This window comes from Nuphar pumila, chromosome 9 (genome assembly GCF_984573655.1).
Source record: "Nuphar pumila chromosome 9, dmNupPumi1.hap1.1, whole genome shotgun sequence".
NCBI classification, from domain to species: Eukaryota; Viridiplantae; Streptophyta; class Magnoliopsida; order Nymphaeales; family Nymphaeaceae; genus Nuphar; species Nuphar pumila.
In genome coordinates, this window is record NC_143257.1 from 30277987 (window position 1) to 30566344 (window position 288358).

At 38.3% G+C, this 288358-nt stretch overlaps 1 protein-coding gene across 1 annotated transcript; it reads left to right on the forward strand.

Annotated features, from left to right (window-relative positions):
* Positions 1-18622: 18622 nt before the first annotated feature.
* Positions 18623-159287, forward strand: DXPS3 (1-deoxy-D-xylulose 5-phosphate synthase 3). Its single transcript, XM_090017636.1, has 10 exons — positions 18623-19014; positions 42909-43019; positions 43124-43288; positions 62536-62686; positions 63030-63301; positions 98372-98645; positions 119016-119326; positions 120092-120373; positions 124944-125228; positions 158407-159287. Exons 1-10 carry the CDS (start codon positions 18844-18846, stop codon positions 158554-158556), a joined length of 2172 nt encoding a protein of 723 aa, XP_089873762.1. The 5' UTR covers positions 18623-18843; the 3' UTR covers positions 158557-159287.
* The last annotated feature ends 129071 nt before the right edge of the window (positions 159288-288358 follow it).

The following is a 288358-nucleotide window of genomic DNA, read 5'->3' on the forward strand; positions in this document are numbered from 1 at the left end:
TCAACGTGACCAGCTGGTTCATGGCCATGGTGATCCCAAGGCCATCCTGAATGGATGGTCATGGCCTTGGTCGGCCTTGACCAATGAAAGAAAAGATTATTTATTTTATTGATTTTATTTTTAATTGAATTTCAAATATTTTTCCGTTATGTACAATTATTTTATTTTATATTATCAATGTAAATGACATTTCAAAGCGACCCAAATGAAGAAATCTTCGTTACGAATGAATTGGGTCTCGTTTAGGCTCTCACTAAGTTTCTAAGCGATCTCCCGTAATTCACATGCATTGACGGGGTTTATTCGTCGTTCGGACTCCAAATTTGGGGTAAATCACAATAAACCTATTATAAACTTGCCCTAAAAATTTTGGAAGTTAATTCGCTCTAGATTTTCCTCAATTGCCTTTTTATGTAAAGTTACGCGATTTGACCCGTATCTCTATGTAGGCTAAAATACAAAAATTTTCAATTTCAACAAAACTCTCGATCTCAACACGATTTTACGTGACATTACCACAAAATAAATCATGGACCTTACACCAACTCTTAGGGAGTTGATGAACTCGGTGGAGTCCATATTTACGGCCTTAGTCGGAATATGGACGAGACCCAGATTCAGCATCTTTCTACTAGTCACACCGAGCCTACACTCTTAGGCTATCTTCCAAAATTCACTGCATATCTTCAATATTTACAAAATATTTTAGAATTAACTAAGTAAATTACAAGCATACTCACGGCCATAGTCGGAATATGTAGTAATCTTACCTTAGTTTAATTTTAAAATTGCATATTTTCCTGAAAAGATGTATTCATAAAAAGACATTCATTCATTCAGGATAGTTCACATCATGAAATCATGTGCATTTATGTAACAATTCCATTTCAAAGAGGTCGATTTCTCAAGATGCTCTGAAAATGTTTTAAAAGATTGATTTTCCCAAGCTAAGTTTTCCCCTGACTTTCCTAGAAAATATTTCTTAACTTAGAATTCATTTCCAAATTAACAAATGAAACTTTCCATCATTTTCCAGAGTCAAAAATCGATTTTCAATTCCTTAAGGCCAGGATTGCCCAGATTCCCATTTCCTAGGATTCAATTTTCTCTCTCAGGATAGTTTTCCTATGGATCTTCAATCATTTTCCAAAGAAAATTTTCAAAGTTGGAGTTTTTCTGACAAGTATTTTCCCTTCAAATGTTTGCCTTTTCTCAAGAATTCTTTCTATTTTCCCAAGATTCTCATTCCTTCATGATTTTCCCAAATCTTTATAAACTTTTTTGAGATTTTAAATCCTTTTATCAGGGTTTCTTTGAGAAATCAATTTCCATCATCTGCCTTAGAAATATTTTCCAACTCCAAAGCATTTTCTAAGCATGCATCATGTTTTCCAACCTACATTTTACAAAGTTTCATAGTACATGCCTGAATTCTTTGTGCATTTAGGATAGAATACGATTTTGATAATTCAGCTAAGTCAATCACACATTTGGTCTTTGGTTCGATTACCCCTAGTAAAGGCGCCAAGAACGGTCGAACCTCGTACCGATAGGTCGAGTCCCATTCCATGGAATATTTCCCCCAATTTCAAAACGGAGGCAAGTATTTCAAAATAATTTTCAAATTATGGTCAAGTTTGACTCGCGGGATCGTTTCTCCTCTCTCCCGCAGGGAAGGGAAAAATTTTGCGACGATAACAGGTCTCGGGGAGGCTCTGGTCTAACTAGTGACTCGAGATGATAGTGTTGTCAAATTGGCTCATCTCCCTCGGTTTGCTCAAAGTGATCCGGGGGATGCTCACCTATCAACTCCTCATAATAAAAAACATCAAGACTGACTGGTGATCAGTCATCTCCTAAGAAGGCACCTTCGAAAGTTATTGCACTATGCCCGAGAACTTTTGCGTCCTACACCCTATTGTCGCTCCTAATCCCTCAGGGCCCATCCTTTGGCAAAGTGGGCCTAACTGCACATGAGTACCACTGCAAGTTCTCCACGTTGTGCTCAGGACACTCCTAGGGTGCTTTCTATAGCACCCAAGCTCCTTGGTCCTTCCAGGCATTGCCAACCTCCACTATCTTTTCAACTCCCGACTCGTACCAAGGAGCAGTGTAAAGTCGCTTACTTGAGGGTGTTGCAGAGATTCCCTGGCGAAGGTCAAACTGTCTCATCACTCAAAAGACACTGATGACAATTCGTCAGCGATGACGATACTTTTGAGAGTGCCAACGCCAATGCTTGCACCTTTAAGTTATTGTTAACAAACATGATCTGAGATATGACAAAACCAACACTTGTCGTCAATGTCGGTCATTTTTGGGCCAAGGCTGACTTGTCATCAGTGGTCCTTTCAGACCTTTGACGATAGCATAACTTGTCGTTAGAGGTCCTTTGATGACAACTTCAGGTTGTCGCTAGAGGTCTAATCCAATGACTGAGTTGAAATGAGAAGGCAAGTTTGATGGAAGACTTACCTGGCCTTTTCAGAGAGAGGCTGGCCATTACCACATGGGAAGGAGAGAGACGTGCTTCTTCTGTGATATCGGCATCAGGGAGAGTCCAGAGCCTAGGGAGCCTGAGGTTCTTCCCCACAGGACCATCTTGAGAGAGGGCTAAGGGCAGTTTGTCCAGGAGTCTTTGGCAGGCGGAGGGGTTTCTCCAGTTGTGGATATTCCTTACTTGGTGTCAAAAGGGCGTTGATAGTAGGAATGCTTCCATTTTGACATCTCCTTTCTTTCACCAGTCATTCGGCTCTCCCGAAGCAGGTTATATGTTCCCCTCCCCCGAACAGGGCATCTCATGCTCAGAGGTCTCAAAAAGCACCACGTATTTAAGCCTGTGCATCTCGTATCCCCATGTTTGTCAGCATTAATTAGCATTGGAGTTTGATGCGATTGCAAAGACTTAAGTACCCTCTCCTCCATTGGTGCCAAAAAAAATATTGATTCTAAAAAATGAGTGATTGTAAAGACTTAAGTGCCCCGAAGATGATTATTTAAAACCTAGTCTCTACACTGCAGGATTATCCGAGAAAGAAATCTCTCCTGGAGGAGGCCATGAACATGAACCCTCTCACTCTCTCTCTCACTTCTCTTTTTGCTTCTGTGCACATCCAGTAGAAGATCCTACATTGCTTCATCAAGCACCGACTGGCCTGCACATTGACTATTGTGGAGCCTGATTCAGAGTTTTTACCCTTACAGGAGGAGGGTTTGGGGGCTCCCCTCAGCATGGGTAGCATCATTCAACTAAATGAGTTGTAGATCCTGATTCAGAGTTTTTACCCTTACAGGAGAGGGGTCTGGGGGCTCCTCTCAGTGTGGGTAGCATCATTCAACTTGAAGAGTTGTGGAGTCTGATTTAGAGTTTTTACCCTTACAGAAAGGGGGTCTGCGGGTTCCTCCCAGCGTGGGTAGCATCATTTAACTTGATGAGTTGTGGAGCTTGATTTAGAGTTTTTGCCCTTATAGGAGGAGGGTTTGGGGGCTCCTCCTAGCGTGGATAGCATCGTTCAACTTGATTTGTTGTGGAGCCTGATTCAGAGTTTTTGCCCTTACAGAATTAGGGTTTGGGGGCTCCTCCCAGCGTGGGTAGCATCGTTCAACTTAATTCATTGTGGAGCCTGATTTAGAGTTTTTGCCCTTACAGGAGGGGGTCCGGGGGCTCCCCCCGGCACGGGTCCCTAATGTCGTGGTCAAAAAATGCATAGGGTGTCGTGGTGAGAAAGACATATGTTTGTTCCAAGCAAGATTGGAAGAAATCAATAGAGAATCCAACAAGGAGCATGCCAGAATCAAGATGTGGATGTCAAGCGAGAATGGTGTTGTGCAACTCAAATAACACAAAATAATAGGGGTCTATTTTTTAGTTAAAATGGGAAATGAAATAACAATAGAAATCGCTTAAAATTTACAGGAATAAACTAGACTCAATAATGAAGACACCACTTTTTACGGATTTAGAATATGACCTCCGGTTAGGGAGATATGGCCCTGACAAGTTGATTCTAATTCGGGTAGCAATTTACAGCGATTTGCTTACTGAATAACACTACAAATCGCTATAGTGATTTGCGAAAGATACTACAAATCGCTATAGTGAGATCCAACAACACTATAAATCGCTGTGGGACTCGTTGGAGACCCAAAAACACTATAAATCGCTATAGTGATCTGCGAAAGACACTACAAAACGTTGTTGAAAAGCCGGATAACACTATAAATCATTGTGGGGCTCGTTGGAGACCCGAAAATACTACAAATCGCTGTAGGAAAGCCCGATAATACTACAAATCGTTGTTGAAAGGCCCCAAAAAAAATTGGTCCGGAGGGCGCTGCCCCCTGAGCACCCCCCCCCCAGGGGCGGGCCTCCCTGGACCCTCGCCCGTTGACCGCGCAGCGGGATCCACGCCGGGGGGGGGAGCCCCCGGACCCCCCTCCTGTAAGGACAAAAACTCTAAATCAGGCTTCACAACTCATCAAGTTGAATGATGTTACCCACGTTGGGAGGAGCCCCCAAACCCCCTCCTGTAAGGGCAAAAACTATGAATCAGGCTCCACAACTCATCAAGTTGAACGATGCTACAGTCAGTGTGCAGGTCAATCGGTGTTTGATGGAGCAATGTAGGATCGTCTGTTGGATGTGCACAGAAGTAGAGAGAGAAGGGAGAGAGAGTGAGAGGGTTGATGTTCATGGCCTTCTCCAGGGGGGAACTCTTTGTCTCCCTTGATTTCTTCTCTAGAGAGAGAAAGGGTTTTACAGTGTTTTACGGAGAAGGAAGAAGAAGAAAATGACGATGAAAAGTTCAAACGGACATTTTTGATGGCTCAGGTTTGTTTTGTCGGATGACCATCGGATCGTCGGCTCACCATCGTTTCGCCGGATCACCATCGACGAAACGATTAAGGTTTGTTTCGTTGTGTAGACTTTGAAGAGTCAACATCATCCTCGACTTTCTGGATGGATGACATGTTTGTCATTTTTTTTGAACTGTTTGTTTTTCTTTTTTGAATGAAGGGCATTTTTGTCATTTTCTCAAACCATCGCTTTATGAGAAGAATAGCAAAAAAGAGTACTTAAGTCTTTGCAATCACACCAGACTCCAATACTAAGTGATGTCAACATACACGGGAATAAGAGCCCCATGTGCTTGTATACATGGTGCTCATTCAGACCCCCGAACACAGACGTGGGATTCATTGAATCATCGGGGGAGAACATACACCACCCTCTTGTCATTCGGGCATTTCTATTGAACTAGGAGAATTATATCAGCCGCTTGGCCCTTGTGGGCAGGGTATTCTTCTATCCTTTGCTGGGTTCTTCTATTGACTTTTCAGTCCTTTGTTGACTAATATTCTTTCTTTCAGGACATTCTGGAGAAGAGGATGAGATTGCACCATTAACTGCTATGGACCTGGAGACTTCAAAACGATCCTAAGCTGATGGCTTCTATGGATGAGATCGGCTTTGATGCTTTGGCTAACTGCAGGATGACTCTGGACAACCTTAAGCTAATTCTGAACCTGGTTGAGAGGTGGAGGCAAGAGACCAACACCTTTCACTTTTCTTGGTGTGAGATGACCATTACCCCAAATGAGGTTCATATCTTTTACTGGACCTCTCGATGGGTCCAGTTTTTATAGTTCCTTCTGCTATGGATTTGACATGGCTTTTTTGAATGGCTTTTGGGTGCTCTCCCCTTTAGATAATAAGGTTCTGATGAGTTGGTTACCGAAAAAGTTTGCTGTCTTTGCAGCCAGCATTCACCATTCTCTTTCTATCTGTTGCCCTTCTTAACATACTGTATGTGATGGGCACCATGATTTTTCCTTCAGGTGATGGCATGCGGGTGCCTATCAGATTCTTAGAGTATGCATTAGAGCCTGCTCGATATGTGATGGGCACCATGATTTTTCCTTCAGGTGATGGCATGCGGGTGCCTATCAGATTCTTAGAGTATGCATTAGAGCCTGCTCGATATGACTGGTGCAGCGGCACGTTGGCTCATTCTTAATTTACTTCAGCCAATTTGTGCTATGGAAGACCGCAAATGCACTGATGGGCTGCACCCGCTTGCTTGAGGTATGTTGTTTTGCATTCTGCCCCTGGTCTTTCTGCTCTTTCTGACTTTCTCTTCTAAACATTTTCAGCTATAGGGGTACACAAGGTCCCTGTCAGCAAGGTAGCAGTTCCACCCCTCTTGGGTCGTCCCAGGATAGCTTGGTGGACCTCCTCACTCAAAGGCGAAGCATTCACAGTCATCTCTCCGAGCAGCGATCGCTCGCTAGATCACTCAAGGTACAACTTCTCTTTTTTTCTTGACATCTTTTCTCTATTTTTGACTTTTCTCCTAACTTGCATTTTTTTTCCTTTTATGTGATTTGGAGGCCTTATACCTTAGAGGAGGAGCAATCGTTGGAAGTTGCCCTCTTGTTGGACCTTGCATTCTCTTCTTTAACCAGATTGGGGAGCCTTACTATCCTTTCGACAACCGTCCGACACTAATTTGGTCATTTTATTTAAAAACAAAATCCTAAATCTAAACTCCTAAAAATGTTCTTAAGCATGTTTTCAAGCATTTTAGTTCTAAAAACTTGCATTTTTGAATGATTTTTTGCCCAAAAATTAAATTTGGGGATTTTTCCAGAAACCAAAGGGTCACACTTTAATTTTCAGCGTTTTCATCTATAAAAGAGCCTCTATGGTTTTATTTTTGCCCCATAAAGCATTTGCACCAATCCAATTGGGCAAAAGAATGCCAAAAATTAAAAAATGGGAATTTGGGGAAAATGGTATTCAGCCTACCTCATTCCTGGGCGATTTTCAGAAGTTGATAGGATTCGTTTTGTTGAATCCGACTCTTTTCAACTTCTAAAGGCCATGTATTGCTGAGCTGCTTCAAATCTTTCAAAGAAAAGGCCAAAAACATTGAAAATGATGAAAACTGAGTCTTAGTTAGATTTTAAACCCAACCGAGCGCTAACGACAATTCAAGCACCTGCGAATGTCATTAGCCTTCTTTAGTTTGTCATCAGTGAACCAGGTCGTTTGACCTAGGTCTAGATCCAATCCTCCAACGACAACATAGGTTGTCGTTAGACTTTTCTTGTTGCATTTTGGGTCCAAGTATCCAGCTCTGGTTGTCGTTAGCATTTACCTTTATTGACAACCTGAGTTGTCGTTAGCGCCAGTTCACTAGTGTCACTTTTGGACCATTTTTATAACGTACCGAGAGGCACACTACATGCATCTGCACCCTCCTTTTCCTTGTTTTGCATGCATCCCATGCATAGTACTTATATTCATGCACATTCATTCATGAAAAATTCATAAAAACTCATTCATTGCATTAATCCATTTGCAAAAATTGCCAGAATATAGCATACATTTTATTCATTAGATGCATAAAACAATTCAAAAGCATAAAATCATCACTAAGGATCTCAAGGTGAGTAGGTGAAATCAAAATCACGCCGTACATCCTTCCACCAATGATCAAAGCCAGCAGTAGTATTCCAACCTTAAAAATTCTTCAAAGTTGGCACAACAATATGCCAAGAAGAGGTAACCATGTCCAAGTAAGCAATCCACTCGTTGGAATCCAGTTTGGTCACCTCCAACTTATCCTCAAAAATCTTGTTGTGCATGGTTCCCTGGTTCTACAAAAATTGGTGCAAGCACCAATCAGGACGATACGCGATCCTATAATAAGGACCTGCCAACCAGAGGACCTTTGGAGGAGTTGGCACAGTGAACTTGGGCGGACCAAAAGTGGCGAAGGGCAGGATATCCCAAGTAACGGAATCTTCCATCAAGTCGTTGAGCAGCTTGTGATAAACCTTCACAGATCAACGTCTCAAGGATCCTATAAAATATGTATATTTCTCTGGCAAAGTGCTTGTCGAAAGAACCCGAGGAGGGAAAAAATCTAAAGGTGCTCATAAAATCAGATCTCCAGAAGAACCTTGCTACCAATAAAGCCCTTGTCCTAATGATATGCGCAAGAACTCAAGCCCCGGTACAGACAAGCCAAAGTCGCCATGCCTAGTGAGAGGTGCCTTCCATGATGAAATCAGCTCTTTAGCAAGTGAATATAACGAGGATCCATTAGCTCTCGAGTCTCGCCAAAAACAAGTAGGCATAGCATAAAGCTACCCCTCAACCTCTTCAAGCTCTGTTCAGGCAAATTTGTGGCTTCAGTAAAACCGTGGTGTGCTTCCCACAAGGATCGTAGGGACAAGCAGAAGATCCCATCACGGTCCATGCATGACCATTGTGCTCCACCAGTCAAGTTCCATAAAGTTGTCCGCTCATTATAGGGAGGACAATTCAGGAAAGACTTGTTCTGAATAGTCTTGACCCGAGAAGGAGGAGTGAGCCTTAAAATGGTGATGCATTCCACCAAAGTAATTGTAAGCTCCCCCATTAGAAGCCAAAACGTGTTCGTATGCATATTTCACCTTTCGGCAAATGCCGAAATAAGGGCCCCATTAACTTCAAATAAGCAAAGTTGAACGACCATCATCAAGTGGAAGAAGATCAGGTAATCCTCATAAAAAATCTCAAACACAGGTACCTAGTTTGTAAACCAGGCAGGAAAAGTACTCGAGGGCATGATATCCCTCGAATTCTGCAGGCATAAAAAAGGAAAAGGCAAAATCAACAAAGAGGAACAATGAAAAGGACGGAAAGAAAATATAGCCTTACCACATCCCCTTCTTTCATGCGATGATATTTTTGGGTAAGCTGCAGAACGTAAAAACACAAAAAAATGTTACTTTTCTTTATCATCACCATGATGCAAAAGGCAAAAAGCACATGAAAAAGGCCCACAAGTTGACTAATATAGAACTAGGCACTCATACTTTAAAAAAGTGTTGAATCCACGCTAATGACAACCTAGGCTGTCATCAAAGGAAGGTCAATTGTCATCAGAGAAGGTGTTAGGTTCAAAAGTTGTCATCAACCCTCAAGGAAAGTTTTCAAAATGAAGAGCCCAATATCTCAACTTGTCATCAGAGCAGAAAAGAAAGCCTTGAATGACAACTCAGTTGTCGATTAGCGACTTTAGAAACTCCTATAACAAGTCAAGTTGTCGTCAAAGCAAAAAAAAACTAGATTTCAAGTACAACCTCATAATATTAGTGGCATCCCTAATGACAAGTCAACTTGTCGTTAGCAACCATCCAGAATGATTAGCTTCCTCACCCTGACAAGTCCTCTCAACGAGCATTTTATGCATATCGCATATGTTTTCATCATGCATATTGCATTTTTCTAACCCGTTTCTTGCAGGAACCCTAGCCAAACTCTTAGAAAAAGCCTAGGCAATCCCATCTTAGGATCCTCCTGTAGATAGATGGACATTAGGTCCTTAGGTTGTCCTATAGATTGATAGAGCAATCTGATACCTGTCTTGGCGAGTACATAGACCATTCTAAACCTAGCCTTTGTCCCAAGGGTGCATCTCTGAGCATCGATTCCATTTTGTTTCATCCTCTTTCCATTTTGTCTCACCTCGTCAATGATGTCAATAACATCAATAATATCAATAACGTCAATAATGTCTCAGTCTACCCGATGCTTTTGCCCCAAAAAGCTTGTCCTTGTCTTCATTTTTTCAAAAGAGACCTTTATCTTTGTCAAAAATGTCAACCATCTTTTATGCAACTTTTAGCGACAAGACACTTGTTTCATCTTCGTCTGATCATGTTCAGGCACGACTTCTCCCTCACAACACTGAGTTCAAAGGAAAGCCCTCATGTGAAACAGGGTGCTAGCTTAGCATGTAATCCAACCATTTTGGCTAAACCTCTCAGCCTATGAAGTGTGAGGCATCCAAGGGAGAGCCTCACATTGAGCTACGTACACGTCTTTGGCTAACGTCAACCGCCAAACAGTATATGTCTTTTGTCAAAAGATCTCTTTTTGAAAATACCTTATCAAAACTGATCTTTCGCTCTTCTCAAAGACCAGTGTGTCTACTTCTTTGTTATTGATCGAGCTTCTCATGCTCAACAATAAAGAGGGGCATTTGTAGACACTTAATTTTTGCCGAGATATTCTATGTCTAAAATCTTGTCTTTCTCCAAAGCAAAGATATCTTCAATCAGATTTTTGACCCTCAAAACCACTACTTTTAGATTTGACCAAAAACAAAAGTTAAAGAGGTTCCCAGCTTTTTAACAAACCAAATATCACCTCAATCGGATATCAGAATCAAAACTTATGATGAAAACAAATATTCAGCCTCTAACGACACGTTATAGTGTTGTTCGACCTCATTGAATTATTGTCAGCCCCTTTTGAAGTATCATCAGTAATCCTTTGCAATCATCATCATCCATGAAGTATCCTTAGCGTTCTTGAAGTGTCGTCAAAGGACTTTCCACTTTGGTGATATAGTGTCACCATCCCCACTGATTGTGGGCATGGTATACTTGAGTCATCAGTTTCATCGTAGCCTAGGTCAAACGATAACCTAACTTGTCATTAGTGCTAAAGTTGTCGTTAGCACTAGTTGTCGTCAGCGCAACTTGTCATTTACTTGTGGATCCCCTTTAGTTTTGGAAAACAAAAATAAGAGTTTTTCTACTTCAGAAAATTGTTTTAAACGTTGGTCCAAAAAACCATATCTAAATTTGAGAATATGTGGGGTACTATGATCGTTGCAAAAAAAAATCTTTTGTTTAGGAAGAAAACTCTTGCAAGGTCCACTTGACCTTTTGAAAAAGTTTTTTTTGAAAATAACTCGCCTCCATTTTTGAAAATGCGGGAAAATAGGGAGATGAGACTTGCTCATCGGTACGAGGTTCAACCATTCCTGGCGCCTTTACCAGGGGTAATTGAACCAGTGATCAAATTCATACCTTTGCTTTGCCTAAATTTGCCTAAGAAATTATTCAAAGTCTTAAATGCACATAGAATCATGCTTGTGCTATAAATTTTGAAAGGTATGGTTTTTAACACATGATGTATGCTTTGAAAATTGTTTTGTTTTGAAAGTACTTAGAAAATACTTCGTAATTGTATTCCAAGTGAATCTCGAAATTGACTTGAAAATATGCTTTGAAGAATTATTTTGAAAACATCTTGAAATTGACTTGAAATGATTTAAAAATCACTCAGAAGAACTTGGAATTTGTTTTGAAATTGAAAGTGAAATTTGAAGTTTGAACTTGAAGTTGAAATCAAAATTGTAGTTGGAAAATTGAATTTGATTCTGAAAATGGAATTTGAAATTGAATTTTGAAATGAAAATCAGAGTTTGAATTTGAATTTGAAATTGAAATTTGGAAATCGAAGTTGAAATCAGAGTTTGAAATTGAATTTTGAAATGAAAATCAGAATTGAAATCTAAGTTTAAAAATGAACTTTGAAACTGAAATCAAATTGAAATTGAGATTAAAATCGAAAATGAAATTGAATTAAAAAATTAAAATTGAAATTAAAAAATGAATTTGAATTTGAAATAAAAAATATAATTGAATGAATAATTTGAAATTGAGATTTCAAAATGAAATTGAAATTTGGAATGCAAATAAGTTGGAATTGATTTCAAAACTAATATTGAAATCGAGATTTGAAAATGGAAATTGAATTTTAAATTGAATTTGAATTTGAAACTATAATTGAATTAAAAAATGAATTAGAGCTCAAAATTGACTTTTGAAATTTTAAATTAAAGTTTAAAATTGAACTTTGAAATTGATTTTTAAAAATAACTTTTTTTGAAAATAAATCTTGAAAGTGGAAAATGAATTTCAAAAATCACTTGGAAAATACTTTGAAATTGAAAATGTTTTGAATAATTTTGAAAGTGGAAAATAATGAAATGATGCAATTCTATCTTAAATGATGAATGCATTTTTTTTATAAAAGGGTTTTGAAGGAATTTTATTGAAAATTCCTTTTATTTAAAACTTTATTTTTTGGAAAAGAGATTTTTGTGCCTTTATAGAATTAAAACAAAGTTAATCTTCTATATATCCATGACTATGGCCACAAATATACTTTAAATTAACTTTTATTTGAATTCTAATAAAGAAAGAAAAGAGAAATCAATTTTAAAAATTGACCTAAGAGTGTAGGTCGAATTTTTATTTAATAAAAATAATAATTCTAAATATTATTTGTATTCTGACTATGGCCATAAATACAAATTTTACTTAGTTTTATTTATCCTTTATTAAAATTGGTGCACGTGTCATTTGTGTTTCACCATAGTGTGTTTTAAAGAAATAAAAAATACAACAAATAAAAATGAAATTAAGATTAAACTATATGCTCATTCATTCTAAACTAAGCATAAAGTAAAATTCTCATTAATTAAATTATTATAACCCTTGAATTAATTACAATAATTGAAAAACGAAAATGAAAATTCCTGCAAAATGAGAAAACTTGTTAGAAATAAATGTAAGCTTGTATGGATCTTCTTCAATTATTGAAAAATTGAAGACAATATCCAAAATTAGCCTTTTATGCCCAAAAAAATAAAGAAAAAATAAAAATAAAGGCAAATGATGCATGGCCTTTGCAAAACCGTTTTGAAAATATGTTTTGAAGTTTTAAATTTTTGAAATTGTGGTTTGAAATATCTAAATTCATTTTAAAATTTCAATTTAAAATGAATTTAACTTTGAAATTGAGGATTTTATGAAAATATATTAAAAATGATTAAAATAAAAAGCAAATAAACTCTAAAATTTGTTTAAAATGAAGCTAAGGCAATCTAATTTGATAAAAATCATTTTCAATTTATGAAATATAAGAATGATATTTGAAAATTAAATTTAAAAATGTTAAAATGCCCAATTTAACTTCATTTTAACAAAGAAACAAGGTTTTCATAAAATTGGTTTTTAAAAATGAAATGAATGAGAGGTCAAATGACCATAGAAATTTATGAAAATTGATATAGAGACTTATAACAACCTTAAAAATGCTCTAGAATTGAAAAATGCAAGAAAAGATTTTAAAAAATAAATTAATTAAGATTTATTTATCTAATTAAAATAGGAATTTAAGAATTAAAAGAATCTATCAAAGTTTTTTGGGTGAATGAGGGTCTAAACTAACTCAAATTAAGCTCAAAATAAATTCATGAATTCACAACACACTATAAAAAAGTCTCTATTTTACAGATCTTCAAAATCATTTTTAAAACTTGAGATATGAATGAAACATTGGAGAATAAATTTTAGAAGTAGGAAATTAGATTTTAACAGACATGTTTCGATAATTTGGGAGTTTCAGAGCTTAAACCGATTCAATTTCTCTCAAATTTGTGGAATACGTTGCCTAACACAATTATAAAACTACTCCAATTTACATAATTAGAAAATAAAATTTGATTTGAGAATGGTGACTTCAAGAAGTCGTTGTTCAATCTCAGGAAATGAACCTGTTATAATTTAGGTTTTCAGCAAAATTAAGATAAAAAATGAGTATAAAAATTTATGAAAATTCACTAAGATAAGCTAGATACAAAATGGAAGAAAACCCTTATTACAGATTTTGAAAATGACTTTTCATTAGGGAGAACTAATCCAAACAAAATAAGATAATATCTAAGCAATGCCTAATGATGTAAGATAACAGGTTCTGGTTTTCGATCTAAATTGAATATGAAATCTCCATAGAAATGAATAAAATTTTGCAGAGGTAACTTAAACATTCAAAGAAAAAAAATCCTTTTTACAGATTTTAAAAATGATCTCTCATTAGAGAGATCCAATCTAATCAAGTTGACCCAAAACCTGTGTAAAGCCTGATAAAGAAAAATGATAGAGTTCTGGTTTTTTATCTAAATGGTAGGTGAAAAGGAAATGCAAATTTATGAAAATTGACATGCATAAACTGGATATTCTAAGGAGAAAACTCTTATTTATAGATCTGAAAAATGATCTCCCATTAGGGAGATATGATTGCAACAACTTGATCCTAGGTCTGAGCAACGCCTAGGATTGCAAACAGATAGGGTCTCGGTTTTAAATACAAAAGAAATAAGCATCCACTATAGAAATTTATGACAATTTACAAAGATAAATTAGACATAAAGATTAAAAAGATCCTTTTTACATATCTTGAAAATTATCTCCCATTAGGGAGATATGACTCTAACAAAATAGACAAAAATCTGAGCAATTAAAATGATATAGGGTGATAGGGTTGCAACTTTAGACCAAACTTAGGAATGAAAACACCATATAAATTACTGAAATTTTGTATAAACAATACAAATTCAATGCCGGAGACACCATTTTTTATGAATCAAAGAGATCATCTCCGATTAGGGAGAAATCACTCTAGCAAGTTGGTGCTATTTTGGGTCAAATCCGGATGATGCAGAATGACCACGTACTTCAAGCTTCGACTTGAGTATATCAACGTATCTTGATTGGATTTAGATGATCTAAACCTTAGAGTTGGGATTAAGGTCCTACAAGCGTTTTTAAATATTGCATTTAGAGTCGGCTTTTTAGGGAGTGTTGTTTGCGCATCCTTGTTTGTACAACTTTGATTCTGTGATACTCACTTATTTCTTATATTTTCTTGTGTTTTCCATACTAATTTTTCCCAAAAACCCTGGGAATTCCTTTCAAAATTTCCTCTCTATTTTCAAAACCCAGGTGAATACTCTCTTCTTTCTTCATTCTCTTCAGATCAATTTTCCCAAAACCCTGAAAATCCTTTTCTAAAATTCTCTTGATTTTTCAAAATTCCAAGTGTATATCTCTTTTTCCTTCTAGATCTCGATTTCTTAAAATTTCTGTCTTCTATTATTTACAAGTCCTTCATTTTATCTTATCCTTTCATTTTTTCTACCCTAGTATTATTCAATAACATCCAATTCACTTAATATTATCTTCTTCAAGGATCATATCACATATAAGATAAGACAAAGATTCCTAGATCATTGGGTCATTCATACTCTTCCCTTCTTCCCTTGATGGTATTATTCTTGGTTTGCCACCTTTTCGCGTATGTTCCCGAACCACTTGAATGACTGTGGATTGGAGTTGGCATTGACAGTAGGCAAGCAAACTATCAATGGAAATCTGATTCATTCTATGGCAGAACTATGGAATCGACGTACCTGCATATTTTGGTTTTTGTGGGGAGAGATGACTCTACTGATGGATGAGTTCAACGACATCATAGGACTACCAGAGCCAGTTGGTCAGCCAGATGATCCCGTCGAGCAACAGTTCCTGATTAATGTCAAAGGAGTGAATGTTCGAGATGCTATAGCAAAAACAATCGGGAGTAGATCTTGGCCACTAAGGGTTTAGGGTTTAAGGTTTAGGGTTTAGTAATGTATTAAGGGTTTATGGTTTAGCATTACGATTTAGTAAGATATTAAGGGTTTAGGGTTAGAGTTTAGTAAGATATTAAGGGTTTAAGGTTATATTAAGGGTTTATGGTTTAACATTACGGTTTAATAAGATATTAAGGGTTTAGGGTTAGGGTTTAGTAAGATATTAAGGGTTTAAGGTTTAGGTTAAGGGTTTATGGTTAGGGTTTAGGGGTTAGGGTTTAGGGGTTAGGGTTAGGGTTAGGGTTTAGTAAGATATTAAGGGTTTAGGGTTTAGGTTAAGGGCTTAGGGTTTAGTAAGATATTAAGGGTTTAGGGTTTGAATTTAGAGTTTAGGTTAAGGGTTTAGGGTTTGGGTTTAGGGTTTAGGTTAAGGGTTTAGGGTTTAGGGTTTGGGTTTAGGATTTTAGGGTTTAGGGTTAGGGTTAGGGTTTAGGTTTAGGGTTTAGGTTTTAGGTTTTAGGTTTTAGGGTTAGGGTTTAGGCATTAAGGGTTTTAGGGTTCCTGCTTTAAATGTACAAATCGGTGCTTCAAACATACAAATCAATGTAGAAATCACACCCTTCATAAGTACATATAGTTGTAATGTTTAGACTTCAACATTAAGTATCGTTGTACGATTTAACAAACTTGATTACAAATCTTGGTAACTTTATAAATCATAAATCTCTACTGCATTAAATGTATAAATCGTTGCTACTTTAAATATGTAAATCATGAATCATAAATCATAAATCATAAATCACCACAATGATTTGCCTTTGTTACAAAAATATGTGTCATTCATTTGTAAAAGAAACGCCATTTCACATACCGCTCGTTGTCAAAAATCGATATGCCTTGTGAGACTTGGATTCTGGTTGTGATGTTTACGATTTAAGCAATGGCGTCTATGTAAGCAAGAACGATTTGCCTTTATATAGAAAATATTGGAATAATATAACGCAAATCGTGGTTGTAGTAACATACTATCGATTTGCGATATATTGTTTTGTTTGTTAATATCGATTTGTAAGCTATTATGCTGAATTTCCGTATCGATTTGTAATATATTATGTAATATATATATCGATTTGTAACATATTATGTGTTTGCTAGTGTCGATTTGTATGATATTTATATTATGGTATTGAAACATGTGCGCGCGACATTTACATTGTTGCACGATTGCGGTGGTGATGTGCGTATTCAAATCGTTGTTTATTTAGCGATTAAAATTGAAATCACTTCGCAGCGTCGTAGATGTCATTAAATTGTTGTCTCTTGAATCGCTAGTGTCAACACACATATACGATAAGTCATTTCTTTTATTGGCACGGTAAATAACAACTTGATGCATAGTATAGTGCAATGCAACTGACGATCATGATAGATAACATAAAGAATGATGTGCATATAAATTTAATTTTGCATGGTCGGTAGGAAGAAATCTTTTTGCCTCATAAGTGCGCGTAGTTTTCATTCTCCTCCCCCTTCTTCCTTTGCTTTTCCTTCTCTTCGTTATCCTTCTTCTTCTTCATCTTTAGTTCTTCCCCATCTTTCTTCGTTTGCTTTTCATCTTCAATATCTGATGGATCAGGCTCCGCATAACAAATATCCAACAATTTATTTCTGTCTTTATCATTCTCAATGCTCTTTATATAACCCTCATAAATATCAGATTGGCGGATGGTTTCTCCAAGAGTTATCCCCTCAAACGATGAAGGCTTTCTTGTCTTACGAATTGTAGCCATTACTAACTTGCACAACACATAAATTTAACTGCATTATTGTATGTTACAACCGCTTTCTCAAGTATATATTATTACAAATTATCACATTCGTTACATAATCATCAATATTACAAGCCGTCGTAATATTTGGCTTCATAAATAAACATCGTAGTACGATTTAGCAAAATTAAGTACAAATCGAGGTAACTTCATAATTACACATCGCTACTGCATCAAACGTATAAATCATTGCTGCTTCAAACGTATAAATCGTTGTATAAATCGCACCCTTCATAAGTACATATCGTTGTAACATTTTTGCTTCCTAAGTAAACATCATAGTATGATTTAGCAAACTTAAGTACAAATCATGGTAACTTCATAAATCATAAATACACATGACCACTGGTTCAAGCGTATAAATCGTTGATGCATCGAACATACAAAGCGCTCCTTCAAACGTACAAATCGTTGTAGAAATCAAACCCTTCATAAGTACATATCGTTGTAAATCACAAATCACTACTGCATTAAATGTATAAATCATTGCTGCTTAAAATATATAAATCATGAATCATAAATCGTAAATTGCTACTGCTTTAAACGTATAAATCATTGTTGCATCGAACAAATCGCTATTGTATTAAATGTATAACTCTTTGTTAATTTCAAACTTACAAATCATTGTAGAAATTTAGCCTTCATAAGTACATATCGTTCCCTTTCACGACTCTTGTTTCAGTATGAAAATATGTGTTATTTAGCAAATATAGTACAACTACTTGTAAGATTTAACATTCAGATTTATAAATCGATTTGTTTAAATAATGAAAACTTACACAAAACTCACCTTCTAGAACACAATTTTGCTAATCCGACAGTGGAGGAGAAACACCTAGAAGGTAGATGAAGACGATGGTGGCAACAATGCTCCGACTACGTTCCGATGACAGCAGACGACGGTAAAGGGTTCTTCGGCAGCAACAGACGACAGTAAAAGACTGTGTCGTCAAAAGAAGCTCCTGTTATAGTAGATGGTGCGTCATCACAGGGTGATCCAGAACGTTTAGGGTGACATCTTGTGAGAAGCTTCTGTTAAAGCAGATGAGTTTACTCTTTAAGGCGAATACAATGACGATTTTAACTCTTTTTGGCAAGAGGATATTTTTATTTTTTACTCGAAATATTGTTTTATGTCGCTGATGAGAAATGATACTTAAGTATTTGCAAACTCTGGCGAGAAAATATTTTTATCCTTTACTCAAAACATCATTTTATAACGCTAATGGCGAGAAAGAGGATACTAAGTGATGCATACGCACGGGAAACGAGCCCCCACGTGCTTACATAAGTGACACTCATTCAGACTTGAGAACATGCAATTCCGGGAAAGTAGATCCGGTCATGTTGAACATGAGTGTTTTTTTGCTCATGCCGACATCATGGCCGTCTATTTGCATTTTGGATGAATGCCACGTGGTTTTGTTGACTTTTGAGCTTTTTTAAATGCAAATCGGATGGCCACGATGTCGGCATGAGCAAAATCGCTCATGCTCAGCATGACCTGATCCACTTCCCAATTCCGGGGAAGGGAGGGGACATATAACCTCCTTGCCTGGGCTACCCTTACTACGTACAATTGCTGCAACAACTCTCTCTCTCTCCGAAAATTCTGATTGCTTTCTTGGGTTCCTGAACTCTCATTTCTTAACCCTTTCTATTTCATCGTGTTGAACGAAGAGGGGCATTTTCCTTTTCCTTTTTCTTGGTTCTTTAATGTTGGAGAAATTTCCTTTGGTTTTTGAGAAATGGGTTGTGCTGTTTTCGATTGCCCAACTCTAAACGGTGCTCCACTGCATGCAAGGCTCGATTATTCGCCTCCTACAGCGTGCTCCTTTCATGTTCATCACCCCTTCAGGAAGAGGCCGTCCCTCGAACTCAGAAAATTCTCGGATGCCGTTCTCTTTTCTTCTTCCCAGGTGCATAGTCGGAACTGTTATTTGCATCGCTTCCCCGTTATCGTTTCTATGGTTTTCGTTGGCAATGACTTCTCGGTGCTTTAGGACTTTTACGTAGATGTCATGAATTTGATTCTTCTGGTGCCTTATTCTTTCCATAGTTTTATTCATTTATGTATTTGTATGCGATGTTTGATACGTGTGATGCATCTTCTTGATCGATGGTGTGCGTTCAATACTGGTCTACCTTTAAATTGTACTTTCATCCTGGTGACCTGAAGCGTACTCTTTAAGATACTAAGTGTAGATTTGACAAAGTACGGAAACAAATTTTGAGACCGAGAACGAAACAGGAAGTTGAGAATCAAGATTCATGACAACTGATTGGAAGAGAGACTAAGAAAACTGAAGATGATAAAGGCCTACTATATCAAGCATCCTTGTTTCTGCATCTCTATATTTTCGTGACATTTAAATCTTGTCATATAAGCGCAAGCATACAAGTGAGATCCACATGCACTTGGCCATCCCATTTCATCTGAACTTGCTATCATGTGTGCCGATAATGTTTGAGTGCCAAAACCAACTGTTAAATGCATTATCTTCTCGTCTGTCATTGCTTACCAATTCGAAGGGAAATTACTAAGTACGAAGGTTTGAATAGCTAAACCGTAAAACATAGAAAGAGTAGATGGACATCGCCTTATCAACAAGCTGATAACAAGAGCGTGAACTAAGAAGCACTGAATTGATCATAGATGTGCAATGAAAATAACAAATTAAAGATTAGTACGTGGGGAAGATAATTTTGTGATCCACCTCTCTGCTGCCGAGGGAGGTTAGATAAATCACTATCCAATAATCATGAAATGCTTTTGAGATAGGGATTAAGTAACAGAAGGTTGAAGTTCAGCATAACTAAATTGGGAAGCTTAGGGTTATGAAAGAGTTGATTTAAGTTCCTTCCACCTACCATTAGCCGCCTGGTGATATAAATTAAAAGCGAAAAATACTAGATATAATTTCCAATTTGTGAAGGCTTCTTTGAAGATGAATGAGTTTAATGCCCTTTTCTTATGAAATTTCATATAAAAAATCTTTTTAAATAAAATTTCTTCAGCAGGAATATGGTGGTCTGGTTATGCAAATTTTTGAAGTTTCTCAATGACAATTTAGTTATTTGGCATATATGATGAAATGCCAATAAGGTTGGCAAATCATGCTTAAAGTTCCTTTGTTTTGTGGACTCAGGTGTCAGCGACTATGTCATAGGGCTACTCCAACAATGGCATTTCCTGTGGCCTTGTGACATAGGTCAGTGACATTGGTGGAAAGTTTGTGGAAACAATGTTTGAAGCTTCTCTCTGTCTTTCTTTACTTTCAAAAAGCAAGGAGGAGGGGATTAGAGGAGAAAACAGTGGATATAGCAGATAAAAAGTTTGCTTCCTCCTCCTACTACCAATTCCTAGTCTAGTCTCGTGCAGGCATGTTATATTTTTCCATCTCCTTATTGCATTATATATCTCAACACTCATCCCTGTTCACATGTCCAGATGTCAACTTTTTATACATAAATTTGAGCTGGCTTCTCTACCTTGCCGTCATCTATGATGAATGAAAACCGTTGCATATTTTGTGTTATAATTGGGCAACATTTTTGATTATCACTTATAGGTGACACCTTAAAAATCTGAAGGTAAACCAAGTTTGCGAAAGAGGAAATCAGAATCGAGAAGTAATATGGAATGTGGAAGTGAGAAATGAGTGGTTTATGAGTGCATCTGAAGCAGGAATTGGAAGAAAGAAGTGTGTAAAAAAAGGAACTAAAACAGAAGTGAAAAAGAAACATAGAAGAAAGAAAGAAACAAAGAAGCAAAGAAGCAAAGAAAGAGGAAAGAGTCAGGTATAGAAGAAAAAAGAGAGATTGGCAAATTGCACACTTGAGTCCTTGAAGATCAAATCTCTAACACTATGAAAATTTGAGGGTAAATCCTTGCTTTAGAAAGAAAATAGCATAATACTTGAGAAAGAGGAAAACCACCATCAAATCTTTTGACCCCTTGAATTTCTCTTATTAGTGCAGAGTGGCATGATGTGATTTTATTATAATCTCAAATACTAAATAGGGTATGTTGCAAACAGGTCTTAGATAATCAAAGTTTCATATTTGCCATCCATAATAGTGGCACAAATATTACAAAATTGCCCATGTAGCTGATATGTGTCAAAGTTACGACATTTCCTTTGGCAGTGATCCTTAACATTCTTTGCACCCTTTCTCCAAGGTTAATGACTTGCATAGAATTTAGCAAAAAATTACACTAAAGAAAGCTGCCAGTTGCAGCCCTCTCCTTTATTCCAAGCTTGATTGGTATAGATAATGCAAAGTGTCCTACCAATGGCTTGTGTGCATGCGTGTCTATATTCAATGTTCTATTATGGGATTTGAAAGCTTGAGCACTGACACTTCTTTGTTTGTTCTCCAGAAAGAGGGGACAATTTTATATGTTCTTGTTTATGTTGATGATATTCTAGTCATCAGGAACTCTTCTGTTGCTATTAGTCATCTCATTAAGTGCCTAAGCAGAGAATTTGCCCTAAAAGATTTAGGGGAACTGCATTACTTCTTAGGTATTGAAGCTATTAAAGCTGAACAAGGGTTACTGTTGTCTCAAAAGAAATATGCTCTTTGTCTTTTAGAGAAGTCAAACTTGTCTGGTGCAAAACCTATAACATCACCCTTATCAACTTCAGGTGCTCTTTCTGCCAATTTAGGAGAACCTTTTCAGGATCTGACTCAGTATTGCAGTATTGTGGGAGCTCTACAGTATCTCACACTCACTTGACCAGTTCTCTCATTTGCAATGAACAAGGTGTTTCAATTTATGCAGTCACCCACAGTTGACCATTGGGCAACAGTAAAACGTATCTTGAGGTAGGTGAAACACACTATTCACTTTGGTCTCCTGGTTGGACTTGTCTCATAGTTCAGTTTAGAAGCTTATTCAGATACAGACCGGGCAGGATGCCCTGATGATCGAAAATCCACCAGTGGCTACGTTGTCAATCTCAGTTCCAACATTCTGTCTTGGATCTCAAAGAAACAAAATACCGTAGCTTGTTCCAGTTTTGAAGTCGAATATAGGCCAGTTGCAAATGCTGATGTAGAGCTCCTCTGGATCCAATTTCTTTTGAAAAAACTTGGAGTCAAGCACAACATTCCCCCAATGATGTGGTGTGACAATGTCAGCGCCACCTACATGGTAGCACACCCTATTCTTCATCAGCACAACAAGCACGTAGAGATTGATGTGCATTTCGTTCGTGATCGTATTCCCAAAAACTTTGGGAGTTTGGATAGTCACCCTGGTCATCTCACTTCCCATTCAAAAAAGTTGGAGAGAAGAGGAAAGTTCCTAGAAATCCAGAACTTCCCAAATGTGAAGTTGTTGAGTTCAACAAGATTACTAAATTCCCCAAGTAGGATTCAAAGGAGTCCAATTGTAACAAGAATTTTACAAGTTGTATTCATTGTATATTTAATGAAACCCCTCCCTCTAAAAGTCGTTGAGAGAGGGAGTGTAACACCCCAAAATTTTAACCCGAAAATTCAAGAGATTTTTTTTCTTTTAAAACAACGAAAACAAACTTTTCTTTGGGTTAAACATTCTGAGCGGGTTACAATACGATCAATCATCGTACTGAATTAAAATGTGAATAACATTCACTATTAAAACTTAATTCAGTTTCAATAATTCAAAATTTACATCAGAGTCTTTTCAATCCAAAATAACAAAATTGTTTTTTCAAAACTATCTCCGGAAAAGGAAAAGACTCGCTCTCGACGTCGCCCAAACATTCTGCATCTGCTCCGCAGTTGCTTATCATACTTCACTTGAAACCTATAAAACGGGTCAGACTCATGAAAACCTGGTAGGAATTATCAATACAGGTAAACCGAAACCAATATACATGAGACATACTATCGTGCATTCAAATAGGTAAGCATCCATCTCAGGTAAATGAAAAACAATGTACATAATTATATTTCAATAAACTTACACAATGATCCAAACATTTATCTATTCAAATATGCATATCATCGCAAGAATATCATTAATAAGCAATTAAAATCTTATGCATGAGCAGTTAAGGATGCATGCACTTACCATTGTAGAACGAGCGACCATATATGCATGAGTGACTTCATTATCTTTAATCAGATTTTTCTTTTTAAATGATGCATGCTATGACTAACTAAATTCACAATTAATTTAAGTTCTCACTTTTTAGTCCCGTGGGTATGACACAGGCATAAACCTGGATCATGGCCATGGCGCAGGTAGTGTATTCATACAATTCTGGCTTTGGACCTGGCAGAACACCTTTCACCAGTCCCGGGTGATGGACGACCGTTATCGAGAAAGAGCTCCCAACACCACCAACCTTGATGCATCAGACTTTCACTCATGAGTTTCGTAACCATCCACCCCGTAGTCTATTGTGGAGGCTTCTTCTATTTTCGTGGCTGGAAATGAGCAACCTTCCATGATAAAAAACAATATCCACGATGCCAATCGTACTACTTACCCTCTCCTTGTAAGCATTAGACTTTAGTGTCACATGGTTAACCTCTTTGATTTATGAGGTCTATACAGTTCACAATACAAATCTAATTAAAGATTCAGGTCTCCTTCCAGGCTCATGGATGCACAGTTGCAATGCCAATCATTAGTCATGCACAATTGCATATTTTTAACATTTCAAATTTTAAATACTCATTCATCAATAGGCATTGACCATATACAATTATATGCATCCATTGACATTCTCATTCAATGCATGTTTCATTTAATTCGATCACAATATACAATAAAACATATTTGTGCAGTGAGCACCTTATTCAGCTCATGCCCCCATTTGGGCATTCAACACCAGCAAAAAATCAGTGTTATAATTGCATTTACAGTTTCAATAATTTTGGATCAAACAGAAGTTCGAAAACCATTAATGCATTGTATTCACTGTTATTCCGGTCCTTAGCCGGTTCAGGACTCGCTGAGTCCCCAAACACCTTTTGTTACGATTATCACAGTACTGTGTACAGTGTGAGAACATAGCTCAGTTTTTGGCAGAATGTAGGAAATTCCGTCAGCTTTCCGATGCCACAAACCGCTAGTAAAAATTCCTCCGAATGAGAGAGATACGACCCTTTAACGGTTGGGTTGCATCAAGGATCTGCTTTAAGCCCTTTCCTATTTGCGATAGTGATGGATGAGCTTACGAGATCAATTCAAGAAAATGTACCGTGGTGTATGTTGTTTGCTGATGATATTGTTTTGATTGATGAGTCTAGAGCTGGGGTTAATGCTAAGTTAGAATTATGGAGACAGACATTGGAAGCTAGAGGTTTTAAGTTGAGTAAGAGTAAGACTGAATATATGGAATGTCGGTTTAGTAAGCAACGAAGTAGTGATGGGAGTGTAGTGAAGCTTGGTGAGCAAGATATACCGGTGAATGATTATTTCAAATATTTGGGATCCATCATTCAAAAGTATGGAGAAATTGATGGAGATGTAAATCATAGGATAAAGGTTGGGTGGATGAAATGGAAAAGTGCTACTGGAGTGCTGTGCGATCGTAGAATGCCATTGCGGTTGAAGGGAAAGTTTTATAGGACGACTATTAGACCCGCTTTACTATATGGTACGGAATGTTGGGCTGCCAAGAGACATCATATTCAAAAAATGAGTGTAGCTGAGATGCGGATGCTTAGATGGATGTGTGGAAATACAATAAAAGATAAGATTCAGAACGAAGAGATACGTAAGAAGGTAGGTGTTGCACCCATTGAAAATAAGATGCGAGAGAATCGTTTACGGTGGTTTGGACATATTCGGCGAAGGCCTAATGATGCTCCAGTTAGAAGGTTGGAGAAATGGGAAAATATATTAGTTAAAAGAGGTCGGGGTAGGCCTAGGAAGACTTGGATGGAGATGATAGGAAAGGATATGAATGCTTTGAACCTCACCGAGGACATGGCGTTGGATAGAAATGATTGGAGGAAAAGGATTCATGTGGAAGACCCAAAATGAATTTCTTTTTTGGTTCATATCGCTGACCCCAATTGTTTTGGGATGAAGGCGTAGTTGTTGTTGTTGTTGTTGTTGTTGTTGTTGAGAGAGATACGACCGGTTTAGTGTTCGCCTATACATTTTTGTTTCGACTGTCACTATTTTGTGCATAGTCTGAGAACAAAGCCCAAAATTTCACAGATTATGTGAAATTTTGTTAGCTTTCCAACACAACAAATTATTCGTAAAAACGGGAGAGATACAAATGATTTACCGGACGGTGCGAGGTCGGTTATGCATAATAGCGGGTTATATGCATTCAGGTGAATAGAAACAGGCAAACCAAATTGAGTTTTCTATTATTTTTTACTAATCCGCATGTCATACATGATTAAAATAATCCAGACATTAATCATACTAATTTTCTCACGAATAGACCACATTTCTACAACCATTAAACCAGAAAAATGATCTGTCATCCCGAAAACTATGTCCTCATAAAAGTTTTCGGGATTTTTCATAACCATATGCATTTATTTTGCACAACAATTATTTTATATTTCAAGTTTTCTTTTACTGATAGCATAATTCACAATTGAGAGAATTGACAACATGAATATCTGTTCTTTTCATGGGAAATAAGTACACAACCCGCAGTGAATCCAAAATCCCCGAATTACCGGTTTTCCCAAAAATCGAGCTGTATAAACCCATGAGTCTTATTTATTTATTTATTTTTTGTTGGGATTTATATGAACAACAATCCACCGTCTGATATGTTGCTCGAGTACACAAGCATATATACCAACATGCATACATGTGAGTTTTCTTCTTGAGACAAATTCATTTTTTGTGCGTTTTCCACAAAAACATATGTGCAAGAGTTCTCTCTTTTTTTTTCTTTTTGAACTCAGCCTGTGTACACCCATGACTACCAAGTAATCATTGACAAAAACACTTTGCATTGGTTCAGCAAACAAGAACAGTAACACTTGCACTTTCGTTCCCGGATGTACACGACAGACGTGTGTAGGGTAGGAACAACAAATCAGCGATTGTTGACGCACAACTATTATGAGCCCCTAAAGAAAAACCCTTTGTGTGCTTGTGTGTAGGCAACAAGAGATTTTGGAAATAGGTGTACGTAAAGAGTCCTCTAACTATGTGTGCACTATGGTTATTTGCAGAAAATTTAATTTATCCAGCATAACTAATTAATCATCATCTAATTAATTACTTATCGCATACGAACCTCGTTTTGAGTGTGTATATACTCAACAGTTTACAGAACATATAAACACCGTTGTGCAGGGGACTCATACGGCCTTGTGCACAGCATAGGAGCCCTGCGAGCAGATGCACCTCTGTTCAATTGCACACACAGCGGGTGCATGTCACGAGGGTTTGTACTGATTTGTGTGTTCCTGCACACAGTAGGTGCGCAGAGGAACAGACGTAGGACCGTGCATCCCTCTGTTACATATAATATTTTGAAACCTCTACATATTGCTATCATACAAATAATTTTTTTTTGAAACAACCGATCAGTCCTGGAGTAATGGACTGATACGGTTCAATTTATGGGGTGTACTTCTGTCCAACCTTAGTCTTTGAGTTTTCCCCAACCCGTTTTGGCAAAAATTCTTCTAAATACCGAAATTGAAGTCTTTTTACAAAATCGGTTTCGGTACTTACGAAATCGAGACCTATATAAGTCTCAACGGAGTTAGGACTGATATAAGATTCTCATATCGACGTATTGCCCGAAGTATGCTTGTGCATACTGATCCTAATCTATGAGTATCGGTTTAGAACCCCTACCTCAAATCGTCAGAATCGTCGGATGCGAACGCCAAAACTAGATGGTCTTGGCTCGAACTGAACACCACCTCTGGACTAAGGCTTTACCTCCGGTCAACACGTCTTCAATGGAGTCTCAAACCTCCAAATTAGTGTGGGGGGAAGAAGGAGATGAAATGAGAGGTTTGGAGAGAAGAGAGAGAAAGTAACAAGAATAAAAAGGCAAAATAGGAGGGGCATGTGCACCCTCTCTTCTTATATAGGTTTTGATTTTTTTTCCCAACCTCATAAAGTTTCCTTTCTCTCAACCAAATTCCAGCCCAAACCTTCTCTTAAAATGTATCTCCTAAATTCGTTGATGTAAATATAAATATATATACTTATATACCTAGAGATACATATACATATAAATATTTATATGTATATGTATCTCTATTTATATAGATATGTATATTTATATATTTTTCTTTTTTGATTACCCGATAAGGGTATAATTGTAATTTCACCTTTTGCGCATATTCCATTTGGAATATGTTGTATCTTTTTTCCTTTTATTTTTTCTATCTTTTTTTATTTTTTATTCTTTTCCTTTTTTCCTAAAAGGTGCATTGGGGGTCCCCCAAGAGAGTCGTTGGGGGCCCCCAACGGTCACAAATGTGACCGTTGGGGGCTCCCCAACGACTCCCTTGGGAGCCCCCTTGCACCTACTCCTTCTTGTATAAATAGGGGTGTTCCCCTCTTGTTTTCCCTAAGCTTGTAAGTCTCAAGCATTTGGTTCTTTCTATAAAATACATGCCATTGTGCATGTTTATTATTTTTACGCTTTTGCGTACTTTGTTCAAGTGTTATGAGAGTGCCTTTGTGCACATCTTTTCTATATTATTTGTGCTCGTATGCGCATTGTCTTTTCATAGACAATTTTACATGGTATCAGAGCAAGGTTGATTATTGAAGATCGTGAGATTCTCTATTTTCGAGTGCCTCGAAAAACATGCCTTCCGATCTTTGAAGTTTGAAGTGGTGGATCTTTCTTCTCAAATATTTTAGAAGAAACTTGTGCAAAGTTGGTGTTGGAAATATTGTGTTGGTACGCTTTTTTCCTCTACCTCTTTACTCTCTAATGGGCGAAAAAGAGTCCCATTTTGCTCTTGGTTTCAAATTAAATGGGTCCAACTATCATGTTTGAGCCGGAAATATGGAGGCTCATATAAAAGGGAAGGGCCTATGGGGATATGTACTTGGCACAATTCCGGAACCGGAACCCAAGATTACCGTGGTAAATGGAAGCGAAATCAAGATTCTTGAGGGAGAAGAAACAACCAAAGCCCTTGAAGAATACTCCAAGAAGCACGATGAATGGGAAATGAAGAATTTCAAAATTCTTTCATGGTTTTTCTCATCTGTGGAAACCAAGATTAATGCCAACATTATCAAATTCAAAAAGACATCGGAAGCTTGACATTATCTTGAAAAAATGTACACATCAAGGGATCTCTCTCATAAGTATTACCTTCAAAAGAAGGCTATCTCCCTTACTCAAGGTGAAATGACGATTAGGGAATACTTTGCCGATCTTTCCTCTATTTGGGATGAGCTTGCAATGCTTGAACCAAAATGGAGTGGAGAGGCAATTGAGCTCCGTCACAAGCAACTTGAAGAAGCTCGGTTCTTCAACTTTTTGAATGGGCTAAGGCCCGAATTTGAGCAAATAAGGTCATCTCTTCTCTCCTCCTTTTCTCCCCCTTCTCTTGAAGATGTTGTCACCAAATTAAGTGGTGAAGAGACTCGTATGAATTTATGTAAACAAGGATCGAATGTTCTTGCGGTTCCTTGTAGTATTGAAGAAAATAGTGAGGTTAATGCCGTATCAAGACCCGGAAACAATGTAAGAACCTATCGTCCCCCTCACTTTAAATTTCAAAATCAAGGAGAAAATGGTGGACAAAGAGGGAAAAAGGGGCTATAGCAAAACTATGTCATTTTTGTAAAGAACGGGGGCATATCAAACCTGTTTGTCCCAAATGGAAGAAGCTCCTAGCCATGGCTACCACTGGTGTACCACAGAAAGAGGAGGCATCTTCAAGTGGGACCCTCTCTATAAATCAAATAGTGGAAGCTCTTCAACCTCTCCTCAAAGGATCTACCTCCGGTGCGGCCGTATCCACTTCTTCTTCTCCAGGTAAAATCTCTTGGCTTTTGGACTCCGGTGCATCCTTTCATATGTCCCCAAACATTTTTTCACTCTCCGATTACTCAAAAAATGGTTCCCCATCTTTTGTCTCCACTGCGGATGGAACCTCTCTTGAAATTAAAGGAATAGGTAATTTTGAAACTCAAGAGTTTTTTATTCAAAAAATCAGATTTATACCTAAACTAAACTTAAATCTTCTCTCTGTTTCTCAACTCACGGACTATGGCTGCGATATTAAATTCTCTTGTGATAAATGTTTAATACATGATCGTCAGTCCGGGAAATTGATTGGGGAAGGCTTTACAAGAGGAGATTTATATTATATGGAATCTCTTCAAATTCCAAAAGTTTTGTGTAATGTTGCCCGACATAAAGATATAAATGTATGACACAAAAGACTTGGTCATCCTAATATCACCAAGTTATCATATTTACATTTCGCAAAAGACCTATGTAAAAGCTCTTTTTCTTGTAATGACTGTATTCTTGGAAAAATGCGAAGTTTACATTTTGAGCAAAGAACTATGTTCTCTTCTAAAACTTTCGAAATTGTCCATTCGGATGTTTGGGGACCTGCACCTGTTGTTTCAAAAGGAGGCTTTTCCTATTACGTAATATTTGTGGATGACTTTTCCAGATATTCGTGGATATATTTTCTTAAGTTTAAACATGAAGTGTTTTCATGTTTTAAAAATTTTCATTCAATGATTAAGAACCAATTCAGTAGTAACATAAAGATTTTTAGAAGTGACTCTGGAGGAGAATATCTCTCCAATCAATTTAAGGTATATCTCGAGGATCACGGTATTGTTCACCAAAGGTCCTGTCCTAAAACGCCTCAACAGAATGGGTTGGCTGAAAGAAAACATAGACATATTATCGAGACTACTAGGACTCTCCTTATATCTCAAAATATTCCTAAATTTTTTTGGGCTGAAGCAGCTCTTGCTTCTGTTTATTTGATAAATCGCTTACCATCTAGGTTATTAGGTAAAATATCTCCCTTTGAGGTATTACATAAGCTTGAACCTGATTATAGTAGGTTAAGAGTCTTTGGATGTAAGTGTTTCATACTTACGGATAAGAATGACAAGCTTTCTCCCAAGGCTATTCCTTGTGCTTTTCTTGATTATTTCGAAACTCAAAAAAGTTTTCGTTGTTACGACCTTCGAGATGATAAACTATATGTCTCTAGAAATGTAACTTTTTTAGAAAATGAGGGTGATTTTGAAAAAAATGTTTCTCAACAAGAAAATTTTGATTACTCCTTCTTATTCGACTTATTGTCTAGTAATGATGACATATCTAGTGATGATGATGTATCATTAAACCATGATGAGGAAAATGATGAAGATATTGGTGAACATAATTCACTCAATGATCCAGAAAGTAGAGTTCCAAGTGAGCCTATAACCTACTCTCGTAGAAACCAAGACACCTTTAGAAGTGCTGTTCATCAATATAGTGAGCTTTCCACCTCTCTTGGCCATAGAAGATCTGAAAGGAATAGAAGACCTCCAACTCGTTTTGTCTCTTTTGATTCTTTTTCACCCCGATATAGGGCTTGTATAAGTGCCATTCACTCTTATTTTGAACCAAAAAATTTTGAAGAAGCTAAAAAATGTATAGAATGGCAAGAAGCCATGCAAAGTGAACTTAATGCTCTTAAAAGGGCAGAAACTTGAGATTTCCAAACTCTACCTATAGGAAAGAAAACTATAGGCTGTCGATGGGTCTTTAAAGTTAAAACTAAGAGCAACGGTTCTCTAGAAAGGTATAAAGCTCGCTTAGTTGCTAAAGGGTATGGGCAAGAGTATGGAATTGATTACGAAGGAACCTTTGCCCCTGTAGCTCGAATGGTTACCGTTAGGTGTCTTATTACTATTGCATCTATTAAAAATTGGAACATATTTCAAATGGATGTTAAAAATGCCTTCTTAAATGGTGATCTCAACGAAGAAGTATATATGGATGCCCCACCAGGCATGATAATTCCTAAAGATAAAGTTCTTCGTCTTCGAAAGGCTCTCTATGGTTTAAAGCAGGCTCCCAAAGCCTGGTATGACAGGTTTACCAGTGTAATGCTGGAAAATGGTTTTTCCTCATGTTATACTGACACTGCTTTGTTTACTAGAAAATCTAATGCAGGGATTGTAATCTTGTTGCTCTACGTTGATGATATGTTAATTACAGGAGATGATGTTCAAGGAGTCAAGGGTATTAAGTCTGTCTTGACTTCAAAATTTGAGATGTCAGACTTAGGGTTTCTGACATATTTTCTTGGAATTGAGGTTGCCTATTCGCAACGTGGTTATTTTCTATCTTAGTCTAAACTTGCTTGCGAGATTATTGACAGGTCAGGTATTTCTGATGACAAAGTATGTGAAACTCCTGAAGTTGTGGGAGCAAAAATGAAGATTGACGACGGTGTTCCTCTAACCGATCTTACTCCTTACAGGCAGTTGGTAGGCTCTTTAATGTATCTTAGCATTACTCGACCCGATTTGTCACATGCTATACACATCGCCAGCCAGTTTCAGCACGTTCCTACAACCGTTCATATGAGTGCTGTGCTTCGCATCATCAGATACTTAAAGGGAACTGTGAATAAGAGAGTATTCCTATCTTCTTCTTCTGAATTGAAATTGCTTGCTTATACTGACTCAGATTGGGGAGGTGACCCTAGTAACCGTCACTCCACCACTAGTTTCTGTGTTTTCTTAGGTGAGTCTTTGATCTCATGGCGATGTAAAAAGCAACAGAAGGTCTCCCTATCATCCACTGAAGCCGAATATAGAGCCATGACATCTACCACCATCGAAATTGTATGGATTCGACGTCTTTTGAAAGATATGAGAGTATTTATCAAAGAACCAACAAAGCTGTGCTGTGACAACAAAAGTGCAATTTATATTGCCAAGAATCACACTTTTCACGAGCGAACAAAGCATATAGAGATGGATTGCCATTATGTCAGAGAAGAATACTTGAAGAAGGTCATTGATCTACCATACGTAACGTCTGAGTATCAACTTGCCGACTTCTTCACCAAAGCTCTAAGTTCGCCCAGATTTCATTTCCTCCTTGGTAAACTTGCGGTTATCACACCGTAAGTTTGAGGGGGGTGTTAAAATGTATCTCCTAAATTCGTTGATGTAAATATAAATATATATACTTATATACCTAGAGATACATATACATATAAATATTTATATGTATATGTATCTCTATTTATAGAAATATGTATATTTATATATTTTTCTTTTTTGATTACTCGATAAGGGTATAATTGTAATTTCACCTTTTGCACATATTCCATTTGGAATATGTTGTATCTTTTTTCCTTTTATTTTTTGTAACTTTTTTTATTTTTTATTCTTTTCCTTTTTTCCTAAAAGGTGCATTGGGGGTCCCCCAAGAGAGTCGTTGGGGGCCCCCAACGGTCACAAATGTGACCGTTGGGGGCTCCCCAACGACTCCCTTGGGAGCCCCCTTGCACCTCCTCCTTCTTGTATAAATAGGGGTGTTCCCCTCTTGTTTTCCCTAAGCTTGTGAGTCTCAAGCATTTGGTTCTTTCAATAAAATACATGCCATTGTGCATGTTTATTATTTTTACGCTTTTGCGTACTTTGTTCAAGTGTTGTGAGAGTGCCTTCGTGCACATCTTTTCTATATTATTTGTGCTCGTATGCGTATTGTCTTTTCATAGACAATTTTACACCTTCCTCCTACAATTTCCTAAAAATCCTAAACTTAATTAACTCCTTAGTAAATTTAGGCAAGATTTAAAATTATTATCTTAAAGAATCTAGGAGAGTCTTATTCTTGTATGGGCTTCCCTCATGAAGAGGTTCCAACCATAGTCAAGGGGGGCCACTAGGACGATCACCCCCTTAGCTTACTTAATAATTCTCAAAGGTAAGCTAACATGGCTTGCTTGTTTGGCAAGCCATTAACTTGTTTATATTTTTTTTTCTATTCTTTCTTTCTTTCTTTCCTTTTCATACTCACTATATACTTAATATATGCTATTTTTTTTTTTCTTATTTGACAGTCCCACCTAGAATATTCTAGGATGGGATGCCCCCCTTGGAGGGATTTCTCATTTTTTGGAAACTTTTGACTTAGTTTCCCTTTTGCTAGGTTTTTAGAAAGTTTAAAAATCTCTTATTATTATTTTTCAAACTTTAAGAATGAAAATTTTAACTTCATGTGCCACCTAGGATTAGGTGCCACATAGGATGAGGTGCCACATAGGTTGGGCCCCATAGCGGACGCCCCACCTATGGACCTCTACTAAATTATAAAGCTTATTTAATTTGCAAATTTTCATTCCATAATAAAATTTAATTTACTAATTAACCTTATTTGATATTTTGGATTTCAAATTCATAAACCTAAATTCAAATTTATTGAAATTACATAACATACTTATTAAATTATCCTAAATTCGTCCGAAATCATATTCGATTTTACTTCGACGAAATTTACCAATTATTTTATTAAATTCCCTAGGAAGACATGGATGGAGGTGATAAGAAAGGATATGAATGCTTTGAACCTCACCGAGGACATGACATTGGATAGAAATGAATGGAGGAGAAGGATTCATGTGGAAGACCCATAATGATTTTCTTTGTTGGTTCATATCGCCGACCCCAATTGTTTTGGGATGAAGGCGTAGTTGTTGTTGTTGTTGTATTTTATTAAATTCCCTCTTTTGCATAAATTCAATTATGAATGCGAATTTCACTAAAATCAACTTGAATCAATTTTAATTTTTCATAAGATACTTCTTATCATTTATCTTAGGCTACTTTTCATTTTTACGCTCTTTTTTTGTAAAATTCATCATTAATATTATTTTATTCACTGAAAATACCTTGAAGAATCACAGTTATTACATCCCAATTCAATTTAAATTCCAAGTTCAATTTGGACAAGGATTCAAATTATTGTATAAATCAAACTTGAATTGACATTAAATTAAATCTTAATTTAGATTCGAATCAAACCTAAACCCAATTAGAATATCCACGATTCATTTATTAAATCCAAATCTGAATTTAAATTCCAGAAATTAAAATCAAAATTTAGTGGGACTCCAAATTCAAGTACACACTCAATTCGAATCCTGACTAACTTAAAACTTGTTGAGATTAGGTGGTTTTAAGTTTAAGTCTTCTTAGATTAGAGGTTATTTGAAATTTTAATTTAATGATGGACTTAGATGTAATTTATTCTTTTTGGCCTCTCTCTATTTAACATAGAGAGTAGCCCTAATAACAAGTTAACGAGTTTTCTATTGTGCAACCGACTCTCTCTCTTTTTCTCTCTCTCTCTCTCTTTACCCAGGTGTCTGCGCATCACATCTTCCTTCTACATGGTATCAGAGCTTTTGATCTCGGGAGCATGATCAATAGGGATTGATCTTCACCAACGAAAAAAAATATATTGAAATCAGGTTTGCTGTTTTTTTTGTGTAAGATCTGATAACAGATCTGGGATTTGACCCAGATCTGTCATCAGATCTAAGGGAGCAGATGTGGAGCCGTAACCCTTGAGCTCCTCAGTTTGGAGTATTTTTTTTCTTCTGCCGTGATTTTTTTTTCCCGTGATTTCCTGCTGTTTGGGAGCAACAACAATCTCATTTCCTGTGCTGTTGCGTGTGATCGAGATTCATTTCATGTGCTGTTGCGTGTGATCGAGATATGACTGATATTCTTATTGGTTGTCGAGCTTTATATGTTTGGGAGCAACAGTTGTCGTGATTCCTTTTCTGCGCCTGCATATTATCGTTGGTCGTGATTCCCTGGATTTTAGTTGGTTGTTTTATTTCAGAATATGGATTTCAGCAGTCGTGATTCCCTGTTGTGTCGTGGTTTTTTTTTAACATGCGTGCTGTGAAAGAAGCATGTTAGTTTCAGTTGTCTTTCTGTCGTGGAAACAACAGACGTAATCTTTCTGTCGTGGAAACAACAGGCGTGATTCCCTGCTGTGTTGGAAAATATCTCTGTTTGTGGGCTGCTGTTCTTTCTGTCGTGGAAACAGCAGGCGTGATTCCCTGCTGTGTTGGAAAATTCTTCCTGCTTGTGGGTTGATGTTCTTTACTGGTTGTCATATTGCCTGACGCGTGATTATAACACTTGCTGTTCAAGTGAGGTAATCTGATTTTTTTTTGCTGAAATAGAATTACATCTTCAGTATGGCTGAAACTTCGAAATGTGATTCCAAAATTGAACATATTGGGAAGTATAAGGCTTTTACCAATCCCTTCTCGTACGACTCTTCTGTAAGGTTGAATGAAACCAACCATGCCAGGTGGTCTAGAACTTTTATGATGTCGGTATCTGGACATCGTAGAAAACATATTTTGTTGGAAGACGAACCCACTGAAAAATTGGGAAAATATGTTACTTGGGATGAAGATAAAGACATAGTTATGTCATGGATCATGAATACTGTCGAACCCCATATTGCAGATGGATTAATTTACTATAATACAACCAAACTGATGTGGGACAATCTTCGAGATACGTACTCACAAGAGACTAATGTGAGTGGTATCCTGCAAGTCGAACAGAAGATATATAATTTACAGCAAGGAGATCAAACCTTGGCCCAGTACTATGCCTCTGTCAAAGCTGCGTTTGAAAGACTTAATGCTCACAGGCCTCTTTGTTGCTCGAAGCAAAAGGATCATCAAGAACAAACTATGGTTGCTCGCTTTCTTACAGGTCTCTCTTCAGAATTTTCTGTTGCAAAAGTCCAAATGTTGACTGGATCAGATGTACCTACTCTTGCTGATGCATACAATCGTCTGAGTAGACTTGCGATCTCTCTTCCACAATCTCAGCCTGTGACTCAGTCATCTGCTCTTGTTGTCTCATCTGGTTATGGGTGTGGAAATATTCAGAATATCAGAGGACGAGGTATGGGAGGCAGAGGAAAGCTTCAATGTACATTCTGTGGAAAATCTGGACATTTAGAAGATCGTTGCTGGGATAAGCATGGTCGGCCAACCTCTTCTTCATCAAAGTCATATGCTCCTAAAGCAAATGTTACTACTCTCGAGGCAACAAATGTACATGATAATATCTCTGCAAGTGACCGTAGTATCACCCTCAGTCGTGCTGAATATGATGAGCTGATAGCTCTTCGTCCTTTGAGTTCCACTCTTCCTGTAGCTGGTGTTGCCTACTCAACAGGAAATCATCTTCATCCGACTGACAGTAAGTGGATTATTGACTCTGGTGCATCCAGACACTTGTGTGAAAATTCACTTGTTTTTTCAGATCTAAAGGATATTACTGTTCATCGAGGCGTCTCATTAGCCGATGAGAGTTCCTCCCCGGTTGTTGGTCAGGGAAATATTTCTATATCCTCCTCCTTACAGTTGAAAAATGTTCTTCATGCTCCAAACTTTCCTCAAAGTTTACTCTCTGTTAGTTGTCTTACAAAAGAACAAAATTGTAGAGTAATATTTGATCCGATGGGTTGTCATTTTCAGGATTTGCTGACGGGGAAGAAGATTACTGGAGGCTATAAAGAAAATGGAGTCTACTACCTACATCATCCAGTGGGTAATGTTCATGCTGCAGTGGAACACTCATTCAGTCCTGTTCAGTGGCATCGTCGTCTTGGTCATCCTTCATTGTCAAAGCTTCGTTCAGTCTTTTCTCAAATTCCTTCCACTACATCATTTCAGTGTGAAGCATGTCAGCTGGGCAAGTATCATTGAAGTTCGTTCCCTTCGAGTCAGAGTCAGTCTAGTAATAAAGTTTTTGAACTTCTTCATGCAGATGTATGGGGTCCTAGTAAGATTCCTACTAGGACTCAGTGTCGATACTATCTTGTTATTGTTTATGATTTCTCTAAGTTGTCATGGGTGTTTTTAATAAAAGAACGATCTAAAGTTCCAAGTATTATCAAATCCTTAATTCTTGAAATAAAAACTCAGTTTGAATCTATTGTCAAGATTGTTCGCACTGATAATTCTCTTGAGTTTAAATCAAAAGTTCTGTTACAATTTTACCAAGATCATGGCATTCAACCCCAAACTTCCTGTGCCTATTCATTTCAACAAAATGGTGGTGGCTGAGCGAAAACATCGGCACCTGCTTGATGTTCCCCGGACCATTATGATTCAATCTAATGTTCCTGCGTTATACTGGGGTGATGCGATTGCCACTGTTTGTTATCTGATCAACCGCATGCCTTCATCTTCTGTGGGTGATCAGATTCCATTACATATCCTAAAACCTAATGCCCCACTCTTCTCTTTCTCGCCAAAAAATATTTGGATGTGTTTGTTTTGTACACAAACTTGGCCTTGACCGTGATAAATTAGCTGCTCAAGCTACAAAATGCATATTTATAAGTTATCCCAAAAATCAAAAGGGATATCGATGTTATGATCCTATTTCTCGCCGAGAGTATGTCAGTGCGGATGTATCTTTCTTGGAATCCACTCCATATTACTCTAGTACCGGTTCCCCGCTGCAGGTTGATCTCAACATACATGAGATTCTCAACATACATGAGATCTAGTTGATTCCGCAGCAGATGCTGACATTGTTGGATGTAAATGGGTATATACAATAAAGTACAAATCTGATGGTTCTATTGAAAGGTACAAGGCCAGATTAGTAGCAAAAGGGTATACTCAGACATATGGTATTGATTTCTTTGAAACCTTTTCTCCTGTTGCACGGATGGGTACCATTCGTCTTGTTCTCTCAGTAGCTGTTCAGCATGGTTGGAGCTTGTGCCAATTAGATGTGAAAAATGCATTTCTATATGGGGATCTATCTAAGACCGTTTACATGCAACAACCTCCAAGATTCGAGGTTGAGGGGGAGTGTCAGAAGGTGTGTAGATTGAGAAAGGCGATTTATGACTTGAAACAAAGTCCTCGTGCATGGTTTCAAAAGTTGTTTGAAGTGATGTCACACTTTGGCTTTAATAGGTCAGCGGCAGATCATACACTATTTATCAAGAAAACTAACTCAGGCATAGTTGTTATGGTGGTATACGTGGATGACATCATTCTTACAGGAGACAATGTGAAAGATATTGAAACCACAAAGGCTCATCTTCAAAAACACTTTGTTACAAAAGACCTTGGTTCACTTAGATATTTCTTGGGTATAGAAGTTGCTAGGAGCCGTGAAGGGATGGTTTTGTCTCAACGGAAGTATGTTCTTGACTTATTAAAGGAAACGGGAATGTTGGGAGCTAAACTAGCAAATATTCCCATGGACCATAAAGCTCAGTTGTTTGAAGAAGAGTCAAAACCGGTTGATAGCAAAAGCTATCACTCCCTAGTAGGGAAACTACTGTATGTAACTGTGACCAAGCTGGATATTGCTTTAGCAGTCAGTGTTTTAAAACTCGCCGAGTCAACTCGTTGACTCGGCTGACTCGGCTCGGCTCGGCCCTCCAGCGAGTCAACCCGGCAAGGCAAACTCGGTTTGCCAAAACTCGAGCTTGACTCGGCCTGACTCGGCTTGACTCGGCCTGACTCGGCTTGACTCGGCCTGACTCGGGCGAGTTCTGGGATGTTTGAAATTTGTTTTTTGAGTTTCAAATGGTAATGATATATATACATATATGCAGTCTACTGTTTACTGTCTGTACAATCTAGTTGAAAAATCACAGGTGCAAGTTGTATCTAAGCAATCTGACCTCATATATGTGTTCAACATGGTTTATTTGCTAGGAATCACACCTTTATCATATTCTTTTATGTAAAAATATGTTTTTTTGAGTCATGAAATTTGGCATATTGTAGGCCATTGATTTGTGAAGCCCTTGAGAAACTTGCTTACATGTTGACAAACTATTTGAAAAAAAAATTGTGTTCTAATAGATTGTATGTACAATTGACTGTGTAAAAACATACATTGAAAAACTTACTCTATTGGCAAAACCAGGAGATTTTTGTATGCATTTGCTTTTGTCAAATAAAAAATGGTCTATTTTGCAGTTTCAGACCTTGTTTACCTCAAAATTGGGATTGATATGAAAAATCAGATAAACTGTTGAAATGGAGAACCAGGTCTTGAGTAAGGCTAAAAGAGTCTAGTACTTTCTGCAAGCTGATGAAATGGTTTGGGAGTCGGAACTTAAACTAGCAAAATTAATGAATTTTTGCTTGTCGTGACCAACTGTTCTACATCTAATAAACTTTTAATCTTTAAACTCCCAGATTTCTGTGGCACATGACAAATTGACTGTCAAAGTGCTTGTATAGATATCAAATTCAATTATTCAAGCAAACCTCTATAGCTCTTTGCAGTTGTTTTTATATTCTTACAGACATTTGGAGACTATGTTTACTCAAAAACATGGTTTCAGACAAATTATATAGTGTTTTTCTTTTAAAATCAAAAGTTAACAAAACCCAGTCCGAGTCACCGAGTTGACCCGCCGAGTCACGAGTCAATAAAGAATGAGTCGAGTTCCGAGTCACGGGTTTTAAAACCTTGTTAGCAGTAAGCAAAGTTAGCCAGTTTATGGACAAACCAATTGAGGTACACTAGAATGCAGTTATAATGATTCTCAGATATCTAAAATCTTCTCCTGGAAAGGGGTTATTGTTCAGGAAAGGTGGAACTTTGGAGATAGTGGCCTATTCTGATGCTGACTATGCAGGATCTGTAGTGGATAGAAAATCTACCACAGGATTCTGTGTGTTTCTGGGAGACAACTTGATTTCTTGGAGAAGTAAGAAACAAAATGTGGTTTCTAGGTTGAGTGCAGAATCAGAATATCGGGCTATGACCCAAACAACTGCTGAATTGATGTGGGTTCGTACTGTTCTTCATGATCTTCAGGTGAAGGTTTCCTCTCCTATGATCATGATCTGTGATAACAAGGTTGCAACATATATAGCGAACAATCATGTCTTTCATGAGAGAACAAAGCACATTGAGGTTGATTGCCACTATGTAAGAGATATGGTTCAAGCTGGTCATATCACTACCAAATATCTAAAGTCGGAAGACCAAGTTGCAGATATGTTTACAAAGCCTCTTGCTAGACCAAATTTCTCAAAATGTTGTGACAAGCTGAGCATGATTGATATCTATGCTCCAGCTTGAGGGGGAGTGTTGAGATTAGGTGGTTTTAAGTTTAAGTCTTTTTAGATTAGAGGTTATTTGAAATTTTAATTTAATGATGGACTTAGATGTAATTTATTCTTTTTGGCCTCTTTCTATTTAACATAGAGAGTAGCCCTAATAACAAGTTAACGAGTTTTCTATTGTGCAACCAACTCTCTCTCTTTCTCTCTCTCTCTACCCAGGTGTTTGCGCATCACATCTTCTACAAAACTCAAATTAAATTCCAGTTAAGTCCAACTTAACTCCCGATTAATTATGATTAAAACTCAAAATAATTCAAAATAAATTCTCAGTTCGAGATTCTTTCCAAATCCAATTAAAGCTCGAATTATAATTAAATCTCACCTTAAGTTCAAATAATATTTTAGCATTAAATTCACCTTTATTCTTCGTAAAAATATCAAAAATTCGCGGGGTTTACAGGGAGTGTATCTTGGATCGTGGACATAGGCAGGCATTGCTGAACCACGTTAAATCTTGAGTGATCTCATTGTGTTTCTGTGTTCGTTATGTTTTTTTAACAATACCCTATCACATATTTAAGTCATGCTTTCTTAGATATAATATTGGTCATGTCCAACATAGTCATGCTTGACCATGCATGTGGAGCGGCATGTAGTGTCAGGTTATTGTATCAACTGCCTCAGGAGGTGCTCTTATGACTGGTGGAGATCAGCAACATTAGGTGTGATAAACAGAAACCACATTTTCAGTAAATTCTTCTCTAGGTTATTATTCCATTAAATTTGATTTGGAAGCACCTCAATTCTTTTGCATATTGCTAAGGATGAAATAAAGGAAAACTTGTGCTTGACAAGTTGTTATATTTTCTGAATTCAGATAATAAATTATCGTGAGCACCTTTTTGCTTGATTTATTGAAGTCCTAACTTGATCTTGTTCGCACTATAGAGTGTTCCCAAGTGCTGTTAAAGTCTGATGATAATTAACAATGAGTCAGTTGTTTGAATCAAATGAGGTTGGTGGGATAACAAGTTCACCTTGACCTTATGATTGATAAAGCTATAACTTGGTTATTCCTGATCTTTTGAATGGATAGATCCTCCACCCATACGATGGTGTGCACGATCGTTTCAACATTTGTGTCTGCAGATACATTGCCAATTTCCATCACTAAGAATATCATAAGCGAGTTCAATCTATTGAAAGAAGCAGAGCTTACAACTATGCTAAGTAATCCAAGACATGGAAAGATGGTATCGAGACGGTCTTGCAACCAGACAGGTGCAAGACTTAAAATACCCTGTCTCATATTTAAGTCATGCTGCCTTAGATATTCAATTGGTCATGTCCAACATCGTCATGCTTGGCCATGCACATGGAGTGGCATGTAGCGTCTAGATATTGTATCAACCCTGGCATTCATGCCTCAGTGAGGTGCTCTATGACTCTGTTGGAGATCGGCTCCATTAGGTATGATCAAAAGAAACTACATTTTCAGTAAATTCTTCTCCAGGTTATTATTCCATTACATCAGATTTGGAAACACCACAATTCTTTTGCATATTGCCAAGGATGAAATAAAGAAGAACTTGTGCTTGGCAAGCTGTTATATTTTCTGAATCCAGATAATAAATTATTGTGAACACCTTTTTCCTTGATTTAATGAAGTCCTAACTTGATCTGATTCGCACTACAGAGTTTTCTCAAGTAATGTTAAAGTCTAATGATAATTAACAATGAGTTAGTTGTTTGAATGAAATGAGGCTGGTGGGATAACAAGTTGACCTTGAGCTTATGATTTAATAAAACTATACCTGGGTTGTCAATTGCCATCACTAAGAATAGCATACACGAGTTCAATCAATTGAAAGAAGCAGAGATTACAACTAAGCTAAGTAATCTAAGACATAGAAAGATGGTATTGAGACAGTCTTGCAACCAGACAGGTGCTTGCTGTTTCAAGAGAATAATCAATGTTTTCTCTAATGGTTATCTAAGAGGAACGGTTTCTACAGGAAGTTTGTTATTTAGTCTCAATGTGATGAAACATGCATGATCTATGAGCTATACAGACAGTTCAGATAATGCAACCGCTGTATGCACTACCAGATACATGCCTAAACTCGAAAGGAGCAAGAAAGTTGAGTTATGATAAATAACTGATTGCAATTGAACATGAGGATTTGGTCAACTGGGAAGAGAGTACAAAGAATCAAAATAGGGTAATGCACAATAAGGGAATAACTGACAGAAAACTACTCCTTATTGTCTTGAAATATTTTTATTTTTGCAGACTTAATCTTTCAGACTGAAATGTTGAAACTGTCACAATGCAGTTTGTATCTTAAACTTTTTTGGGAATATTAATCTTGCTGTTCCAAGTTTACATCTTAAGGACATTAACGTGGATTTACGTGATGGTTTCTTACGATGCCTTGCTCTTTTACAAAACTAAGAGCAGTGAAAGCAACTACAAAACAATTGCTTTAATTAATACCTTGTTATACTCTAATGTCACAAGGATGCTCCATTTTCACTCCAGTTCCATATCCACTTATATACAAGTTATATTGGAAACTTCATAAAAATGGTTGTATCCTCACATCCTCATCTGTATCCATGTGACATAAGTTATATTGATATAATTTTTAGTGAATGAGCTGTTTGCTTAATTTTCCTGGAAGTTAAGGTGCTTCTGTTAAGATTAGATAAATACTTTTGCTTGAAATCTTTGAAGTAAATCTGAACCATTCCTATGCAGGTGCAAGTGAGTGCTTTGCCTGATTTTGATGATTTCTTCTGGGAGAAGGCACCTACTCCATTACTGGATTTGGTTGAGACTCCAATTCAGTTGAAAAACTTATCCCTCAAGGTTTTTAAACAATTGTAGCTGCATGAAGGCTTAATGCACTTGCGTCTTTAACTTCTAGCATTACAACGAATTTAGCCAAGGTTTGACCTAGTTTGTGACTGCAGGATCTGAAACAGTTAGCTGATGAAATCCGTTCTGAGATGTCTTTTGTTTTATCAAATACACAAAGTTCTCTTAATCGTAGTCTTGCTGTGGTGGAATTAACGGTTGCCATTCATTATGTTTTCCATGCACCAATGGACAAGATACTTTGGGATGTTGGTGAGCAGGTAAGACATAATTGTCCTATTTCTGCTTTCAAAACAGCTTAGTAAAATCTTGTTGCGCATGTGCATGCATCCACACACACACACACATACATATATACATATATGTTAGGCTAATTTGCATGGCTTATAGTGCCAAGTAACCTATGTCCAAGGGACTCGCCCAAGAGTCCGCTGCGGGTGTGGGTGCGGCACCCGGTGCGGTCAATCTGACCTTGGGTGCAGTCAACCCGCACCCAGGGTTATCTTTGTCCAAAATGGACTCGGTCAACTTTGAAGGAGTCCATTTCTGGTCCATTAAAAAAGGGACGGGGCTCGAGAATGGGTAGGGGTACCTCGAGCCCCCACCCCCCCTCATTAAAAAAAAATGGGTACCTTGAGAAGGGGTAAAGAGGGACGGGGCTTGAGAATGGGATACCTTGAAAAGGGGTGGTGTTAAAAATTATATATATATATCCTCATGCACCCCCGCACCCAAGTTTTTTTAAAGTGCCGCACCGGCACCCGCACCCATGTGACATAGCAAGTAACAAGTTGACCAAATTTATTTCCCTTAGTGGAATTCAAAGTCCCATATTGGTGCTTTGGAATAGCATTACAAAGGCATTTTGGTAAAACTACAACGCATGCAGTTTGAAAAGATCATGGGCAGCCATTTGACCATCTGTATAACAACCTTAAATGGATCAAGTAGGTACTTACAGCACTATAAGAGTCTGACATCAAGCTCGAATCTGGTCCGTACTTCACATCATGAAAATCAACTAAATTTTGGGTTGCCATGTAAATCGTGGTTGCTACCGGATCCAAAACAAATCAACCAGGTCTGGACTGGTTGGGTCCTCCATATGTTAGTCATGGGTTGGTCACAGATTTCATTGGTATTAGCCTTGTCTTGGACCCAATTATCACAAACTGAATCCTGCTTCCAATTGGGCCAGCAATCTGATCATAGTCTGATCCAAACCTCAGACAAGACTTGGGATGACTAGCCTCAAGCTTTCTTGGGTTAGACAGACTAAGGTAGGGTTGGCTCAGGTAGGCTGTGTAGGTATGGGCAAACTAGATCCACTTTAGGTCCAATGCCCTGTGGTGGTGTCCATTTGTTTCTGAAAATGATCTAAGAAGCGAAAGACAATAAGAAGATGCTGCAGGATGGCTATAGGCAGTAGATCATGGTATTAGGCAGCACGGAGTTTCATAGAAAGCATAAGGAGGTCGTGTCATAGAATTATGCTTAATTACAGGGTGTGAAGTACATCCAGTGGATATTGGTAAGCTTGACTATGCTAAGCTTATGATTAACTGTTCACTGGACCTTTTTAAAAAATTCTTGCCTCGAGGATAAGTCCTTTTCCAACTCAGGGAGTTTTATGCAGTACAAATTGGTTTGAGTAGAATCTTTAGGAGTTGGATCCATGGTCCATTTATTTGCTTCTTAGTTAAGAACTTAAGATAACCGTTTTTGTAATAACTTGTAATTAAGGTAGTTTCCATTTTCACTTGTTAATTAGTAATAAAAGGAGAGAGAATAAGGGGAGATAGGGTAGAATTGTGGTTTTGGATTTGACTTCGATGAGAAAAGGAGAGTTTCCTTTTCTATCTTACTCCTATGGAATCATTCCTTTTCTCGATCTTCAGAATTTAGGTTAGGTTGAAGCATTTCTGGTTATGTGCATGTTATTGAACGTCATGTAATGAAATATGCAGAAAATATAAACAAAGGCCGCTAAGGGCTTACAAGAACACAATCACAAAGTGCACAAGCACAAGTCCACAGTGGGACAATACAAGAACCAATAATGGCAACACAAAGCTAAAAATATTTCTTTATTGATCATATGCTTGAGCTCCAAGAATTGAAGAATGAAGAGGGTGGAACACCCCTATTTAAAAAAAATACAAGAGGGAAAAGGGAGGACACTTGGGAGCTCCCAATGACCATAAAGCCGATGCTCTAATATCTAAAAGACAAAATAAATAAATAAATAAAAAGGACTTAAAACTATTCCAGCTGACAATTCCTTATTATATGTAAAATATTAAAATGCCCCTATAGGGCTTTACATATTACAAAATTGTTTATAACTGAATATATATATATATATATATATATATATATATATATATATTAACACCTTTCTTCAAACTTACGGTAAAATTACCAAAAGTTAAGGAGAAAGATAAACTGAGTTGCAGGAAGAGCTTTAGTGAAGAAATCAACCAACCGGTACTCCAATGTAATGTAACATACGACAACTCAATAGTTCATCTCAGATACTCATCACGTAAATGTTAAAATGTAATTCTCAATCTCGTTGTATGTACATATATATATATATATATATATGGAGATACATATACATATATACTATGTATATATGTTTACATCTCTCTCTCTCTCTCTATATATATATATATAATCTTTTTACGCATTATAGTCTGAAAAGGGTATTTCTGTAATTTCCTATTTTACGCATGTTCCATTTGGAATATGATTGTATTTTTCTTTTTTTCCTTTCTTTTCTTTTCTTTTTATGCTTTTTGTGGTTTGTGCCAACTAGGGAGGCTCCCCAAAAGAGTCGTTGGGGGAGCCCCCAACGGTCACAAATGTGACCGTTCGGGGCTCCCAACGACTCCTTTGGGAGCCCCCTATGTGGCCCCTCTAGTGGTGTGTAAATAGGGGTCTTCCCTCTGTATTTTCCTTAAGCTTGAGAGCTCAAGCTCCTTCTCTTTTTGAATATAAAGATTCTTTACATGCCATTGTGCATATTTGTGTTATTTTATGCCTTTGTGCATATTTGTTCAAGTATTGTTTGAGTGCCTTTGTGCACATCTCTTGTGAGGTATTAGTGCTCTTTTTGTCATATTGTTTCTTTGTAGACATTTTTACATGGTATCAGAGCTTTGTTTGAAGAAAGAAGATCGTGTGGCTATTCACGATATTGGGTGCCTCGAAAAACATGTCTTTAAACTTTTGGGTGATTGGCGTGGAGTCTTCACTTCATTCAATATTTTAGAAGCGTATTCCACCAAGTAAGATAAAAAATCTTATTGTGGTACGTACTTTTATCTCTCTTTCTTCTTCTTCTTTAATGGGTGAAAACGACTCTCATTTTTCTCTTGGCTTCAAACTTAATGGCTTCAACTATTATGCTTGGGCTAGAAACATGGAGGCTCATATCAAAGGAAAAGGACTTTGGGGATTTATCCAAGGTCCGATTTCGGAACCGGAGCCTAAGATCACCTTGATAGAAAAAGGTGAAATCAAAATGCTTGAAGGTGAAGAAAGAAATAAGGCTCTTGAAGAATACTCCAAGAAGCATGAGGAATGGGAAATGAAATTTTTTAAAATCCTATCATGGATTTTCTCATCCGTAGAGACGAGGATAAATGCCAACATCATTAAGTTCAAAAGGCTTCTCAAGCATGAGAATATCTTGAAAAAATGTATACTTCAAAAGATTTGTCTCGCAAATATTATCTTCAAAAAAGAGCCTTGACTCTTCAACAAAATGAGATGTCTATTAGAGAATACTTTGCAGAATTGTCATCCATTTGAGATGAACTTGCCATGCTTGAACCTAAGTGGAGTGGTGAAACTATCAAACTTATACATAAGCAATCAGAGGAGGACCACTTCTTTAACTTTTTAAATGGGCTTAGACCCGAGTTCGAGCAAATACAATCCTCTCTTCTTTCCTCTTTTACTTCCCCCCCTCTTGAGGATGTTACTACAAAACTAAGTGTAGAAGACACCCATATGGGTATAAGCAAAAACAATCCAAGTGTCCTTGCAACTCCCTCAAACCAAGAAGAAAGTGATGGTGTGAATGTCGTCTCAAGACCGGGGAACAACTTAAGAACCTACAAACCTCTTCATTTCAAAAATCAAAATCAAGGATCAAGTAGTCAAAGAGGTAAAAGAGACTATAGCAAGATTGTGTGCCATTTTTGTAAGGAACCGGGTCACATCAAACCGGTTTGCTCAAAATGGAAGAAGTTGCTAGCTATGGCTACCACATCTCAACCCGAAAAGGAAGAAAGTTCATCTTCTTCAAATGGAGCTCTATTATTGCATCAAATTGTGGAAGCACTTCAACCACTTCTTAAGGGGGCAATTTCCGGAGCGGCTACATCCACCTTCTCTCCTCCCGGTAAGACTTCATGGCTTTTGGACTCAGGTGCTTCATTTCATGTCTCCAAACATGTTTTCTCTTTCTGAATATTAAAAAAATATCCTTCCATCTTATGTTTCTACTGCTGATGGCACTTCTCTTGAAATTAAAGGCAATGAGAATTTTGAAACTCAAGATTTTTTCATTCCCAAAATTAGATTTATACCAAAATTAAATTTGAACCTTCTCTCCGTTTCTCAACTCTCGGACCATGGATGTGATATTAAATTTTCCTTTGATAAATGTTTAATACTAGATCGCCGGTCCGAAAAGTTGATTGGGGAAGACTCTAGAAAAAGAGACTTATACTGTATGGACTTTCTTCAAATTTTCCAAAACTCTTTTTGTAATATTGCCTAACATAAGGATATAAATGTTTGGCATAAAAGACTTGGTGATCCCAATATCACAAAGTTATCTTATTTATATTTTGCTAAAAATCTTTGTAAAAATACTTTCTTTTGTAATGATTGTATTTTTGGAAAAATGAGAAGTATGCCTTTTCAGCAAAGATCCATGTTTACTTCTAAACCTTTTGAAATTGTTCATTCGGATGTTTGGGGACTAGCACCTGTTGTTTCAAAGGGAGGATTTGCCTATTATGTGATCTTTGTGGATGACTTTTCTAGGTACTCTTGGATATATTTTCTTAGACATAAGCATGAAGTTTTTTCATATTTTAAATCATATCATGTGATGATTAAGAATCAATTTAATAGCAACATAAAGATATTTAGAACTGATTTTGGAGGAGCGTATCTCTCCAATGAATTCAAGAAGTATCTTGAAGATAATGGTATTGCTCATCAAAGGTCATGTCCTAAAACCCCCCAACAAAATGGGTTGGCCGAAAGAAAACATAGGCATATCATTGAAACCACTCGAACTCTTCTCCTATCTTAAAATATTCCAATTTTTTTTGGGCCGAGGCGGCTCTTGCGTATGTTTATCTTATCAATCGTCTACCATCTATAAATTTGGATAAAATCTCTCCCTTTGAAATATTATATAAAAAGGAACCTGATTATAACAGACTGCGAATTTTTTGTTGCAAATGCTTTGTCCTTACCGATAAGAATGATAAACTTTCACCTAAAGCTATTCATTGTGCCTTTCTTGGCTATTCCGAGACTCAAAAAGGATTTCGTTGTTATGATTCCAAAAATGATAAGCTATATGTTTCAAGAAATGTGATGTTTTTGGAAAATGAAAGTGGATTTGAAAAAAATGACTCTCATCCCGAAAATATGGACTACTCTTTTTTATTTGACCTATTATCTAGTAATGATATGTCTAGTGATGATGAAATAGTATCAAATCACGATAGTGATAATGAAGTAGACATTAATGACTTTAACTCACCTAGTGGTCATGAAGATAGGGCATCAAATGATCCTATAACCTACTCACGTAGAGATAGAAGTACTTTTAGGAGTGCAATTGAGCAATATAGTGATTCTATTGCCACACATGATCCCAGACGATCTAAAAGAAATAGGAAGCCTCCAACAAGATTTGTCTCTTTTAACTCATTTTCACATAAGTATAGAGCTTGTCTTAGTGCCATTCATTTTTACTTTGAACCAAGGAATTTTGAGGAAACTAAAAAATGCGTAGAATGACAAAAAACTATGGAAAATGAACTCAAAGCTCTTAGAAAAGCTAACACATGGGAATTTCAAACTCTACCATTTGGAAATAAAACTATAGGTTGGCGTTGGGTGTTTAAAGTTAAGACTAAGAGTGATGAATCTCTTGAGAGATATAAAGCTCGCTTAGTCGCAAAAGGGTATGGTCAAGAATATGAAATTGCCTATGAAGGGACATTTGCACCTGTAGCACGGATGATTACAGTCAGATGTCTTATCACTATCACATCTATTAAAAAATAGAATATTTTTCAAATGGATGTTAAAAATGTTTTTTTATCTGGTGACCTTAACGAAGAAGTTTATATGGATGCTCCTCCAGGTATGAAAATTCCTAAAGATAAAGTTTTTCGTATTCGGAAAGCTCTTTATGGATTAAAACAGGCTCCCAAAGCCTGATATGACAGATTTAACAATGTAATGTTAGAAAATGATTTTTCTTCATGTTACAGAGATATTGCATTATTTACCAAAAAATCCGATGCAGGTATTGTCATATTATTATTATATGTTGATGATATGTTAATAAAGGTGATGATATCAAAGGAGTCAAGAGCATTAAATCCGTCTTGACTTCGAAATTTGAAATGTCAGACTTAGGTTTTCTGACATATTTCTTTGGAATTGAGGTTGCTTACTCTCAACGTGATTATTTTTTATCTCAAACTAAACTTGTTTGTAAGATTATTGATAGATCAGGAATTTCAGATGACAAAATTTGTGAAACTCATGAAATAGTAGGCTAAAAAATGAAGATTGATGACGGGATTCCTCTGGCAGATCCTACTCCTTACAAGCAACTGGTAGGCTCGCTAATGTATCTTAGCATCACCAGGCCTGATATATCACATGCGATCCACATTGCCAGTCAGTTCCAACATGCTCCTACATCGGTTCACATGAGTGCAGTTCTTCGCATCATCAGATACTTAAAGAGAACTGCAAATAAGGGAGTATTTATGTCCTCATCCTCATAATTAAATTTAATTGCTTATACTGACTTTGATTGAGGAGGTGACCCCAATAACCGTCACTCCACCACTGGTTTCTGTGTTTTCTTAGGAGAATCGTTGGTCTCTTAGAGGTGCAAGAAGCAACAAAATGTCTCTTTGTCCTCCACCGAAGCCGAATATCAAGCCATGGCATCCACAACCATGAAAATTGTATGGATTCGGCGTCTTCTATAAGACATGGGGGTCTATATTAAAGGACCAACAAAGTTATGCTGCGACAACAAAAGTGCAATATACATTGCCAAGAATCATACTTTTCATGAACGCACGAAGCACATAGAGATGGATTGTCACTATGTTAGGGAAGAATATTTAAAGGTCATTGATCTCCTGTATGTGACGTCCGAGTACCAACTGGCTGATTTCTTCACTAAGGCTCTTTGTTCGCCAAGTTTTAATTTTCTTCTTGGCAAACTTGTAGTTATCACACCGTAAGTTTGAGAGGGGGGGAGTGTTAAAATGTAATTCTTAATCCCGTTGTATGTACATATATATATTCGTATATATATATGGAGATACATATAAATATATACTATGTATATATGTATACATCTCTCTCTCTCTATATATAAAAATATATATATCTTTTTATGCATTATAACCTGAAAAGGGTATTTCTGTAAATTTTTATTTTATGCATATTTCATTTGAAATATCATTGTATTTTTCTTTTTTTTCCTTTCTATTCTTTTTCTTTTTATTCTTTTTTGTGGTTTGTGCCATCTAGCGAGGCTGCATAAAAGAGTAATTGGGGAGCCCCCAAAGGTCACAAATGTGACCGTTGGGGGCTCCCAACCACTCCTTTGGGAGCCTCCTATGTATTAAGAGAGCTGCAGAAGGTCACGGCTGAATCTAGCATGCGTGACTGATCTATTCAAAACATACATATATAAGAGATTACAAAGATTAGGGTACAAAAATACCCTTTAATGAATATTTAAAATTACAATATAACACAACTCTTATATGGATACGGGTCTGGATTGGATCCAGATCCATAAACGATTCTTTTCACCCTCCCTCAAGTTGTACATGATCTTGGATCATGAACAACTTGCCTTTTAACATCCAAAACCTGTCCTTTGTTAATCCTTTTATGAATATATCTACAACTTGTTCTTCTGTTCGGACAAAATTGGGCTCAATTTCTTTTTCTTCGACCTTTTGCCTTACAAAATGTTGATCTATGTCAATGTGTTTTGCTCGACTATGATGTAGAGGTTGAGGCTCAGAGGATGCACAGAAACGAGAAAGAGAAAAGAAAGAACTCGTTAAAAATTTAATTAGGTCTAATCTCCTTAAGTTTAAATAGAGATTAGCCAAGATAACAAAATTACATTAGAGTCCCTTATTTTGTATAAAATACCAAAAGCAACATTAAGACTAAATAAACTTTGCTTTAAAGTGGTCGACTTATCTTTAACACTCCCCCTCAAGCTGGAGCATAGATATCAATCAAGCTCAGCTTGCCACAACATTTTGAGAAACTGGGCCTGGCAAGAGGCTTTGTAAAAATATCTGGAGCTTGATCCTCAGATATCACATGCTTGGTGGAGATATGTCCAGCTTGAACCATATCTCTTATATAGTGATAATCAACTTCAATATGTTTTGTCCTTTCATGAAATACAAGATTATTGGCTATATATGTAGCTGCCTTGTTATCACACATCATCACCATAGGCGATGAAACCTTCACTTGACCCAATCGACTATGCCAAAGGATTGACTTATTACATTCAGAAATAATGAACACAGACTCAGATGAAACTAATGATGGATGCTGATAGAGCTTCAGGGATGAACAAGTGGAATGAACTATGGAGGAGGGATCTTCTTGAAAAATGTACTTATTGCCTCGCCTTTTTTCCTCAACGAATGTCTCCCTCGTGCGAAAGCTCTACTAAGTCCAAAGTTCAAAATGAAAGATTTGGGGGTTCTGGGTTATTTCTTAGGGGTTGATGTAGATCGGCAGGATAATTCCCTTTCATTAACTCAACACAAATATACCTTGAATTTATTAGATAAGGCAGGTATGAAGGATTGCAAGCCCCTATCCACTCCCAGTGTGTTGAATAATAAGTTCAGTGCTCAGGACGGGGAAGTATATGGAGAACCTCAACAATATCGCAGCCTTGTGGGTATGCTTCAATATCTAACTTTCACAAGACCGGACATTGTGTATGCAGTGAACCAAGTCTCACAGTTCATGCTTGACCCACCCATAGAGCATATGAACACTGTCAAGAAAATCCTTCAATACTTAAAGGGTACTCTTGGGGATGGCTTAATCTATCATCAAGTTAAGACCAAAGGGGAGCAACATCAACTAGTTTTATATGCAGATGCTGATTGGGCTGGAGATCCAGATGACAGAAGGTCAGTTTTTGGGTATTGTGTTTTTAGTGATGGGAACTTAATAGCATGGAGCAACAAGAAGCAACGTGCAGTTGCACGATCTAGTACTGAGGCAGAGTATCGGTCTATGACAACAGCAACAACAGAGGTTACATGGCTGAGACATCTTTTGATGGAAATAGAACCTATTCTACCCACTACTCTCCTATGTGATAATCAGAGTGCTATACAGATCACTTTCAATCCCATTCATCATAGCCGTACAAAACATATAGAGATTGATCAACATTTCATTCGACAAAAGGTAGAAGAAAAAGAAGTTCAACCAGCCTACGTTCGAACATCAGATCAAGTAGCAGATTTGTTCACTAAAGGCCTTACCAGCATACGGTTTTGGTTCTTGAAAAGCAAGTTGTCCATGGTCCGCGACCATGCACAACTTGAGGGAGGGTATTGAAACTGTTTGTGTTTTCGGGTTACGGTTTTGGATCTGGACCCTAATACCAGAATCTGTATAATGTCTTATATTTGTATTCGGGTCTGGAACTGATGAAAGGTTATGTAATATCCAGACCTGATCCGGTCTGAAACACATATGTATATAAATGAAAAATAGGGTACGATCTCTCTGTGTGAGATCAGACCATTTGTTGCAGCCGTCCCCTTCTTTCTCACCATCTTTCTCTTCTTCTGTATCAGCGTATACTCCAAGAGGCAAATCTTACAGATCCTTGACATAAACAGAAGATGGAGTAAATTCAACTGAAGCATTAATATCATCAACAAGTTTTGAGACATAAACAATATTTTTCTGAATATTTGGGGTATGAAGAACATTTGAAGTTGAAGGGAAGACTTAGACATGGGTATAACAACATTTCCAATGTGTGAGATGAAGTGGTGAGCCCATCTCCTGTGACTATTCTATTTCTACCAACATAAGGAATAAGGTTTAGGAGTTTACCCGCATCACCTAAAACGTTGGTTGCTGCCCCTGAGTCAACATACCAAGTGCCTTTATCATTTTGCTTCATATTTAGCCCTGCCAGTACTGCCAATAGTAACTCCTTTGCTTCTCCCCCAGCATTTGAATTTTCTGTGTCTTTCTTGGCTTCTAATTGCAAATATTTCCCTTTATTATGGGGATTAAACCAACAATTTGCTTTAATATGTCCCCTTTTGTTACATAAAAAACAGGTAGGAATGGGCCTTTGACCTTGCTGATTGGAAGAAACATTGGGCGTTGGAAGTAGCCCATGACCCCCAAAACCAGGTCTTCCCTGTCCACTCCTGCCTCGAAAAGCACCACCTCCTTTTCCTCTGCCATAATTCAGCCCTGTAGCAAAAAGTTCTTGAGTCCCAGATTGCACATGATTTTCTTCAGAAAACCCCTTCAGACTCATCTCATATTGTAACAATTTTGCACGTAGATCTTCGAACTTAGGAAGCTCTGAGAGACACAATAAGGACGTTGTCAGAACATGATAATCTGGCCCCAGTCTGCTTAGAGTTTGTTGTACTTTATCTTTATCATTAACCACACATCCCACGATAGCTATCTGATCCGTGATACTCTTCATTCTATTTAAGTATTTCATGATCGACATGGAATCTTTCCTCAACATCTGAAATTCTCGCTTAAGAAACACAACTCTAACCTCGGATATTTGCGAATATGTCTAAAGTAACTTATCCCACAATTCCTTGGCTGAACAATCATCAGGAATGGCTACAAGAACCTCTTGCAACAATGTAGAGGTGATGTATACCATCAATGCTTGGTCTCTCTTCATCCACGCGATGTAATCTGGATTTTTGAGAAGCACAGTAGAAGATGCCCCTTTATCATCTTCCTTTTCCTGTAAGATAAACTCTGGAGGGGTTGGAATTGACCCATCCAGATGTCCAGAGAGATCTTGACTCCTTATAAAAGGGACAATCTGTCTTTTCAAAGTAAAAAAATTGCTATTGTTTAACTTCTCGGAGAGGAGTTGACTAAGAAAATTAGAAGAAAGAGGCGTTTGTGAGAATGAGGAATCCATTGAGGGAAACACAAGAGATTGGTGATAAAGGAAAAGGAGAATTTCTGGACCAGATTCAGTCGATTGATAAAAAATCAACCAATTTTAATATTCTGCCTTTTTTTTTTGCAGAAGTTTAACTAGGAAAATTATATCATGTCGTGACCAGCAAACATAAGAGGTCTGATGCTGTCAACGCTGAATCGGTTTCAGATTGATAAAAAATCCCTTGTTGAATGAATATAACTAGTCTTCAACAAATCTTGTAATCTCGAATAGTAAGAATGATATAGATAACACGGAAAAATTTCAAGTAAACCAGATTTGCAGCAGATCGATGATCCCTTTAAAAGAGCAAAGATTGCTGGCAACAGAAGAAGAAGATGGGAGTCGATGTTTCAGCGTGGAGAGAGGCGTTCCTAATTTTAGAGAAAGTAGTTTCAGAAATCGGCGATTAAAGAAACAGGAATACGCTGATTAACGAACAAAAAAAAAACTTTATAGGTTGAAACACAGATTTAAAGATGTCGCTGATATAAATTCAGAAGAGACGCAAGTATAAGTTCAGAAAAGAATGCAGATTTAAAAGGATGCTGGTTTAAGAAGACGCTGAGACTCTGATTTAAGAAAAAGGAGGAACCAACGCAGATTGATTGGAGGTCTGGGTTTAGAAAAAAAAGGAACGCAGATTGATTCTGGGTTTAGAAAAAGAATAGAACGCAGATTGAAGAAGACACAATTTTGGATTTAAAGAAGGATTTACAGAAGACGCAGATTAGATATATTGAACTCACAGATTTCTCGGCTTGGAACTTAAGATCTCTTTGGACAATCCTTTTGGATAAGCAATCCCAGGCCCAACTTTCTACTGCTCTGATACCATGTTAAGAGGTGAACTCCAGGTTTACTTGCGCAAGGAGGAAAACGAGCGAAAGAGAAAGAGAGCTGCAGAAGGTCACGGCTGAATCTAGCATGCGTAACTGATCTATTCAAAACATACGTATATAAGAGATTACAAAGATTAGGGTACAAAAATACCCTTTAATGAATATTTAAAATTACAACATAACACAACTCTTATATGGATATGGGTCTGGATTGTATCCAGATCCGTAAATGATTCTTTTCACTATGTGGCCCCTCTAGTGGCGTATAAATGGGGGTCTTCCCCTTGTATTTTTCTTAAGCTTGAGAGCTCAAGCTCCTTCTCTTTTCGAATATAAAGATTCTTTACATGCCATTGTGCATATTTGTGTTATTTTATGCCTTTGTGCATATTTGTTCAAGTATTGTTTGAGTGCCTTTGTGCACATCTCTTGTGAGGTATTAGTGCTCGTATGCGTATTGTCTCTTTGTAGACATTTTACAGTAAATAATGACAATCCATCTCAATGTGTTTGGTTTTCTTATGGAAGGTGTGGTTGCTCATAATATAAATTTCACTCTTATTATTGTAGCACATCTTCGAAGGTTTTGAAATTATTGCTTCCATATCTCTGAGAAGACTTTTTAGCCATATAAGATACATTGTTCTCATAGCCATCACATGATATTCAACTTCTGTTGAGGATAAATATACTTTTTATTGCTTCTTTTATATCCACAAAATTAGAGTCTCCTAAAAACACGAAAAAACCCGTAGTTGAGACTCTATCATTGAGATTTCCTCCCCAATCAGTGTTAGTATAAGCAAGTAAATCTAAGGGAGATGATGAGGATAAGAAAAGTCCATTTATTATAGTATTCTTGATATATCTGATAATTCTGAACACAACACTCACATGCGCGGTGGTCAAAGCATGCTGAAACTTATTGACGGAGTGAACTGCATGAGCTATATCAGGTCTGGTGATAGACAAGTGAGTGAGTGACCCAATTAGTTGGCGATAATGTGTGAGGTCTTTGAGAAGAGTCTCGTTTTGAAGTCTTAATTTTGCATTGATCACTTCAAGGGTTTCTACTTTCTTATCATTTGAAATGCTAGACTTACACAAATATTAACAAGCTTATTTGAGAAAAGAATGTACCTTCTAGGAGAGTAAGCAACTACAATACCTAACAAATATCTTAGAAAACCTAAATTAGACATCAAAATTTTTCTTTAAAATATTTTTAATATCATTGACTCCCTATTTGTCACTTTCAGTTATTATCATGTCATCTACATATAATAGAAGAATAACAACCTTATAACCTCTACTTTTGATAAAAAGAGCAGTGTCAGTATAGCAAGAATGAAAGCCCAGACAGGTCATTACATTACTAAATCTATCATACCAGGCCTTAGGATCTTGTTTAAGACCATACAAGGCCTTCAGTTTAAAAGTTTTATCTTTTTCAATATCAAATCCCAACGGAGGATCCATATAAACCTCAATTAATTTTTCATTAAGAAATACATTTTTAACATCAAGTTGGTACATGAGCCATTTTTTAATAGATGCAACAACTATGAGAGTATTAACACTAGTCATTCTATCTATTGTTGCAAATGTTTCCTCGTAGTCAATTTCGTATTCTTGAGAATATCCTTTGGCCACTAACCTAGCTTTATATCTTTCTAGGATCCCATCACTCTTGATTTTAACCTTAAAAAACCTATCTACATCCTATAACTTTATTTCCTAGGGGTAATGAAGCTACTTTCCGAGTCTTAGCATTTTTAAGAGCATCTAGTTCTACATTCATGGCTTCAACCCATTGTGAAAGGTTTTTGGCTTTATTATGATGTGATGGTTCATAATAGGAGTGTAAAGCTATTAAACTTGCTCTATAATTTGGTGTCAAAGTGTCATAAAATACAAACTTACTTGGTGAGATAGCGACACGATTGAATCTTCTAAGTGGGGTTTCTTTTATAGAGAAATTATGTGAATATTTTTCTAAAGCACTTTGGAGGGTTTTTTTGCTGACACCAGGTATATACTTGTATGGGTCTATCAATAATATCATCATTACTTAATGGTGATTCAACATTTTCATTATTAGAATGCCCATTATTATCACCATCTTCATTATTATTCAAAGAAATATCATAAGTTAACTCTTCTTGTGGTAAGAGATCAAGTAAAAAGGCATAATCTACTTCCTCTTTCTCCCTAGTTTTCTCAAGTCCATTTTTATTTTCTAAAAAGGTCACATTCTTAGAAACATAAAGTTTGTTATTCTTAAATTCAAGCATCTTTAACCTTTTTTGTTTTCACCATAACTCATGAAGGCACGTTCAATTCAATGGCTTTTGAAGACAAATTCTTTTTTATGTAAGAGAATAAAACACTTACAATAAAAAACTCGCAAACGCTTAAAACCAGGTGTTCTTTCAAATAGTTTTTCATATGGAGAAACATTTTGTAAAGATGATGAGGGCATTCTATTTGTAACACCCCAAAATTTCAACTTGTAAATTTTCGAAATCATTTAGAGAAAACCTTTCAAATTTCAGGATTTTGATCTTTCAAATCGTAAGCGGAAGCAATTTTCTTTTAGAGAGGAAAACAAGTTGACAATTATGGGCATGTTAGCTTACAAACCAATCTTACTTACAGAGAATAGCCAGGATGCCAACAGAAAGAGGTTGATCTCGAGTCATGTTGCATCGCACCATCGACTGTCTGTAAAGTCCTATTTGCCACCTGCCTATGAAATGAGTCAGTTTCATAACAAACTGGTAGGTACACAAATAGACAATGTAGAATAAAATAAAGTATGACATTCATGAGATAAGCAACATTTGTAATTGCGAGAAATTAAATCTGAGCAACATATGCAAAGAACATCTAACCTGAAGAAAAGAGACAACACAAGATGTAAACAACATTATGCGCAGTTAACTATAGCATGGTTAGCTAATTAATACAAGTAAAGAACATACCATCATTAGTCATATTCATCTATATGTATGCATGCATGAAATATCAGTTATTCTTATCTCAAGATTCAACTACTTTATTTAATTCATCCAGAGTCCTCGTGCGACTTTCCCCTACCTCGGGAGGTTGCATCGCTGTGTGTGCCAACGAGTGTCGATAATGCGGAGCTCGGGCCGTGGAGCACGAGCGGGACCTGTCGTGCAGTCTTCGTAAACGAGGAACACTTAGTAGGCCATCAAACGAAAAAGAAAAAGCAGGGCACCGCCCTTACTCGCCAATCCATAAGGAGAGAAGGAGCAAGGTTGCACCCCAGCCTGCCGTAAACAGGCGCAAGAAGCATGGGCACATAAAGCGCGACGACAAAGTAAGGACAAGTAAAAAGCCATGACCAGTGTTGTGAAAAGCGTTGAGGCGTAGCGAGGCGCTCCACCAAAATCTAAGGCGAGGCGTAAGCCTCGAGGCGCAAAGCGTAAGCCTCAAAAAAAATTTTTTTTTAAAACTTAAAAATACTATAAAAATTATAAATAAATAAGAAATGCTTTATTGATGAAGCACCAAACAACACGAAATAAAAAATCTCAAATAAATACGGAAAAAATATGAGATAATTAGTATAAAGAAAAATAATGTCTATATTTTTTTTATAGAAAGAAAAATTTAGACAAAACCTTAGCGTATATTAGTATCTTTTCTGGGGTACATTAATTCACGGGAAATCACATGCCACAGTCAGCCAAAATATAAAGATTTAAACTAACGCATGTTTTGTATGTACCATTTCAGCCAAAATATAAAGATTTAAACTAACGCTTGACGTTAAATCACATGCCACTGGAGATCTTGCACGAAGCAACCCTTAGATGAGAAGGAGATTTTACATCCATGATCGGCTATTTGAGAAACCGAAAAAAGGTTTAAATTTAATTTTGGAACAAGTATAATTTTTAAAACACAAAATTTTTTAGAAGAATCTAAGGTTCCAATACTTTTAATTTGTAAGGATGTTCCATCGGCGGTGGAAACATAGGAATTTTTTAAATTAGTGCATATGTCAGATATACAATTTTCATGTGGAGTCATATGAAAAGAAGCTCCCAACTTTAAGGATCCAAAAACACATATCGGGAGGAGAGGATGATGCTATGACAACCCAGAAGTTGATGGAAATTTGAGTAGTTGCTGGAATGCCTTTGATAGTTGAGTAAGTGAAAAAGTGTCTCCTTTTCTAATAGATTCTTCTCTTTTTGGTGTGGTCTCCTTAACGGAAGTTACCTTGTTTTTGGAGGTCTCATTGAGTTTGGGACAATTAGGCCTTATGTGTACCGGTTCATGACAATGGTGGCAAATAGACTTTATATGGTTGTCGGGTTTAGAGACGGCTAACACTTCATTTCCTCCTTTAACCATACCAAGACGAGTTTCTTCTTGGCAAACCTCGGCAACTGCATCTTTCAAGTGAAGATGTTTAGATCTATGAAGAAAAGAAGATCTAACTTGCTCAAACTCGGGCTTAAGCCCATATAAAAATTGAAAAAAATGTTCTTTTTTAATTTATTCTCTTATTAGCTTCATTTCTTTGCTAGCAACTCATTTGGGTTCAATAAGAGTCAATTCATCCAATAGTGGACTTAGAGAACTAAAATAATCATGAACACTCATTTCACCTTATTTGATGGTTCATATCTTTTCTTACACCTTTAAAAAGAACTGAGCCTTATTGGCTTTATCAAATTTGACAATGTTGGCACATATCTTGAGCTCAACATTATTCATAAACCATGCAAGAATCTTGGCATTGTTACTTTCCCAATCCTTTACCTTAGTTTAATGATATTGAATAGCTTTCGTATGTGCATCACTTTCTAAGGCATTCTTTTGATCTCCTTCTCTTTTGGTGAGCTTGAGTTGCGGCTCCGGAATGGTTCCCATCACATATCCCTGAAGTTTCTTTACCTTTGAGGTTATTTTACATTACGGATGCCCACACTATGTAGTTGGAGCCATTTAACTTGAAGGATAAGTCAATCTTTTGTTCATGCTCTATCTTGAGTGATAGAAGAGAGAGAGGGAGAGAGAGAACAAAGAATATGGAAGAATATCTGCACTTGTATCATCACGATCACCACAAACACTTGATGATGCTTCCCACATGACCAAGAGCACTATGGCTCTGATATGTAATGAAATAGCGGAAAATATAGAACCAATGCCACTAAGGGCTTACAAGATCACAATCACAATCACAATCACAATCACAATGTGCATAAGCACAAGACCACTAAGGGACAATTCAATAGCCAATAAAGGGAAAACACAAAAAGATAAAAAAATATAATCTCTCTATTAATCAAAGGCTTTAGTAAAAGCTTAAGGGAATAACGGGGAACACCCCTATTTATATTCAACAAAAAATGGGAGAGTGAGGGCCATTGTGGGCTCCCACATAGAGATGTTGGGAGCCCCCAACGTCTCTATTGTTAGATGACCATGAAGCCTCCACTGGCATTATTAATTACAAAGGTAAAAAACAAAAAATAAATAAAAAGAAAATATCTGTTTTCTAAAACAGTTATTTATTACATATGTGAAAAGATAAAAATGCCCCTAATGAGCATTAGCTATTACAAAATTGAATATATATATATATATATAAGTATATTTGAACACATACCCTTCATAAAGAACCAAGCCTCATTAGCTTTACGAAATTTTGCGCTACATATTTTGAGTTCAAAATTGTTTATAAATCATGCAAGAATTTTGCATGATTACTTTCCCAATCTTCTACCTTTGATTGATGATCTTGAATAACTTTCATTCGTGCATTTCTTTCTAAAGCCTTGTCTTGATCTCCTTCTCGTTTGGCGAGCTTGAGTTGAGGTTTTGAGATAGTGCCCATCATATATCCCCAAAGCTTCTTTCCCTTGAGGTTATTTTTCATTGAGGATGTCCACACTATGTAGTTAGAGCCATTTAACTTGAAGGAGATATCAATTTTTTGTTTATGTTCCATTTTGAATGGTAGAAGAGAGAAAGAGAGAGAAAAATGTGGAGAAAAACGTTTACTTGAGTCACTACAAGCACCACAAACACTTGAAGATGTTTTTCCACAATCATGAACACTTGATGACCACTTTTCACAAGACAGCTTTGATACCATCTAATGAAATATGCAGAAAATATAAACAAAGGCCTCTAAGGGCTTACAACAACACCATTACACAGTGTACAAGCACAAGTCTACGATGGGACAATACAAGAGCCAATAATGGCAACACAAAAAGATAAAAATATTTCTTTATTGAACATATGCTTGAGCTCCAAGCATTGAAGAATGAAGAGGGGAGAACATCCCTATTTATACAAAATACAAGGGGGGAAAAGGAGGCCACTTGGAAGCTCCCAACTGAGGTGGTATCCCATGTGGTAAGCGGGGTCCTGTGTCAAGCTGAAGGCCTATGATCAAATCCCTCTGCCACATGGGGCAGCTGTTGTTCTGGTAGGGGTCCGCCTAACCTCAGCCTGCCTTTAAAAAAAAAAATAGAGCTGTTGGGAGCTCCCAATAGAGCCCATGCTCTAATATCTAAAAGACAAAAAAATAAATAAAAAAGGAATTAAAACTATTCCTAATGACAATTCCTTATTACATGTAAAAAGACTAAAATGCCCCTATAGGGCTTTACATATTACAAAATTGTTTATAACTGAAAAATATATAAATAAATAAATATATATATATATAGAAATGATTGGAGGAAAAGGATTCATGTGGAAGACCCAAAATGAATTTCTTTTTTGGTTCATATCGCTGACCCCAATTGTTTTGGGATGAAGGCGTAGTTGTTGTTGTATATATATATATATATATATATATATATATATATATATATATATATTTTAACACATCATGCGATTTTATGAATAGAATTCTTATCTTTTTGTTTTTTCTTGTTGATTTTTCATTTTGCAATCTTCAGGTTCAACCCAATCTTGAAACCTACATCTCTGTCATAAGTTAACTGAACCAGCATAATTAGCTGATAATGTGTGTGTATGCATGTGCATGCGGGCATGCTTATATTTGTTTATGTATGTGCATATGTATGTACTTATGCAAATATTTGTCCAAATCTGTTAAATCTGTTTTCTTATTCATGAGCAGGCGTATGCACATAAAATCCTAACTGGAAGAAGGTCACGCTTGCATACTCTGAGGCAGCGAGATGGACTTTCAGGTTATACATCTCGCTTCGAAAGTGAGTATGATGCATTTGGTGCCGGGCATGGATGTAACAGTGTTTCTGCTGGGCTAGGTGAGGTACCATAAGCATGTGCATGTCTGGTTTGTGTGTGTGGGGGGGTAGGTGGGTGGCTAGTCCATATACTTGCCATGGTGATGGACTGAGTTGCCAACGTGCTAATCATAGAAGTTGGTTCCAAATGTGATGATTGTGTAAGAATGTACTAACAAATTGCATTGCTTCTTGTAAACTGACTCTGATCTCAGGCCATCATCTTTTCTACATCTCACATTCTCTGAAATGGATTGTTCTTAAGCATGAAGATCTCATCATCTTTTGCCAATTCTGTATTCTTAAATATGATCACGGAAATGATCCTGCCTTTTTTGTTATTGGTTATGAACATTGACCTTAGGAATGGCTGCTGCTCGGGATCTCAAAGGGAAGAAGGATTGTATTGTTACTGTAATAAGTAATGGAACAACCATGGCAGGCCAGGTGTACGAGGCAATGAGCAATGCTGGATATCTTGATTCAAATATGGTTGTTATATTAAATGATAGCAGGCATTCTTTACAACAATCTAGGCCAGAAAATGCTCCAAAGATGTCAATAAATGCTCTCTCCAGTACTTTAAGCAAGATCCAGTCTAGCAAATCCTTCAGAAGATTTAGAGAAGCTGCAAAGGTAAGCCAGACACATCTTATAAAAAATTCTACTTATTTTGGATTCCTTACAAAACTTTTCTACCATTTATTTTAAAATATACATAATTTTATGCATATACTGTTAGATGAACCCACTTCTTGTTCTCATTATAATTTTTATTAATATGGAAATCCTTGGCACTTGTCAAAACAATTACCACAAAACCCTGCTTGCTAATGTGATGTTAAATGAGGGAGGACTATGTTAAAATATATTATATATATATTCATAGACTGTAAAATAGGTTTTTTACGTAACTTTTTTTTATTTTTATTTATTTTGTAATAGGTAATGCCTATTATGGGCATTTTTATCACATTTTTCTAGCCGTTAGGGCTAGCCCAACTAGTTGTTAGTTCAATGGCTAGCTCAACTAGCCATTGGACTAGCCCAATGGCTAGTTGAGCTCTCTCTACTCCCTCAGGTGTATATATATGGGACTATTCCCATTTGTGAGATATGCTTTTCTAAAGCATTTTTATTAAAAAAATATATTTTTAATTTGTTCTCGTGCCCATTAGTGTCTTGTGCTTTCATGACTTGTTTGGCCCTTAGTGGCTAGTGTGTATTGTCTTTAGTGCCTTGTGTAATTCTTTCCCTTTAGTGGCTTGTATTCTTTAGTCTCTTTTTTTTATTTCATTGCATGTTATCATATCCTTGGGTTCTTGATATGCTATTGTATCTTTTCTTTATTCTTATCACTCTTATTCATGGTTCGTGGTTGCGATAACAATCTACCTTGAAGTGAAGGTGATCCTCTTTGGTCGTGGATCCTCGTCCTCTGTTGTCTCGCTGGGAGGACGACAGGAGGTCGTCGACCACCTGCCGGCCCTCTAACGGACACAAAAGGAGCGGGAGGGTGCGGCAGGGGCCGCTGGCCTCCTGCCGTCCTCCCAGCCAGACAACAGAGGGCGAGGGAGGGCACGGCAGGGGCCGTGGGCCTCCTGTCGACCTCCCGACGAGCCATCAGAGAGGGGAAAGAGGGAGGGCAAGACAGGGGCCATCAGCCTCCTGCCGGCCTCTCGACGAGACAACAGAGGGAGAAGAACCAGAAGACGGGGGGAGGAGGAGAAGGGGGAGGCGAGATAGGGGGCCGGCGACCTCCTGCCGGCCTTCCGGCAGTAGAAGAAGAAGACAAGAAGGGAAGGGCGTACCTGGGAGGGGATCGACGACGTCGGCCGACGTTGTCGGTGCTGTTGCGCGCAGGGAATGAGAGCGGAAGAGAGGAGACTCAAGAGGGAGGGGAGGAGGAACGCAGGGAGGTGAGTCGTCCCCTCCCCTTGCGTGCTCTTAAAGGCACGAGAGAGGCGATAATCAGGGAAACCCTCAAGGGTTGCTAAAATATGGTATGCGTATGGATCTGGATCCAGATCCATACGCACATTATGTTTTAACTTTTAACACATGCTCAATGCCATTTCATTAATGGCATGTCTGTAATTTTTCCAGCTATTGTATTTTTACCTCTTTATAATGTTTAGGGCTGGGAGATTGGGTTAACGTGCGCCGCCCCAGCCATTGTGAATCTCCCTCTTCTTTCTCTCTCTTTTCTTAGTTTCTGCAGTGAAGACGGAGCCCCACACAGAATCTTTTATGGTATCAAAGCTCGGTTGCGGAACCCTACCAGACGTGTGTTCAGCGAGTCCTGGTAACTTCTGAAGGAACAATTTTTGATACACCTCTTCGTCCATTCCTCCTTCAATTCTTCCTCCTTCACGGTAACTTCTGCACTCGTTTTTTTTTTCTTCTGATTCTTGTTTATCGGTAACTTCCTGGTAACTTCTGATTCCTGGTAACTTCTGCAATCAATCAATTTTTTTTCTTTTGATTTCATTCCTCTTCTTCACAGTACTGCAATCATCACCATCTGTCTCTCTTCTTCAGCATCAACGTCTGCAGCATCATTAACGTCTGCAGTTTTCACATCAACGACTGCAGTTTTCCCTCTTTAACTGCAGTTTCCTCTCTTTGATTGCAATCCCTTTGATTCGTGTTTTCCCTCTTTGATTGCAGTCTCCTTTTGATTGCTATCAAATCTACTGAAGTTATTGAGTATTTTTTGATTTATTTCCTCTTTGATTACAAAAGTTTCCTTTTCTATTGCTGTTTAATGATTTCTGTGCAACGCCTATAGGCAGGTTATAACAGTCTATAATCTCGACCCTAAAAAAAAAGGGTTTACGTCTATTAATATCACGGGTGCATCCCTTATTAAAGTTCTATTGATTGATTAAGTGATCTTCAATTTTCTTCTCTTTCTCTTCATTCGTCTTATTCGTTTATTCGTTGTCCCATTGATATGGATTACTCCTCGTCATCTACCTTGTCCTTCGGTCCCTCTGCAAATTTCTTAAGTCAGCTTGTTACAAAAAAACTTACTCACTCTAATTTTTTGACCTGGAAGAGACAAATACTTCCTTTTATACGGAGTCAGGATCTCGATGAACATCTAGATGGTTTGGTTCCTATACCACCACGGTTTATTTTGCAGGAAACCACCAATGAGAAGGGTGACACAATTACTATTTCCTTTAAGAATCCAGAGTATACAGCCTGGAGGAAGCGGGATCAGTCTTTGGTTTCTTATATTACGTCAACACTATCTCAAGAAGTGTTGGTTACTCTTTCAGATGATTGCACTGCGTCGGATCTGTGGAGTAAGTTGTCTTAGACATACTCTCAGATATCAGAAGCTCGAGTTATGTACTTAAAAAATGAGTTTCAAAGTTTGAAGAAAGGCTCCATGCCAGTCATGGAATACATAGGCCGCTTGAAGAGTATTACTGACCAATTGACAGTTATTGGAAGTGCTATTTCAGATAAAGATAAAGTTCAACAACTCCTCAATGGATTGGGCCCTGATTTTGACATGTTTACCACAACTTTGTCATGCCTTCCTCACTTGCCTACTTTTGACGATCTTCAAGCAAAACTTCTCCAGCATGAGATGATTATGAAACAAAGAGCAGAAGGAAATGAATCCGTTTGTTCTCATTCAGTTTTGGCCATGGACACTTCTGTCGGTTTTGGACGAGGAAATGGAGGGCATCAAGGAGGCAGAGGCCGCAGACGTTTTGGGCAGAGAGGTCGTGGTATCTTGCCTACACCTAATATTTCTGGTGTTTTTAATACAGGGAATCAGAGGAGAGTGCCCACTTGTTTCTTATGTAACAAAAGAGGACATGTGAAAGCTGATTGTTGGTTTAATCTACAAAATAGAGGAAAAATAAACAAAATTGAAAATAAGGCAGCTACTACTGTGGACACGAAAGCGCCATCTACAGATATGCAACAACTTTTGTCATCAACACTGTCACAGATGACGATCAAGCAAAATGAACAAGGCGAGTGGTATGTTCATTCCCTCACTGCCACTCATGTTACGGGTAATTTCGGAAAGTTATCTCACTTATTGCCTTATTCTGAAAAAGGTAGTATAGTTACGGGAGATGGAACTTGTCACTCTATTAGTCATACTAGCAGTGCACATATCCCTATGTCAGAGTCCTCACTTCACTTGTCCAATGTTCTCCTTGCTCCTAATATTAAAAAGAACATTGTTTCTGTAGCTAAACTTGTTGACGATATGAATTCTTCCATCGAATTTACTCCGTCTTCTGTTTATGTTAAGGATCTACGAATAAAGGAGACGTTCGCTAAGTGGGAGCGACAAGGAAACATGTACGTCTTCAAGGAGATTCCCTCAATGTCTTCACCTTCAGCCCCAGTCCTCCAGTTGAAGTCGTCCAAGCATTCTTCAGTGTCTTCGCCTTCAGAGTCTTTGTTTTTCCCTTCGTTGGAAGTTTCTAATTCATCTCATTGTAATAAGCCAGATATTTGGCACAGTCGTTTGGGCCATTGTAGTCGGGGCTTCGTTGAAAGTCTTGTATCTGATGGTCTTCTTCCAGAGTCTAGTTTATGTTCATTTTTAGATAATAATAAATGTTCCTCATGCGAACTCTGCAAAAGCCATGTTCTTCTGTTTCATATTATTAATAAAAGGGCTTCAAATCCATTTGAGATTATTTGTTCCGATGTTTGGGGACCGACACCTATTCCTTCTCTTTCCGGTAGTCGTTACTATGTTATCTTTATTGATTCTTATTCCCGTTATACTTGGATATATTTCTTGAAACATAAGCATGAAGTTTTTCAAGTATTTTGGGAATTCCATTCGATGGTCAAAACAAAGTTTTCCTGTGATATTGTGCATTTACAATATGATGGTGGGGGCGAGTATTCATCAAACGAGTTTATTGCCTTTCTTCGGGATAAAGGAATAAGTCGACAAGTTTCTTGCCCTCATACACCTCAACAAAATGGGGTTGCGGAAAGGAAACACAGGCATATTGTCGAGAGTGCGATGAGCATGTTACATGATAGCAATGTGCCCGTTAGTCTCTGGACAGAAGTTTTTCATACATCTGTTCATGTCATAAATCGTCTTCCTATGGCACTTCTGGATCAACACTCTCCATATTATACTTTATTTGGGCAACATCCTTCTTATGATGAGTTGCGTGTTTTTGGTTGTGTATGTTATGTACATATTGATTCATCTCTGCGAAATAAGTTTCAGGACAAGGCCGTTAAGTGCAGATTCGTTGGGTATGCGGATGAATACAAAGGCTATAGATGCTATGATCCTACTACAAAACGTATTAGGACCTCTAGGAATGTTGTTTTTGATGAACAAAATTTTCAGGTAAATGACTCTGAAGCGTTGCCATCTCGAGAAGTAGAGGTATATGATCCATGGATGAGTGCAAATCTTTTTGCTAATATAGAAGAAACATGTCAGGCGAATTGTACTTCCTTTGGCTTGAGACGGGGGTTGGATGACTCACAGATGCGTGTTGAACCAACCCCAGTAGAACGCTTCTCTGGACAGATATACACTAGACGGGACAAAAATATAAAGCAAAGGAATGTGGAAAGCATCGCTAATGATCCGGCTCAAAGGCCGTCACGCATTAGGCATCCTATTCAACGATGGGTGAGTTATGAGACCTTTTCTCTTGATTTTCAGTTGTTTATGTCTCAGCTCACAAAACAGGATGAACCCACTTGCTTTAATCAAGCTCTTCAATCTCGTCATTGGACTGAAGCTATGAATGAAGAAATGAAAGCACTTCATGAGTGCCAGACTAGGGAAATAGTACCTCGGCCAGAAGGAAAGAATGTAGTTGGCTCAAAATGGGTTTATAAAACAAAGTATAAGCCTGAAGGAAGTATTGACAGATATAAAGCGCGACTTGTTGCTCGGGGATTCACACAACAATATGGTGAAAATTACGATAAAACATTTAGTCCAGTAGTTAAAATGGGTACAATTCGTGTCATTATATCCCTAGCAGTCGACCGATGATGGAGGCTTAGCCAGATGGATGTTAAAAATGCATTCTTGCATGAAACTTTAAAGAAAGAAGTGTATATGGAGCAACCTTCTCGTTATGCCGAAAAGGATCCTACTGCCTGGGTGTGCAAACTAAGGAAATCTCTGTATGGGTTGAAACAGGCGTCCCGTTCTTGGTTTGAAAGTTTCTCTATGCAAATTCAAAGCTATGGTTTTAAAAGATGCTCTCTGGACCACTCGCTCTTTATTTACCAAAAGACAAGCATCGTTATACTTCTTATATATGTTGATGACATTGTGATCACTGGGAGCTCAGATAATCATGTGCAAGACGTGAAGCAGTTTTTAATAAAAACTTTCAAGATGAAAGATTTAGGGGAGTTGCGGTACTTTCTTGGTGTGGAAGTTGACAAACAACAAGACACATTGACACTCATGCAGCAAAAATACACTCTTGACCTTCCGGAAAGAGTCGGGATGACGAATTGCAAACCAATCAGCACTCCTAGTGTATTACATCAAAGGCTGAGCTCTGAAGATGGTCATCTTTGTGTCAACCCTACAACGTATAGAAGTCTCGTGGGGATGTTACAGTACTTGACCTTTACCAGACCTGATATAGTTTATGCTGTCAATCAGGTATCCCAATTTATGCATGCTCCAACGGAGGGTCATATGGAAGCTGTGAAGCGCATTCTACGCTATTTAAAAGGAACTATAGGAGACAGACTTGTTTATCGCAAGAATGATAATATGCATAGAGGACATGAACTCATCACTTATACAAACGCAGATTGGGCAGGGGATCCAGATGAGAGACGATCTGTCTCTGGATATTGTGTATATATTGGACACAATTTAGTGTCCTGGAGCAGCAGAAAACAAAAGGCAGTGGCACGGTCAAGTACAGAGGCTGAATACAGGTCGATGGCTGCAGGCACGGCAGACGCTACATGGATTAGACACTTATTGAGTGATCTTGGAGAGACAATTATTCGATCATTTCTTCTATGTGACAATCAATGCGCAATAAACATTGCATGTAATCCTATTTAGCATAGCAGAACGAAGCACATTGAGATTGATCAACATTTTATACGGCAGAAAGTCGAGATGAAGGAGATAGAACTACGTCATGTTCGAACAGAAGATCAAGTGGCAGACTTGTTTACCAAGGAGTTAACATGACATCAATTTTGGTATTTGAAGAGCAAGTTGTACATGCTCCAAGACCACGTACAACTTGAGGGAGGGTGTTAAAATATGGTATGCATATGGATCTGGATCCAGATCCATACGCACGTTATGTTTTAACTTTTAACACATGCTCAATGCCATTTCATTAATGGCATGTCTATAATTTTTCCAGCTGTTGTATTTTTACCTCTTTATAATGTTTAGGGCTGGGAGGTTGGGTTAACGTGCGCCGCCCCAGCCATTGTGAATCTCCCTCTTCTCTCTCTCTCTTTTCTTAGTTTCTGCAGTGAAGACTGAGCCCCACACAAAATCTTTTAAGGGTTTCCCTTATCCAGTCGAGGGGGGGGGGGGGGGGGGGGGACGGCACGGGCGGGGCACGGGGCACAGGGGAGAGGTTTTTTTTTAAAAACCCTCACTTCTGTGTCGGGTTTTACAACCCTAACGGGCTCGGGTCGGGTCTGGCCCCGACCCGGGTCCGAAACCCATTTTTTTTTAACGTGGGTTTTACATCCTACCCCTCTTAAAAGAATTTCCTCCGCGAAGTATTTGTTGCATTCAAGAATCAAAATACAGGTCAGGATATTTTTTCCTGATATCATTCTCAGGTTCCCAAGTACATTCGTCAATCCCATGATGTTGCCACCGAACCATTACAAAAGAAATGGTCTTCGATCTCAATACTTGGTCACGACGATCGACGATCTCCACCGGTCTTTCTTCGAATGTCAAGTCCCCTCGAATGTCCACATCATCGTAGTGAATGATATGGGACAGATCGTGAACATACTTTCTCAACATGGACACGTGAAAAACATTATGGATCTGAGCGTACTAAGGTGGTAACGCCACACGATAGGCTGCTTCTCCAATTCGCTCGAAGATTTCGAACGGTCCGGCGTATCTAGGATTTAGCTTTCCCTTTTTCTTGAACCGGAATACGCTCTTCGTCGGGGATACCTTAATGAAAACCATCTCACCAATCGCGAAGGTAAGCTCACTTTGGCGCTTATCTGCATAGCTCTTCTCAGACTACGATCTTTATGGAGAGCCATTCAATGAAATTTCGTGGACAAAATTCTTTTAAGGGGGTAGGATGTAAAAACCACGTTTTTCAGGGGAAAAAAAGTCAGATTCGGGTCATATCCGGATCCGACCCAGACCTGTTAACCATTAGGGTTATAACGTGATACGCAGGGGCGAGGGTCTTTTAAACCCTCTTCCCCGCAGCTGCGCCCATTCTTTCCCCCTTTCCCCTCTGCAATTAAGGAAACCCCTTTGAGGTTTCCCTTTTCGTGCCTCCCCCAACCCTCTTTAAAAATCGTAGAGAGGAGGGAGGGTTTTCTCATCCCTGCGCTCCTCCTCTCTCACCTCCCTCTCGGCTCCGCCCTCCCTGCGTGCGACTGAGCCGACGTCGCATCTCCTCTCTCTCTCTCTCTCTCCGTTCGATGCTGGTCGACGACAGCTCCACCTCCCTCTCGTCCTGCTCGCCGCCGACAACCTCCCAGGTACGTTCCACCTTTTTCTTCTTCTTTTTCCTCTGTTCTTCTCTTTCTTCTACCTCTTCTTCCTCTCCTTTCTCTATTAGCTCGTCGTGGGGCCGGACTTGCCGCGCCCTCCCTCTCCCCCTGTTGGCTTGCCGGGAGGTCGACAGGAGGCCGGCGTCCCCCTGCTGCGCCCTCCCTCTGTGAGAAAGCAACGAACGAGGAGAGAGAGGCTCTGAGGGCTGCAGAGAAAACCCAATACAGGTCTGCGTGTTTTGCTTCTCATTAAGTAGACTTCTGTATAGTGATTAGGGTACGAAAATACCCATTACATGTTATACAAATATTACAACATGCCATTAATGAGCATGTGTTAATAAATAAGATAAGTTGGGTCTGGATCCTGAGATCCAGATCTAGTCGTGAATGGTGTCTTTTCACCCTCCCTCAAGGTTTACATGGTTTTGAACCATGAAAAACTTGCCTTTTAACATCCAAAATCTGTCCTTGATAAGTCCTTTTGTAAACAAGTCAGCAACTTGATCAGCAGTCCGAACATATTTTGGTTTAATTTACTTTTCTTCGACCTTCTGTCTTACAAAGTGTTGATCAATTTCAATATGTTTGGCACGACTGTGGTAGATGGGATTGAATGACATGTTGATAGCACTTTGATTGTCACAAAAGAGAACGCTTTTGAAAATCGATTCTCCTACTTCTGTCAACAGATGTCTGATCCATGTTACTTCAGCTGTAGCTGCTGCCATTGATCTATACTCTGCTTCTGTGCTCGACCTCGCTATGGCTTTTTGCTTCTTACTGCTCCAGGAGACAAGATTTAGGCCAATAAAAATACAGTATCCTGAAACTGATCTACGCTCATCTGGATCTCCTACCCAATCTGCATCTATGTAAGTAAGAAGCTCATGCATGTGATGGCCATGCATACTCTTTCTGTATTGAAGACCATCTCCAATAGTTCCCTTCAAATATCGAAGAATGCGTTTAACAGCTTCCATATGCCCAATATGTGGTTCATGCATAAACTGAGATACCTGATTGACAGAATAGACAATGTCAGGTCGAGTGAAGGTAAGATACTGAAGCATTCCTACTATCTTGCGATATCTTGTAGGGTCCTCATACAGATCTCCATCTTGGGAACTGAGTTTCTGATGAAGTACACTGGGTGTGCTTATAGGCTTGCAATCAGTCATACCGGCCTTGCTAAGAACATCAACGGTATACTTATGTTGAGTGAGTGTCATGCCTTTAGCACTCCTGTCAACTTCTACTCCAAGAAAGTATCGCAGTTTACCAAGATCCTTCATCTTGAATCTATGATTCAGAAGTTCTTTAACCTGTTCAATATGTTCATTAGAGTTACCTGTAATGATAATGTCATCAACATATATCAATAACAGGGTAACTACATCTTTGCATTTGAATATGAAAAGAGAATGGTCGAGAAAAGACCGAATAAAGCCATATTTTTCTACTTCAAGCGAAAAACTGTCGAACCAAGATCGAGATGCTTGCTTCAGACCATATATATAGCTCTCTTTAACTTGCACACGTATTCTTTAGAGTTTCCTTCTGCATACCCAGTGGGTTGCTCCATGTATACTTCCTCCTTTAGAGTTCCATGTAGAAGCACATTTTTCACATCCAGTTGACTGAGAGTCCATTGGTGTTCAACAACCAATGATAGTATGATGCAGATATTGCCCATTTTCACTACTGGACTGAAAGTCTCATCATAATCTTGTCCTTGCTCCTGTGTGAAGCCTTTAGCAACCAGCCTAGCCTTGTATCGTTCGATAGTCCCATCCGGATTATAATTTATCTTATACACCCACTTCGATCCAACCACATTTCGATTGTGGGGTCTGGGAACAATATCCCAAGTCCCACATTCTTGAAGGGCCTCCATTTCTTCGATCATAGCTTCAATCCTTCTCTTAGAATTTATTACTTGATAAAATGTTGTGGGTTGATCCTCCTTGCCCAAAGAGGCTAAGAAGAGTTGAAAATCCATTGTAAAATTCTCATAACTAACCCACCTATCAATAGGATGTCGAGATCGGGTAGACCTTCTGTGAATAGGTGATTGAATGGAAACAGGATGATTCTGCTCCTGATTTATATCTTTCTGGAGCCGATAGTGACTCAGAGATCACACTTTCCTGAGGTCTTTGCTCAGCAGTAGATACGTTTCCCTCATCTCTTTGATGACGTTAAGAGGAACAAACATCATCAATACTAGAAAAGAGATATGAGTTTAACCAAGGATGGTAAACTTCAATTTCAGGAGGAGTGATAGCATTATGACCAAAATTTGATTCGTCAAACACAACATTTCTGGATATTTTGATGCGCTTGCTTACGGGATCATAACATCTGTAGCCTTTGTAATCATCAGCGTATCTAACGAATCTGCACTTTAAGGCCTTATCCTGAAACTTATGCCGCATTGAACTGTCAACATGAACATAACATACACACCCGAATACACGCAAATCATGATAATTTGGATGCACACCATGCAAAGAGAAATAGGGTGATTTGTTTTCCAAGATGTTCATGGGCAATCGATTTATGACATAGACTGTTGTATGAAAGGCTTCTGTCCAGAAGGTAACTTGAAGATTACTATCATGCATCATGCTCATTGCACTCTCGACAATATGGCGATGCTTTCGTTCAACAATCCCATTCTGTTGAGGTGTATGAGGGCAAGACCTCCTGCCTACTTATCCCATTTGTCTAGAGGAAACTAATAAAGTCATTTGAAGAGAATTCACCCCCTCCATCACATTGAAAACAAATGATATTCTCAGAGAATTGATTCTGCACAAAGGAATGAAAGTTTTGAAATAACTTAAAGGTTTCAGATTTATTTTTCATAAAGAAAATCCATCTGTATCTAGAATAGCTATCAACAAAGATGAGATAATATTTAGTGCCAGACATGGAAGAAACTGGAGCCGGGCCCCAAACATCTGAACATATAATCTCGAATGGTCTTGAAGCTCTTTTATTAATGGAATGAAAAGGAAGAACATAACTCTTACACTGAAGACAACTAGAACATTTTTTATTGTCGACACTTAAACTTAGACTTGACTTGAGAATAAGACTACTTGAAACAAGCTTATCAATAAAACGACTACTACAATGACCCAGACGACCATACCGAAGATTCGGCTCAATACATTCAGAAAGATTAAAAACACTGTCAGGAGGAACTGAGGATGATGGCGTGAGCTTCAAGGTGGAATCAATAGACTGAATACCGGATGAAGGATTCTCTTGGAACACATACATATTCCCTTGTCGTTTTCCTTCAGCGAACGTTTCCCTCGTGTGAAGGTCCTTAACACAAATAGAGAAAGGAGTAAACTCGACTGAAGCATTAATGTCATCCACAAGCTTAGTGACAAAAACAATATTTTTCTTGATGTTAGGAGCATGGATGACATTTGAAAGAGCAAGAGAAGAGTTGGACATAGGAATTACAGAGTTTCCAATATGCGAAATATGGTGGTGAGACCCATCTCCAGTGACTATAATATTTCTACCAACATAAGGAACAAGATTTAGGAGCTTACCAGCATCACCAGTGACATGAGTGGCTGCATCAGAATCAACATACCAAGTGCCTTGATCATTCTGTTTGATATTTAATTCAACCAAAGTAGACAATAACAATTCTTTGACTTCTCCACTATTTTTCAATGTATCTGTTCCCTTTCTTGTCTCCAATTGCTTTCCTTTATTTTGCGAGTTAAACCAGCAATTTGCCTTTATGTGTCCCCTTTTGTTGCAGAGAAAGTAGGTAGGTATGGTCCTTTGCCTTTGCAGATTAGGAGGCATACTGGGAGTAGGTAATATTCCACGAGTTCCTTGTCCATTCCTCTCTTGACTTCCTCTTTCTCTAGATTCATACCTACCACGTCCACGACCATAGGTGACTCCTGTGACAAGAACGTCGTGGGCTCCAACGGGGTTGTGATTACCTTCAGAGAATCCTTTCAAAGTCATCTCATACTGTAAGAGCTTAGCACGAAGGTCTTCAAATGTAGGTAAGTCTGGCAAACACAGCAAGGAAGTAACCATCATATGATAATCGGGTCCCAGCCCTCTCAAAGTTTGTTGCACCATATCTTTGTCGTTAACCGTGCATCCCACTATAGCCAACTGATCTGTGATGGTTTTCATTTTGTTTACGTACTCCATGACAGTCATCGAGTCCTTTCTCAACATTTGAAATTCTTTCTTTAAAAATAAAACTCTTGCCTGAGAAACTTGAGAGTACGTCTGAACGAGACGATGCCATAACTGCATAGCTGTGCAGTCATCGGGGATTGCCACAAGCACCTCTTGTGACAGGGTGGAAGTGATGTAGGCAACCAAAGCCTGATCTGGCTTCATCCAGGATATATATTATGGATTTCTGACAAAAGTAATGGAAGTGTCACCCTCCCCAGTCTTGCCATCTTGTGATATAAAATCTGGAGGAACGGAAACAGAGCCATCTAGATGGCCAGAAAGATCCTGACTTCTTATGAATGGGATGATTTGTCTTTTCCAGGTAAGAAAATTGGAGTTGTTCAGTTGTTCAGTTTTTCTGACACAAGTTGGCTAAGAAAGTTGGAAGAAAGTACAGATTGAGAAGAAAAAGAATCCATAGGTAATTGAAGGTGGAAAATGAAAAGAATATTGGGGTAGAACATATACGAAATTTCAGAAAGCTCAGACTCGGCTGCCTTTTTTTTTTTTTACAGCAGACCCGAGTTAGAAAACAAATTTATGCAGTAAATTGATTTGAATGAAGATCAATTAATAAGAAATCAGTTAATAAGAAGCAGAACAGAAACACGCTATTTGGATATAACATGTTTTTTTTTGAAAGATGCAAAGGGCTGAATCTGATTTTGGATGAAGCGATATTCTAAAACGTAAAGAAAAAAAGAAATCTGAATCTGTCCAACGATATTCTAGATGAAGGACAAAAAAATTAATGAAGTCACACAAGAATTTGCTCTTGCGTGACCATATGGAATCACGTCAAACAACGTGAAAGGGAAAAGTAAATGCAAAAGACTCTGATGACGATTAAAGGAAAGATGATTGATGAGATGCAGACCTTAGAGATAGGAGAAAGAAGAAACATAATACCTTAGAAATAGGAAGGCAACGAGGAAGGATTACCAAGGGGGAATCTGCTTGTCTGGTAAGAGCAACTACTGCATATTACCTTGTGATGGGACATTGAAGAGAGAACCTGAAACCTGTTGCTCTGATACCATGTGAGAAAGCAGCAAACGAGGAGAGAGAGGCTCTGAGGGCTGCAGAGAAAACCCAATACAGGTTTGCGTGTTTTGCTTCTCATTAAGTGGACTTCTGTACAATGATTAGGGCACGAAAATACCCATTACATGTTATACAAATATTACAACATGCCATTAATGAGCATGTGTTAATAAATAAGATAAGTTGGGTCTGGATCCTAAGATCCAGATCCAGTCGTGAATGGTGTCTTTTCACCCTCTCCCTCGGTTAGCTCACTGGGAGGCCGACGACCCCCTGTTGCGCCCTCCATCTCCCTCGGTTAGCTCGTCGGGAGTCCGGCGACCCCCTATCGCGCCCTCCCTCTTCTTCTGTGGCTGTCGGAAAGTCGGCAAGAGGCCGGCAGCCCCTGCCGCGCTCTCCCTCTGTCTTCTGTGTACGCCTGGGGGCCGGCAGGAAGCCGGTGACCCCTGCCGTGCCCCCCCGCCCCCCCGTCCCTGTTTCGATCAGGCAGGGGCTCGACTCCCTGCTGTCGTGGCTCTTCCTGGCAAGCAGGGGCACACCCTTGCTGCCGTTTGTCTTCCCTGCAAGCAGGGGCATGCCCCTGTTGTCGTATGTTCCTAGTAGGCAGGGTCAAGGCCCCTGCCGACGCTCAACTTTCAGAAGGCAGGGGCGCAGTCCCTTGCCTCTGTCACATTTCTGAAGGCTTTGTCTTGTCGGCAGGCAAGGGGTGTATCCCTGCCGCCTTCCGTTTGCTGTCCTTAGGCTGGCAGGGGCACACTGTCCCTACCTCTGCCTCTCTTTGTCTTGTCGGCAGGCAAGGGGTGTATCCTTGCCGCCTTCTGTTTGCTGTCCTTAGGCTGGCAGGGGCACGCTGTCCCTACCCCTGCCTTTGTTGCGGGCAGGTTAACTCCCCTGTCCCTTTTCCTTTTTAGTTGCAATCAGAGTGGCGGGTAGGGGCTGCTCCCATGTCCCTTCGCAAATTATTGATAGGCTGATAGGGGTTGTACCCCTGTCCCTTTCTGTTTTTTAGAATGATTATAGCTTTCTAAGTTTTCACACTTTTACAGTTTACGCAAACGGATCCCACTCGTGCTCCACGACCTGAGCTCTGCATCATCTACACTCGTAGGCACAAGCAGCGACACAACTTCTCGAGGTAGGGGAAAGTCGTACGAGGTCTATAGATGAATTAAATAAAGTAGTTGAATCTTGAGAAAAGAACAACTGATATTTTCATGCATGCGTACATATAGTTGAATATGACTGATGATGGCATGTTCTTTACTTGTATTAATTAGCTAACCATGCTAGTTAACTGCACACAATGTTGCTTACATCTTGTGTTGTCTCTTCCCTTCAGTTTAGATGTTCTTTGCATATGTTGCTCAAATTTAATTTCTCGCAATTACAAATGTTATTACTGTTTTCAATGAAATAAACTGCTTATCTTGTGATGTCTTACTTTATTTATTCTACATTGTCTATTTGTGCACCTACCACTTTGTTATGAAACTGACCAATTTCATGGGCAGGTGACAAGTAGGACTTTACTGACGGCCGTTGGCGCTATGCAACATGACTCGAGATCACCCTCTTTCTGTTGGCGTCCTGGTTATTCTTTGTGCATAAGGTTGGTTTATAAGCTAACGGGCCCAGAATTGTCAACTTGTTTTCCTTTCTAAAAAGAAATTGCTTTCGTTGAAGTCTTTAAAATCAAACCCTAAAACTTGAAAGGTTTTCTCTAAATGATTTCAAAATTTACAAGTTGAAATTCTGGGGCGTTACAATATGATTGAGGGCTGAAAGTTCAAAATATTAATTGTAGTCATATCGATTTGATTGGTAAGGGTTTATGGGAGCTCTTATCGGGAAGGTCGAGTTAATGACTTTTGATTATGTTTTGATATTTCTTTAAACTTTTCATAAATTCAGTGCTTGAATCATATTTGATTTGAGATAAATATTTGTGATAGAGTTAGTGGTAAGATTTATTGTTTCTGTACATGTTGCAAGTGAGATTTGTGGACCTGCTTAATTATAGCAGTTTGATTATGTGATTTTTATGATAAATCGATTATGAGCATGATTGTAATTGCAAAGCATGTGAAAAAATGAATAGTTAGCATGTTAATGTTGTTTCATGTTGGCCATAGATGCGGATGCATAATGGTGTATATGTCATATTGTTTGCATGTTTATCTTGGAATATTGGAAATAATATGATACTGCATGTGTGAATTGCTAAATGGCATGTTAATATGATTCCAGACTTTTGAGAATGCATGTTATGATTTTGGTATGCGATATTTGTAAATACACGTAGGAAGTATGATATCTCAAAGGGTTTGATGGGCACTTGGTGTGCTTAATGAAATTAAGATAATAATGGTTCCATAAGAGGGAACAATGAGATGGAAAGTGCACTAGCCTAAATGGTAGTTACATGTGTTACCTATTACCTAATTTAAAGATACCCTATGATAGCCCTTTCGATTATGCCTTGTTTCGTTGAGGTATGCTTAACCGGTTGCTTGGTAGCGATCTACCTTAGAGAGGGTAGAAGGTATGAAATTTCCTGGACCCTCCAATTTGACTCGCGAGAGGCACTTCCTCGTCGGGTCCTCTGGCCAGGGAGATTAGGGGGACCAGGACTGTCAGTTCGTCCTAGGTGGCAGTTCTTGGGTACTTCTGCAGAAGTGAGTGATTATGATCATCGTTGTGGCGCAAGCGCCACGACCCCGAGTAGAGTTCTCTCGGAGCGACCGTTTCCTCTCACGGTTTTGGGCTCCGTCCTTGGAGGATACGACTTGGGGGGCTATTCGGGCATAATAAAATACATAGCATAATAAACACCTCAGCTATTCAGAATGTTTCGGGTTGGTCTACATCATACCCAAGTAGACCGGAAAATCAAGATGAAACATAAATTACTTGTTCACATTACTTTATTGCACTTTGCTTTACTTTACTTTATATTACTGCAAACTATTCTTGGTCCTGAAAGTTGGTAAATTCATGCTTATTGAAATATGTGTTGTTCTCATTTGGAGTTTGATGTTAGCATATTTAAGATTGTTATTTCATACTTGCTTATGAATTTTGAATTCATGAATAGCTTGTAGAAATAGAAATTTTATATTTGCCTTTTTTATAGTTGATTGAAATTTTGAGATATTTATATCATATAAGCTTTAGGTGTTGTACTTTAAATTAGCTATGTGAATTTTACTGGGACTTTTCAAAGTCTCATTCTTTCAAAATAAAATGTTTTTCAGGAGACATGTGATGGCCAGAGTGAGTGCAGGAAGCTGGAGGGGGTTGTGCACACTGATGTTTTCGATGATCCCAAGGGCTTCTTATTTTATTTGAATTTTAATACTTTTTGAATTATTAAAGGACTATTTAATTGGACATTTGATTATTAGTTTTGTTGAGACATGCTATAAGGGCATTTTGGGTTTATGCGTTATTACATATTGTGTAAGGGTTAGTTTTGTAATTTGGTGCTCTTGTTTAATCTCTATTTAAGTAGAGATTAAACCCTAATAGAAGAATGAACTTTCCCTCTCTTATTTTCTCTCTCTCTCTCTCTATCTCCTGCATACTCAAGCGTGGTCACAACATGGTATCAGAGCTTTCGAACTTGGGAATCTGATTTCGGTGTTAGAATTTGGGAATCTGATTTCGGTGTGTTGCGCCAGAGCTCACGTGAAGGGCATCAGATCAATAGTTAGTTTTTTTTTTGGCAGATCTGATAACAGATTTGTAGTCTGACAATAGTCACGACTCAAATCTGAAATCAGATCTAATCATTGTGATAATGTCCTATGTGCTTGTCGACCAGATCTGGTGGTTGCAGGTCTGGGTGTTGCAATGAGGTCGTGCAATGGGTGAAGATCAGATGTGGCAGTCGCTGATCTATGAGTCGCGGTGAAGATCAAATATGGTCGTTGATCTGCATATCGTGGTGCAGACCCAAATAGGAAATCAGGTCTGATCGTAAGTGCCTGTGTCGTTTGTGGGTGCCGAAAAAAAAAAAAAAGGCAGTCGCTGATCTGTGTGTCGTGGTGAAGATCAAACACAGTTGTTGATCTACATATTGTGGTGCAGTCCCCAACAGGAAATCAGGTCTGATTGCAATTTCCTGTGTCATTTGTGGGTACCGAAAAAAAAGAGAGGAAGAATAAGATTTGACTGAGTTCAGATCCGATTATTTAGTGGATCGTGGGAGTAGACTTGAACAATGCTACTGCTGCTGTACATTCTTGGGAACGTGTGAAGGCAGAGCTCGTGAAGGTTGATCGTGTGAAGGTGATTTCTGGATTTCTTTTTGGACAGATCGTCTGTAGAAGATCGGATCTACAAGTCGTGATGAATCCATGGGTTCCTAATCTGGTGAGTGGTATGGATGTTGCGTAGACGTCGTGAAGCAGAGTAACAGGTATTTTTTTTTGGTGTGGAACTGCATAGGGTGGAGTTTTTTTTTCGTGGTGGAGACAAATTAGTGTCATCAATCTGAGTTCCTGTTCGTTTTTAACCCATTACTTTCCCTTATGGCTCAAGTGGTTAAATCAGATGCAGACTGCTCCAATGATTATATAACTCTTAGCCAGGCTGAATATAACAAGCTTCTTGCTTTATGCTCATCCTCTTCGAAGTCTTCTGTTGCTAAGGTTGCAGGCTTGGCAGGTGATGGCCTATCTGGCCAAGGTGGTAGGTGGATCATTGATTCTGGAGCATCCAGACTCTCGTGCGGAAATTCGAGTAACTTTTTAAGTTTAAATCCTGTAACTGATCAAGAAGGGGTAGTTCTTGCTGATGGGAGCTCTTCCCCAATTGTAGGGCAAGGAAACATATCTATTTCCTCTACCCTTCAATTGGCACATGTTCTTCATGTTCCTTCGTTTCCACAGAATTTATTATCCGTAAGTCGAATGACAAAAGAGTTGAATTGTAGGATGATTTTTGATCCCATGGGGTGCACAATTCAGGACTTGCTGACGGGGAAAAGGATTGGTAGTGGCTATGAGGAAGGTGGTCTGTACTATTTACATCAACCAGAGGTTTTGGCCTATTCTGCTGTTTCATCATCCTCAAGTCCTCTATTGTGGCATCATCGTCTGGGTCACCTTCCAGTGACAAAACTTCGTCGTGTCATTCCTCGTATACCTCCTTCAGTTTCTTTCAGTGTGAAACATGTCAATTGGGAAAACATTGTCGAAGTTCTTTTCCCTCCAGTCAGAGTCCGTCAGGCCAAGGATTATTTGGTTTTCTTTATGTCGATGTGTGGGGTCCGAGTAGAACTCAGTGTCGTTATTATCTAGTTATTGTTGATGACTTTTCAAGGTTATCGTGGGTGTTCCTGTTAAAAGATTGGTCTCAAGGTCCTGTCATTCTTAAATCTTTAATTGTTGAGATAAAAACTCAATTTGACGTGAGTGTTAAAATTGTTCGCACTGATAATGCTCTTGAGTTCAAATCTAAAGACTTGCTTCAATTCTATTCTGCTAATGGGATTCAACCTCAATTTATATGTCCCCATACCTCCCAGCAAAATGGTGTGGCTGAGAGAAAACATAGACAAATCCTCAATGTTGCTCGGTGTCTAATGATTCAATCCAATATGTATGCCTCATACTGGGGCGATGCGGTTTTAACTTCTGGCTTTCTTATAAATCGCATGCCTTCAAGTTCTTTAGAAGACCAGATCCCAATTCAAATTCTTTATTCGGAGGCTCCTCTGTTTCCTATCCCCCCTTAAGTTTTTGGATGTGTGTGTTTTGTGCATAAGCTGGGTACTGATCGAGATAAACTTGATGCACAGTCTATTAAATGTGTTTTCCTTGGGTATCCTAAAAACCAAAAAGGATACCGTTGCTATGACCCTATATCTCATAAAGAGTATGTCAGTGCAGACGTTACTTTCTTTGAGTCTATTCCATACTTTTCGAGTACTACTCCAAGATTACAGGAGGGCCTTGGTGATTCCCTTCCTTTGCCAATTCCTCCATTTCCGTTAGAGTCGCTTCCTCCTCAGTCCTTGGCTCCATCAAATGGGATATCTCGCTATCGAAACCCTCCCATAGTATACTCTCACAGGGAACCACCTACCTCCATACCTCTGTTATCTCCTTCTCCTGGTGTAAGTATTTTTTAGCATACTGCTGTTTCCGCTCCTGATGATGATCTTCTCATTGCTTTGCTCAAGGGAAAGATACAGTGCACTCTCCACCCCATCTCGCAATTTGTTTCAGAAGTTAACCTTGGGGCATCTATGAAGAATTTTATTTTAGCTCTGTCTGCCTCCTCTGTTTCGCTTCATCACAGTCAAGCTCTACTCGACTCCAAATGGATGCAGGCTATGCGTGATGAGATGGATGCTCTATGGTCTCGAGGCACTTGGGACTTGGTTGATCCTCCCACTGATGCAGATATTGTAGGCTGCAAATGAGTATATAGCATTAAATATAACTCAGATGGGTCAATTGAACGGTACAAAGCCCGGTTGGTTGCAAAAGGCTATACTCAGACTTATGGGGTTGACTTTTTGAAACTTTTTCTCCAGTTGCTCGTCTTGGAACTATTCGTCTCGTTCTTTCTGTTGCTATGCACCATGGATGGCCCCTGTTTCAGTTGGATGTCAAAAATGCCTTTTTGTATGGGGATTTGCATGAAATTGTCTACATGCAGCAACCACCAGGCTTTGAGGTTCAGGAGGAGTGTCAGAAGGTGTGCAAGTTGAAGAAGGCTATTTATGTCCTGAAGCAGAGCCCTCGGGCATGGTTTCACAAATTATTTGAGGTAATGTCGAATTTTGGATTTATCAGGTCAGCTTCAGATCACTCCCTGTTTATCAAGAAAACCAATGCTGGGATTGTTGTTATGGCGGTATATGTCTATGACATCATATTAACAGGGAGCAGTGTGTAATGAAATATGCGGAAAAGCAAAGAGTGCATTAAGCACTTACAACATCCACTAATGAACAAACAAAAGGGCTAACAGCCAAACCCACAAGAGACAACACAACATAAAAATATAAATGTCTCTTATTGAAAAGAGAGAGAGCTCTCAAGAGTAAAGAATACAAGAGGGGTTCACCCCTATTTATACACAAAAGAAGGAGAGGAGGAGTGGCCTTATGGCCTTAAAAGAAGAGCCACCTAGGGGCTCCCATGGAGTCGTTGGGAGCCCCCAACGGTCATAAATGTGACTGTTGGGGGCCCCATCGACTCCATGGTGGGGCCCCTTTTAGGTGGGCAAAAATACAAAAAATAAAAAGTAAAAAAGAAAAAAAGAATTTACAAAAATAAAGAAAAGAAACAAGTACCCCTATCAGGTACTTGTGAAATGACTAAAATACCCCTATCAGGTATTTTAGATAATACAAATATATACGTATATAAACATATACATATATATGAATTACATATATTTTAACATCCTCCCTCAAGCTTTACGGGGATATAACCGAAAGCTTGTTAAGGAGAAACAAAAAACGAGGAGCAGCAAGGGCCTTAGTGAAGAAGTCCGCCAACTGGTACTCAGATGTGACGTAAGGTAGTGCTATGGTTCCTCTCAGGTATTCATCACGTACGTAATGACAGTCTATCTCAATATGCTTAGTACGCTCATGGAAGGTGTGATTGCTTGCAATATAAATTGCACTTTTGTTGTCACAACACATCTTCGTAGGAGTAGAGATGACAATGCCCATATCACTGAGGAGACTTCTTAGCCATACAAGTTCCATGGTTGTGGTGGCCATAGCACGATATTCCGCTTTCGTTGAGGACAAGGATGATTTATGCTGCTTCTTGCATCTCCAAGAAATCATAGTCAACTAAGAAAACACAAAATCCCGTAGTTGAGACTCGGTCATTGAGATTTCCTCTCCAATCAGCATCAGTATAAGCAATTAAATCAAGTGATGAGAAGGAGGAAAGAAAAACTCCCTTAGTTATGGTGTTTTTGATATATCTGACGATCCTTAAGACTGCACTCATGTGCACGGTTGTAGGTGAAAAAGGTACAGGATCCGACCCGATCCATGTCACCGTCCATGTATGTAAAGATGTATTTAGTTATCGGGTCTGGATATACCAGACTCGACCCATAGTGTAATGTAAGCTTAAATACATGTTTAGGTCACGATTTCTTTAACTGAAATCGTGACAGCCGAAGTCGATCTCTCCCTTTTCTCTCCCTCTCTCTTTCTCTTCTCTTTCTCAATACAGGAACACAAGGAAAATTTACATGGTATCAGAGCCAAGGTCCAACTAAGGGTTGAAGTGGATTCTGAAGGTGCGGAAAATCAAGGTTTGAGGTTTCGCCTATTCTTTTCTTCATTTCCTTCAGATTTTTTTCTCTACCACGATTTCAGTCTCCCCTTCTCGTTTTCCCTTTCTGTTTTCCCACCTTTTTCACGCAGTGAATCCCTAATATCACGTGGATTTCATTTCCACGATTTCTTCCTTTAGTGGATTCACATCTCACGTGAATCCCTCATCAGTTCACGCAGGATTCACGTGAATCCCTAATCAGTTCACATCTCACATGAATCTTGATTTTTTCTACCACGATTTCAATCTCCACCTCTCGTTTTCCCTTTCTGTTTTCCCACTTTTTTTCACGCAGTGAATCCCACGTGAATCCCTAATCTCACGTGGATTTCATTTCTACGGTTTTTTCCTTTAGTGGATTCACATCTCACGTGAATCCCTAATTTGTTCACGCAGGATTCAAAAAAAAAATTTTTTTTTTTGCTGTCCAGCCTGTTGTGGGACAGAAAATCTGTTCATTCCTTTGCTCTCATTTGTTTTTTTTTTTCGTATCATTTTTGTTCTGACTGTTACGAGTGGGATTCACATTGAAAACTCAGTGCTTTCTTCTGACAGTTTCTGGTCGGCCTATCTTTGAGTTACTCAGCCGAAAAAAAAGGCCATCAGCAAACACCTCTGACTGCAGACTGAGCACTCTGTGAATACTCAAAAAAAAAGGGGGGGTTCCCTTTCTTGTTAAAACTCCTTTTCATGGATCTTCATTCCTCTTCATCCAATCTTTCCTCAAGTTTTCTCACTCAACTCGTTTCTGAAAAGTTAACTACCTCAAACTTCTTGATTTGGAAGAGACAAATTATTCTTTTTATAAGGAGTTAAGGTCTCTTAGGTCACCTTGATGGAACCACTCCCGTCCCACTCGAATTTGTTACGAGAGAAGAAAAAGACGATAAAGGAGTAAGTTCCATTGTGTATGTCAAGAGTGTTGAGTACCTTAACTGGGAAAGGAAAGATCAATCTGTGGTTGCATACATCACTTCCACCTTGTCCCAAGAGGTCCTTGTTGCCATCCCCGACAATTGTACTGCTCTGCAACTTTGGAAAAAATTGGTTCAAACATATTCACAAGTTTCGCAGGCGAGAATGGTTTTTCTCAAGAGGGAATTCTAGATGTTGAGAAAAGATTCCATGACCATCATGGAATATCTGAACAAGATGAAGACTATCACAGATCAACTTGCAGTTATAGGATGCGCGGTGAATGACAGCGATATGGTACAACAGACTCTGAGTGGATTGGGATCCGACTACAACATGATCGTCACTTCCCTATTATGTCTCCCTGCTCTTCCTACCTTTGATGAGTTGCGAGCAAAATTAATTCAGTATGAGATGACTCTGAAAGGGTTCTCTGAGGAATCTCACGTTCACACAAATTCTCAAGAAGTTTTTGCCACAGGGGTGTCTTATGGTAGAGGACGCGGACGAGGAGGACAAGGGCGAAGTGGACATGGAGGGCGTGCTTTGCTTCCCACTCCAAATATGTTAGCTCATGCGCAGGGGTCAAGATCCATTCCTACCTGCTTCCTTTGTAATAAAAAGGGGCATATCAAGGCGAATTGTTGGCATAATCCAGAGAATAAAGGAAAGGGTCCACAGACAGAAAACAAAAGGAAGTTCTCAAGCAGTGGAGAGATTAAAGATCTGTTGATATCTGCCTTGTCAGAGTTGAAATTGAAGCAGAGCGATGAAGGCACCTGGTTTGTCGACTCAGGGGCATCGACTCATGTAACAGGTGATGCAGGTAAGATTTCTAATCCCATTCCTTATTTTGGAAAAAGTAAGATTGTCATTGGAGATGGATCCCACCATCCTGTTTCTCATGTTGGAAAAACTGTCATTCCCATGTCACATTCCACTCTTACTCTTTCTGACGTTCTTCATGCTCCTGACATTAAGAAAAATATTGTCTCTTTTTCCAAACTTATTGATGATAATAATGCTTCAGTTGAATTCACTTCCTTCTCTGTGCAGGTCAAGGACCTTCGCACGTGGGAAACATTCGCTGAAGGAAAGAGACGAGGCAATATGTATGTCTTTGAAGAAGCTCCTTGTCATGCTGTCCGCCCTGTCCACCTGAATTCAGAGCCTTCATTAGAGTCGTGTTCATTCTCTTCTGCTAATATTTTTAGTATTTCTGAATGTAATAAGCCATTCTTATGACATAGTCGATTAGGACATTGTGGGGGTCATTTCATTGTGAAACTTGTATCTAATAATCTCATTCCAAAAGAAAGTCTAAATAGGGATGAGAACAGTCACAAATGTTCCAGTTGTCTTTCCTGCAAGAGTCATGTATTGCCTTTTCATTCCATTAATAAGAGAGCTCCAAAACCTTTTGAGATAATCTGTTCTGATGTATGGGGACCAGCCCCAGTTGCCTCTGGATCTGGGAGCAAATACTATCTAATCTTTGTTGATAGCTATACTCGATACACATGGATATATTTCATAAAAAATAAGTCGGAAGTCTTCTCTTTGTTTCAAAATTTTTTTTCCCTTGTCAAAAATCAATTTTCTGAGTCCATTCAATTTTTCCAATGTGATGGAGGTGGGGAATTCTCATCCCGTGATTTTATCTCTTTTCTTCAAAGTAATGGAATAGGAAGAAGGGTGTCCTGTCCTCACACCCCTCAACAAAATGGAATTGCTGAACGAAAACACAGGCATATTGTTGAAAGTGCCATGAGTATGCTTCATGACAGCAATCTTCTCATCAACTTATGGACAGAAGCCTTCCATTCTGCCGTGCATGTGATAAACAGACTGCCTATGGTTATTCTGGAAAATAAGTCTCCTTATCACTGTCTTTTTGGAACTTATCCTAGTTATTATGATCTGCGTGTTTTGGATGTGTTTGCTATGTGCATATCGATCAGTCCCTGAGAAACAAGTTTCAAGACAAAGCCCAAAAGTGCAGATTTGTGGGATATGCAGATGACTACAAAGGATATAGGTGTTATGATCCCACCAACAAACGTATCAGAACCTCAAGAAATGTTGTCTTTGATGAACAAAATTTTGATCACAGAGCTAACACGAGTATGTCAACTGAAATTTACCATCCTTGGCTAAGCTCAGAACTTTTTGCTGGCTCCAATGAAACATGTTCCTCAGATTGCGTGCAACAAGAAGAAGAGGTTTTTGAGAACACTGGGACGTCGGGGTCACAGAATGCAGAGGAAGTACCGGGCAGATACAAAGGCATTGTCTATTCCAGACAAAGACCGACAACATCAAGCCATTTAGATCAGGTCTCAGTCGCCAATCCTACTCCTCATACCCTCGCAGTCAGAAAATCAAACCGCATACGACATCCTATTGACAGGTGGGTTAGTTATAACAACTTCTCCTTGGATTTTCAATTGTTTTTAACTGCCATCAATAAGGATGAAGAGCCCATCATGTATTATCAGGCAGCAACTTCTATGAAATGGGTAGAAGCCATGAATGATGAAATACAAGCCTTGCATGAATGTGAAACATGGGAAGTTGTTCCCAGACCACCTGACAAAAATGTTGTCGGATGCAAATGGGTCTACAAAATCAAGTACAAGCCAGATGGAACCATTGAACGATATAAAGCAAGGCTTGTAGCAAAAGGATTTACTCAAGAAGCAGGGCAAGACTATGATGAGACCTTTAGTCCGGTTGTAAGAATGGGAACGATTCAAATTATCATTTCCTTGGCTGTTGAACATGGATGGAAGTTGAGTCAGCTTGATGTAAAAAATGCATTCTTACATGGGGATTTGAAGGAGGAGGTATACATGGAACAACCCCCTGGATATCAAGAACAAAATTGTAAAACCCATGTATGCAGGTTAAAAAGAGCCATCTACGGCCTGAAGCAAGCATCTCGCTCTTGGTTTGATAGCTTCTCATCTGAGATTCAGAAACATGGATTTTCACGTTCCATGCTGGACCACTCATTATTTATCTTTAAAATCCAGTCTGTAACCACTCTATTATTAATTTATGTCGATGATATTATCATCACAGGAAACTCTGCGGACCACATTCAAGAAATAAAAGACTTATTAGGTCAAAGGTTCAAAATGAAAGACCTTAGAGTTCTACGTTATTTCCTTTGTGTAGAAGTTGACAACCAGGCTCCTGGATTGACACTCACTCAACACAAGTACACCGTAGATGTTCTCAGCAAGGCAGGCATGAAAGACTGCAAACCTCTAGGAACTCCGAGTGTACTTCATTAAAAACTTAGCGCTCATGATGGAGATTTGTGTGATGACCCCACCAGGTATCGCAGCATAATAGGAATGTTACAATACCTCACATTCACTAGACCTGATATTGTTTATTCAGTCAATCAAGTGTCTCAATTTATGCATGCGCCACGTACTGGACATATGGAAGCGGTCAAGAGGATCCTTAGATATCTGAAAGGGACTATTGGGGATGGATTGATATATTTACCACAGTCCTATGGCCAAAACGAGCACGAAATTACTGTATATTGTGATGCAGACTGGGCAGGAGGTCCCGACGAAAGAAGATCTACATCAGGATATTGTGCCTTAATTGGAAGAAATTTAGTCTCTTGGAGCAGTAGAAAACAAAAAGCTATCGCTAGATCAAGCACTGAGGCTGAATATAGATCCATGGCTGCTGCCACTGCCGAAGTCACATGGATCAGGCATCTTCTAACTGAAGTAGGAGAAAAGATCTCCCACACTACCTTGCTCTGTGACAATCAAAGTGCTATCAATATGTCATTCAATCCAGTACATCACAGTCGTGCCAAACACATTGAGATCGACCAACACTTTGTGAGACAGAAGGTTGAAGAAAAAGAGATTGAACCTGAGTTTGTCAGTACTGAAAGACAGGTTGCAGACATATTTACAAAAGGGTTAACCAAGGATCGCTTTTGGATGCTTAAAAGCAAGTTGTTCATGGTCCAAAACCATGATCAACTTGAGGGGGGGTGAAAAAGGTGCAGGATCCGACCCGATCCATGTCACCGTCCATGTATGTAAAGATGTATTTAGTTATCGGGTCTGGATATACCAGACCCGACCCATAGTGTAATGTAAGCTTAAATGCATGTTTAGGTCACGATTTCTTTAACTGAAATCGTGACAGCCGAAGTCGATCTCTCCCTTGTCTCTCCCTCTCTCTTTCTCTTTCTCTTCTCTTTCTCAATACAGGAACACAAGGAAAATTTACAGTAGGTGCATGTTGAAACTGACTGACAGAGTGGACAACATGAGCTATGTCTGGCCGAGTAATGGATAAGTAGGTTAGAGATCCAACAAGTTGCCGGTAGGGAGTAGGATCCTCGAGAGGTGTTCCATCTTCCAACCTTAATTTTGCATTGATGACTTCAGGGGTTTCTGTCTTCTTATCATCGGAGATACCAGATTTGGAACAAATGTCAGCAGCCAGTTTCATCTGAGAGAGAATGTACCCTCGATCAGACATGTCAAAATGTTCTTTTAAAACTTTCTTAATATGATAAATTCCTTGCTCATCACTTCCAGTGATGATCATCATCAACATAAAGTAGCACTTTTCACAAACAAAGCAGTGTCAGTATAACATGAACGGAAATTCAAACTTATCATTACATTACTAAATCTATCATGCCAAGCCTTTGGGGCTTGTTTTAAACCATATAATGCCTTTTTAAGTTTGAGAAATTTATTTTTACCAATACATACTCCTGGTGGGGGATCCATGTAAACTTTTTCATTTAATTCGCCATTTAGAAATGCATTCTTAACATCTAGTTGATAGATAGGCCATTTTTTCACTGATGCAATGGCAATAAGAGTCCTAACACTAGTCATTCTAGCAACAGGTGCGAAGTTTTCTTCATAATCTATACCATATTCTTGAGCATATCCTTTAGCTACTAGCCGGGCTTTATAACGTTCTAATGAACCATCACTCTTAGTTTTAATTTTGAAGACCCATCTACATCCAATTGATTTCTTTCCAATGGGTAACAAAGTTATTTCCCAAGTTTTTGCCTTCTCAAGGGCACTAAGCTCTAAGTTCATGGCTTCAACCCATTGGGGAATGTTTTTGGCCTCATTATAGTGTGAAGGTTCATGAAATGAGTGCAACACAATTAAACACGCTCTATACCTTGGAGTTAGGGACTCCTAGGAAACAAACCTATTAGGAGGATTGGAGATCCGACTGGATCTCCTTAAAGAGGTTTCTTCTATATTGGATCCTTGAGAGTATTTTTCTAAGGCGCTCATTTGAGTTTGTTGACCACGCCTAACATAGGTTTGGATTGGTCTATCACTTTCATCTACAACATTGTCAAGAGTAATATCCTCTAGATCATTCAAAGACTCATTAGAGATTTCCTCTTCTTGAAGAGTCTCATCTTCTTGAGATAGAAGATCAAATAAAAAAGCATATTCACTTTCGTCAATATCTTTAGTTTTCACAAAACCATTTTCATTTTCCAAAAAGGTTACATCTTTGGTTACATAGAGTTTGTTATTTTTCAAGTCAAAACATCTAAAACCCTTTTGATTTTTTCCATATCCCAAGAAAACACATTCAATAGCTTTAGGAGATAATTTGTCCCGTTTATGTGTAAGGACAAAACATTTACATCAAAAAATTCTTAATCTATTGAAATCGGGTGTTCTTTCAAATAGTTTTTCATATGGAGATGTATTTTGTAAGGATGAAGATATCATTCTATTTATTAAGTAAGTTGAGGTTAAGGCCGCTTCGGCCAAAAAACTCTTAGGAATTTCTTTGGAAATAAGGAGTGTCCTAGTGGTTTCCATGATGTGTCTATGCTTTCTTTCGGCCAAGCCGTTTTGTTGGGGAGTCCTAGGACACGATCTTTGATGACAAATTCCATTTACTTCTAAATAATTTTGAAATTCATTTGATAAATATTCTCCACCCGAATCAGATCCAAGAGTAGATATATTACTTGAAAATTGATTTTTAACTATCATATGAAATTTTTTGAAGTCAAAGACTTCAGATTTTAAATTAAGAAAGTAGATCCATACATACCTAGTGTAGTCATCAATGAAAGTAACGTAATAGGAGTACCCTCCTTTAGACATGACCGGGGAAGGACCTCAAACGTCCGAATGGACTAACTCAAAAGGTCTTTTGGACACAAAAGTTCGGTTTGGAAAAGGAGTGGATTTCATTTTGCCAAAAATACAATTCTTGCAAACAAAATGTTTCTCATTACAAAATTTCTTTCCAAATGGAAAGGAGTACATTTTTGAGAAACTTGGATGTCCAAGTCTTTGATGCCAAATTTCAATATTTTTATCTTGGACATGGTTACAAAAAGAGTTAGTGGGGAGTTTCAAGTTGCTCATGTAATAGAGATCTCCCCTCCTATGGCCTTGCCCAATCTGCTTCCCGGACCGGAGATCCTATATAGAGCAATCCTTAGTTGAGAAGGAGATTTCACATCCATGATCACATATTTGAGCAACAGAGAGGAGATTTAAATTAAGTTGAGGTACAACTCTCACGTTTGGCACAAAGAAATCTTTTGAAAAGTTTAACGTTCCAAAACTTTTTACTTGTAAAGATGTACCATCGGCAGTTGAAACATAGGAGTTTTTATAATTATTACACAAATCGGAAAGCTCATTTTCAAGTGGGGTCATATGAAAGGAAGCTCCAGAGTCAAGGATCCAAGAAGACATACCTGGAGGAGAGGAAGAAGCTATGGCGGCACCCGAGGTTGATGGTATCTTGAGTAGAGTTTGTAGTGCTTCCGATAGTTGAGCAAGAGAAAAAGATTCCTTTCCTTTGATGGTTTTCTCTTTCTTTTGAGTAGCTTCTTCAACGGAAGCAATTTTATTTTTAGGTGCTTCATTCAACTTAGGGCAATTATGTCTTATATGACCCGACTCTTGACAATGATGGCAAATGGTTTTTCTATAGTTGCCATTATAATTATTTTGCCTTCCAAAATGTGGAGGTTTGTAAGCTTTCATATGGTTGCCGGGTTTTGATACGGCCAAGACATCATCTCCTCCTTTAATCATGCCAAGACGAGTTTCTTCTTGGCATATTTCGGCTATGGCATCTTCCAAGGGAAGAGGCTTAGATCTATGTAGGAGGGAAGATCTAACTTGTTCATATTCGGGCCTAAGCCCATGTAAAAATTGGAAAAAGTGCTCTTTTTCCATTTGTTCTCTCCTTAATTCCACATCCACACTAGAAACCCATTTTGGTTCTAGTAAAGATAGCTCATCCCATAGGGGACCAAGAGTGCTAAAGTAATCCCTTACACTCATTTCTCCTTGCTTGATAGTCCGGATTTTTTCTTGAAGAAAGAATTGACGAGCAAGGTCTTTTTGAGTAAACATACCTTTCATAAAGAACCATGCTTCATTAGCCATCCGAAACTTGACAATGTTGGCGCAAATCTTGAGCTCCACATTGTTCATGAACCAAGCAAGAATCTTGACATGCTTACTTTCCCAATCTTCCACTTTAGATTGGTGATCTTCAATGGCCTTCATGCGGGCATTTCCTTCAAGAGCTTTTTCTTGATCACCATCTATCTTAGTTAGTTGGAGTTGTGGTTCCGGAATGGTGCCCATAACGTATCCCCAAAGTTTTTTACCTTTGAGGTTGTTCTCCATGGCGGCGGCCCACATCATGTAGTTGGAGCCATTGAGCTTGAATGAGAGATCAATCTTTTGTTCTCCTTCCATTTTAGTCACTCACAAGAGGATAAATGAAGAGAGCTACAATAAGAAAAAAATATCGCTACACAACTAGCTACTACACAACTAGCTATATTAAGAAGAAGAGCATACACAAGGCTCTGATACCATGTAATGAAATATGCGGAAAAGCAAAGAGTGCATTAAGCACTTACAACATCCACTAATGAACAAACAAAAGGGCTAACACCCAAACCCACAAGAGGCGACACAACATAAAAATATAAATGTCTCTTATTGAAAAGAGAGAGAGCTCTCAAGAGTAAAGAATACAAGAGGGGTTCACCCCTATTTATACACAAAAGAAGGAGAGGAGGAGTGGCCTTATGGCCTTAAAAGAAGAGCCACCTAGGGGCTCCCATGGAGTCGTTGGGAGCCCCCAACGGTCACAAATGTGACCGTTGGGGGCCCCATCGACTCCATGGTGGGGCCCCTTTTAGGTGGGCAAAAATACAAAAAATAAAAAGTAAAAAAGAAAAAAAGAATTTACAAAAATAAAGAAAAGAAACAAGTACCCCTATCGGGTACTTGTGAAATGACTAAAATACCCCTATCGGGTATTTTAGATAATACAAATATATATGTATATAAACATATACATATATATGAATTACATATATTTTAACACAATGCCCAAGATATTTCTGCAACAAAGGATCATCTTCAGAAACACTTTGTTACGAAAGATCTTGGTCATCTTCGATATTTTCTGTGTATCGAGGTTGCAAGAAACAAAGAGGGCTTAGTTTTATCGCAAAGAAAGTATGTGTTGGATTTATTAAAAGAGACTGGAATGCTAGGAGCTAAGCCAGCTAACATAGCAATGGATCCCAAAACTCACATGTTTGATGAGAAGTCTGACTATGTGGATAGTACCGACTTTAGATCCTTGGTGGGTAAGTTGTTATATGTGACTGTTACTAGACCTGACATTTCATTAGCCGTGAGTAAAATCAGTCAGTTCATGGACAAACCTATCAAAGTTCACTGGGATGCAACTATGATGGTTCTCAGGTACTTAAAGTCATCTCCTGGTAAAGATCTATTGTTTGAACGAAATCCCTCCTTGGACGTTGTTGCTTACACTGACGCAGATTATGCGGGGTATGTTGAAGATAGGAAGTCAACATCTGGATTTTGTGTGTTTGTGGGAGGAAATCTTGTTTCCTGGAGGAGTAAAAAACAAACCGTTGTAGCCAGGTCAAGTGCTGAATCTGAATACCAAGCGATGGCCCATACCGCAGCTGAGATTATGTGGGTAAAATCAGTTTTGACTGAGCTTCAGGTAAAAGTATCCCTACCTATGTTGATGATGTGTGACAATAGGGCTGCTACATATATTGCCAACAACCCAGTGTTTCATGAAAAGACTAAACATATTGAGGTTGACTGTCACTATGTTCGCGACTTGGTTCAGGCCGGGTATATCTGCACCGATCATGTATCTTCCGAAGATCAAGTAGCTGATGTCTTTAGCAAGGCTCTGGCGAGGCCGAGTTTCTCTCACTGTTGTGACAAGCTGAGCATGATTGATATCTATGCTCCAGCTTGAGGGGGAGTGTTGAGACATGCTATAAGGGCATTTTGGGTTTACACGTTATTATATATTGTGTAAGGGTTAGTTTTGTAATTTGGTGCTCTTGTTTAATCTCTATTTAAGTAGAGATTAAACCCTAATAGAAGAATGAACTTTCCCTCTCTCGTCCTCTCTCTCTCTCTCTCTCTCTCTCTCTATATATATATATATATATATATATATATATATATATATATATATATATATATATATATATATATATATATATATATATATATATATATATATATATATCCTGCGTACTCAAACGTGGTCGCAACAAGTTTAATTCTGAATTTCAATTACTTTGTGCATATTCAATGTCTATTCGGATATGTGATGGGAGTAGTCTCTTAATGTAATGTGTTCGGAGATTTAACCAAGAAACCAGTTTATAAAATTGATTTAAAAAATCAATGTTTTTCTGCTGTGTTTACTCACCTAATAATAACATAAGGATTTTATCAGTTGGATGCTTTAACTTCGAATCTTATTCTGTGGAGCTACTAAACGCCGGTGCATGCACAGGCCGACTCCCTAGAGCTTGATTCGATTAAGGCGAAGCCAATGATGAGAAACTTGGTATATTAATTAATTTTTTTATATAATGGTTCAATCGGAGTCATTAATGGATGGTTTTGTACTGGATCTGGTACTAGGAGGCTAAGACATGCTCACGCTCAGGCGGGCCGTCTAGTACTTGGTACAGTTGAAAGGAGTTCGTTGATGAGACCGTTGCATTATTACATTTTAGAAAAAAAAAACAAAGAAAAAAAAAGAATCGATTCAACCTTATAATTTTTTTTATGGTATTTTTGGTTTGAAATCGTTCGGGCCGTTACAGACCTCCTAGTAGATTTGTTTCTTATGAATATTTTGCAACGAAATATAGAGCTATCCTTATGTCCATTCATTCATTTGATGAACCTTCATCTTACAGTGAGGCTAAAGATCTTTCTTAATGGATAAATGCTATGAACTTAGAACTTGATGTACTAGAAAATGCCAAAACTTGGGAAATACAACCTCTACCAACAGGGAAAAAGACTTTTTTTTAAAGTTAAGACTAAATCAGACAGATCTTTACAAAGGTATAAGGCTAGATTAGTAACTAAAGGTTATTCTCAAGAATACGAGATAGACTATGAGGAAACATTTTCAACTATAGCACGCACAACTAGTGTTAGGATCCTTGCTCTAGCATCCATTAGGAAATGACCCATCTATCAATTAGATGTTAAGAACGCCTTTTTGACCTACATGAGGAAGTGTACATGGACCCTGCTCCTGGTCTTGTGATTGAGAAGGGGAAAGTTCTTCGACTAAGAAAAACTTTATATGAGAGTAAACAAGCCCCTAAAGCTTGGTATGATAGGCTCAACAAGGTAATAATAAGCTTAGTTTATAGATCTTGCTATTACTGACACTGTTATCTTTGTTAAAGATATAGGTTTCAGTGTTTTCATCCTCTTATACGTGGATGATAAGATTATTAATAAAAGTGATAAAAAGGGAATATAAAAAATCAAAGTTATTCTTAAAAATCATTTTGATATGTCTGATCTTGGTCATTTAAGGTATTTTTTAGGTATTAAAGTTGGCGGGATATTATAGCGCGGTTAGGGATTTCAGATGAAAAGAAAGTAGATATGTCTGAAGTTGTCAATGCAAAAATGAGTCTGAAAGATGAAACACTTCTTGAAGATCTAATGCTATATTAACAGTTGATCGAGTTGCTAACCTATTTGTCAATCATAAGGCCGAACATAGCTCTTGCAATTCATATAGCAAGCCAGTTCAACACGCACTAACAATTATACATATGAGTACAATATTAAGAATTATCAGATATATTAATAATTCCATCACTAAAGGGCTTTTCTCATCCTCCTCTTCCTGTTTAGAATTAATTGCTTATATTGATGCAAATTGGAGAGGAAATTCAAATGTCAAAGTCTTAATTTTTATGTGTTTTTAGGGGACTCATTTCTTAAAGTTGGAAGAAGCAACAAAAAATCTCGTTATCTTCAATGAAAGCGGAATGTCGTGTCATGGCAACGACAACTATGAAAATTGTTTGATTCAGAAGCCTTCTCAAAGATGTGGGAGTCATCATCTCAATCCTTCGAAGTTGTATTGTGACAATAAGAGTGCTATCTACGTAGCTAGCACCCACACCTTTCATGAACGCAGAAAGCATATAAAGATGGACTATCACTATGTTCAATAAGAATATTTGGGAGAAATGATAGAGTTGCCCTATCTGTTTTCTGAATATTAACTTGCAGACTTTTTCACCAAGGCCTTGCCTTCACCTCACTTGATCTTTCTTCTTAACAAACTTTCGGTTGTCACACTGTAAGTTTGAGGGGGAGTGTTAAAATATTATATATATATATATATACATTCATAGATTGTAAATTAGGTTTTCTATGTAATCTTTTTTTTATTTGTATTGTTATTTATTTCATAATAGGCAATGCCTATTAGGGGCATTTTTGTGATCTTTTTCTAGCCATTGGGGCTAGCACAACTAGCTGTTGAGCTATTCCAATGGCTAGCTCAACTAGCTGTTGGACTAGCCCAACGGCTAGTTGAACTCTCTCTCTACTCCCTCATGTATGTATATGAGACTATTGCCATTGTGAGACATGATTTTCTAGAGCATTTTTATGAATAACAAATTATGTTTTTAATTTGCTCTCTTGTGCCCATTAGTTGCTTGTGCTCTCTTGACTTGTTTAGCCCTTAGTGGCTTGTGTAATTGTTGCCTCTTTAGTGGCTTGTATTCTTTAGTCTCTTTTTTTTTTAATTTCATTATAGACTGTATTTTAGGACAAAGCGTTCTTATTGTCTAGTCATGCACTTTTATAAAGCTTCTGGTTGGGGTCTATTATCCCTAGGGTTAGAATATTTTCATAATTTCTAAGTTCTATGGCATTTTCAGGGTTTTATTTTATTTCTTGGAGACTTGGAAGTAAAAGATATTAACCATCAGTTTAACTTTTGTTCTACAAATTATGTCTAAGCCCAAAATTCATCATTGTCTCAGCTTTGGATTGTAAATAGATGTTGACATTGTTTGAATTGTTGTTTTTAGGGTGTCACCAAAAGTTTTGGTAAAGGAATGCATGAACTGGCTGCAAAAGTTGATGAGTATGCTCGTGGGATGATTGGTCCACCTGGTTCCACACTATTTGAAGAGCTTGGCTTGTATTACATAGGCCCTGTTGATGGTCACAATATTAACGATCTTGTCTGTGTTCTCCAAGAAGTAGCTTCATTGGACTCAACTGGGCCTGTGCTAGTTCATGTTATCACAGATAAAGGCTTGGTAGCTGATGGAGATTGCCAGAGATATGGTAGACATCAAGGTATTTCAGCAACCTTATGCAAATGCAGAACTCTTTATCTAGCTGTCTTTTCTTCTATATCTGGTGGGAAAGATCTGTAAAATCGTCATGAATTCTTCAAGAGGATGGTTGTTATATGGTTCCTTAATTTGTCTTAACTTGCTACTACCTGAAGTTGTGAAATATTGGTCAAGTTTTATGATTTTTTTTCCAACTCTACCTAGGATAGTTTCATTGATGATTCTTTGACAGGAGTTTTGCTGCACTTGTATTCTGATGAAAGTGGGTTTGTATCAATAATATTCTTAGTCATAGGATTATGAGTTCTTTCATGTCTCCACCTGTTTGTAAGTCAAGTAATTTTGTTCTTCAGAAAAACACACTGATACACATTATGCCCTTGGAGGCACTCTCCATTCCTTTTTGTTAAGAGCTGACCATCTTGGCATGCTGGTGAACTGCTATTGATGAAGAGTTTCATATGCACATGTTGGGAATCTTCCATACTGTAGGATCGTGCTTGAGACACTTCCAATATGACTAAGCAAGAAAAAATTCAAGCCAATATTGCACTTGAGGTCAAAACAGATCAATCTTGAAATAGGACATACATGATTCAGATTAGAACACCAATTAGATAGAAAAGTAGGAAGACGTTCTTCAAAGATAAGATTGAAGGGCCCAAGGTTTTCGAAGGTACAGTTGTGTTCACAGTTTTGGGCTAAAAATCTTGTTTAATGTAGTAGATAATCCCCAAGTGGTACTGATTTTATAATGACTTTTGACATGTACTGCATGTTTGCACGTGGGGAAATAGAACACTGTGCTTGATAAAGTGGCTATGAATTGTTTCCTCGTGACCAAAGGATGGAGAAAGCTTTCACAAGTAAACTTTCGCACATGCGAAAAATACATCTTTTTCAGTCATTTTGTCCTGAGAAAATGAATATGTTTGCAAAGCTATGAAAAACTTTCTGACCTGAATAAAAATGACCCACTTTCTCATGGATGAAAGTGTTTCACAGGTTTGCAAACATGCCTGTAAACTTTAATGTGTTAGGTGAAAGAGCTACAATGAAAATTTATCAAAACATGATTATTGGGTTTGGTTCATGTCTAGATCCAGATACATATTATGTTTGTGACATGGAAAATCGTGTTAGTTGTGTTAGTATATTTATTCCTTAATAATCCGTAACTGGTATGTATTTCTTGTAATATATGCTAGGTCAATTTTGTAACTTTATCATATTAAAGAATATATATAGTGACCACTGCGGAGGCTGCCCACATGGTCCAGCAGGGTATGCATAAGGGCGTTAAGATGAAGACATTGGATTGAACCCTGCTGGCGCGTGGGTGTCTCCACAGCTTTATCGTGGATGGGGCAAGTGAAGGGGTGGTCATCTCCTCATCTATGGTGGGCCAGGCCCATTAAGTGATTCAGTCCTCGGTGAGGGTTTCCTCGTCACCATAAATGAGAATATATATAGTGGAAGAGATAATACGTTCCCACATTGGGATATTGTAAATGCAAGAAATTAGGGCACACACAATGGACAAGAAGACGAGAGGCATAACTAGAACTTCACTGAAAAACAAAAAGTAAAGAGGTTACAAGAGTCAACCTCCCTAGCCTCACTATAAGACAAAAATCTTTGACTTTGCACCTATAACTACTTTACAATAATACCCCAAAGAACAATGATATGTATGTTAGATTTTATAAAACCAGAGTTTCATCGTGCGTGAAGGGTGAAGAATAGAGAGAAAGATATGAAGGAGCTGCAGAGAAAACCAGATTCCCAATAGAGGAATCAGCTGCTGAACCTTTCATTATATGCTATTACTGATACAAAGATTTTAGGGTACTAAAATACCCTTTTACAACAGAATACAATAACACATGTGCCATTAATGAAGGAATATAACACATGATTACGGTCACGGGTCTGGACCGTGACCCGTGACCCGTGACCCAAACACGTCTTTTCACCCTCTCTCAAGTTGTGCATGGTTTTGAACCACGAACAACTTGCCTTTTAACATCCAAAACCTGTCTTTAGTCAATCCTTTTATAAATATATCAGCCACTTGATCAGTAGTCCGTACAAATTCAGGCTCAATCTCCTTCTCTTCTACCTTTTGTCTCACAAAATGTTTATCTATTTCGATATGTTTGGCACGACTGTGATAAATGGGATTAAAGGACATATTGATGGCACTTTGATTATCACATAAAAGGAGGGATCGAGAGATCGATTCTCCCACTTTTGTCAGTAAGTGCCTAATCCAGGTAGCTTCAGCAGTAGCGGCTGCCATTGACCTGCACTCGGATTCTGTACTTGATCTAGCAACAACCTTTTGTTTCTTACTATTCCAGGATACCAAATTCATCCCAACAAACATACAATAGCCGGATACAGATCTGCGTTCATCTGGATCTCCCACCCAGTCTACATCAGTATAGACAATAATTTCATGTTCATTTTGCTCATTTGTCCTTTTTCTATACAAAAGGCCATCCCCAACCGTTCCCTTCAAGTACCGAAGTATCCGTTTAACTGCTTCCATATGTCCTTCACGGGGTTCATGCATGAACTGAGAGACCTGATTTACTGAGTAAACAATATCAGGTCTAGTGAAAGTAAGATATTGCAACATGCCTATTATGCTACGACATTTTGTAGGATTCTCATATAGATCTCCATCTTGAGAACTGAGTTTCTGGTGAAGGACGCTAGGAGTTCCCAAGGGTTTGTAATCTTTCATACCTGCCTTATTAAGAACATCAATAGTGTACTTATGTTGGGTGAGAGTCATTCCTTCAGAAGTACTGTCAACTTCAACTCCAAGGAAGTATCGCAGTTTTCCAAGATCCTTCATTTTGAATCTCTGATTCAAGAGATGTTTGACCTCCTCAATATGAACTTTGGAATTACCTGTGATGACAATATCATCCACATATATTAACAGCAGAGTGACCACATCTTGGTTCTTGAATATAAACAAGGAATGGTCAAGGAGAGATCACCTAAAACCATATTTTTGTATTTCAAGAGAGAAACTATCAAACCAGGAACGGGATGCCTGCTTCAATCCGTATATCGTTCTTTTTAATTTGCCTACGTATTTTGCAGGATTGCCTTATGCATAGCCAGTGGGTTGTTCCATGTATACTTCCTCCTTCAAATTTCCATGGAGAAAAGCATTTTTGACATCAAGTTGACCAATTGTCCACTGATGTTCAACAGCTAAAGATAGTATGATTATGATTGTTCCCGTTTTCACAACTGGACTAAAAGTCTCATCATAATCCTATCCTTACTCCTGTGTAAATCCTTTTGCGATAAGTCTCGCCTTGTACCGTTCTATAGTCCCATCCGGTTTGTACTTTATTTTGTACACCCATTTCGACCCAACTACATTTCTGTCAGGTGGTCTGGGAACATCCCAGGTACCACATTCATGTAGAGCCTCCATTTCTTCATTCATTGCTTCAATCCATCTTTTAGAATTTGCTGCTTGAGAAAATGTTGTGGGCCTATCTTCTTTGCTTAAGGCAATTAGAAAAAGTTGAAAGTCCAGTGAAAATTTTCCTAACTGACCCATCTTTCTATCGGATGACGAGAGCGGGTGGGTCTACTAACCTCAAAGGTAGGAGTAGATGTAGAAGGTGTATCCATTTCCTGATTAAAGATAGTGGGTGCATCCCTTTCTCGTCGGGTATAAACAAGGCTTTCATACCTTTCTAGACCCAAAGATGGCTCTGTACTCTCCTGTGCAATCAGCCTATCAACAGACATAGATCCTTTATTATTCTGATCACAGTCTGAAGAAAAAATATCACTAGTACCGGAGAAAAGTTCAGAATTCAACCAAGGATGATAGACCTCATCTTTGGAATTTACTTCAGAAGTAATGCGTCGATGATCAAAATTCAATTCATCGAAGATAACATTTCTTGATATTTTGATGCGCTTGCTCATAGGATCATAGCACCTGTATCCTTTATAGTCATCTGCATATCCCACAAACCTGAACTTTAAGGCCTTATCCTGAAACTTATGTCTCATTAAACTGTCAACATGAGCATAACATACACAACCAAACACGCGCAAATCATGATAGTTGGGCTGAAATTCAAATAGGGAAAGGTAAGGAGATTTGTTCTCCAAAATAATCATGGGCAATCGATTTATCACAAGGACTGCTGAATGAAAGACTTTTATCCATAGAGTAATCAGAAGATTACTATCATGTATCATACTCATTGCACTCTCAACAATATGACGATGCTTCCTTTAAGTAATCCCATTCTGCTGAGGTGTATGAGGGCACGACACCCTTCTCTTTATTCCATTACTTTGAAGAAAGTTAGTAAAATCACTTGAAGAGAATTCACCTCCTCCATCACATTGGAAACAAAGAATGTTTTCAGAAAATTGATTCTTGACAAAGGTGTGAAAATTTTGAAACAACTTGAAGGTCTCAGACTTGTGTTTCATAAAGAAAATCCAAGTATAACGAGAATAACTGTCAACAAATATAAGATAATATCTAGTTCCAGATAAAGAAGCAACTGGGGTAGGCCCTCAAACATCAGAACAAATAATCTCAAAGGGTTTTGAAGCTCTTTTATTAATTGAATGAAAAGGTAAACCATGACTCTTACATAAGAGACAACTAGAACATTTGTCGTCATTAACATTTATTCCTAAACTAGACTTGGGAATGAGGTTATTTGAAACAAGCTTCTCAATGAAACTACTACTGCAATTGTAATAAACTGAAAAAAAAAAGATTTTTGGATCCGGGCCGGATCCGGACCCGGATCCGACCTGGGTAAATCAGTCGGCTGCGTGCTTTTAAAAGCACGCAGCGACTGAGGGGGGGAGGTTCTCGAAACCTCCTTCCCCCTCTCGTCTCTCAGTCTCTCTCCCCTCACCGCCATCGACCGCCGACAACCTCGTTCCCTGGCAGCCACTGGCGACCATCGACGGCTGCCATCGACGAGAGCCTCGTCGGCTCTCCCCCTCGGTCACCCTCTCGCTCTCCGCAGCGGTCGACGGCCACAGTCACAGATGACCGAAGCCGCCGACCACCATCTCCTTCCCTCTCTCTGCTGCGAAGGCGCCGGCGACCCCAGGTACGCTTCCACCTCCCCTCTTTTCTTTTCCTTCTGCCACCTCTTCCACTTCTTCTTCTCGGTGAGGGATCGACCGACAGGGGGGGGGGCTGAGCCCCCTGTCGTCGGCAGGGGGACTCCCCCCAGTCTCTCTCTCTTTGGTCGATTGACAGGGGGGCGTTGCCATTCGTCGGCAAGGGGCTCCGCCCCCTGTCACTTGCTGTGTCGGCAGGGGGCTCCGCCCACTGTCACTTGCTGTGTCGACAGGGGGCTCCACTCCCCCTGTTCCTCTTGTTTTGCCGGCAGGGAGCGGAGCTCCTTGTGTCGGCCCACCTTTACGGCAGGGGCTTCCGTCCCCCTGCCTTTTGTGGATTTCTCAGCAGGGGCGGAGCCCGTGCCTTTTCGTGGTTCTTCCGGCAGAGGAGGGGCTCGCCCCCCCTCCTCTCTGTTCTTCTGTCACGGTAGGGGAGGGGTTGAGCTCCCCTCCTTGCTCCCTATTAGGCAGGAGAGGGGCTGAGCCCCCTCCTTGCCTCCTGTTACGGCAAGGGAGGGGTCGAGCCCCTCCTCCCTGCTCCCTGCATCCCCTTATGGCAGGGGAGGGGCTAAGCCCCCTCCCTGCTTCGTGTTACAGTAGGGGAGGGGCTGAGCCCCCTCCCTGCTCTTTGTTTTGACAGGGGAGGGGGTTGAGCCCCCTCCCATCTCGTTGTTACGGCAAGGGAGGGGGCCGAGCCCTCCCTGTGCCTCTTTTCTCGTTAGGCAGGGGCATCACCCCTGCCTTCGCTGTTTTTCGGCAGGTCGGGGCAAGCCCCCTCGCCTCGCTTTTCCCTGGCATCAGGCGGGCCTCCGTTCGTTGTTGAAAGACAAGGTGCGGCCTCTTGCTTCCCCCTTAGTGGCTTGCAGGGAAGGGCCTCGCTTCCTTGCTCTCTTGGCTGGCAGGGCGAAGCCTCCCCGTTGTTCGCTGACAACATGTCAGCAGGGGCTCGTGGCCCTGCCCCTACTTCTTGCGCTTATAGCAGGTGCGCATGTGCACGATGCCTCTACCTCTGCTTCTCTTACGTCAGGACGACGACAGTGCCCCTGACCTTTTATTTTTGGTGGTGGCTTGCTAAGATCGTTACTTTTGCAGCTCGTGCGACGGATCTTGCTCGTGCTCCGCGACCCGAGCCGCCAATAGCGTACATCCGCGGACGACAGCAAGTTTGCAACTCTAAAAGGTAGGGGAAGATTGCACAGAAGACTTGGACAATTGAATTGAGTTCAATTAACTAAAAAGGACAATTAAATAAATATATATGCATATATATCATATATATTTATATGAGTACACATTTAACTCAAGGACGCGGTTTCGCGATCCTTGTCCTTTACTTTGCCGTCGTGCATCACGCAAAGGTTCTGCGTTGCACTCCTGCTTACGGTCTTTACTTTGCCGTTGCGCGTTGTGCCGGGGGTTTGCGTTGCACTTCTGCTTACCGCCTTTACTTTGCCGTCGCGCTTTGCGCCTAGGCTCTTGCTTTTGCATATGTGTTGGTATTGCCTTGCTATTGCAGATGATGTGCATGTTCTTGCTCTTTGCGTATGCCTTAAAGGCATCCTCGTGGAAGATGCAAGGGGCATTTGCCACTCTCCCTCTTGCGACAAGAGTTCAGTTGGGAGCGAGCGACACATCCTCGTCTAAGGAGAGGGATACCTCGCAAGGATCCTGACTCTTCGTATGTGCAGTCCTGCAGAGTCGACTTGAGATTTCAGGGAGCTGTGCAAAAGCATCAAAGACTGCTCCGAATCAAAGCATTTGGAAGGATGTGGCTGGCTGGTTCTACTCGTTTTTTTGGCATATCTCGGGTGATCCCGAATTGGGGGTTCGAGCGAACTTCTTAGCGGGTGTTCTGTTGAGAAACCCGTATCTCGTCTATCGAGGCCGGTATCGAGTCCTGCGAGACATGTAGATACCCCGATAGCGGATGTGATTCGAGATAATCACATGCATAATGTTGGTACAAGGTACTGCTGTTTCAAAAGATAGAGTAAAGTTGATAAACTTTACATCTTTGGGAAACACTCCTGTTGAGGCTTCTATTGACGAGCTATACCCCCTTTATCCTAGAGTACTTGTAGTTGTGCACAACACGTCTAGTACTGCGATGATCGGATGAGACGGTCGTGCGACCTCGAACAACTTTAAATGCAAAATGTTGTAATCACATAAATGGCCTCACATTCGCCTTCACAGGCAAGATGCTCGAGTGGTTTAAATACCAAAGCATAGAATGGGTCGTTAGTTAAGCAACCCTAACGTACCTATTCACTTCTTTGTGTCTGTCAAGGGAGAGGACAGAGCGGTACAAACTCCAATGGACATGTTAACAACCACCCTACGGGCAACGATCCGGCCTCCCCAGTCATTGGAGTTAGGGGAAAGGGGCTACATTAGTTAGCTCAACACTTCTGCAGAAGTTGGATGCGTCCGTGGCACAACCTCCTTTGGGGAATCCTCTCTCGGCTAAAGCTGTCCCTTTGGAGCGAACTCAACTAGCTATTCGGGTTATTGAAAATACATAGAATAACAGACGCCCGAACTAGTTTCAGTTGGTTCTACGTTTTGCCTGCGCGTACCCGCAGGTTCGTAATTATCGAAACATAAGGTCTGTTCACACTGGTCGTTGAGTCGTGAGATTTGCTTGCACTATTGCTTCACTTGCACTACGGATTTGCTTGCACTACTGATTCACTTGCACTACTGTTTAGCTTGCACTACTAATTCGCTTGCTTGCTCGATAGTTCAGTATGCTACTCGTTGAGTGCCTGTCAAGGCGTTACTTTAGTTGGTTAAACTGCTTACGCAGTTCTTTGCGGAGTAATAAGGAGCTTCTCATACTAGTTAAATGCTTATAATAATAGCATTATACCAGTTGCTACATATTAGCATGTGACTTGCTTTATCCCTTGGTCGAAATGTTTGGTGCTTATTGTAGCGTAGCACTTGTTGGCTTGCATCTCTTATGATTGATGTGATTGCATACAACTCGTAATCTACGAACTGGTGGCAACTAGGATTGATGTGGCCGCTTGTCTTATAAGCTGCTTACATATTGTGATATAACTGTTGCCGTATAATTGCTTATGAATAGCTTGTGATGTAATGGTTTATGCCTTACGATTAATTTAATTACTTGTTGATGGACTGAGCCATTTTATGGTAATTATATGTTTTACGAGCATTGTTACGAGTGCTTGTCTTATTCAGTTGTTTTGTTTGGCTGACGGGTAGAGTTAGTTACCCTTCGCCCATAGAATCAACTGAATTGCCATATTTGCGCGTTCTCATGTGTCGTTTACACATGCTTTGAGGGCCTATTTGAGGATTGCAATATTCCTTGTGGCAATAACACGATGCGTAGGATTATATGCTTCTATGTGAAGTGATACGATGCATGTATCACTGAGTGGGGTGTTTGTCGAGCACCTGATCTCCAAAGGATTATCTGCGAGGGCGTGTATGATCAAGACCAGGTACCCGACTAGAGTGATAAATTCTCTGTGAGGATGTACACTGTCCACGAACGGGTAGCCGCAAAGACGGTGAACTCCTGTGAGGAAGTGTATGGTCCAAGACCAGGTATACCATCTAGGGCAGAATTCCTTGTGAGGTTATACATTTCCCAGACCAGGTGATCTGGCGTTGATCTTGTCGTTTGTATTAGTGGCTATTGACCCCGAGAGCAGTCATTTGTGTTGATGCGTGTATCACAAGGATTTTTATTGGATATGCATTTGTTGGGGACCGGCTTCCCAAAGGTTTCGCTGTGGGGGTATGTATGATCAAGATCAGGTGACCCGGCTAGAGCAGTAAAATCTTTGTGAGGATGTACACTGTTCACGAACGGGTAGCCGCAAAGACGGTGAACTCCTGTGAGGAAGTGTATGGTCCAAGACCAAGTACACCCTCTAGGACGGTAATTCCTTGTCAGGTCGTATATCTCCCGGACCGAGCGATCCGATGTGGATCTTGTGTTTTTGCTTACCATAGAAAGTTATGGTGAGCTGTGACGATCTTCTGAGATTGTTTGTGATAGCCAACTATGAATTCATAGTTTCGACTTCCTGTTTTAGCATGATTGCATGCTTGACTCAGGTGTGAGAATCAGATCGTTAACAATTTGAGTTAGTGATCATGTTTTGGACCTTCTACGGAAGGGTGAGCTTTTCTGAGATGGTATGACGCCTTAGTGCGTCATAACCGGTGACGGTTAACCGCGTAAGACTTTGAGAGATGAGAATAAATTAAGGTCGTTCAGGACAACGCGTTTGTTAGAAGTAGTGAGTGACAAACGATGTCCTGATGGTGATTAGATGTTGTGACCTTGTTCTAGAAACGAGAACAAGCTAGTTGCGTGGTGGTTCATAGCCTACGATCAATTGAATCGTATGCTATGTTTGTCAGTTGCACTGCTTACTTGCTTTGCACTGCTTACTGTTTGCACTGCTTACGTAATTGCACTGCTGACTCGCTTGCACTACTTACTCGCTCGCACTACTTATTCACTTGTATTACTTACGTGTTTGCACTATTCACCTGCTTGCATTGCTTACCTGTTTAACTGCATATCTGCTTTAAACTGCGTAACCTACTGAATTAAATGTACTTAATTCAGTTTCTTGTACTTAATTCAGTTTCTTCTTCAACGAGGCTCTGATACCATGTAAAAGTATCTTCAACAAGATACTACAACCGATAGAACAATATTCTTGAGAATAAATGTGTGAACATACGCACACCAAGAACACTTTTGCACAAAAGCACGAAATCACAAATGTGCAAATGCACTCATAAGTTTCATAAACAATAAAAGGTTGGGCAATAATCCCTAGAACCTTGAGGGGATACAAGAGGGAGTGCCCATATTTATAAGGCAAAAAAGGAGACCTTGGAAGGGGCTCCACATAGTCGTTGGAGCCCCTCCAACGGTCACAAATGTGACCGTTGGAGGGGTCCAACGACTAGTGTGTTGGGCCCCTCCCAAGGTGAGTACACTTTGCTTTATTAAAAGAAAAAGAAATAAAAAGAAAAAAAGGAAAATACAAAACATATTCACGAAAAAGAATATGTGTAAAATGCCTAAACTACCCCTAAGACTAAAGATAGAAATATATATATATATATATATTTTATATATATAATAGGTAGATACATATACATATATATATATATATAATATATGTATATGTATTACCTTATATATATAAAATATATATACGAAATTACAAGTATGATTTTCATAATTTAACATTGATATCGCTCTGGCTGTAAGCAAGATTAGCCAATTCATGGACAAACCGACTGAGGTACATTGGAATGTTATAATGATGATACTTAGGTACTTAAAATCCTCTCCTGGAAAAGGGCTGTTATTAAAGAAAGGAGGCTCTTTGGAGGTAATCACGTATTTCGATGCTGATTATGCTGAGTCTGTAGAGGATAGAAAATCTACTACAGGATTCTGTGTATTTGTGGGAGGTAACTTAGTCTCCTGGAGAAGCCAGAAGCAAACTGGAGTTGCTAGGTCAAGTGCTGAATCCGAATATAGAGCTATGGCTTAAACCGCAGCTGAATTAATGTGGGTTCGAACAATGCTGACTGATCTTCAAGTGAAGGTTCTATCTCCTATAGTGATGATGTGTGATAACAAGGCAACTACATGTATAGCAAATAATCCGGTATTTCATGAGAGAACAAAACATATTGAAGTTGACTGTCACTACATACGAGATATGGTTCAAGTTGGACATATCTCTACTAAGCATGAAATCTCTGAGGATCAAGTTGCAGATATTTTTACAAAGCCTCTTGCCAGGCCCAACTTCTCAAAATGTTGCGGCAAGTTGAGCATGATTGATATCTATGCTCCAGCTTGAGGGGGAGTGTTAAGATAAGTCGACCAATTAGAGTTTTATCCATGCTTAAGGTGGTTTATTATATTTTACAATAAATAGTTTACCTAACTGTAATTTTGCCTTAAGGCTAATCACTAAAATAGTAGATTAGACCTAATTTCAGAATAAGGAGAACGACTCTTCCTCTCTGTCTCTCTCACTTTTCTCTATTGCACTGGCCTATCATTCTTCATCCAAGATTCCCACATTAAAGAAGGGACATCACGAAAACATAAATTACATTGTTCTTTACTTTCTTTTTATCTTGTCATTAATTCGTCTCTTTTACATTTGCAAATCAACATGCAAATTAATAACATAAGTTTGCAAATCAACATGCAACCATAAGCTCGCAAATCAGCATGCGCAGCTCTTCGCGGGTTACCACCCATGGCAACAATAGAACAATGCAATTAAAACCCTAATATAAATATGATTTTTACGATGCATTTAAACAATTAAAGAAAGAGCAATCAAAGCTCAAGGCTCTTCAGGCCTGTGATGACTCATTTAGACCATCGATGCATCATACGCAAAAACCATAACAACTTGCAATGTATGCAATGAGGTCAACATGCTTCCAAATGCATATTTATATATGTCAATTTAACCATGTGCATGATATGTCACATTCATATGCATGTGTTCACCATTCATGTGCATGTGCCTTTACGAAATCATTCCATATACATGCATTCACTCATGAATCATCTCAATTGGGACAAGTGAACAACTCATGCATTTATGTACATGCGAAACACACATCAATGCATGTATGCACATGCATTTGAAACAAACTTCTTATAGTATGATGCTTAAGCACGTCACATCAAGTCAAAGCATATAAATAATTCCAAATCTTGACATGTCTCGAGAACCAAAATACATGCACACCACACATTCTGGAAAGTTATATGCACATTCAGAAATGCAAACATGTATCATGTGCATGCTACAAAAATACTCATAAGCATGTCTTTGTTCAATTCGTATGCATACTCAAGTCAAATGCATACTTTTATTCATGAACCAGTTCAAATTAAAATATGTGAACACGCACGCCATGATGTACGTGCCAAAATACATCAATTCTATGTATGCACATGCATATGCAAGCAACCTTGCACTAATGTCTTAATCAAGCATAACATGTTGATTCTAAGTACAAGAGAAATACCATTCTTTCCTTGATTCACCTCTAGCAAAACATGCATACAAGTATATAAGCATGCGAGTGTAATAACAATAAACTTTCATGATCCATGTTTTCAATACATGCACATTTCCATACATTCACATGCATAGAAAGAAAAAACTAAACCTTTAACACATGTAAACCAAGAAATAACATGAACACTTTTCATATGAAAATCTGTATATAGCCATATGCAATTTGCTGAATCAATGAACTTGAAAACAATTTTGCGAATCTAATCACCACCTAAGCATTGATCTTAACTATGCTAAAAAAAAATCAGTTTTATAAGCATCGATCAAGCCATTCAAACTATATCCAGCATGAACCCAATTCAAGAACAGAAAACGCAGATTAAGGTATATATATATATATATAAGTATAAATCTTGATCATAACAAGTAGATATAAATCTCGATCATAACCCAATATGAGTATGCTTTTGTATAAAAACCTCATACATAGAATTTTTTGTGTAAAGAACCGAAAACACCCATATAAAAGAGGATCTATGGATTCTCATCCATGTAATCCATGTAATCTAGAGTGAACACATAAAATCATTCTTTAACCATGGATTTGCACTAAATATTGCATGGAAATCGAATCGGTATTTGATTTCTCACATGATTGAAAAGAAAGAACTCGTACCTCAGAATCAACGCTTGGGTTGCGGGGCACGAGTGAGATCCGTTGCAAGAACTGCCAAAGGTGAAAACACTTAAAATGCTATACAATTAATAGCGAAAAAGGGAGGGACAACAGGGTAATCGAGTCGGACACCAAGGGTTTTGGACATGGTTACATGTTGGTCCTGCTTGCTGTAACAGAAGGGCGGCAGGGGCGAGCCCCCTACGAGCAGAAAACAGAGAGGTAGCAGGGGCATTGCCCCTGTTTGCTAGAAAACGGGAGTCGACAAAGGCCTCACCCCTTTTCTGTCGTACACGAGAGGCGACAGGGGGCATGCCCCTGTTGGCAGGATCCTGAGAGGAAGCAAGGGCGAGACCCTGACTGTCTGGATCGAGAGGCGACAGGGCCTCAACCGAGAGAGGGGGGGAAAAGGCACGACAGAGGCTGTCGTGCTTCTACCCTTCCCCTGGCGATCACAAAGAAGGGAGGATGATACAGGGGGTTACCGACTCCCTGCCGGCCGACCGACAAGGAATAGAGGAAGGGGAGAGTGTGGCAAGGGTTACTGGCTCCCTGCCGCCCCTCCGACGATGGTTCCAAGAGAGGGGGAAGGCGCGACAGGGACCCCAGCCCCCCTATCAGCCTTCTGACGAATAAAGTCAAAGAGGGGGAGCGCACGATAGGGGTCACGGTTCTCTTGCCGACCCTCTAGCAGGCAGAGCGTGAGGGAGGGCACGAAAAGGGGCTATCGGCCTCATGTCAGCCCTCCAATTAACACAGAGGGAGAGGGAGAAGAAGACAGAGGTGGAGAGAGAGAGAGAGGGATAGCGGCTTACCTGCGAGGTCGCCGACGATGGCGGCGACGACGGTGTTGATCGGAACAAGAGGGAGGAGGGTGAGGTGGTCGAACGAGGTCGGTCCCCCAGCGAGGACTCCGACGAGCTGCAGGGAACAGAGGGGGTTGCCGGGTTATGGGACGCTTGAGAGCGAGGGCGAAGAATGGGAGGTTGTGCCGACCGGGTCGCCGGGAAGGGGGAGGGACTGCCAGCCGATGGGTCGCCGAAGCTCAGACGGGAGAGGAGAGATGGCGAAGAGGGGCGAGGGCGAGCGACTGCGGCGGAGGGTTAGGGTTCTTCTGCCTGAGAACCCTAACCCGTGCTCTCTCTTAAAAAGAGATCGGGGGGGGGGGGGGAGAGTACCCGGTTCGGATCCGGGTCGGGTCCGGACCCGACCCGGGTCCGACCCAACAACATCTTTTTTTTTTTCCGAGAACCTGGGTTTTACAGAGAATGACTCTATCCCAGGCCATTCTCTTTAGGCTAATATGTTGTTCTTTTCTTTATCAATTGAAATAGGTTTCACTTTTTGACTTGTGAATTTGGATGTCTTTCCATAGACACAATTCTCTCAATCAAGGACCATGTACTTTGCCTTAGATTGCTGTCTAGATTTTCAACCCAGAGTTTGGTGGAGGAACACAAATGCATAAAAATGGATTGTTGTCACATTCGATTGGAGTTTGTGGTTGGGATCATCCTGCTTCCTGTGTTACTTTTTTGGGTCAAGTTTCAGTTTCGTTGATCCCATTTTAGCACTTTTTCACCATTTTCTTTCCAAATTCTTAAATCCTTTAGATGATTCCTCTAGAGCTTGAGGGAATATGGAAAGTGTTGTAAGTTTTTCTCTTGTACCTGTCTTGTGAGAAAGAGAAGAGAAGAAGAAAAGAGAGACTGCGGCTGTCACGATTTCAATTAAAGAAATCGTGACCTAAACATGTATTTAAGCTTATATTACACTATGGGTCGGGTCTGGTATATATATCCAGACCCGATAACTAAAATACATCTTTACATACATGGACGGTGACATGGATCGGGTCGGATCCTGCACCTTTTTCACCCCCCCTCAAGTTGATCATGGTTTTGGACCATGAACAACTTGCTTTTAAGCATCCAAAAGCGATCCTTGGTTAACCCTTTTGTAAATATGTCTGCAACCTGTCTTTCAGTACTGACAAACTCAGGTTCAATCTCTTTTTCTTCAACTTTCTGTCTCACAAAGTGTTGGTCGATCTCAATGTGTTTGGCACGACTGTGATGTACTGGATTGAATGACATATTGATAGCACTTTGATTGTCACAAAGCAAGGTAGTGTGACAGATCTTTTCTCCTACTTCAGTTAGAAGATGCCTGATCCATGTGACTTCGGCAGTGGCAGCAGCCATGGATCTATATTCAGCCTCAGTGCTTGATCTAGCGATAGCTTTTTGTTTTCTACTGCTCCAAGAGACTAAATTTCTTCCAATGAAGGCACAATATCCTGATGTAGATCTTCTTTTGTCGGGATCTCCTGCCCAGTCTGCATCACAATATACAGTAATTTCGTGCTCGCTTTGGCCATGGGACTGTGGTAAATATATCAATCCATCCCCAATAGTCCCTTTCAGATATCTAAGGATCCTCTTGACCGTTTCCATATGTCCAGTACGTGGCGCATGCATAAATTGAGACACTTGATTGACTGAATAAACAATATCAGGTCTAGTGAATGTGAGGTATTGTAACATTCCTATTATGCTGCGATACCTGGTGGAGTCATCACACAGATCTCCATCATGAGCACTAAGTTTTTGATGAAGTACACTCAGAGTTCCTAGAGGTTTGCAGTCTTTCATGCCTGTCTTGCTGAGAACATCTACGGTGTACTTGTGTTGAGTGAGTGTCAATCCATGAGCCTGGTTGTCAACTTCTACACCAAGGAAATAGCGTAGAACTCCAAGGTCTTTCATTTTGAACCTTTGACCTAATAAGTCTTTTATTTCTTGAATGTGATCCGCAAAGTTTCCTGTGATGATAATATCATCGACATAAATTAATAATAGAGTGGTCACAGACTGGCTTGTAAAGATAAATAATGAGTGGTCCAGCATGGAACGTGAAAATCCATGTTTCTGAATCTCAGATGAGAAGCTATCAAACCAAGAGCGAGATGCTTGCTTCAGGCCGTAGATGGCTCTTTTTAACCTGCATACATGGGTTTTACAATTTTGTTCTTTATATCAGGGGGTTGTTCCATGTATACCTCCTCCTTCAAATCCCCATGTAAGAATGCATTTTTTACATCAAGCTGACTCAACTTCCATCCATGTTCAACAACCAAGGAAATGATAATTCGAATCGTTCCCATTCTTACAACCGGACTAAAAGTCTCATCATAGTCTTGCCCTGCTTCTTGAGTAAATCCTTTTGCTACAAGCCTTGCTTTATATCGTTCAATGGTTCCATCTGACTTGTAATTGATTTTGTAGACCCATTTGCATCCGACAACATTTTTGTCAGGTGGTCTGGGAACAACTTCCCATGTTCCACATTCATGCAAGGCTTGCATTTCATCATTCATGGCTTCTACCCATTTCATAGAAGTTGCTGCCTGATAATACATGATGGGCTCTTCATCCTTATTGATGGCAGTTAAAAACAATTGAAAATCCAAGGAGAAGTTGTTATAACTAACCCACCTGTCAATAAGATGCCATATGCGGTTTGATTTTCTGACTGCGAGGGTATGAGAAGGAGTAGGATTGGCGGTTGAGACCTGATCAAAATGACTTGATGTTGTCGGTCTCTGTCTGGAATAAACAATGCCTTTGTATCTGCCCGGTACTTCCTCTGCATTCTGTGACCCCGACTTCCCAATGTTCTCTAAAACCTCTTCTTCTTGTTGCACGCAATCTGAGGAACATGTTTTATTGGAGCCAGCAAAAAGTTCTGAGCTTAGCCAAGGATGGTAAATTTCAGTTGGCATACTCGTTGTGTTAGCTCCGTGATCAAAATTTTGTTCATCAAAGACAACATTTCTTGAGGTTGTGATACGTTTGTTGGTGGGATCATAACACCTATACCCTTTGTAGTCATATGCATATCCCACAAATCTGCACTTTTGGGCTTTGTCTTGAAACTTGTTTCTCAGTGACTGATCGATATGCACATAGCAAACACATCCAAAAACACGTAGATCATAATAACTAGGATAAGTTCCAAAAAGACAGTGATAAGGAGACTTATTTTCCAGAATAACCATAGGCAGTCTGTTTATCACATGCACGGCAGAATAGAAGGCTTCTGTCCATAAGTTAATGGGAAGATTACTGTCATGAAGCATACTCATGGCACTTTCAACGATATGCCTGTGTTTTCGTTCAGCAATTCCATTTTGTTGAGGGGTGTGAGGACAGGACACCCTTCTTCCTATTCCATTACTTTGGAGAAAAGAGATAAAATCACGGGATGAGAATTCCCCACCTCCATCACATTGGAAAAATTGAATGAACTCAGAAAATTGATTTTTGACAAGGGAAAAAAAATTTTGAAACAAAGAGAAGACTTCCGACTTATTTTTTATGAAATATATCCAAGTGTATCGAGTATAGCTATCAACAAAGATTAGATAGTATTTGCTCCCAGATTCAGAGGCAACTGGGTCTGGTCCCCATACATCAGAACAGATTATCTCAAAAGGTTTTGAAGTTCTCTTATTAATGGAATGAAAAGGCAATACATGACTCTTGCAGGAAAGACAACTGGAACATTTGTGACTGTTCTCATCCCTATTTAGACTTTCTTTTGGAATGAGATTATTAGATACAAGTTTCTCAATGAAATGACCCCCACAATGTCCTAATCGACTATGCCATAAGAATGGCTTATTACATTCAGAAATACTAAAAACATTAGCAGAAGAGGATGAACAAGACTCTAATGAAGGCTCTGAATTCAGGTGGACAGGGCGGACAATATGACAAGGAGCTTCTTCAAAGACATACATATTGCCTCGTCTCTTTCTTTCAACGAATGTTTCCCTCGTGCGAAGGTCCTTGACCTGCACAGAGAAGGGAGTAAATTCAACTGAAGCATTATTATCATCAATAAGTTTGGAGACAAAGACAATATTTTTCTTAATGTCAGGAGCATGAAGAACGTCAGAAAGAGTAAGAGTGGAATGTGACATGGGAATGACAGTTTTTCCAACATGAGAAACAGGATGGGATCCATCTCCAGTGACAATCTTACTTTTTCCAAAATAAGGAATGGGGTTAAAAATCTTACCTGCATCACCTGTTACATGAGTCGCTGCCCCTGAGTCGACAAACCAGGTGCCTTCATCGCTCTGCTTCAATTTCAACTCTGACAAGGCAGATATCAACAAATCTTTAATCTCTCCACTGCTTGAGAACTTCCTTTTGTTTTCTGTCTGTGGACCCTTTCCTTTATTCTCTGGATTATGCCAACAATTCGCCTTGATATGCCCTTTTTTATTACAAAGGAAGCAGGTAGGAATGGATCTTGACCCCTGCGCATGAGCTAACATATTTAGAGTGGGAAGCAAACCACTCCCTCCGTGTCCATTTCGTCCTTGTCCTCCTCGTCCGCGTCCTCTACCATAAGAAACCCCTGTGGCAAAAACTTCTTGAGAATTTGTGTGAACATGAGATTCCTCAGAGAACCCTTTCAGAGTCATCTCATACTGAATTAATTTTGCTCGCAACTCATCAAAGGTAGGAAGAGCAGGGAGACATAATAGGGAAGTGACGATCATGTTGTAGTCGGATCCCAATCCACTCAGAGTCTGTTGTACCATATCGCTGTCATTCACCGCGCATCCTATAACCGCAAGTTGATCTGTGATAGTCTTCATCTTGTTCAGATATTCCATGATGGTCATGGAATCTTTTCTCAACATCTGGAATTCCCTCTTGAGAAAAACCATTTTCGCCTGCGAAACTTGTGAATATGTTTGAACCAATTTTTCCCAAAGTTGCAGAGCAGTACAGTTGTCGGGGATGGCAACAAGGACCTCTTGGGACAAGGTGGAAGTGATGTATGCAACCACTGATTGATCTTTCCTTTCCCAGTTGAGGTAGTCAACATTCTTGACATACACAATTGAACTTTCTCCTTTGTCGTCTTTTTCTTCTCTCGTAACAAATTCGAGTGGGACGGGAGTGGTTCCATCAAGGTGACCTAAGAGACCTTGACTCCTTGTAAAAGGAATAATTTGCCTCTTCCAAATCAAGAAGTTTGAGGTAGTTAACTTTTCAGAAACGAGTTGAGTGAGAAAACTTGAGGAAAGATTGGAAGAAGAGGAATGAAGATCCATGAAAAAAAATTTTAACAGGAAAGTATTCACGAAGTGCCCAATCTACAACCAGAGAGATTTGTTGATCGCCCCTCTTTTTTTTTTTTTGCGGTTGTGCAACTTTCGAGAAACTAGTGAACAGAAATTTTCGGATTCAAAAGGAGAACCAGATCCAAAAAAAATTTGTTATATTTATGGGGTTTATGATTAACACGATAACAAGTTCTCACGTTGAACTGAATTTAAACTTGACTGTGTTTTCAGACAGAACACAAATGAGTATGATATCAACAGAGGATGGGATATACGAATATCAGATTGATAACAAGGAGGAATGGCCTGCAGCCACTAGATGGATTAGATGTAGATCAGAAATCTGATATAAAAAAATTGGACAGTATATAAAAGGAAAACCAATCAGAGACTTAATATATCAGATTTGATGCAATCTCACGCACATATCTGAATATTTCGGTTCAAGTGAGAAAATAAGAATATGCAGAGGTGGAGTATTTCAGACGAAGAAGAAGATGGGTCGGTTTTGGGGATTCAGGTGAAACTAGGGATTCACGTGAATACAGAAGGTGAAGTGATTCAGATCTGGTGCAAAAACACAACCAGATCTGAATGTTCCAGACGAAGAAGCAGATGGGTTGATTTTAGGGATTCACGTGAAACGTGAATCCTTCCAAAAAAACTAAGAGAAGAGGTGGAAGGAATAAGAACCTTTCTTGATTGAAATAGTCAGGTTGCACCTTTTTGGAAGCCACTTCAAACCCTACGTGGATCTTGGCTCTGATACCATGTAAGTTTTTCTCTTGTACCTGTCTTGTGAGAAAGAGAAGAGAAGAAGAAAAGAGAGGCTGCGGCTGTCACGATTTCAATTAAAGAAATCGTGACCTAAACATGTATTTAAGCTTATATTACACTATGGGTTGGGTCTGGTATATATATCCAGACCCGATAACTAAAATACATCTTTACATACATGGACGGTGACATGGATCGGGTCAGATCCTGCACCTTTTTCAAGTGTATCACATCTTTGTTTGCAATATGCTCTTATGTATACACTTAGATACTTTTGCCATGTGGTGGGTTTAGTGGGAATTTTTTCTCCTGTATTCCGTGAGTCCTTTGAGTAGGATTAGGCATTTGTCTTCCTTTTATATTTTATTGGTTACTTCATTGTGATGCTATGATATATTGACTTGGTTCTTAAATTTTTGTCATGTCGGTGTTATGTAGGGAGTCTAGTGATCTGATCTCATTCAAAAGCATGATCTTAATCATGTATTTAAATTAAATATTTTTTAATTTTTGCTTGCACATGCAGCATACTGATATTGCTACTTCAAAAATGCAAAACAGAAGGATGTACCTCTGGCGTTTCAACTTCATACCCGAAATACAACTCTAGAAGTGGGGCTAGGACATATACTGACTTCTTTATTGAGGCCTTAATTGAAGAAGCGGATATGGACAACGACATTGTAGCAGTTCATGCAGGAATTGGAATGGAGCCGGCATTTCATGCTTTCCAGAAAAGATTTCCTGACAGGTTCTTTGATGTAGGGATGGCTGAGCAGCATGCAGTCACATTTGCAGCTGGATTGTCATGTGGAGGATCGAAGCCATTCTGCATTATACCTTCTTCGTTTCTGCAGAGAGGATATGACCAGGTTAGTGTGTCCTTTATCTTTTACCGTATATTTTCTTCTAGCTTGTCGAAAGTAATGGAATATGATTATATTCACCTGAAAATAGAAAGAAAACTGCAGTAGAGCATCTATAAAATGGTCAACCAAATGGTATAAATTTGAAAATGGCCGAATTATTTTCTTTACTAGGCAAATGACTCCTCTTTCAGTTTCAAGATCTGTAGTTGAGTAAAATGTTCCTAGTACCTTGAATGTAATATACTGATTCCTCGTAAGCTGGTAAATTTTCCGACAAGCAACTGCCTTGAGAATCTAAAGATAGAGAAATGAATGCATTCCAAGATTTATTTTATGTCTGTTCATGAAGGCTAGAGGATAAAGATTGAGATATGATGCCATCTCCGCCATGAGAAAATCAAGACTATCTCACTATCTCACTGGAGTATAATTTAATAATTGTTCTAATTATTACTGCTAGTGTCATGGGACTGCTTGCTGGTGGTTGTTTGTCTAGGATTCTGGCTGAATGATGACCATTGATTTCCGTTATTGCAAAGTGGAGACTGAAAAAAGTAACCTCTACACATTGTTTTCAAATTGCATGCTCTCATGTGCATACACAAACTGAAGTGACACAACTGTAGATTGTGGTTTTCAGGCCTTTGTTCCAACTTTTCTGTTTGTTCACTGGGTTCTGTATAGCAGGCACTTTGTTTTTCATCTTGCAGAATCAAATTTTGCATGGGTATGAAAAATATAATCTCAAAATGCCTTCAAACTTACCAGGTTGTACAAGATGTTGACCTTCAGCGGTTACCTGTCCGATTTGCTATCACTAGTGCAGGACTGGTTGGATCAGATAGCCCAGCATTAGGTGGTGCATTTGACATAACATACATGGCTTGCTTGCCTAATATGATTGTGATGGCACCTTCAGATGAAGTAGAGTTGGCTCGCATGGTTGCTACTGCTTCATGCATTGATGATCGACCAGTTTGTTTCCGCTATCCCAGAGGTGCCATTGTTGGACAGAACAAACTACCTTTTTGCAGGGGAAAACCACTCGAGGTATCCTTTTCCTTCATTTCATGAAGGATTGTTTGGACTTTTTCATATTGGTAAATAATTTGATGTTCACCACTGGAACTAAACTTTCTATAAAGTACCCCCTAAGATGTTTTTTTTTTCTGGATTATAATGCAAATTGTGAGAAAAGCATATTTCTTAGTTTCGTGTGATTAGTAGGCAATCTTCCAATACTTTGATTTTGGTGTTTGTTTCTTTAGTTGCATTATTAGGCAATGCTGTAATTATCATATTGCAACCCATACCAGATGGGCTGGAGATACGGTTGTATCTTATCATATCGTATCATATTATAAGATATGGAAAAAAACCTCAGTTTAAAAAATACATTTTTTTTTGGAAATTTACAAAAAAGAGTTAAATCTCTATAAAATACAAAACATTCAGAAAAAATCATAGAATGCAATAGAAAAAAAAGACATGAATATAAGCATTATGAGTAATTAAACATACACATGCACTAGCAGAATGTTCTAAACAAATCTGATAACACTGCAGTAACATCTAACAAAAGTCACAAGCATGATTCTTTAATATCAAATTCACACATTACATAATAAAACCAAAGAAGAAACATTATTTTGATGTTTCCTCTTGTAGACTTTCCATTGCGCATTACTACCATATTGGATCTTTAGAACCTAAAGGATTTCAGTAGTAAATCAGCTCTTCTCTAATTATGAAAATGACCAATTTTAAACTATTGAAAAGAAAAAATGAAAGCCATAGCGTTTACCATAGTTATATTGAAGAAATTTGCTTAGAGCGAAAGAAGTTCTTGTTCATCATGAGGTTCTCAATGATGATTTGCTACAACTAAGATTACGTTTCAAATAGAATGATAATTGATAAGACTAATTGTTGTTAGCAATATATAAAAAGAGAAAAAAAGGTAAATTGGACTTTACTAATCATTAAAAAAATGCCCTTTTAGGTATATAATGCAATAATATTAAAGAAAAAAGTTTTGAAAGGCCCATGCAGTTTGGAGGCTTTAAGGAAAATCTTGAGTGTGAAAGAGACTCAAGTTTGGAGATGAGGTAAGGTGAGATTTAGTGAAGAAATTTGTGGCATGCCCTAGTGCACATATAGAGCAATAGGATTTCTTTTATTCTTACCAGTTCTTGTTTGAGCATCATCCTATATAACTATTTTGTAGATAATGCAAATATATAGTATGTGCTCTAGATTAAACATTCATAAACATGATTGGAGTTTTGGCACTTCAACTAAATCCTCGGGAGGTAATACAAACTAGGTTTCTCAGCGCAAGCACTCATTCAAGTTTGTGTAATGCTCTTATACTATGTCACATAGGTGCGGATTAGGGTGCAGGTACGGGTGCGGGTGTGGCAATGTGGCACTTTAAAAAAACTTTGGGTGGAGGGTTGCGGTAGGGTATATATATATAAACTTTTTTTTCAATATGCTTACCCTTTCATTGTAAGCATCAATGTTTAGTGTTATATGTCTAAACTCATTTAGTTCGTTGATTCCATGCAGCACACAATTGAATAATATTTACAAAATTCAAGCCCCTTTAGAGTTTATTGTTGCATATGTTGCCAATGCGAGACAATAATCATGCGTCAATGCATTTTTAACTTTAAAATACATTCATGAACATATAGAAGTCATACAAAATTAAGCATCCACATTCATTTACAATACATGTTCATTTCGCTCAATTCAAAAGCAAATGGCGACAAAGCCAATTCATGCATAATCATTTCATTCAAATTGTGCATAATCATTTCATTCCATTCGTGCCCATGTTGAAAAACTCAATCCCTGCATAAAATTATTTTAACAGTAGATATGTAGCATGATACGATTTGCAGAAACATACTCGAAAGCCGTATAGATATAGCACATATTGGCTAACCGGGCCTTTAGCCGGATCAGAATCCATCGAACCTCAATTTTGTCCGACTATTACAACTATCACAGAAAAGTCCACAGTCGTCGGACAGAGCTGAAATTTTGACAAGTTGTAGATAATTTTGTCAGCTTTCCTCCGTATGAGGGAGATATGACCAGTTTAGTGCATGCCTGTACTTTGCTGCTCTGACTGTCATAGTTCAGTGCTCAGTTCGAGAACAAAGCTCAAAATTTCACAGATTGTGTGAAATTTTGTTAGCTCTCCAACGCAATAAACCGTTCATAAAAACTCCTTCGGAGAGGGAGATACAAACTATTTACCGGTCGGGTGTCAGGCCAAAAATACTTAATAGCGGGCAATATGCATTCTACTGAGTAGAAATAGGCCACCCGAATTCATATTTTTTTTCACATTAAACTATGAAATAAATTCTCAAAAATATCAATATATGATTTTTACATAATCCATCGTAGACAAATCCCATATTCGCAGTTGTTAGGCTGGAAAATCGATCCATCTTCCCGAACACTATTTTCTCAGAAATAATTTTGGTATTTTCGTAATTTCAAGCATAGAGATGCATATTTTTCTATGACAAAAAAATAACAAAATCATAACTAACAACATACAACATGTATGAGATCATTAGATCAAGAATTCTAACTAAGATTTTTGCAATAAAACAACATATATTAGCCTACTGTATTTCGAAAACGGTTTTTGTTTATGAAAACTCATAACACATGGCATAGTCAAATTTATTCGTTTTTATTTCAATTAAATCATTCTCTTTAGGGGTTGAACCAATTTCTCCCTAGAAAAATCAGATTAAATCCCTCTTCACTAATCCAAATCGGATTTTATGAAGACCTTTCTTTTTGACAACTTAGTATTTCCAATCTGGGCTAATCGGCTAAGCCTGATTTGCTCATATTCAAACCCTATATCCGTTTAGCATAATTTTTTTGTAGGGTTTAATTTATGGTTTTCATCACTTGTATAGGCGTGTATACACTCATGATCCGGAGAGTATGCACGCATAATATTACTGAAACCAAGTTTTGATTCGGTTCCAAGAAAAACCCGACTTTTATCAAAAACGATTTTTTTTGGAGGGGGTTTTCTTCATAAAACCCTCTCTATTCTAATTTTGACAAATCCAACACCGAACCCGCGTATGGGGGTTTGGTACAGGGTTTATTTTATTAGAAATCAGAATAGCCTTGTGCCTACGAGTTTCGATTTACGTGTAGAGAATAGAACCCCCTACCTTTTTGCGAAAACTCTCCTCTTAGCCGAAAAACGAACTCTCCCCAAGTGAACCAGCCGTCTGCTTTGTGTGGTGGCTGCGCCTAGATGCTCAGCCTGCTCCACCAATGTACGTAGGTTCACCTCTTGGTTGCACAAGAGGGAAACCACAAAGAAGATAGAAGAAAGAAGCAAGAGGGAGAAGAAGGAGAGTAGAGAGAGAAAACTCAACACAATTAGAAAGGGCCAAATAAGGGGGGCGTGAGCCCCTCTTCCCTTTTTATAAACTATGGGAATTAGGTCAAGGGGCTGGGCTAATCTCAACCCTTGATCTAATCTCTTTACCCCTTTCCTTTCCTCTAATTTTTGTTTTTCTTTCTCTTTTATTATTATTATTTTTTCTTATCTAATAGACTTAGGTCAAATTTTATTTTATGTATTATATCTAATGTATAGTATACAATGTATACCATATAACGTTTATGCATGTAGGCTGGTCGACACCCCCATATGGGGTTTCAACCTTTCCTTATTGCACATTTTTTTTTTCCTTTCCTTTTTCCACTTGCCTTTTCTCTATTCCCATCTTCCTTCCTTCTTATTACTCAGCCCCCATCATAGAAAGATCTAGGATGGGACGTCCCCTCCCTTGGGAGGCCTTTCCTTATGTTTTTAGTAAGTTTTGACTTTAGTTTTTAAAATTGATTTTTGGTAACTTTTAAGAATCTTTCAATTTAAAGCTTTAACTTAGTTTTTTTTTTAAGTAAACAAGGAAGTGCCACGTAGGATGGGACGACCTACCTATGGACCTCTACCATTTAATTCAATTTAGTTAAATTAAATTTTCTATTCCATTTTAATTATTTTACTAATTAACTTTATTTATTATTTTGGATTTCAATTCTTTCAAAGCTATAATTTAAGATTAAATGAAATAACTCTAAATGCAAACCAAATTATTTTCAAATGTATATGAAATTCTTTTAAACCACGTTTTGTCTAGCTTATTTAAATTTCTCAGAAATGTATTTCGGAATTGATTTCCACTAGGGTCGACAGGACCCATTGGCGTTTTAAATATATTCTATTTTTTTTTATAAGTCCTATTCCAAGACCTAATCTATCTATATTATATAACACATTATCATTATCAAATTATCACATATAGAGATATTTGCAAAAAATTACGAAAATTCCTCGAAAAATCGTGGACATTACACAAAAAGTAACTCTTAATTCATTTTAAATTCAAACTACACAAAGACCTTATGTACCCAAGCTTCATAAAAAATACTAGTTAAGCCTGTTTTTACTGTCATAATTGCAGTAACCTTGCAACATATTCCTAGTTCACAACATGCTTTATCGTTTGTTACCACTTGTACTGTTCAGTCTGAAACTCCCTCCTCTGTTTCTTTTCAGATTGGCAAGGGTAAAGTGCTTGTGGAGGGAAAAGATGTTGCATTGTTAGGATATGGAGTTATGGTGCATAACTGCCTTAATGCTAGATCCCTACTTGCTAACCTCGGAATCACAGTAACAGTTGCAGATGCAAGGTTTTGCAAACCACTTGACATTGTGCTTCTTAGGCAACTTTGTAGGCAACATGACTTTCTCATCACCGTTGAAGAGGGAACGGTAGGAGGCTTTGGATCGCATGTTGCTCAGTTTCTAGCGCTTGATGGCCAGCTCGATGGAAGGATTAAGGTAATGTTCTCATTCCTAGTTTATTTGCTGAGCAGAGCACTTTTAGAAACCATTTTAAACTGGTTAAACTCACTGCTGTTATAGTGCACAAATGAATTGCCGTTAGAATTTTCTATTGCGATCATGTTTTGGATTTCGATTCGCACTCTAGAGAATCAAAAGAATGTTCCCCACTTCAGTGTGCTTCTAAAGGGCTGGAAAACTCAACAAGCAGCTTGTGGCTCATGTCCATTTGGCTTGTCCAAAAGCTCATTCGAGATTGTAAAATGGGCTCAGCAAGCCAAGTGACGGGCTACTCATGAAGGGTTACCAAGCTCAGCACAAACAATAAGTGCTCAACTTCTTTCAACTGATGTAGTCTCATTATGTATGTCTTCCATGTATATTTCGTGTTTTATGTCATGTTCAATGGTGACAACATTTGGTTGAAGTCTGTGACTTTGAAAAAGGTAGCTTTATGTTGAATTCTTGCTATTGTCAACATTTAGGAATATAATATACAATTTTTAAAGGTGCCCAGCTTGGCTCGTCTGGCTGCACTCATGAATTTCAGCTCAGCTCAGCTCACCATGAGATCGAGCCTGAGCTTAAACTGGGGTTCAGTCTGGATGGAACTGGCCAAGCCCAGATCGTCATCTAGCAGCCCTAGTCAGAAGACTCAGAACCCAATGGGAGCAATCTCTCATGAATTATAGACATACTACCAACAAATGAGAAATTTGTTTTGTTCCTATTTCACAAAGATAGTGTCTGAATGATTTCTAGATCAGTCTTTTCTCAACACAAGAATTATGCGTCAAAATTCACATAACCGAAGAAAGGAATCGTCTCGAAAGCGAGAAGGGATGCGAACCAAAAGTGAATCGGGATTAGAAGGGGGGCGAAGAAAGGAGCGTCCTAGGATTTGAGTGGGAATTGAATAGGAATTGAAAGGGAAGCGAAAATGTAATTATATTTTTTTTAATTTACCAAAATATAAGATTTATGCTATATAACTCAGAAACAGTCAACCAAAAATATAAGTTATATAACTCAGAAATATAACTTAGAAACAGTCAAACAGAAATATAACTCAAAAATAGTCAACCAGAAATATAAATTATATAACTCAGAAATATAACCAAGAAACAGTCAACCAGAAATATAACTCAGAAACAGTCAAATAGTTTACATATGAATTACACACATACAGAAATATATATAAAAATGAAACACACGAACACAAAATATATAGAATATACATATTATAATAACTGAAATACATAATATATAAATAAATGAAACACAAGATTATCAATTATATATATAACTAAAAAACATAAGCTATAGCAAAAACATGAAGACTGAGAGAGAGAAACAAGAATAAGAAGAAAAAAACAGGAAGAAGAAGATAAAACAAGAAGAAGAAAAAAAGGAAAAAAGAAAAGAGAAGGGGAAAACAGGAAGAAGAAGAAAAAAAGAAAAAAGAAGAAAAAAAAAAATGAAAAAATAAGAAAAAAATAGACAAAAAGAAAAAGGAACGAAAAAGGTATTTCTTTTATTTTTTTGGTAAAATTTATATTTTTAAGGGATAAAAATGGAAGCTCGCTTCCCATTTAAAACTTGCGCTTTCCCACACGTTTCAGAAGCACTGTGTTTCACACTTCCCCACTCCTATAGGCACTTCTGGTAACCCTGGATTTACCCCTTTGTATAAGCTACATAGGTCACCATATAGTTTGAAGGGGAGATCCCAACGACTATATTGGACTTAGTCCAATATACCCTCATACAAGAGGAAAAAAGACAAAGAAATACAAAAAAATATAAAACATTATACAAAGTCAAAATTGCCCTAATGGGAAGTACCTATTACATAAGTGCAAATGACCAAAATGCCCCTTCACGGGAAAACCTATTACGATACTAAAATAGTTACAAATATATATATATATATATATATATATATATATATATATATATATATATATATATATATATATATATATATATATATATGAATCAATACATTTTAACACTCCCGCTCAAACTTATGGTGTAATGTATCGAAAGTTTGAAAATACAAAAAGAAACAAAGGGAAGGGTCCAAATCTTCAATGATAATCTTCACCAAATTTTTGTGTCGGCTACCTGGAGAGAGAACAAAACAAAGGTTCCAATTACACAAAGGAAGATATCATAACCAAATAGTTATTAAATGAAAACATTTTGACCCAATAGTTAAAAAAGTATATATGAAATACATGTATATAGTTTCAAAACAAATATATATATTTTGAACAAGAATAACATTGATTAATTCATAATTTCATATATATATATATATATATATATGAAGCGATCATGGTTAAGTTCCCAAACAAAACATAGAGGTACTATAAACTTAAACAATTTTAAAAGTGAGTCAGATATGCACCTTAGTAATAATTTTAGCATTTTAGAAACGTTAGTAACAATTCAAGCAAGGTACAATAGCCATTAAAGAAAACACAAGGGCTATACTTCAAAATCAATTTTTAAGAATTTCTTGTTTAGGCAATTATAACCAGAAAACAACATAATTTTCATAAATTCTGAACATAGTAGAATTTTGATTACTAAAATTCAAAAAACAAGCATATATTAGAAACACAAGAGTGTCTTAAAGGCTATATTGAGATACAAAGCAAAGTGGTCACTTATGGACCAAGAACACTCTCACAATGAACATACACAACTCATTAAGAATCACAAGCAAAAATTATAAAATGTTCTCATTACCAAAATGCTTAGAAAAGCACATATTAGACATAAAATATCAATAAGACAAACAATTTTGAAATATTGTCTCAAAAGCCTAGGTGAACATTTCAAATAAGATACCACTCATTAATTACACTAAGCAAAACACGACAACTTGTTATCGAATGTAAGCACTCAAAGGGTTTACAATAAATGAGGAATTAATTAAATTCATACAAAACACACAAGACAACCAACATGGAACAAATCTAAATATACTCAACATATTTATCCAACATGCAATTAAAGCATATTCAATGCAAATAATAATGCATGAAAATTTTTCAATGAATAAACATTTTCCATACAAGGAAAACGAGTTGCGAAAAAGATTAGAAAGTACATGGAGAGATTTTAAAAATCTCACATAACAAAATGAATGATATTTGCAAATCTCAACACCAATTTTCTATTTTCCCACCACAAGCAACCACCTCTTTGACCTCCAACTCAATATCCTCAAAATTCAAGTATATCAGTGCGTAGGATAAGAGATCAAATACAAATGTCAGCAACGCAAGCACAAAGTGCATATACAAGACTTCAAAAAGTCAAAATAATAACAAAAAAGCATAAAAAATATAATCTTTATTGAGTAGAATCCTTAGAAAAATGTATTAGGAACAAATGAGGTGATTTACCCCCTTTATATAAGCTACATGGGTCACCATATAGTTGTTGGGATGCTCCCAATGACTATAAATATAGCTGTTGGGGAGATCCCAACGACTATATTGAACTTAGTCCAATATACCCTCACACAAGAGGAAAAAAGGCAAAGAAATACAAAAAAAATATAAAAAAACTGTACAAAGTTAGAACTGCCCCTAATGGGCAGCACCTATTACATAAGTGCAAATGACCAAAATGCCCTTCATGGGAAAAACCTATTACAATACTAAAACAGTTGCAAAAAGATATAATATATAATATATATATATATATATATATATTATGAATCAATACATTTTAACACCGTCCTGTAAGGTGCTAAGGTGCTAATGTACCACGCTGTATACATCAATGGCAAATCCACTAGGGCCATGGTGGACATTGGTGCTACACAATGCACATAACTTTGTTTCTCCTAACGAAGTTAACCGGCTCGGCCTTAGGGCCAAAAGAAAGGAAAGCCACATGAAAGCAGTGAACTCGGAAGCTAAGTCCATCCTCGGCCAGGCAAGGGATGTGGCTATTTGGATTGGCACATGAAAAGGCTCTACCAATTTCTCGGTGGTGCTCCTGGACGATTTCAAGGTCACTATGCTTGTTCATGGTGTTAATGCATAGTTGTTCTCTATGCTTGTGCATACGTGAAAGTAATATGTTTTTACATGTAGACTGCGGCATGCGTGCTCACATGTTAAATCAAATGGGTTCATGAATGAAAACATGGATGTGAAGTGGTTACATAAAAACACATGTACATGGATAGTTAACATACACCTATGAGTATGGTAATTGATACACATTTCTAGATTGGCATGTGTGAATGTGCATTGGGAAGCATGTCGATATCATTGCATATTTATTGCACGTTATGATTTCTGCATATGATGCATCGATGATCAAAATGAGTCATCGCAGGCCTGGAGAGTCGTGAGCTTTGATTTGCTCTTTCTTTACTTGTTTATAATGCATTGCAAAAATTACACTAATATTTTGCACTGTATTGCACTGTTATATGCTTTTCCGCGGACGGTGGTCCCGTGATGGTTCTCGGAGGGGAATATGCGAGCTATTGTCTTTGTTTGCATGCTGAATTGCAAATTAAAGAAATGAAATAATAATCAAATAAAAAAAATAGTGTAATATACATTCTGAGATCTCCCATCGAAAGAATGAGAATCTTAGAGTTTCGGTTTTGGGGGACCACGAGGATACAAAAACTCCGTGTGCACTATTTGATTACTCCTGAACCCGATATTGAGGTTCTTTCTTCTGGTCACGGTTTTATGGGAGGAAAAATTTTACCCGTTTGGTGTATCCGCGGGCAACAATAATAAAAAGAGAAACTTAAATTGCGTGCATTTAATAGCTGCATGCATATAATAAGAGAACTTGATCAAAGATAATAATGTATTCATGCATGTGCACAGACATCATGCATTTTCCTGTTATGCATTAGATCATGCATATTTACCTGCTTCTCTACTTGACCTGTATGATTGAATGTATAATATTTTATCTTGTTGCATGTTGAATGCTCTAAATGCTTATCTGAACCATGTTCTTATTGCAATAGTATTTCTCTAAAGTTATTGCGTAAATTCTTATCTATATTCTTGTAAACACCCCAAATTTTCCTCATCCATTCTCAGACATCCCCCTCTTGCAAAGGTCAACCCTAGTAGGTCAGTATAGGAGTCCAACCCCAAGTTTGTCTCAGTTTAGGTGCCATTTTACCCCTAGGTTATCTTAGATCCCTGTCAGTCAGAGTCGACCAAGCTCATTCTTAAGCTCAGAACAATTAAAATGTCAGTCATTTCTAGCTCACCTGAGCTCACAATGAGAAGATCATGTTCATTTCTAATCATTCCTGCCAAAATGGGTTCATTTCCTGAGAAATGAGCTCATTTCTAACTCGAATCCAAGCCAATTGTCTCTGAGTCAGTCATTCCTAGTCAATCCTATTCCTTTGAGTCTAGCTTGAGCTCACCAAGAGTTTATGCTTCAATTTCAGTTAAAATCCATTTCCCATTGTCTAGGAGTTCATTTAAGCTCATTTAAGCTCATTTAAGCTCATTCCAGTCAGTTGAGCTAGTGTTTGAGTTTCAGTTTTAGTTCATCTCAGTATTATTGATCTTTGTTCCAGCTCAAACCCAGTTCTTGTTCGTAACTCACTTCACTCTAGTGATCATTTCTCTGAAAATGACACCCTTTCTCGACCATTCAGTATAGGAGTTTAGTTGAGCCAATGTCTTGTCAGTTCATTTGAGTTCTAAAACCCTAGAACTCAGTTCATTCCAGTTAAAACCAGCTAAAACCCCAGTTTTCAGTGTCACTCTTGGCCCTGTAGGGACAAAAACCATTTCTTGAATCATTTTGTTCATTTTTACCAAATTTATCACTTTTTAAACTGGTACAACTGTCAATCGGGGTTCAATACCTAAAATCCTTCATCTAGGGTTTGCATTTCACATGACATCCCATATCATTTCTCATCATTTCTTATCATTTTCCATTATTTCATATCATTTTATTACATTTCATCTCATTTTCGAGATCCAGAATTCCAAATTTTGAAAATTCCAATCCAGATTCGAATTTTAAAGCTTTTCGAAATCAATTTCAAAGCCTGGGTTTTCAAATTTGACATTTTTAACCCCAGAACTCTAAATTTCGAAATATTTTCCTGAGAAAACAATCTGGATTCCTTTCAAACTTGATTCTCAAATTTTCAAACTGGATCTCCTCTACAAAGGGGGTATAGAATTTCAAACTTTGAGTTTTATTTCAAAATTGCCAAAATCTTTCATTTAATCCAAAAATCTTTTTGAGAAATTTTACAAAATCATTTTACCCCTTTGTTTTTGTCATCCTTTTAAAAATAAGTGGAGCCCACTCTAAGTGGCACCACATTGAAAATTTTGGTTTTATTTATTTTAAAATATTATTTTTAGAAAACGTGTGGGCCCATTCCATTGTGATGCCCCACTTTGAAAATTCTCTTTAAAAACTGTGTGGGCCCACTCCAAGGTGGCGCCACACTTAGAAAAAAAGAAAAAGAAAAAGAAAAAGAAAAAAAATTTAGATTTTTTTTCCCCTTCTTTTTCTTTCCTTTCTTCCTTTTCCCTCCCTTTTTCCTTTTCTTTTCCCTTTTCCTTCTTTCCTTTCTTCTTTTCTTCTTCTTCTTTCCCTTCCTTCCTTTCTTTCCTTCTTTTCTTTCCCTCCTTTCCTTCTCCCTTCTTTCCCCTTTCTTCCTTTCCTCCTTTCTAAATCCCCAACCAAGAAGCCCCATACGGCTGAGCATTCTTTCTAATTCCCTCTCCTCTCTCCTTTCTAACTATTCTCTCTCCTTCTCTTCTCTCCAATTCTCTCTCTTTCTCTCCCTCACGTATCACCCTCTTTCCCTCTCTTGGTTCCCCTTGCTCCAGCCACCACTTCCTCCTCTCTCACCCAGCTGGTGCAGCAACCTCTTTCTTCAGCTGGTGTTGGACCTGCCACCTCCAACCACCTCCAACTGTGGTGACCACCACTACAGCGCCACCATAGCCGGCACAGCCACCTGTTGCAACCCCTTCAGCCGGTGCAGCCACCTCTAGTCCTTCAGCCAATCCCAGCAAACCCAAGGTAAGCTTGCGTGTTTTTTAGGACCTATTGATTTTCTTTAAAACTCCAGTTGCTGCCCTCTTTAGAAGGATGAATCTAGTGTAAAACTAGATCCATCTTGCTGAGAAAATATTATTTGTGGGTTTATGTTAACATAAAACCATGAAATTTTCATGTTAATGCTATATGGATGAGGTGATCCGTCCGATAGGTAGATCGGATCCCTCCCATCAGTGGCTAACATCAAATAAATTTCGTATCTCCCTATTTTTCTTTGTTTCAAGTATTTTTTTCATGTAAATCACACATTCTAGGCACTTTGTTTAATTAGTTTTATTGTTTTATAAGTAGTTCATCTAGTTTCATTAATGTTTGCCTTAAGATTCATAGGTTTTAGTTTATGCATGCATTACAGTCGTCATTTTATGTGAAATTTTTTATCAATAAATCTCAAAAAATTTATGGTGAATAGGCTTACGTGTTACGGATTTCCTACAAAAAACCTAGCTTCTTTTGAGATTCGTAACCCCGTTTAAAAATTGAAATACGGGAGCCTGTTTTGGGTGCTGTGAATACACAGTAGACTTCAAATGCAGATTCATTAAATTGAGAACTCCTTCATAGGAGATCTGATTAATGATCCGAAAAATACAGAGTATTCACATAGGGATCTGGGATTTTATGAGAATTTTCTGATATTATCTGCTATCTTGAATAAATCGTTCTCTCCAGACCCTTCTGCAACACCTGTTACAGGCTTGTCAAAGCTTTTGATCGACTTAGGTTGATCATGGCTCACAGCCTGTAGGTCGGATGTTCGGTCTGTCAAAAGAGGAATTGATCATCATGATGTCCTCTATCATTTCTCAGAATTTCAGGATTTTAGGATTCATGTGTTTATTTTTTTTTAGATTTTTAAAGTAGATCTGCCGATTTCCTATTATTACAATTTCATTAGATTTTGGTGTCTGTTATAATAGATTTTGGTGTCTGTTATTTTGGTGTCTCCTTTGCGCCCAGGCTTTTGCTTTCGCATTTCCTGTTTTCTGTCTTTAGCTCAAGGACGCGGTTTCGCGATCCTTATCCTTTACTTTCGCATTACTTGTTCTATGTTTGCCGCCGCGCTTTGCGCCCAGGCTTTTACTTTCGCATTTGCTGCTTTCTGTCTTTAAAATTTGCAACCTCGATAGATGAAAGGAGTCCTTTTGTATCAAATATACAGTTTTGCAAATAATGTTGGTTTTGAAGCATCGTAGTGGGTCATCCTGAATCAAGCATTCAGAAGGAGTAGTTTTTCTACTTTGTTTAGTATGTTTGGCACAACTCAAGTTTTTCCAAAATCTGGGACTCGAGCAAGCTTGTGAGCGTAATTTTCTCATGCGAAATTCGCATTCACCGTTTATCGTTATCAGTGTCAAAATTGGTGTTGCATGATGACACCACGATAATAAATGTGAGATTCGAGAAAATCACATGCCATAAGTTGGCACATGATATTGGTCATTTCAAAAGTTTAGAATGATGACATTATATCTTTGCAAATTATGTTGTTGAGGCTCCTATTGAGGACCTAGAACCCTTCCTCGTAACGTGCTCATAGACATGCATGACATGCGAGTAATACGACGGATGTTGAGACAGTCATTCGACCTCGACCAGTGCTATGAGTGTAAAATCCAGTTTAAAAAAAAATAAAAATAAAAGAGATCGTACCCGGGTCGGGTCCAGACCCGACCCGGATCCAACCCGTGCCAGCCCCTCGAAAACCCTTTTCAGAGGGGCTGGCAGCCTGCAGAGGGAGGGGGATCTCCGGCGACACAAGGGGCGGGCCCTGTGTGCGCCCCCTCCCTATAAAAAGGCGAGAGGGGAGGGCTTACGAGCCTCCCCCGACCCCCCGACTCTCTCTCTCATCTCTCGTCTCTCTCCCCTCTGTCTCTGCTCTCTCCCCCAACCCCCCGACTCTATCCCTCACTCTCCTCCCCAGCGAGTCCCGCCAGCGACGTCCCCCTTTCGGCGAGCTCCCTTCACGGCGATCACCTCGCCGACGAGCCTCCTTCTCGGCGACCTCCTTTCCCTCGACAGCCCAGGTAAACACCCCACCCACCCCTCTTTTCTTCCTCCCTTTTTCCGTCAGGCAAGGGGCTCCGCCCCCCTTGCCTTCCTCTTTTTCAGCAGGCAGGGGGATTCGCCCCCCTTGCCCTCATCTTCTTAGCAGGCAGGGGGCTCCGCCCCCTGCCCTTTTCACCATTCCGGCAGGGGCCATGGCCCCTGCCCTTCCCTTTCATGTAGGGGCCGATGGCCCCTACCCTTCTCCTTAAGGAGGCAGGAGCCGAAGGCTCCTGCCTCATCTCTCGGAAACCGAGCAGGGGCCAATGGCCCCTGCCCCTCTTTTAGCCGACAGGGGCCTCTGGCCCCTGTCTCTTTTTTTCTATCGAGCAAAGGCTCGACAGGGGCCTTTGGCCCCTGCGCTGCCCCCTTTCTTTTGAAAGGCTGGTAGGAGCCGAAGGCTCCTGCCCCTCCTTTCTTTAAAACCCAGCAAGGGCCTTGAAGGCCCTTGCCCCTCCTTTTGAAGACTCAGCAGGGGCCAAAGGCCCCTGCCCCTCTTACTGTTATCACGGCAGGGGTCGATGGCCCCTGCCCTCCTTTAGAGATCCGGCAAGGGCCGATGGCCCCTGCACCCATCTCCTTTAACAACATGGGTCATTGGACCCTACCTCGTTCTTTTTCGCAACTGTAGGGGCCGATGACCCCTGGAGTGGATTGCAGAGAAACTGAGCTTTCTCCCTATCTATATTCATTTTATGCATGCTAAACTACGTACTTTTGCAGTGTTACGCAACGAAGCCCGTTCGCGCCCCGCGAACTAAACCGACAATCACCTACGTTCGTAGACGACTTCATTCTCGCAATACCCCAAGGTAGGAGAAGTTGCGTACGGACTTAAATAATTAAATCAAGCTTAAATAATTAAAGATCGAAAGGACTTAATGATATATTTATATACACATACGTATATAAGTACACTTTTAAATCAAGGACGCAGTTTCGCTATCCTTGTCCTTTGCTTTCGCATTTCCTATTTCTGTTGTCGTCGCGCTTTGCGCCTAGGCTTTTGTTTTAGCAATTACTACTTACTGTCTTTTAATTCAAGGACGCGGTTTCACGATCCTTGTCCCTTGCTTTCGCATTTCCTGTTTCAGTTTGCCGTCGCGCTTTGCGCCCAGGCTTTTACTTTCGTATTTACTGCTTACTGTCTTTTAATTCAAGGATGCGGGTTCGTGATCCTTGTCCTTTGCTTTTGCATTTCCTGTTTCCGTTTGCCGTCGCGCTTCGCGCCCAGGCTCTTGCTTTTCACATTATTGTCTCTCGTTTTTGCCTTGCCATAGACTCAGCGTATTCGGGAGGAATACCCATTCCACTTTTTACCCGATATATTTTGGGGTAACCCTTGATCTGGGCAAGATCAAGTTGTTGGGTGATGGGTTCATTTGTGAAGCCCATTTACCAAAACCAGTGTCGTGACTTGCATAGCACCTAGACACTGCGTCATCAGTTGTCAGATTCGAGAAAATCACATGCCATATGTTGGCAAGTTGTGTGTCATTTCGAAAGATTTGAAATGTTAAAATAGCTTTTTAAAAACATTATATCTTTGCGAAACACACTCCCGAGGCTCCTATTAAGGACCTGTATCCCTTTCCTTGTAAGTGTACTCTTGAACATGCGAGGCATGTTAGTACTACGACGATTGGATGAGAGAGTCTTATGACCTCGATTAGTGCTTTGTGCGCGTTGTTGAAAACACATATAAAAAAAAATGGGATCGCCTTCATAGGCAAGATGCTCGTTTCGGTCTAATGGACCAGAGCATGAAGAATGAGGCAACGACTAAGAAACCCCGTCGCGCTTAATTCATCCTGGCTTCGTCAAGAGAGAGGACGAAGGGTAACAACTCCGATGGACAGACCATTTATGGCTTTTTAAAAGGGCAAAAGACCCGTTTTTCCCCAGTCATCGGAGGTTAGGGGGAGGGATAGGGGCTACATAAGTTAGCCTAACACTTCTGCAAAAGTTGGATGCATGCCTATCAGGCCTTGGGGACTTACTCTCTCGACCATCAGTCGTCTTCATAGGAATAGGATTCAGTTTGATAACCGAGGTATCTTAAAATACTTAACATAATGAACACTCGGTTTGGACTCGACTGTTTCGACTCACGTGCCATGTATGTACCCTCATGGCCGGTTATCAAGTAATAACTAAATTAAGCATGCTCACTCTTTTCAGTTTGTTGTACTTAGCTTGTTCCTCCAGTCTATCTGCTTAGTTTGCTCGTTACTACCTGCTGCATAAATTATCTATGCCTAATTTAGTTCTTTCTGTCTTTGTACTCTCCTACTAGTTTTTTCGCAAAACTAACCCATTTCATGGGTACAGGTGATGAATAGGTGCACCAGGCGATGGCACGACTGCGAGATGATTTAAGGATCCACTGTTTCTGCTCGTAGTTCTTCTCCTGGACATTTTTGGTTTTTGATACGGTTTTCCCTTGAGGAAATCCAAATTTTGTACAAACTTGATACTCTTTTTAAATAGAAGAAATGGTTTCCTAAGTATTATTGCAGATCGTCCATGGTAAATCTTTGTTTTCTCGCTAACGTGCCCAAGGTTGTCAAACCTGCCCTTTTTCTTTAAAAGAAATCGTTTCCGATCATTTTAAAAACAAACTCTGTAAAGAAAAGGAATTTTTCAACTATTTCAAAGAAATTATAAGGTTCAAAATTTTGGGGCGTTACAATGAGCACATTGGTAAACCACATTACAAATTGATTGATTATCGCCTTCACAGGTATGATGCTCGATTGGGTCAAAAGACCAGAGCATGTAGAATAGGTCGTTGGTTAAGTAACCCTTAACACACCCATTTGTTTTCTTGTTGTCTGTCAAGGGAGAGGACAGATTGGTACACACTTTGATGGACAGGTTGTTAACAACCATTCTACGAGCAAAGACTCGGTGTCACCAGTCATCGGAGTTAGGGGATAAGACTAACAGATATTATCATAGGTGGTAGATCTTTTGGACTTCTGCAGAAGTAGGATGCATTCGTAGCTACGAACGCCTTTGGGGAATCCTCTCTCGGCTAACGGTCGTCCCCTTAGGAACAGACTCAACTAGCTATTCGGGTTATTCAAAATACATAGAATAATAGACGCTCGAACTAGTCTCAGTTGTTTCTACGAGTCGCGTCTGCGCGTACCCGCATGCCAGTTAATGATGGAACATAAAGTAACTTGTGCACTCCATTTGATGAATCGTAGAATTGTGTTTTATGCTCAGTGATCTCAATTCATTATTAAATATTTTGTTATTGTAGACGATGGCCTGAACCCTAGAAATAGAGAAGAGAGAGAGAGAAGAGAGAGAGAGAAGAGAGAAAGAGAGAAAGAGAGAGAGACGGCTGCAAAGAAAAAATCAGAACTCATAATACGATTAGGGCCTCTCTCTATGTTAAATAGAGAGAGGCTTAAAGACCTAATTACAATACTGCCCCATTATAAAGAACTAAATTACAAAAAGCACCTTAATGAAAGATAACTCTACTTAAAACCACCTATTCTCAACACTCCCCCTCAAGCTGGAGCATAGATATCGATCATGCTCAGCTTGTCACAACATTTTGAAAAATTTGGTCTGGCAAGAGGTTTTGTGAACATATCTGCAACTTGGTCTTCCGACTTTAGATATTGGGTAGTGATATGACCCGCTTGAACCATATCCCTTACATAGTGGCAATCAACCTCAATGTGCTTTGTTCTCTCATGAAATACAGGATTGTTCGCTATATATGTTGCAGCTTTGTTATCGCACATCATGGTCATGGGAGAAGAAACCTTCACCTGGAGATCAAGAAGCACAGTACGAACCCACATCAATTCAGCAGTTGTTTGGGCCATAGCCCGATATTCTGATTCTGCACTAGACCTCGAAACCACATTTTGCTTCTTACTTCTCCAAGAGATTAAGTTGTCTCCCAGGAACACACAAAATCCTGTGGTAGATTTTCTATCTACTACAGATCCTGCATAGTCAGCATCAGAATAGGCCACTATATCCAGAGGTCCACCTTTCTTGAACAATAACCCCTTTCCAGGAGAAGATTTTAGATATCTGAGAATCATAATAGCTGCATTCCAGTGTACCTCAGTAGGTTTGTCCATAAACTGACTGACTTTACTCACAGCTAAAGCAATATCTGGCCTGGTCACAGTTACATACAGTAGTTTCCCAACTAGGGAGCGATAGCTTTTGCTATCAACCAGTTTTGACCCTTCTTCAAACAACTGAACTTTATGGTCCATGGGAATATTTGCTGGTTTAGCTCTCAACATTCCTGTTTCCTTTAATAAGTCAAGAACATACTTTCTTTGAGACAAAACCATCCCTTCACGGCTCCTGGCAACTTCTATACCCAGAAAATACCTGAGTGAACCAAGGTCTTTTGTAACAAAGTGTTTGTGAAGATGAGCCTTTGTGGCTTCAATAGCTTTCACATCATCACCTGTAAGAATGATGTCATCCACATATACCACCATAACAACTATGCCAGAGCTAGTTTTCTTTATGAATAGTGTATGATCTGCTGCTGACCTATTAAAGCCAAAACCTGACATTACTTCAAACAACTTCTGAAACCATGCACGAGGACTTTGTTTCAAGCCATAAATTGCCTTTTTCAATCTACACACCTTCTGACACTCCCCCTCAACCTCGAATCCTGGAGGTTGTTGCATGTAAACAGTTTTAGATAGGTCCCCATATAGAAATGCATTTTTCACATCTAATTGAGACAGGCTCCAACCATGCTGCACAACTACTGAGAGAACAAGACGAATGGTACCCATTCGTGCAACAGGAGAAAAAGTTTCAAAGAAATCAATACCATATGTCTGAGTATACCCTTTGGCTACTAATCTGGCCTTGTACCGTTCAATGGAACCATCAGATTTGTACTTTATCGTATATACCCATTTGCATCCAACAATGTCAGCATCTGCAGGGGAATCAACTAGGTCCCAAGTATGCTGAGATAGTAAGGCATCCATTTCTTCTTGCATAGCCCTCTTCCAGTGAGTATGAATCTCGGCCTGCTGATAGTTCCGAGGAATAACTTCAGCAGATAAAGCTGAAATAAAAGATTTCATCTGATTTCCAATTCGGGCTTCAGAGACAAAACGAGACATGGGATATAAAGTACATTGTCGTGTCCCCTTTCGTAGAGCAATTGGCCTGTTATCATCATCATGAAGATCATTATTGTCAGTAGAACTTACCTCAGGGGAAGAAGATGGAGGCACTTGAGGAGGTGGATCTCTACGCACATATACCAATGGAGGATTATGAAATCTGGAAGAGGATGAAGTGTGGTTCGGGAATGAGTGCACGGATTCCAAGGGAAAAGGGGGTATAGGTAATGGGCAAGACTCAGCTGGATCAACCTGCAGCGGGGAACTAGTATTAGAGTAATATGGAGTGGATTCCAAGAAAGACACATCCGCACTGACATACTCTCGGCGAGAAGTAGGATCATAACATCGATATCCCTTTTGATTTTTGGGATAACCTATAAATATGCACTTTGTAGCTTGAGCAGCTAATTTATCACGGTCAGGGCCAAGTTTGTGTACAAAGCAAACACATCCAAACACTTTGGGCGAGAGGGAGAAAAGAGGGGTATTGGGTTTTAGGATATGAATTGGAATTTGATCACCCACAGAAGAGGAAGGCATGCGGTTGATCAGATAGCAAGCAGTTGTAATTGCATCTCCCCAGTATAACGCAGGAACATTTGATTGGATCATAATGGTCCTGGCAATATCAAGTAGGTGACGATGTTTTCGCTCAGCCACCCCATTTTGTTGAGATGAATAGGCACAGGAAGTTTGGGGTTGGATGCCACTGTCATGGTAAAATTGTAACAGACTTTTTGATTTAAACTCGAGAGCATTATCAGTGCGAACAATCTTGACACTCGATTCAAACTGAGTCTTTATTTCAAGAATTAAAGATTTGATAATATTTGGAACATCAGATCGTTCCTTTATTAAAAACACCCATGATAACTTAGAGAAATCATCAACAATAACTAGATAGTATCGACACTGAGTTCTTACTAGGACCCCATACATCTGCATGAAGAAGTTCAAAGACTTTATTACTAGACTGACTCTGACTCGAAGGGAACGAACTTCGATGATGCTTGCCCAGCTGACATGCTTCACACTGAAATGATGTGGTGGAGGGAATCTGAGGAAAGACCGAACGAAGCTTTGACAATGAAGGATGATCAAGACGACGATGCCACTGAACAGGACTAAATGAATGGTCCACTGCTGCATGCACAATACCCATTGGATGATGTAAGTAGTAGATTCCATTTTCTTCATAGCCGCCACCAATCTTCTTCCCCGTCAGCAAATCCTGAAAATGACAACCCATTGGATCAAATATTACTCTACAGTTTTGTTCTTTTACAAGACAACTCACAGAAAGTAAACTCTGAGGAAATTTTGGGGCATGAAGAGCATTTTTCAACTGTAATGAGGAGGATATAGAAATATTTCCCTGACTAACAACCGGGGAGGTACTCCCATCGGCTAATGAGACTCCAAGCTGAGCCTTAATATCCTTCAGATCTGAAAAAACAAGTGAATTTCCACACAAATGCCTGGATGCACCAGAATCAATAATCCACTTACTGTCAGTCGGATGAAGAAGATTTCCGGTTGAATAGGCAACACCAGCAACAAGAGAGGTAGAGCTCAAAGGACGAAGAGCTATCAGCTCATCATATTCAGCACGACTGAGGGTTATACTACTTTCACTTGCAGAAATATTGTCTTGTGCCTTTGTTGCCTCGAGAGAAGTAGTATTAGCCCTAGGAGTATATGACTTTGATGAAGATGAGGTTGGTCGGCCATGCTTATCCCAGCAACGATCTTCTAAATGTCCAGATTTTCCACAGAATGTACATTGAAGCTTTCCTCTGCCTCCCACACCTCGGCCGCGACCTCGTCCTCTGATGTTCTGAAGATTTCCACGTCCATAACCAGATGAGACAACTAAGGCAGAAGACTGAGTCACAGGCTGAGAATGTGGAAGAGATATAGCAAGTCTGCTTAGACGGTTATATGCCTCAGCAAGAGTAGGCACATCCGACCCAGTCAACATTTGGACTTTTGCTACAGAAAATTCTGAAGATAAACCTGTAAGAAACCTAGCAACCATAGTTTGTTCTTGATGATACTTTTGTTTCGAACAACAGAGAGGTCTGTGAGCATTAAGTCTTTCAAAAGCAGCTTTTACGGAGGCATAGTACTGGGCCAAGGTTTGATCTCCCTGCTGTAAATTGTATATTTCCTGTTCGACTTGTAGGATACGACTCACATTAGTTTCTTGTGAGTATGTATCTCGAAGATTGTCCCACATCTGTTTGGCGGTATTATAATAAATTAAACCATCTGCAATATGGGGTTCGACACTATTCATAATCCATGACATGACTATGTCATTATCTTCATCCCAAGTAACATATTTTCCCACCTTTTCAGTGGGTCCATCTTCCAACAAGATATGTTTTCTACGATGTCCAGATACCGACATCATAAATGTTCTGGACCACCTGACATAGTTGGTTTCATTTAACCTCACAGACGAGCCGTACGAAAAGGGATTGGCAAATGCCTTATATTCTCCCATCTGTTCGAATTTTGAATCACCTTTCGAAGTTTCAGCAATACTGCAGGAAAAAAAAAACTGGACAGTCTCCACACTATCCAAAAAAAAACCCCGCGTGTTACACCCACACGCCAACTGATATTCCAACCAACAGTTGTTCACTTACGAACAACAATAAAAAAACCCCACTACAGTAGTGAGCAGCAGCCCACAAGCAGACAGATAATTCAACACTTCAGTGATTCACAGCTAACACGACTTCTGCATATGCAGAAAATTTTTTCATAACAGGGGCAGCTCCCTAGACATATACAGTTTGACAATACGTCATTAATTTTTCCCGAGCAACACCACTAAGAGTTGGATTGCTGGAGGGAAAAAAATAAGCAGGAAGTACCAGCACCAATCAAACTCCACACAGCCACGATATCACCAATCAAACTCCACACAGCCACGATATCAAGATACACAAAACAGGCCCCCAACCATATGTAAAATCACCAACAGTAATCAGACTCCCAACAGCAACTATAGCAATATCTCACAACATGTTCAGTGTATATTATACCAACAGCAATCAACTCCCAACAGGTAGCCACGAAACCGAGACAGTAGGCAGTCATGAAATGATAAAAACAAGAAGCTACGAACTCACAGCAAGCATCCACGACAAGAAGCTGTGAACTCACAGCAAGCATCCACGACCAACTGCGTGATCAGATCTGTCAACAGATCCAGAAAAAATTTTTTATCGCTGACCTGATTAGGTATTTTTCCTTTTACTCATTAGATCTGTTGACAGATCTGGTGGCCTCCACGATCTGATGGCCTCCACGATCTGATGGCCTCCACGATCGATCGAGCCTTGATCAGACTCGATCACGCTCCCACGATCGGTACTGCTTTGATACCATGTAGACGATGGCCTGAACCCTAGAAATAGAGAAGAGAGAGAGAGAAGAGAGAGAGAGAGAAGAGAGAAAGAGAGAGAAGAGAGAGAGACGACTGCAAAGAAAAAATCAGAACTCATAATACGATTAGGGCCTCTCTCTATGTTAAATAGAGAGAGGCTTAAAGACCTAATTACAATACTGCCCCATTATAAAGAACTAAATTACAAAAAGCACCTTAATGAAAGATAACTCTACTTAAAACCACCTATTCTCAACAGTTACATCGTGCAACATGTGCTAGTTAGACTTTCACTTATGCTAATAAACTGCTCATGTTAGTTCAGTAACTTTTTAGTTACTCATCACACATAAGTTAATTATTTATGCTTCTTTCAAACATTTCTGTCTACTTGTGCACCTACTAGTTTTTCACGAAACTAACCCATTTTATGGGTACAGGTGATGATTAGGTGCTTAGCAGGCGATGGCGCGATTGCGAGATGTCTTCAGGATCCACTGTTACCACTCGCAGCTCTTGTCCTGATCGTTTTGGGTTTTTGTTACGGATTTCTTAAGAAAATCCAAATTTTGTACAACTTAAAAACTATTTATACTACAAATGTTTTCATCTAGATATTTGCAAGTTATGCCTTTGTCTTTTTTGCTCTTTTAGCTAACGTGCCCAAGATTGTCGACTTGCCCTCTTTTCTTTTAAAAAAATGCTTTCGCTGATTTTATAAATAAACTCTAAAAAGAAAAATGATTTTCTAGCCTTAAAACCATTTTCAAAAGGTTTACAAGTTCGAAATTTTGGGGCGTTACAGAAACTGCACACCCCGGGCCATGTCCCACCAACTGCGGGCATTGTTCTTCAGCCTGAAGGTCTCGTATAACGTCTTCTTGTCGCCGAGGACTGACAAGACCTCAAACACTCGTTCTACCTCCTTCACCCAGTTATCGGCCATGTCTGGGTCGGGCTTGCCATCGAAGGTCGGAGGGTCAAGCTTCAAAAATTTCTCATAGGTCGCTGCGGTATACTGGCTCGGTTCAGGAACGGGCGCTTGATACCTTTGGGAATGAATCTGGTCTCACATAGCCACTGCAAGGGTACTTTGGAAATCCATCACGAATCCCCGTTGTTCTGACCATTCGTCAGCAGAATCGTCGTTCGAGTTTCTTACCATCCTTGAAGTAAACAAGGGATACCAAAGATCAGAAATTAAATTTCAGGAAACTCGAGATAAAAGCCAAAACATTTGTACTATTCATGCGTAACATGAGTAGTTTATAAAAACCCAGCAACGCTGGTACATAAGCAGAACGTGTCAAGCCACTTAGCTTAACAATGCAAAAATACAGCTACAAAGCAAGAAAAAATTATATACTCATAACGCGATATAGATGCTCAATGGTCAAGAATCCTTGCTTCTCTTAGCTCTGATACCAAATCTGTAATGCCCCAAAATTTTAAACTTTCGAACCTTTCAGAAAATAGGCTAGAGACTAAAAAAAATATCTTTCCTTCAGAGTTTGTTTATGAAATCAGCGAAAATCTATTTTTTTATTAAATTCAGAAAGGCAAGCTGACAATTTTGGGCACGTTAGCTAAAAGAACCAAAACTCGCAATCCATGCTACTTGCAAAACACTTAGAAATGCCACTTCTATTAAAAGAAGTTCCCAAATAGTATAAATTTTGGATATCCCAAGGAAAATCCATTACAAAACCCCAAAAACGTCCAGGATGCGAGCTAAGAGCAGGAAGAGGAAATCTTGAAGCCATTTTGCCATCGCGCCATCGCCCGTGGTGTACCTAATCATCTCCTGTACTCATAGAATGTGTTAGTTTCGCAAAAAACTAGTAGGTGCACAAGAGAGACTACAAGAAACTGGATGAAGTACATTTAATTCAATGTGCTAAGCAGTTTAAAGCAGATATGCAGTTAAACAGGTAAGCAGTTCAAAGCAGGCAGGCAGTTCAAAATAGGTAAGCAGTTCAAAGCAGGTAGGCAGTTCAAAACAAGTAAGCAGTGCAATTATCAAACACAACATGACGATTCATTTGATCGTAAGCTGTGAACTACTGTGCAATAAGCAAGTCTCATGACCCATCAACCAGTGTGAACAAACTTTATGTTTCGATATTACTGGTCTGCGGGTACGTGCAGGCAAAACGTAGAAACAACTGAGACTAGTTCGGGCGTCTGTTATTTTATGTATTTTCAATAACTCTTATAGCTAGTTGAGTCCGCTCTTAAGGGGACGACTTAAGCCGAGAGAGGATTCCCCAAAGGCAGGTACTTGGCAATTGATACATCCAACTTTTGCAGAAGTCCATGAGATCTACCACCTACGATAATGTCTGGTAGTCCCTTCCCCTAACTCCAATGACTGGGGAGGCCAGATCTTTGCCCGTGGGGTAGTTGTTAACAACCTGTCCATTGGAGTTTTGTACCAATCCATCCTCTCCCTTGACAGAACAATAAGAAGCGAATGGGTGCGTTAGGTGTTGCTTAACTAACAACCCATTCTATGCTGTGGTCTTTCAACCACTCGAGCATCTAGCCTATGAAGGCGATCAATCACCATTTTATGTGATTACAACATTGTGCATTTAACACTATTCGAGGTCGCACAACCATCTTATCTGATCATCGCAGTACTAGCGTGTAGTGCACGACTACAAGTACTCTAGGATAAATGGGTGTAGTTCTTCAATAAGAACCCCAACAAAGTGTTTCACAAAGATGTAATGTTTCTCAAACTTTACTTTTGACATTCTTTATCTTTTGAAACAATCAACTGCTTGTGCCAACATTTGCATGCGATCTTCTAGAATCTCATCCGCTATCAGAGTATCTACATGCCTCGCATGACTCGATACCGGCCTCGATAGACGGAATACAGGTTTCTCAACGGAAGCCCACTAAGAAGCTTGTTCAAGCCCCAATTCGGGGTTACCCGAGATATATCGGATAGACAAACAAAACCAGCCAATCACATTTTTCTAAATACTTCGATTTGGGTAGTCTTTGATGCTTTTGCGCAGTTCCCTAAATTCTCAAGTCTACTATGTAGGACTGCTCACTCGAAAAGCCAGGATCCTTGCTAGGGATCCCTCTCTTTAGACGAGGATGTATCACTAGCTCCCAACTCAACTCTTGTCGCAACAGGGAGAGTGGTAAATGCCTCTTGCATCCTCCACGAGGATGTCTTTATGGTACATGCAATAAGCGAAAACCTGAGCGTCATCTGCAATGGCAAGGCAGTAACAAAACATTTGCAAAAACAAGAGCCTGGGCGCAAAGCACGACGGTAAACTAAAGACATGACCGAAAGTAAAGGACAAGGATCGCGAAACCGCATCCTTGAGTTAAATGCGTACTCGTATAAATATATATTTATTTAATTGTCCTTTTTAGTTAATTAAACTAAATTCAATTATCAAAGTCTTCCATGCAATCTTTCCCTACCTTGGGGAGTTATAAGCTTACTGGCGCCTGCAGGTGTAAACGATTGACGGCTCGGGTTGCAGAGCGCGATCGGGATCCATCGTACGAGCTGCAAAAGCGACAGTCTTAGCAAGCCAACACAAAAAATAGAACATCAAGGGCACTACGGCTGACCTGACGTGAAGCAGAGGCTTCATGCCCTTGCGCACCTACTATCAGCGCAAGAAGTAGGGGCAAGGGCTGCGAGCCCCTTCTGACCTGCTGTCAGCAAAATACGAGGAGGCAGGGGGTTGCACCCCTGCCCTCAGAAAACAAGGGCAGGCAGGGCTGCGCCCCTGCCTGACAAAGTAGAAGAGAGGCAGGGGGCTTCACCCTTGTCTGTCAAGCATGCAAGGAGGCAGGGACTTGTCCCCTACCTAGCGATTATGCGAATAGGCTGGGGGCAAAGCCCCTGCCTGATGTCGGGGGAGAGGAAGGAGGCTATGCCCCCTTCCAGCTTAAAGGCAAAGAGGTAGGGGCTAGGCCCCTGCCCATTAGCCAGCAAGGGGGAGGGGGGCAAGGGGCTTCGCCCCTGCCTGCTGAATACGCAAAGAGCCAAGGGCTTGGCCCCTGCCTATCGAACACGCAAACAGGCAGGGGGCGAAGCCTTTGCCTGACGCCAGAGAAGAGAGAGCAGGGAGGGGCTCGACCCCCTCCCCTGCCGTAACAGGGAGCAGGGAGGGCTCGACCCCTCCCTTGCCGTAACAAGAAGCAGGGAGGTGCTCGGCCACCTCCCTTGTCGTAACAGGGAGCAGGGAGGGGCTCGGCCCCCTCCCTTACCGTAACAAGAAGCAGGGAGGGGCTCGACCCCCTCCCCTACCGTAACAAGAAGCAGGGAGGGGCTCAGCCCCCTCCTGTGTACTACGAAGGTAGGGAGGGTCGAGCCCTGCCCTGCGAAGATCGAAGGCAGGGAGGGCTCGAGCCCCTCTTTGCGATAAACAGAGGCAGGGAGGGTCAGACCCTGCCCTGCACACCGAAATAGGGGAACAAGGAGGGGCTCGACCTCCCTGTGAAAAAGGGGACAGGGAGGGGTCTCGACCCTCCCTGGTGAAGACAAAAGGGCAGGCAAGGGCCCCAAAACCCCCTGCCGAGACCCTTCTCACAGGCAGCAGGGGTTTTATCCCTGCCGACCTGTCGGCATACTGGTAGGGGCTAAAGCCTTTGCCAGATGGCAAAAGGGAGAAGAAAATAAAAGAGGAAGAGGAGGCGGCTGAAGGAAAAGAAAAGGGGAAGAAGAAGCGGCGCGTACCTGGAGGGGGGTCGCCTGTGCCGATCCCGACCGAAGAGGGACAGGAGAGGTGAGGGTGGTCACCTAAGGGTTGCCGGCGATCGGACGGGAGGTCGCAGGAGGGAGTTGCCGGTGGCGGTGGTTCATCGGCGAGTAGAAACGAGGAGTGGGAGAGGCAGTTGGGGGAGAGAGAGATGAGAGAGCAGAGGGGAAAGGGGGGTTTCGAGAACCTCCCCCCCTTTGCCTCGTTGTCTTTAAAAGACACGAGGGAGGCGGTGCCTCCAATGGGTCCGGGTCCGGATCCGACCCGAATCCAAGTTAATTTTTTTTTCGTGTTTTACAAGTTGTCCATGGTACGAAACCATGCACAACTTGAGGGAGACTATTAAGAATGTATATGTACATACGGGTCCAGATTTGGACCCGTATCCTTATAACCTCACATGATAGATGATATTTGGAATATCGGGTCTGGATTGAAGAATCTCAGACCCGATCCGGTCAGTGTAATATATATATCAAGGAATAGGGCACAATTCTTATTGATTAAGAATTGTGCTTCTCTCGGCTACCTCCTTCCTTCTCTTCCTTACAACAGTGATATAGAAGATCAAAACTACAACTGCGTGATTTCTTAGACAAGGCAGAATACTGCTCCAAACAATTGGCAGCCTAACTCTAATTGCCTGAGGTGCCATATGAACTACCCTGGGAGACCGTGTCCTCATGACACTGGTGGTTGTCTCTATTGTGGCAAAGTTGGCCACTTTATAAGGGATTGCACCAAGAAGGCTATAGATGAACAAAGGAGGAATCCCAGATCTGCCGGACCCTCTTGACAAGCACTACAGTGCCCTAAGTTTCAACGACCGCCACCTAGAGTAGAACAAAGACATGCGGCAGGTCATGTATATGCTGTAACGACTGAACAAATCGAAAATGATGACCTGATTGAAGGCACCGTACTTGTGAATGGACATGCCGCTTACGTCTTGTTTGATTGTGGTGCTAATCATACCTTTATCTCCGATGATTTCACAGAACAACTCCACGCTTCGGTGCAACCGGTTGATAAAATGATCAAGGTATATAATCCATTGGGTTCACGCTCCAAATGTATCCAGTGTGTAAAGAACTTGGATATAGAGATAGCTGGGCAACATTTTCCTACTGATGTCATCCTAATCGATATGGTGCAGTATGATATCATTCTGGGAATGAACTGGTTGACCCAGAAACATGCTAGGATTTTGTGCTGCGAGGGCAGGGTGATTCTATCTCGACCGAGATTCCTAAGGTGGAATACTAGTTATCCAAACTTGTCCCGCAAAAGCGACTCATATCGGCACTTAAGGTACAAAAATACCTTAGGAAGGGTTGTGTGGCCTTCCTATTGAGTCTCTCTGCAGAAAGTTCATCTGTCATGCCTATCATGAGTGTGGAAGTGGTGCGGGAGTTTCCCGATGTGTTTCCTGAGGAATTGACAGGACTTCCGCCACTTCGTGAGGTTGAATTTGGAATTCAATTCTTACCTGGAACGACGTCAATATCAAAAGCCTCTTATCGTATGGCGCCAACTGAGCTCAGTGAGCTGAAATGTCAGTTGAAAGAACTGATGGAACAAGGGTTCATCCGTCCAAGTGTCACCGTGGGGAGCTTTAGTGTTATTCGTAAAGAAGAAGGATATATCCCTTCAGTTATGCATTGATTATCGAATGCTTAACCAGGCAACCATTAAGAACAAGTATCTGTTGCCTCAGATTGAGGATTTATTCGATCAACTCAGAACAACGAGAGTGTTCTCCAAGATCGAGTTAAAGAGGATGATATACCTAAGACTACCTTCAGAACGAGATATGACCATTATGAGTTCGTAGTAATGCCGTTCGGACTCACGAATGCGCCAACTGTCTTCATAAACCTGATGAATCAGATATTCAGGCCATACTTGGACACGTTTGTCATAGTCTTCATCGATGATATTCTCGTTTATTCCGAGAACAAGGAACAACACCAGGAGCACTTGAGAATCGTCTTGAAAACCCTTCAAGATAATCAGCTCTATGCCAAGTTTTCAAAATGTGAATTCTGGCTAGACAAAGTGATGTTCCTTGGCCATGTAATCTCAAAAGATGGAAGATTTCGTCAACTGGAAGCCATTCTTGGCTGATTCAGGCAGAATTCGATTGTCAAGCCTGACAATGCAGCCTGAGCTCTTCGATCGGATTGTAGCCGAACAATTCAAGGACTCCCAGTACTTGGAACTGAAAGTTAGCGCTGAAAAATATGATACTTTCTTCCACTTAAAGGATGATGGGGGAATATGGATAGAAGAAAGGATATGGGTTCCAAATAATCCTGAGCTAAGAGAGGAAGTACTCCAGGAGACTTATAGTAGCAAGTATACTATCCACCCTGGAGGTACAAAAATGTTCTGAGACTTACAGAGAAAGTACTGGTGGAGGGATATGAAGAGAGACGTGGCTACGTTTGTCTCGAAGTATCTGACCTGCCAGCAAGTTAAGATCGAACATCAACGACCTGACGGTAAAATGCAACAAATCGAAATTTTGGAATGGAAATGAGAGGGTATTACGATGGATTTCATCGTAGGATTACCCCAATCCAGGAGACGACACGACTCCATATGGGTGATTGTGGACAGACTCACCAAGTTTGCTCACTTTCTGTCAATCAACACTCGATATTCAACTGAAAGATTGACAGAGATCTATGTTCGAAAAATCGTCAGACTCTATGGAGTGCCGATAACGATCATATCTGATCGTGACCCGAAGTTCACCTCTCACTTTTGGGAGCAGCTACAGAGAGCCCTGGGGACAAAACTTAAGTTCAGTATAACATTCCATCCCCAAACTGATGGGCAATCTGAGCGGACCATACAAACTCTTTAGGATATGCTAAGAGCCTGTATGTTGGAATGGAAAGGGGATTGGGATTCCCACTTAGCGTTGGCAGAATTCGCTTACAATAATAGCCACCACGCTAGCATTGGGATGGCACTGTATGAAGCCTTGTACGGATGACCCTGCCGATCACCAATCGATTGGGGCGAAGTGGGTGAGCGAACCTTGGACTCACTCATTGTCTTACAACACTACACTGAGCAGGTTCATATGATCAGGAAGAAGCTACTGACTGCTCAGAGCTGACAAAAGAGCTACGCAGATCAACGACATAGGGAGTTCACTTTTTCGGTTAGAGACAAGGTTTTTGTCAAGGTCTCCCCAACCAAGAGTGTGTTTCGTTTTGGAAAGAAGGAGAAGCTCAGCCTCAGATTCGTTGGTCCTTTCGAGCTTTTGAACCGGATCGAAGAGACTGCCTATAGAGTAGCATTGCCACCGCAATATGCGTTGATAAACAATGTATTTCATGTGTCAATGCTTAGAAAATACGTTCACGACCCTTCCCACGTCATCGAACATGAAGACATCAACATTCAAGAAGATATGACGGTGGAAGAAAGACCTATTGAAATCGTGGACTGTTGGGAACAAGTGCTAAGGTCGAAGGTCATCCCACTTGTTAAGGTGAAATGACAATATCATGGGATCAATGATTGCACTTGGGAGTCCGCATTCTTAAAAATAGTATCTCGCCCTAGTTCTTGATTGAGCCCTCTAGGACACTTCGGTATTCACGTGCTGGCCTTGTAACTATCGTTGGATGCCGATTTTCGTATATATTGTCTTGAGATTGTCGTTGTGTTATATATCGCCAAGGCTCCTGCTTAAATGTAATTTAAGATTTATCGTCGCGTCGTATGATATCAAGGTTTCCTACTTTCTGCAATTTCCAATTATATACTTAAATTATGCATTTTGTCTTGTCGTCGCGTCGAACGATGCCAAGGTTTCCCTTTTTTCTGCAATTATATATGTAGAATATTTCGTCCGGTTTCACCCCCCTGAATAATAAGTATATGCATTTCTTTACGCCGCCGCCATATAAAGTATAGGCTTCTGCTTATATTATATATATGGCGCGTAAGTGAGCGTTCAAATGAAGATCAACTCCAAATCGCCAATACGATTCCATTACCGCTCCTCGATTAAGATTCTGCTTAACGAATGAAGCCCCTATTGGAATGACTTCGCCTTTGCGCAAAACCGCTTTTTCGTAAGAACTAAGTCATTTGCATATGGCCTGGCTATGGCCCAAGGTTCCAATACACCTTGATGGATGCAAAGTATGCACAACGGTGCACATCCATTCTCGAGTTAAAGCGTAGCGATTTCTCCATTAAAGAGGGAAAGTGCTACTGGGAATTCTGAAAAGATGCTCACCGAGCTTAAAAGAAACGCACGCTTCCTCAGTTAAAGAGAGGGAGTGCTGCAGAATTTTTTGAAGAAGCTCAACCAAGGTTAGAAAGAGCATAGCATGTTACTCCATCATATAGAGGAGGTGTTGCCCATATGCCTTGAGTACTTTCTATGACGTAGAAAGGTTCGTCACACTTCTGCAGTCAAAGCAGGGGAAGTGCTGACATGATGGTTGGCAGAAGAGCTGCCGAAACCAGTTGAATGACATGAAGATGCCTTGTTGTTGGAACGCTGCTAGAAAGACTCGTTTCCATGCTTGCCTGTAAGGGCACTTCACTCGTAAGAGCCGCTGAGCCAGAGTGGTTGCTGCGCCTTGACTAGGCCAACTGCTCGTTGCAGTGAAACACGACGAGCAACCAATCCAAAAGAGATCGAGTCATATGCATGCTCATGGATACTGTTACACAACTAGGCTCGTAAGGGCCATCATGCCAGAATACGTTGTCTACCCGAAAGAGGTGAGATGCTCGTGATGGTCGAAGAGCCAAGAGCTCAGTTAAGCATGCATATGAATAAGACTTAAATGTCTTATGAATCTCGTGGTTAAATGTCCATGTTAGGGGAGATTACTAAATGGGGTCTGGTACATATATCCTTAGTGCAGGATGCATTGGCTTATCCGAATGACAAGACCATATCCGACAAGTAACGGTTAGACTGACGGACCCCTTCAGGACTTGCTCATCGTGGAAGACGGTGATGGTACAACCCGAGTGACATATGTTTGATACTGAACCTGACAGAGTTCAATAGGGCCTCAGTCACTCAAGGGGTTTGAGGTCGTGGTTATCCTTAAATATCTAAGGATTGAACTCAACTACTGCAAGTAGATGATGCATCCGAATTGGCCTGTTAGGGTTCTCTTGGTACGAGAATACCGCTCTAACATGGATGGGGGTCATCAGGCCTCTAGGGTATCTAAAATACATAGAATAATCAACCCCAAGAACGTCGCATTGATGCCTGGACAAAGAGTTCTCCCATGTACCAGGGAGTAAAATGTTAATATCGAAACAATGCATTAGCTCTAGGTTCATCGATGTATTGAATGTATGAGTGGATGGACGTTGTTGTGTCAAGTCTTTCATAACCTTATAAACGGTGTCATGGTCGGTATACTACTGGACCGATTGGGCAAAGACCCATATTGTATCTGCACGACTAAGTGAAGCTTGCCCTTAGATTCGTTGGATCCGGATGTGCCAAGTATGAAGACTTGAGCTTCACATCCCTTTGAGACCCTGAAGAGGTCAATGCTAAGTCTTGGAGACTTGAGCAAGAGATTCAAATGACAGCCGTGGAGAAGCTTACGCTAAATCGTGCAGACTTGATCAAGACATTCAAATCACAGCCCTGGAGAGGCTTACGCTAAGTCGTGCAGACTTGAGCGAGTGATTCAAATCACAGCCTTGAAGAGGCTTGTACTAAGTCATGAAGACTTGAGCGAATGTTCAACTCATAGCCCTGAGGAGGCTCTTGCGATATACGCTAAGTCGTGGAGACTTGAGCGTCGTTATTGCAAACTGTGACCCTGAGTGGTCAACGCATTTACTTGAGTTGAATGGATGCATGATTGCTTGCTTACCAGACCATCAGTGGTTCTGACCCCGTTTAATAGGGATTTCAGGTGTTAAAATTATGTTGCGATATGCGGGGCAAGGCGGCATCAAGTTTCAAGGTTTCTCTAGACAGAATTGTATTGCTTTCTTTTATTGAACAAATACTGCTTTCCCAAGCAATAATGTTTATATTAAACAAGGGGTTTTGATAAATGGAATACCTTGGTGGTCAAGGAGTGCTTGACCACATACCTGTGATGTACCCAGAGCTTTCTAAAACCGACGACTCATTATCGTCTATTTTTCGCTACTAAATCCTTTTCTAAGTTCCGCTGCAAAAAAAAAAAAATTCATGAAAATTTTAACTTAGCTTTGTTTTGGAAATCCGGGACGTTACACCAGTGGCGATCATCGATTGTCGAGACCAAGTACTCATATCTAAAACGATTTCTCTTGTAAAGGTGCGTTGGCAGCACCATGGAATAGAGGAATGTACTTGGGAGCCTGAGTCCGATATCAGGGAAAAATACCCTGACTTGTACCTTGATCAATGAATCCAATAGAAATTTCGTGAACGAAATTATTTTAAGGAGGGTAGGATGTAAAATCCAATGCAAAAAAAAGTGTTAGTTGGACCCGAGTTGGATCCGGACCTGTCCCGGACCACTCTCCCTCTCTCGCGCCTATTTAAAGCAGCGAGGAGGGGAGGGGTTTCACATTCGAAACCCCTTCCCCTCTCGCTCTCTCGTTTCTCTCTCAGTACCCGACCCCCTCTCCCACTCTCCTTGCATTTGCCGAGCAGTGGCCACCGGCGACACTCGCATGTCGGCGACCCTCCTTCCGGCAACCCCCCAGGTACGCGTCTTCTTCTCCTGTTTTCTTCCCTTTCTTTCTCGTTGAGTCGGCAGGGGAGGGGTCGAGCCTCTCCATGCTTCCTCTGAAGGCAGGGGAGGGGTCGAGCCCCTCCCTGCTCCCTCTGATTTAAGGGGAGGGGTCGAGCCTGCTCCCTGCACCCTCTAACGACAGGGAAGGGGCCGAGCCCCCTCCCTGTACCCCTGTATGGAAGGGAGGGGCCGAGCCCCTTCCCTGCATACCCTTTGGCAGGAGTGAGGCCAAGCCCCTCCCTATGCCCTCGTTTTGCAGGGGAGGGGTCGAGCCCCCTCCCTACGCCTTCTTCTAGTAGGCAGGGGCGTCGCCTCTGCCTCCACTAATTTCGGCAGGCAGGGGTGAAGCCCCCTACCTCCCCCTTTGTGACCAACGGGTAGGGGCCACGCCCCTGCCTCTTTGCTCCTTCGGCAGGCAGGGGCGAAGCCCCCCTGCCTCCCTCGTTGTTTTTGTTAGGTAGGGGCTTTACCCCTGCCTCTCTTCCACCTTGTTAGGCAGGGGCACAACCCCTGCCTACTCTCGCTTTCGGAAGGCAGGGGTGCAACTCTTACCTCTGTTCGATCTCTCGAAAGGTAGGGGCACAACCCCTGCCTCTGTATGAACCATCGTCAGGCAGGGGTGCAACCCCCTGCCTCCCTGTTTTTTTTCGTTGACAGCAGGTCAGCAGGGGCTCGCATCCCCTGCCCCTGCTTCTTGCATTTACAACAGGTTTGCAGGGCCACACTGCCACACTGCCCCTGCTTCTTTCACGACAGAACAACGGCAGTGCCCCTGTCCTCTACTTTTTTGATTGAGATAGCATGTTGACGTCTCGCTTTTGCAGCTCGTACGACGGATCCAGTTCGCGCCCTGCGGTCGTCGTGCTTTGCGTACAGGCTCTGCGTTTGGACTTCTGCTTTCAGTCTTTCCTTTGTCGTCGTGCTTTGCGTACAGGCTTTGCGTTTGCACTCCTGCTTTCAGTTTTTACTTTGTCGTCGCGCTTTGCGCCTAGGATCCTGCTTTTGCAAATGTTTCGTTACCGCATTGCCATTGCAAATGATACTAATGATTTCTCTCATTGCATGTACTATTAGATGCATCCTCGTGGACTATGCACAAATATTTACTACTCTTCCTCTTACGATAAGAGATGAGTCGGGGGCTTAAACGATACGTCCTCGACTAAGGAAAGGGATCCCTAGTAAGGATCTCGGCTTTTCGAGTGATCGGTCCTGCAAGGTAGACTTGAGGATTTTTGGGAGTTACGCTAAAACATCAAAAGACTACCCAAACTACGTTTTTGGAAAGGGGGTGCTTGTCTATTTCAGTTTGTGCATCTGACACATCTCGGGTAACCCTGAATTGGGGCTCAAATGAACTTCTTGGCAGGGGGTTCTGTTGAGAAACCTGTATCTCGTTCATCAAGGCCAGCATCGAGTCATGCAGATACTACGATAACGGATGAGAGATTCTAGAAAATCGCATGCCATATGTTGACACGAATTGTCGACTGTTTCGAAAGATACAAAATGTCAAAAGTAAAGTTTGAGAAACATTACATCTTTGCGAAACACTTCTGTTGAGGCTCCTGTTAAGGAACTATATCCCTTTCATCATAGAGTACCTGTAGACGTGCACTGCTCGTTAGTACTATGATGATCGGACGAGACAGTCATATGACCTCGAAGTGTGCTAAATGCACAATGCTGTAATCACATAAAATGGTGATTGATCACCTTCACAGGCAAGATGCTCGAGTGGTTGAAAGACCATAGCATGTAGAATGGGTCGTCAGTTAAGCAACGCTTGACGCACCCATTCGCCTTTTGTTTCTGTCAAGGGAGAGGATGGATCAATACAAAAACTCCAATGGACAGGTTGTTAACAACCACCCCACGGGCAAAGATCCGGCCTCCCCAGTCATTGGAGTTAGAGGATGGGACTACCAGACATTATCCTAGTTGGTAGATCACATGGACTTCTGCAGAAGTTGGATGCATCCGTTGCCAAGTAACTGTATTTGGGGAATCTTCTTTCGGCCAAAAGCCATCCCCTTAAGAGTGGACTCAACTAGCTATTTGGGTTATTGAAAATACATTGAATAACAGACGCCCGAACTGGTCTCAGTTGTTTCTACGATTCGCGTTTGCGCGTACCCGTACGTCAGTTAATATCGAAACATAAGTCTGTTCACACTAGTTGATGGGTCATAAGGCTTGCTAGTTGCTTGGTAGTTCACAACTTATGATTGAATGAATCATTATGCTGCATTTGACAGTTACACTGCTTATCTGTTTTAACTGTTTATCTGTTTTAAACTGCATGCTGAATCAAATATACTTAATTCAGTTTTCTGTCGTCTCACTTGTGCACCTACCATTTTTTCGCGAAACTGACCCATTTTATGGGCACAGGTGATGAATAGGTTGCGAGACACGCGATGGCGCGATTGCAAGATGATCTCAAGATCCCACTGTTTCTGTTAGCAACTCGCGTTCTGGACTTTTGGGTTTTTGGGCAAAGGTTTCCTCAAGAAATCCTAATTTTGTATAACTTAAAGTTATTTCTAATACAAATGGCTTATTATAATGGTTGCAAGTTATTTCTATTTGGTGAATGTGGATTTTTACGCTAACGCGCCCAAGGTTGTCAACTTGCCTCTTTTATTCAAAGAAAAATGTTTCCGCTGATTTGTTATAAACTCTGAAAAGAAGAGAGAATTTTCTAGTCTTCTGACTTTTTTGAAAAGGTTTATAAGTTTGAAATTTTGGGGCGTTACATTGCTTGTGCCTCATCGATGATTGCCCTCCACACCGCTCACCTTTGTGGCATCGGGTGTGGCTGTCCCTCTTGGGTTGTTGCTTTCCCATGAGACTCTCGCCTCATTGGGCCTCCAAGTGCTGTGTGCACTAATTGGGCTCTCTGCTCCCACGCAGTGGCCTGCGATAGTCGCTTCTGCTCACCGTGTCCCATCTCGTGTTGGCCTTGGGATTGCTTCAGTGTGCCGCTTCTCCTCAAGGCTTGCCTAGCCCGCATCCTAGGCACCACACAATCTTTAGAAAAGCCGTGACAGAATGATTCAAGAGCTGGTCCCTTTAAAACCGAGCATGTTATTCACATCTGTAAGGTCAGATTTAAGAAAAAACAAAAGGTCAGATTTAAGAAAAAACAAAGAAACCCATGAAAATCTTGGTTCACACTCTAGTTCTCATATTTTCAGTTCTCATATTTTAGTGGCCCTATTTATATTACCTTTTAACTCATTTTCTCAAAATAAAAAAATAAGATTTACATATGCAATATTTTCAAAATACCGACAGTTGTGCCCTCCTTTGGAGAGACCTGCACTCCTAAGATGACATATTAAGTGCTGACTTTGTTTTGATTTGGCATTGAAACTAAATTAGTACTGCTCAATCTCTAGACTGGTAATTATTGTACCCATGCTTCCTTTGTTTAATTCATATTGTCTGGAGAGACCTGCATTAGCATTAGTTTGAATTGATGTTGAAATGATGTGGGCATCAGTTGAGGGTGGCTCTACGCTTGAGCCTTATGATGCCATTGGACTGTTGTGGATTTTGCTGAAAGTATCAAGCATAACCTTCAAATTTAGTGACGAATGTTGTCAGCTTGGAATGAACATGGTGGTTATATTACCAGAGGAAGATTATAATTTGAGGAAGAGAATGTGCTGCAAATGTGTTTTGATCCAGCATGCTGTATGTTCAGAGCATGTAAGTGGTCAAATTAGGTGAAAAAAAATCTTTTGCCCTTATATTGGCTTTCATTAGTGGACAGAGTTTTGGATTCTCATCTCCTTACTCCAGCAGCTGCTACATTGTTGATGGTTCTTTTCATCTCCCACTTCCCATGTTTAATATTCTTTATTTGCAAGCATTTTCATTTTTTATTTGGTTACCCGTATGTGGGTGTCCTAATTTAAGATTCTCTCTCTCTCTCTCTCTCTCTCATTTGCTCCTTTTGTTTAATTTTGTGTGCTTTTGTAGTGGCGGCCAATTGTTCTACCAGACAAATACATAGAGCAAGCTTCTCCTAAAGAACAGCTTTCTATGGCAGGATTGACAGGACACCACATAGCAGCTACTGTGTTAAGCCTGTTAGGCCGCCCTCGTGACGCCCTCTACTTGATGTCATGACAAAGTTGCAGCAATGGAGGCAGTGTTGTCTCTGGTATTAACCTTACCAAAAACAAATTGAAGAAGATAAAATGATTATTGGGGGGGGGGGGGTGGAATGAGGAAATTAATGATAGGTGACATTAAAATCTCCATCATGGATGAATCAGGTATTATGCCTACATGTGTTAATTGCAGTCTGTAATAAATTGCATGTTTGAGACATGTAAGTTATTATTGCATCTTTGATGAATATGATTTTGATGTTTTTCTCTCTTCCCAATTGTTTCAATCTGGCTTTTGGGTGCAGGTCATGCTTCCTTAAGAACTGGCACCAACTAAGCCTGCCTTCTGGTTCAACCTCTCACTTGAAATTTGATATACAAAAGCTTTCCTAGTCCACATGTTTTTTCTAGTGTTCAAATTGTGCATAAACACAGATATGATGGTGGTCTATGCAACATAGATACAAGTCATTATATGGGCATACTTGGTATGACGCGAGTTTTCTAAAATTAAAACTTGGGGACACAACCGTATATGAGTATGTCTATTCAAATTCTTAACCTGAAAAATAAAGCATGAATATTATCTTAAGAACAAATTCTTGAACAACTAGTCTAGATCAGTGTGATTCAAAACATTAAAAATAAATATATGTTGAAAATTGAAATGTAATATAATCAATGGCAAATTTTAAAAAAAAACACACAATTAGATTTAAAATAAACAATCAAGATCCCAAAAAGAAATAGATAAAGGACACGGTATTGACCATATCCATGAAATATGTAATATAATCAATGACATTTAAAAGAAAAAACACAATTAGATTTAAAATAAACAATCAAGATCTCAAAAAGAAATAGATAATTACTCGGTATTGACCATATCCATGAAATGTGGTGTGTCCAATATCGTCTCTTTTTCTTCCTGACATGAGGCACACATGCTAAATGAAGTGTCTGTGGTAACATAAATGCTGGTGATGTTCCTCGGTTGCTTGAACTTTACCCAACTTATGTTTTATTCAGGTAAAATGAAAGCCTAGCAGAAAAAAATGGAAAGTGATATCTTTTCCCAACTTTTGGCCTAAAATAATTTCCTGTAGCTGTTGCTGGTTACAAAAGTTTTATCCATAAAATCCCCTCTTTTTGTGTTTTTAGTTAGATTAAAAGTACACTTGTTTTTGTACAATTAGCCTCATTTGTATGCGTTGTTGCAGTCAGTATTATACATAACTTTGAGTAATTTATAAAAAGCCACCTAGGTCATTAGCTTCCTAACTTATCAGCTATTCACCAATATCATCCCAAGATTTGGTTGTTACATTCAACCGCCTACTTCATGTGAATACATTTCAATGCCCGGTATAAAGTAAGGTGGCTAAAATGTTAGGTAGTTTTTTGTGAATAGCTAATTAGTGGGGTGGATTTTTTAAATTACTCCATAACTTCTATATTATGTTCTAGTCTCTTTTTCACCCATCAATTTTGTTAAGAACAGGGTGGGGGAAATGAATATTTTTTCAAGAAGAAAAAAGACAATTAATTGGTGCTTATTACAGTCAGCAACTATTATGACATTTTAATGCTATCATTTTTTTGAGAGATTTTGTTAAAAAAGACACAAACTCCAATGTGTCATGATAAATCTTGAAAAATATTTTAGAAATTTTTTCGTTTTAAGTTTAGATGAACCTCCCAAACATGTGATAGCCTGCTTCTAAACAAAAAAAATTAAAATCTCTTCACTTTTTCAATTTTGATATCTTTCATTTTTAATTTTTATGAAGCGCTTATGCAATAGTATCTTGAGGATGTCCATTTGTTTCTTGATCTTTTTATCCGTTTTTCTTTTCGGCTACCTCATTGTTCATAACGGTTTGAATTGCCTCCCATAGGCATAATCACCATTATCAAACCACATTTTTGTATGCTTTTAAATTATGAAAAATGATCGTACTGTACAGAAAATATGACCTGTTTCTAGAAATGCCTTGAAATTTTCGCTATTCTTTCGATGTTCAAAATTGCAAATACCCAACTTCACTATAACTTTTTTAACTCTCGCAGAACTTGCGAACTTTGTGTGATCCATCGCTTCGCTCCTTGGGTAACACAAACTACCACTTAAAGGGAGTCCTGCACATTTTTTCTTGCAGACATCATGAAGATCACATAGAATTTATATGCAAACTTTTTGTTAATCTTGAACTTTAACATCACACATATGCTATGAAGTTCGCATATACTTCACGAAGTTCGCAAATAATTTTATGTGTGAACTTTGCTCAAACTTTAGAACATCGCACATTTCACGAAGTTCACACATATTTCATGAAGTTCATAAATAATTTATGTGCGAACTTTGCTCAAACTTCTGAACATCGCACATATTTCATGAAGTACGCAGATAATTTATGTGCGATCGTCGTGAGTATGAAAACCAAAATATCGCAACCCATAATCTTTTCGTAGAATTTTTAGGGTCATTTCTAGTCCCCAATGAGTGGTCCCCAACCTGCTTCCTGACGGTGACTTTTTTGGCAACTATTTTGGCAAGAATTCATCCTCAAGAATTTTGGAATCTTCGATAGTGTTTTTTTTGGTAAGCGCATATTTAACTTCTTAACCAGCTATTTTTTTTAAACACAAATTTTTTTATTTGTTTTGGCGATTTATATGCTACTATTCCATCCTCTAGTTTTCTAGTTTTGTTGTTTATATTTTGTAAATCTTGTACAATAAACATGATATGTTAGCACAATAGTTTATTTTTTTCTTAACAATTTGGGTTTTTTGTTTGCATATACCTGTTGCACGTTTGTTTACTTATATTTCATGTCTTGGTATTGTAGAAAATGCTTAATTTGTTTAATACACTATGCAAACTGGGAGGACTATGTTAGAGGTATCCACACCTGGATCATCTTCTTCTATTAATGCACAACAAAAATACGAACTGGCTCATGAATGGTACTATGAAACAAAGAGCTTGCTTGACTTGTGGATAGAGAGGGAACCACATCCAATGCCAAGAGTTTGGTTTTTTGACATTTTCCATAGAAAAGACACCCTTTGTAAACTCAGAAAACTGCGCTTAAACACTCAACATGAAATGGAAAACAAGTTTGCCAAACAGCAGCTAGGTGTTTCACAGTGGCCCATACCTAAGAAAGAATGTATAGAAAAAATTGAAGGGTTTATAGCCATAATCTGTCTCCCATCCCGAAAGTATCTAAAGAGCGGGAGGGTTACTCAATAGTAAAGAATAGTGGTCCATTGGTTCACTCTAATGTTGTTGTTGACTTGAATGCTTGGATAGATATGTTGGAGATGGGGCTAGTTGTTGTAGCAGTGGCAAGATGAGTATGAAGGTACCTCACCAAGTGGATGATGATAAACCCCATGTTGAGTTTCATGAAGTAGATGTATCTCAGGGTCCTATGGCTATTTTGGATGCTGAGGGTGATGATCAGGCTAAGATGGAAAGTGTACTGAATAATCTTAAGGGGGGTCAACCTTACGAGTCAGAGCATCAGATCCTAGAGGAGAAAGTGCAAGCTTTGAAGAAGATGTTGCAGTGAGGAACAAGGTCTGATGCTCCTGAACATGTATTAATTATATATTTATCTTTTAATTTGATTCAATGTTTAAAATGCTATATGTATATATATGTGTATCGTGTGTGCGTGTATGAATTATGAACTATTATTTTCTCATTGATTCATATATGCGGAAACATGTTAGGATAACTAGTTTGATTCTTGCAGTACAATGTGTAAACTGCTATATATATCCCATAAAATAATTTGTTTGACTGATCCTAATAAAATTAATTGTGATTACAGGATCCACTGCCAAAAGATTCATCAATGCACTTTCAATGGTTCTACTGGTTCCAAGCACACCCGTGGTACGTAAGACTAACTGGGAAAGCAAAGGAGTTGCTACATGAAATGCATTTTTGACAATTATTCGAGATCACACCATGGAACATTGGTCACCCCCTATTAGATGCCGTTCTGTAGTTCTAAAATTCGGCAACCAACACATTCTATTTCAGAGATTTTGAGATGACCATCACGTTGGAGGACGTGACACGAATCACTGGATTGAAGTGCCATAGGGAGCCAGTGAGTGGACATCGATGGGGAGATTTCAAACATTTGTGTGATATTCTTTTCAGAGTGAAGGAGGATGCGTTTGACGGAGAAAGGATTAAGTTGTTATGTCTGAGGAATCTTTTTGTCCCTAGAAGGGGGGGAGGGGCAATATTGAGAAGCTATCGTGTGTCGGAGGGAAGGTTGGTAGTAGGGTGAAGAATAAAGTGAGAGTATTTTTTATCTACTTCTTTGGGACATGCTTATTTATTGACATTGGTGGAAAGTTGATCAATGCATAGTATATGCAATTTTTGTAAGACCTGGATCGTACATGCGCTTGTGAATAACATCAAAAATCCACTTAGAAGACACTTTTTCCACCACAAGGTTGCTCAGTGATCCACCGCATGTATGCTGGCTTTGATACTTTTTCACTTGAAAGAACCTTGCTCTGCGCACCTTTGTGTAATGAATCTTCTATGGGCAAACAATTGTAGTCTATGGGTTCGATCTTGTGCATACGACAATGACTCTGTTATCGTAACCCTTCAAAATTTTTGTTTTATAGTTATTTCTTATGACATGATCTTTCAAAAACTTGCGACCATGCTGGAGATCATTAAACCTTTTGTCGATAGCATTTTTTTGATCGTTTGAGCTTGTTGTTTGCCACTGAAATTGTTCACAATCATTAAATGATTTGGTATGCAATTGCTCATATAAATGAGATGTTCCCGCTTCAATGATTTTTAATTGCCCTTCATTATATAAGAATCCATTGAATGAGAACTTATTCAACAATGTCTCATATGTAAAAACATAAAACAATTCTTATGCCAACAAATGTTCATATAACTTCTACAACATACCAAGGCTTCAACTTCTCAAATGCCATTCGGGCATCGTTGTCATCCACCTTTATTTGTCCCATGTCATCATTGTCTTCGTCCTCTCCCATCAACATGGTATAACAATCATCATCGATATCATCTGATTCTCCACTACTACCACTAATTGACTATTTGATTGCACAAACTAAGTCAAGATTCATTGTATTTATCGCTTCCAACCCATCCATGCATTCAACATTCCTGCATTTTCAACATTCAAGATTAAGCATATATGTAAAAATACAATAATTGCACCTGTATACAACAACAACAACAACTACACCTTCGTCCCAAAACAATTGGGGTCGGTGATATGAACCAAAAAAGAAAATCATTCTGGGTCTTCCACATGAATCCTTCTCCTCCAATCATTTCTATCCAATGCCATGTCCTTGGTGAAGTTCAAAGCATTCATATCCTTTCCTATCATCTCCATCCAAGTCTTATTAGGCTTACTCCGACCTCTTTTAACTAATATATTTTCCCATTTCTCCATCCTTCTAATTGGAGCATCATTAGGCCTTCGCCGAATATGTCCAAACCACCGTAAACGATTCTCTCTCATCTTATTTTCAATGGGTGCAACACCTACCTTCTTACGTATCTCCTCGTTCGAATCTTATCTTTTATTGTATTTCCACCCATCCATCTAAGCATACACATCTCAGCTACACTCATTTTTTGAATATGATGTCTCTTGGCAGTCCAACATTCTGTACCATATAGTAAAGCAGGCCTAATAGTTGTCCTATAAAACTTTTCCTTCAACCGCAATGGCATTCTATGATCGCACAACACTCTAGTTGCACTTTTCCATTTCATCCACCCAACCTTTATCGTATGATTTACATCTCCATCAATTTCTCCATACTTTTGAATGATAAATCTCAAATATTTGAAACAATCATCCACCGGTATTTCTTGCTCACCAAGCTTCACTACAGTCCCATCACTACTTTGTTGCTTACTAAACCGACATTCCATATATTTTGTCTTACTCTTACTCAACTTAAAACCTCTTGCTTCCAATGTCTGTCTCCATAATTCTAACTTAGCATTAACCCCAGCTCTAGACTCATCAATCAAAACAATATCATTAGCAAACAACATACACCACGATACATTTTCTTGAATTGATTTCGTAAGCTCATCCATCACTATAGCAAATAGGAAAGGGATTAAAGCAGATCCTTAATGTAACCCAACCGTTATAGGAAAATTGGTTGTCACCCCTCCACAAGTGCGGACATTGGTTACTACTCCTTCATACATATCTTTAATTATACTAATGTACTTGAGAGAAACACCTTTCTTCATCATTGTCCACCAGAGAATGTCCCTAGGTACTCTATCGTATGCCTTCTCCAAATCAATAAAAACCATATGCAAATCTTTGTTTCTCTCTCTATATCTCTCAATAAGTTGTCTAAGAAGATGTATAGCTTCCATAGTTGATCTTCCAGGCATAAAAACAAATTGATTCTCCGATATCATGACAACCTTCCTCAACCTAGACTCAATCACCCTCTCCCAAAGTTTCATAATATGACTCATGAGTTTTATACCATGATAGTTTGTGCAATCTTGTATATCACACTTATTCTTATATAGAGGCACCAAAGTACTCTTCCTCCACTCATTAGGCATCTTATTTGTCCGCCAAATCTTGTTAAAAAGATTTTTCAATCATTCTAAACCTTTCTCTCCCAAACATTTTCAAGCCTCGATAGGTATATCATCTGGGCCAACTGCCCTTCTTGATTTCATTTTCTTCAAAGCCTCTGCAATTTCTTTCTTTTGAATCTTGCGCATGAAGTCACAATTCATCTCATTAAAAAGAATGGAGAAGTCTCCAAGATCCTGAGCATGACTTCCATTAAATAGCTTATCAAAATAATCTTTCTATCTCTCCTTAATCTTCTCATCTTTGACTAAAACCCTTTGCGTTTCATCTTTGATACATCTAACCATACCCAGATCCCTCGATTTCCTATCTCTCATCTTTGCAAGTCTATAAATATCCTTCTCACCCTCTTTGGTATCTAACTTGTCATAAACCTCCTTATATACCTTATCCCTCGCATTTCAAACTACTTTTTTAGCTTCCTTCTTTGCTATCATATACTTCTCCAAATTCTCATTATCACGACTCTTACTTAGATTTTTATAACACTCTCTTTTAACCTTAATAGCTAATTTGACATCCTCGTTCTACCATGATGTATCCTTACCTAGCGGTGCACCGCCTTTAGACTCACCCAATACCTCCTTAGCCACCTTTCTCATGCCACCCGCTATCTTATTCCACATTGATTCTGAATCATCTTCGAGACACCAATCAACTTCCTTAACTATCTGCTCTACAAACATTCCTTGTTTAGCTCCTTTCAGTGCCCACCACTTAATTCTAGGATCTATCCTATGTCTATTCCTTTTGCGGCATTGTCTAATTCTAAGATCTAAAATTAAGACTCTATGTTGTGTAGCTACACTTTCTCCCGGTATAACCTTACAATCGATGCAATAACCCCTATCTCTCTTTCTAAGTACACTACAAGAAAATTTCTAATTAGCGACGGATATTTGCGACAGATTTTTTCCGTCGCAAAGTTGCGACGGATTAACGAGAGAAACTAATTCGTCGCTAATATTTGTAATATTTACGAAACTAGCAACATAAACACTTCTGTCGCTACCTCCTGTTACGACAATGAAGCCATACATGATACTTCAAGTACAAGGTTTTGATGATGAACAAGTGAATCAACTGCATTTTAGCTAAGGCAATGAAGAAAGATGACAAGCATTGAAGAATTCGATGAAGAATCTTTGAAGACTAGTGCGCAAATGTAAAATTCATTAAAAGTCTTAGATTCTTGTAAGAGCCTTACTTAGAGTGCATATTTCGGTTGCATTTCACCTAAAAAGTCTTTAGAAATTTTTTTCTAAAAGAACCCTTCATGAAAATCTTTTTAGAAAACTCTTTATTTAATTTTTCGTGTTTATTAGTCGACCAATAGACTCACCAGTCGACTAATCCTTTCATGCCAAATTTTCTAAACAAAATGTCATTTTTGTCAAATTAGTCGACCGAAAGTTTTATCAGTCGACTTGACAGAATGTCTGTTTTCTGGAAATTCAGCAGCAGTCAACTAATGATTTTATCAGTCGACCGAACAGAACATGTATTTTTAGAAAAAATTAGCAGCAGTCGACTGAAAGGTTTTTCAGTCTACTGATGATATTATCAGTCGACTAATTTTTTCTCTAGTCGACTAAGTTTCAAAACTTTAGATTTTCAAACGGCTTGATAAACACATTAGTCGACCAACGATAACTGTCAGTCTACTAATAGCTAATTATTAGTCAACTAACTATTGTTCCAGTCGACTAATTTTGCCATTTTTCTTGAAACTTTTAAAAGGCGTGTCTTTTCATTTTTCAAACATTTTGATCATTCAAAATGGACTGTTTTGACACCCTTTCATACTCTTAACGTATGAAATCTTTCAACTATAAATATGAGTGCATTCTACACTCAAAAGCAATCAAATCCAATCGAATTACATTAAATTACTCTTTGCTTTTCACTCATATTCATTTTCTCACTCACTTGATATTTTTCACTTCAGTTTTTTTACTCAAATTCCTTTGAGAGACAATGAATTCGTGAGTAGAGTATTTCAACAACCTCAAAAGCCAATTACATCTCATTTGCATTCATAAGAAGGGCTCATAGGTTGTTTTGTAAGTTGTTACTTATTTCATTTTTCTGTAAAAGGAAGGACTCCTTGGTTTAAAGGAGTTGTTTGCTTTCAGTAGGTGTGTTACTGAAAGTGGGACCAGATTTGGTCTGTATGATCTTGTAGTTACACAAGGTTGATAGTGAAAATCTCAAGCTGGTTTTGCTTGGGGACTAGATGTAGGTCGGGAAAGACCGAACCAGGATAAATTATTGTGTTCTTTGTGTGATTGCTTTGCGAATTTTAAAATCCTTCTAAATTCCAATGACGATATCTAAAAGCACTATTCACCCCCCCTCTAGTGCTCGTTGCCTCGATCCTACTGCACTTTCACCTCCGTCACTAGATAGTGACGACAAGTTTTTGTCGTAACACACGCGACGGTTAGCGATGACTTTGGCGACTGACGTTTTTTTGTCGCTACGTAGCGACGACGGTCGCGACAAAAATATTTCGTCGCTAACTCGTTATCTAAATTTATGATGGCATTGCGACGGAATTCGACCGTCGCCAAATCCGTCGCTAATTTTTGCGTAAATCCCTAATCAGAGCCCTTTTTCCTCTTTCCTGTTTTGTCTCTCCCGCCCGCCCGACGCACTCCCTGGCCCGCCGCCCGTCGCTCCCTGGTCCGTCGCCCCCCGGTTCGCCGCTTGAAGTCTCCCAGATAAATCCCTCTTTATTTTTTTTCGATAAAAGGGGTGCTTGCCCCTTTTATTTTTTTCCGCAAAGGGTCGCCCCCCTACCTCATTTGTATTTTTTGGCAGGGGGGCGACCCCCTGCCACTTTTTTTTTCTGGTAGGGCGGGCGACCCCCTGCCTCGTTTTTTTTTTCCGGCAAGGGGTCACCCGCTGCCTCATTTTTTTATTCGGGCAGGGGGTCGCCCCCGTGTCTCTCTTTTTTCCGGCATGGGGGGCGACCCCTGCTTCATTTTTTTTTCGGCAGGGGGTCGCTCCCCTGCCTCGTTTTTTTATTCGGGCAGGGGGTCGTCCCCCCTGCTTTTCTGGCAGGGGGGAGGGGGGGCGACCCTGCATCTTTTTTTTTCGACAGGGGTCACCCCTCCTGCCTCATTTTTTTTTTCCGGTACGGGGGCGCCAGGTCAGGTGGCGCCCAACGATCGCCGGGCTTCTGAACCACGACATCACCCCGTGCCTGCCGCTCCGGGGGATGATCACTACCTCCAGAGACCTCGTGCTGCTATCGTATATCGCTGGCCTACTGATTGACCGACCGAAGTCGAGGGCGGTCGAGCCGAACGGAGTGGTGGTCAACGCCTGGGAGGCGTTCTGCCTCACCGGCATCCCATCCGACTTCGATATTTATTCTATTTTTTTTCTTTCGGTAGAGAGTGACTTCATTTTAACACAGTGTCTTTTGCATATTTCTCAACGGATCCCGCTTGTGCCCCGCCACCCATAGTTAGTAAGTGACAAAAACAATGCAAATCAGGTAAATACCTGTGGTGAGTAAGTGATGCAAGCGCATCACATGTTATTTAATTTATTGGATGCAACACTTTATTGTTCACACACTCACTTGGTTTTTGATATCTAGGACTGCTTTGTTGGAGTTTGGAGATCATGCTGAGCATGATTTTAATTTATGAGAATAGAAGTGTTCTTATTTTTGGAGTACAGATTCTATGATAGGCATGGTAGTAGTTAGCGGGATATTGGAGTGTGTTTGCTGCAGGTACATGTTTGATATTTTTTTGATATGAATGTTTTCGATGTATTGCAATGTTTGATGTGATTGTATCCATGCTTGTATGTAGTTACTTTCAAATTAATTATGACTTACATGTAAAATTGTATAATGAAAGCATGCTTTAAATGAATGTATCGTGTTTTGAATAGTTTGCAAATGAAAATATTAAGTTATCAATGCACACATCATAATTCTTGTGATTGTATAACATTATATATTGCATAATAAATTTGATATTTTCTTCATCATAGCATTCTGATGATTCTCTTTTAACTGGTTAGGATACTATTCGTAATATTATACGACAAAATGACTGCAAATCGTGAATGGATGTACTGTAGGATAGTTGACAATGAGTTATCGCATGAATATATGGATGGTGTTGAAAGTTTTATTGAATTTGTAACGACAAGTGTCAGTACAGTGGATCTTACAGGTCAGATTAGGTGTCCCTGCAAGATTTGTAAGAACAATCGATTTGTAGAACCTCATGGCGTTAGACATCACCTATACAGGAAGGGTTTTGTGAGCGATTATCAAAATTGGACGTTTCATGGTGAAGAATTTAGAAACAATTTTAATGCACAGGTGAATGTGGTGCACGATAATCCATATATGGATTTGATATTTGATGCCGCAGGAACATAACTGGGTTCTGCTATGGGTCCTAATGATGTAACAACTGCAGTAGATGAAGAATCACCAAATGATGCAGCTAGTAGATTTTATTATTTACTTAGAGATGTTGATGAGCCACTTTGGAACAGTTGCGAGAGTCACACTATGTTATCTGCAGTTCTTCAACTAATGATTTTAAAGTCTGAGTATAATTTGAGTCAATCATGTTTTGACCGTTTGTGCATGATTGTGAAGAGTATGTTGCCCAAAGATAAGAAATTGCCACAAAATTTCTATTATGCGAAGGTTATGATCAACGCTCTAGGTATGGGGTATACAAAGATAGATGCTTGTCCAAATCACTGTATGTTATATTTCAAGGATCAGAAAAACAACATATCATGCTCGTCATGTGGACAACCTCGGTTCAAGCCAAAGACATGAAGCAATGGTAGCGCGAGATCCTCGGTTCCAAGTTTCATACAAGTCGCTTCGCTACTTTCCTATCACTCCTAGATTGCAATGATTGTATATGTCTTCAAGGACAGCTAAACACATGAGTTGACATGCAAATAAAGTTTGACATGATGAAGACAAGATCACGCATCCTGTTGACACAGAAGCTTGGAAGCACTTTGATCGTACTCATCAAAACTTCACAATGAAAGTGAGAAATGTTAGACTCGGTATATGTACAAATGGATTTAATCCATTTGGGGGTATATCAACTCCATACTCATGCTAGCCAATATTTGTAACTCCATACAACCTTCCACCAAGCTTGTGTATGAAGCGTCCAAATCTTTTCTTATCTCTATTGATCCCTGGTCCGACCTCACCTGGCCAAAATTTTGATGTATATTTAAGGTCATTGATTGATGAACTAAAAGTACTGTGGGATGACAGTGTTACTATGTATGATGCCCACAAAAAAACAAAATTTCAATATGAAGGTCATTGTTCTATGGACAATCAGTGACTTCCCTGCATATGATATGTTATCTGGTTGGAGCACACATGAAAGGTTGGCATGTCCGTACTGCATGGAGGATACAAAAACTTTTAGATTGATGCATGGAAGGAAGCCTTGCTGGTTTGAGTGTCATCATTGATTTTTACACAGCGACCATCCGTTTTGACGACAAAGGAATGTGTTTCGAGCAGGCACAACTGAAATGGGAGGTCCACCCACAAGATTGTCTAGTATAGAGATTTTAAGAAGATTGTGATTCTTTCCATATGTATTAACAGATGCCCGTAGTCCGACGCCCTTCCTTGGATTTGGGAAGGATCACAATTGGACAAAGAAATCTATTTTTTGGGAACTACCATATTGGCCGACCCTATTGATATGACATAATTTGGATGTGATGCATGTAGAGAAAAATATGTTTGATAATGTGTTCAATACAGTAATGAATGTGAAAGGAAAAACAAAGGATAATCCAAAATCCCGTATGAATTTAAAAGTAATATATAAAAGACCAGAACTGGAACTCAAAGAGTATAATGGCAAAGTACTGAAACCAAAGGCAAGGTACGTGATTGAACCTGATAAAATAAAGCAGGTATGTCAATGGTTGAGACAGTTGACATTTCCAGATGGATATGTCTCTAACATTGTTCGGGCTGTGAAGATTGACGATGGATAGTTATATGGGTTGAAGAGCCATAATTGTCATATCTTTATGCAACGATTGATACCCCTAGCATTCCATGATATGTTAGACAAACCTATATGGGGGGTATTGTCTGAGTTGAGTGGATTTTTTAGAGCATTGTGCGCATCGGAAGTTGTAGTATCTGATATAAAGAATCTCGAGGACTCTGTCATCACTATTGTTTGTCTGCTAGAAAAGATTTTTCTGCCAGCATTTTTTGACGTTATGGAACATTTGATCATACATTTGCCATATGAACTAAGGGTTGGTGGTCCTGTGCAATATCGATGGATGTACCATTTAAAATGTATATGTTTTCTTATATTTGTCTCTTCAATGATAGATATTTCAAATTTGAAATATATATTTTTGACAGATGCATGTTTGACCTCAAAAAAAAGGTTTGTAATAAAGCAAGAGTAGAAGGCTCTATTTGTGAGGCGTACACTTTAGAAGAGATTTCAAATTTCTAATCTATGTACTTTGAACCTCATATTCCAACACGTTACATATGCCCGCCTCGTAACGATGTTGGAGAACAAGTAACTGTAGCTGACAAGCTGTCAATATTTCAACCACTTGGGCATGCATTTGGTAGTTGCCGATCAAGACTCTTGACAGATCGAGAGCAAGATGCAACACACATCTATATTCTTTTTAATTGCTCAGCGATCGACCCATACATAGAGTAAGTATATGTAGACGCAACACAATTCCAAATCCTTTTATGTTCTATACGTGCATACATGGTTCGATAATATAAGTATTTGTGGTTTGCAGACGATTTGATCTGGAGTTGCAAAGAGAAGTTTCACATCTTACTGCTGCAGAAGTACAAAAAGAACATGAAACTAAGTTTGTGGAGTGGTTGAAAGAGTTGGTAAGGACACTCACATAAATTGTGTACTTGTAAACAACACTAAGTTACTTAATTGGTCGTGATCACAATCATTGTTTATGTTTGTGTGTAGGTCCGCCATGGTGATGTTAAAGATCAAGGAATATATGATTTACAAAATGGTCCAACCAAAGTTGTGCAATGTTATAATGGGTACATCATAAATGGTTATCGATTCTATACAAAAGATTATGGTATAAACAAATCAACGATGAATAGTGACATGTGTGTCAAGGGTAGCAGCTACGGTAAAAATGAACATGATTACTACGGTGTTATAGAGGAAATAATGAAGTTGACTTACTTAGGCATAAATAATAGGGTAACTTTATTCAAGTGTTATTGGTTTGATCCAACTACAACAAGAGTCGACAAAGCCTCAGGCATTGTGGAAGTAAATCATAAATCAAGGTTTGGAACATATGAACCATTCATATTAGCCTCGCAAGCTCAACAAGTTTATTATACTTCATATCCGAGTACAAAAAAGTCAGATAGAAATGAATGGTGGGCAGTTTGCAAGGTGAAGTCCAAACTATACCATGAGTATGATCAGTTACAAGAAAACAAGCTAACTGAAGAGAGTGATTACTATCAATCAGATGATATTTATGACTTCTTTTATGGTCACGATGTTGCACATGATATGCATGTCATATCTCCATTGGTCGATGAAACATTCATAAAAGAATGTGATCCAAATGATATACCAAGTGGATGGGCAAACAATGAAAAAGAAGATGAAGAAGATGAAGAAGAAGAAGAAGAAGAATATGAAAGTCAAACAAGTGATGAGGAAGAATTCTCAAGCTAGCGAGCAAAATCTTATAATACAAACCTCTATTTGAATGTATTGCAATACTTGATGCGAATGATTTGAATTATTTGAATGTATTATAATACTTGATGTGATTGATTTGAATGTATTGCAATACTTGATGTGAATGATTTGAATGTATTGCAATGATGTGAATGATTTGCAGGTATTCCAATGATTTGAATGATTTGAATATATTGCAATACTGGATGTGAATGATTTGAATTATTTGAATGTATTGTAATACTTGATGTGAATGATTTGAATGTATTACAATACTTGATGTGAATGATTTGCAGGTATTTCAATGATTTGAATGTATTGCAATACTTGATTTGAATTATTTGAATGTATTGAAATGTATTCCATTGATGTGAATGATTTGAAACAATTTGAATGTATTGCATGACATTTTTTATTTGTTAGAATATGGTTCGTGGAGCTTATAGTGGTCGTTCATCCAGTAGTATCCAGGCTCACCCTTCATATTCACGGACTCCTTTAATAGGTATATCATTTAACTAATTAGATGCTTGATTAGTTGAAATGCGCATTCTAAAAATTTCTAACGTATTTTTTTACAAATGATGTTTCGCCTGTACATGACCCACCTACACCAGTTGATCATACAAGTCAGGAGCCAACACAGAATACAGAGTCTTCTTAGTCTGGCACAAGAAAACTCATTCAAATAGTGTATATCGATAATCGACCGTAAGTATTTCATTTTCACTTATTGCATATCTTATAAATATTGTATATTGATATTTACTGTGTACCAATTCATGTGCAGCACGAGGTTTGAGCCACAAGAAGTAGTACGCAATATTAGGAATTCACTTCTTCATCATCTACCAGGACCGATCGCTCAATGGAAAGAGTATCCAAAAGAGGTGATAGACAGATTGTGGTCCTCATTCACGGTATACAGTTGTTTGTCATAGTTAATGTATTTCATATTTAATTTTTTGTTATAGTCATGTCTACTAACTTTTTGAAAATATATATAGGCTTTGAATCGCTCGCGACTACAATGGAGGAACATGATCCAAGAAAGGTGTGGCAGAAGGTGGCTCACAATCAATTTGCAGACATGCTGCACAATATGAAGACTGCAACAAAAAAAATATGTGGCGGAATAGATGATCCACTACAGTGGAAGGGCCATGGCCCTATTACTATCAGGAGAGATTATTGGAAGGGAATGTGCGACAAGTGGGCGAAAAATGCATTTCGAAACCGTTCAGCGAAGGCTTCACAAAATCGAGCGAAAATGCCCGAAGACCATCTACACACAGGTGGATCTAGGACTTTTGGGAGCCACCTGAAGAAAATGGTAACTCATCAATACATATATTGTCAATTTTATAAGCATTGTTGCAAACCTGTTAACTAAATCTTTTATCATTTCACTTCGTAGGAAGCAGAAAAAAGAGGCATTGTGCCAAACAAGGATGTGCTTGTTGAAACACATAAACGTAAGACCACGGGAGAGTTTGTATCAAAAAAGGCGAGAACGACAACGGTATGTATTTATTGTATTAATAATCATTGTAATATACAAGTTATCATAAACATTATAATTCTTAATTTTTATTGCATACTGTAAACATTATTTTGTAGGAGGCATATGAGCAACAAATGGTAGAGCGATATGGCGATGACTCTACTCAGCATCCATCATTTGATCCTGTAGCATGGGTGACTGCAGCAGGTGAACCCAAAAAGGGTCATGTGTTTGGGTTTGGGAGTAATATGAACACCTCACCAGTCGTTCCTTCCTCTAGTCACGACTCACAGACTTCTCCCGTCAACATCAGCTCCAAGCATCCTATTTTTTTCTGGTGATGATGTACACCAGATCATTAAGGACACAATGTGTGACTACTTCCATGAAACAATTGCGGACATTCTCTGAGATGAGTTCAACAGTTTTTTGCAGAACAGGAGAACTTCGATTGTAGGTGCCTCTCAGGTATGAAAGTTCCATGTGATATATTGCATGTCGTTAGATTTCATATCACTTTGATTGCCTTAACTTAGGTGCATTGGATATAATTTATTTCAGTATATTTTGTTTATCAATACTGATCCTTTATATAATATTTTAGTATAATATTTTTACTTCCTTTGAACACATATGAGTACGATAGAATCACATATGCAATTTTTTTACTGCCTTAGAACACATATGAGCATGATAGAATCACAAAAACAGTTTTTTTACTGCCTTTAGAATACATATGAGCATGATTGAATCACATATAAAGTTTTTTAACTGCCTTAGAACATATATGAGCATGGTAGAATCACATATACATTTTTTTGACTACCTTAGAGCACATATGAGCATGGTAGAATCACATATACATTTTTTTGACTGCCTTAGAGCACATATGAGCATGATAAAATCACATATACAGATTTTTTACTACCTTAGAACACATATGAGCATAATATAATCACATATATAGTTTTTTGTCTGCCTTAGAACACATATGAGCATGATAGAATCACATATAAAGTTTTTTGACTACCTTAGAGCACATATGAGCATGATAGAATCACATATAAAGTTTTTTTACTGCCTTAGAACACATATGAGCATGGTAGAATCACATATAGAGTTTTTTTTTACTGTCTTCCAACACATATGAGCATGATATAATCACATATATAGTTTTTTGTCTGCCTTAGAACACATATGAGCATGATAGAATCACATATAAAGTTTTTTGACTGCCTTAGAGCACATATGATCATGATAGAATCACATATACAGTTTTTTTGACTGCCTTAGAGCATATATGAGCATGATATAATCACATATACAGTTTTTTGCATGCCTTAGAATACATATGAGCACGATAGAATCACATATACAGTTTTTTTACTGCCTTAGAGCACATATGAGCATGGTAGAATCACATATATAGTTTTTTTGACTGCCGTAGAACACATATGAGCATGATATAATCACATATATAGTTTTTTGTTTGCCTTAGAACACATATGAGCATGATAGAATCACATATAGAGGTTTTTAACTGCCTTAGAGCACATATGAGCATGATAGAATCACATATAGAGTTTTTTTGACTACCTTAGAGCACATATGAGCATGATATAATCACATATACAGTTTTTTGCCTGCCTTAGAACACATATGAGCATGATAGAATCACATATAAAGTTTTTTGACTGCCTTAGAGCACATATGAGCATGATAGAATCACATATAAAGTTTTCTTACTGCCTTAGAATATATATGGGCATGGTAGAATCACATATAGAGTTTTTTTGACTGCCTTAGAACACATATGAGCATGATATAATCACATATATAGTTTTTTGTTTGCCTTAGAGCACATATGAGCATGATAGAATCACATATAAAGTTTTTTGACTGCCTTAGAGCACATAGAGCATGATATAATCACATATACAGTTTTTTGCCTGCCTTAGAACACATATGCGCATGATAGAATCACGTATACAGTTTTTTTACTGCCTTAGAATACATATGAGCATGATTGAATAACATATAAAGTTTTTTGACTGCCTTAGAGCAACTATAAGCATGATATAATCACATATACAGTTTTTTGCCTGCCTTAGAACACATATGAGCATGATAGAATCACATATACAATTTTTTTACTGCCTTAGAACACATATGAGCATGATTGAATCACATATAAAGTTTTTTTACTGACTTAGAACACATATGAGCATGGTAGAATCACATATATACTTTTTTTACTGCCTTAGAACACATATGAGCATGATTGAATCACATATAAAGTTTTTTTACTGCCTTAGAACACATATGAGTATGGTAGAATCACATATACATTTTTTTGAATCACATATAAGTTTTTTTTACTGCTTTAAGAACACATATGAGCATGATAGAATCACATATACAGTTTTTTTACTGCCTTAGAACACATATGAGCATGATAGAATCACATATATCATTTTTTTACTGTCTTAGAACACATATGAGGATGATAGAATCACATATAGAGTATAATTTATTTCAATATATTTTGTTTATCAATACTGACCTTTCTTTTCTTGTGTAGGCTGCTGGCAATAATCAACGTAGTGGAGCTGAAGGGACAGATCAAGACAATGAACAAGAGGACACACAAAATCTTGGCTATGATTAAATTCATGTGTTGAATTTGTTCTACCTTCTTTTTGTTTCAAAAATGTAAATGTTGAATTATAAATAATTAGAACTTGCGGATTTTACAGTGGATCAATTGATTGTTTTGGTTTCCTTTTATATGTATTTTGATATGTATTTTGTTGTTATTCACAGGAAATATAAATTGTACAGGAAATATAAATTATATCACGAGAAATTTTTTCTCGATATTTAATTTTCAAATATATATATTTTTTAATTTTTTTCCTTGTTAGCGACGGATTAGTGATGGATATTGTAACGCCCCGGGGTTTTAAAATCTTTAAAAATGCAGATTTTTTTTTTTTTTTTTTTTTTTAAACAGCGGAAATAATTTTTGATTTTCGGTTTCCTAAACCTCAGGCACGTCACATTCCAATTAACAACAAAAACAACAATAATTTATATCAACATTATATACATAGTCTTTTCACAAGGTTCAAAAATGAAAACATTTAGGATTAAATTTAAAATAAATCCTAAATTAATCTCAGGATCTTGGGAATCTGGATTCTTCGATGCCACACTTGTCCAACATCCATTGTAAGATTTCCTATTCCATATTTGAACCTGAAATCCCCATAAAACAGGGTTAGACTTATGATAGCCAAGTAAGTCATTAATCAAAATCATACAATTCAAATATTAAGCATGATTTCAATAATTTACAAATCAAAATGCATTTATTCAAGAACAATTATGCAAAATAAGGCAATTAAAAACAATTTAAAATAATGCATAATCTCAGATCAAATTTTGTGAAAGAAAGAGGTCATTGTTTCGATATTAACGCCCTCCTGGTACGGTGGAGAGTACTCCGATCTCAAACTAAGTATTCCGGGGGTATATTATTCTATTGTGGATTACCCGGATACCTGAGTGAAACGGGCTCCCATGCGAGCAGTCAACGACCGGGAAGATTCTCAGCAACGGCGAGCAAACAAGGAGAGTTGGATGCATCCACTGGCATGCGGCAGCCTTGAGACCCGTTGTCTCGACCTCCTCAACCCGAGTGACAGGAGGTCCAGGGAATCTATCGCTCCCAACAATTATCATCTTCACAATGTCACTCCTGGTTGTACCACTACCCCTTCCAGGGTAGGCTAAACCTAGATGGGCTTGAAGGATTCTTTTATAGGACTTTTCATTTTTTTCAAAAACTAGGCTCAATAGCCAAATCATTCCTTTCAAATAAACACGGTTCATATGTATCCAGCCCATCCAGAATTTTGCTCTATCATAACGAGCATTCGCCTGTGAAGGCGAGAATTAAGTTTGTGTAGACATGACTCATGCAGCAATAAAATCTTTCAAAAATCAACATGCTATACAAAATTCTTCTATTTATCAATATCATCAATGTCTTAACCATAGTATTCGATTTAAAATCATAAGATTTGAAATTGAAATATGCAGATATTGAAATATGCATTTGATCATAAATCAAATTTAGATAATCATGCATGAATAAAAAACATGAATCAAAAGCATGTCTAATATAAAATTATAAGATTTTGATAGAATAACTTACTTGGATTTCGATAGGATAAAGCGCTCGTGCTTTGATTTAATCTGATAGAATTCATTATATTAGTTAATATTTTTATATCAAATTTTGAGTAGTATTTGCCCTATGATTTAAAGAAGTATCTTTTGAAGAAATTATAAAAAATCTAAAAAAATTTATTTGTAATTGACTTTAAAACTTTTATAAGAATTTTCACAGAGTTTCCTCTGTAATAACTCAAATGTTCGAAAAAAGGTTTGAACTTGAATTCGAGTTGTAAGAATTCGAACATGACTTTGCGTCAAAAATATTTTTATAAAGGTTTTTCAAAAAATTTGATTTAAATATTTAAAAGGATTTTTGAAAAATTTTAACAAAATTTCTTTTATAAAAATCAATTTTTTTCTGAAATAATTATAAAAATTTTGATATATCTTCTACTAAAAATTTCTAAACTATCTGAAAAGCTTTTGCCAAAATTCTGATTAAAATAATTAATCTTTAAAAATTTGGTCAGAATTACTGCTATACTAATTCTACTTTTTTCAAAAATCTTTAAATCATTTTGACAGAACTCCTGCTATAAAAACTTAATTTTTCAAAAGTCTTTTATAAAATTTTGCCAGAACTACTGCTAAAGTAGTTTGGAATACTTAAAAATATTTAGAAAAATTTGAACAGAACTTCCCTTGCGTAGAGGCTGGGTTGGATTAAATTTTGACAAAATTGTCAAAATTTAAATCCACACAAAGTAGAATTGGGGTTTAGAAGGAGAATTTGAATTCAGAAGATGGTTCTTGAATACTAACCTTGTTTAGTTGATTTGAGCAGCGCTTCCGCTATCCAAATCTGACTTTTCTGCTAAGTTTAGCAGAACTCCTGCAGGTAGTGCTTCTGAGGCTGTTTCTGATCTGACGGAGCTTCTTGAAGAAGAACGGACTTTGCTAAAAGAAAGAGGAAAAGGGCTAGAAGAGGTTTCTCAGAAAAAATCTGAGATTCTACGGAGGTTTTGGTTTAAAAGTTAGAGAGAGAAAATCAAAGGTAGAGAGAGAAAGTAGGAGAGAGAGAGCTTAGAGAGAGAAGGGAGGGTTTTGAACTTGAGTAGAGAGAGAGGGGGTGAGGGGTATTTATAGGAGAGAGAAGGGAGGTCGCCCCCCCCTTGTGGGGCCCACTTTGGTGACATTTGTCACTAAAGTAAATAAAAAATTAATTTTTGAATGACACTTGTCATTCTTCTGACAAGTGTCAAAGAGAGAGAGAGGCTTAGTGTCACCTCCTCACTGAGGAGTGACACTTGTCCTCCCATGGTTTTGGAAAACCATGGCCTGTCCATGGTTTTGGGCCAGTGGTTTTTCTAAAACCATGGTCTGAGATTAAAATATTATAAATTAATATATTTTATTCAATTTGCTACTTTTTAATACCCAAGTTAACCTTGGCTCAATTCCATCTTTCAGAAATGCCATAGGAGATTTAGAATTACTTGAGTGTCCTTCTGTAGTTCAATAAATTACATAGCCTGCCATTGAAAATGGTAAATTACCATTTTCGTCCCTGACAATTTTATTAATTCCCTGAAAATATCCTAAAAGAAAGATTACTATTTTGACCTTATATAGTTGGGTATTTTACCGAAAAATGCCACTGAATTGGCAAATTACTAAGCTACCCTTTGACAATTTGATTAATGACTAGAATGTCCCTGAATTCTGATTTTTGAACAAGCCTCAACAAAATTTTATCAGGATTTTAAATATATATTCAGATCTTTACTTTGAACAATACTAACCATAAAAATAAGGGTTTTAACACTATAATTCACATTCAGAATAAATAAAAATTAAAACTTGAATTTTCTTCAGAATTTATAAATCATTAAAAATTTTGGGTATTACATTCTACCCCCCTAAAAGAAAAAATTTCGTCCTCGAAATTTATGTACAATTTAAACAAACAATTTTGGATACTTCTCTCTGATGCTGTTTTCAGGTTCCCAAGTACATTCTTCAATTCCGTGATGCTGCCATCTGACTTTAACCAGAGGAATAATCTTTGTTCTCAAAATTTGATCTCTTCTATCCATAATTTCTATAGGCTTTTCCTCAACAGTCATGTCTTCTCGAATTGCTATATCTTGATGCTGGATAATATGAGATGGATCATAAACATATTTTCGCAGCATTGAAACATGAAATACATTATGAATCTGTGCATACTGAGGAGGCAATTCGATTCTATAAGCAGTTTCACCGATTCGTTCTAGAATCTTAAAAGGTCCTACAAATCTAGGACTTAACTTTCCCTTCTTTCCAAATCTGAACACACTTTTGGTTGGAGATACTTTGACGAAGACCATATCATCAACTTCAAAAGCGAGTTCTTTCCGTCTTTGATCAGCATATCCTTTTTGTCGGCTCTGGGCAGCGCGTAGTCTGTCTCGGATCAAATTTACTTGCTGAGTATAATGTTGTAGTATCATTGGTGACTCTAACTTTCGTTCACCAATTTCATTCCAATAGAGTGGCGATCGACAAGGTCTTCCATATAAAGCTTCGTATGGCGCCATTCTAATACTGGTATGATAACTATTATTATAAGCGAATTCAGCTAGCATAATATGAATATCCCAATCTCCTTTCCATTCTAGCATACAGGCGCGTAACATATCTTCCAGAGTTTGAATAGTACGCTCTGATTGTCCATCAGTTTGGGGATGAAATGCAGAACTGAACTTTAACTTTGTTCCCAAAGCCTGCTGAAGTTGGTTCCAGAATCGAGAAGTAAACCTGGGATCACGATCAGAGATAATTGAAAATGGTATTCCATGTAGTCTTACAATCTCTTGAATGTATAAATCTGCCAAACTTTCCAAAGATTGACTTATACGAATAGGTAGAAAGTGAGCTGATTTAGTTAATCGGTCAATAATAACCCAAATTGCATCGTGCTGTTTTCGAGTTTTTGGTAAACCCACTATGAAATCCATAGTAATTTCTTCCCATTTCCATTGTGGAATTTCAATTTGTTGCATCATTCCACCTGGCTTCTGATGTTCTGCCTTAACTTGTTGGCAAATCAAACACTTTGAAACATAATTTGCCACATCTCTCTTCATACCAGTCCACCAGTACTTTCTTTGCAAATCTTTGAACATCTTTGTACTTCCTGGGTGGATAGTATACTTGCTTTTATGGGCTTCTTCAAGGATTTCATTTCTCAATTCAGGGTTATTTGGTACCCATATTCGATCATTCATCAAAATACTCCCATCTTCTTTAAGTCGAAAAGAAACATCATCTTCCTGTTGGGCTCGAGCTAAAAATTCTTCATGTTGAGAATCCTTACTTTGTTCAGAAATAATTCGGATGAGGATTTCTGGTCGAACAATTAAGTTTGATAATAAAATCCTTCCTGTATTAGTTGCAAAGGGTTTCCAATTAATGAAATCTTCAATAAGTTTCCATTCTTTGTCTATGAGACTTGCCAAAGTGTCTCTAGTTTTGCGACTAAGAGCATCAGCTACAATATTCGCCTTTCCAGGATGATAAGAAAGTGTGAACTCATAGTCTTTAATAAATTCTAGCCAACGTCGCTGTCTCATATTCAATTCTTTCTGCGAGAACAAATATTTGAGGCTCTTGTGATCACTGAATACTTCAAATTGTTCTCCATATAAATAATGTCTCCAGATCTTTAGTGCAAAAACAACTGCCGCAAGTTCTAAGTCATGGGTTGGATAATTCTTCTCATGATTTTTCAACTGTCTTGATGCATAAGCAATAACTTTTCCGTGTTGCATCAATACACAACCTAGACCAGTACCAGAAGCATCTGCATATACCTCAAATCCACCATGTCCCGAGGGTAAAGTAAGCACTGGAGATGTAGTGAGCTTTTCTTTCAAAATTTGGAAACTTTCTTCACATTTAATGTCCCAATCAAATTTAACACCCTTCTTCAGAAGTCTAGTCAGTGGTGATGCTATACGGGAAAAATCTTGAATAAATCTTCGGTAGTATCCAGCAAGTCCAAGAAAACTTCGAATATCTGTAATATTCTTAGGTTGTTTCCATTCTAATACTGCTTCCACTTTAGCAGGATCTACTGAGATTCCATCTTTTGAAATTACATGACCCAAAAATATAACTTTTTCCAGCCAAAATTCGCACTTAGAAAATTTGGCATATAACTGATTTTTCCTCAAAGTATCCAAAATAATCCTTAAATGTTCCTGGTGTTGTTCCTTATTTTCAGAATAAATTAAAATATCATCAATAAAAATAATCACAAATGTATCTACAAACGGTCTGAACACACGGTTCATAAGATCCATAAAGGCTGCTGGTGCATTTGTAAGTCCAAAAGGCATGACAGTGAATTCATAATGTCCATACCTTGTCCGAAAGGCTGTCTTAGAAATGTCTTCTTCCTTGATTCTAAGTTGATGATATCCAGATCTAAGATCAATCTTTGAAAATACCTTAGCCTTCTGTAATTGATCAAATAAATCTTCAATTCGTGGCAACGGATATTTATTCTTTATGGTAACTTGATTAAGAAGTCTGTAATCTATACATAATCTTAATGACCCATCTTTCTTCTTTACAAATAATACTGGTGCACCCCAGGGAGACATACTTGGTCTAATAAATCCCAGCTCCATTAATTCCAATAATTGTTTTTTTAATTCTGTGAGTTCTGCTGGAGCCATCCTATAAGGAGCTTTAGAAATTGGTGCAGTTCCTGGCATTAACTCAATACCGAATTCTATCTCTCTATGTGGAGGAAGTCCTGGTAATTCATCAGGAAAAACATCTGAAAATTCATGAACAATATCCAGACTTTCAAGAGAAATTTCTGCTGGTCTGGCAAGAGTAATGCTGACTAGAAAGGCTGTACATCCATTCCTCAAATATTTCTGGGCCTTTAAAGAAGAAATAACTCGATTTTTAGGAGTAGAATTGGATAATCTAAATTCTACCTTAGGAATACCTGGTTGAGAAAAAGTAACTTTTCCTTCCTGACAAAATATTCTTGCATGATGTTGATGTAGCCAATCCATACCCAATATAATATCAAAATCTGACATGTCTAATAGAATTGGGTCAGCAGGTAAATTCTGTCCTTCAATATATACTTCTAGATTCGGCAAGTATAACCCACAAAAAGATTTACATCCTACTGGGTTGACCACTTCCAGAGCACAGTTCAAAGACTTGATAGGCATATTAAGTAAAGTAGTAAACTTCTTGGAAATAAAAGAATGAGTTGAACCGCAATCAAATAGAGTAAAAGCAGCATGTCCAGCTATAGATAAAGTACCTTGAATCAGGTCACCCTTAGGTAGTTGATCAACATTGGCGGTATAAACGCGACCTGGTACTTTTTTATTCTGCGGTCGTTGTTGTTGTTGTTGTTGCTGTTGTTGTTGCTGGTACGGATACTGGGGTTGTTGCTGAGGGCGAGGTCTAATAAGGCCTCGAGCATGTTCATCCATTTCCTTTTTATAGCAGTCTTTAATGAAATGGCCAGACTTACCACAATATAAACAACCACCAGTTGTTCGGGGGCAGGGTTGTCCTGGATGGGATCGATAGCAATTCTGACACGATCTAGCTGGTAGTTGTGTGGCTGGTAATTGTGGTTGATTGACTTGAAACTGCTGTCGTGGCCTCTTTGCTGGAGGGATGAACCTTCTTCCTTCAAAATTTCTTTTAGGCCAACTCCTTTGGCCTCTGAATTGAGAAACCGTTCTGCCAGATTGATTCTTCTGTATTTCTTCCCAATCTTCTTGTATCAATGTAGCTATTTCCACCGCCTTGTCTAAAGTTTCTGGCCTACTAGTGAGGACTTTGGTTCGTAGAACTGGTTTCAATCCTCTAGTAAATTTCATTGCCCTCTCGTCTTCCGTATTATAGACATTTGGGCAATACTTCTCTAAATTTCTGAATTTAGTAATGTATTCAGATAAAGAGAGTCCTCCTTGTAGTAATTCAAGGAATTCCCTCATTTTACGGCTTCTTTCATGCTTGGGGAAATATGCAGCATAGAAAACTTCAACAAATTGCTCCCAAGTAACGGATCCATTGCTAAATTTAATTTCTAAGGTGGATGCCCACCATCTTTCTGCATCTCCTTTTAATCTGTATGCTGCATAGTTCACCTTACGATCTTCAGGTACGGTCAGAACACGAAAAATCTTTTCTATTTCTCGGATCCAAACCTCAGCAGCTTCTGGATCCATCTTTCCTGAAAATGTAGGTGGATCTAATTTGAGAAACTTCTCATAAGATACTTCATTATGGTTTTGATAGGATTTTGAAGATGTAGCTGAGTCTTGCCTATTCTGATTCTGATCTCTTATAACAGCTGCCAAATTATTTAATGTTTCCATAATGAATTCTTGTTGACCATTCTGCTCCTTGGGTTGCTTCTTTGATGTTTGACGAGGCATCCTTGATAAATAATGATCAGACTTAGATTAAAGTAGAAAGAACATTTATTCATATGAACATATATATACATCAAAACCCATATTTACAAGAATTTACATATTTAACAAAAGTAAACAAAAGATATCCTATGGAAGCTTGAGGAATTTTCCCAAATAATTCCTCTTGTTTCAAATCCGCTCTGGTGGATGAGAAGGCCCTGCAATATTTGGATCTATATTATAAACTTGTTTATCTGGATTTCCTAAATATAAGCTAAGGTCATCCGTAGGTTCCCTTGGGGTATATATAGGATCAGGAGGTTGGAGTGAAAATACAAAGTCCAAAGGAGTTAAAGTGGGTGCAGGAGCAGGTATTATGGTTGAGTCGGATGAAATGACAATAGGTTCCATTGGAGGAGGAGGAGCAAGAATATCCACACGGGATTGTTGATCTGGTAGGTTTTCAGCAGCTTGCTGTCTTTTAATGCAACCCGTCTTCACTTGGCATTCTTTTTCTATATGCCCAACTTCTCCACAAAATAAACATTCTTCCAATTCCAGTGGGCAAGGTTGTGATAAATGAGTCTGTAAACACCTATGACATTTTTCTAAGTTTTCTTTTTCTTTTGTGAGACTTAGAACTTGATTTTCTAAATGATCCACCAGCCGTTTTTGTACTGTCTGTGATTCTTCTAGCTTTTGAACATCCTTGACAAGTTCTTTAATGATATTGACCAGATCTTGAGGAGTCATCTATAAGAAGAATAATGATTTAACAATAATAATAAAATAAAAATCTAAAGTACATACTTACAGTGTAATGTATGAACAAGGTGGATCTCGAACCAGATTTCCCAAAACTCTGCTCTGATACCAACTGTAACGCCCCGGGGTTTTAAAATCTTTAAAAATGCAGATTTTTTTTTTTTTTTTTTTTAAACAGCGGAAATAATTTTTGATTTTCGGTTTCCTAAACCTCAGGCACGTCACATTCCAATTAACAACAAAAACAACAATAATTTATATCAACATTATATACATAGTCTTTTCACAAGGTTCAAAAATGAAAACATTTAGGATTAAATTTAAAATAAATCCTAAATTAATCTCAGGATCTTGGGAATCTGGATTCTTCGATGCCACACTTGTCCAACATCCATTGTAAGATTTCCTATTCCATATTTGAACCTGAAATCCCCATAAAACAGGGTTAGACTTATGATAGCCAAGTAAGTCATTAATCAAAATCATACAATTCAAATATTAAGCATGATTTCAATAATTTACAAATCAAAATGCATTTATTCAAGAACAATTATGCAAAATAAGGCAATTAAAAACAATTTAAAATAATGCATAATCTCAGATCAAATTCTGTGAAAGAAAGAGGTCATTGTTTCGATATTAACGCCCTCCTGGTACGGTGGAGAGTACTCCGATCTCAAACTAAGTATTCCGGGGGTATATTATTCTATTGTGGATTACCCGGATACCTGAGTGAAACGGGCTCCCATGCGAGCAGTCAACGACCGGGAAGATTCTCAGCAATGGCGAGCAAACAAGGAGAGTTGGATGCATCCACTGGCATGCGGCAGCCTTGAGACCCGTTGTCTCGACCTCCTCAACCCGAGTGACAGGAGGTCCAGGGAATCTATCGCTCCCAACAATTATCATCTTCACAATGTCACTCCTGGTTGTACCACTACCCCTTCCAGGGTAGGCTAAACCTAGATGGGCTTGAAGGATTCTTTTATAGGACTTTTCATTTTTTTCAAAAACTAGGCTCAATAGCCAAATCATTCCTTTCAAATAAACACGGTTCATATGTATCCAGCCCATCCAGAATTTTGCTCTATCATAACGAGCATTCGCTTGTGAAGGCGAGAATTAAGTTTGTGTAGACATGACTCATGCAGCAATAAAATCTTTCAAAAATCAACATGCTATACAAAATTCTTCTATTTATCAATATCATCAATGTCTTAACCATAGTATTCGATTTAAAATCATAAGATTTGAAATTGAAATATGCAGATATTGAAATATGCATTTGATCATAAATCAAATTTAGATAATCATGCATGAATCAAAAACATGAATCAAAAGCATGTCTAATATAAAATTATAAGATTTTGATAGAATAACTTACTTGGATTTCGATAGGATAAAGCGCTCGTGCTTTGATTTAATCTGATAGAATTCATTATATTAGTTAATATTTTTATATCAAATTTTGAGTAGTATTTGCCCTATGATTTAAAGAAGTATCTTTTGAAGAAATTATAAAAAATCTAAAAAAATTTATTTGTAATTGACTTTAAAACTTTTATAAGATTTTTCACAGAGTTTCCTCTGTAATAACTCAAATGTTCGAAAAAAGGTTTGAACTTGAATTCGAGTTGTAAGAATTCGAACATGACTTTGCGTCACAAATATTTTTATAAAAGTTTTTCAAAAAATTTGATTTAAATATTTAAAAGGATTTTTGAAAAATTTTAACAAAATTTCTTTTATAAAAATCAATTTTTTTTCTGAAATAATTATAAAAATTTTGATATATCTTCTACTAAAAATTTCTAAACTATCTGAAAAGCTTTTGCCAAAATTCTGATTAAAATAATTAATCTTTAAAAATTTGGTCAGAATTACTGCTATACTAATTCTACTTTTTTCAAAAATCTTTAAATCATTTTGACAGAACTCCTGCTATAAAAACTTAATTTTTCAAAAGTCTTTTATAAAATTTTGCCAGAACTACTGCTAAAGTAGTTTGGAATACTTAAAAATATTTAGAAAAATTTGAACAGAACTTCCCTTGCGTAGAGGCTGGGTTGGATTAAATTTTGACAAAATTGTCAAAATTTAAATCCACACAAAGTAGAATTGGGGTTTAGAAGGAGAATTTGAATTCAGAAGATGGTTCTTGAATACTAACCTTGTTTAGTTGATTTGAGCAGCGCTTCCGCTATCCAAATCTGACTTTTCTGCTAAGTTTAGCAGAACTCCTGCAGGTAGTGCTTCTGAGGCTGTTTCTGATCTGACGGAGCTTCTTGAAGAAGAACGGACTTTGCTAAAAGAAAGAGGAAAAGGGCTAGAAGAGGTTTCTCAGAAAAAATCTGAGATTCTACGGAGGTTTTGGTTTAAAAGTTAGAGAGAGAAAATCAAAGGTAGAGAGAGAAAGTAGGAGAGAGAGAGCTTAGAGAGAGAAGGGAGGGTTTTGAACTTGAGTAGAGAGAGAGGGGGTGAGGGGTATTTATAGGAGAGAGAAGGGAGGTCGCCCCCCCCTTGTGGGGCCCACTTTGGTGACATTTGTCACTAAAGTAAATAAAAAATTAATTTTTGAATGACACTTGTCATTCTTCTGACAAGTGTCAAAGAGAGAGAGAGGCTTAGTGTCACCTCCTCACTGAGGAGTGACACTTGTCCTCCCATGGTTTTGGAAAACCATGGCCTGTCCATGGTTTTGGGCCAGTGGTTTTTCTAAAACCATGGTCTGAGATTAAAATATTATAAATTAATATATTTTATTCAATTTGCTACTTTTTAATACCCAAGTTAACCTTGGCTCAATTCCATCTTTCAGAAATGCCATAGGAGATTTAGAATTACTTGAGTGTCCTTCTGTAGTTCAATAAATTACATAGCCTGCCATTGAAAATGGTAAATTACCATTTTCGTCCCTGACAATTTTATTAATTCCCTGAAAATATCCTAAAAGAAAGATTACTATTTTGACCTTATATAGTTGGGTATTTTACCGAAAAATGCCACTGAATTGGCAAATTACTAAGCTACCCTTTGACAATTTGATTAATGACTAGAATGTCCCTGAATTCTGATTTTTGAACAAGCCTCAACAAAATTTTATCAGGATTTTAAATATATATTCAGATCTTTACTTTGAACAATACTAACCATAAAAATAAGGGTTTTAACACTATAATTCACATTCAGAATAAATAAAAATTAAAACTTGAATTTTCTTCAGAATTTATAAATCATTAAAAATTTTGGGTATTACAGATATATCCGTCGCTAATTACGATTAATGTTGAATGTAGCAACGGATTAGCAACGACTATAAATCCATAGCAAAACCAAAGACGCCGCACAGTAACGACGACCTTGCGACGAATGTTGTATTCGTTATTGTTATCGTCGCAAAATTTTTCCCGTCTTCCCTTCCTTGCGGAAGAGAGAGGAAAAGGCTTTCGCGATTCAAACTTGACTGGATTTTGGAAAATTGTTTTGAAATACTCGCCTCCCTTTTTGAAATGGCGAGAAAATCCATGGGATGGGGCTCGACCTGTCGGTACGAGGTTCGATCATTCCTGCCGCCTTTAACAAGGGTAATCGAACCAAGGACCAAAATTGTGCTTGACTTAGCGAAATTATTGAAATTATGTTTTATCCTAAATGCACAGGGAATTCAGGCATGTGCTATGAGATTTTGGAAAATGTAAATTGGAAAAGATGATGTATGCTTAAAAAAAACATTTGGAATTGAAAATTTTTTCAGGAAAAAGATGGAAATCAATCTCTCAGAAAACTCAGACGAAGAAGATTTGAAATCTCGGGAAAGTTTATAAAGATTTGGAAAATCTTGAAGAAATGAGAATCTTGAGAAAATGGTAAAAATTCTTGAGAAAAGATGAACACTTGAAAAGGAAAACACTTCTCAAGAAAACTCGGACTTTGAGAATTTTCTTAGAAAAATAATGGAAATTCATTGGAAAACTCTTTAGAGAAGGAAATTCAAAACTTAAGAAACTGAAATCCAGAGAATATTGTCTTTGCAGTATCTGGAAATCGATTTTTTTGATTCTTGAGAAAGATGAGAAATTCTCTTTAGAAAAGAATCTTAAGAAAATAACATTTTCAGGGAAAAACACGGGAAAACTTTGATTTGGGAAATTCAACTTCGGAAATCTTCATAGTTTCTTGAGAAATCGATTTCCAGGGAGTGAAAATTTCTTGAGAAAATCATGAGAAAAGCAGATGATGCCATGATGCAGATGATTTGACTGAATGAATGCACTTTGAGAATATTTTTCTGAAAAATTTGTTGGAAAAATGTGTATTAAGCCAAAGTAAATCCTTCACATATTATGACTGTGTCCATGAATATGTTCAGAGTTTATTTGAGTTAATTCACAATATTCTGAAAAACATTGGAAATATGATGTGCATTTTAAGATAGCCTAAGAGTGTAGGCTTAGTGTGACTAGTAGAAAGATGATGGATCTGGGTCACGTCCATATTCTAACTAGGGCCGTAAATATGGACTCCACCGAGTTCATCAACTCTCTAAGAGTTGGTGCATGTGCCATTCGTGTCCATCCATAGTGCTTTCGAAATAAAATGCATGAATCACATAATCATGATATTGCGGAAATTTAAACTATATGATATGCATGCTAGTCTAAGCAGTAAAGTAACTATTATTCCAAATTGAATTATTACATCTCTGACATAAAGCAAAATAACTGAAAAATACAAAGCTTAAAAGAGTCAGCATCCTCCAGGTTTTCCTGCAAAAGTGGGTTAACACAAGGAATAAATATACAAGATATACCAGGATATATATATATATATATATATATATATATATATATATGTACATATTTATATATACATATATTTTTACATGAAGATATACATACCTATGTGTCCTTGTAATTACAAATCTAAAAAAAAAAATTCAATTTGCATATATATTGCACCGATGAGATAATATACCAAAATACGGATAATTGGAAGCATGAGGGTGGGCCATGGAATGACGTAATATACAACAATGTTTGAGCCAATGAAATAGATACATAGATGAAAATTGACAATATCTACAAATAATGGGGATAACACACATGTACCTACATACAGTGAGTGAGGAAAGGGAGATAATGATAAACAAATACACTAGCAAAGCAGGATGTCAGCAACTGAAACAGACGTTAATGAATATATATTATATCCTATCGAAACACATGTATAGCCCATCACACTACAGAGAACAAAACAAACCTAGATGACAGGCAGAGAAATACTTCAGAACATGTACTGGGGTAAGTATAGAGTGCATAGAAACTCATGCAAGAGATATACTAAACTCGGATAAGAAGCTAACCTAGGCTCAAGCAGCAAATACAAGACGTCTGTTAAAAAAAATCAAATCAGTATGTAAAAGAATGATATATCTTATACTACAAGAACTTTTACATTGGAAAATGTAGACATAGCAATAGACATGCTACAGGTAGAGGGCACAAGGAGAACATTGACGGCGACTAATAATTAGTATAAAAGATCAAAAAAAAAAAAATTGATAGGAAGTAATGAGAGAAGTTATCGATGTACAAATGTATAGAAATAGTGTATAGAAGACTCCTACAGGGAGTAATACTCCTGCTTATAATGAATAATTATGCTAACAGAGACTATCTTCCCCTTTTATGCATACTGATTAAAAAAAAAAAAACGTTTTGCACAGCAGAAATCACATATGATACAGCTAAAACAAAAAAAGGAATCAACATCATCTATCAACGACATAATCATGCACTGCTACCAACCGCATAGAGCTCTCATTCTAGGCCATGACTAATGTCCTCGGTCCCACATCTTCACCAGGTAAACAGATAATCTCAACCAGGCTAATGGAAGCCCTGATACACCTTGTAACCTGTAGTTGTGTATAACAGAACTATAAGAGTAAACAAGGCATGATAGGTTCAGAAGGAGATTTGCCAACGCTGAGGCAAAAATGAACTCTTGAGTTTGACAGACGATACTATACAAGTGAAAGACAATAAACGAAAAATGATGCAAAACAGTCTTGAATGTGTAAGAAATGTTGTGCCGGAGTTAATGGCACAATTTGTTGTACGATAGACCCTTGCAGGTATCGTTTGATGCGATGAAATACACCTACTTTATCAAAATCAGATGCTTATACAAATGTTAATAAAATGCAGAATACTCAGGCAATATTGCTGTCAAAACAGTGCATGCATGAGGCAATAAGGGAGTGGAAAAGCCATCGTTTCACACACAAAACAGAAAAAGTAAAAGATTTTTACAAGGGGATGTCATGTATGAGCAAAAAAAACTTATTAATTTAGCCAAATTTTGATAACACTGACACTTTACTATCCTAGAAATCTGCAAAAGCAAGCTATGATATGCTTAATATGATGGGGTAAACAGAGGTCTGAAAGTTGTAAATCGAAACCAAAACGAATCAAATAAGCATTAGATAAAACCTGCTATTCAAATGATTCATTAAGACTATGCTCTTCACATTGAATTGAGAATATCATTGAGAGACATTCTCACTTCCCGACTCATGGATTACACCAAAACGTAAACCACATCAACTGTTTGAAATGGGTTTACCGCGCATAAGGCATAAACTTGACATGGGATTCCTGTAGATGCAGGGTAGAACAAAGAGAGGAGCCTTTACCTTGGTTGAATGGAGGCTGAAAGGAGAAGAGCACTCCTTCTAGGGGTATGCTTGCAACAAGCGTTTTGGGGGATTTCTACACTAATGGATCTGCGGGATCCTCTGCGACTGGTGGGCTGAAGAAGGAGATGGCAACCTGCTGAGATGCCCTGCGGCTGGGCTGAAGACGAATGGGCGGCCTGCTGCTTGAAGGCATTGTGAAGGAGTTGATGGTGTCTGGAGGAAAGGCAATCGGCTGGGTTGAAGAAGATGGTGAAGGGTGTAAGAGAACTGGAATCACAGATGGGTTGACCTTCTGCTAGTCGAGAGAGAAAGTGGTGAAAAAAGGGGTAGTGAAAAGCTCTGGAATCACCGATCCCCTCTTTGCTGGACCCTCCTCCTCCTTATAGCCGCCCCTTGCCTTTTTCTTCAAATCCCCCTTTTTTCTCCTTTTTAGCCGACCTTGATAACCCTTAAAACAGACTTTCAAATTTTTTTGAAAAAGGGAACTCGTCGTTTTGAGAGGGGACGACTCCTACTCTTAAGATGACATTTGAAAACTTAGGTAAAATGGGGGTTTTACGGTGGCGCCCTTTGGGGTTGAAAAAGTAAAACAAAAGGAAAATAAAAAAAATGAATTTTTGTTTTTGTTTTTCTTTTTCTCTTTTTTTTAAGGTGGTGTCACCTCAGCTAGATTTGAAAACTTTTTGAGATAAAAAAAATTGCTTTTCTTGGCAAGGAGCCTTAGTGGGGCGCCACCTACGTGGGCCCACTAATTATTTTATTAAAATTGAGTTAAAAACAAGGTTTTATAAATCGGTGCCACTTCCGAATGGGCCCTATTTTGAAAATAAGGGAAATTTTTGAGAATTTGAGTGTGACACCACCTCGAGGCGGGTCCCACGTCATTTATTTGAAATAAAAGCCAAGTGAGATTTTTTTTGGAATTTTCATAATAGTAGGCTAATTTTGGAAAAACACGAAGCGGATTGTGGTTTGATTTCAAAACTTGGAAAAAATTGGTTTTTGAGGGCAAAATTTAGAAAGATGCGGAGAAATTTGGAGCACTTTTGTAAGAGTTTGAAATAATGTCTTATGAATTTGAAATTGTGTCCCCCTCTTTTCAACTGACGAAATTTTGAAAATCAACGTCAAAAACTATCCAGATCGTTTTCTTGAGAAGACTTTTGTAATTCGGGGTCCTGGGGGTAAAATGGGAAGGATTGGTAATTTTGAAGACCTAGGGTTTTGAAAATCAATTTTAAAAAGTTTAGAAATCAAACCTGGATTGACAATTTTGAAAATCAGGAGTTCTGGAACTCAAAATGACATGCTGTGCAGTGAAATGATATGAAATGTTCATGCGATATTATGCAAAGACATGTCTTACAAAATTGTCACTCTGAATTTGAATTTGAAAATTCTGACTTTTGGTTAAGCATGAGATTTTGAAAATTTGCAGTTTGAAGATGTCTCTGAGTTTAAATAGAGAAGTTTTGAGACTCGAGAATGGAATTTAGGACTTTCTACCAGGTTCAATCTCAGAAAATGACCATTTTGCCCTTTATTGCTTCTGGAGAACTGAAATGTGATAATTGGTGATGTCAAGAAGGTGAGTGAAAATTTGGGGTGTTTACAGATGCCCCTCTTTGCTACTAAGCCGACTTGTGGCCGAGCTTAGTGGCAAAGAAAATACACCAAATTTGGGCTATAAAACAAAATGCCCCAGTTGGAAGGATCTGACTGAGTATGAGGAAATTAGCCCGAGGAAGATGGTAGATATGACATGGAGAATGAAGAGGAAAGATTCACTCTGTGAGAGTGAAATTCAGGTTTTTTCCCTTGACCTGGATGGGACAGAAATACCTCGCATGGAACGAAGCTCAGGTTTGAACCCTTGACCTGATTGGGCAGAAAATAAAATACCTCTTCAAAAGAGGCTCAGGTTTGTACCCTTAACCTGATCGGGTGGAAAATGGAATACCTCATCAAAGGAGGCTCAGGTTTGTACCTTTAACCTGATCGGGTGAAAAATGAATGGAATCCTCGAAAGAAGAGACCATGATGGAACCTTCGCATAATAAATCCGATAGAGGTTTTACAAAAGAAGGGAAATGGGGTCCCTAAAGCTTGAAAAGGGGTTGATCTTGGGCGTCTCATTGCTGAGACTAAATAGCTTTTGAAATTGCCTTTTGCGAGAAATGATAGGCGGTTCGACCTCGAACCGAAATGGGACTGTCTATGGTGGGACAGTGGGGACACAGGGAAGTGTGCGAATCTGAGAGCTCACGCTCTCAAAGAAGAGAAGGAATCAAGTCCTTAAGAGGGATTTAAAATTGGTGTCAGGATGTATCAAAGACGGACATCAAGTTCTCACTTCACATCAGGATAGCTAGAAAATATCATCAAAATGTTGAGAATTTTGTTGTTGATTCAAAATATTTTAAGAGGATACGCATTGTTGCAAAATATTCCTCCTTTTCTACCTGAAGCATTACCTCCAAACTAGATTCACTTCGTAGGATCGAGACCGAGGATCCAAATTGCTTGCAATTGACCTTCTTCAAGGAAGCTATCAATTTCCTTGATATGAACAGGAAAGAGAATTTGATATTATGAAAGCAATTGATGAAAGGATATTGATAATAGAATTTCACAAGTCTAAAGAAGATTCTTGATAGATTTGGCAGTTTGATATCCTATATATATATATATATATATATATATATTGATGAGTTACCATTTTTTGATGGCTCCCAAAAGTCATAGAACCACCTGTGTGTAGATGGGCATCGAGCATCTTCTCTCAGTTTTGTGCAGCCTTTGCTGAGCGATTTCAAAATTCATGATTCACTCACTTGTCGTACATTGCATCCCAATAATTTGCCCTGATAGTAGAAGGGTCATGTCCCTTCTACTACAGTGGATCATCTATCCCACCAGCTGCTTTTATTATTGTAGTCTTCATATTGTGAAGCATGTCGACAAATCGACTGGTAACCACCTTCTGTCACACTAGTCTCGAGTGCTCCTCCTCCTTCGTAGTCGTGAAGCGATTTGAAGCCTATAAATAATTTCAGAAAGTTATCACACATGACTATAACAAAAAATTAAATATGAAACATATTAGTTATGATAAACGATTATATACCAAGAATGAGGACCATAATCTGTCCAACACCTCTTTCGTGTACTCTTTTTATTGAGTGGATGTTCTTGGAAGATGTTGAACTAGTGACTTTCTAATTTCTCGAATCATTTCGAGGCTGTGGCAACCAAAACCAATGATCATAGAGTGGTGCTTAAGTTCATTAAGCACAACATTTTCAGTCGTTTTGGTGTGCCACGTGCGATGATTAGCGATGGTGGCAAGCATTTTAGGAATGTACAGATAGCTTCTCTACTGAGAAGATATTATGTCAATCATAGATTCACCACTCCATATCATCCACCGACCAGTGGACAGGTAGAGGTATCAAATAGGGAGATTAAGCGAATTTTAGAGAAGACAGTTCGCCCGGACCGCAAGGATTGGTCCCAGCGCTTAGATGATGCACTTTGGGCATATAGGACTGCATTTAAGACTCCCATTGGCATGCCCTCGTATCACCTTGTATTCGGGAAAGCATGCCATCTTCCTGTCGAGCTAGAGCATAGAGCGTATTGGGCTTTCAAGAAATTGAATTTTGACCTCATCCAGGCTGGCAAAGCGAGAGCACTGCAGCTCTCAGAATTAGAGGAACTCAGGAATGATGCGTATGAGAATGCCAAATTATACAAAGCTCGCACGAAAGCATTTCATGATAAGCACATTGTCAGAAAAGTGTTTGAGCCAGAGCAGAAAGTGTGGCTATACAATTCTCGTTTGCATTTATTCCCAGGGAAGTTGAGACCGAGATGGACAGGACTGTACATTGTGAAAGAAGTGTTTCCACATGGAGCAGTGACATTATTCGATCCTATGACCCAAGGTACATTCAAGGTGAATGGGCAAAGACTGAAGCCCTTCATTTCAGATTCCTTGCAGGATGGTGAGTGTGAGATAGTGCATCTCACGAAGGCATGAGGATTCAACCAGAGGGATGTATCATATGTACACTAGTTTGTTTTTCATTTCAGTATTTTTCTTTATTTCAGTATTTCATTTCATATGTGATGACATTTGTTTTTGATCTATGCAAGATGAATTTCTAAACTGTTAGATCATGCCAAAAACAATCATATATGCTACAAACTTGTTCTCAAATGCTTACTTTAGCTACCAGACATAAATTTTTTTTTTAGTGTGCATCTAAACCACCCCCCCATGCTTGAATGACACTGTCCCTAGTGGCATACAAAATAAGTAAAAATGCAATGCAAATGCACACTAAAAGACAATACGAATAAATATGGGAGAAAGGATAGATACAACCTGATCTGTAATGGGCTTCTGAAATTTAATTGATTTGACTTTTTTATCTGATCAATGAATTTTTTGAAAGCTCTGCCCTGTATCTGGTAATTGATACACTGCTGCATTCTCCTTCATTTTGGAGTTGTTCTGACTTTTTCTCTCTTTCTTTTTCCTCTCTCTCTTTCTTTTTGAAAGAGTACGTCACAAACTCCTTCAACTTGGAGATGTTTCAATCCTTCTTTGACGATATTGGCTCATGGATTAGAGATCTTTGGATGATAGCGGGAATTAAATATCTTTTAGGGATTGTCGGGAGGTTCATCGCATCTGCCTTCATCTCGACAATGCTTTGGACTTTCTCTGGAAGGATCCGTCACAAACTCCATCATCTTGGAGATGTTCCAAATCTTCTTTGGCCCCGGGGGTCTACTCGCTTAATTCGCCTTCATCTTGACGACAAGTGAGAGATCCCTTTTGCGGATATTTAATTGCAGCTTAGGTGATTTTGAGGAGACAGGGCTTGGGTGAATTCTCTCTTTTTTTTCTAGCGCTCAGGATATTTCCACTACCTCAATTTTGCAAGAATGGTATTTAAAAATGTGCCATTGACTGCAATCAATATCAATCATTTATGGCTTTGCAATAACATTGAATCTTCTTTTCTGGCCATATCGAGGATTTATCCTGCATCCTTTTGGTTGGCCAATAAAAAGAATTTGAGTTTTGAATCCCTTTTTTCAAGAGCTTCACTCTTTTGGAGGTAATGCTGAAGGTAAACTGAGGTAAAGATTTGTATAATAAAGTTCTGAAATCATCAGGTAATTGATTGACAAATTGACAAAATTTTCTTGAAATCCTTGGTGAAAGAGAGTATTTGAAGTCCTGCTTAACACATCCGTGACGAAAATTCTCCTCTCTTTTTCCCCAAAAAGAGAGACTCAGGCTTAGCCCTTACCTGAATGGGAAACGGGAAATATTCCTCTCTTCCCTGAAGAGGAGGTGTTTGCGAAATAAACTTTTGAAGAGAAATTGAGCTTTCGTCAAAGCTCCCTAATATTAGGCTTCTCTTATGGAAAGGGGCCGATAGTAGTGAGGTCTGAAAATTGGGTCATGAAAGGAACAAGTCCATCACACTCTCCCTGGAAAGAGGGTCCTTCATGACGAAAATGGCCTAGTATGAAATTGGGGGGTCGCAAGAAAAGCGAGTCTCCGTCGAGCCTCTCCCTTTAAAAGGGTTCCTTGTGTGAAATTGGAAATTGTTTTGCAAACGGTTCACGAAGACGCGAGTCTCTTCAAACTCTCCCTAAAAAAAAAGGGCTAAGTGAACGAATTGGATAACATGCGAAAAGAACGAGCTCCCTCAAACTCTCCCTAAAAAGGGTCTCTCGCAAGAGAAATGATTGAAATTGGATATTGCAATTGATTGACCCAAAGGTCAAAATTGGAAATTGGAAAATTGATTGTTCTGAAATTGGATGACCCGGAGGTTGAAATTGGAGAATTGAATGACCCGAGGGTCGAGATTGGAGATTTGAATGATCCGATGATTTAAATTGGAAATGGGATGACCCGAAGGTCGAAATTGAATAATTGAGTGACCCGAAGGTCGAAAATTGAAAATTGAGAATTGGAAATTGGGTGACCTAGGGGTCGAAATTGGAGAATTGGATGATCCGAGGATTTGGATTGAAAATTGGTGGGCAAAATATCAAATTTGAGAACTTGACTGACCTTGAGGATCAAAATGACTTAGATCAATGCAGGAGAATAACTAGCTCGAGTCAGAGCTCGAATAAAGTAAAGAGATCACGAGTCGGAACCCGGATCAACAAAGGGAATGAAGAGCTCAAATCAGGGCTCGAATAAATAAAGGGAACTCGAGTCGGAACCCGGATCAACAAAAGAAAATGAAGAGCTCGAGTCAGGGCTCGAATAAATAAAGAGATCATGAGTCAGAACTCGGATCAACAAAAGAGAATGAAGAGCTCGAATCTGAGCTCAAATAAAGTAGAGAGATCATGAGTCAGAACTCGGATCAACAAAGGAAGATGAAGAGTTCGAATCGAAGCTTGCACAAGGTATAGAGATCACGAGTCGGAACTCGGATCAACAAAGGAAAATAATTTGAATAAAAACCCGAGTCGGAACTCGATTTTCTAAGACCGACTTAAAAAGTTGGATTTTGAAATATACCAGTTTGAACACTGGATTTTGAAATAATACTAGTTCGAGCATTGGGTTTTGGTTCAGTATTGGTGATTGTCTTTTAATTTTGAATCATTAGGAATTGTGATGGGACTGTTTGTTGAAATTCCCATACTGACCGAATTGTTATTAATACAGTTTAAATGCAAATGAATGCAAATTGATGCACATGAATGCACAAGTGCGTGAAATGAGAGATTTGCTTATCCTGCCTGCATACAGAACAATTTTTTTTTTTTAAAATGCCTCAGTGTAACTGGGAAAGAAAGTTTGATCATTATTTAAAGAAAATAGGAAGATTACAAAGGAAGAATAGAGGCTTCAAGTATAGAACGTTTTCAAGTGTAGAGCATTAATGGGATCTAGTAATTCCACCCCATTGACGTTGATGAGCCGATACGAGTTGTGGGGTAATGCTTCTTTAACAACATAGGGGCCTTCCCAATTTGGCGACCATTTACCGTCAGGATGATGTTTGAGATAAGATGTGGATCGAAGTACTAAATCATTGACTTTGAATCTTCTTTCGATGACAAACTTCGCATATTGCCTGGCTACTCTCTGGCGATAGGATTGGGCGTGCTCTGTTGCTTTTAGCCTTCTCTCATCGAGTAAGTCTAGTTGTACCAGTCGTTGCTGCTAGTATTGATCAAGAGGTAATTCTAGAAGTGATGCGAATTTCAATGCGGGCTTCTGAACATGTAGCGGCAATACTACTTCTGTTCCATATACCAGTTCTGATGGAGTAACATTCGTTGGTGTGCGAATGGTGGTCCGATAGACCCATAGTGCATCGTGGATCTTCTCATGCCAGTCACGGCCTGTTTCCACAGTTCGCTCCAAGATACAAATCAAAATCTTATTAGTGGCCTCTGCCTGACCATTCCCTTGAGGGTAGTAGGGAGCAGAAAAATGATGGTAGATCTTGAACTTTGAGCAGAATGTCTTCATTCTTTCATTTTTGAAGTGACTGCCATTATCTGACACGATGTCATGTGGGATGCCGAAACGGCAAATGATGCTCTTGTGAATGAAAGAGACCACATGTCGGCCTTCCACTATGCGAAGAGTGATAGCTTCTACCCACTTGGTAAAATATTCTGTTGCGGCAAGGAAGTATTTGTGGCCATTTGAAGCCGAAGGAGTGATGGGACCTACGTCATCGAAGGCCCACATAGAGAATGGCCATGGAGAGACAACAGAATGCAAATATGTTGCTGGAGCATGGATAGAAGGTGCATGTATCTGACATTGAATACACTTCTTCACATACTGATAACAGTCTTGCTGCATAGTCTTCTAATAGTAACCTGCTCTAACGATCTGCTTGACAAGGGTTTGGTAGCCGACGTGGCCACCACAAATGCCTTTGTGTGCTTTTCGCACGACTTCTTTGGCTTCGTCTTCATCTAAACATCTGAAATATTCTGAACTGAATCCACGACGATAGAGGACATTGGCCAGAATGAAGTATCGAGTAGACATACGGTGGATTGCTCGTTGCTCTTTCTTTTATAGTTCTAGAGGAAATTCACCGGTTTCTATGAAATTCTTGATGTTGTAATACCAAGGCTTCTTCTTTTGGTCAACCCATTTTACTTGTTCCGTTGGAAGGAAAGCAGGTTGGTTGAGTCTGCCGATTTCGAAGGAACGACAAGATTCTTCATTCTTGAATGCCATAATAGAGCCTAGGCTGGCTAGACTATCAGCCACTTGATTGAATTCCCTCTTGATATGGAAGAGCTGAAATTCTTTGAACTCACTGACAAGAGCTGAAACAATCTTCTGATAAGGAAATAGCTTTTGATCTTTCACTTTCCATTCGGCTCAGACTTGATTGACAACGAGTAATGAGTTGCCGTAGGCATGCACTCTCTTGACATCAAAGTCTAGTAGAATTTTTAGACCTTGAATCAGGGCTTCATACTCAACCATATTGTGGGTACATTGAAAATCTAACTTGAGGGAAAATGAAATCATCTCTTTCTCAGGAGTGATTAACAAAATTCCGATGCCTATTCCAGCCATATTCTTGGAACCATCGAAAAATAAATTCCAGATTGGATATTGCTGGATATTGCATATTTGCTCGTCTGGGAAATCATCTTCGGTTTTCACCTCTTCTGCCAGAGAAAAATCTGCCAATTGATCTGCGATTGCTTGACCTTTTATTGATTGCTGCGAGACATATTCTAAGTCATACTGCATCAGTAAGACTTGCCATTTGGCGACCTGTCCGCTGAGGAAAGGTTGCTCCAAAATGTATTTGAGAGGATTGAGTTTGAACAAGATTTTGACCTCAGATGCCAGCAGGTAGTGTCTCAACTTCTGACACATCCACACCAGAGCTAGGCAAGTCTTTTCTATTTGAGAGTATTTATTTTCATAGTCTACAAAAGTCTTACTCACATAGTAAATAGCGTGCTCTATCAAGCTGCATTCTTTATACTGTGCCAAGAATCCACCGCATGCGACTTGATTGACTGAGATGTATAGCAGAAGAGGTTTTCCCAATTCTGGTGGCTTCAGGATTGGAGGATTGAGAAGATACTTCTTGATAAGATCGAACGATTGCTGACATTCTGGTCCCCATTCGAACTTTACTCCTTTTCTGAGTAAGTGGTTAAAGGGCTCACATCTCATTACCAGGTTGGAAATAAATCGCCGAATTGATTGCATGCATCCTTGAAGGCTACGTAATTCTTTGAGATTCTTCGGGGGTGGCATATCAATGATAGCCTTTGCTTTGGCTGGGTCAACTTCAATTCCCTTTTTGCTGACCAGAAAATCCAACAGTTTGCCTGATTCGACTCCAAAAACACACTTTTGCGGGTTAAGCCTTAACTTATAAAGAATGAGTCGCTTAAACACTTGATCAAGTGCTTCAAGGTGATCTTCTTCTTCTTTGGATTTCACGAGGATATCGTCAACATACACATCCATGATTTTGTGCATTTGATCGTGAAAGATAACGGCCATTGCTCGTTGATACGTTGCTTCTGCATTCTTGAGCCCAAAAGGCATAACTGTATAGCATAAAGTGCCCCAAGGCGTAGTGAAGGAAGTTTTTGATTGGTCGCGGGCGGACAACTTAATCTGATTGTAGCCGGAATATCCGTCCATAAATGAGAACATGACATGTCCTGCCGTGTTGTCGACTAGGAAATCAATGCTTGGAAGCGGATAATCATCTTTCGGAGTTGCCTTATTGAGGTTTCTGAAGTCTATGCAAATCCTTACTTTGCCACTTTTCTTTGGAACAACGACAATATTGGCTAACCAATCTGGGTAGTCAATAGTTCGGATAAATACTGCTTTGAGCAAATCTTCAAGTCCTTCTTTGACTTGTTGTTCTATTCTGGGATCCATTTTTCTCAATTTCTGCTTGATTGGTTTAGCATATGGATTCAAAACAAGACGATGTTCGACTAGTTTTGGGTCTAAGCCCGGCATATCTTCATATGTCCATGCGAACACTTCTTCATGTTGCTTGAGAAAATTTGTAAGCCTTTCCATCTCTTTCGGACTCAGACTGGTTCCGATCTGGAGAATTTTTGGATCTTCTTCTGAACCGATATTGACTTCTTCAGTCGGATCTTGTACTATAGGAGATGGTTTGTCCTGCTTCTGAACTGAGGTGAACTCTGGTAATTTCTGAAGAGACTGATCATATTCTGCATAATCATCTGACCGCTTTGAAATCTTGCCATCTTCAGTGCTTGCTTTAACTCTATGAATTGCTGCCGACTTCTGAAAAGCCCTAGGATTGAGAACAAGCTTCTTGATTGTCCGAGAAGTCATTCTGAAATTTTGGATAAGAAATTTGGTTCAGATAAAATCGCCCATCGTAAGACAAGCAATCATTTAAAGAGAACTATGCATAAATTGGCATTTGAAATTATAAAATGAAGAGATAGACAGAAAGAGACAGATGGCATCCAGATAGACAAAGAAACTTGGAATTTTATTGATTTTGAATTGATCAAAGACATTGATAAAATGAGACATTTATTTTGGAAAGAATAGAAAGAAAATAATAAATGGTCTTCATTGTGCCCTTTTTACAAAAATAATCTTATTTGGTGAGCTTCTGCCGGAGAACCCCAGTCCTGCTCTGTGGGGACGATGCTTCTGGATCACTGGCTCGATGCGGCCATCTTCATTTTTGCCGAGTCCTTTGAAGGGTTGATATCCATGTTTCAAGAGCAAATCAAATCTCTTTTTTGCTTTCATAAATTGCGGGAAGAACGGGTGATCTTTAATGGCACTGTAGTTGATTCGACCTCCAACTTTGAAGAATTGAGGACCTCTCCATCGGGTCATGGCTACAGTGTGCGGAGATAGTTTTGAGGATGCCTGGAGTATTTCTCGATTTTCTCTGAGATTGATTTCTTCACTCTCCTTAATGCTGAGAATATCCGCAGTGAATGACGGTCGGGGGATCATGGGCTGCGGGAGTCTTTCTTCTGGGTCCTCTCCCAATATTGTTGTAATCATTCCACCTTTTGACCATTTTACGCATTGATGAAGGGTGGAAGGCACTGCATTTGCATTGTGGATCCATATTCTTTCGAGCAGTAGGTTGTAGGTGGGTGGCACATTGACCACATGGAAAAGTACTGAGTGCACCGAGTAGTTGATGTACACCTCTAGAAATATCTTGCCCTCAGCTGTTTGACCATGGTTGTCAAATCCGTAGATAGTGATAGGATCCGGAATGTATTCTTCTTCCTTGATCCCTAATGCTTTTGCTGTCATCTCAGAACATATGTTGAGGCTGCTGCCTCCATCAACTAGCACATGTGGTACCGTCATTCCTCTGGCTCGGACGACAATGTACAGAGCATTATTGTGAAATGAATGAGGCTTCGGAAGGTCCTTATCCGAGAAAGTGATCGGCGCATTGGTCATGGCAGAGTTCACGATTTGTGCCATGTCTTCAGGTGTGGTATTGGGCTTAACTTTGATTTTTCTGAGCAAATCATCCAGTACTTGTTGGTGCTTGCGGGAATTTTTGGCTAAGTCCAAAATTGAAACATTGGACAGAGCAGTTAGAGGCTTCTGAGTTGAAGTTTCTCCCTTTTTTGGGATGAATTTGAGAAAATGTTTTGGGAACCCTAGAATTTTGCTGGCTGCTGTAGGAAATATTTCGGTTGGTTCTGCTGATACTTTTAGCTTATCAAAAGCTGAAATTATGTTCACCTTCTTGGTGGCTGGTGCTGCTTGTTGCAGTACTGAAACCTGGTGCTGAACTCAGAGATCTTGTGCAGAACATGGCTTGATGTGTTCGTGAGGCAGGAATGGCTGTGCAGACACTACTGCCGTGGTGTGTGAAGGAAAGGGATGCTTTAGAATATCCATTTTTTCTTCTTCTTCTCCTTCCACTAAAAGATTTTTATCAATAAGATCTTGCATAATGTTTTTGAGAACAAAGCAGTTCTCAGTGTTGTGTCCCATTGTCATGTGGAACTTGCAAAACTGATCTTTCCATTTCCCCATGGGCACAGGGGGATCGGCCAATCTATGCAACTTAACCATCTCTTTTGACAACATATACTCGAGCACGTCTTCGAGTGATTGATCGAGAGGAGTAAACTTTCGGTCATAGCTCCATCCTTCATGTTTGGTCTTCTCACGCAGTTTCGGCCCTTGATCCTGCTGAGGAGGCTTGCTGTATTGAGGAGCAGGCTTTCCTTTTTGATCGCCTTTGTTGTTCAAACTTCCTGCGCCGTAGCAGTAATCTTTCTTCCGCCCTTTGTACTGACTTCGACTGTTGTTGTTGTTATTGTTGGCAGAATAGGTGAAGTGAGCTTTCTTCTTCTGCTCACCTTGAGGGTTGTTTTTGAAAAAAGTGAAGCCTTCGTAGACTTCATTCTCCACGCTCAGCTCGAGCCATTTGGCTCTTTCGGTCAGCTCAATAAAGGTACGGGATGGTGCAGTAGAGATTAATCCTCTTAATGGTTGTGAGAAATTGTTGAGGATCAACGATAGGGCATGCCTTTCTGAAATAGGATCTCTCATTTTGTTGTAGGCTGACCTCCACCTGTGAATAAAATCCCGTGCTTTCTCATTCTGCCTTAAATTACAGAGATGGCTCAATATAGGAAGCGCCTCTGTGTTGAACAAGAAGCGTTCAATAAACATGTTTACTACTTTGTCGAACTCCTTGAGCTCGATGGGGTTGATATGCTCAGCATACCACTTAGCTGCAACTCTTTCCAAGCTGTGGGGGAAACATAGAAATAGTGCCCGGTTGTCCCTCTTAAATCTCGAGCACTCAGCAAAGAAAGTGGCGAGATGAGTTTTTGGGTCGCCAGAACCATCAAACTTGATGAATTTACGTGGAAGATTCTCCAGATCATCATCCCCTTCTAAGCCATCGTAGAAGTCTTCACTGGTGAAGACTTTCCTGCCCTTGTCGCGGGCTTGCAGATCCTTGACAACTCTAGCCATTTCTCTGAATTGTGCTTGCAGAGACACTTCTGTGACCTGACTCTTTGATTTGCGGCTTTTTCTGTGTTCTTGGCCCCGTTTCTGAAATGCCGGAGGCACTTCATATTCTTCATCTGTATCTTCAATTGAGTCTGTTCCGTCTGAGATCTCTTCCGACTAAACTTGCTTCATGGAAGCCTTCTTATCCCTGTGACTATGGAACTTCTCTCTGAATGGATTTCTTTTTGAGCTGGTCCCGGGCTGCTCATTCATCATCTTATTCATCATTTTTCGGAACATGACATACATTTGCAGGTCTATTCCATCATCCTTTTGTTGCTGCTCTTGACTCCTCTCGGATCGGGGGGAGCCCATCTCTTCTTCTGAGGCCGACGAGTACTGGGATGCCGTTGTTCTTTTGCTTGATCTTGTCCGAACCATCAAATGTTATGGATGCTCTCTGCAGGGCAAAGACCAGATTAGATTCTGAAGGGATTGGCTTTTGGAAGAAATATTTGCTGAAAATATGGTAGACAATTTAAAAAAGATATCCCATTACTAGGGATTGAGTCATCGCGGGAATCACGACAATTGTGTTGTCATTCTTTTTGTAAGAGAAATAAACAACAAAAATATGCCTTATTACCTAGGCGAGGTCGTCAAACCACAATAGAAAGAGAGAATTTTATTGAAATGAGAAAAATATGATTTTATTGATCTTGACAAAGAGGTGGAGGACAAACAATTTGCCACCATTCATGATAGTCGGCAGACACTCTAGGACCAGGAAAGATTTTAAGAGAAACAAAAGAATCCCAGCTGTAGCGGGCAGAATGATATGCCCTGGACCATTGTGCGGAAGTGAGATCGAATTCTGCCATAGCTCCTGATAGCAATCTGGCTTCGACGTACTGCTGCCTCTGGGAGAACTGCCAAACACACCGCTCCGGTTGGTAGTAAGTACAAAAGAATGGTCCCAACAATTTGAACTGCTTTCCATAAGCGTATGTATATCTGGGAGGGGACAATTGTCGATCAAAGTAATCCCAGACTACATCATCTTCTTGAATGTTGTCAATCATGGACCGGTATTGCGACACTAGAAGGAGTTCTTGACCATTGTATCTGAAAGAGCTTGCTCGGGCTGGAACATGTTGGAAAAACCGGGATTGAAGTGCGTAGATGCAACCTTCAACGAGAATGGACTCTCCAAGTGAGAAGCGGGTCAGACCCTGGTACAAAAAAGCGAGCGTTGCCATGGCGATGGAGAGACGGTTGGTTTGTCGACTTCCCCATCTTCTCATAAGCTGGATTATTCTGATATCCATGTAGTTTTGTCCATCTGAAAAGAGGGTTAATCCTACAGTGCACAGAACCATTCATTCTGAATCCTTTCCTTAGCTGTTCTGGATAGTGAGCTGACTTCAACAAAGGTCCCGTACTGGCGGTACAACTCGAGCAGGTTAACATATTCATTTCCATCCAACTGAATCAGAGGGCCAAGATCGGCAGCTTGTCATACGAGCTAATGAGTCTCGGGGGTCCAAACCCTTGACATTAATTAGGAATTGGTGCTCTAATGGATCTCCTGGTTGACCAGCTGGTTCTGGTAATCCCATAATCTCTGAAAATTCATCCATTAAAACGGTCATCTCTCCCCATGGGAATCAGAATGTACATGTCCGTGGATTCCATCGTTCTGCCATTGCATGGATCAGGTTGCCATTGATGGTCTGCTTTCCAACTGCTGACGCCAATTCTAATCCGCACTCGCTTAAATGGTTCAGGAACATTCGGGAAAAGCTTTTGAGCCAAGAATAGTACCACCGGGGAATGAAAGTTCTGGTGCTAAGGGCTCGATGTTCGGGACGACCTTGTCGCACCTCGTAGGAGATGTAACCTTCTGGAAAGATAGGATCGACTTGACTAGATGCCATCAAATTGAAAACAGAGAAAGACTCAGGATGAGACAGGAAAATGTGGGAAATTTTGAGAAATTTTGCAGGCAGGATATAAAATGCAGCTGGAAATTCGAGATCTAGTAAAAAGGTAGAATGGAAAATCACCTGGGGTTTTGAAAGAAATGGGACATTTGAAAAAATCATCCAGGGTTTGAGAAAATAAAGCAAAAGGTGAAAAATATGGATATTTGAAAATATTTTTGGGAAAATATAAGAAAATAGAGGTAATATACGAGCAATCACATCCTGCACAAATATTTATGCACATACAGCACTCCCTAAAAGGCTGACTCTAGATGCATCATTTTGAAAACAGTTGTAGGACCCTAATCCTAACTCTAGGTTCAGATCATCTTTGTCCAATCCAGTTATGCCGATATACCCGAATTGAAATCCAAGGTACATGGCATATAATTTTAACTCCGGTTCTAAGGTAAGGTTTTCTAACATCCTTGAGCGCCTACCGATATACTTCAGACTGTGGCCCGCGGTACGTGGTAGGGGAGTGTTAATCCAAATAATTGGCCCAGTTGTGAGGCTCTGTCCCGAACTAGGGTTCTGGAAGAGAGCCCAGCAACGTGAAGACCGGGTAATGATAGGTAATTGAGGTTTGAAAAAATGACCACATGCAAGAAATAGATGGCTCTAAACCTAAAGAGATAAACTTTTGAAAATCTTTGAAGAAGCATACATTGTTTGCATTCAGATCCTAAATTGAGGAGAGTTATATTCAGACCTAAGTCTATGTGAGCATGAAAATATCTCCTCAATATGGTCCTACCAAACCATGCCTAATCTATATGCAGTCAATGTCAGCTAGGTTAGAATCTAGGCTCTTAGGTTCGCATGATATCAAAAGTAAAAGAGTTGACATTTTGAGAACACAATTTCGATAATTGAACTAGGTCAAACATAATTTTGACCAGACAAGGACAGGTCCCATCACGGTCGCCAAACCTGTTATCGTCGCAAAATTTTTCCCGTCTTCCCTTCCTTGCGGAAGAGAGAGGAAAAGGCTTTCGCGATTCAAACTTGACCGGATTTTGGAAAATTGTTTTGAAATACTCGCCTCCGTTTTTGAAATAGCGGAAAAATCCATGGGATGGGGCTTGACCTGTCGGTACGAGATTCGACCGTTCCTGCCGCCTTTAACAGGGGTAATTGAACCAAGGACCAAAATTGTGCTTGACTTAGCGAAATTATGTTCAATCCTAAATGCACAGGGAATTCAGGCATGTGCTATGAGATTTTGGAAAATGTAAATTGGAAAAGATGATGTATGCTTAAAAAAAACATTTGGAATTGAACATTTTTTCAGAAAAAAGATGGAAATCAATCTCTCAGGAAACTCAGACGAAGAAGATTTGAAATCTCAGGAAAGTTTATAAAGATTTGGAAAATCTTGAAGAAATGAGAATCTCGAGAAAATGGTAAGAATTCTTGAGAAAAGATGAACACTCGAAAAGGAAAACACTTCTCAGGAAAACTTGGACTTTGAGAATTTTCTTAGGAAAATGATGGAAATTCATTGGAAAACTCTTTAGAGAAGGAAATTCAAAACTTAAGAAACTAAAATCCTGAGAATATTGTCTTTGCAGTATCTGGAAATCGATTTTTTTGATTCTTGAGAAAGATGAGAAATTCTCTTTTGAAAAGAATCTTAAGAAAATAACATTTTCAGGGAAAAACACGGGAAAACTTTGATTTGGGAAATCCATCTTCGGAAATCTTCATAGTTTCTTGAGAAATCGATTTCCAAGGAGTGAAAATTTCTTGAGAAAATCATGAGAAAAGCAGATGATGCCATGATGCAGATGATTTGACTGAATAAATGCACTTTGAGAAGATTTTTCTGAGAAATTTGTTGGAAAAATGTGTATTAAGCCAAAGTAAATCCTTCACATATTCTGACTGTGTCCATGAATATGTTCAGAGTTTATTTGAGTTAATTCACAATATTCTGAAAAACATTGGAAATATGATGTGCATTTTAAGATAGCCTAAGAGTGTAGGCTTAGTGTGACTAGTAGAAAGATGATGGATCTGGGTCTCGTCCATATTCCGACTAGGGCCGTAAATATGGACTCCACCGTGTTCATCAACTCTCTAAGAGTTGGTGCATGTGCCATTCGTGTCCATCCATAGTGCTTTCAAAATAAAATGCATGAATCACATAATCATGATATTGCGGAAATTTAAACTATATGATATGCATCCTAGTCTAAGCAGTAAAGTAAATATTATTCCAAATTGGATTATTACATCTCTGACATAAAGCAAAATAACTAAAAAATACAAAGCTTAAAAGAGTCAGCATCCTCCAGATTTTCCTGCAAAAGTGGGTTAACACAAGGAATAGATATACAAGATATACCAGGATATATATATATATATATATATATGTACATATTTATATATACATATATATTTACATGGAGATATACATACCAATGTGTCCTTGTAATTACAAATCTAAAAAAAAAAATTTCAATTTGCATATATATTGCACCGATGAGATAATATACCAAAATACAGATAATTGGAAGCATGAGGGTGGGCCATGGAATGACGTAATATACAACAATGTTTGAGCCAATGAAATAGATACATAGATGAAAATTGACAATATCTACAAATAATGGGGATAACACACATGTACCTATATACAGTGAGTGAGGAAAGGGAGATAATGATAAACAAATACACAGCAGCAAAGCAGGATATCAACAACTGAAATGAACGTTAATGAATATATATTATATCCTATCGAAACACATGTATAGCCCATCACACTGCTGAGAAGAAAACAGACCTAGATGACAGGAGGAGAAATACTTCAGAACATGTACTGGGGTAAGTATAGAGTGCATAGAAACTCATGCAAGAGATATACTAAACTCGGATAAGAAGCTAACCTAGGCTCAAGCAGCAAATACAGGACGTCTGTTAAAAAAAATCAAATCAGTATGTAAAAGAATGATATATCTTAAACTACAAGAACTTTTACATTGGAAAATGTAGACATAGCAACAGACATGCTACAGGTAGAGGGCACAAGGAGAACATTGACGGCGGCTAATAATTAGTATAAAAGATAAAAAAAAATTGATAGGAAGTAATGAGAGAAATTATCGATGTACAAATGTATAGAAATAGTGTATAGAAGACTCCTACAGTGAGTAATACTCCTGCTTATAATGAATAATTATGCTGACAGAGACTGTCTTCCCCTTTTATGCATACTGATTAAAAAAAAAAACGTTTTGCACAGCAGAAATCACATATGATACAGCTAAAACAAAAAAAGGAATCAACATCATCTATCAACGGCATAATCATGCCCTGCTACCTGTAACGCCCCGGATTTCCAAAACAAAGCTAAGTTAAAATTTTCATGAATTTCTTTTTTTTTTTTCTTTGCAGCGGAACTTAGAAAAGCTTTTAGCAGCGGAATCAGACGATAATGAGTCGTCAGTTTTAGAAAACTCCGAGCACATTGCAGGTATGTGGCCAAGCAACTCATTGACCACCAAAGTGTTCTATTTTATCGAAAACATATGTTTATTACAACACTACTGCTTAGGAAAGCAGTGTAGGTTCAATAAAAAGGAAGCAGTACAACTCTGTCTAGAGAAACCCTGGAACTCGATGCCGCCTTGCTCCGCATATCGCCACGCAGGTCCAACACCTGAAATCCCCATAAAACGGGGTCAGAACCACTGATGGTCTGGTAAGCATGCAATCATGTAACCATTCAACTCAAGTACGATAATGACCACTCAGGGTCGCAATGCGCAATAACGACGCTCAAGCCTCCAAGACTTAGCATATATCGCAAGAGCCTCCTCAGGGCTATGAGTTGAACATCCGCTCGAGTCTTCATGACTTAGAGCAAGCCTTTTCAGGGCTGTGATTTGAATAGCCGCATAAGTCTCCAAGACTTAGCCATGACCTCTTTCGGGTCTCAAAGTGATGTCTAGCTCAAGTCTTCATACTTGGCACATCCGTATCCCACGCATCTAAGGACAACTCCTCGAGTTTCGCTTAGTCGTGCGGATACAACACGGGTCTTTGCCCAGTCGGTCCAGTAGTATACCGAACATGACACCTTCACAAAGGTTATGCAGGACTGACTCAACACGTCATCCACTCATACATTCAAAGCATCGTTGTACCTAGAACTAATGCATTGTTTGATAATTAACCGCTCCCGCCTTTGGTACGCAGGTAGAGCTATTATCCGGGCATCAACGCGACGTTCTGGGGGTTGATTATTCTATGTATTTTAGATACCCCAGAGGCCTGTTGACCCTATCCATAGTAGGGCAGTGTGTTTCAACTGGGAGAATCCTACTAGGCCCATATTCGGATGCATCCTCTACTTGCAGTAGTTGGGTTCAATCCTAAGATCTTAAGGATAACCACGACCCCAAAACCCATGAGTGACTGAGGCCATCGTGGACTCTATCAGGTCCAAAGTAAAATACATGTCACTCAAGGCTGTACCATCACTGTCATTCCACAGTGTGCATAATTCCTGAAGGGGTCTGCCAGTCTTACAATTACTTGGACAGAATCTGCATGCCATTTAGGCAGCCCGTGCTTTCAGCACTACGAGAGTATGTACCCGACCCCATTCAGTCTTCCCCAACACAGTCATTACTGAGGGGGTACCCCTAACACGATCTTCAACCGCGGGGTATGTGCGATCTTAAGTCTTATTCATATGCATGCAGAACACCGCTCTTTGGCACTTCGGCCACCACGAGCATCACACCTCTTTGGGTGGAAACAACACACTCTGGCTCTTCGGCCCTTACGAGTCTGGTTGTGTAACCGTTCTCAATGAGCATGCATATGACTCGATCTAAATAGATCGGCTACTCGGCGTATTTTTACGCAACGAGTCCAAACCTAGCCAAGGCGCAACCTCTACTCCGGCTCAGCGGCCCTTACGAGCAAGGTGCCCTTGCAGGCACAAGGATACAAGCCGATCTGGCATCGTTCCATCAACGGACATCATTATGCCGTTCCATTGGTTCCGGCAGCTCTTCTGCCAACCATTTCGTCAGCACCTCCCCTGCTCTACCGGCAGTGGTGCGACGAACCCTTCTACGTTGTAGAGGACAAACCATGAACTGGGTAGCACTCTGCTATATGTCAGAGTATCCTACTACGTTCTTTCTGAGCTATTCTTAGCTTCTTCAGAAATTTCAGCAGCACTTCCTCTCTTTTACGGAGAAAGCGTGCGTTTCTTTTATCCATTTCAGCGGCATCTCCCCTCTTTGGTAGGAAATCGCCACGCTTAATTCGGGGAAATGGATGCGCACCGTTGTGCGTACTTTGCATCCATCAAGGTTGCAGGAACCCTTGGCCATAGCCAGACCATACGAAATTGACTTAGTCATTACGTAAAGAGCATTTTGCCAAAAAGCGAAGCCTTTCAAATAGGGGCTTCATTCGTCAAGCAGAATCTTGAACGAGGAGCGGTCAAGGAATCGCATGGGCGATTTGGAGTTGATCTCCATTTGAACGCTCATTTATGCGCTATATATGTAGTATAAGCAGAAGCCTGTGCTTTATACAGCGGCGGCGTAAAGAAATGCATATACTATTGTTCAGGGTGTGTAACTGAACGAAATATTCTACATATATAACAAAGCAGAAGCCTTGGCATCGTTCGACGCGACGGCGTAAGTAAAGACATTGCAGAAAGCAGGAGCCTTGGCATCGTTCGACGCGACGGCGTAAGTAAATGCATAATCGGAAGTGCAGTAATCGGAAGTGCAGAAAGCAGGGAGCCTTGGCATCATACGACGCGACGACAAAGGTAAATTACATAGCCTGTGCGATATAAGACGCATCGGCAGTATCAGCAGATATACACCTAGATCTGTATCCAACGATAGTTACGAGGCGAGCGAGTGAACACCGAAGTGTCCTAGAGCGCTCAACCAAGAACTAGGGTGAGATACTATTTTTGAAGAACGCATATACTGCGCATTCGAACATATATATCCGATGATAGTTACGAGGCGAGCGCATGAACACCGAAGCGTCCTAGAGGGCTCAACCAAGAACTAAAGCAAGATACTACTTCAGAAAGTATATTCTATATACAAACAATCAAATACTTGAGAGAGATGGATCAACGAAGCGAACTTACTTCAAATCGTGGAAGAAACGGCTCCGGGTTGCTTCTTTGGCTTCGAGCCTTCCTTCGAGAGGTCAGACTAAGTCAGATGAAGCTGACTTAGTTGAGAAAGAGGTAGAGCAGGTCAAGCTACTCAACCTAAGTGGTTTGAACCAAACAGGGTTCAATCCAAGTCAACTGGGTTCAGCAGGTTCGAACTCAGCTCAAGTAGGCTAAGTCTGGGTTCAGAAACCCAAACCGGAATCTGGACCAAAAAGGACTTTGACTTTGACTTTAAACCCAACTAGGTTCAAGTCAAGTCAACTGGGTTTGGACCAGGTCAAGTGGGTTCAGACCCAGGTCAGGTGGGTTAGGACCAGGTCAGGCAGGCTCAGGCTAAGTCAGGCAGGCTCAGACCAGGTCAGGTGGGCTAGGCTAGGTAGGGGAGGTTTAGGAGAGAGAGAGAGGGGGGGTCGATTTTTATGAGAAGAGAGAGAGTGGGGAGGGCTATTTATAGCCCAAGCCCACCTCCTCTTGGGTTTTTCCATGCCCCTTTTACCCCCTTGGCTTCTTTTTAATTCCAAGAGGTTCCTTGGTATGGGGCCCACCTAGATATTTCATGGGATATTTTTGTGGGTCCCACCAGATATTTTCTGAGGAATATTTCTGTGGGTCCCACCAATATTTCCGTGGGTCCCGCAAGAATTTCGGGTTTCCGGCGATTTTTTTCCGAAAAATTCTGAGTACGCCATTTTCTTCGTATTGACGTAACTAAGAAAGTTGGCTCGTACGAATCTATTGATTTCGTTTAGTTAGGAAGTTATGGCTTCCAGAGTGTTTGAGCATATATTCGCAATTCGACGAATATCCTAAGTATAACTGGCTCGCAGGAATTGATTCGTTTCGCATTCTGAGAAGAAATGCTATTTTTACCGGTAAATGCCTCATGAATTTTATTCAGATATTTTCTGAAAAATTGCGGGTCTTACACTACCAGCCGCATAGAGCTCTCATTCTAGGCCATGACTGATGTCCTCGGTCCCACATCTTCACCAGGTAAACAGATAATCTCAACCAGGCTAATGGAAGCCCTGATACACATTGTAACCTGTAGTTGTGTATAACAGAACTATAGGAGTAAACAAGGCATGATAGGTTCAGAAGGAGATTTGCCAACGCTGAGGCAAAAATGAACTCTTGAGTTTGACAGATGATACTATGCAAGTGAAAGACAATAAATGAAAAATGATGCAAAACAATCTTGAATGTGTAAGAAATGTTGTGTCGGAGTTAATGGCACAATTTGCTGTACGATAGACCCTTGCAGGTATCGTTTGATGCGATGAAATACACCTACTTTATCGAAATCAGATGCTTATACAAATGTTAATAAAACGCAGAATACTCAGGCAATATTGTTGTCAAAACAGTGCATGCGTGAGGCAATAAGGGAGTGGAAAAGCCATCGGTTCACACACAAAACAAAAAAAGTAAAAGATTTTAACAAGGGGATGTCATGTATGAGCAAAAAAACTTATTAATTTAGCCAAATTCTGATAACACTGACACTTTACTATGGTAGAAATCTGCAAAAGCAAGCTATGATATGCTTAATATGATGGGGTAAACAGAGGTCTGAAAGTTGTAAATCGAAACCAAAACGAATCAAATAAGCATCAGATAAAACCTGCTATTCAAATGATTCATTAAGACTATGCTCTTCACATTGAATTGAGAATATCATTGAGAGACATTCTCACTTCCTGACTCATGGATTACACCAAAACGTAAACCACATCAACTATTTGAAATGGGTTTACCGCGCATGAGGCATAAACTTGGCATGGGATTTCTGTAGATGCAGGGTAGAACGAAGAGAGGAGCCTTTACCTTGGTTGAATGGAGGTTGAAAGGAGAAGAGCACTCCTTCTAGGGGGTACGCTTGCAACAAGCGTTTTGGGGGATTTCTACACTAATGGATCTGCTGGATCCTCTGCGACTGGTGGGCTGAAGAAGGAGATGGCAACCTGCTGAGATGCTCTGCGGCTGGGCTGAAGACGAATGGGCGGCCTGCTGCTTGAAGGCAATGTGAAGGAGTTGATGGTGGCTGGAGGAAAGGCAATCGGCTGGGTTGAAGAAGATGGTGAAGGGAGTAAGAGAGCTGGAATCACAGATGGGTCGACCTTCTGCTAGTCGAGAGAGAAAGTGGTGAAAAAAGGGGGAGTGAAAAGCTCTGGAATCGCCGATCACCTCTTTGCTGGACCCTCCTCCTCCTTATAGCCGACCCTTGCCTTTTTCTTCAAATCCCCGTTTTTTCTCCTTTTTAGCCGACCTTGATAACCCTTAAAACAGACTTTCAAAATTTTTTGAAATCTTTTTGAAAAAGGGAACTCGCCGTTTTGAGAGGGGACAACTCGTACTCTTAAGATGACATTTGAAAACTTAGGTAAAATGGGGGTTTTACGGTGGCGCCCTTTGGGGCTGAAAAAGTAAAACAAAAGGAAAATATAAAAAATGATTTTTTCTTTTTCTTTTTCTTTTTTTCTTTTTTTTTTTAAGGTGGTGCCACCTCAGCTAGATTTGAAAACTTTTTGAGATAAAAAAAATTTGCTTTTCTTGGCAAGGAGCCTTAGTGGGGTGCCACCTACATGAGCCCACTAATTATTTTATTAAAATTGAGTTAAAAACAAGCTTTATAAATCAGTGCCACTTCCGAATGAGCTCTATTTTGAAAATAAGGGAAATTTTTGAGAATTTGAGTGTGACACCACCTCGAGGTGGGTCCCACATCATTTATTTGAAATAAAAGCCAAGTGAGATTTTTTTTGGAATTTTCATAATAGTAGGCAAATTTTGGAAAAACACGAAGCGGATTGTGGTTTGATTTCAAAACTTGGAAAAAATTGGTTTTTCAGGGCAAAATTTAGAAAGATGCGGAGAAATTTGGAGCCTTTTTGTAAGAGTTTGAAATAATGTCTTATGAATTTGCAATTGTGTCCCCCTCTTTTCAACTGACGAAATTTTGAAAATCAATGTCAAAAACTATCCAGATCGTTTTCTTGAGAAGACTTTTGTAATTCGGGGTCTTGGGGGTAAAATGGGAAGGATTGGTAATTTTGAAGACCCAGGGTTTTGAAAATCAATTTTGAAAAGTTTAGAAATCAAACCTGGATTGACAATTTTGAAAATCAGGAGTTCTGGATCTCAAAATGACATGCTGTGCAGTGAAATGATATGAAATGTTCATGCGATGTTATGCAAAGACATGTCTTACAAAATTGCCACTCTGAATTTGAATTTGAAAATTCTGACTTCTGGTTAATCATGAGATTTTAAAAATTTGCAGTTTGAAGATGTCTCTGAGTTTAAATAGAGAAGTTTTGAGACTCGAGAATGGAATTTAGGACTTTCTACCAGGTTCAATCTTAGAAAATGACCATTTTGCCCTTTATTGCTTCCGGAGAACTGAAATGTGATAATTGGTGGAGATGTCAAGAAGGTGAGTGAAAATTTGGGGTGTTTACAGTTATTCTGTCGCAACTTAGCGACGAAACTGGCGAGACATATATTTCGTCACTACATAGCGACAGAATGGGCGACAGATATATTTAGCATCGAAAAATTTGTGATGGAAGTTATCTGTCTCTAATCTGACGGTAATCCGTCGCTAAGCTGTTTAGCGACAAGTTAGCGACGGATTAGCGATGGATTTAGGTCATCGCTAATCCACAGGATTCTTGTAGTGGTAGGAAAAATCTATCTGACTCGTATTAACCCCACTTTTAAATGTTACTAGGTGAGACTCCCTCATCCTAAATCAAGTGTTTGCTAAGATCATATTATAGGACAAACCATAATCTAAAATCTTTTCTCCACTTTAGTTTCTTTCTCCTATACCATAGCCTCCATGGATACTCTCAAATCCATCCCTACTAATGCTTACATGTCCATTAAAGTCACTGCCGATGAAAAGCTTTTCTCCATAAGATATCCCTTGTACTACTCCATCTAAATCTTCCCAAAATTGATGCTTAATGGAATCATCTAAACCTACTTGAGGTACATAAACACTAATAATATTAATAATATCCGTACCTAATATTTATTTAATAAGTAAAATCCTATCACCCTTCCTACGGACCTCAATTGCATTATCTATAAACTCACGACTCATAACAATCCCTACTCCATTCCTATTCCTATTTATTCTTGTATACGAAATCTTATATCCCCAAGGTTCTATCACTTTTGCTTTCTCACCTACCCATTTGGTCTCTTGTAGACATAAAATATCAATCTTTCTCCTACACATAACATCTACTAACTCTACCAACTTACCAGTTAAAGACCCTATGTTCCAAGTGGCTAACCTAATTTTATGGTCTTGGACTAACTTCTTTACCCTCACCCGTCCAACAAAGTGAGGAAACCCTTGCCTATTTGACACCACACCCGGGCGCCGGTGTGATGCGTCGCTTCTGGGCGACGACCTAGCAACCCTTGCCCATTTATCACTGCCTCCGGGCCTATAGAGTACAGCGCGTCGCTCAGTAGGGAACGCCCCAACGAAATTCTCATATTGGTTCATATTCATAGGGTATGACTAAGTTTTTATGTTGGCTGTCATTGGCCTACCACAACCCTCCTCCTTTATCCGGGCTTGGGACAGGCAGTGTATAACTAAACAATTTAATTTCACCTGTATCTCACACATAAATTAAAACTTATACCTAGCTTTATCACCGACACTAGCTTGCCAACATGGTTCTCTATCCTCTGCAGTGATCCTTTAATCATGCACAACATCAATTGTTCATTCTTCATTGCCTGTACGTCAAAGTTCCACATTTTCTAAAGGACTGAGCTCGATCGATAATGCTTAAGATAGATGTACATTCTTCAGAGAATTTCTATCATTCCATTCATTAACTGCTTCTTGTTCAACTCCTAAAGCAACAATTTTTTCTTCAATTTTGCGAGCAACTATGTAAACGTCACCACTAAATAACATGAATTTTACGTCGTCATCATCCAAGACATATATCCATAAATGTTGGCCATTCAATTTGCCATCTCCCCTATACCGATGACTAATTGACTCTTCCACATATCCAGTTTTCAGAGACATCAAAGCTACAAATTCTTTATAACTACTGTTTTTAGAGACCAGTATGGATCGACAAGTAGGGTGATCATTGCTACAATAATATATTTTAACCCTTTCAGAGGCCATCGTTACGTGCCTATAACAACCACACAACAAATATAACTTATTTTCAGTAACTAGCATGCAAGAAAAGGACATCCATATATATATATATATATAAACCATAAAAATAGTAAACCCTAAATAGTAAACACAGAAAAACATACAAAAAAGATCAACAACAACAACCAAGACAGATAAATATATACATATAAACATCCACAACATGTCATCGTTAAATCGTGTTTCAAAATAATTGTGTTTAAAAAACATACTTGGTTCAGTAGTTAAATATGTGCTTACCGAAAAAAAATGACGTAGAAAATTCTAGAATACTTAAGGATAAAGTCACATCGAAATAGTTGTCAGAATAGTTACCAAAAAAGTTATCAAAAAAGTCACTGTAGGAAAGCAGGATAGGGACTGTTGGTTGGGGACTGCTTGTTGGAGACCATAAATAACCCTAAAATTCTTGGTTGCGGTGTTTCAGTTTTTATACTCACGACATTCACACATAAATTTATGTGCGAACTTAATGAAATATGTGCAATATTATGAAGTTTGAGCGAAGTTTGCACATAAAATTACTTGCAGACTTCATGACTTATGTGCGATGTTGAAGTTCGAGATTAACAAGTTCACATATAAATTTTATGCGACCTTCGTGATGTCTACAAGAAAAAATGTGTGGAACTCCTTTTAAATGGTTGTTTGTGTTACCTGAGAAGCGAAGTGATATATCACACGAAGTCGCCAGTTCTGCACATGCGAGGGTTAAAAAAGTCATAGTGAAGTCGGGTATTTGCGATTTTGGACATCAAAAGAATAACAAAAATTGTAGGGAATTTTTTAAAACAAGTCATATTTTTCGTATAGTACGATAATTTTCCACTAGATTATGTCACGTGGATTTGGATAGGAGGACGGATACGATATGAGCACGGAGAAAAAGTTGTGACTTTTATCAAAATTAATCATGAGAACACATTTTTTTAATATTTAATTTATCAAATGATATTAATGAAAATTATTTATATAGTATATTTATTTTTGAATAATATTCATTGTTTCATGTATACATGTACATACTACGGATTAAACTCAAAATTGCCAACTTACTTATTTACCTTTAAAAGAAACCAAGACCAACTTACATCAAATTAGACGAGCAACAATCTCCAATATTATTTCTCTAACTGTTTACATATCAGATAAAATTCATATATATACCATGACACAGTACAGTGGTACACACTCTTATTTGTGTGGATCTAGTCACCAAATGGTAGATTTAGTAATACAGATGTGTTTAGCATGGTTTATTTACTATGATGAAAAGTTTTATCATGTTTGAAATTTTGATACACCACAAGATTTCATTTTAGAGAGTGAAAAATTAACATGAACATAGTAAAAGAAATATGCCAAAGTAAAAAGATTGGCAAGACAACCTATCGCGTGGAGTTACCACCATAGTATTCACTGATTCACGATGTATTCCATGTATCCATGTTGAGAAAGTATGTTCACAATCCTTCTCACGTCATTCAGTACGAGGATGTGGATATTAGGATCTATCAATTATCGAGATGCCGATTTGGATTGTTGACAGGAAGGAACTTGTTATGCAAACCAAGACCATTCCTTTTGTCAAAGTCCTTGGGCAGCATCATGGTACCGAGGAGTGCACATGGGAACTCAAAGCGGGTATGCGAGAAAAGTACCTCCAATTATTTGTATCCGAGTAAAAATTTTAAGGACAAAATTTCTTTTAAGAGGGATATGATGTAAAACCTGTAAATTTTGGATATTATAAATAAATAAAGATATTATCTTTATTCTCGAGTTAGAAATGTATTTCTAACTTTTAGATGTCAATTATGGGATATCTACTTTATCACAAATCCTGCCACCAAGGTAACTGTCCGCCTCCCTCGCGTGCACTCCGATGGTCGATTAGACAAGATGCGGATTTGCCACCTCCTTTGGGACCCTCTCGAAGGAGAGGGAGGTAGAGTGTATAAGGTGCTTCTCATCTATATGAACGTTGAGTCTGCCTGCTCTCTTATCTTCACACTCGGGCTCGACGTCTCGTGGCGAACCATTGCCAATCCTTACACTTACTGGATGGGTGAGCTTAACGTGATCGAGCACCCCTGTATCAATGGAGTCATCCACTCTGTGTATGATGATTTTTCGATTGTTTGTCGGAAGAAAAACAAGTGCGGGCCGATGCGCTTTATGGCTGCCTTTCATGTAATCGACGAACAATTCAAGGCTATTGCATTCCCACATGGTTGTTGCTCCCTAGAAAAGTGTTGTGCGGGCGTTAACGATGAGAACTATTATATGGTCAGTTTCAATGTTTACCATTATGTAGAAGTGGTGGAGCTTAGGGGGCTTCTTTCCTTGCTCCACCTCAATGGCCCCATGACCATAATCGAAACGTGGTTGCTGACAGATTATTTCAATGAGGTGTGGATCAAAGATCACACCATCAACCCTGATTTCATATATAGGGAACTTTGATTTGATGTGGAACATGAATGCAAGTTGTTTGATTATCACCTCATCTATCCTCTTGTCAAGGTCAGTGACAGGGAGATCCTACTGATAATGATGAGTAAGGGAAAAAGAGCATTCGTAAGTGAGCACCAAGGGTGACTCTTTCTTTCATATGATACCCAACTGAAAAGAATTAAAAGCATAGAGTTGCTAAGTGGAGCAAGGGATGACGAGATATATACGGTTGGTTGCTCCTAGGGTGGTGCTTATGTGGAGAGCTTGGTTTCCATTTGCAACACCATTAAACGTGGAAAAAAGCTGCTTGGTATCTTTATAAGGGGCGGTTCATTACGGAGTTTGTGAAACCCTTAGGAATTTCGGGTTTCGCCAGATTTATTTACCGGATCTACGAGGGTAAGATACCTTAACCAAACTTGTAGAGCACATGTGTAGGCATTAATAGTGTAAGCAAATTATGTGCACACACCGCACTTAGTTGTAAATATCTAAGACTATTATATATATCTAAACTGCCCATGTTGCAACACTATTATGTGCATACACCATACTTAGTTGTGGATATCTAGGACTACTATGATTGAAGTTTGGAGATCATGCTGAGCATGATTTGAATGTATGAGAATAAAAGTGTTTTTCTTGTTGTGGTTCAGGAGATCATGCTTGTCATGATTTTAGATAGTGAAATATTGAGTGTGTTCGCTGTAGGTACATGTTTGAGCATGCATTTGTGTGAAATGAATGTTGTATGATTGATGTGATTAACATGATTACTGTGAATGATTGTATGAAATAATAATTTTGTGAAACATGCATGTATGTTATGAATGAATTATGCATGAAGCGTTAAGCGTTAAGCAGGCATAGCGAGGGGATGCTACCTAAACCCATGGTCAATCCTAAGGGAAAGGAACCTATCCATGGCCTGCATATGATTGATTCACACCAAGAGCAGGCTAAGGCGATCACTACCCTTAGGAGAGGGAAAGAATTTCATGGAACAAGGGAGACTCCTAAATAGTTTTACAGACAAAAAAGTGATCAGTCGGTCCCCTTAGATTAATTCCAGGAAAGTGGGAGGGCTTCACAACCTGAGCCTTCCAGATCATATATACCCAGAGTCTCCTTTCTTAAAGTACTTGAGAAGCCAAAGTCCTTTGGCAAAGGAGTCAAAATGCAAGAGATGCTTGAGATCTTCAAGCATGTACAAATAAACCTTCCCATGTTAGTGTAAGACCCACAAATTTTCAATAAAATTTTTAAATAAATTCAAGAGGTATTTTATGTGAAAATAGCATATGAACCCGACATACGAAACAAATCAATTTCAACAAGCCAATTATATTTATAACGTATGCATCCTTGCAAATATATGCTCAATCAGTCAGGGAGCCATAACTTCCTTCCTGAGTAAAAATAGGAGATTTGTACGAGCCAACTTTTTTAGTTTTGTCGATACGACAAGAACGACGTATTTAAAATTTTTTGAGAAAAAAATCGACGAAACCCCAAAAGATTTGCGAGGATCCAAAAAATGTTCGCGTGCCTCATATAAAAATATCTCAAAAAATATCTTGTAAGACCCACAAAATATCCCATGAAATTTTCAAGTGGGCTCCACACAAAAGGAACCACTTGACTTTATTTTGAAAGAGAGGGGCAAAAGGGTGAAAAGGACAAGCCTTATCCTTTAAAAGGATAAGGCTTATTTGTGATCATGCAAAATTTTCCCTCTCATTCATCTTTTCCTTCTCTTCGCCTTTCTAGCCTCTATTCCCTTTTTTTGAAGAGGAATAAAAAGATAGAAAAAAAGAAAAGAAAGAAGAGAGAGGAACTCTTTTGCAAGGTCTCATTTGACCAAGGAAATGTTTTGAAAAATCACTCACCTCCGTTTTAAAATTTTGCGGGAAAAATAGAGAGACGGGATTCGCTCGTCGGTACGAAGTTTGACCGTTCCTGGCGCCTTTACCAGAGGTAATTGAACCAAGGATTGAATAAATGCCTTTTGCTTTGCCTAAATATTATCTAAGAATTTATTCTAAGTCTAAAATGCACAAAGAATCATGCTTGTGTAATGCAGAAATGTATGCTTTTTGAGAAAATACTTTTGGAAATTTTGAGTTTTCCCAAGTGATTTTGAAATAAGTTTGAATATAAAAAATGATTTGGATTTGAGAAAAGAGCAATTTAGACTTGGAATCTAAAATGAATTTGAAATTTGAGATTGATTTCAGACTTCGAATTTGAATTTGAAATTGAATTTGGAATTTGAGATTGAATTTAGACTTTGAATTTGAGATTGAATTTAAACTTTGACTTTAGAAATGAATCTGGAATTGGAAGTTGAATTTAAGACTTGAAATCAAAGTTGGATTTGAAAGCTGAATTGAATTTTGAAAATCTAGAATTGACTTTGATTTTTATCTGAAAATTAGGATTAAATTTAGAAATATCGATTTTGAAGTTCAAAATCTATATCAACATTTGAATTTCAGAATGAATTGAATGGGAGATCAAAAACTCAGAGTTTTAAATAAAACTTGAAAATAAAGTTTGAATTTGAGCTTGGACTCTGAAATCAGAAAAGAATTCGGAAATCCAAAATCAATCTCAAATTTAGAATCTCAAAGTCGATTTGAAATAAAACTCAGATTTTGAAATGAGTCTTTGAAGGTTTGAAATGAGAATCAAGAGTTTGAATGAAATTCAGAAATGAAAATTTGAGAATTTGAAATTTAAAAACTGGCTCTAGGAATAAAAGAATAAATCTGAATTTATAGATGGAAATCAAAATTGATTTTGAATTTAGAAATAAAAGTTGAGTTTTGAAAATTTATTTCAAAATTCACTTAGAATTTAAAAGTAACTTGAAAATAATTTGAGAAAGAATGCAATTCTATCCTAAATGATGAATGAATTTAAAATTTATTTGAAGATTGGAATTTGAAAAGCATATTTTATTTTTTAAGTGAATTTGAAATAAGATTGAAAATATAATACATTTCTGACTAAGGCCATAAAATGTATCATATAATAATCATATTTAAATTCAAATAAAGAATAAAATATATTTTGGTGCCTTTTCAGAGTTTAAAATGAAATTAACTCCCAATTTATATCCTGACTATGGCCATTGATATATATTTTGACTTAATTTTAAATTAAACTCTGATAAAGGAAGAAAACATTTAAAATATGATGATTTTTTTTTTTGAGAAGAGATCCAGTGTGGATCCAATGTTATTCCATAAAAGATGAGAATCCTAAGTTTTGTTCACATCTTGACTACGACCATTGATGCAAATCATCAACTTAGGATTTAGTCACCTCTTATTAGAACAGTGCACGTGCCATTCGTGTTTCCATTTGTGAAATTTTGAGAAATAAGATGAAAATGATATGAAACAGATAATCTATGATATTTATATGCTCATACATTCTATCTAAGACTAGAAATGGGAAGTTTTTATTAATATCTAGCAATTACATCCTTGAAATTAAACTCAAATTCCTAATCTAGAAAAGAAATTCAATAATTCACATTTTCCTGCAAAACAAAGTTAGTACAGAAATGCAATGCATAATGGGAAAATTGACACTGAAATGCATATGATCATGCCTACTCTAGATAGAGAATGTTCCTGTAATATTTGGATGTTATGTCTATTGAAAATCTACTTATGAAAATGCATAATAAAATGATGTCTGAAATATAGATCTAGGGCAAATATGAAATGTATGAGTGGGATTGACCTATATATAAACTAGAGCCATGATGGGAGTTTAATGAGAAGGATAAAGGCATATGTTATTAAGGCAATGTAATACCAGATGATATGTGTATGCACAGATGAATGGGAAACAGATGATATGTGTATGCACAGATGAATGGGAAACACACAGGCTGATATGGGACAGGGTGTGATATATAAAGGAAGCCACAACAGCCATTTGGGCTATTATGTCAATGTTTGGCACTGTTGTGGGCATAGGGGGGGGGGGGGTACACGACAATGTTAAGTACTGCTAAAGGGGCATAATGAAGGTTACAGTAGTGCTGGGCACTGCTATAGACATAGAAGGACTACAACAGTACTGAATACTGTTGTAGACATCCAAAATGATAGCCACTACAGTGCTTGGCACTGATATAGGAAACCGAAGGCCACAAATGCAATGATAATAGATGTTATCAACAAAGGAGGCCCTAAAAGAAAAGGGAAACCATCAAAACCCAACCGGTTGCCTTCAAATGGCCACAAAAATGATCTTCAATTCAACTTTAAACCAGATGGAAGCTCTATGGCATTAGCGATCTGTGACTTAATGTAAACAAAATTTATGTGTCCATCGCCCTTTAAGCAAGGCCAACATATATCCTTCAATCTTTTTATCATATAAAAAAAAAGGTTTTCTTGATTTTTTTTCTAGTGATAACTCCATTTGGGCGCCCCTCGCTAAGCATTGCTTTATTGTGTTGTGGCATACAGTGTCATGATTACAACCACTTTGCCTGATTGTAAGAACTGTAAGGACCCTTTCTGCATATACTCCTGGCACATACTAACTATCTTGAGAATTAAAATAATACCCAAAACAGTTGTATAAGTAGAATTAACACCAACCAACCCAACATTTCAGGCAACTTTTTGTGATCAATTTTATCAATGGTGCCTGAACTTGTAATTATCTAAATGACTATTTGAATAAAAAAAAATTGGGTATAGACAACAGGAATCATGATACAGATATCCATTATTTTCAAGAGGATGATGTCATTTTAGCAGATGATGTCTAACAAATTCTGAACTGGTACCTAGTTAGCAGATGGTCACCTAGAAGTTCCATAAAAATACCATCCATTCTCTATGCAAGTTACTGAATCTGAAGGGTAATTTCAATGGAAAAAGTATCTTATGACAGAAGTAGAACATCTGAGAGCGAGGAGATACCTATGTCTCTATCTTTAAAATTCCAGGAGAGCACGACGAGAATCTTATCTTTTGGGGTCTATGGCCAGAAATCTTGAGATCAACCATCACAATAAGTTTGGAAAATTTGAAGAGGTTTTGCAGCACAATATATATACAGGATTTGAATTGGTTGTAGGTGTTACGAATATAGACAAGCTACAGTAAAATGCAGAAAAGGATGTGCATCGCCAGATGCTGGTGAATGGATGTTGATGCCTATGATGTACTAGTGCAATAAATGTACAATGAGCCGAGGTATACAGGTAAATATGGAAGGTGAAGCACAGTATGAAGGGTAGGCTAACAATATGTTGATAATATGCTAATATAGCAAAACTAACTAACCAATAGGCTGATGAAGAATGTAATGTGCAAATGGCTTGTAAATCAATATGGAAATGGCAGATAGAATGTAGCCCTGTAAAGTGGGGATGATGGCATGATGTGAGATGAAGCCATAGCTGGTGGTTGTGAGATGTTATGTTGCAGGAGATATGCTAAAGTTTGCTGCAAATGACACTGTAACAACATAGTGGTAGGTGACAGAGGAAACCAACGTGGATGTATTGTCAATATGTAGAGTGTGAAGTGCTCAGTGATTAGCAAGTACCACTGTATTGCTAACATGCCTAATGTAACATGCTCAGAGAATAGCAAATGAATCAAATGGCAATATGATTGTACGATAGTGGAGATGAAGATAGCAGGTGACGCATTGCATAAGATGCAAAATAAACCAATAATTCTATTGCAAACATGCGAAAGTTTTTGCAAAAGCAGAAAAGACCACTGCTTGTAGTGAGGCTTCTGATCTAGTCCTGCTTGTAGCATATTATTTTTTCTTTCAAATCCCTGATCAATTTCTTGGAATGGCATCAAGGCTTCTTTCATATTTATATTTTCAGCAATGATTACTTATAGTAACCTGGTGTAAAATTATTGGCATGTCGAGCAAGAGTTTATAGGCCTTTGCAAGCCATCTGCAACATCGTAACGACAGTGCGAGTTATGTTGCTGCAAGATGTTAAGGCCTCAACCGAGTCTCTTGTTGCAAGAGACTAACCCAATGCCCACTTTATAGAGGAAAGGAAAACAAACCAGAAATCAAATTATTATTCCTGTCTCAAAGACTTTATCCTTCTGATAATCAACTTTCTGTGAGAAAAAGAAAAGGATTAGCACTCAGATGCCCATGGTTCAATGGGATATACAGGGCATATGCCACGTTGCCGATTTGTGATGAACCACCAAGCTCGCGATCAAAGGGATCATATAGCACAAAAATAATCATAATGTAGCAACAGAAAATGGGCATACTATGCATGATAAGATGCAACAAAGAGAAGCAAGTTTGAAAAGCTTCCTAAAACAAGAGTAAGAGGCACAACAACTAAGCTTAGCAAACCTGAGACTGTATATTACCCAACTATGCCTATCGGAATTCTAAGGGATCGGTTCAGATCACATCCTTCCTCTGGAACATGAAACTGTATATTGCTCAGTAAGAAAACTTGAAATTAAACAAGAACCATAAACTGTAGAATTTTGAATGTAACGCCGAGAAAAAGAAATTTCATCATTGGTTTAACTGTCGGCATCAGTAAAATAATGGGATCAGTGGGTGTAATGAGAAAATTGCCTCAATCTCTCATGGCTTCTTTGATTGAGCAAATTCGTTGTGAGGGCCATTCAAATCAAAGGCTCAAATCTCCCTTGCAATGACTAACCAGACCTTGTACATGATCATTATGGACTGCAATACATGAGTCTCTGGCATTGGATGGAGGCGATAGGTATTGAAGTAAAACAATTAATGAAACGACAAGGTAATGGAACAAGCCTAAAATGCTAAATTATAGAAAATATGATATAAATATATGAGGAACTGACCCACACACACAATCCATGATACAATGCAGATTAACAGTGTTGTACAGACCATTGAAATTGGAAGAAAAGAATAATCAAATGTTAAGCACAAGGAATGCGACGATGAAACAGATGAATTGCAACAATTCGACTACAACTGAGACTAGCTCATCAAAAGCCATCACAAAGAATATCACATATTGATGGGGACATTACAGGAAACTGATGCTGAAACTCAAGCATGTGTTTATGTTGTAACAGAGCAAAACCACAGGCTTACATCCAGGTTTCAAGAAATGGAGATACATGTTCGACAAGGCATGAAAGGAAATCTGCCATATGAGATACATAAAAGAAAAGCTAAGGAAAAATTAATACCGAAATACAGAAAATAACGATGATGTATAGAATTGACGACAGATCTGAAAGGATTTATATCAGTAAACAATAAACTGAAGCTTTAAAGGAAATAAACGAATCAATAGATAGAAAAATAAATTAATAAAAACGAGAGTTAACAGAAATGTAGGATTCAATTGAACTTCGCACAGGTGGAAGTGAAGCCCAAATGTGTTGTTCGATTCAAATGAACAATTTTATGTGTAAGTTAATCGAACCGCAGAGGATCGGATGCCGCATAAATGGAACTGAAATCCATGAGCATTATCTGATGCCAATCCGCAAGCGTATCATAATGCCAAGGAAGTCATAAAAGCATATGGGAAAAACAAAAGGAAATAGGGAAAGAGAAGAAGGAAGGCAAATAGAAGGGAGTGAAAGGAAAATATACCTGAATGGATATGAATGGCAGGGCTTCTCCTTCTCGCTACTGTACCGAGGGAGCCTTGGAGGATGGAAGAATCCTTTCTGGTCGTTGGGTGGCTTTCAAAACCCGAAATGAAGAAAATGAAGTCTGGAAAGGGGGATCGAGAGGGAGAGAGAATGGAGGGGCGAACAATGGACGATAGATGGGTATTGCTCGATGCTAATGGTCGATCCGATGGGGTCAGATGCCCTCCCCTGGAGTCCCCTGCGTGCTTGCTTTTAAAGAGGAAGAAGAGGATTCTGGAAGGCGGTTGGAGATGAGCGGGTGAGGAGGAGGACGAAAATTGAGCTGCTGATGGAGCTCCATCCTGCGATTTCTCCTTGGCAGCGGAGGAGGCCGTTGAGGATCAAGGGTTGAGGAAGGGGATGGTGATCGGAAGGTGAAGAAAGCGGTTCCAGCGGGAGGACCTGCGAGAGGGAGAGAGAGAACGAGACAGAAGGAGAGCGAGACAGAGAGAGAGAGAGAGAGCGAGGCCGTTGCAATTTTTTGTGATTTTTCAAAAAGAGGGTTCTTCGATTTTTCAAAACAAGGTTCTAAAACTTTTCTCTAAAAGAGGTTTTTGTAATTTCCTTTGTATTTTAAATTTTTTGCTCGTTTTCTTGGTATTTTATGAGTTTTTTGTTTATTTTGGAAATAAGACTGAAATTTATGAGAAAATAATGGATTTTTGACATAATTTTGTAAAATTTGAAAATATTTACAAAAGAAAGGTTTTTCGAGAATTCAAGGCTATTCTCTGAAAAATTCTTCAGAAAACGGGTTTGGATTCAGAATTTGAGAAAATTTTCGAGTTTTGAACCTCGAATCGAGAAATATAGAGCTGTGAATCCAAATGGATGCCGGATGAACTGTCCGAGCCATTAAAAAATGGGGCTTATATTTGGATTTTGAACTGGATTCAGATTCAAAATTGAGTCAGATATAAAAAAATGACTTTGATTCCAGTAAATCCGAGGAATAAACTGGATTTTTAGCGAAAATGACTCAATTTACTCAAAAAATGACGGTCAATGGCAAAACAGAAATATTTACAAAATTTTGAAAATTTTGGGGTGTTTACAAATGCCCCTTTTTGTTACTAAGCCAGCTGAAATCCGAGCTTAGTGGCAAAGAAAACACTCCGAATTTAAAAAAATGCCCCAGTCAGCAGATCTGAACTAGGTGTGGAAGAATTGTCTTGAAAAATATTATTCTCAGGCTTAAAAACCTTACCCTGAATGGTTTTGGGGAGACAAAATCCTTGAAAATGATATAACCGGATAATAGAGTATGAGAAAATCGTGATGGGACTTTGGGTAAAGGTCCTGAAATGATGAAAAATAAGAATTTTGATCAAGTCTCGTGAGTGAGACAAGATCGGCTTTTTGGAATGATTCAGGTTTAGCCCTTAACCTGGATGGGACAAAGATATATCAAGATGAATTTCAGGTTCTACCCTTACCTGAATGGGAAAGGAATATACGAAGATCTTGATGGGATATTTTTAAGAAAAATGCCTCGTGAGATTAAGCTCGAGTATGATCCGTTCTGGATGGATATGCAAAGCATGGATTCTTTTGTGGGGAAAACCATGATGGGACTGGGAGAGTGGTGTCTTTTTGAAATCGTTGTAGTTTTGAAAAGATTTGTAAATGAAAATCCAGTGAAAGCCATACACCAAAAATATAAAACCGGCTCGCAAAAATGGTGGAGTCCGGGTCGATCTCAGGGAACGGGAAATACTTGTATTCAAACACACAAGCTAAACTACTCTTTATTGCCAAAAGTAAAAGAATAAATTAAATAATTAAATAACTAAGGGAGTATAGCCCTATGCAGAGGGCTTAAACAAAATAAATGGTTTTATTACAGACCCAATTAAATGAATAAATATCAGAAATAGAACCCTAATCTAAAAAGAAAAGAGAAGGCTTCAGTGCTTCAAGTCTTCTTGTACCTTCTTGAGGTAATGCATGTTTTCTTGAACTTTTGCTTTTCTGAGGGCTCTCTGAGAGCACTTCTGAGGGCTTGAAGGGACCTCAGAGGGTACTTCGAGGGCATGAAAGGGGCTCACCGTATGTTTCAACGCTTTCCTGCAAAACACAAAAATACAAAACAAAGCAGTACGAAGAAAACTAACAAAAATTTACTAATTAATTACTAAAAAAAATAAATCAGCAAAATCAAGATTCAACTAACTAAAAACAAACTAATAATATGAACTAACCATGAACAACCTAATAACAAACTATCACTAAAAGACAAAATAGTAAAACGACCCAACTAACAAATCAATGGTTAACTAATTCAAGAAATCAAGAAACTAACTACACCTAAAGAACAAGAAGACAATCAGCTGAACATGGCAACTAATTAATTTATTTATTCTAATATCAACAATTTAATAAACATTAACCAGAACTAAAAAAAAAAATCTTCTAATAGTAAACTATGCTAATCGGCTAATCCGAATCAAGTAAGACTAGTTATTGAACTATATGCAAGATTAAAACTACTAACTAACCTAACCCAATAGCTAACACGTGAATCACTTAGCAACTAAATGACTTAAACAAAAGAACTAACGTTAAATAGAAGTATGGTTAATCTAAAAAAACTAAAGAAAAACAATTAGCTAATAACAAATCATGGCTAATGAAAGCACATCTACTGAAACGAATAACTCAACTAACTTCCAAGATTTAATTAATTAACATGTAACTATAACTAATAAGTAAGGAGAGAAAAAAAAAACAAACAACAAAAATTAAACAACTTAACGTCAAACAAAAAACAATAAAAGTAAATCATGCTAACCTAAACTATATAGAATATATTAATCAACTAACCTATGTACTATGTTGACTAAAAAAAACACAATTAAACTAACATGCCATATTCCTAGAATTTCCCTATAACTATGTTGACCATACTCTAATAAACTAATGCTTAGCTATGTATTTCACAAAAAAAAACAAAACATAAAGAAACTAACGACTAAGACATTTTCACGAAAAGCTAAACAATTAAACACCCATGCAGCAGATTGTTTAAACTTCAGTTAATGCCCATCACGCTGATTCGTGATGTGCATCATATGTAGAGAAAAGTCCCAACATGGATAAAAAAAATCGAACTTCAATACCACTCATATATGCTGGTCTTTTGCCAAATATGCTGAATTTGATCGCTATATTTCACATAAATGACTGCAGCACATGTATTCTAAAGAAAAATAATGGAAACAACGTTCACAAAGCAACTAAAATACGTACAGATTGTATGTTGTGAATGTAAAACCCATGAATTTTAAAGATTTTTCAATGAAATAAAAATGTGTGTTTACGTGAGATAATATGGTTTATGAGATATTCAATGTGATTTGGAGGCTTGCGGGCCAGTCGAGCGAACCCAAAAACGAATACTGGAAAGGGTACTTGGATCCGGACTTTGACGAGATCCGATGATCCGACCCGGTTCACGAGTCCAAGTAAGGAAACCCGATGGTTTCAGGATGATAGCGTGAGATCCAAAGCACATTTAAAGTAACCGAGTGCAAGTTTAAAATCAACGGGTGAAAAATCCACTTGAAAATGGAAGAAATCCATCAACAAAGAAAAACACCCCAATATGACATAAAAAGAATATTTTTGCAAAAGTAAACACCAAGTGATGGTGTGGTGTTGTGGTAAGACACACGGTGTGTGATACGACAACACAAGTTCAAAACCCCCTGTGCACAAATTATTTTTTTCACAAAAAAGTGATGTTTTCTACCTTGGTGAAAAGGGTAAAAACGTGAGATTATGTTAAGCCTAAATTTTTGGCTTTTCCATCTAGCTCTATCTAGGATTGAGGAGAATCCCAGGTGACATGGAAGAGGGGTACCCATAAAGCAAATAGTGAGGGAAGTTAGAGGAAATCATGCCAAAGACAGGAGGGGGTATTGTTGGAAATAGACATCACCCACCAAAAACGTAAGATTTGGGTGAAGTTTTAATGCCTTGAAAATTTGGTAACTTCCCCTTAAATAGAGGAGTTAAATGAGAGATTTTTGGTAAGGAGTTACATTAGACGTATCTCTCTCTCTCTCACGGTGGTGGTCGACCTCCATTGGTGGACTGTGTGGACCTCCCTTGCTGAACGCGTGAACATCCATTATCGACGTGGGGTGCCGCTCTAACGAAGAGAATGGGTTGCAGCCTTGCCGTCGTGAGACTCCAAAGAGGTAAGGAGCATTGCTATTTGTATGTAAGTGATTGATGCCTTGTTGCACATCTATGTTGCAATATCATGGAGTTTACGTGACCAGCACCACCTATATGTAGGTAGGTTTAGGGCCTCGAGACCCAGGTGGCATGAGTTGAAACACCTACTCGCCAATAGGTTAATATGTAGTGGTTCAGCCAATGGTTCTCACCCTTGGTCAACGTTGGGGCACTGTGGTGTTCTTTGTAAGGGCATTTTGTTTCTATGTGTATGCCTGGTGATATGTAATACTCATATCAAAACCTACAGTTCAAATCTATGTCGGAAAATGCATATATTTTTGGTGTGGGTGTTAGCTATGACGGATTCAAGATCGAAACAAAAAAATAAAGTAGGCAAATGGCGTGGAACCTTAAGTATCTCGGATTATTATTCATGAAATTATTGTTTGGTTGTATTTTCTTGTTCAATACACCTTTCATACTTTGTAGATTGAATGGTTTTAATCAAGTCTGAAGTTATGTATACGTGATTGCTAATTCACATCATGGTAAAATAAAGATATATCATTCCTATTGGGTAATTCAATTGGATTTGATGTTTTTGAGTGTGGAATGCACTCATATCTATAGTTGAAAGATTTCATACATTGAGGATGAAAGGGGTGACAAAACAGTTCATTTAGAATGATCAAGATGTTTGAAAAATATAAAGATACACCCTTTTAAAAGTTACAGAAAAATGACAAAATTAGTCGACTGGAACAATAGTTAGTCGACTAATAATATGTTCAGTCGACTGATAAAACCTTCAGTCAACTGATGCTAAATTTTTTCCAGAAAACAGATATTCTGTTCAGTCGACTGATAAAACCTTCAGTCTACTGATGCTAAAATTTTTCCAGAAAACAGATATTCTGTTCAGTCGACTGATAAAACCTTCAGTCGACTGATGCTAAAATTTTTCCTGAAAACAGATATTCTGTTCAGTCGACTGATAAAACCTTCAGTCGACTGATGCTAAAATTTTTCCAGAAAACAGATATTCTGATCAGTCGACTGATAAAACCTTCAGTCGACTAATACTAAAATTTTCAGAAAATTGATATTCTGTTCAGTCGACTGATAAACCCTTCAGTCGACTGCTGCTAAATTTTTCCAGAAAATAGACATTCTGTCCGGTCGACTGATAAAACTTTCGGTCGACTAATTTTATGATCAGTCGACTGATAAACCTTTCAGTCGACTACTGCTAAACTTTTCCAGAAAACAGACATTTTGTCCGGTCGACTGATAAATTCTTCGGTCGACTAATTTTACAAAAAAAATAACATTTTTCTTAGAAGATTTGAAACCAAAAAAGTTGGTCGACCGGTGAGTCTATTGGTCGACTAATAAACATGAAAAATTAAGTAAAGAGTTTTCTAAAATGATTTTCATGAAGGGTTCTTTTAGAAAAGTTCTCCTAAAGACTTTTTAGGTGAAATGCAATTGAAATATCTATGAAGAGAATAGTTTTGATGGTAAACTAAATATGTGATTCACATATGAACTTTAGGATTATGTCCAATACATGAAACACACATGATACATCTATTTGCACAATGAAGATCATTTCTTGTTCAGGATAATATAAGAGTTCAAGAATGAACATGTAGTTTCGCTAAATGTTGGGAGTGCCAAACAAGCACTTAAGAAATGATAAAGTTGGATAATGTCATGTTGTGGCATAACCAGTGGGGGTACGAAACGTACACTCGAGCTCATAAACAAAACTTAAAAGGCCGATTGTATAAGTACTGGACACCAAGTTGAACCAGAATTTTGAGAAATTTTGGTGGCCGCCTATTGGGCTTCTAGTGGGTAATGTGCACACACTAAGATTACCCCGAATGTGGGTTGGGATTTTGGAAAAACCTTGTGGTGCAATGACTTGCACATAAGAATAAATAAAATTAAAAATATGCATACATAACCTAAAAATGGGATTCTGGGTATACCTGAAAGATGGTATATGTTATTGGTTTCCCAGGGTTCTGGATACATCTGAAAGACGATGTATGTTACTGGATCCAAACAAAACAAGAATGAAAATTATGTACATATATAATAATTATGGGATTCTGGGTATACTTGAAAGACGGTATATGTTACTGGTTTCCCGGGATACTGGGTATACCTAAAAACAATATATGTTACTGGTTTTCCAGGGTTCTGGATACATCTGAAAGATGGTATATGTTACCGGACCCCTTGTAGTGCGATAGCTCGCACTTGGTTATAAAGAAAATGTAAAATGAAATATAAAACCTTCGAGACTCTGGGTATACCTGAAAGACGGTATATGTTACCAGATTCTTCGGGCTCTAGGTACACCTGAAAGATGGTGTATGTTACTGGACCCATGGTCTACCTTGGAGAGGGTAGGTGGTACGAACTTCATGGACGTTCGTGTTTTCGTGAGAGCTAGGCGTCTCACCGTATGGTCTTGGTCCGCTACGAGGTCTATGCCTATGCGTACCCACAAGGTAAGAGTAAGATAAGCATTAAATAATTTAAGTTGACTGAAAACTTATCTATGAAGAATTATATACTATTGATTTGACTTTAGTAAAACTTGTGGAATCTATAGCTTGTACTAATGTAGATAAATATACCTTTAGTTCAGTCATTTTTTTGCACTGTATCATGAATTAGAAATCATAATTATCTTCTTAGAATGATATAAACTTCCATGCTAGTTATATCTGCAGTTATTGCACATATTTGTACACAGGACACTGAGCACCACATATAAATACATTGCTTCTTACGCAGACAGGGGAGTCTGACCCTTCTGCTTTAAATGTTTTTCAGGCAACGCATAAATGGAGCATCGTGGCGTCACATTTGGAAGTAGTCAAGAGATCTCAGATTTTCAGTGTTTTCTGTTTGAACTCTGATTAGTAGATTTACATTTTTGTAATGAGATGTAATTAATAACATTATTGTTTCAATTAATGAATGGTATGTTTAGTACTTCTCTGTTTTACCCTGTAATGCGCCCGACTTGTGTTTTTCGCACTTCCGCTATTTCAAAAAAAAAAAAAATTTACTCTAAAATTTTCACTATAAAAAGTTGGGGCGTTACAACTTTGGTATCAGAGCAGGACTGAAAAATCTGAGATCTTGGCTCTTCCAGCGACCGCGATGGCTTTGTAAGTATGTAGAAATGTGGTTTTCTTAATGTAGAGATAAAAACATATAATTGCATTATATATTTTCATGGAGTTATAACTAAGGTTAGAATGGCCTTTTACTTCCCAAATGAATGGCTTGGGTAAACCGTTGCAATGATTTATGGAGATGCTACATAAACTGGCCGAAGTGGTAGGCCGACAGACTGCTGCAATGCAGCTGATGGGCGACAAATTACATCATGTAAACCACTAGAGGATACATAGAAGATGAGTTCCACCTAAAGTATGGTATATATTTTTCTAGATGGGAAACGTGGATGCACTTGAGGGCATAGCTTCCCAAGTTAGTCTCGTCTCAACTCCTGTGAGAGTTGAAGTTCTGGAGTGAAACCCAGGGATTGCTCGCGTATTCTACCTTCTCGAAACTGATTTGATGAATCGTAACAAATATCAAACTTATTATCCCAATCGCATTGGAAACGATGATTTTGTTGATAAGAGTCATCGGACGAGGCTCTAAATTAATGTTTTTCCTTTTTCCAACTTCGTTGGAGATGTTAGTGACTCTATCATTGATGAGGGGTACCCTCTCGAATAATCTTTCGAACAGAAGGTGAAAGCCTTGTCTGTGCTTGTTAAACCTTTGAGTTCCTCGTTGGAGGATGTTGTAGATCCCCAGTCGTTCTTGGTGATGAGAACGTAAATGATGTTATATGCTTAGCAAATGGCTTCTGGGTTGCCGATGATGGCAATCGACTCCTGAGAGGGTCATTGTTGGGGACTACATAACACCAGACTTCTGGGTGTTATGGTTTTTGAAAGAGCGTTGTGGAAATTCTTGTTTCCCAACCATAGTTGAAAGGGATTGTGGTGAGTTGAGTTGGCTCAGGTGGTGATCCCGGGTAATGCCAACGTTGTCATTAGGGTGGTGATGCTCTAATGATGTCATTAGAGTGGTGATTCTCTAATGAAGGTTGCTGGAGTGGTGATTCTTCAGCAATGCCGTTAGAGTGGTGATTCTCTAACGATGCCGCTACGGTGGTGAATCCCTAACGATGCCATTAGAGTGGTGATTCTCTAATGAAGGTTGTTGGAGTGGTGATTCTCCAGCAATGTCGTTAGAGTGGTGATTCTCTAACGATGCCGCTAGGGTGGTGATCCCTAACGATGCCATTAGAGTGGTGATTCTCTAATGAAGGTTATTGGAGTGGTGATTCTCCAGCAATGCCGTTAGAGTGGTGATTCTCTAACGATGCCGCTAGAGTGGTGATTCCCTAACGATGCCATTAGAGTGGTGATTCTCTAATGAAGGTTGTTGGAGTGGTGATTCTCCAGCAATGCTGTTAGAGTGGTGATTCTCTAACGATGCCGCTAGGGTGGTGATCCCTAACGATGCCATTAGAGTGGTGATTCTCTAATGAAGGTTGTTGGAGTGGTGATTCTCCAGCAATGTCGTTAGAGTGATGATTCTCTAACGATGCCGCTAGGGTGGTGATTCCCTAACGATGCCATTAGAGTGGTGATTCTCTAATGAAGGTTGTTGGAGTGGTGATTCTCCAGCAATGCCGTTAGAGTGGTGATTCTCTAACGATGCCTCTAGGGTGGTGATTCCCTAACGATGCCATTAGAGTGGTGATTCTCTAATGAAGGTTATTGGAGTGGTGATTCTCCAGCAATGCCGTTAGAGTGGTGATTCTCTAACGATGCCGCTAGGGTAGTGATCCCTAACGATGCCATTAGAGTGGTGATTCTCTAATGAAGGTTGTTGGAGTGGTGATTCTCCAGCAATGCCGTTAGAGTGGTGATTCTCTAACGATGCCGCTAGGGTGGTGATTCCCTAACGATGCCATTAGAGTGGTGATTCTCTAATGAAGGTTATTGGAGTGGTGATTCTCCAACAATGCCGTTAGAGTGGTGATTCTCTAACAATGCCTCTAGGGTGGTGATTCCCTAACGATGCCATTAGAGTAGTGATTCTCTAATGAAGGTTATTGGAATGGTGATTCTCCAGCAATGCCGTTAGAGTGGTGATTCTCTAACGATGCCGTTAGGGTGGTGATTCCCTAACGATGCCATTAGAGTGGTGATTCTCTAATGAAGGTTGTTTGAGTGGTGATTCTTCAGCAATGCCGTTAGGGTGGTGATTCTCTAACGATGTCATTAGGGTGACGATTCCCTAATGAGGTTGTTGAAGTGGTGATTCTTCAACAATATCGTTAGAGTGGTGATTCTGTAACAATGTCATTAGAATGATGATTCTATAATGAAGTGGTGATTCTTCAACAATGACGTTAGAATGATGATCTTCTAACGATGTCATTTGAGTGATGACTCTTTCTTTATGATATTGGAGTGGTAATTCTCCGGATAGTGTGTTAGAGCGGAAGTTCTCTAACGTGAGTCGTCTAGAATGGTGATTTTCTGACGATAGCGGCCTTATGCGATGTCGCTTGAGATTGTTCGAAGAATATATATATATATATAATGAGTTATTGCACCAATAAATTTTATTGTGGCACTGTTTGAATCGCGCATCATGCATTTGAGAACTATGAAAGATTGCTAGGGATATTACTTAGCAAGCATAATTGGGTAACCTAACGATTAATGATTATTATATTTTTTTTTCTGTCCTGATAGATGGCATGGAAGGCCAGGTGCAACGATATCATGAACACTGTGAACAACCTTGCCGAGGTTGTGCAACAGCAGGTGGTTGCAATGCAACAAGTGGGTGCAAACCTGCAACAGGTGGCCCAAGATAGGCAGAATATAGGTGCAGTCACTTACAAGCGCTTTATGGAAATGGATCCTCTTGTTTTTAAGGGCAAGACAGATCCTGAAGCGGCTGAAACGTGGATACGTGAGATTGAACGTATTGTTCGTGTTTTGAATGTTCCAGAGGAACAGAAGGTGAACTTTGATACTTATCGTTTGAAGGACCACGCTGAGAAGTGGTGGGATACAATCTATGCGGTCAAGTTCCAGAATGAAAAGGTTACTTGGGACGAGTTTATTGAGGTTTTTAACTCTGCATATTTCCCTAAGCATGAACGTAGTAAGAAGATGCAAGAATTTTTAGACCTACAACAAGGGGCAACAACACTGGCGGATTATATCACTAAGTTTCGTTGTCTGGAACGATATTGCCCAAATGTGTACACCGTGGAAGAGGATCGAGCAATGAAGTTTGCTCATGGATTGAAGCCAGCTTTGAGAACCAAGGTGTTCACCCGAGGGCCAAAATCACTCGATGAGGCCGTCGAAGTAGCGACCCTATTGGAAGAAGACTGGGTCAAAGAGCAAAAGAACCAATGGAATAAACCCGAGCAACAGATTAAGGTTTATGTGAGTACTAATGAGAAAAATCCTAGTGAAAGGGAGTTCACACCACCTATAAAAAAGAGAATGCGGCAGTAAGGCTACCCGAACCGCCAACAATAAAGGAAATCACAACAACCAAAGGTTCAACAAATTTGTCGACGGTGCGATGAGGATCATCCCTTCGGAGTTTGCCCTCTATATAATGTCAAGTGTTTCAAATGTGAGCAACCAAGACATATTGCTAAGTTTTGCCCGAAAAAGTCTACTGAAAATTTAGTTTAAGCTGATTCGACTCCATTGGAAGAAAAGACGTGCCAATAAGTAAGAAATACCATAACCTTTTTGTGGAGTGATGTTTGTGATTTCGCGGACGAAATCCTTTTTAAGGAGGGTAGGATGTAAAACCCATGAATTTTAAAGAATTTTCAATGAAATAAAAATGTGTGTTTACGTGAGATAATATGGTTTATGAGATATTCAATGTGATTTTGAGGCGAAAACCCAAAAACGAATACTGGAAAGGGTACTTGGATCCGGACTTTGACGAGATCCGATGATCCGACCCGGTTCACGAGTCCAAGTAAGGAAACCCGATGGTTTCGGGATGATAGCGTGAGATCCAAAGCACATTTAAAGTAACCGAGTGCAAGTTTAAAATCAACGGGTGAAAAATCCACTTGAAAATGGAAGAAATCCATCAACAAAGAAAAACACCCCAATATGACATAAAAAGAATATTTTTGCAAAAGTAAACACCAAGTGATGGTGTGGTGTTGTGGTAAGACACACGGTGTGTGATACGACAACACAAGTTCAAAACCCCCTGTGCACAAATTATTTTTTTCACAAAAAAGTGATGTTTTCTACCTTGGTGAAAAGGGTAAAAACGTGAGATTATGTTAAGCCTAAATTTTTGGCTTTTCCATCTAGCTCTATCAAGGATTGAGGAGAATCCCAGGTGACATGGAAGAGGGGTACCCATAAAGCAAATAGTGAGGGAAGTTAGAGGAAATCATGCCAAAGACAGGAGGGGGTATTGTTGGAAATAGACATCACCCACCAAAAACGTAAGATTTGGGTGAAGTTTTAATGCCTTGAAAATTTGGTAACTTCCCCTTAAATAGAGGAGTTAAATGAGAGATTTTTGGTAAGGAGTTACATTAGACGTATCTCTCTCTCTCTCACGGTGGTGGTCGACCTCCATTGGTGGACTGTGTGGACCTCCCTTGCTGAACGCGTGAACATCCATTATCGACGTGGGGTGCCGCTCTAACGAAGAGAATGGGTTGCAGCCTTGCCGTCGTGAGACTCCAAAGAGGTAAGGAGCATTGCTATTTGTATGTAAGTGATTGATGCCTTGTTGCACATCTATGTTGCAATATCATGGAGTTTACGTGACCAGCACCACCTATATGTAGGTAGGTTTAGGGCCTCGAGACCCAGGTGGCATGAGTTGAAACACCTACTCGCCAATAGGTTAATATGTAGTGGTTCAGCCAATGGTTCTCACCCTTGGTCAACGTTGGGGCACTGTGGTGTTCTTTGTAAGGGCATTTTGTTTCTATGTGTATGCCTGGTGATATGTAATACTCATATCAAAACCTACAGTTCGAATCTATGTCGGAAAATGCATATATTTTTGGTGTGGGTGTTAGCTATGACGGATTCAAGATCGAAACAAAAAAATAAAGTAGGCAAATGGCGTGGAACCTTAAGTATCTCGGATTATTATTCATGAAATTATTGTTTGGTTGTATTTTCTTGTTCAATACACCTTTCATACTTTGTAGATTGAATGGTTTTAATCAAGTCTGAAGTTATGTATACGTGATTCTTAATTCACATCATGGTAAAATAAAGATATATCATTCCTATTGGGTAATTCAATTGGATTTGATGTTTTTGAGTGTGGAATGCACTCATATCTATAGTTGAAAGATTTCATACATTGAGGATGAAAGGGGTGACAAAACAGTTCATTTAGAATGATCAAGATGTTTGAAAAATATAAAGATACACCCTTTTAAAAGTTACAGAAAAACGGCGAAATTAGTCGACTGGAACAATAGTTAGTCGCTTGATAATATGTTCAGTCGACTGATAAAACCTTCAGTCGACTGCTGCTAAAATTTCCAGGAAACAGACATTCTCTTCAGTCGACTGATAAAACCTTCAGTCAACTGATGCTAAAATTTTTCCAGAAAACAGATATTCTATTCAGTCGACTGATAAAACCTTCAGTCGACTGATGCTAAATTTTTTCCAGAAAACAGATATTCTGTTCAGTCGACTGATAAAACCTTCAGTCGACTGATGCTAAAATTTTTCCAGAAAACAGATATTCTGTTCAGTCGACTGATAAAACCTTCAGTCGACTGATGCTAAAATTTTTCCAGAAAACAGATATTCTGATCAGTCGACTGATAAAACCTTCAGCCGACTAATGATAAAATTTTCAGAAAATTGATATTCTGTTCAGTCGACTGATAAACCCTTCAGTCGACTGCTACTAAATTTTTCCAGAAAACAGACATTCTGTCCGCTCGACTGCTAAAACTTTCGGTCGACTAATTTTATGATCAGTCGACTAATAAACCCTTCAGTCGACTACTGCTAAACTTTTCCAGAAAACAGACATTCTGTCCGGTCGACTGATAAATTCTTCGGTCGACTAATTTTACAAAAAAAATAACATTTTTCTTAGAAGATTTGAAGCCAAAAAAGTTGGTCGACCGGTGAGTCTATTGGTCGACTAATAAACATGAAAAATTAAGTAAAGAATTTTCTAAAATGATTTTCATGAAGGGTTCTTTTAGAAAAGTTCTCCTAAAGACTTTTTAGGTGAAATGCAATTGAAATATCTATGAAGAGAATAGTTTTGATGGTAAACTAAATATGTGATTCACATATGAACTTTAGGATTATGTTCAATACATGGAACACACATGATACATCTATTTGCACAATGAAGATCATTTCTTGTTCAGGATAATATAAGTGTTCAAGAATGAACATGTGGTTTCGCTAAATGTTGGGAGTGCCAAACAAGCACTTAAGAAATGATAAAGTTGGATAATGTCATGTTGTGGCATAATCAGTGGGGGTACGAAACGTACACTCGGGCTTATAAACAAAACTTAAAAGGCCGATTGTATAAGTACTGGACACCAAGTTGAACCAGAATTTTGAGAAATTTTGGTGGCCGCCTATTGGGCTTCTAGTGGGTAATGTGCACACACTAAGATCACCCCGAATGTGGGTTGGGATTTTGGAAAAACCTTGTGGTGCAATGACTTGCACATAAGAATAAATAAAATTAAAAATATGCATACATAACCTAAAAATGGGATTCTGAGTATACCTGAAAGATGGTATATGTTACTGGTTTCCCAGGGTTCTGGGTACATCTGAAAGACGATGTATGTTACTGGATCCAAACAAAACAAGAATGAAAATTATGTACATATATAATAATTATGGGATTCTGGGTATACCTGAAAGACGATATATGTTATTGGTTTTCCGGGATACTTGGTATACCTAAAAGCGGTATATGTTACTGGTTTCCCTGGGTTCTGGGTACATCTGAAAGATGGTGTATGTTACCGGACCCCTTGTAGTGCGATAGCTCGCACTTGGTTATAAAGAAAATGTAAAATAAAATATAAAACCTTTGAGACTCTGGGTATACCTGAAAGACGGTATATGTTACCAGATTCTTCGGGCTCTGGGTACACCTGAAAGATGGTGTATGTTACTGGACCCATGGTCTACCTTGGAGAGGGTAGGTGGTACGAACTTCATGGACGTTCGTGTTTTCGTGAGAGCTAGGCGTCTCACCGTATGGTCTTGGTCCGCTACGAGGTCTATGCCTGTGCGTACCCACATGGTAAGAGTAAGATAAGCATTAAATAATTTAAGTTGACTGAAAACTTATCTATGAAGAATTATATACTGTTGATTTGACTTTAGTAAAACTTGTGGAATCTATAGCTTGTACTAATGTAGATAAATATACCTTTAGTTCAGTCATCTTTTGCACTGTATCATGAATTAGAAATCATAATTATCTTCTTAGAATGATATAAACTTCCATGCTAGTTATATCTGCAGTTGTTGCACATATTTGTACACAGGACACTGAGCACCACATATAAATACATTGCTTCTTACGCAGACAGGGGAGTCTGACCCTTCTGCTTTAAATGTTTTTCAGGCAACGCATAAATGGAGCATCGTGGCATCACATTTAGAAGTATTCAAGAGATCTCAGATTTTCAGTGTTTTCTGTTTGAACTTTGATTAGTAGATTTACATTTTTGTAATGAGATGTAATTAATAACATTAATGTTTCAATTAATGAATGGTATGTTTAGTACTTCTCTGTTTTACCCTGTAATGCGCCCGACTTGTGTTTTTCGCACTTCCGCTATTTCAAAAAAAAAAAAAAAATTTACTCCAAAATTTTCACTATAAAAAGTTGGGGCGTTACAGTGAATATGCAGAAAAAAAATTAAATATGCATGCAATGATTCTAAAATCTATGAAGATGAGGGAGAAGAAGGAGAAGAACTTACCAAGATCGGCTAGATGGGTTGAGGAAAGAGCGGCCTCCCATGATCTATGCTCATCACGCTGCACCCCTTGATGATAGACAACGAAGAAGACGCCAACGAAGAAAAAGAGTAGAGGAAAGAAAGAGAGAAGAAAAGAAGTTGAATAAAGAAGAAGAAAAGAGGAGAATAAGAAACCAGTTGGGAAGAGAGAGAGAGAGGCGTGAGCTTCAAAATTAGAAGACGCCCCTCCTTTTTGCTGTAGTATACTATTTATAATATTATATTAGGGTAAAACAAAATTTTCAAAACAAGTCCAACAATTTTCAATAATTTCCAAAAGGCCCATTTTAGTAAAACAAGTTTTATTGACTAAAAAACAAACTTCCTAAACTAATTAAAAATTAGCTAATAAAAACCTAAGCAAACTAAACTACACTTAAGAAATTCTAACTATAATAGAAACACTAAAAATATATGCAGGGAAAGCTTTGAAGAATACGATTTTTTGATAAAATTCAATTCAATACAGTTTCTCAAGACTAATGGTAAAAATGGGTTTTTAAGGCAATTTTAACATAGATCATGCATAAATACTGATTAATAAAATATGAAATATATGCATGATCAAATACCCCCATGCTTATCATTTGCTAGTCCTCGAGCAAACTGAAGCAAAAAAAAAAAAAAAAAAAATGATAAACTAATCAAAACAAAAACCTAACTCACTTTCGTAGGAATCACAATTGCATTTAGCAAATGCAACAAGCCCTTTAAACCCCTGGGTTACCCCAGTGGACGAGTAGGTCTCGTGAGGGTTTGCAGTGATGGTACCCACAAACATCTCTGTCATGTATGCATAAAAATTTTAGAACAAAAAGCATTAGGCAGTTAAGGAGTTTGTTTTCACAAATATTTCATGTCATTGCATTATCAAAACATGATTAGAGTCTTCTACCTGCCACCACAGAATAAAATATTTTCTTTCACTTTTCTAAATAGCATAGTCATTTATGTTTCATTCTCAGAAATTTAAATACATACATGTTATTATTTACTTATCCTCACTCATATGTGTTCTGCACAATTTTTTTTCAATATTTGCTTCTAAGCAATGAACTTTTCTCTTTTACGCTTTTTTTTTCTTGATTTTCAATTTTTTACATATTTTTTTTCTTTTCTTTTATTGAGCACTATATCAAATTTCCAGTTTTCGTGACCCGTGTAACGCGCTTTGGGTCAGTGACTCCCAGACCAGACGACCTTAGGGCACCAAATACAAAGTATCCCTCAGACTTAATTGCTCGAGTCACTAGGCCTTCAATTTTTTTATAGTTTACGTATAGTCTACTTCTCTGTCATGTGCAATGTCAATATCTATTAGGCTCTCTATAAAGTCCATATAACGAGCTTTCGGGCCGGTGGCTCTCAAACTAGATGGCTTTAGGGCACCAGGTGTAAATATCCTTCAGGCTCTACTTGCTCGAACAAAATAGGCCACAGATATCAACGTAGATAAAGAATTGACTTCCTTTGTTAACCTTTTCGACATGAAACTCAAACACTTCAACTTGTGTCTAAGCCCAGCTACTAGGGAGTACGAAGATATCAAACAACTAAACATATCCTCTTTTTCATAAATGCAATATTGTTCATTTGCTTAGTTTTTCAAAAAAAAAAAAAACTGTGCATATCCATACTTGTGATTCAAAATAAACTCTAACATGTATCTATAATCATTTCTTTGAAATCCACATAAACAACCACGATTTTCTAGATTCATGTTAGAAAAAGTTCTTCGTGGGGCTTAAAAATTCTCTAAAAATGTTAGATGTTGCAAAGCAGTCATATAAGTTCAAACTCATTCCCTAAAAGCCTAATTTTAATAAGTTGACATAAAAATGCAAGTACAAAGACATGAAAAGTTTAGGTGTGCAAACTACACCCTCCCCCATGCATGAATGACACTGTCCTCAGTGGCACTCCCCCATGCTTGTATAAAACTAAGAGGCTGCACTTGAGAACAAGATAATTGGGAGAAAAGAGCAGAAGTCACCTGATATGACATATGAATGCATGTCCTACGATTACACAAGAATGCATACCTGATCTAACAAATGCACTCATGAGATACAAGAAAACAAAACAAAATAAAGAAAAAGAAAAAAAAACATCTATGAACATTTATTAGATCCTACTAAAAAGACTAAAAATACAACATATAAACCCGTGTGTGCCCTCATGCATCCATGAGGTCAACAGTCTCAATGTCTAGCTTCACCACAATATCAGAAATGTAGGGCTTCAACCGCTGCCCATTGACTTTGAAAATGCTGCCCGTTCGAGGGTCCAAAAGATCTATCACTCCATGTGGAAAAACTCTATGGACTATGAACGGTCCATCCCATCTGGACTTCAGCTTCCCTGGAAAAAGATGAAGACGCGAATGATAAAGCCAAACCTTTTGACTAGGCTCGAACTGCTTCCTCACAATGTGCTGATCATGGAAATGCTTGGTTCGAGCCTTGTAAATCTTGGCACTCTCATAGGCCTCATTACGCAATTCCTCTAGCTCACTCAACTGTAATCTTCTCTCTGCTCCAGCTTGGGTCATATTAAAATTAAACTTTTTTATAGCCCAATAACTCAACAGAGAGATGGCATGGTTTCCCAAAAATCAATCGATACGACGACATACCAATTGGGGTCTTGAAAGCAGTACTATAAGCCCATAGGTTATCAACAAGGCGCTGAGACCAGTCCTTGCGGTCTGGTCGGACTGTCTTTTCAAGAATTCGCTTGATCTCCCTGTTAGAGACCTCAACTTGGACACTGGTCTGCGGGTGGTAAGGTGTAGCAATCCGATGATGCACAAAATATTTCCTAAGTAAGGAAGCTACTTGCACATTACCAAAGTGTGTACCACCATCACTAATGATCGCTCTAGGGACTCTGAACCGGCTAAAAATGTTGTGCTTGATAAATCGAAGCACCTCCTTATGATCATTGGTTCGGGTGGCTACGGCCTCGACCCATTTTGAAACATAATCAACTGCCACTAAAATGTATACAAATCCAAACGATGGCGAAAAAGGACCCATAAAATCAATGCCCCACACATAAAAAATCTCAACAATCAAAATAGAAAGAAGGGGCATCATGTCACGCTTGTCAATGCGTCCTGTCTGTGTAAACACTCCAAATTTTCACTCACCTCCCTTACATTTCCACCAAACATCACAATTCATCCTCTGAGATCGTCGGAGGGCAAAATGGTCATTTTCTGAGCCTGGAACTTGCAAAAGTCTAAATTTCATCTGCAGCTCTCAAAATTTCACTATTTTAGCTCAGATTTTTAGAATTATTTTCCTGACAGGAGACGCGAATCTCCAAACCCTGGTTCAGGAGGGCATTTCATGAGACATGTCTTTGCTGGTAATTTTTCAAAATCCAGTATCTGTGCTGGTACTTTTTCAAAATCCAGTATCTGTGCTGGTACTCTTTCAAAACCCAGTGCTTGTGCTGGTATCTTTCTAAATCCTGTTTTACTGGTTGAAACTCTTAAATCCGATTTAGATTTTCTTCCTAGTCAATGTTTCCAAATCTAATTTATATTGGTCTAATTTTTCTTCCTTCAGATCCTAGAATTGGTCTAGAAAATTAGAGTTCTGACTCAAATTTTCTTCCAAATCCAATTCAAATGTCTAGAATTGGTCTATAAAATTAGAGTTCTGACTCAAATTTTCTTCCAAATCCAATTCAAATATCAAGAATTGGTCTAGAAAATTAGAGTTCCGACTCGAGTTTTCTTCAAATCCAATTCAAATGTCTAGAATTGGTCTAGAAAATTAGAGTTCCGACTCAAATTTTCTTCCAAATCCAATTCAAATATCTAGAATTGGTCTAGAAAATTAGAGTTCCGACTCGAATTTCTTTCAAATCCAATTCAAATGTCTAGAATCGGTTTAGAAAATTAGAGTTCCGACTTGAATTTTTTTCCAAATCCAATTCGCTTAGCTTTTCTTTAGAAGTTTGAGTTTCTACTCAAACTTTTATGCAATTTAGTAATTGGTCTAGAAGATCCAAGTTTCGACTCAAATTTTCTTTCAAAACCCAATTCATTTAGTTTTCCCTTGAAGATTTGAATTCCGATTTGAATCTTCATGTCAAATCCGATTTAGCATCGGTCCTTCCAAAACCAATCTTTGAATTGGTCCTTCCAAAACCTAGTTTAGCACTGGTCCTTCCCAAATCCTGAGACCCCGACAATCATTCTCGTCACAATTCCCAAATATTTTGAGAGCGTCGGTCTTTTTAAAAAAAAAATTCAAATCTCAATTAAAAAAAAAGGTTCATTTTCAAAACCCAGTGCTCGAACTGGTATATTCTCAAAATTCAGTGCTCGAACTAGTATATTTTCAAAATCCAGTGCTCGAACTGGTATATTTCCGAAATTCAGTGCTCGAACTGGTACATTTTTAAAATCTAGTGCTCGAACTGGTACATTTTAGAAATCCAATGCCTATATTGATATATTTTCAAAACTCGGTATTTGTACTGGTGTTCTTTCAAAATCAAGCACTCGAGTTAGTGTCTCACTGGTTGGTCATGTCAGTCGACCTCTTGGGTTCAGTCTTCGTGCTGATCATTCATCAAAATTCAAGTTCTATACCAATTTCGGCCCTCAAGCCATCCAATTTTCAATTTCGACCTTCAGGTCACCCAATTTCCAAATTTTCAATTTCGACCTTCGGGTCACCCAATTTCCAAATTCTCAATTTTGACCTTCGGGTCAATCAATTCTCAATTTCGACCTTCGGGTAACCCAATTTCTAAATTCTCAATTTCGACCTTCGGGTCAATCAATTTCCAATTTCGATCTTCGGGTTAATCAATTTCCAATTCCGATCTTTGGGTCATTCAAATTCCAATTCCCAATTTCTAAAACTTCCAATTTTCAATTTTCAATTTTTAATTTTCAATTTTCAATTTTCAATTTCCAATTTCCAATTTCCAATTTCTAATTTCCAATTTCGACCTTCGGGTCAATCAATTTCCAATTTCGATCTTCGGGTCATCCAATTTCCAAATTCTAATTTCTAATTTCTAATTTCCAGTTTTGACCTTCAGGGCAATCAATTCTCAATTTCGACCTTTGGGTAACCCAATTTCCAATTTTCAATTTCCAATTTCCAATTTTGACCTTTTGGTCACCCAATTTCAATCATTTTCTCTTGTGAAAGACCCTTTTTACAGGGAGAGTTTAAGGGAGCTTGTTCTTTTCACATGCTATCCTTTGTTCACTTAGTCCCTTTTTAGGGAGAGTTTGAAGGGACTTGTGTCTTTGTGAACCGTTTGCAAAACCAATTTCTAATTTCACACAAGAAACCCTTAGTTCAGGAAAAGCTTCGACGGAGGCTCGCTTTCCTTATGGCCCCCTTAATTTTCATATTAGGCCATTTCATCATGAAGGACCCTCTTGTCAGGGAGAGTATGATGGACTCACTCTTTCATGATCAATTCACCGACATCACCATTACCAGCCCCTTTCCATAAGAGAAGCCTAATGTTAGGAAGTTTTGACAAAAGCTTAATTTCTCTTCGAAAGTTTCGTTTTGCAAACACCTCCTCTTCAGGGAAGAGATGAGTAATTTCTATTTCTCATTTCTGAATCTTCTCCTTTGGGGAAAGGAGAAGACAATTTTTGTCATGGATATGTCGAGTCATGCTTAAAATGCTCGCTTTCACGAAAGATTTCAAGAACATTTTGTCAATTTGTCATTAAATATTTGTTGATTTCAAAATCTTTATTGCAAAAAAATTATTACCTCAGAATACCTTCAGTATTACTTCCAAAAGGACAAATCTTTCACGAAAAGGGATTCAAAATTCAAAATCTTTCTATTGGTTAACCAAAATGATGAAGAATAAATCCTTGATATGGCCAACAACGGAAATTCAATGTTGTTGCAAAGCCATAAGTGATCGATATTGATCGCAGTCAATGGCATATTTTTAAAGATCATTCTTGTAAAGACAAGGCAGTCGAAATATCCTGGATAGCAAAGAAAAACCACTCAATTCCCATATCTCCTCAATCATTTAAGCTGCAATTAAATATCTGCAAAGGGGATCTCTCAATTGTCGTCAAGATAAAGACGAATTATGCGAGTTAGACCCCTAGGGCCAAAGAAGATTTGGATCATCTCTAAGATGAAGAAGTTTGTGACGGATCCTTCCAGGGAAAGTTCAGATCAGGGACAAGTTGAAGGCGAATGTGATGAGCCTCTCGACAAAACCTAAAAGATATTTAATTTCTCCTATCATCAAAAGATTTCCAACCAATGAGCCAATACCGTCAAGATAACCCCTGAGGCAAAGAAGGATCCGAACATCTTCAAGATGAAGGAGTTTGTGACATACTCTTCCCCAAAAAAAGAGAAAAAAGTCAGGACATCTCCAAAATGAAGGATAATGTAACCCCCAAAAAAACCCAAGACAGCTTCAATTCTGTCTATAAAAAAAAAAGAGTGTAGAAAGATCATCACGAGAAAAAGAATCCCAGGATATCAAACAGCCAAATCTACCAAGAATTATCTTTAAATTTTGTGAAATTCTATTATCAATATTCTTTCACCAATGGTTTTTACAATATCAAGAATACTTTCTTTTCTGCTCATATCAAGGAAATTGATAGCTTCCTTGAAAGAAAGTCAATTGCAAGCAATTTGAATTCGAATCTTGATTCTACGGAGTTAAGCCTAATCAAAGGTAATACTTCAGGTAGAAAAAAGAAAATATTTTTGCACCAATGTGCATCATTTTCAATTATTTTGAATAAACAACAATTTTCAACATTTTGACAATATTTTCTAGTTGTCCTAGCATGAAGCGAGAGCTTGAGGTTCATCCTTGGCACATCTTGACACCATTTGTCATCCCTTGTTAGGACTTGATAACGAGAGTTTTCAAGGTTTCTTCCCTTCTTTGGTATAATCTGAGCGCCTGGGCTCTCAGATTCGCACACTTCCTTGTGTTCCCACTGTCCCACCATAGACAGTCCAATTTCAGCTCGAGGTTAAGCCACCAATCATTTTCTCGCAAAAGGTCATTAATTTCAAAAGTTATTTAGTCTCAGCAATGAGGCGCCCAAAATCAAACCATTTTCAAGCTTTAGGGATCCCAATTTCCATCCTTTTGCAAAACCCCTATCAGATTTATCATGCGAAAGTTCGAAGGTCCCATCATGGTTTCTTCAGTCGAGGATTCCATCATTTCCATTTAACGATCAGGTTAAGGGTCAAACCAGAGCCTCGTTTCTATACGAGGTATTTCTTGTCCCATCCAAGTGAAGGGCAAAACCTGAACTTCATTTCTACAAAATGAATCTTTCTTCTTCATTTTCCATTCCATATCTACCATTTTTATTAGAGCAAATTCTTTCATATCCAGTTAGATTCTTCTAACTGGGGCATTTTTTGTATATAGCCCAAATTTGGTGTGTTTTCTTTGCCGCTAAGCTCGGCCCTAAACCAGCTTAGTAACAAAGAGGGGCATCTGTAAGTACCCCAAATTTTCACCCACATTCAGTGTTTACATTTTATGTGTCACTGCAGGTCACTACGTGCATTTGGCATATCATTTCATTGCATTGCATTGCATTGCATTGCATTGCATGTCATTACATCTCATCATCGACATCCAGAACTCCCATTTTCAAAATAATAAATCCAGATTCAAGTTTTAAAAACTTTTCTTTCGAAATCCATTTCAAAACCCGAGTTTTAAATCAACATTTTTGCTATTTGCCAATCCCAGGATCTTATATTTTGAAATGTTTTCCTCAGAAAATAATATGGATTCATTTTAAACTCAATTTCAATTGATTTCAATTCTCAGATGAGACCCATTTAGGTGGTGTCGCTTCTGGATTCCTTTATTCATCAAAAATCTTAAAAATTTCAGAGTCCTAGTTGGATCAGGACTCTGTATTTTCATCTTTTTGAATCTTTTTTAAAACTTCATTCTGATTTTAAACCAGTTGTGGTCATATCCTTGCACATTTCTATCATTTTGGTCAAAATTATAGAGTCCTAGTTGGATGAGGACTCTTTTTCCAGAGTCCTAGTCAGATCAGAACTCTACCTTTTACTACCCTTTTTACCTGTTTTTTAGAAAACCTAGCAAAATCCTTTGTTTTTGGCCAAAATCCTAGAGTCCTAGTCGAATTAGGACTCTTTCTCAGAGTCCTAATCAAATCAAGACTCTATCTCGATTTCATCCTTTATTCATATTCTTCACTTGATTTCAAAACCTTTTCATCTAATTTTCAAAATCTTCCATTTTAGCTAAAACTCTAGAGTTTTAGTCGGATTAGGACTCTTCCTTAGAGATGCAATCGGATCAGGACTCTATCTTTCATTGTTATTTTTATTTGGTTTCAACCAAATCTTTCGAAATGAGTTAAAAACTCAGAGTTCTAGTTGAACCCGGACTCTATTCAAAGAGTCCTAGTTGGATCAGGACTCTGACCCTGATTTCAATTTTGAGAGAATCTTTCAAAAATCTTTCTATCTATCAAAATTGTTATACCTTTATTATAAAATTTCAAAATTCTGGGATTTTATCCCAGAGTCCTGATCGAATCCGGACTCTATCCTAGAGTCCTGATCGAATCAGGACTCTATCCAAAGTTTATTTTCTCACTTTATTTTCACCGGTTTTCAAAAGCTTTGTTTAAATCTTATCATTTACTTCTTAGAAAACCAAAAAATTTCAGAGTTCTAGTCAAATTAGGACTCCTCTGTAGAGTCCTAATCAGATCAGGACTCTGAACCGAACTTATATTCTATCTTGTTTTCACTGGTTTTTCAAAATCCTCTCATTCGTTTTCGTAGAAAATCCAAACATATGAGAGTCCTAGTTCATTTAAGACTATGTCCCAAGAGTCCCAGTTGGATTAGAACTCTGTTCTGATTTCAATATTTGTCATTATTTTCACTATTTTCACAAGTTCTTTCATCTATTTTTTAGAAAATACCAAAAAAAAACTAGAGTTTCAGTTCGATCAGGACTCTGTCTCAGAGTCCTAATCCAGTTAGGAGTCTATTCTTAAGTTTGTTTTTACTTCTGTTTTTATTCCTTTCCATTTGCTTTTCAAAAATTAGGTCATTTTGCAGAGTCCTGGTTGATTCAAGACTCTATTTCAGAGTTCTGATTAAGTTAGGACTCTAACTCTGATTGCGTTTTCTGACTTATTTTACCAGTTTGATGAAATCTTTCAAAAACCTTTTTCATTTAGCCTTCAAAATCCTAAAATTTCAGTGTCCTAAAATTTCAGGACTCTAGCCCAGAGTTGCAGTTTGATTAGGACTCTATTTTCAAGCCTTTGAATTTTATTTATTGATTTAAACCTTTTTTTAAAGCTATTTTCAGTCTTTATTTCAATTTTTCAAAACTTTGATGTGGGGTCCACTTAGCTGGTGCCATATCTGGAAGCGTTTTGACCCAGTCAGAACTCTATTTCATTTCAAAACTTTCAAAATCTAATTTTACTTTTGAATCTCTTTTGAAAAACCTCTCATTTTCATGTTTTAAAATCGTTTCTGCTGTGGCACCACATTTGATAAAGTGGCGTATTTGATAAAGTCAAGGTTAGTCATAGTCCTAGTTAGGTTAGAGGTTTAGAAGAGTCCAAAGTGATTTCAAAAAAATCCATTTTTATTTTAGGTTTTAACTAGTGATTTTCAAAGTTTTAAAATCAGGATTTTAAAATCCAATGTGGACCCACTCTAGGTGGTGGCATATTTGGGAGAGTTTAGGGTTAGTTTAGGGTTAGTTAATGCCCTACTTAGATTAGAGGTCTAAGTGAGTCAAAAGTTGTTTTTAAAATATCCATTTTTACCCTTTATTTTTAACTTTGATTTTAAAGCTCTAAAAATTAGGGTTTTCAAAAAAACCAAATGAGGCCCACACTAGGTGGTGCCACATTAGGGGTATTTTAGGGTTTTGATTAGGGCTTAGATAGGGTCTAATTAGGCTAAATCCTCTCTAAAAAAATCGCAACCCCATTAGTGTTTTTGGATATGTTTTAAAAAGGGCAGTTTTGGAATTAAGAAAAACCTTAATTAAACCTAATATTTTTCTATTTAAAGGGGCCCATAGGGGAGGTCGACTCCTAGGACTTTTCAGCAGTTTTCTTGGAGCTTCTCTCTCCTCCCAGCTGCTTCCCCTATTGCTACAATCATCCAAGGTAATTCTCTATCATATTTTTCATGTTTTGGCTAATTTTTTTATGATTTTACATTAGATTTCTCCATGGAAACCCTTAAGTTCATGGATTCAACCATGATTTTTGATCAAGAACCCAAAAATCGACCCACAAAAGTGATCTAACTCAATTTGGAGATGTTTTCCAGGATTCTAATCTGTTAGAATCGATGAGAGGTATGTTTTCTACGTTCTTAACCAATGAAATATGCGATTTACCCGTTAAATGGGCTAAATCCATATTTTCAAAGGTAAAATCAATTCCAGCCATGGATTCCCTATTTTCTTTTTATTTTTTAGCATATTAATGTTTATTGCACATGTTTCAATATTAAAATAGATTTCGTTTTGCTGTTTAGGTATTTTTTATTATTTATCATTGTTAAATCATTTTTTTTTTAGGGTTTTCTTAGATTTTCATGTGTTTGATTCTAGATCTGTAGAAATCATGTTGTTTCATATTTAAATATGTGTTTAAAATTTTCTATTTTTTTATATGTAGTTTATAGATGTGTCAGTGAGTCCTTGTGAAAACATCAGGGGTTTTGGGATTTGAGAACCCTATTAGAAAAATACAAAGTCGAATCGGGATTTTTGTTGATTAAAATCGTTGTTCAAATTCAAGTATAACTTGTGCATGTGATATTTCTTTCATCCGATATTCGATTCAAGATCCGTAAATTGCAGTGGCTTCATGTTAATGTCAGCTATTTACTGAAAAGTTTTCATAATTTTTTGTCACTAGTTGATAATTTTTCTCTGTGTGAAAGTCAGATCCATGTTTTAGCACTTGTTATGATTTACTAAAACCCTAATTCAACTTGTGTTGATCATAGATCCTTAACCGTAGATCCGATTCATGATCTGTAAAAAGGTATATATGTCTTTTATTCACTGCTGAAATATCAAAATTTTTTGATGAAGTCTGCTATTTTTCCTTGTATTTGCAATCGGATGTGCCAGTTTAATCAATTTTATATTTGTTAAATTTAAGTCTAGATTGCCGGAACGATAACTCCCTAACCGGAGATGATTTTTCCGATCTATAAAAAGGAGATTCTTTTTTTTTGTCTATTATGGCTCTGTAAAAGTTTATGAATTTTCATGATGGATTGACCTCTGATTCGGGTCTGACACTGAAACTGGTACGTGCCTGTGGGTAAAAATAGCATATTTTAGGGTTTTAATGCAATTTTTGAATTGGAATAATGTCAAAAATATCTTTTTTCTGATTCCAATCTAATTTTAGGGTTATAATAAGTTCATATGTCTATTTTTATCAATTTTGGATCTCATTTGATGCTTTGATGAGTTAAATTGCAAAACAGGGTGCCCGCAGGATCTCAAAACACTACCAAAATCATGATTTTCATGATATTTTTGAATTTTTGTGTATAAGTACATGTTTTTAGGGTTTTTTCATGTTTAGAATCATGTTAGGACACTTCATGATCAATTTGGTTGTTATTTGATTTTATTTAAACCCTAAACCCAAAGTTTTTACCAAAATATTTTCTAAAAACCCTGATTTCGAGGCCATAGTCTTGCTATCGGGCGTAATTTGGTCATTTGACCTCATTTTTGAAATCCCTAACTTTGATTTTCTTATTTTCAATCATATCATATCATTTTTTGTTTGATTTATTCTCATTTGAATTTCAAATTTTGAATTTTACAAAATATCTTTCTGAAAACCCTGATTCCAAGGCCATAGTCTTGCTTTCAGGGGTATTTTGGTCATTTTTACAAAATTTCAAATTTTAAAGTTGTTTACCTTTATTATTTCTTCTATTTTATTTTATATTTCATTATGTTTATCTCAGGAAATCATGGAAAAAGGCTTTTATCTAGCAAAATCCAGTAATTTCTAGATATTACTGGATAAATCTAGAAAAGCCAACATGTCTTCACTAACAAGTTTTCTAGTTTTGCAGGGATATTTTAAGGTTGTATTTTCCTTTACTTTCATTTATTTAAATTCAATTAGTGATGTAAAGTAAATTAAATTTGGAATAAGAATTTCAATTTCAGCTTAGATTAGGATTTGCATTGCATATAGTTTAAACTTTAATATATAATTGTTATGCTTGTCATTCATGTACATATTTTTACAAATTCATCATGGTCTACACAAATGGCATGTGCACAAGCTATTAGAGAGTTGACAAAGTCGGTGGAATTCATATTCATGGTCATAGTCAGAATACGAACAAGACCCAGATTTGTGATCTTCATATTAGCCACATTCAGCCTACACTCTTAGGCTAACTTCAAAATGCACTGCATTTCTCAAAAGTATAAAAGGATTTTATCAATTCTTCAAAATAATGTCTTTCAAATTCACATTTATTCATTTCATTCAATTTGCAAATTTTAATTCTAGTTCAGAGAAATCGATTTTCTTAAAATTTTCTAAGTCTTACTCAGAAATTGACTTTCTCAAAACTCTGAACTTTCAAATGGTATTTCAAGTATTTCTTAACTTCAAATCATGATTTTCCAAGTCACAATATCTTTAATTTCAAAGTCTTAATTCAGAGAAATCAAGTTTTCTCAAAGTTATTTAAAATTCTTCAAAAATCGATTTTCACAAAACCTCTAGATTCTTCAGAAATCGATTTTCATTTTCCTTAGAAATATTCTCTCACCATGATTCACGATTTTCCAAGTGACATATTCTCTAAGAATTATCTAAGTATTTCAGTTATTCTAAGCAAACATCATGTTTTAAAACCTGCATTTTCTGAAATCTATAGCACATGCTTGATTCTTTGTGCATTTAGGAAATAGAACATCAGTTTAGACAAGTTGAGCAAAGCTATGGATACTTTTGATCCTTGGTTCAATTACCCCTGGTAAAGGCGCCAGGAACGGTTGAACCTCATATCGACAGGCGAGTCCTATTCTACGAAATTTTCCCATATTTTAAAAATGGTGGCGAGTTATTTTTAAAAACTTTTTCAAAGGTCATTTTGACTTGCAAAAGTACAATTTTGCAATGATAACATATGTTTAAATTCAAATTTATGTTATTTAAATGTTCTTTACTTCTTAGTTAGAATTGTATGCTTAATTGAATGTGCATGGGTTAGATCTCGAAAAACCCAAGTTACGAGAAGATTCTGGAAGCTCTTCTAGACTTGGTTCGAGGCAAGGAATCCTTGGGCCGAGCTGTTTAACATCTTGCTCGAGGTGTTCACATGATGGCACAACAGGCACCTCCATGTGTTAGGTGTCTTGTGGATCACGCAGGACAAATTTTTCCCCGTGAGTTATGTGATTGCCCCTATTGCGGTCTTAATGGGCATATCGTAGCAGATTGCCAGACAAAGCTTTGGGACGAACTCTGGAAGAGTAATGCAAATGATATTGATGACGTATCATCGGTCACTTGACCAGAAGTCATGGAAGTTGACAGCTAGAAAGGAGATAAGCATGGCTCACCGAACTCTCCTCAGTACTCACTGAAATCTTACCCGTATGCAGTTTCCTCAGAGTTTGTGCTGGATCCTCCTGTTCCTCCAGTGCCGAGAGAAGTTCAAGAGATATCAGATACACCCCTGAGAACTCCTGCTTCTCCTCCTCGTATCAGGCTGCGACGGTGTGGAAGTCAGAAGGATTACCGAGACTTTTACACCAGCAAGCTATGATGATTTTCTAATGTTTTTGATGGAAACACTGAGTCAGTGTTTCACTTTTGGGTTTGCTTATGTGTTTGGATGTGATTTTGTAACCCTGTCTTTGACGAAGGGTATTTTGGGTATATAATGCATGAACTTCTTTATTAGTGAAATGGAAATTTGCTTTTGAAAAATTGTCTCATTGCTTATACGATGTTTACTTGTTTAAAGATGGTGTGGCGTGCTCGTTGTGATAATCTGATGGCATCGCTCAACAACCTCACAGAGGTGGTTGGCCGACAAACGGAGATCATGCGGAACATGGGTGACCATATTCAGCAGGCCACTCAAGGTCAAGAGACACCAGCTCCAGTTCCTGTTACTGCGGTTCCCTATAAACAGTTCATGGGTATGAAGCCTCCATCTTTTGACGGGAGATCGACATCAGAGGCTGCAGAAGACTGGATACGAGAGATTAAGCGGATCTTTCGTGTACTACAAGTGAACGATGACCGAAAGGTTGATTTCGGGACATACCGTCTCTGAAAGGATGCAGAGAGGTGGTGGGCTACCACCTGGGAGATTAAATTGGAGAACCAACCTGTCACTTGGGAACAATTTGTAGAGACTTTTTATGTGGTATATTTCCCAGCACACGAAAAGAGTAAGAAAATGCAAGAGTTCCTTGATTTACAGCAAGAAAACTCTACGTTGGCGGAGTATGTTACTCGTTTTCGCAGTCTTGAGCGATATTGTCCTAACCTATATGCCACGAAGAAGGACCGGGCGTTAAAGTTCACTCGAGGATTAAAACCCGTTCTACGCACGAAGGTATACACTCGTGCTCCGACGATAGTTGATGAGGCGTTAGAGACAACTTCATTGTTAGAACAAGATTGGTCCGAGTCCCAAATGACGCAATCTTACAGAGGTCAGCAACAACAACAACAACAACAACAAGGCCAAAAGAGTTGGCCTAAAAAGCGACAGTTCCAGAAGCACCAAGGTGGAAAGAAATTTCATCCACCGACAGAAAAGAACCAATTCAACAACAACAACAACAACAACATCAGTATCGACGACCCCAGCAGCAACAACAGTGCCAGTATCAACAGCCTCAGAGGCAGATTGCAGCAGCACCAGGATGTCCCAAGTGTCCTGTCAACCATCCGGGTCAACCTTGCCCTCGTGATACCGGGGGATGTCTCTATTATGGCAAGATGGGCCACTACATAAAGGACTGCCGAAAGAAGCAGTCAGACGATCTGAAGAGAAATGCACTAGGAACATAAAGCCAGTACAACAGAGACAGCCTCAGCAACATCAACCGCAACAGTCGCATTAGCCGAGGTAAGGCAACCAGAAAGCTATCGCAGGACGTGCCTATGCAGTGACAATAGAACAAGTGACCAAGGGAGAATTGGTCCAAGGTACTATTTCAGTTACTAGTCATGCAGCTTTTACGTTGTTTATTGTGGTGCTTCTCATTCTTTTATATTTGTGAGATTTGCTAGGACTTTACATTTGACCGTAGAATCTTTGAATTTCCCGTTGGAGGTTCGTACTCTGACAAGTGATCAGTCATTTTGTAATTCATATATTCCAAGCATCGAGGTGTCAGTGGCAAGGCAGAACTTGCCAGCTGACGTGATCCTACTAGATATGATTGAGTTTGACGTCATTCTAGGCATGGATTGGTTGTTTAAGTATTATGCTCAAGTCCTCTGTAGAGAAGGCAGAGTAGTCCTATTCTCGCCTAATCGTCCTATTTTGGAAATCAAGCTTTCTTGACCGTTGCGAGATAGTCGTTTGATTTCTTCCTTCAAAGCCTAGAGTATTTACGGAATGGGGGTACTGCGTTTCTAGTCTGTATCACCCCAGTTGAGCCTACGTTAGTCCCGATCGAGGACTTGGATATAGTTCGGGAGTTCCCCAATGTGTTTCTAAAGGAATTGCCTGGATTACCCCCGAAACGTGAGATCAAGTTTTGCATCGAGTTGTTGCCTGGAACTACTCCTTTTTCCAAGGCACCGTATCGTATGGCTCTGGTAGAGCACGAAGAGTTAAAACGGCAGTTTGAAGAACTTCTGGAACAAGGTTTTATCCGACCTAGTGCATCTCCTTGGGGTGCACCCATGTTGTTCGTGAAGAAGAAAGATAGATCTTTGAGGTTGTGCATTGACTATTGAATGCTCAACCAAGCGACTATTAAGAATAAATACTCGTTGCCAAGGATCAAAGACCTTTTCAATCAGCTGCAAAGAGCGATGATTTTCTCAAAGGTAGACCTCAGGTCAGGTCATCATCAGCTCCTAGAGAGGAAGATATTGCGAAGACAACTTTCCAAACGAGATATGGTTTGTATGAGTTCGTGGTGATGCCTTTTGGCCTCACGAATGCACTACCTGCATTCATGGATTTGATGAACCGAATTTTCTGTCCATTCGTGGACACTTTTGTAATCGTGTTTATTGATGACATCTTGATCTACTCAGAGAGTCTTGAGTAACATCGAGAACACTTGCGTATTATTCTGGAAATACTTCGTGAGCACCGATTGTTTGTCAAGTTCTCCAAGTGTGAGTTTTGGCTTGAGCAAGTTATGTTTTTGGGTCACGTGATATCCAAAGATGGAGTGTCAGTTGATCTAACTAAGATTGAAGCAGTGTTAGGCTAGAAGCAGCCTCAGAATGTCTCAGAGATTCGTAGTTTCCTCAGGTTAGCAGGATACTACCAATGATTTATCTAGGACTTTTCAAGAATTGCGCTACCGTTAACGAAGCTTTTACGTAATGGCATCAAGTTTGAATGGAATAATGCTTGTGAAAAAAGTTTTCAGATCCTGAAGTCTAAGTTGACGACCTCACCAGTGTTAGCTTTACCTTCAGGTAGAGGTGGTTTCGTGGTGTACACAGATGCCTCTGAAACATGTTTGGGATGCGTGCTAATGCAGCATGGCAAGGTGATTGCTTATGCTGCAAGAAAGTTAAAGATTCATAAAAGGAATTACCTGACTCACGACTTGGAATTAGCAGTAGTGGTGTTTGCCTTGAAATCTTAGCGACATTATTTATATGGAGAATCATTTGAGGTCTTTTCAGACCATAAGAGTCTTAAGTATTTGTTCTCTCAGAAGGAGTTGAACATGAGACAACGACGATGGCTCGAGTTTATCAAAGATTACGACTTTACGTTGTCTTACCACCATGATAAGGCGAACATAGTGGCAGATGCGCTTAGTCGCAAGTCGAGCAGTGTTCTGGCTAGTCTCGTGTGGAGCCAGAAGCTGATTGAAGATTTCGTGGCATGGAAGCCTTTTTCGATTGGAAGCGGATTGATCAGGTTGTCTGGTCTGACCATTCGATCCGAGATGTTGCCTAGAATTGTGGAGGCTCAGAAGCTTGATGACTAGTATGGTAAGCTTCTAGCCCTAGCAGAACAAGAAGATACATTCTTTAGAGTGACAGATGATGGTGGTATTCATATGAGAGATCGACTTTGGGTTCCAAACAACTCTGAGCTGAAGAAGGAGATTCTCGATGAAGCTCACATGTCAAGGTATACAGTTCATCCTGGTGGGACAAAGATGTTCAAGGATTTACAAAGGAAATATTGGTGGAACGGTATGAAGCGTGAGATAGCAGCATACGTTTTGAGGTGCTTGACTTGCCAACAGATCAAGATTGAGCACCAGCATCCTGGTGGTTCCATGCAGAGGATTGAAATTCCTTATTGGAAATGGGAAGATGTTACTATAGACTTCATGGTAGGATTATCGTAAACCAGACAAAAGCACGATGCGATCTGGGTAGTTATGGACAGACTCACCAAGTCTGCCCATTTCTTACCTATCAGGATCAGTCAGTCTCTTGAAAGCTTAGCTGACTTGTATGTCAGAGAGATTATATGATTGCATGGCGTACCAATGTCGATTATTTCTGATCGTGATCCCAGGTTCACATCGCGACTATGGGGTCAATTGCAATCTGTTTTGGGTACGAGATTGAAGTTCAGTACAACTTTTCACCCTCAGACTGATGGTCAATTAGAGAGAACGATTCAGACATTAGAAGACATGTTGGAGCTTGTATGCTCGACTGAAAGGGTGAATGGGATTCACACTTGTGTTTGATCAAATTTACGTATAATAACAGTTATCACGCCAGTATCGGGATGGCTCTGTACGAAGCACTGTACGGGAGACCTTGCCGATCACCATCGTATTGGGACGATATCAGCGATAGATCCAGACAATCGTCGATCGTTCTTTAGCACTACACTCAGCAAGTGCAGAAGATCCAAGAGTGTTTGAAAGCAGCGCAAGATAGGCAGAAGAGCTATGCCAATAAGAGACGACGAGAACTATCATTTGAGGTTGGTGACATGGTCTTTGTCAGAGTTTCACCGACCAAGAGCGTGTTTCGTTTCGGTAAGAAGGAAAAGTTAAGTCTCAGATATATTGGACCGTTCAAGATTTTGGGAAGAGTTGGTGAAGTGGCATATCGGGTTGAGCTACTGTTATCATCGCAAAATTTTCCCCCTCCCTCTGCGAGAGTGAGAGAAACGATCCTGCGAGTCAAACTCGACCAAAGTTTTGAAAATTGGTTTTTAAAAATTACTCGCCTCCGTTTTAGAAAATTTGCGGGAAAATTCCATGGAATGGGATCCGCCTGTCGGTACAAAGTTCAACCGTTTCTGGTGCCTTTACCAGAGGTAATTAAACCAAGGATCAAATGTGTGCTTTTGACTAAGTTAAACTATCTAAATTATGCTCTATTTTCTTAGAATGCACAGAGAATCAGGCATGTGCTATGAAATTTTGAAAAGATGCAAGTTTGAGAAATATGATGTTTGCTTTGGAAAATTGAGATTTACTAGAAAAATGACTGGAAAAGTGCTTGAAAATGGAATTCTTGGGAAAATCATTGAATTTCATTAGAAATCAGAATTTTGCATTGAAAAATGAATTCTTAGGAAAACTTGCACTTTGGGAAAATCGATTTTGAGATTTGGATTGCTTTTTCTGAGAAAATCGATTTCTAAAATGGATTTGAGAATTCTGGGAAAACCAGTTTTCAGAAATAATTCAAAGTTTTTGAGAAAATCGATTTTGGGTTTTGAAAATGAAATTAAGAATATTAAAATATTGGAAAATCTTGATTTGAACTTGGGAAATACTTTGAAATCTCATTTAAAAATTCAGAGTTATGAGAAAATCAAATTCTGAGAAAGACTTAGAAATTTTTGGGAAAACTGATTTTTCTGAAATGGAATTGGGAAAAGAGTTTTAAAATAATGCAAATTGAATGAATGAATGAATTTGAAAGAGAATTTCATTGAGGAATTGGGAAAATCTTTTTGAGTTTTGAGAAATGCAGTGTATTTTTGAAGTTAGCCTAAGAGTGTAGGCTGAATGTCGCTAATACAATGATAACAAATCTTGGTTTTCTTCATATTCTGACTATGGCCATAAATACGAACCCCACCAATTTCGTGAACTCCCTAAGAGCTTGTGAACGTGCCATTCGTGTCAACCATAGTGATTTTGGAAAGTGTGCATACACATCATACATCAGATATTGAAAATTACAGGAATTAAACTATATGCAATGCAGTCCTATTCTAAGATGAAAAATAACTCTTATTCCAAATTATTACATTGCTTTTTACATTGAATTGAATAAAGAAAAGAAATAAAATAACTAAATCTTCTTCTTGAATGTTCCTGCAAAACTAGAAAACAATGTTAGCATAGAAATGTAGGTTTTTCTAAATTTATCCAAAAATATTGGAAATTATCGGATATTATTCAGATATTAACACAAATTCGTACCCCCTTTGATATAAACATGAGAAATAAGGAATAAATTTTAAAAATAAACTTGGAAATTCGAAATTGGGGTCAAAATGACCAAAATGCCCCTGATGACCTTGAAATCAGGGTTTTCTAAAAGAATTTTCGTAAAATTTAAAAATTTGAAAATAAAATAAATTAAAATCAAACATAATATGATGAAATATGATGATATGCAAGAAATTTTAGAAAATTAAAGTTTGAAATTTCAAAATTGAGGGTAAAATGACCAAAATACCCCTAACAACAAGACTATGTCCTTGAAACCAGAGTTTTCTTAAATAAATTTTGCAAAAATGGGAAATTAAAATGCAAATGACATTGAAATTAACCCTAAGATGATATGACATGCTTATTTACATGATAAAAACCCTAAAGTGGCAAAAATATCACAAAATATCAAATTTGACTCAATTTTTGCCTGATTTTTGCCTCTAAATTTAAAAATAAACTAACACACAAAGCAAATGAACTTGGAATTGATCCAAATTTGTCATGGACACCTAAACTAACCCAAAAATAAGATTGAAGTTCGAAAATCTATTTTTTTGTTATTTTTTTAATATAAAAAATAACTAAAAATCCTAAAAATCAAAATTTTGCCTAAAATATGGATTCTAAATGAGATTTCATATACTAAATTTTCATAAAAATTTCCCAAATTTTATGGGGTGATAGAGGACAGTTAATCAAAGATTTTTACCTTTTACAAATTCTGGTTTTGACCTATGGTCAGAGCTGGACAGCTCCGACAAGTCGGATCAGAATCTAGCGACTCTAGGATCTCGGGCAGACAGACAGGTTTCGGGAAACATTATGGAAAAAATAGCAGACAGATGATAAAATGGCTGAAATTATGGAAAAATGTCTTTTATAAAAAGTGAAATATTTCCTTTTTTTACATTATTGGGATTCAGATTACGGTTTGAGAGAGAGCATAAGGTTATCAGAGGCCTAGGTCTCTGAAATTCTCAGACATGGGAATCTGACAGATAGGGAAGATAATTTCGGGAAAAATATCTAGGTTATTATACAAAATCCCAAATTTTGAGAAAAGACAGAGGAAAGGGTTAGGAACAACTTTTATGTTGAAGGTTTTGACAGACAACTTATAGGTTGGACGGGCACGGTAGGTTAGGGTTGGTCTAGACCCTGACAAGGAAAAGTAAGATTTTTCCAGAGGTCTAGGGGAATTGATTTTTATCAGAATCTAAATCTCACTGGAAAAATCTAAAAATTTACTGCGAAATAGTAAACTTCACCAGAGAATCATGGTATTTTTTTTAGGGAAATTTGGATCATCCATCTAGGAGATCTTGGATGCTCTTGTCTGCTAAAACAGAAATTGGAATTTCTGGAAATGTGAAATCCCGGTTTGGGATTTGATTTATTTGAGAAGGTTTGGAACCCAAACGGACACAAATCTTTGCCAAAAAATCAATAACATCTAACCACGACCATCATAAAATTTTTGGGATTTATTGATGAGAAATTAAACATGAAATGATGGTTGACCTTCATGCATAAAGTCAAAAATTGCAAATCCTAAACATAATACCAATAAAACTATACTAAATGAATCAAATAGTTATTTAGCTAACAAAATTATTTTAAATGCAATATGGAACTATATGGATCATGAGAAAACAAAAATACAGGGAAGCATGATGCATTTCATTAATTTTGGCTATTGAAAGGAGGGATCTGATTCATTCATTGGACGAATCCCTCTCTCTATGCAGCCCACAACCATGAGAAGCCTATGGAATTCTAATGAAAATCAATAAGGCATATAGAGGCTTACCTTGGACCGGATTGGATCAGCTGCAATGGAGTAGGCTGGATAGTGGTAGTTGTGGATGGTGGCTGCAAGGAATTGGAGGCAATGGCTGGAGCTATGGAGTTGCAGTTGGGCGATGGAGCCGGTGGTTGTTGAAGATGGTGTTGCTTGCTGCTGGAACCGTGGGGGAGCTGCTACAAGGTGACTGTAGGGGAGCTCAAGCAATGACATCCATCGCTGCTGAGGAGAGAACTTGAGGGTGTAGTAGAGAGAGAGAGAGAGAGAGAGAGAGAGAGAGAGAGAGAGAGAGAGAGATGGGCTGCTCCTTAAAAGCATCGGTCGTGTAGTGCTTAGGGTGAGGACTTAGGGAGAAATAATATCTTTCCTAAGTTTTTTTAGGTTTAATGAGAGGGGAATAAGAGGGAGAGGAAGTGGACGTGAATGGGCTGAGCGTGTGATGGCTGGACAATAGGGAAGGGAAAGAAAGAAAAGAGGGAAAGAAGGAAGGAAAGAAGGAAACAAGAAAGAAAAGGGAAAAGGAAAGAAAGAAGGAAGAGAGGGAAGAAAGGAAGAGGGAAAGAAAAGAGGAAGGAGGGGGGCTGGAAGAGATCATACGTGAATGACCAAGAGAAGACAAAGAAGAAGAAGGAAGAAAAAAGAAAAAGAAGAAAGGAAGGAAGAAAAGAAAGAAAAAAGGAAAAGAAGAAAGAAGGAAAGAAAGAAAGAAGAAGGAAAGGAGAGGAAGAAAGAAAGGAAAGAAAGAAAAAGAGGGAGGGGTCTGGTCGACCCCTCTTGTGGGTTCCACCTCTAAAAAAAAATGAATAATAAAATAAAATAAATAAAAAGAAAATGATAAAATAAGGTAAAAGAAATATTTATATATATATATTTTTAAATAAAATGCAAGTAGATAAGACATCTCAGAGTGGGCTCTCTTTCCAAATTTGAAATTCATTTTGATAATTATAGGGGTAGAATAGTCTTTTCATAAAATTTTTGGACGAAACAAGCTATTTTTGGCAGTTTTTGAAACGAGCTCAGAATTTGAAGTTCAATACTCCGTTGCGAAGCAAATCCAGTTTAGAATTTGAAAATTTGAGTTTGAAAGAAATCTAAATTGTTTTTCTTGAGAAAATATTTCCAAATTTAGAATCCTGGTTGTAAAACTATCAATTTTGGAAACCCAGGTTTTGAAATTGATTTATGAAAACTTTTAAAATTCAATATGGATTGAAATTTATAAAACTGGAGTTCTGGACTTCGAAAATGAAATGAAATGTGATGAAATATTATAAAAAAATGAGAAATGACATGAAATGTCATGCAAAATGCTAACCCTGAATGAAGAAATTTGGATATTAGACCCCGATTGGCAGTTGTACCAATTCAAAAAGTGTTAAAATTGATAAAATTTGCAAAATGGTTCAAGAAATGGTTTTCGGGTCTATCAGGCCAGAGTGACACTGAAAATTGGGGTTGAGCTAGATTAAACTGAAATATACTGGATTGAGTTGGGTTCTAGGGTTTCAGAACTCAACTGAACTGACAAGACATTGACTCAACTGACCTTTCCGACTAAATTTTCAAGAAAAGCTGCTATTTTTAGAGAAATGGTACGAAATGGTCACTAGAGTGAAGTGAATTACAAATTCGAGCTGAGTTTAAGCTAAAACAAAGACCAACAATACTGACATGAACTAAAAACTGAAGCTCGAACACTAGCTCAACTAACTGAACTCAGCTCAATTTCAGCTGAAAGAGCTGAAACGGGCTAAAATGGGCTCCTGGATACTTGGAAATGGTTTTGAACTGAAACTGGAGTGCTTGAACTCCTGGTGAGCTCAAGCTAGACTCTAGAGAATATGGTTGACTGTGAATGACTGACTCAGAGATAATTGACTTGGATTTAAGTGAGAAATGAGCTCATTTTTGAAGAAATGATCCCATTTTGGCAAGAATGGTCAGAAATGAAAATGCTTTGTTCATTGTGAGCTCAAGTGAGCTTGAAATGACTGATATTCTAACTATTCTGAACTGACCAATGAGCTTGGTTGACTCCGACTGACTGGGGTCCGGGATGAACTAGGGGTAAAATGGTAATTTTCCTAATAAAAGTTGGTAAAATGGTAGTTTTCTGACATAAACTAGGGATTGGACTCCTACACAGACCTAATTGGGTTGGCACTGCACAAGGGGGATTTTTTGAGAATGAATGAGGAAAATTTGGGGTGTTTACAGATGCCCCTCTTTGCTACTAAGTTGGTTTAGGGCCGAGCTTAGTGGCAAAGAAAAACACACCAAATTTGGGCTAAAAAAATGCCCCAGTTAGAAGGATCTGACTGGGTATGAAGATTAGCCCTGATGAAAATGGTAGATATGAAATGGAGAATGAAGAAGAAAGAATTTACTTCAAAAGAAGTGAAATTCAGGTTTTGCCCTTAACCTGGATGGGACGAGAAAATACCTCGTGTAGAAACAACGCTCAGGTTTGACCCTGAACCTGACCGAAAAATGAAATACATCATCAAAATGAGGCTCAGGTTTTAACCCTTAACCTGACCGGGAAGATAGAAAATGGTAAGTTGTATGGCAAATAAGACAACTTTTTTTGAAGAAGAAGAATAAGGTGACTCTTTCGACAACGCGAAAGATGAATTCTTTTGACAACGCGATAGATGACAAAGGCGATCCAAAGGAACAAGGTGATTCTTTCAACAACGCGAAAGATGACAAGGTGATCCAAAGGAGCAGGGCGATTCTTTCGACAGGAACAAGATGAATTCTTTCGACCACACGAAAGATGAATTCTTTCAGCAACGCAAAAGATGACAAAGGCGATCCAAAGGAACAAAGTGATTCTTTCAACAACGCAAAAGATGACAAGGCGATCTAAAGGAGCAAGGCGATTTTTTTGACATCGCAAAAGATGAATTCTTTCGACAACGCGAAAAGATGAATTCTTTCTACAACGCGAAAGATGGCAAAGGCGATCTAAAAGAGACAACGCGAAAGATAACAAGGCGATCCAAAGGAGCAAGGTGATTCTTTTGACAACGCAAAAGATGACAAAGGTTACTCTCTCAAGGAGGTAAAAGGTGATACCAGGATGTGTCAAGATGGACATCGAGCTCTTCACTTCATGTGAAGATAGTAAGAAAATATTGCCAAAATGTTAAAAATTGTTTGTTAATTCAAAATAATTGAAAGTGATGCACCTTGTTTTGAAAATATTTTTTCTTTTCTACCTGAAGTATTACCTTCAATTGGGCTAACTCCGTAGAATCAAGGTTCAAATTCAAATTGCTTGCCATTGGCTTTCTTCGAGGAAGCTATCAATTTTCTTGATATGAACAGAAAAGAGAGTATTCTTGATATTGTGAAAGCAATTGGTGAAAGAATATTGATAATAGAATTTCACAAAATTTAAAGAGGATTCTTGACAAATTTGGCAGTCTGATATCCTGAGATTCCTTTCTCATAATGATCTTTCTGCCCTTTTTTTTATTGGCAGAATTAAAGCTCTCTTAGGTTTCTGGAGATTACATCATCCTTCATTTTGGAGATGTCTTGACTTTTCTCTCTCCTTTTTTTTTGGAGGGTACGTCACAAACTCCTTCAACTCAGAGATGCTCTGATTCTTCTTTCTCTCAGGGATTATATTGACGGTATTGGCTCATTGGTTGGAAATCTCTTGATGATAGCAGAATTTAAATATCCTTTAGGGTTTGTCGGGAGGTTCATCGCAGTCGCCCTCATCTTGACGGTGGTCTGAACTTTCCCTGAAAGGATTCGTCACAAACTCCTTCATCTTGGAGATGATCTAAATCTTCTTTGGCCCTGGGGGTCTAACTTGCATAATTCGTCTTCATCTTGACGACAATTGAGAGATCCCTTTTGCAGATATTTAATTGCAGCTTAAGTGTTGGAGGAGATATGAAAATTGAGTGGATTTTTCTATATCACCCAGGATATTTCGACTGCCTTATTTTCCAAGAATGATCTTTAAAAATGTGCCATTGACTGCGATCAATATCGATCACTTATGGCTTTTGCAACAACATTGAATTTCCTTTACTGGCCATATCGAGGATGTATTCTTCATCATTTTGGTTGGCCAATAGAAAGATTTTGAATTTTGAATCCTTCTTTGCGAAAGCTTTGTCCTTTCAGAAGTAGCACTGAAGGTATTCTGAGGTCAATTTTTTGTGCAATAAAGATTTTGAAATCAACAAATATTTAATGACAAATTGGCAAAATGTTCTTAAAATCCTTGGTGAAAGCGAGCTTTTGAAGCACGACTCAACGCATCCATGACAAAAATTTTCTTCTCCTTTCCCCAATGGAGAAGATTCAGAAATGGGAAATAGAAATTACTCCTCTCTTCCCTGAAGAGGAGGTGTTTGCAAAATGAACTTTCGAATAGAAATTTAAGCTTTCATCAAAACTTCCTAACATTAAACTTCTCTTATGGAAAGAGGCCGGTAATGGTGAGATCGGTGAATTGGTCATGAAGGAACGAGTCCATCACACTCTCCCTGAAAAGAGGGTCCTCCATGATGAAATAGCCTAGTATAGAATTGGGGTCACAAGGAAAGCGAGCTTCCGTCGAAGCTCTCCCTGAACTAAGGGTTCCTTGTATGAAATTGGAAATTTGTTTTGCAAACGGTTCACAAAGACACGAGTCCCTTCAAACTCTCCCTGAAAAGGGGCTAAGTGAACAAAGGATAGCATGCAAAAAGAACAAGCTCCCTCGAACACTCCCTGTAAAAAGGGTCTCTCGCAAGAGGAAATGATTGAAATTTGTATTGAGTGACCAAAAAGGTCAAAATTGAAAATTGGAATTTAGAATTTAAAAATAGGAAATTGAAAATTGAAAATTGGAATTTGATTCACCCGAAAGTCGAAATTGGAATTGATTGACCCAAAGGTCGAAATTAGACATTGATTGACCCGAAGGTCGAAATTAGAATTAGTTTACTGGGAACAACATGGGTTCAATTGGGATTCAGCCTAAGAACGGCATTGGTTCAGTTGAGAATGACATTGGTTCACTAAGAACAACATGGGTTCAATAGGGATTCAGCCTAAGAACGTGGATCAGGAGGACTTCAACCTACAAATCATATTTCTGAAAAATACCAATCCAAAAGAGGTTCGACCTGAGGACTGTAAAGAATATTGGATTAGGAGGACTTCAATCTACAGATTGAATTTTTGAAAAATATCAATCCAAAAGGGGTTCGACCTAAGGACTGTAAAGAATATTGGATCAGGAGGACTTCAACCTACAGATCGAATTTTTGACAGTGAGATTAATTCCAAAGGGGTTTAACCTAAGAACCGGGGTTGAGAAGGACTTTTGGTTCACAAAGGGGTTCAACCTATGAGCTGTATTGGTTTGATAGGTGTTCAACCTATAAAGCACATTGGTTTAGCAGGGGTTCAGCCTACAAACTATCAATTCCATAGGGATTTAACCTAGGGGTCACATTGGTTTGACAGGGGTTCAGCCTACAAACTATCAATTCCATAGGAATTTAACCTAGGGGTCACATCGGTTTGGCAGGGGTTCAACCTACAAACTATCAATTTCATAGGGATTTAACCTAAGGATCACATTGGTTTGGCAGGTATCCAGCCTACAAACTATCGATTTCATAGGGATTTAACCTATGGATCATAGTTTAAGAACAAAGGGTTCAACTTGTGGGCTTTGAATGGATCAGGTGCTAAACTGGGTTTAGAAGGACCAGGTGCTAAACTGGGTTTTGAAGGAATATTCAAATCGAAATTCAAATCTTCAAGGGAAAACTAAATGAATTGGGTTTTGAAAGAAAATTCGAGTCAAAACTTGGATCTTCTAGACCAATTACTAAATTGCAGAAGAGTTTGAGTAGGAGTTCAAACCTTTAAAGGAAATCTAAGCGAATTGGATTTGGAAAAAGATTCAAGTCGGAACTCTAATTTTCTAGACCGATTCTAACACTTGAATTGGATTTGGAAGAAAATTCGAGTCAGAACTTTAATTCTCTAGACCAATTCTAGACATTTGAATTGGATTTAGAAGAAAATTCGAGTCTGAACTCTAATTTTTTAAACTGATTCTGACACTTGAATTGGATTTGAAAGAAAATTTGAGTCGAAACTCTAATTTTCTAGACCAATTCTGGACATTTGAATTGGATTTGGAAGAAAATTCTAGTTGGAACTCTAATTTTCTAGACCAATTCTAGACATTTGAATTGGATTTGGAAGAAAATTCGAGTCAGAACTCTAATTTTTTAGACCAATTCTAGGATCTGAGGGAAGGAAAACTAGACCAATGTAAATTGGATTTGAAAACTTTGACTAGGAAGAAAATCAAAAATCGGATTTAAGAGTTTCAACCAGTAAAACAAGATTTAGAAAAATACCAACATGAGCACCGGATTTTGAAAGAGTACCAGCATGAGCAATGGATTTTGAAAAATGTACCAGCACGAATACTAGATTTTGAAAAATGTACCAGCACAGATACTGGATTTTGAAAGATTACCAGTATGAACACTAGATTTGAAAAATTACCAGCACGAACACTAGATTTTTAAGAAATTACCAGTGCGAACACTAGATTTGAAAAATTACCAGCACGAACACTGGATTTTTAAGAAATTACCAGCGCGAACACTGGATTTTAAAAAATTACCAGCACGAACACTGGGTTTGAAAAGAGTACCAGTTGATTCTGATGGAAGATTTTCAGTCTTCACCCTCACGATGACTTGGACAACTGTCGGGGCCTCATGATTTATCCCTTATCCTGAATGGGCAGCTCAGGTTTATCCCTTAACCTGAAGGGGAAACTCAAGTTTATCCCTTAACCTGAAGGGGAAATAAATTTGATGCAAGTGAATGCAAATAAATGCATGCAAATGAATGCAAAATGATGTAAATGGATGCACATGTGTGCAAAATGAGAGATTTGTTTGATCTTGCCTGCATACAGGATGTTTTGAAGACAATTTTCAAAATAAAACCCCAGTATAATAGGGAAAGGAAATTTTGGATAAAGGAAAGATAATTGGCGTTCGAAGAATGCTCTCTGAAGGTAATAAAGCAACTGACTTCTGATCGATTCAAGAGAGACTCTAAAGAATATCACTCCTCGTGGAAGAACATGGTGCAGAGAAAGAGAACCAGCTTATGAGCAAAATTGATAATTTTATTGATGCATTGAAGGAAAATGACAAATCAAGGAAACATAGACAGGATTACATCATCCTTTGAAGGCAAAATGAGAAATGGGAAAATGCTAGCATTGTCGGCTTTTTGAGAAAAAATGACTAGTCCTTCTTTTCATCTTCAACAAGGAGATTCTTATCAATGCAATCATGAACGATATTCTTGAAGACAAAACAGTGGTCAGTATCGTGTCCTACTGCCCGATGAAATTTGCAGAACTGGTCCATGAACCTTCCCATGATCGTGGGAGGATCTGTGGCTCTTGGGAGCTTTACCATTTCTTTGGTCAACATACATTCAAGGATTTCATCGAGTGGCTCCTCAAGAGGAGTAAACTGATGATCGTCACCCCAACCATCCTACTTTATCTTTTCTTTCTGCTGACTCAATTTTTTATTTTTCTTTAAAGACTTTTATTTTTGACCTGTATGATTGCTCTTGCTTTTTTTGTAGTCGCTGCGACCGACATTGGTAGAGAAGGTGAAATTTGCCTTCTTCTTTGAATCTTGATTATTCTTAACGAGGATGATGCCATCATAGACTCCATTTTCTATTCCCATCTCGAGCCACTCGGCCCATTCAGTAAGCTCAATGAAAGATTTGGAAGGCGAGATGGAGATAAGACCTCTCAAAGGTTGTGAGAAATTGTTCAGAATAATCTGGAGTGCGTGCTCTTCTGAGATGGGATTTCTCATTTTGTTGCATGTGCCCCTCCATCTGCGGATGAAGTTTCTAGCTTTCTCATTATCTCTTTGCCTTGTATTATAAAGATGGTTCAGCGTTGGCAGGGCTTCGGTGTTCAAAAGGAATCGTTCAATGAACAGATTGACCACTTTGTCAAATTCCTTCAACTCGATGGGATTGATGTGTTCTGAGTACCATTTGGCGATGATACCCTCCAGACTGTGAAGAAAACATCTGAACAAAGCACGATTGTCTCTCTTGAATCGATTGCACTCCGCAAAGAACATAGTCAGGTGAGCCTTGGGATCACCAGACCCATCGAACTTGACAAATTTTCGGGAGAGATCCTCCAGGCTGTCATCCCCTTTCAGACCATCGTAGAAATCTTCGCTTGTGAAAATCCTTTTTCCCTTGTCGCGGGCTTGCAAATCCTTAACCATTTTGACCACGTCTCTGAGTTGTGACTGTCAGGGTCATTAACAGACTGATCCTTTAGCTTATTTGCTGACCCCTGCCCTTGAGTCATCTTCTGAGAAGCTTGCTGAGCCTCACACTCCTCATCGGTGTCATCCACTGACTGTGCTTCATCGGATGCGTCTTCATGGTGACTCCATCTTTTGGATATCTTTACTTGCTTCTTCACTGTGTGGCCCTTAGCCTTTTTCTTGTTAGGAATCATTTTTTAACTGACCCCTACTTGCTCCTTCAACATTTTCTTCATCATTTTCTGAAACAAAGCGTACATCTGGGGATCAACATCATCATTGGTTTGATGACTCTGGTTTCTAGCAGATTGCGGTGAATCCATCTCTTGCTCGCTGCTACTGTTAGGGTGCTAAAGTGACGTTGTTTTCTTCTCTGATCTGGTTTGAACCATTTCACGAAGCTGAAACTTTCTGTAAGACAAATGGGATGATTAGAATGAGTGAAAATTCTTGAAGGCAATGACTTGGAGAATAGAAGGAAAATAATGGACGAAGATCTGAAAATGGGTTGACAATTTGAAGGATATCCCTTTACCAGGGATGGGATTATTGCTGGGATCACGACAATTGCGTTGTTATTCCATGAGAGGAAATAAACAACTGAGCTATGCCTTGTTACCTAAGCGAGGTCATCAACCATGAAGAAAAAGACATTTTTGAAGGAATATAACAAAGTAATGCATAATTGGTAATGAGCTTCCCTGTGAACTTGGGAGATTATCTGAGAAGGAAGGCAAGAAGAATTTTTGATGGAAAAGCATTCATCTCAAAGGGCATATTGCATGAGAGTTCAGAAAATAACATTATGAAGAAAATGACATCCAAATATGAGGAAAACTGATGATTTTATTGATGTCTTAGAGGAAGGATGACAAATTTAAAGAAAGCAACTAGAGACTACATTTATTCAAAGAAGCAAAAGCAGAAATGATAGAAATGAGAAAGCATTGGCATTTGTCATCTTCATGAATGATCAGGGAAATGCTCGATCAGAACGGTTGACTGGTCCTCCTCTTTAACGGGGAGATTCTTGTCAACACAGTCTTGAACGATATTTTTGAAGATGAAGCATCGCTCAGTATCATGTCCTGTAGCTCGGTGGAATTTGCACAAGCGATCTTTCCATTTCCTTAGGGCGACCGGAGGATTAGCAATTCTTGGAAGTTTAACCATTTCTTTGCTCAGCATATATTCAAGAACCTTTTCGAGAGGCTAATCTAGAGGAGTGAGCTTGCGGTCATAACCCCAACCTTCATGCTTTGGCTTCTTTTGACTGCTTGTTTTATACTTGGAGTAGGATTTAATGGGTTTGGCCAAGACAATCGGCCGGTCTGCTATTTTGTTTCCCCCCAGAATATCCTTATCAATACGATCCTGGATGATATTTTTGTGGACGAAACAATTTTCTATATTATGTCCTATTACATGATGAAACTTGCAAAATTGTTCTTTGAATCTACCCATGATTGTCGGGGGATCAACGACTTTTGGTAAATGAACCATGCCTTTTGCGAGCAAATTTTCTAAAACAGTCTCGAGCTTCTGATCCAAAGGGGTGAACTTTTGATCAGTGCTCCAATCTTTGTGTTTTGGTTTTTCCTGCTCTTTCCCTTTATGCTGGGGACTGAACTGGAGAGGTCAGGCATTCTGCTTGTCTATTTTATCTTTTTGACCTGCGTGGTCCTCTCTGCCTGGATTTGGGTTTCCTGATCTGCCAGTATGATTCTTTCTGCCACTCCTTTTGCTTTTTCCATTGTTGTTGGCCTCGATGTTTACAGAGAATGTGACTGGTGCATCTCCTCGACTCGCTCCTTTCTGATGCTTGACTCGAGTAGCTCCAATAGCATCTTTGTCATCAGTTTTTTTAACATCCTGTACATGACTAGATCAATGTCATTTTTACTTGTCTGGTCCTGCTTCTTGGATGGCTTCAGAGAACTCATCTCTTTGACACTGTTGGGTGTTGTTGTTTTTTTCGACCTTGTCTGAGCTGTGGTGAAATGCCAATGCTTTCTGCAGAATAAAGGAATGGTTTAGACTGAAGGATTTTTGGGAGAAATAGAGATGATGAAGGAAATATTGAGGATTATGAAAGAGATGAAAATTTTGAATAGAATTTGGAAGACAAAATTTGAACATTTGAAAAATTGCAGGCAGGATCAAAATAAGGCTGGAAATTCAAGATCCAGAGGAAAGGTAGGGAAAGGGAAATCTCCTGAACTTTTTGAGAAAAAATATGAGGTTTTGAAAATCGTTCAGGGTTTTGACAAAATTGTTGAAAAAAAAAAGATGAAACTTGGAAAATGATGTAAAAGGGAAATAAAAGAAGGCATTCAATCATATCCTGCACAAACAATTATGCACATACAACATTTCCAAAGAAGCTGACTCTAAAATGCATCAATTTTGAAAGAGTTGTAGGACCCTAATCCTAACTCTAAGCTCAGATCAGTTGTGTCCAATCATGCTACGCCGATATACTTAAGCCGAGGTTTGATGTACGTGGCATAAAAATTCATCTTTGGTTCTAGGCTTGTGTTTTCTCAACATTCTTGACACCTGCCGATATACGTTGGACTATGGCCCTTGGTACATGGCTGTTATCATCGCAAAATTTTTACTTTTGCGAGTCAAACTGACCTTTGAAAAAGATTTTGAAAATAACTCATCTCCGTTTTAAAATGCGGGATAATTCCGTAGAATGGGACTCGCCTGTCGGTACGAGGTTCAACCGTTCCTGGCATCTTTACCAGGGGTAACTGAACCAAGGATCAATTGTGTGCTTAGCTTTGCTTAACTTGTATAAATCATGTTCTATTTCCTAAATGCACAAAGAATCAGGCATGTTCTATGAATTTTCTGAAAATGCATATTTGAAAACACGATGTTTGCTTTGAATATTTGAAATACTTGGAGATTCTTGGAAAAGATAACACTTGGAAAATCATGAGCTTAGTGAGAGAATATTTCTAAGGAAAGTGAAAATCGATTTCTGAAGAATTCAAGTGTTTTATGAAAATCGATTCTAAGAAATTTGGAATAACTTTGGAAAAACTTGATTTCTCTGAATTTAAACTTTGAAATTGAAAATATAACTTAGAAAATTGAATTTTGAACTTGAGAAACACTTGAAATATCCTTTGAAAACTCAATGTTTTTGAGAAAATCGATTTCTGTATTAAACTTAGAAAATATTGAGAAAATCAATTTCTTTGAATTAAAATTAGAATTTGCAAATGAATGAAATGAATGAATATGGATTTGAAAGACTTGATTTTGAAGAATTGAGAAAATCCTTTTGTATTTTTGAGAAATGCAGTGCATTTTGAAGTTAGCCTAAGAGTGTAGGTTGAATGTGGCTAATATGAAGATTACAAATCTAGGTATCATTCGTATTCTGACTATGGCCATAAATACTAATTCCACCAAGTTTGTCAACTCCATAAGAGCTAGTGCACGTGCCATTCGTGTAGACCATAGTGAATTGGTAAAAATATGCATGAATTGGCATACATAGCAGTTACATATCAAAGCTTAAAACTATATGCAATGCATCCTATTCTATGCAGAAATTGAAATTCTTATTCCAAAATTAATTACAATTTACATCACTAATCAAATTTAAATAAAGAAAAATAAAGAAAAAATAAAGTCTTTAATGTTCTTGCAAAACTAGAAAAATTGGTTAGTGAAAATATGTTGGCTTTTCTAGATTTATCCAGTAATATCTAGAAATTACTGGATTTTGCTAGACATAAGCCATTTTCCATGATTCCATGGTATAAACTTAATAAAATATGAAATAAAATAGAAAAAATATGAAAATGATGTTTCAAATTTTGAAATTAGGGTCAAAATGACCAAAATACCCCTGATAGCAAGACTATGGCCTTGAAATCAAGGTTTTCAGAAAGATATTTTGTAAAATGCAACTTTTAAAATTAAAATGAATATAAATTAAACCAAATATGATGTGACATGATTAAAAATATGAAAATTAGGGTTTAGAATTTCGAAATTTAGGTCAAATGACCAAAATGCCCCTGATAGCAAGACTATGGCCTTGAAATCAGGGTTTTCTGAAATAGATTTTGGTACAAACTTGGGATTTATGATTGAAATAAACACAAAATCAAAAATGAAACATCCTAATATGATTCTAAACATGAAAAAACCCTAAAAATACACACTTATGCACGAAAATCAAGAAATATCACTAAAATTGTGATTTTATCAGTGTTTTTGGATCTTTGAGGTATCCTGTTTTGCAATTTTATTAATTCAGACATCAAATGAATTCTAAATTTCATAAAAATTGGCACAGACACTTATTATAACCATAAAATCAGATTGGAATTGCAAAAATAATTTTTTAATATTATTTTAATTCAAAAATTGCATTAAAAATCTAAAATAAGCTATTTTTAACCTAGGTTACATACCAGTTTCAAAGTTAGACCCGAATCAGGGGCAAATCCTCCATGAAAACTTCTGAATTTTTACAGATATAAACTAGGAATAAAAACAGAGATTTCCCAATTTACAGATTAGAAAAAGCATCTTCGGTTAGGGAGAAACCCTTCCAGCAATCTGAACTAAAATCTAACAAACCTAACAAGGGTTAAAATAACTACTTCAGATTGAAAATACAGACATAAACATCAACTTAATCAAAAATTTCTGAAATTTTAGCAGTGAATAGTAGACATAAAAATAACAATACTCACGTTTTACAGATCATGAATCGGATCTGTGGTTTGGGATCTATGAATAACACAAGTTTGATTAGGGTTTTGGTAAACCCTAACGAGTTTTAAATTTAAAATCAGATTCTCTGACAGTGGAAAAATACTAAAAGAGGCTAAAAATTACCAAAATTTCACAGTAAATAGATCTAATCAATATGAATCCATGGCACTTTACGGATCTCAAATCGGACATCAGATGGGAGAAATATCACAACATCAAGTTACCCTCTTGATTTTAACAACGATTTTAAAGTTTTAAAAACCCGATTTGATGTCTGATTTTTCTGACAGGGTTCCCGAATCCCAAAATCTATGATTTTTTTACAGTAGTTCATTTACATATTCATGTATCACATATAAAAAAATCAGAAATTAACAGTAAATATTTCAATCCGAAACAGCATTCTCTTTTCTGTTCTAAACTAAAAACACACAGAAATCTAATAAAATCTAATAAAACATGTATTAACTAATAAAAACAATAAAAGAAATACTAAAACAGTAAAATAAAAATTATTTCTATACTGGAAAACGTGTAATAAACATGAACAAACACATAAATAAATAAAACTTATGGAATCAAGGGCTGAAATTTGATGTTACCTTTAAAAGCATGGATTTAACCCATTAAAAGGGTAAATCACATGTTTTATTGGTTAATAATGCAAAAGATAATGCTAAAATCGATTCTAATGGATTAGAATCCCTGTAAAACATAAAAAACAGAGTTAGATCATCTTCTTGAATCTCTCTTGAGGTTCTTGAACTTGAATCCATGGTTTAATCCATGAAGGGGATGGCACCAATGGCTAAAATTGATTTAAAACATGAAAAAATATTACCTTGGTGCTTGCAGCTGCAATGAAGGAAGGTGGAGATTCTGGAGAGGAGAGAGATTGTTGGGAGATTCACCGCATATGCCTTTAGGGATTGTTGGGAGATTCACCGCATATGCCTTTATCTCGACAATGCTTTGGACTTTCCCTAGAAGGATCCGTCACAAACTCCGTCATCTTGAAGATGATTCAAATCTTCTTTGGCCCCGAGGGTCGACTCGCTTAATTTGCCTTCATCTTGACGACAATTGAGAGATCCCTTTTGCAGATATTTAATTGCAGCTTAGGTGACTGAGAAGATATGGAGATTGAGTGGATTTTTCTGTATCACCCAGGATATTTCGACTGCTTTATTTTTCAAGAAAGGTCTTTAAAAATGTGTCATTGACTGCGATCAACATCGATCACTTATGGCTTTGCAACAACATTGAATTTCCTTTGCTGGCCATATCGAGGATTTATTCTGCATCCTTTTGGTTGGCCAATAGAAAGATTTTGAATTTTGAATCATTTTTCGCGAAAGCTTTGTCCTTTCGAAAGTAATACTGAAGGTATTCTGAGGTAATGTTTTTGTGCAATAAAGATTTTGAAATCAACAAATATTTAATGAAAAATTAACAAAATTTTCTTGAAATCTTTTGTGAAAGCAAGCACTTGAAGCACAACGCAACACATCCATGACTAAACTGAACCCTGAAAAGACTTATTAAGAGATCAACTCGAAGGTTAGGTTTGGTTTTGATTTACCAGCTCGAAAGCAAGATTTGTTAACCGACTAGCTCGAAAGCAGGATTTGTTGACCGATCAGCTCGAAAGCAAGATTTGTTTTGACTTACCAGCTCGAAAGCAGGATTTGTTGACCGACCAGCTCGAAAGCAAGATTTGTTGACCGACCAGCTCGAAAGTAGGATTTGATGACCGACCAGCTCGAAAGCAGGATTTGTTGACCGACCAGCTCGAAAGCAAGATTTGTTGACCGACCAGCTCGAAAGCAGGATTTGATGACTGACCAGCTCGTAAGCAGGATTTGTTGACCGACCAGCTCGAAAGCAGGATTTGATGACCGACCAACTCGAAAGCAGGATTTGTTGACCGACCAGCTCGAAAGCAAGATTTGTTGACCGACCAGCTCGAAAGCAGGATTTGTTGACCGACCAGCTCGAAAGCAGGATTTGTTGATCGACCAGCTCGAAAGCAGGATTTGTTGATTTGAAAATGATTGACATTAATGAAGTTGTAACCCGAAGGCTTAGAAAGTGATAGGTATTGATAAAGTTGTAAACCGAAGGTAGGAGCATGACTGATGTTGGTAAGATTGTAACCCGAAGGCTTGAATTGAGAATCTGATAGATTGGGCGGCCCAGAGGCCTGATTGATCAAATTGGATGATCGGGAGGTCAAGATTTGAGAATTACATGACCCGAAGGTCGAAATTGGGAGTCGAACGACACAAGGGATTGAAATGGGAAATCAAAGGTTGAGATTGAAAAATTGAATAACCCGAAGGTCGAAGTTGAGGATTTGAATGACCCGAAGGTCGAAATTAGAATTTGAGTGACCCGAAGGTTGAATTTAGGAATCAGAAATTGGAAATTGGAAATTGGAAATTGGAAATTGGAAATTGGAAATTGGAAATTAGAAATTGGAAGTTTAAAAATTGGAAATTGGAGATTTAAAAATTGGAAATTGGAAGTTTAAAAATTGGAAATTGGAAATTGGAAATTGGAAATTAGAAATTGGAAATTGGAAATTGGAAATTGGAAATTGGAAATTAAAAATTGGAAATTGGAAATTGGAAATTGGAAATTTAAAAATTGGAAATTGGAAATTGGAAATTGGAAATTGGAAATTGGAAATTCTGCTGGATGATCAGCACAAAGACTGAACCTAGGAGATCGACTAACGCGACCAATGGGCAAGACACAAACACGAGTGCTAGATTTTTAAAGAGTACCAGTACGAGCACCGGATATAAATATTGGATTTTGAAAACGTACCAGTACGAGCACTGGATTTTTAAAATGAACCAGTACAATCACTGGGTTTTGAAAATGGACCAGTACGAGTACTGTTTTTGGAAAAATTACCAGCACAAACACTAGATTTTGAAAGATTACCAGTACGAGCACTGGATTTTAAAAGATTACCAGTACGAGCACCGGATTTTAAAAGATTACCAGTGCGAACACTGGATTTTTAGAAGGACATCAATTGACGATAACCTGGACAACTTGCCGAGGTCCCAAGATTTATACCTTATCTTGAATGGCTGTTAAATTTGATGTAAATTGATGCAAATGAATACAAATGCAAATGAATGCAAATAAATGCAAATGAGTATGAATGGTGAAAGATTTTGTTTGATCCTACTTGCATACAAAACATTTTAAAGACAATTTTCAAAAAAATGCCCCAGTGTAACAGGGAAAACAAATTTTGGATAAGAGAAGAATAGTAGACATTGGAAGGACGTTCTCTTAAGGCGATAAAGCAACTGACTTTTGATTGATTCAGGCGAGACTCTGAAAAGGTCATTCCTCATAAAAGAACATTTTACAGAGAAGGAGAATAAAAGGTGGCACCGAGCTTGCGAGAAAGATAAACAACTTTATTGATGTATTGAAGGAAAGTGATAAATCAAGGAAAGACAAACGGATTGCATCATCCCTTTAAAATAATAAAAGTGAGATGAGAAATTGGGAAGGCGCTAGTGTTGTCAATTTCTTGAATGATTGAGGAAAAGCATGATCAGGATTATTGGTCCTCCTTTTCATCTTCAACAAGGAGATTCTTGTCAATGCAGTCTTGGACAATATTTTTAAAGACAAAGCAATGCTCGGTATCGTGACCCATTGCCCGATGAAACTGGCAGAACTGATCTTTAAACCTTCCCATGGTTACAGGAGTATCCACTATCTTGGGGAGTCTAACCATCCCTTTGGTTATCATATATTCCAGAACTTGCTCGAGCGGTTGTTCTAAGGGAGTAAAATTGCGATCGTATCCCCAACCGCCATGCTTTGGTCTCCCTTGGGGCTTTAATTTTAGTTGGATGCTTGAAAGAGGGCTGTCATTCTGCCTACTGATTCTGTCCTCTTGTCTTATATGATCATCTCTGCTAGGATTTGGGTTTCCTGATCCATTAGTGTGGTTCTTTCTACCACCCCTTTTGTTTTTACCGTTGTTGTTGCCTGTGGTATTCACCAAGAAGGTGACACATGATTTCTTGGTATCAGAGCTGCCTTTTGAGAGTGTGAGGCTCTTGTATATCCCATTCTCTAATCCCATCTCGAGCCATTCAGCTTGTTCTACCAATTCGATGAAAGATCGTGCCGGGGAAGTGGAGATCAGGCCTCTCAAAGGTTGGGAGAAATTATTTAGAATGACTGACAACGCATGCCCCTCTGATATCGGATCCTTCATTTGATTGCAGGTGGATCTCCATCTGTGGATAAAGTCTCTGGCTTTTTCATTGCTCTTCTGCTTCAGATTGTAGAGGTGATTCAGGGTGGGTAGCACCTCTGTGTTGAATAAAAATCGCTCAATAAATAGATTGACCACTTTGTCGAATTCTTTCAACTAAATGGGATTGATGTGCTCTGAATACCATTTTGCGACGGTGCCCTCCAGACTGCGAGGAAAACATCTGAACAAAGCGCAATTATCTCTCTTGATTCTATTGCATTCTGCAAAGAACATAGCCAGGTGAGCCTTGGGATTGCCAGTCCCATCAAATTTGACAAATTTGCGGGGGAGATCTTCTAGGCTGTCATCCCCTTCCAGACCATCATAGAAATCCTCGCTTGTGAAGACCTTCTTGCCTTTATCTCGAGCTTGCAGATCCTTGACCATTTTGACTACGTCTCGGAGTTGTGGCTGAGTATGATCGTCAACAGACTGATTTCTGGACTTATAAGCCGACCCCTGCCCCTGAGTTGACCTTTTGAATTCTTGTTTGGTTTCATACTCTTTATCAGTATCATCTGCTGATTCTGACTCATCTGACATTTCCTCATGGCGATTCTGCTTTTTAATGATTTTCACATTCTTGGATGTGTGATCCCTATTCTTCTGCTTGATCTGAGTTTACTCAGCACTGGCTTTAGCTTGTTCTGCCAACATCTTGTTCATCATCTTTTTGAACATAACATACATCTGGGGATCCACGCCATCCTCTGCTTGCTGACCTTGACTTCGGGGTGAGTCCATTTCCTCTTCTAAAGCGATTGAGTATGCGATGCCTTCCACTGATGTGGTTTTCTTTCCGGACCTTGTCTGAACCATTGAGTGATGCCAATGCTTTCTGTAGAGTAAAATAATGGTTTAGACTGAAGTTTTTTTTAGAGAAATAGAGATGATGTAGGAGATGTCAAGGACTCAAAAAGAGATGAAAATCCAGCAGACATGGAGAAAAGAAGTTTGACAAGATTTCAACATTTGAAAAATTGCAGGCAGGATCAAAATAAGGTTGGAAGTTCGAGATCCAGAAGAAAGAAAGGATGAAAATCACCTGGAGTTTTAAAGAAAATAAAGGAGAATTTGGAAAATCGTCCAGGGTTTGAATAAAACAGGAATTTTAGATAGTATATAGAAACAGATGGAAAAATTGGAGATTTTTGAAAAATCGTCCAGTATTTTAGAAAAACTTGTGAAAAAATGTAATAAAATGGAATAAAAGAAGCTAACATTCAATCACATCCTGTACAATCAAGTATGCACATACAGCATTCCCTAAAGGCTGACTCTAGATGCACAAGTTTTGAAATAGCTGTAGGACCTTAATCCTAACTCTAAGGTTCAGATCATCTATGTCCAATCATGCTATGCCTATATACTCAAGCCAAGGCTCGATGTACGTGGCATAAAATCAATTCCTCTGGTTCTAGGTTCAAGCTTTTCAACATCCTTGAGCACCTGCTGATATACGTTGGACTATGGCCCTTGGTACGTGGCAGGGGGGTGTTAACCCAAATAGGTGGCCTAGTTGTGAGGCTTTGTCCCGAACTATGGTTCTGGAAGAAAGCCCAGCAACGTGAAGACCGGGTAAAAGTAGGTGGGGTGGTTTTTGAAAACATGAGCACATGCAATCAAATCAGAAGGCTCTAAAACCTAAAGAGATAGAGATTTTGAAAAAATTGAAGAAGCAAACATTGTTTCCAATCAAACCTAGATTAAGGAGGGTTGTATTAGACCTAAGTCTATGTGAGCATGAAAATTTCCTCCTCAATATGGTCCTACCAAACCATACCTAGTCTACATGCAATCCATGTCAGCTGGGTTCAAGTCTAGGGTCCTAGGTTCACATGATATCAGAAAATAAAAGCTGACATTCCATGGAACACGATTTTGATAATTTGAACTAAGTTAAGCACACAATTGATCAGGCGAAGATAGGTCCCATCACGGTCGCCAAACCTGTTATCATCGCAAAATTTTTACTTTTGCGAGTCAAACTGACATTTGAAAAAGATTTTGAAAATAACTCGCCTCCGTTTTAAAATGCAGGATAATTCCATAGAATGAGACTAGCCTGTTGGTACAAGGTTCAACCGTTCCTGGCGTCTTTAACAGGGGTAATTGAATCAAGGATCAATTGTGTGCTTAGCTTTGCTCAACTTGTCTAAATCATGTTCTATTTCCTAAATGCACAAAGAATCAGGCATGTGCTATGAATTTTCTGAAAATGCATATTTGAAAACATGATGTTTGCTTTGAATATTTGAAATACTTGCAGATTCTTGGAAAAGATAACACTTGGAAAATTATGAGCTTAGTGAGAGAATATTTCTAAGGAAAGTAAAAATTGATTTATGAAGAATTCAAGTGTTTTATGAAAATCGATTCTGAGAAATTTGGAATAACTTTGGAAAAACTTGATTTCTCTGAATTTAAACTTTGAAATTGAAAATATAACTTAAAAAATTGAATTTTGAACTTGAGAAACACTTGAAATATCCTTTGAAAACTCAATGTTTTTGAGAAAATCGATTTCTGTATTAAACTTAGAAAATTTTGAGAAAATCGATTTCTTTGAATTGAAATTGGAATTTGCAAATGAATGAAATGAATGAATATGGATTTGAAAGACTTGATTTTGAAGAATTGATAAAATCCTTTTGTATTTTTGAGAAATGCAGTGCATTTTGAAGTTAGCCTAAGAGTGTAGGCTGAATGTGGCTAATATGAAGATTACAAATCTAGGTATCATTCGTATTCTGACTATAGCCATAAATACAAATTCCACCAAGTTTGTCAACTCCATGAGAGCTAGTGCACGTGCCATTCGTGTAGACCATAGTGAATTGGTAAAAATATGCATGAATTGGCATACATAGCAGTTACATATCAAAGCTTAAAACTATATGCAATGCATCCTATTCTATGCAGGAATTGAAATTATTATTCCAAAATTAATTACAATTTACATCACTAATCAAATTTAAATACAAAAAATAAAGAAAAATAAAGTCTTTAATGTTCCTGCAAAACTAGAAAAACTGGTTAGTGAAAATATGTTGGCTTTTCTAGATTTATCCAGTAATATCTAGAAATTACTGGATTTTGCTAGACATAAGCCATTTTCCATGATTTCATGATATAAACTTAATAAAATATGAAATAAAATATAAGAAATATGAAAATGATGTTTCAAATTTTGAAATTAGGGTCAAAATGACCAAAATACTCCTGATAGCAAGACTATGGCCTTGAAATCAAGGTTTTCAGAAAGATATTTTGTAAAATGCAAGTTTTAAAATTAAAATGAAGATAAATTAAACCAAATATGATGTGACATGATTAAAAATATGAAAATTAGGGTTTAGAATTTCGAAATTTAGGTCAAATGACCAAAATGCCCTTGATAGCAAGACTATGGCCTTGAAATCAGGGTTTTCTGAAATAGATTTTGGTACAAACTTGGGATTTATGATTGAAATAAACACAAAATCAAAAATGAAACATCCTAATATGATTCTAAACATGAAAAAACCCTAAAAATACACACTTATGCACGAAAATCAAGAAATATCACTAAAATTGTGATTTTATCAGTGTTTTTGGATCTTTCAGGTATCCTGTTTTGCAATTTTATTAATTCAGACATCAAATGAATTCTAAATTTCATAAAAATTGGCACAGACACTTATTATAACCATAAAATCAGATTAGAATTGCAAAAATAATTTTTTAATATTATTTTAATTCAAAAATTGCATTAACAATCTAAAATAAGCTATTTTTAACCTAGGTCACATACCAGTTTCAAAGTTAGACCCGAATCAGGGGCAAATCCTCCATGAAAACTTCTGAATTTTTACAGATATAAACTAGGAAGAAAAACATAGATTTCCCAATTTACAGATCAGAAAAAGCATCTTCGGTTAGGGAGAAACCCTTCCAGCAATCTGAACTAAAATCTAACAAACCTAACAAGGGTTAAAATAACTACTTCAGATTGAAAATACAGACATAAACATCAACTTAATCAAAAATTTATGAAATTTTAGCAGTGAATAGTAGACATAAAAATAACAATACTCACGTTTTACAGATCATGAATCGGATCTGTGGTTTGGGATCTATGAATAACACAAGTTTGATTAGGGTTTTGGTAAACCCTAACGAGTTTTAAATTTAAAATCAGATTCTCTGACAGTGGAAAAATACTAAAAGAGGCTAAAAATTACCAAAATTTCACAGTAAATATATCTAATCAATATGAATCCATGGCACTTTACGGATCTCAAATCGGACATCAGATGGGAGAAATATCACAACATCAAGTTACCCTCTTGATTTTAGCAACGATTTTAAAGTTTTAAAAACCCGATTTGATGTCTGATTTTTCTGACAGGGTTCCCGAATCCCAAAATCTATGATTTTTTTACAGTAGTTCATTTACATATTCATGTATCACATATAAAAAAATCAGAAATTAACAGTAAATATTTCAATCCGAAACAGCATTCTCTTTTCTGTTCTAAACTAAAAACACATAGAAATCTAATAAAATCTAATAAAACATGCATTAACTAATAAAAACAATAAAAGAAATACTAAAACAGTAAAATAAAAATTATTTCTATACTGGAAAACGTGTAATAAACATGAACAAACACATAAATAAATAAAACTTAGGGAATCAAGGGTTAAAATTTGATGTTACCTTTAAAAGCATGGATTTAACCCATTAAAAGGGTAAATCACATGTTTTATTGGTTAATAATGCAAAAGATAATGCTAAAATCGATTCTAATGGATTAGAATCCCTGTAAGACACAAAAAACAGAGTTAGATCATCTTCTTGAATCTCTCTTGAGGTTCTTGAACTTGAATCCATGGTTTAATCCATGAAGGGGATGGCACCAATGGCTAAAATTGATATAAAACATGATAAAATATTGAATAAAACTAAAAAATATTAAAAATATTACCTTGGTGTTTGCAGCTGCAATGGAGGAAGGTGGAGATGCTGGAGAGGAGAGAGAACCCACGAAAATTTGAGAGAGAAAAGACCCCCTTTAGGTCCCCTATTTATAG

Bases quoted from the DNA above. Each gene is read 5' to 3' on its own strand.
- DXPS3 (XM_090017636.1), top strand. From the start codon at position 18,844: ATGGGTTGTGCTGTTTTCGATTGCCCAACTCTAAACGGTGCTCCACTG. The intron at 19,015-42,908 runs GTGCATAGTCGG...ATTCCTATGCAG, and splicing joins TTCTCTTTTCTTCTTCCCAG to GTGCAAGTGAGTGCTTTGCC. The intron at 63,302-98,371 runs GTAAGCCAGACA...TGTTGTTTTTAG, and splicing joins GATTTAGAGAAGCTGCAAAG to GGTGTCACCAAAAGTTTTGG.